Source organism: Rhea pennata, chromosome 2 (assembly GCF_028389875.1).
Source record: "Rhea pennata isolate bPtePen1 chromosome 2, bPtePen1.pri, whole genome shotgun sequence".
Classification (NCBI taxonomy): Eukaryota; Metazoa; Chordata; class Aves; order Rheiformes; family Rheidae; genus Rhea; species Rhea pennata.
In genome coordinates, this window is record NC_084664.1 from 35,307,199 (window position 1) to 35,595,556 (window position 288,358).

The following is a 288,358-nucleotide window of genomic DNA, read 5'->3' on the forward strand; positions in this document are numbered from 1 at the left end:
ATCTTGAACATCTCTGCATCCGTGGCACAAGTTATCTGCAAACTGGGCAGTCTGCCACAGATGATAAAGAACTGAAGTCCTACACACTGGGCCATTCACCTTGACCTTTAAGTCTATTAATTCTTACTGGCATAGCACAATGTTAATTCAACTGAATGCTGAAATAGTTCAGTAGTGAACTAGGGCCAGGCTGGAAGACTCTCACAGACCCAAGCAGTGCAGGCACAAGATACAGAGCATGACGTGCTGATGCTAGGGAGATCCTGGAGGAGACATGCAGAACTAGAGATGTTTAGGCCCACAGGCCATGCTGGTGGAAAAATCACTGAATTTTGAATACAAGATAAAACAGATTCAGTTTAGATAATTTTGCGGAAGAGGGCTCCAAATGGTATGCCATTGTCAACTAAAAGAGTTAAAATATAGTAGAGGATGAGATGTGGTTGTTAGTGCAAATCCAACACACTTGTTTGGCATCAGAAAGGCTTTTAAAATCTGTGTAGAAGCTTTCCTTCTTCTCATTCTCCTGTTCATTCACCATTTTCAAATCATCTTTCTCATTCTTTTGTCCATTCAGAGCTTCATTACTGGGGCCAGATTCTTTTCCTGCCTTCAAGCTCATCTCAGCAGTTTCAGCTTTGGAAACCAGACAGCAGCTGCTGCTGTTTGTATGCCCTAAACAAACAAATAAGCAGCAGAGGAGACAAACCTGCTGATTCTGTCCAACTACTTTAAATGCAGAGAGCTTTTAAAGAGTGGGGGCAGTGAACCTTTACCATGGACAGATAGGTCCAACCTGTTGTTGCACGATTCTTTTCTTACACACTTTTTATCTCTAGAGAAAAATGATACTATTCTGTTTTGAGGTAAGGGCTGGGTATTTGCTCTCCTGGCCTTGGATGCTCAAAAGGAGAAAAAATGCCTCCAGCACTCAGACACACCTGGAGGGGGGGAATATTCAACTAATGTAGGAATGGCAAACTGCTGACGTCCTTGCTAGTGTGAAGACAGTCATGCAAACTGAGTTTGGAGAAAGTAGGCAGGCAAAGCTGGCTCTCCATACATAATAATAAATTTGGGCACCAAAGATGTAAATCCAGGGAATATGTGTTGAACTGAACTGAGGCACATGACCAGTGAAATCCGTGGAAGTACTTCTTAGGAAGATCCATTAAGCCCTTACCTAAGCACATTTATGTGAAGTAATAAGCAATGTTATAGATTCTTGTCGTATACAATTACTTGGTCTCTTTTATCCTTTCTTGAGAGCTTTGCAGTGCAACATTTTGAGATGGGCCTTATGAGGTTCTTCTATAGTTTTGCACCTGCAGCTGAGAAAGATTTGCTCCAGTCTCTCTACCAAGGACTCATTAAATTGTCTGCCTTGATGATCACCACCTATTTTTTTCAAGTCACTACATTTTCTTAACCATTTCATATTGTAAAACTGTGGGATTAGGTGGAAGAGGACTATCTATATTTTGAGATCTGTTGTGATAACTAATTTAATTTTATATATTCTGGAGGAACTATCCTAATTCATGAAACACTGCATTTTTCCTTTAGCTCATCTGACTTCAACTTTGCTTCAGTCTTTCTGAGTTGTCACTATTTATTTGTTCTCATGACGATCAATACAGTTTTTTTCTTACAACACAGGACTTTCAATATATTTCAGTATCAATCTCAGTGGGTTTTTCACCTTGGGTGCAAAATCATGTGCAAAAAGCACACAGGAAATGAAGCTGGAGATGCACTCTTAAGCCGTGGTTTCCAGCAACTTTGGCTAGACATATGGAGACAAAAAAACTAACAGTAGTGGCACAGGAAATAAAATGTAGTTATTTTAAATTATCTTTTTAATAGCATAGCTGACTTTCCGACATTAACACAAAGGCTTCTGAATGGGGAGGTTTTGTTTCCCATAATAGTAATCTTTTTGCTATTAAATGCTTTTTTCCCCTTCTCTACTTCTGGACTAAATGAATGATATGGAGACACATGACTGACTTGGTGAAATCAGACACTTAGCAACACTAAGAGCAGATGGCCATGCAACAGAATGCCAAAGAAAAATGCTGGCATCCTCCATGGCTGGGAAAAACGACTGGATCAAATGGCTCCATGGCAACCTGGTCTGTAGGAACTGCGGGGGCACAGTCACAGTCACAGAGTGCTGCAGCCAGTGGCAAACCTTCACGTGGTGAATCTAGAGAGCTGCTGTCTATCATCCAGCCTTTGCTCTTGCAAAAGTGCCGTAGACTTTTTGCAAGTGTGCTGCCAAAAGCATACTTTTTGTGTGCTTGTACGTTTTAACTGGCAGCAATAGTCAGTGCATAAAGTGGTGCCTTCTGTCACACTGGTGAGAGCACGAGGTGGCATTCTGTGGCTTTTACCTGTTCTATTAATTCGTACTTCTTTTTTGTGAGGATTTCAGGGATTTCAGTGTTTGCAACCTAACAGAAATCTACTTCATTGAGTGGCTCAGTAGTTTAATGTGATTGCACTGCAAACCACTTATTTAAATTAAAAAAAAAAAAAAAATCCAGCTTTCATTTCTGGGGGAATTAAACCTACATTTTTAAAGCAGAAAATAGTTATAAAAGCTCAAAAGATATTTTGTTTCTGAATCCATGACTTTTAAGCCAATTTCATTATTTTGGGTAGCCAAAAAGCAGGTTTTGAATGTTTGATGACAAAATTTTTATTCAGAGCTTCAGTTAGTGAAAAGAGAAATTGTCATATTGCTAAGGAGTGATGCTTAGCAGTCACTGAAGAGTGAGGGTAACCCTTCTGAATGGATGTTGTGATTAGCTCCTTAAAGTCATGTGGTTCACAGGTCCATCTATTCTATGGGGTAACTAGACTGAAGTTACTGACTTGAAGCATTGACTAAACAGCCATTTCGTAGAAATCTTTGTCATTGATTCCCTTGGTTGATCTGAATCGCTGGGAAAGAGGTAGTTTGAATTTTTGCATGAATTTTGCATCAGTGTGTTTAAAAGGTTATTTTTCCAAGAATATATTGGTTAAGGAGTCAAAGGAGCAGTATGACCTTTAATCTTCCATTTTCTGCTAGGGGAGAGGAAAAAGGGCTATGCAATTCATGCACTTGACTGGCACTGAGGCCACCTGGATTGAATTTCCACGATCTGCTAGAGACTTCATCTTTGTTGGTGAGCAAATCACTGTAGGAAAATCTATGTAGAAAATTCTTCCTGACTTCACAATTCTTCTTATAATCTCTGCTAAGAGGTAACTAGATGGCTAAATTATGTTTAGGAATACTGTGGGAGCTAATGAGAAGAAGGACTGGGCTGTAATTGGCAGGAATCAGAACAGAAAAAGAGGTCAAAGCAATAACTGCATTTAGAGCTGCCTACCACATGGAAACGATACTGGATTCTTGTGGTCGGGCCTCAGACACCTCGGGAAAACTGTGAAGAGACCACATTGATGCAAGCTCTCATTTGCACAAACAGTAGATGTCACTTATTAATCTGGGAACAGAAACCTAAACTGCAGCTGAGCAGAGTTACAATGGCTGATTATAATACAAAGCAAAGTATTTCTAGCAACAAAAGCCCGAAGCATATTAATTCATTCAGCTAGCTGCATTGTGTGTAATTCTTGCTTACACTTGCTGTCATGCAATCAAGTTAAAATTTACAATCTTACTGATGTGAGAAGATATTTTTATATATGCTACTTTGTTAGTCATTTTGTTTCCTAATAATTAATCAAATCCCCAAAAAAGTATCAAGTTGGGGAGTATGGATTTATTTGTGTTATTAAGCTATTCTAGCAGAGCATTTTGGTGTGGTAACAGCTCTGCTACAATATGGTCCTCTTGTTTTATGACAAGTTACAATTTTCTTGTAATGTTAGCTGCAATTCACCTCAATAATTATGCTAAATTAAATACTCATGCACATATAGAAATAAACATTAAAATAGAGTGAGACACATAATTTAATCTCTCTAGATCTAAACAGAGCAGAGGTTATTTAACAGTCCTTAACCATCTAAGCCTAGCTAAAGAGCTGGGGTTTTGGGTCTCCAGAGGGAACATGGGTCTGGGAAGGACTTTGCCACCTTTCAGCAGAACTTCAGCCCCTGCCTTTGATGTGCTCAAGCTCTGACACTATCCAAGCCTGGTTTTCTGGCTCTGCATCTTCCCTTGGATGGTTGTGCCAGAGCCTTGCTACTCTGATGACTGGAAATCTCATTGACTTCAAGGCAGCTTTGAGATAGACTAGCAGCAAGGCATTTCTCAGCCAAGGACATGGCTCATCCAGAAGCTGGGAAATGTTATGATTGTGTCTCTGGCTTGGGAGAGGCTGGTTCAGCTTCCTTTGCTTCTTTGTAGAGGCCAATGTGGGTGAAAGAGCCTCAGTGCTCCTGCTGGTGATCCTCTCAGTGAGGCCTCAGCTCGGGAGGCTGCTGTAGCTCAAGTCCAGCTCAGCCTTGCTGGACTGAGCAACTGGGACTTGTGACAAACTGTTCAGCAGTGACTTCAGTTTCTCAGTGGACTCCCTACTCCTCAGTCAGCTACTAGACTATTTCCACTTAGAAATAGCTCTTGGGGAACACTGCTGATACTGCATGGATGAGAAGGGATATAGAGAACCACAGAGGCTGTATGTTTAGCCCCAAACATTTATCTTTTGTCCCTGGTACAGAAAGTTCATTGCAGAGGGAAGGCAATGCTGTGTTTACTTTTGGTAAGCAGAAATTCAAGTGGAGTTCTGTTACTCAGACTGTCTAGAAAAATACAAAATACTGCACCCAGGCAAGGGTTATGTTTTTGTTCATCATGTAGAGAAGCTAAAAAGCACAGATGTTTTGTGTTTACTCTCTCAACCTGCGCACCTCTTACAGCTGACACCCCACAAAAGTGGAGAGGCTTGCAAGGTGATGAACCTTGTGTCAAACTTGCAATTAGGCATTACTGCCACAGGGGTAGAATGGAGGGCTGCTAACAACAGGTTGGTGCCACTATGCTCTCAGTCCCTTTACCCCTTCCTTTGTGGACACAGCAATACACTGTGAAAGCTATGTGACTGGGGAAAAGAGTGGGGAAGGAAGCAGGAGGAAGAATATGCTATCCTATTGCTTTGAAAAGATGCTTAGGCATTGAAATAGGAACCATTAAAAAAAATGAAGGTAGTTATTGAATCAATAGTTAAGACTTTTGTAAATGGGATGTATGCTGCTATTTTTTTCTCCTTTTTCACTACTACTGAAGAGAGGTTTTTTTTTTAAAAAAAAAGAAACTTTCACGGGGGATTGTGTTTGGAATGGCACCTCTTTAAACACCCATCATCCAGAACACCTCAGCTGAAGGCTGGAACCTCTCTAACCATGCACATTATTTGGAAGGCTCCATCTTAACCTCTAGGGAATGAGTGTTATAATAGAAATGTGTTGCAGACCCTCACCTATGATAGGTCTGCTGTGAGCCATTCTAAGAAACAGCATGTTTTTTTCCACTCTCCTTTGAAAAGAGTAGAGGTTTCCCTAGAAACCATTTTTCTGGTAAATAAAGTCACTTTTCATAGTTGGATTTGCCTAATACTGCTGAAAATGCTTTAATGGCCTTAAAACATAATGACAGGTTACATCCCTCTGACTGTCACTACAGAAAGCAAATGGTGACATAAAGGAAATAAGACAACCACCACTGCAAATACAAAGTACTTGGAGATAAGCATTCTCCCAAGATCTCTTGCTTCGTGCCTGTTTCCATCTTCAGAATTACCCGGCTGGCCAGCACTATCTCTGTCCCTAGCACTAGCAACATGTAGTAACTGTATGGAGTCACAGCAAAGCGATGTAGATCCATAGCTACAAAGGCTATGGTTTACTTCCCATTCCTCTCACAGAAGAGTGTGGAGCAGAGCACAACATGATGCTTTTTCCACAAGACAATAGGCTCTTGTGTCTGTAATAGAATAGAGTGGCATGTCATTGTTGTCATCTCTGATGAAGTAGAGACTTCCGGATAAAAGATGTTTTATTGTCATTCACTTTTCCAAAAAAAAAGTCTGGAGCCAAATGTCTCTCTGAAACAACTCTTCCTCTTTGTCCCACTGAAGTGAAACGGATGTTTTCTGCCTATATTTGCTTCCCTGGCAGCCAGACCACCCCCTCCTGCAAAATGCTCTGTGCTGCATGGAGAATAATATAAACACATTTTTACGGATATGTGCTCAGATTTTTTTCTTTTGAGTGGAAAAGCCATTGCTGGGGCTAAAACACATCACCTCTTTATTTATTACTGCAATTACATCATTTTCATATCTTTCTGTCATCTAGGAACATAAACACCACCAAAGATAAAGCCTTGGATGATATCATGGCCATGAGTGAAAACACTATTTGAAGTTATCCTGCTCCATGAGTCCGAATTTGAGCTGTCTTACCCCTTTATTCATCATCACTCACCAAAAAGAGATCAGCGGGTATGCTCAGCATCTGAAAATCCTTGCTTGCTCCCTGCTTCTTGCTGTGAATCCATTTTCTGTACGATCTAGAAAGCAAATAACAGCATTTTTAAGAAACAGTCAGACAATTGAGGAGCAAACATGCTTCTTAGGAGTCAAAGCACAGCAGGGTTAGAACAAGGAAAAGTTCACAAATGAACTTGGTGATTCAGTTTTCCCTCTTAAATTCTCTTTCCCTGGAGGAAAAAATCCTTAATCACACTCTGTGCCATGCCCATAATATGAAGACCAAAGTGGTCAAAGCAGGTATAAAAAAGTGACTTTGATACAGGTAGTAAACTAGCTTGAAGAGGTTGTTTGCTTTAGTACAGCATGGGATGGTGCTATGCAGTCATTCTCACCACTTGGTAGACCATCTCTTCCTGCCCCCACCCCTGACATCTGTATGTACACTAAGGAGTAGTTAACAGCCCAGTTAGGGCTCGCTCGGAGGACATGAAGTGCGATGGGTGAGGTCCCTGCATGGAAGGAGACAGAGCAGGGGCTCTGAGCTGGATGTCCCTTAGACACAGAGCTATTTGCTCTTCTGAGGGGGGTGTCTTTATTTTCCCTTCAAAGAGTACCTGTATTCAGCAATATTTTTGCAGTGAAAGTAGCGCAGCAATCCTGTCATATTCTGACATTTTAGTATCCTCTGGTGAAAATTCCCAAGCACTCTAGTCAATACCAACAAGATGCCATTCAAAACAGAAGAATCTTTTGAACTGACAAACTCTTATTTGGAGCCAGGCTTGGTCATGAAGTATGAAAAGGTCTCTGCATACACACCTTTGCCTACCCATCAACCAACTACATTCAAATGTGATTTGCATTAGTTTAATTAGGTTGAAAGTCAGACTGATGCAATGACGTATCCAGAGCAAAATTCAACTTTCTTTCATTGCAACACAGGAGTTTCAGATGTATGAGGAGCTTTGGCTGATACCAGCTGAGGCAATGGCTTAATGTGCTGTGTTATTTATTTATTTATTCCACCCACCTTTCTCACCTTTTTTGGCTGTTTACTTAGGTAAAGGCATAATCTTAATTAAGGCTGAATTAGGGCAGAATAGATTCCTGCAGGCTATTACACAGTTTGTGATATAAAGCAGCAAATAAACAAGCATGCTGCACACCGTGACTACAATTACTGTGCTCAGCTGTATAGTGTAGGTGGATTGGCTTTGCCTTCCCCACGCCTATTCTCTGCAACCTCATTATTTTCCCTGATGTGCTGTAACTTAGGATCTAGGAATCCTTCCAGTGTCCAGCTTCATCCTGAGGTGGGTGAGGACAGCAGTGAGGAACAGACCGTAAGGAGAAGGTTGGACACCCACATTTTCACATTTTGCTTTCTCATCTGACACACTTATCCCCTGGGGCATGAGTCTTCAAGCACAGGGTCACTAGATGGCAAAAGCAAGTGTAGAGGAGTCTCACATGCAGTGCCTGGGCATGACAAGTCTGCAGGCCTGAGCACCATGGCCCCTCAGCCCACCACACTGATATGCTGTCAGCGAGCATCTCTGGGTTTCTTTTACTTTATGTCATGTGATGAGCCATTCCTGACTGTTCCAAGGCTTATCTTCATTTAAAAGTCTACCATTATGGGGGGGGGGGTGATATTATTCATGTTGCAGATGAAGATGGAGGAAGGAACAGCTTCTTGATCAACTAATCACTTTTCTTTCTCTAGGGCTATTTTTTGTCTTTGGCAGGGGCAGTCTGAGCTTCCAGAGCAGACAGCATGGCTCACCTGGGGGGTAGCAAGCACTGACTTTTCTTTTTACTGCTTTCAATGGGAGAAAGACCTGCCTGAATAGACTTCCAGGCATCCACAGTGTGGTCTCATCTTCTCATTTTGCAAATGCCGAGTGATTCATCTCATGGGATTCAGTGATCATAACTCCAGCTGGAAGATCTTTCTCCCTGATGACCATTCTGGGTGGGAGCTAGTCCATGGGCTGGTGCCAGTTACAAACTGCTAGCCAGCTGGGAGGATGACCCAGTCTGGCCTACAGGAAGAGCATATGGCAGGAGAACATATGGCAGCTGTAGGTCCATGAAGCACATGTCATTTTTTAGGGCGTCCCTTAGAAGTGTAGGCTCATGTACAAATACAAATGACATGGCTGCTTTTCCTCCTGAAAAATGGCAACTGTTTTGCTCTTGCAGCTTGTAGACGCATTCAGCGATGCTGTAAGACCAACACTTATTCGCTGCCTGAGAATTTTTTTTTAATTGTTTGCCACATTGCGAATCTGTGGGAAACGTTGTAATTGCTGGTTTGATCCTGACTGTTTGGAGTGGGACATATACCACATGCGTTTCAGCTGTAAAACAATGCCTTGTGTCAAAATTCATGTATTGCATAGAAGAAGACAACTGTTTGCAGGGATACGTTGCTTTACAAATAACAACCTAGCTAATTATGAAAGTGTCATTGTCCTAGAGAAAGTAGGCAAGTATTTTCAGGCTCGTTGAATTTTATTTTCGAGACTGATCCTGTTTACCACTGTGCTTCATATTCAAGGATTCCTAACCAAGTTCTTAAATAAGTAATTTTTATTTGCTGAGGTCTGTTGTTTTGTTTTCCAAACTGAATTTGGACTGAAAATTGAAGCCACCTTCAACTTATAAGTGTCCAGCAAAAAGAAACTCTGAAATATTTCAAATCAGTTGTGTTTGAATTTGTGGTAAAATATATTATTTGCTTTCAAAACTGATTAAATATATAAGTTGAAGTTGAATTAAAGAATCTATCGTCCTTTAAAAATTTCCATTACTGTCAGCTGAAGTACTGAAATACTCTGTACTTCCTAAATGCAGCTTGTGTACTGGAAAGTATATCAGTGTCCATAAATTTGTATTTCTCATGAGAAGTTTAAAATGTGTTTCAAATGCAAATTAAAATAAACAAAACCATTAGGTCATAAGTTTTTGTTGATGAGACAGTTGTGGATTATTTTGATCTTTGGAGGCCAGGTGTAGTTTCTCTCCAAATAATAAATGACATATTGAGCGGCACACTAGTAGCTAAACCATCAAACATGGTTATGCTTCACCAATCCTGAATATCGTAAATTGATTATTTCCAACATATTTGGAACTGGTGATTGTTCAGTGCACATGAGATACTGAAGTTTAAGTTTTTTTGCAGTTTTCTCCTTTCTTCAAGCTTTGTTTGTGTTCATTCCCAGTGCTTGTTGATGCACAATGTGAAATGCCAAAAATGGGTGTCCAAATGCTTTTTCAAATATTGCAGTTAATCCTACATTCACACCAAATGTATTTGATGTGCCATCTGTTACAACACATACAGTGTTTGATCTGTCACTATCAGTTTCAGACCGTCATTTGCCCTATTGCTTCACAGGCATCTTTACCCTTTGCTGTCTTCAGTAGTTTTAGCAACTTTACTAATTCATCTCTCAGTTCAGTGCCAGTTTTAGATGTTTCCACCTAAACAAATAGAAAGAAACTCACTTTTAAGTGTTTTTATAGGTAATTTCTAATTCATCAGTAATACCTAATTCTTTTTCGTGCTGCAAAACATATACTTCACACATAATCTAATTTTTTTCTTTTGCTGTCTAAGTCTCCAGGTAATGAATTCACACAAAGTACTGTGTTTCCTTTACATAATCTCTGTCAGATATTGTTTTCCATAGAAAGCAATGCAGCCGGCCAGTTGATAGCTTCCTAAAACAATATTGTTGCTATTGCAAACCTCCGCCATTGCTATAATGTTGTGGTAGAGGTATAATGTAATTAAACATTTTTAGTTCATGTAATAGATTAGTTCATTCATTTTTCTTCTTCTATTCTGCCACCTAATGTGGTGATTTGAAACAAACAAACAAACAAACAAATAAAAAAACAAAAGACAAGAGGGAAGGCAGTTAAGCCCAGTATTTAAACTAGAGTTCTCACTAACAAAATTCACATTATCCACCTAACCTCATATATTCTTACCAACACCTACATCACACTTTTTGCCTCCAAATCTCAAAACACTTCAGGGAAGAGAGGAGTATCTTCATTATTTTCACAAGCATCATTTTCACATGGCAGTGAAGCAACCAGGATGGCTAGAAGGCTGGTGGCAGCACTGCTAGCAGAAGCTGTGTTTCGCCTTATTCACCAGGACGCGTTGCCCTCCGCAATGTCTGCAGCTCATCACTTAGGACCTATAGCAATGAATAGGTCTACCGTTACAGTGACCTCTGAATAGCCCTACTGTGAATCTGGAATAGCTCTGATGATGTAAAAGCTGGCTTGAATTTATATTTCTACAACTGACAATATAATTCAAGCTGTCTCTCACATGGCCCAAACAGAAGCTGGAGACACTCTGCCATGAAAATCAGTATTTATGACGCATAAGACAGCTACAGTAGGGCAGAATAAAGACTTTTTCCTCTGATTTTTGTGGCTTTAAAACCATCTTGAGAAGGTAGGAGAGAGTGACTTTTTTTTTTCTTTAGACACCTGGTCTTTAGGCTAAATTCTTAAAGGTGAGAATTTAGACAGCTATAGGAGAAGGTCTAGTTAAATTAACATAGTTCTTACTAACAAATGAGAGTTAAGAAGTATAATGATTACTTAGCTAACCATTCCTTGCAAGGCTCCCTCTCCTACCAGGCTGACTCACAACAGCAATCCACCAAGAAGGGTGCTACCTTGGGGACAATCACAACGAAATCACGTGATTCCCACAAACAATTTACTCTGTGGGAAAAATCCCAATCTTGTAACTGTTATTCTTTCCTGAAGCTTTGTTTCCTTTTCTTTGCCACAGCAGGAGTAACTTTTTCCTCTCAATTACTTCACTAAAACTCTGCCCCTGAAAAAGAAGAGAATGTGGCTTTAGAAGAGGAAATGGATGCTATTGCTCTGTAGCACAGAAAAGAACGTGTGTGCTGATTGAACATTTTCCTTCTTCCACTCTACTAATTTAGTTTTCACAACGATGTATGTACGGGCTGACTCCTGGAGACTTATGAGAAAGAAGAAAAATGAACTAATTCAGCTGAGTTAATGCAGAATTGGGACTGTGCACATAGATTATTTCTACTTAGATCAAACTTATATTTTCCTCTCACTTAAACAAACAAAAATAATCTGAAAATTTCATCTGTCTCAAAATACTCCATTCAGCTCATAACAAAGCACCTGGAGGGTTCCTGAAAGAAAATAAGGACGAGATTCACAAAAGAGGAGGAAGTAGTATCTGTTTACTCAGGAGATCGTTCACTGGTGCACTAACTCCAGAATAAAGGCAATTCAAGTCTAAAATACTTCTCACTTCTCAAGGATTTTCCCTCATCTCTCCCATCCTTATGCCTTAACCGCTATGTTTTAAGCAGTAAGTAAACTATTTACAGAGGGGATGTATTTCAACGCTTGCACTTCAGCAGGTAAGAGTGAACATTCGCTCTGTAAATTGTTGAGTGCAGTGATTTTGATGCCTCCCTCAGACCGGGGTTCCCTAGGCAGAAGGGAAACGACATCTGAGACTTGGGCTTTGCATGGGAAAGCTAGGACTATTGAGCTACTGTTAAAAAAAAAAAAAAAAAAAAAAAAAAAAAAAAAAAAACAACAACAGCTCCTGCTCTGCTGTTTATATTTACTCCCCACGTAGATGTTTTTCCCCCTTGAAACTGTTTGGCAGCCCCTTCTCAGAAAAAAAAAATGTACAAGGCTGAAGACACAGCAGTATGTCAGGAATCAGGGGGAGAGCACTGCCACAGAACGATGGAGCAAGCCAGTCTACTCGGCACCAGAGCCCAGTCGAATTAAAGAGGAGTGCTTCTAACTCCTGTCAACATTTTCCTGCAACCCCATTGTCACATCAGTGCATCGTCTTAATCTCACTTTCCCCTAAAATGCTTAACTTAACTTTGTATTATTCCCTCATCTATAGTGGACTTTCTATTTTTATATTCTAAGTTTTCAGAATCAAGCCACTTCACTCTTCCTAATTGGCCGGAAGTGAATATATTTCATTTCTTTCAGCACAAAAGCTACCAAAGGAGGCAAGGAAAAGCAAGACAGAATTATTAACTTGTAAGTGATACCAATGGGCTGCTAGATGGCAATGCAGAAAGAAAAGAAAAGAAAAGAAAAGAAAAGAAAAGAAAAGAAAAGAAAAGAAAAGAAAAGAAAAGAAAAGAAAAGAAAAGAAAAGAAAAGAAAAGAAAGGTATAGCAGAAAAAGCTTTAGCACCAAGGATTTAAGTTATTCTATTTCCCAGATTAAGGTTCTGTAATACCAACAATAAGCTTAGGAAAGGGAAAACTTTAAAATCCCAGATTTAAAATCACTGATAACTTCTAATTCTCAGAAAAATAAAGGAGAATCATACAACTGTTACTACAACAGAAGAACAAGAGCAAATATCAGAGCTAGTACGTTACTATGAAGAATAAGAATCCTACTTATTTACTGGAGATACAGAAAAACATACAGATAGAAATGAGTTAAGCATGAACAATTTAGCGATCTTCCCATAAAATTCAGCAGAGACATTCAAATAGCTGCTGTATTATTATGCCTAATAGACACTGATATGCCACTGAGTTTGCATTGTGCAGAAAAGGAGGTTGTGGACACACAGGGGATTGTTCCAAAACATCATTTCAGCATCTTGATAGAAGCTACATCGGATGGGCATAAGTATCAATTCTGGTGAGGGATCTGAGAAAGGATAAATGAATCTCTCCAAAACTTCCCTTCTCTGATACTGTGACCCCTTCTCTGATATTGTGGCTTCCTAAGCTGAGCATTGCCCCTAGTGAGTGTGTTAGTTCAGTCAGGGTAGGCTCATCTGTTCAGATTTAAATGCCTACATCCAAACTTTCATTTATATTTTGTTCACAGGCAACGATCAGCAACAGGTGCATTTTGGTAGAGCTCAGCTCCTCCCAAGGCAGATATCTGCGGTAAGTCAAAACTGCCTGCTGGAAAAAAGCACATAGCTCTCTGCTGGACACAACCATTGCACATAAGGTATGATGAACTTTCTTCTGATATCTAACAAAAAGAACTGGGAATATTCCAGTGTCCAGATCAAAATGGCATTTTTTTACTCTAGTTCTAGTCATATGGAGAGACAACCAGATTCTACTAGCCAGTCCTTTTTCATCTCCTGGCATTTTTCTATTGTTCATTTAGGTTTCTGTAATAATAAAAAGGCACGTTGTTAGTGAGCATTACAGCTGTGTGGACTGTCTTGTACCTCCAGACGGTACTGCATTGACCTACCAAGAGCAGGAAGGCTCAGTTGCCTGCAGAAGTCTTGGTCATAAACAGTTTGTGCTGCTCAGGTTCTTTGCTAGACTGCTTATGGGCCAGACAGCACAATTATGAAGGACTTTCCTACATTATTTCCTACATTACAGAGTGGATAGCTTTAGGAATGTCAGAATTTTACCCAGGGTCTAGTGGACTCCAACTTCCCTGAGCCGCCCAGTAAGATATATTCATGTAGCTATAGAATTAGACTGGATATAGAAATGCATTTGTGTAACAATTTTCTGTTGAATAGCACTTTCAGTACTTAAGAGGTTTATTCAAATCTGTCCCCCTCCTTTTTTTTTTTTTTTTTTTTGGTTTGCAACGATCTCAATTATAATGGTGCAGAATATGGAATAGATGCAAAATATACTAATGCTTTTAGCTGAAGACAAAAGTGGTTTATAAAAAAACCCAAAATGTGGCAGGAAGCACTGACAACCATGCAATTTGAGCATTGTACAGGAGTGCCAGCAGCAGCAGCAGTATAATTGTTTTTCCAGTTTTTTGTTTGGTTCCCATGCTGGCTCGCCGTGTTAATCTCCATATGACTTTTTTCTGAATTCAAATAAATAAAAGAAAAACAAGGCTCTGGATATACACACTGATTTCACTTGTTTCCTTGTCTAAATGCAAGTGGAGGATAGGTTATGGAGCAATATGTAATACACTGAAAGCTGATTCCAGGCTATTTTGCTACTACTTGCCAGTAAGGGAAAAGAATGTCATTCACAGTTTTATGGTTAGGAAAGTAAGAACAAGTTCACAGCAACTACATTAAAAGAAAACATTGTTTTCTATCAGATAGCCCAAACTTTGCTGACATCAACTGACATCATTTTCGTTTTGATAAATGCCTTTCCGTTGCTTATGGTCACAGCAACTGAAATTTAGAGAAACTATAACATTTAACTGTTTAGTTTGGTGCAGGGGTAAGTGTATTTATTCATTTAGACATCTCTTTATTTTTATTTCTTCATCTTCTTCAACTTTTGTTCCCAAGTCCTTTTCTCTGTCCTCTTATTTGGCATTGAATTCAAAATGAAATTAATTAATTTTTATTAGTTAATTTTTACTAGTTTTTTCTTCATGATTGACAAGCACCTGAAGCTTAAAACCAGTCAGGCAGTTTCAGTGTGGTTATGTCAACGTGAATCTCTCTTCATTGCACGGTCCCTGAAATCCAGCTCCAGAAATGTGTGTCCAAATATTGTGTCTTACATTACATATAGCCTATCTAGCCAACAGCTGATATTTCTAATGCCGGCAATCTACTTTCCTTGACACCTCTCTCTGGAACAGTAAATTGTTGACAAATCTTAATGATTTTCTTTTAAAAGCAAAAGAACTGACAGTAATTAAAATAGAAAACCCTTAATAACGCCTGCAATGGTTTCAAGAACATCAGCTCACCATATGTAAAACTGTCCAATATGTGATCACTTTCTTTTGCTGGCTGCCCCAGTATTTCACTGGATGAAAATGGGGTTGGGGGAACAGATTAATTTGCAAGTTGTCTTTGCTTACAGGAAACAAAACAGAGGTGGCTATTTGCCTCACTGTCGTATGAACAAAACTTGATTATGAGATGTTCGTCATTAGGACTTTTCTGCTTATTTTGAGGATCCATGTATGACTGTATGATCCATGGGGACTGTATGGCATGCTAAGTTCCTGGTTTTGAACCCAGCATCCCTAGGAAGCCAGAGCTTGAGCACTGAGATAACCTCATCATTCTTCACATGTTGGCCATCAACCATTTTAATGATAATATAAGTATGGATTTTGAAGGTTGAACCTGAGACTAATATGGAAATAGTCAGAGAAATTTATTGATTGGAGTAGTGAACACATCCAACTGGTCTTCTGACTAAAATTATTTTGAGATTTATTAGAGTTGAAACATGGGGACTTATTTTGAATTAAATTCAGATTCATTTCTGAATGGAGTTTGAAGCAAAAGACATTGAAATACTTTGCATAAATCCATTTAACCCTTACATTCTTCTTGCTCTCTTTGATTCATTTTTATTGAATCTCTCATTTCCACTCTGTTGTATCCTTTCCCAGATGGAAATCCTAGTGTCAGGTTTGGATGCCTGTGATATTTCTGATGCCCTTCTCTCATGATTGTCCTGTCTGTGGTGGATTGACCAGAACTGCAAACAGTAATCAAGATGTGAGCACATTAGTAGTTTACAGAGCATTGCAACGATGGTTTTTGTCTTGTTCTGAGTTCCATTCCTAGTAATTGCTCACTTTCTATATGCCTTCTGAGTACTCAGGTATTGGAAGACACGAACTAGTCACTGCACTTGTCTTTCACACAAGATCACTTGTCTGAAGGTTGCAGTATCTTCATATTGAACAACAAATTCAGAGAAACCCAAGAAATTTAGAGTACACCAGCTTAGTAAATTAGAAGCTAACAGAGCTATCCTGGAAGTCTTCAAACAAGGAAAATGTGAATCTATGATACTCACTAAAAAATTTTGACTGTAAAGGTATAATGCCATTATCAGTCTTAGGTGGAATTTATCTCCTTCGATAAAAAGGTTTGCATACTGGGGCAAACAAATAGAAACCTGATAGGAAAACAGTTCAGAGTGATTTCCTCCCAGGTAGATGCAACTTGTCAAATCTTGGAGATCTGGCATGTACCATACCATGTGCAAATGGCTGGTGGACCAAGATCATTTCTGTCCCATCATCATAAAGAATTCTTCATTGCTGATAAAGCAGAGAATATGCTTAATGAAGTATTTGCTGCAAGCTGACAGGAGTATTGGTAATGAATAGAGAGAAAATGGAATGATCATAGGCAGAATTGGCAAGGAGAAGACTGGCTATTAGGCAGAGGGAAATAGAGTGTAGCTGAGCATTCACTTTGGCCAGCTGGTGAGAACAGAAAGGGAGCACAAGGAAGTAGTAAAATGAAAAGCTCAGGCAGGCCAGAGTTTGTTGTAGAAACCCAACTCACTCTTGAAGGAATAGACATTAAAAAAAAAGCCCAACCCTGCCAACATTGCACATTAGTGGTAAGATGGTAAGACAAAGAAACTCTGTTGGTCTAAATTATGGAAGCAAGAGCAGAGAAGTAAGTTTCTCTAGGAAGAGAAATCAAATAGCAGAGGAAAAAATAATGTATGAGAAATAATAAAAAAAAAGTGAATTAATTTTCCCTGACTCCTTCTATTTTTTTACAAAAAAAAATGGCCCTGTATTTGCACTGTTTTGTATTCTCTTATCACTTACAAAAAATGCATTTAAAGTTCTGCTCAACAGATAGCAATCTGCATCAGCATAAGCAGCCAAGTATTTAAGAAATGATTGTGTTTCCCTTTTTGATACAAAGTACCAATCCATCCCTCCAACAAGCTTTGCTTCCCAGAAAGTCCGTCAGCCTGTTGCCAAAATTACTGAAAATGGAAGCAATTGTAAATTTCAGATTTTTCAACATTTTTCTGTAATGAGAAGCTCTACTGAGACTGATGGAAGCCTTGTTCAGCTAAAGATGAGCATACTTCACAACTATAAACTCTTCCTAATTCTTGGAAGATAAGACTTATTCTTCTTCGGGAATGATGTTTGCTTGCTTGTGGGATTTCATCATTTAATTTTATAAAAATATGCCTCATGTTAATTTGTGTTATTTGACTGAAGGAATCCACACGCTCTAATCCTGCTTGTTACCAGTTTGAAGGGGTGGGGTGGGGTATGTGTGTGTAGATGCATGAAACAAAATGGATTATGAATTTGAAAATTGCCAATTATGTTGCATCACACAGCTCAGAGCACTGGCACAATAATGAACTGCAATCCAGATTTTTCAGCTTAAATGGCTTTACATTCAAGCAAGCAAATTAACCATAAAATAAAGGGGGGGGGACAAAATATCCCAAGAAAGAATGAACTGCAGATAATAAGCACCAATCTGGTGTTGAATGCAGCCCAAGATACCAATTGTTTTAAGTCACGACAAAGACAGCTGAATGCTCATCTTGTGGATATAGAGCATGGATGATTGCTTGCCATGAGTATCTTCTCTCACAAATAACAGTTTTTTTGCTCTTAATTTTCTGCTAAATTGGAAGCTAACTGCTTCCCACATTGTCGTCGGAGCACCTGCAGCTGTGCTGGATTTCTGCGCACCATTTCTTTTAGGTAAAACAGCACTCCACTTCCTTGAGCTCATCATTATGTTTATGTCTTCCTTTCATTGCACTGCCGCACTAATGATTCAGGCAGGCTGGTCAGTCATTAAGTGACAAGCAAATGATACCATATGCAACGTGTGACTAATCGGTCTGAACAAATGAAATCACAGACTTGCTTTTCCCATCATTCATTTCACAAACAGTAGCAATGTGGTGCACAGCAGGTAGTTCAGTTAAAACCAGCCTTGTAAAACAAATTTCCTGCAGCCGTTTAAGTGCGCTGTGACGGATTCGATGCTTTAGCTAGCAGACGGTGCCCAGGGGAGCTAAGGATGGTTTGGGCAAAGGGAAGTAGGGAGGAGGAGAAATGCTCCATACATACATTACAGTAATTAAAAGCTTAGTTATCTTATTGGTTTGGGCATTTTGTTTGTATGGATCTCAGAAATGATTACTGGATTGCCAATCCCAAAACATACATCACATACACAATGCTCATCAAGAGAAATACACAGCTCTTTAAATAAAGTTCCCCAAATATGCATATTTTATGCAGATCTAAGCAAAATTATCTCTGATAGCTATGGTGAGAAAAGGTACACATGGAAAAGTAGATACCTAAATCTCTCCTTTCTGTGTACCCAAAATGCCGTTCACTTGTTTTAATGAAATATTTTTCCCAGTAAGGAGCAAAAACAAATACTAGTAATAAACACTAGTATAAAAATTATTTGCTTATGTCCAGTAAAGTCAAAGCAACACAAATAATTCTATTTACTACCTTATGAAATTTGTTAATATTAATTAAAGTCCCTGAGGAGCTAAAGACCTTTCCTGACTGATTAGTTATCTGTTTTACTTTTGTCATGGTTGTTTAAAAGCTCAGATCTACACACAGCTGGTATCTGATTGATAACATAAAAAAGGACCTTTGTGTTTATTATATTAACTTCTTCAGCACATGCATAAGGACCTTCTGTGCCAGAAGAACATTCCCTTTCCTCAAAACTGTTCTATGAAGCTGAAAGAATTATAAGAACAAAAATAAGTCAATCCAGTCTAATTTTCTTAAAGTAAATAAGCAAATAAATTGTAAAGGCATGGTGAACACATTCACTTAACCCTAATCAAGATTTTGAGAAGTTACAGTCGTAGTTAATGAAGAGACGCAGAAAAAGATTTCTTCAATTGCTCACGTATCAGTTAGGAGTCTAGACAAGAAAGAATTAGAATCATTCATCCACCAGCATAAATATCATGCTGTAGCTATTTCTCAAACCTAGTGGAAATATTTGCATAATTAGAGTCTGGAAATCAATTGTTAACACGGGTGAAAGAGGCAAAGGCTATCCCATTTTGACTCTCTTTGTCAAAAGTGCTTTATGAGTTTCTGAATCATTGACAATTCGGAGGCAGAGGATCGTGAATACTTACAGATCAATTTGCTAATAGATAAAAACACCAAACAGGAGCAAGTTGTACTTTTTGCAAATCCTAGAAGACGACCATCTTCCACAACATCCTTCTGTTGCAAAGAAAGTGCAATGTTATGGTCATGGATACAGAGTAGTAGGGGTTGTTTGTGAAACGGGTACAGGCAAGTAATATGCTTTTCGATACGACCAAATATACCGTTTAAATCCAGAAACCAAATACGCAACATATCTTTACTGAATGGGATCTGCTCCTGCCACAAACTGACTTAGGGCAAAAACTAGGAGTCCTGGTGAAGGTGAGCAGGTGAGATGTACATGACCTCTCAGCACAGCACCATTGCCAAGAGGCTGATGTGACCTTTGTATACATCAAGAAAGGACTGTCATGTAGCTGTAGAGGTTATATTCTGTTTTTCTTACAGAAATGCTACCTGCAGTTCTACTTCCCAGAATTCAAAATCTGCACTGACATATCTGGAGAGGTCAAAAAGTGCCCTACAGTCGGATTTGTCTTATAGTTAAACAGTCAAGAGAGCACAATAGAAAGAACAAATCAGATACAAAATTAAGGTGTTGGCAGAACTTCTAAATACCTATAGGAGAACTATAAAAACAGTCAAGAATGGATGAGATCAAAAGTCTATTCAGCCACATATCCTTTTTTCTAGCAACACCAAAAATGGATACTTCAGGAAAAGAGTGTAAGACAAAGCAAACAGGTACAATATTTCCGTCTATTTTCCCAGCCCTGAATATTTTTACTTCAGGGACTTCTTGAGCCTTGTGCGGCTTCTATCCATTTAACAGTCACTGGTGGATTTCTCTTCCATGAACTTGTCCAGCCTCCTGCAGAACTGTGATAATATAGGGCTTTCCAAACTAGTAACCAAAGATAATAATAAGATGTCAAAGTTGGAAGTGGAAGATCTACACATTTAGATTTAGATTTAGTATCACTAACAAATCTTACATCAATTTGACTGATTTTCTGTAAATGATTCTATAGTTGCTATAGTTTAAAGGGCAACTGATATGGCATGTGCTGTTCCAGATGCCAGATAAAATGATCACAAAATCCAGCCAATGGCCTTTAATCCATTAATTTTACAGTGATGAGTTACCTTGCTATCATTCTAAAGAAATTAAAAGTACTATGCCTTCAGCAGCATACATTACTATATACCTAAGAGCACCAAAGGGACCCTTTCTTTGTATTATATAGTATTATTATAACATCTCTAGTCCCCACAGGAGCTAAAGATGTATTGATTAGGTATTTTTATTAATGTCGTCTTGGAACTACAATTTCCACATGCTGCACAGTAGTATTTTCTTAGCAGTGTGAAAAGCTCTAGTTTGCAAAGATGCCCTTTAGGAATTAAACATTGCTGGAACGTATTTTTTTCCCCATTCTTTTTTTAAGTTGCTATAATAGTGAGGAAAACATATACTGACTGTTTCCATCACAAGGTTCCCCCTCCCCCCCATAACATGAGCTTCAGAGGAAGTTGCAGAACACATTAACAATCTATCTGTTCCCTACTTTGCAGCTCTAAAGAATATTTTAAACCTCTTATAGAGTGAAAGAAGAGAGAATGATAAAGTGGGACAACACAGGGTAAAAGAATCCATAGCTACTGCAAACTAAAAATCGATGCAAAGATACTTAGTGCCTTTTATTTCTTTCTCTCTTTTTCTTTAAATACTGCTATTAAAAAAGGGGGGATTACAAAGGAAGATGCCCCCCATGGTTTTCTGTCAGATACTATCTTATTTGTATATACTTTTTGTAGTTTAATTACTCCCTTTGTTGTTTTCTTCTTTTTGGTTAAAGGACAAGTCTCCAGATTGCTCTGTGATCTTTGTATCTATGCAGATTAGATTTGGAAATTAAGGAAACTTGCATCAGCTACATAATTAAGTACATAAAGAGGTCTGCCACACTTTTTTTATTATTACTCACAACACATAAAACATGGTACATTTGGGGTTTGCAGGGTTTCAGTTTAGAGAAATATTTTCTGGGAAAGCCCTACTAAATCAAGTTGTGTAAGTAATAAATTACAGTTTCAATAGAAAAGCTTTCAATCTTTTCAGTCTCACGTCTCCTGACCATTTGGCATTTTGCCTCAGCCCTTTCAGCCGCTTTAATGAAATATGTAACTATTATTACTTATGATTGGCTTTGTACCACCACATTGGTGTGTGCGGTACAAAACTGAGGCATTTTCTGGCTTGGAAAGGTTATGAGCAAGAGGATGAAAAGATGAAAACTGCAGCCCCCGCAAAGGTTTTTAGGGAGGATTCGAATTCAGAGTATCTATGGTACAGTTTGTCAGGGAGTTACTAATGGACTAACCTGCAAAACATTAAAAGGGGAAGTCACAGACTGAGTCACCTCTCCTAACACATGCTCTTTATTTACACAAAGAGGCTTAAGTTTGAAAATTATCCTGGGCATCAGAGAAATCTCCTCCTTTTATGGTGATTTGAACAGGAAACTTGGCTTGTGCATCCTCTATCCAGCCAGAAAAGTGCTTGAGTGAAATGGTGTCTTCCCCAAAATGAAAACAGGACATGTTAATAATCATGAGAAAGCTATTGCAAACATTGTCCCTTTAATTCTCAGCAGAAATGGAGCTGTAAAACTCTGTTATTCCTAATGTAACTGATGTAAAATTTATTCCTAATTCTTTACCCACTCTGGTCAAAGACACTATAGGATACAGTCTGGGTCCATACAAAGGAAATAGAGGTTTCCAGGCCAGCAGCATCTAAATATGAGCCAATAGCTATCCATCATAGCCTAATTTCATTTACTTTTCCCACTCATTTTGCCTTGCTCATACTCTAATTTGGGGCTATTTCACCAAACAGCTATTGAAAAGCTGACTTTCTATATCAACTCAGAAATGCCAGCTGTTTGTGCGGATACAACTGTCAACAGTGACAGTCCTTCTCCTCCAAAAACCCCCTCAAGTACCTCACATAATCTCAAGAGGGAAATGCAGAAATATTTTAGCAGAGACTCAAACCTCAGCCAGTCTCTGCCTCTGTCCAATGTACAGCTCAAATTTCTTCCACATCATGCCAAATGTCTCATCACATTTCCAAACCACTAAAAAAAAACCCAATGCTATACCCAAGAGATAAGCTTTCATCCTGGCTGCCATATGAAAAGGAGAAAAAAGGAATGGATCCACTAAGTAAGTGTATTTGCATTTCCATGAGGGTTATGCAGAGCTCTATTATTTCATAATTTCTATGTGTAGCACCAATAACTACATGAATTTTGAAAGCCTCAGAACATGATCTTAGAAATTAATAAAAATTAATTTGCAAATACATTTGTGTTTAGTTTCTGTCTAAAAAATTGCTCCTTGTTTGCAGTTTTATTGGGAAAGTACCAAGATTTAATATGCATGTGTGGTCTTTCTTCGTCTTAAAGATGACTTTAAATATGTGTATGAAAATGCTTCCTGCTGGCTGTTTAGCAGAAGACCGAGTTCCCTTTCCATCCCACGTTCTACTGCTCTGCATTCTCCTCAGTCTTTCCTCATTCTCCTCAGTCTCCCCTGTTTTCCTTAAACTCTCCTTGCACTACTAAAGTCAATCCCCAATTTTACCCAGGCAGTCTCTTCATTCAGTAGACCACTAGCAGTTCTTCAAATGGTTGTTCGCTATTCACAGAATAATGTGTTTAACAAAGAAATAAGTATTCACCATCTCCATGTTTTTGTCATGATGGGTTGGAAGAAAAGGGAAAGAGTGTTTTTTACAAAATAAATTGCATTTTGCTAATGCAAACCTGACTTCAGCCTTGTTGGCAACACTGAAATTTGAAGCCATATTTTTTAAGGAAATTATGTCCACATACACATAAAAGGTAGTGTTATTGCCTAGCTTTAACCACAGTATTCAATATCACAGCTATTTATTAAAATAGAATTACTGGAAGCAAGAATAAGAAAATCATCTAAAAATTTTTTTTAAAACTGCTGAAAGTGCTTGAGAGCCTCATGGGTTCCCACAGAATATCCTGAAAACTCTGCATAAAGCTATTGTTTCAGAGAGACGTGAATGGCAGCACCATGCAAATGGGGAAGGAAAAGAAAAAAAAATCAGTAAGAGCGCACTAGGCAAGCCCCTAAAGCAGGGGAAGGGCGCCCGGACGGCTGCCCAGCCAGTTCAGCGGAGAGCTCGGGCACAGGAGACAAGCAGAGCCCCGCTAAGTAATTCAGGGCAGAAAGCACTTGCATTTGTCACTGCTCAAAGAAGCAGTTAATCCCAGTAATTTTAACTCTCTGATTTACTAGTAAATAATCATCTAATTTATGGAACTGACAGTCTTCTTTACCAAACTTTCTATGCTATGTAAAAGATTAGTTGTGGCACATTATGAGAAGAAAGCCCTTGTTTAATTTGATTCTTTTGTCCTTTAAAAATGTATACGTGTATATACATGTGTATGTGTGTGTATATATATATATATATATATAGTGCACAGTGGTGTGAAATTGAGAACTGAAATTCAGGTTCTTATTTCAAATCATCTAATTGATAAAAATCAATTGTCTCTATTTAAAAAATAACTTTACCTGAACAGTGCTACCTCCTCCTACTGCCAGGGTTTGATATTTGTAGAGTACGAGGTGGTTGGATCAGAACTGTGTAATAACATCCATATCATATCATCCATATCATGGAAAATAAATCAGGAGAAGCTGCTCAGTTTTCAGTGTTCTCTACAAACATTGCTCCTCACGCTGCCTGGAAGTGGGCAGAGGGTCTGACAGGCGATTCCAAAAAGAGAATCCCCTCCAAAAGTCGGAGATTGCAGCAAGGCATCTCTTTTCATTTCCTTCCCCTTAGGAAATTCATTCTCGCCCCTCTCGCCTAAAAAATAAATACCCTCTCTTTCTTCCTCTCCTGACACCCGCTAATTAACACCCTTTTCTCGGTGACGCGGGGCGCTGCGGGTTGCGTGCGCGGCTGGATTCCTGCCCCCGCAGAGCTCCAGCACCCTGCGGAGCACCAACAAAAAGCCCCGCGCGGAGCCTGACCCAACTGCTCCCCGACGAACAGCCGACCCTTTCCTCCTTTCCTCGTTAAGACTAGAGACGTAGAGGTACCTGCGTGTGCTGGATTGGGAGCGGGAAGAGACACACATCTGCACGCAAATACAGAGTGCCGGGAGAGGCGGCAGGGTACCGCGGCCCGGAGAATTGGCAGTGCTGCACTCAGCTGAGTTACACCGAAAAGATCCTTAGTATATACAATGGAGCTTGAGCTGCTGGTTTAGCCCACTTGGAAAAAAAAGAAGCTCTGACTACCCTGGATAAACGTGTACACACTATGGTCTGAACTTTATGATGGCAAAAAAATTATATTAACGGAGCAGAACTTCCCCTACCATTCTGGTGCCTGCTGAGCTCTATGTAGAAGAGCTGCATTATGACAGGTGTCTTCACAGAATTATACATAGTGCATTCCCATTATACAGCCACTACATATTATAAATACATAATATATATACTACAGTGTCTACATTATATAATATTATGTGTTTATATATCGTATAATACGTATTTGATATACTAATATAATACATGTAACTATATATACAATGTACAATTATACAATATATATAATACAAGTATATATGGGGTGCATTCACCCTGTCACATTCTGTAGGCAGTTGCTTAAGTACTAAACCCCTGGTTTAATGTCATGCTATCGTGTAACTACTGTGCAGAATGCAAAGAAATCTGGTTAAATCTCCACTGAGTCAGATCTCTTCATGTTCTTGCAGTAGTACAGCAAAGTTAAGGACTATCATGATGCCTTTTAGTAAAACAGAGGCCGTAAAGGACCTATCTCAGGACACAGTACTGCAGCTGAAGAACTGATCTATAGTAAAAACACTGGGCTGAGGCTCAGGATGCAGCTGTTCAGCTACTAACTCTATGATATGCTGTAAGGATGCTTTGAGACACATCAGTTAAGGCTCATGCAAATAAAAGGCTCAGATGCTTAGAAGTTAGGCCTTGAATCCAGAATCTATACTGGTTGTCACCTTGGCTTCCTACACAGTGTGTCAGGAGTGTCAGGCACTGCAGAATGGCAGAAATCCAGAAAAATGTGCACGTTGATCACTGAGTAAATCAGAATTAGCTAGGAAGATGCACATCTCAAACACTGCTCCTGTGGCTCTGAGGCAGGGCCGTCACACACACGCACGGTACTAAAGAGCTAGTGCTACCGCCATCACAAATTGCCATCAGCACCTTGAGAATCTAGTGGCCAGAGGAACAAAACAGGATACTTGGGTTGTATTTCCTCCTCAGCAGGAAGGAGGTTAGAGTCGTATCTCCCACCTCCTTGTAGCTTGCCTGACCCTTGGGCTGAGTGACACCACTTCCCTTGATGTCACATCACCATACAGAAGGCAACACAAGATCTGCTGAGACAGGAAGGGAGTGAGCAATGAGCTTTGACTTTGTGGTCCAAGTCCCAGGGCACCAGCGGGGGCTCTGGAGTCATACAGTCTTGATCGCGTGTCCATGGGACTTCATGCATCTTAGATTGGAATAAATACAGGAACAGGACAAGGACCAAAACTCAGGCTCCCCTTGCCCCCTCCACCACACAGCCAAATGCCTTTCAAGGATGCAGAGTTTGGCTCCCTCTTGTGCTCTGCCCTTTTAACAAATTAATCTGGTAAATAGTATACGGTGGAATAACATTAACAGGTGGGCTACAAATGCCTCTAGCCTAGGGCTGGGGCCCTCTTCTGTGCTGTGAGCTTCAAATCATTCAGCATGCTTTTGAATAGAAAGAAAGTCAAATAGGAAAGTGGAAAGGGCTTTAACTTTTTCTTTTCTTTTTCCTTTTTTTAATGGAGGACTTCCCATTACGGCCAAACTGCAGCTTGTGACCTATTAATCTGGGATGCATTTGTGCAGCCACCTCTGTAGCAATGCCTGTTTCAGTCATTGCTCGAACAGCTCTCTGCCACCATATAGATTAGAAACCTCCAATGACACAAGCCTAAATGATAAGATATGACATTTCTACTGTTTTACAGAAGGTGTCATTGTTGCGCTGTTCTGGTTGACAAATTCCTCACACAAGCATTCAGCACTAAATGCAGTGAGTCACATCAGAAAATGAATCTTCTTTCTTTTCATTCAGCTACAGTTTATGCCATATTAAACTCAAGAATAAATGTTTCCTCTCACAGACTCTGATTAAATTTACAGACAAATATGATAGAGTACTTCTCCACTTTTCCTTCTAAACAAGATTAATCAAGTGTATGTAATCTCACAGAATATACCTTTAGCTTGTTGGTAATAACAGGAAATCTGCTTTAACCAGGTGCGCTGGAATCAGTTTGACACTGATTATAGCATCTGTTATCAGCAGTCTTTTGCTATGTCCAGCACGTTAATACTTGGGAGCGCTTTGAGACACGCACCTTGAGAGTACAAATGTTTCTGAGAACACATGTGGTCACATGAATGTGTCTAGCAACCATCAGGAACAGGCTGGCTATTCCTACTTGGAGATGGCAAATCGGTTAATCACGAATACGTCAAATATCATTCCTCTCTGAAGAATGCCCTGCCTCTGGATTACAGAATTTGAGCAGGGAAAATGTTAACTTATAAAAACAATGAGAGTCTAAAGTAGCTTCTGTAGTTGCTGAGTTGCCTTGGATGCCAAATGATCATGTCCTGCTATAACGGGTTTAATTGTCATGGCCCAAAGTCATCCTTGCCACCAGTGTTGCTATGGTGATATTTGATACGAAACATTTGTTCCAGCATTTTTGCGTCTTAGGCAAACTAAGATTTTGATGATGCCACTTCCTCAGCTCAAATTTTGCCATAGGTGCTTGCCTCATCACACACACAAATGATTTTGACTCTCCATGTGCTTTCAGCAAAGCAACTGAGAAGTCAAGGCATAGAAACAAGAGCAGAAACAGATGAAAACCACCTTTCCTAGATAGAAACGGGTCATTTAATACCAATCCTTGGTACCGAGTGAAAAAAGAAAAAGATTTGTTCAAGTTGTCTACTAGAACTAAGATCACTAATTTGCACCCAAAATAGGAAAACAATAGACATTGAGCCACATGGTTTTCAGATGTGGAACGTATCTGAGCTCTTTCCAGGATCGGAGGTATGCCTCTGTACTTTCTCAAAGTGTTTTTCTATAATATCACATGGCTCTCCCATATGAGGGTGAGCTGAGTGATAAAAGACGATCATCCATTCCTGGAATTACTTTGACTATGTGACAGGAGCTGAACTGCATTTCCTGTTCCCCGATAGTGAGACATGTCAGCATCAAAATACAAAGTCCTCGCTTAAGCACAGTAGCCTCTAGATGGCACTGTAAGATTCCTGTTCCACTCATCAACACTGAAAGCTAATTTAGAGGGGATTTTTTTCCCCCTCACACCTTCTACACAAAAAAGTGGGGGACAAAACGCTACCCAAACTTCAGTTCATATTCCTTCAGCTCACTTCCATGGCTTATTCTTGAAATCAAGGCAGGAAACTCAATCCACTTCCTTCCCAACCTACTCCAGCTAAAAATATCCTTTTATTGATTAAAAGCCAGTCCAATATGTCTCTGTAGTTAAGTACACTCGTACTATTCGTGTAGCAGCAGTTCTGCCTCACATTGATGGCCATTCTGTTATACTCAAGTTGTCTTGCCTTGCAACACAATGTATTTAGGAAGTCTGTGGCTCCTTAGGCTTAGGGAATCCTAAACCACTTTCCTAACACTCCTCAAGTGAGCTTCAGAAAAGCTGCTGTAAGTTAGGCAAGCATTGGTCCTTACAATGAAAAATATCTACAACAGAGATAAGACTAATGCTAAACTTCTGCTCCCCTAAGCTGCTGTCCTCTTCATACTACAGCTGAGGAAAAAACAGGCAAGCAAGCAAGCAAAACAGTAGGTATTTAAAATGCCACTGACTTTTTTTGGTAGTAATCAGTTAGGAATTAGACAGCAATAACATTAGGATACCAGTGTCACATACGGGTGTCACAAATTATCAGTCTCCTGCATAAGACACTAAGAGACAATTCAGCCTTTTTGTACACTGTGCAAGATGGGAAAAAGGCATGAGGAAAGGACCTCTATGTGGAACCAAGGGACATCAGTGGAAATGCCCTGCTTGCAATGACATAAGCATGTGGTCAAAGCAGGAACTACATCATGAGCCCAGACCAATGCCTTGCTAACACCACCAGTCATTAAATGACCAGGAGGAAAAGCAAGGTGTACTAACGGTACTTTGTTCAAATGCACCCACATCATGATTCCTATGACTGACAAAATTTCCTCCAGGCAAGTGCAATGCAACGCATCATTGCCCAAGGGTTGGTTTCCTGACAGTGGCAGATCTCCTCTGAGTTCCTTCACAGGCATATAATTATTTCTGAGGCTTTCACTCCTCTTTCAGATTGGTTGAAAGCATCCAAAGTACCCAGAAAGCTAATGAGAGACAAGACAGGGCAATCAAATGAGCCACTTTTCTTTAGAAATGAGGTTAAAAATGCTTCTTCTTTAGCTTCAACTTTATCAGCAGCAAGTTCTTGCTCCTACAAGTACAATTTTTTACTCCAGATGTGATGTTTATCATAAAGGAGAAGAAAAGCTTAAAAGCAGAATTTAGTCTCATAGTTCCCTCTTCCGCCTGTCAACTGATGGTATGATAATGTACAGAAGACAAGACATGATTTTAGAAGGACAGTTACCTGTTTATTTGGTCACTGTATGCTCTCACTAGCACTGAACATGAGATCTGGCAAGTTAGGAATACTAAAAAGTTTTCCGAGGTAGTCCCCATTTTCCACCAGAGAGATTTATAGCAAAAAATGAACGCAATAAACTAAATACTAATAAGGCCAAAACCAGTAAGATCTGATTACTATTCTGGCAGAGTAGGAGACTAAGGGAATAAACTAATACTAATGGTAAGCCATTGAGAAAGACATCAAAGGGCAGACTGGGAAAGTTCCTACTTGTAACAAGTGAGAAGGCTCATGCAAGCAAAACAGCCCCTGGAAAGAGGAGGTTCCTTGTCTGCCGAAACAGGCCACTTGGAGGAGCATGAGAAGGTGCTCTGCTCTACTCCAGCTCCCAAAATGTTCCCCTCCCTTTCTCTCTCTCTGTGGATGGGTTTATCCAGCCCTGTGCATGTTGCTTTATTTTCACTCATAAAATAATTTCAGTTTCCAGAGGCTCTTTATGGAGTGCATTTCCTGAGCAACAGCTTCATCCAGAACATCAGCCAGCCGCAAGAAACAGGAGCAGGCTTCGGAGAAGGAGTAGCCATTGCAAGTTCACCGGCTAGGTCAGACGCTGCGGTTGAGAAAGGAGTTTCTAATCCAGAGGGGAAGATTTTCCAAGTCATGCCAGTTCCCTTGAAAGAAAGAATTAAAAGCCTCAAAGTGCACAGTGTAAACAGCCAGCGCAAGTGACACCACGAGACCCAGCGTCTGCGCTAAGCAGAAAATTGAACAACTGGCTGGAGACAGCGAGGCCATGCACTGCCAGCCGGGGAGGAGCAGCGCCTAACGCGCCGGGCTCGGCCACGCTCAGGCTCGCGTTTGTCTTTGCTGTGCTCTTGCCTGTTTTGCTTTCATTGACTTTTGTTCGCTTTATAATTGGTTTAGTGAGCGGGCACGAGAGAAGCGCCAATGGTCTGGAAATGCTCGAGGCCAGCTGAAAAGCAATCTGGAATCTATCCCTAGCTCTGTGCGGCCTTGGCCAAGTCCCTTTTGCTCGCTGTTTTTTTTAGATTTCTTCATCTGTGAGATAGGGATACTAACATCTCTCTGTATGGTAGTGAGTGAGAGAATTTAAGTATTTAGTGTGTTTAATGTGCTTTCAGATACCTGTAAGTGCCACTAAAGGAACAAGCTTTATTAACATTTCTTTTAGTTGTTGTTCACAAGCACCCCTCCTCATGAGTCCAGGGAAGAGCAAACGTGAGCAGTCCCTGATACCACCCCATACTCATCAGGGACTGTCACTGTGACCACAGCCACCATACCGCAGTCCCTGGGGAGATCCCCTAATGAGCTGCATGTTTTAGGCCCCAGGCAAGATAAATTATAATTTGCAAGTTGTGGGTGTATCTGAAATATGAGTTTTATTAGGTAGGAGGGTTTTGCCTTGGGTCGGAACACTCAAAAGCATCGACACAGCACTGGGAATGACTGATCGGGGCGGGGGGGGTCTTCCTAATCCCAGCTCATAGCTGAAGCCAGTTTACCATGGAAATATTTCCTAATGAGATACATATTAGCTGTTTGGAGCTTTTTGCCAAGTTTTCACGATTTATCAAACAGCTACAGCTTAAGCAAGTATTCAACTTTGGTTTTGGATGCCACTTTATAAACATACGATATGAATACAGAGAATTCACTTTAAAGAATTCATAGTCCTCCTGCTTTCCCAAGTTATTAAAAAAAGATGATTAGTTTTGACTTTTCTAAAGTCTCTAGGACCTGCAGCTGTCACTGACCAATGGGAGAAATGCTCAGCCTTTCTGAATTTTACTCCTTTTGGTACTTAGTGGATTATAAACTAGCATATTATAAAACAACTGACTCCCAAATGTGCCACTAGCTAATATATTTAGAGCTTATATACTTGAAGCTGCTGTAGCAGCTCCTCTGTGACACCATGTGCCAGCTACAGCTGGCTGGCCCCATCTGCAGCCTGTCCTTTACGCAGCTGTGCACGCAGGGCTCCTCCAGAAGCAAGGAAATCGGGGCTCAGAGTAAAGAGGCGACGACCCACCACGGCACAGGGAGAGCAGGCTGGCTCCGCGGCACCTTCCCCAGCCGCAGCAGTGCCCTGGGCCCGCGCTGCGGTACGCAGCCCCGCGCAGCCCTGCTTCGCCCTCCGAGGACAGCGACACCGGAGCGATTCAAAATCAGGAGCAACCTGATTTCTCTGTTTGTGCCAGGTCAGTGTTTGGAATCGGAGCCAGCACTGCGGAGGCGGTGCAGCTCCCCGCCTTTTCAAGGGTCGGATGAACAGAAGTGTGAGCTGCCACAAACGCGGCGAGGAACACGCATAGCGCACCACCTTCCAGAGCAAACCCATTCCTGGGGTTCATGCTACTTTGATTAGACACTCGATGAAGTGCCATTAACTCAGCAGGCAGGGGACTTGCTCTCTTCTGCCAGCCTTACCCAGACGGCTCTGCTGGGTTGAGTGTGAGCGAATGCCTGAACTGCAGCATCCAGCCCCGGCTGCATGGCTTCTAGTGTATCAGAAGGCAACAGTCCTTGCTCCCATTAGCCTCCATTCTAGGTGAATCTGCACTTTCATCATAAAACCTGAAAAACAAATCCATGGGGAAATGTGCACAAAAAGGCTGAACATATAATCCCATCAGTCCACTTAAATGAAAAGCCAAGTAAAAAAAATCTAATAAACTCGGGTCACTAGACCACACAGGCTGCAGAGGAGCTGCATTGGTCCTTGTAGTCCCTTGAGGTCGCGTAGGCAGTTTTGATGCAGTAAAGTGGCATGCCAGACACACATGATTTCGCCACTAGATGTCAATGGCATCTGAACTTTTAAAAAGAAAGGTTTTGGTAAGAACAACTGAGCTGCTGGGAAAGTTTGCTTTAGCCTGCAGCAGTTTTTGCTGGAAACTACTTGTTGCAGGCACCATGGCTTCTTCAGGGTGTTAGAAAATATGGATGTGCAAGTGCTGTCCCTGAGTTTTGAACAGCCCCATGACTTTTCTGCAGATTCTGCACGTTATTTCTTCCTAACAGTTCTCCCCAAGGTTGCTATTCTGGAGTTGTTCAAATCATTCCCAGTCACATCCTCTTCCACTCTAGCAGCTCCTACCATCACGTGGGCTTCTACTTGGATTTTCATGGTGGCCTCTAACAAATAGTGTAACCTGAAGGTAGTGAGACTACGTGGCCACAGCCTTGAGCCGAGGTTGATGCTTGTGACATCAGCCACCATACCTGGAGCATGATGAGGTAGCCAACATCTGGCAGCTCTGCTTGGTCCTCCTCTGGAGCTGCACCATGAAAGGAGATACTGGCCATGTATTAAGACCAACATCAGCATCAAATAAAGCACTTTGCAGTTATTTGATGCCTTAGAGTGTATGAAATTGGATTCAGTTTTGTAGTGTAGCCAAGGACTTAATAGGAAAACTGGCATTTGTGCATTGGGATTTTTTAAAACTCAACCAAAATCAATAGAAAGGCAATTTAATTTAACACAACCTTTTTGAAAGAAAGGGGAGAGACACCTTTACGATAGCAGATGGGCTTGTTTTGATGAAAATTTTCCAAGCTACTTGACATAATTTGAAAAACTCAAACATTGGAAATGTTTGCACTTTCAAATGACTTATTTATAGCTTAAGGATGGTCACCTCAAGCTACTGAGCTGAATTTCTGAAGGGAAGTTTGTTTGCAACATGGAGTAATATCACCCACTACCAGGCACATTTGCTTGGAGGCCAGCCAGCACAGGAATCCAGCCTGCACAGATTCAGTAACAGTTTATTGACTTATCAAGCAATACCAGTGTTCTCATAGCCTAAAAGAAGAATGAGAGCTCTCAGGTATTTGTCAAAAGCCAATATGACTTAGAAAGGAAGTGCTTGATGTGGGGTTTGCTGCCCCATTCTTTGTCATTTCTAGGGCTGAATCATCCCTATTTACATTTTCTGGTGAATTGCTGTGCAGTGAAGCACGGCTGTCTGTAGTACGGTGTGTTTCATGCCATCCGTCCCAGCTGGCGCTCCCTCTCTCAAGAGCCGCTTCCCACCAGGCTAAAGGGGCAAGTTCTGTTTCTGTCAGTTCTCCATGCTCTGCAATGCTCCTGTGTAACCCACTTCCCTCAGGAGGCAGCTCCACGCTCCAGCAGGGCTCAGTGGCAGGATTTGTCCTTGTTTGCAGTGCCATTTACTTCCTTATGCCTTACTTCCTTATTGCAGCTTACAAAGAGGCTGCTTGTCATGGTGACAGAGCTATAGCAGATGACCAAGAGTAACAAACCAAGCTGCTCAGGTTTTAGAAGCACAATTTTCTGCAAGACTTCAGGTATGAGACAGAAAACCTATTCCAAAGACCATACCGTCTAAAACATGTCTCCTTACAAAGGCCGTCATCTAAGATTTAGCTATTCATAGGACAGTGACTGTTCTTCACTGTGGTTTAGCTCATCTGGTTCTAACCAAAGACAACTTGCTCATTTTGCTTCTCTAAGCTTCCACCACTGAATCCACACTTTTATACTAGAGAGAGTCATCAGCAGGATGACACTGAGCACTAAAGCCAGTCCACAGTAGGAATCAGTCTTATTGACAACCAAAACTTGCACAGTCCACTTCTCCCTAAAGGGTGGCAACTGAAGCAGTCAAATATACCAGTACATTGAGTCAGAGCTGTATGGAGAACACAAAGCTTTCTCCTAGCCTGCTGGATTTATGGGATCCCTTGAATGTCTCTTCTCTCTTCTGCCCCCAAAACGAAAGCTTTCCTGGGTCTTATCTGCCTGATTTTTCCATGACTGTTGCCATTTCTCATCAGAGAGCTAAGGACAAGGATTGTTTCCACCCTAAGGATTCCCCCAGGAAAAGTGGCTATGGAAAGGGTCAGCAGCACCCTACAGAACAAAGGGACCTTCTAAGGCTATCAAGATGGTGCCCCTTTCCCTTCTTCAGTAATCTGCCTGGGATGGGGGAGGAATGAAAAAAAAAAAATATGTGCAAGCCCAGCCAGCTTCCAAATTGCACAAATTTGCAAGGAGCCTGAGATGATCTGTGCAAAGATCCTGGTGCCTAATGTGTAAGTGGTAGTATAGACCTCATAGCAGAACAGCCAGCTAAAACTACTTGCCAGAAACATCCTTCAAAGGTATTGTGCAAGGAGCTATGAAAATTAAGAGAACGTGTATAGGCTGTTTCATTCCCATCCCCTGCCGTTTGACGGGCTCTGAAAGGCTAATTCTCCTGGTCACTCTTGCGAGGCTTTCTGGACTTCTATAAGAGTTTTATGAAACCGAGCGACCTTCTTTCAGACAGGAGAAAATACGGAGCACACTTCTTGCCTTGCTTCAGGGATTGTGTATTGGGCCTATCTCTGCAAGTCTTCTCAGCTCTCCAGACTGTATTAACTGAACTGGATGGTTCCCTTAACTCTGATAAAATAACAGGTGTTTCACCATATTACTGTAGCTATTCGTGTGACAGGCTGTCATCTTATTCGCCAGTGTGAAATGGTAATCACTGTAGGAGTCCCATTCAAATAGTTCAAGCAAGAACGTCTTGAAGGGACACTATCTGGAGATGAGCTAGTGAGTATAGCAGCCTCTTCTTATGGCTCTTCTGGCACAGCTGGAGCTGTAAGAAGGCTATTTTCAACCCTACACACATGTTCCCTTTTGCAAATGGTCTTAAAGCATTATCACTGTATCTGCCTGTGACAACTTCTCTAAGCAAGGCCAACAGGATGGAAGGAAAGGCCTTCAGTGAAAAGTTAGCTGCTCATAGTGCAGCCATAGAGAGTTTGAACTAACCCAGTTGACTCTAACTGCCCCGGGTTAGGAAATGTTCTCCAGGTCTCCTGAGAAAAATCGTGGAGAGCTCCAAAGAAGGGACAGTGGTAAACAGCTGGGAGTGTAAAGTCTTTGGCCTGCACATTTGGATCTGGAAAAGATTCCCTAGCTGCGGCAGAAATGTGGACGAGGTGGCCGAGTGGTTAAGGCGATGGACTGCTAATCCATTGTGCTCTGCACGCATGGGTTCGAATCCCATCCTCGTCGGCAGCGTGGTGGCTTTTGAAACACAGGAAATTCCACCTGGAGAACCTCTTTACTGTGAGAGTGACAGAGCACTGGATCAGGTTGCCCAGAGAGGTTGTGGAGTCTCAGTCTCTGGAGATACTCGAAACCTGCCTGGATGCAATTCTGTCTAACATGCTCTAGGCAACCCGGCTTGGGGGGTGGACTAGGTGATCTCCAGAGGTCCCTTCCAACCTCAACCATTCTGTGAAATTATGTTTAAACATCAGTATACCTGCCTCACCAATTTGTGCTTGGGCTGGTTTAATTATTCCAGTGAAAATTCACCCTACCCAAACAATTACACTGGCACAAACGCCATGTGGATTAGGCTTGAGACTAAGCACCTAAAGGATTAAATAGTTGCTGTTTGTCAAGCACCTTGAACAAACATCATGCCCTAAGTACCAAGCATTAGAGAGTTAGCCAGGTTTGTGCTAGTGGTTCATGGGATTTGTAGGAAGGGTGGAAGGAAAGGGCAAGCTTTCAGCTCTCTTATGCAGCGCTCTGCCCGTTGCCGGCTCTGTGTTCCCTGCTGCAGATCACTCGAGAGGAAGGAGAGGATGCAAGGCCAGCAGGACCACCCTTTGCCAGAGGAAAGCACTTACTCTTCTCACCAAGAGAATCATGTCCTGTTACACAGAGTCCAGGGATCTGAAGACACCTCTCCTCTCTCCCACAGGGGCTTACTGTGGTGGCTCCGTGCCGCATTTAAGACTGTGCTGTGATGAGAAGGCATGACTGAGGGCCCTCTTAACATCATCTCTGCTTTTGTCTCTGTCTGGAATATATGTTGGCACCAGCAAGTCCCATCGAGCAGAGATGGGCAAGCAGCTCTGAGTGGGAACAGGCTCCCGAGGCTCTAACCAGGCGCCTGCTGGGTTGCACTCACCTCGCAAACAGCACAGGTTTGGCAGAACTGAATGACTGGAAGTACAAGCGTAAAATATTCCAGTTAGGAACAATAACTGTGTGTGATAAGCATGAAGGCACAGAGCTCAGAGTTCATTAAGGTAGTTTTTATATTTTGAAAAGCAATATTAAAAAACACTGGAAAATGCAAGATAAATGTAACAGTTGCTTCTACAAGTTTTAACCTTGTATTGCTTGGCCATTTTGACATATAAATTATTGCTTACTAGCTCTCATAAATACACAACACAGTAATATGTACAGAGGCAGACAAGCATGAAATATGGAAAAAAATATTGGCAACATTGATTCTGGTAAATCAGACTATTTCATACATACCAGGTCTCATAATGGTGGATAACTACTAGCTGTAGTCCCTGAGAATTTAGGTTAATACCTTGATTTGGGGTTTTCTGTTTTATTATTTAATGCAAGATGACAGCATTATGGCACTCAGAGAGAACATAACAGGCAGGTGTCCTTACCTCAGCTCATTGACTTCATCCCAGTATTTCTTAACAGTGTAATAAGAGGACAATAAATAGGCTATGCAAATAAATATTTCTCTGCTAAAATGTTTAATATTTACATCTTTCTTTGTAATTTTACAGCAGCATATGTATTTTTGTTTCTAGTAACACTTTTTCTTTTTGCCACTGTCATGCAAATGGAATTTAGTACTATCATCGGAGATGTGGCTGGAGTCAAAAGGATGTGTCATAGAAGCATCTAAATTCGATGCAGCAAAATCCCACATCAAAGAGCTATAGAGTGACCCAGCTTTTTATTTTGTTTTGTCTTACTACTCCTCCTAGCTACTCAAGAAAACATGCAGAAAATATAACCCCAGGTGTGACTGTGGAAGACTGAACTTAAGAGATTCACAGGTTTTATCCTACGTAATGTAATTGTGCTATTGGGGAGGTAAGTATGATTAAAAACCACAATATTACCAGTCCTTGAACCTGGGAGAGGCCATATAGTGTTCCTCTCTTTTTCATGGGGTTTATTTCTAACTCTCCTCCCAAACACCACACCTTCAAGCTGCTTGCCAGTCTGAAGTCCAGCTCTGCAATACTTCAGCTGTCAAACAAAGACTCCAGTGGGCCTTTATTTGTTAGACACATGAACTACAGAGGTTCAGGCTATTTGCTTTTCTGTTATGGTTAGAGTTAAAAGGTCCATATTCTCAGTGTGAAATCAATGCCCCAAAGTCGGCCCCTCAGACTTGAAAGTTGTATCCAAATAATAAAGGCCACTATGAAAACTGGTTTGTAATGTTTTAAACAATAGTCCTATTAGCCAGAACACAGATTACAGAGTTAATGTTGGCTTTGTGCCTTCAAACTGATTTTATGCCAGCTGCAATGGGTAGACAATACCTGACTTAGTATAAAGTTACAGCACTGCAGATAGCTGATATCTAATCTGGCTGGAAGCCTGCTGGAACGAAGTTGGCCCATCAACGTACTTCAGACCAGTTTGAACTGGCAGAGCGAGGAGCCCTCAAGCTGGCTTTCACATATTTCCAAATCAAAGCTTGAGTCTTTTTTCTTTTCTTCTGTTTTTCACTCCCCTCTTTCATTTCTTTGTCTTTTACTTTTTTCTGGCACCACTGTTGTTTCACCAGCTGTAACTACCAAAACTATTACAGAGCCAAGAGAGCAGGGAACTGAGAGTTAAGCCACTTTCTTGCACTGAAAATCTTCTTATGCTCTCCTCCTCACAGATTTCAACAGAACAACCTGTGGAATAAAGTGTTATCCCAAATGAACCAAAGCACACAGTCAGGTCTACATGCAGGATCCAGAAAATTATGCCGCAATAAAGGGATTTCACAAGGGGGAGCTCAAGAACCAGCAAACAACCCCAGCAGGGGATTCAGAGAGCACTGTAGCCAGAGGAAGAACTACAAAAAAACAAGAAACAAACACTATTTGTTGCTTGTGTTTTTATACTGTAAAAAGGAGTCCACTCCAGCTAGTATCCTGATCTGAACAGTTTTGGTCTGTTTGCACAAAAGGAGTTATTTACAATATGTGCAGTCACATCTACAGAAGAACATAGGAAATTTTTACTCCATGGCCAGCAAGAGTTTATTTTTTTCTTTTTACTGGGTAAAAAGAAGATTTTTTTTTCTAAAAAAAATCATATAGTATTTGATAATAACAAAGTACAAGCAAATACATTTCTGAAACATTTGTTTCCTTTACAGTAGTTCTATACAATATTTCACAGATGGGAAAACTGAATGCATCCTACAGATTCCCCCACAGACGACTTGTTAAAGCTGCTTTTCTTAAATCCCCTTAAACCAGAGTTCACATAATGGTGAAAGAGCATGCTGCTTCAGGGGGCCCACATTTCAGTAAGGGAGCATTTTCTTAAAAGTCTTCCTGATGTGGAAAACATACAACAGATACGGGCAAGCAAGGCAGTGTACCCACCCTGCTCTGCAAAGAGACTGTTACTGCACGTCACTGCATAGCCATGTGCTAGACAGGGGAGCACACCGCACACTGCCCGTGGCATGCACTAGACTACTTCGGGGCAACTCCTTAGCACTGAAAACCAGAGCTAAGTTGCAGGAGTGCTTAGACGTAGGTCAACTTTAGAAATGCTCTCTCAGAACATGCCCGTAAGTACTACTTTTAGCTTCATGGTAACTGGCTAGGGGGACCACAATGCTGAGAGCCTGGTGTGTGCACGGGTACCCTGTGAGGTGCACCCACTTGTTCTGTAAGAACTAGAAACGTGTGCAAATTAAAACAGAGTACTTCCAGGAGGTTAGATACGTACACAGGGAACCTAGACATTGCCCCTGAATAGACACAAAAAAAGTCCATAATCCAAGCAAAAAACAGCTCCTGCTATAATAATTTACAGCATGTTAACTGCAGGAGCTAGTACTAAATCTGACATAATCAAAAAGGGAGAAAATAAGAGTTTTAGTTTACAAACAACTGTGTCAATAAACTGCAACAGAAGTGGATTAGCTCTGATAGTGCGTTTTATAAAGTAGACTCTTAAGGGACCATAACAGTGTGAACTGTTTGCATCTGACTTCAAAATTACAACACACTAGTGAGTCTCACATGGTGCACTGTCTTTTTATATTCCCATTCTTCGTTGTCTGCACTTATCTCAAATAAGATGCGCCGGTGGACTCAGGAAAACTGTATGGATTGCACAGTATTTTTGGCAAGAAAACTCTGGCAGCCTTGAATTAGTGAGGTACTGCGGTGAACTGCGAATCCCCTTGTTGCATGTCGCTTGCTGAAATGTTTTGCGGCTGTGACATGAAGCTTCCTTTCACTCTAATACTGTCAGAATCTGCATTGAAAGCTACACTGGACCAAACAATATTTTCACAGAGACCAAGCTCCTGAGCTCAAAGGTGGCTGCTCCGCTCCCTCCTGTTGTGGTGACAAGTGGGGATGGCACCAGGCTTGCCCTGCAATTCTGTGAACAGCTCCTCTGCTTGCTCTGCTCGACTCTCCTGTGTATGTTGCATGAGATACTGATAAAACTCAGTAAACTGTTCGTATATAGGGAAGCAACATGCTTGGCATAAACATTCACTGAATTCAAAGTGCTGCAGTTACAAGGTTATATGAAGCTGTGTACGCTCACATTCGCGGCTCTATCCTGTGAGAAAGCTCAAACAGAGCTTGCTGGTTGTCGATGACATGCAGGTGATGGACGTATGGCTTCAGCTCGTGATGCTCTTTTGAAGGAACTTCATTGCCTGCAAGAGAGGAGACGGGCAATGAGTTGTGCTTTGCCTGCTTCATGATTCTGTGCATTGGCATCGCATCTCGAAGCTCCAGGTGTGCCAAAGTGTCCGGTGCCGAATATTCACAGAAAAGACTGCCAGTGACCGAAAGGACTTGTTATTTAAGTACAATACATGAGGTACCAGCTAGAAGCAGAAAAAGGGAGAACAAAGCAAGGAGGAGGTGATACTGGTCTGCAGGCGTAGCAGCAGCCTGCGTGCACAAATGCAGAGGAGGAGAGGAAAGTGGGTGGCAAAGGGCTGCCTGTGCCCGTGTGGACGGTTTCCTCCTGCCGGGAGTATGGACAATTTGTCCCTTGTAAGCATGGTTCAAAGTTTCCTTTGTGCTGCTCTGGCAGCACAGAGGGACCTTGAGCACGGGGGGGATGATCTAGCTTGTAACTTTTAAACAATCTTAACACAAATATACAAGCCAGCAGGCCCCTGAATCACTTCCTTGGGAGCAGGGGAAAGGTGACAGCGCAGCAGATGGATACTAAAGCTCTTCAAAGCTCTTTTGACAGGCCCCTGGGCTTTGATCTGTTATGCTTTTGATTTCTGATCTAGTAATAGAGATGAGAGTCATGCTGCTATGCCATGGGAGCGTCCACGGCAGGAGGAATTAGCTGTGGAACAGACAAATCGAAGGGTAGCTGCAACAGCAGCTGTGATCTGCCACCATCTTCAGGCCCAGCCCTGACTTGTGGGAACTCGCTGCCTGTGAAACCTTCCAGCATTGCTGGCCACCCACGGAAATGGAAAAGGAAGAGCTAAGTCCATTGCTACTGAGACCCAACACGGCTGGCAGAGGAGACATAGAGATACGTTGCCCAGAGAAGTCTACTTTGTCGCACTGCTGGCAGGCTCGCAAAGGTTGGAGAGCTCCACTTTAGTCCATGTCCTCAAGGAATTCTTAATACTATTACCATAAATTAGAAAAAAGAAAAAAACTCAAAAATCCCCAAACCAATCAGCTTAGCTGCATGCTCCCTCCCTCTCTCTTGTTTCATTATCATTCTTTTTTCCACATACTCCAGCTAAACGAGAAGCCTTTTAGGACCCAACCACCCCGCTTGTTGGTGAAGAGCCCTATCTGATGCTGTACAAGTAACAGAGGATGTCAAGACAGCCAGTTTTGTGTGCCACTGCTAAAGGCAGCTATTTCCAGAAGCTATTTCTAAGCACTTATGTGACTTCAGGGATGTGGGAAAGAATAGGATAATGTGATACATTTGTGTTAGAATGCCAGAATTCTTAGGGAATATGTTCACGGCAGCTGTACTGAACACAATGAAAATTATTTACATTCTCACTAACATCTGAAATTACAAAAGCTTCAATTATGTTATTTGTTCAGGCTGCTTTGCCTGATTTTGGAAATGCTATTATTTGTTTTCAGGATTTAATATATTAAAGTATTATTTACATTAAAAGGGCATTCCAGCCTTGCTTGGCAACCTAATCAGTTACTAATCTGAAAGACTTTGGTCTGAGTACTTAATACATATGATACAGTTCATAAACAATAATAATATTCCTTGCTTGGTTTTGTTTGAATTCTCTCCTACAGTAAGATGCCTGCTGTTCTTAGACCAAACTGGGAGTTGATGCAGTAAAAAGATTCACATTCCTAGAGCAAAATAAGCCCCCTAGAAAAGGAAGCTGTCCATAAAGTCTCAATAAATATTCAGTGAATTCATTTCATGCCTAAACGAATTTAACAAAAAAAAAATAGTGCCTACAGGGATATCTGTATAACCTGCTTTTTAAATGCCAGCTTCACAATAAATCAAGTTTGTGGTAAAATAAAATAACAATCACCTAGTTCAAACTACCAGATTATATGATAAATCTTGCGTGTTAACCTTGGATTTATGTTGCAACACTTACAAAACCACTTGAAAAAAAAAAGTGAGTTGAAAGACTTTTTTTTCTTTGCAAATAAGCTGTAAAAATTCACACCATTTAAAGGATACAAGGCTGCCATTTTAAAATGCCAAATAAGAGAGACAATCAAACTTATAAAGACATGGTTTGGATAAATCAATATTTCCTTCAGTATGTGGTTTAACAGAGAACTTGTGTATATATATATGTATATATATGTGTGTGTGTGTGTGTGTGTGTATATATATATATACACATACACATATATACAGTGCATAAGTCTGTGTGTGTGTATATATATATATACATACACACTTTTCTATATATAAATAACAAAAGAATCATAAGAGTAAGCAGCTTTTGCTATAAAGAAAAAAGACTGTAAGTATCCAAGGCAATCCTACGTAGAACAAATGTTCAGCAAAGCTACTAACAGTGCCTATTGCTCTCCAAGGTGTATTATTTACACACAAAGTTATTACTATTCTTTTGTCAAAAACCATGCTGACAGCTACTGAAAATTTATCTAGAAACAAATAAACAAACAATTCAACATCTTTTTTTTTTTAATCCATGAAAATTCTGCATTAAGGCTACAGCACAGTTCTGAAGTTCTTTTTGGAAAAGGGATTTTATTGACTTCAGTAAATGATACGGTTAGTGTGCTTGGCTTAAAACCTCTAACTACTTTTTAAAGTAGTGTTGTGTTTGTCCCCTTCCTGTGCTTAACCTCTTTATAGCACATGTCATGCAGAGGAGGAAAAAAACAAGGTTTCTCCTCTGTGAGCAGCAGAACAAAGAAAAATGGGGTCTTTTGGCATGTGTCCTAATGGTCGGATTCTCTAGTGTCTAAAAAAGTGGAAACACCAAAGAAAGCATTTCTTGCATCAAAAGCAAGAGGGAAAAAAAGGTATATCTGCATAGGTTCTCTAGTATCTAAAAGAGGCTGAGCTCAATTTCCAGACTTTCCCTACCAGGAGCACTATCAAAACATCCTCTTTTTTACCTGGTCAACTATTTTTATGAAATCCATAGGATCTTAGTATCTTCCAGACTTCTGTCATTTTGTGAAATGTTAAGAAACCAAACAAAGCAAACAATACAGAAATATCTGACTGGTTTTAGTGGAACTCAGTGAAAAGCCATGGTGATGAACACCTTCTTCCAGCTACTGTAAATCAAGATGGTGTTATTACCATAACATTTGGACTCAGGGAAGAGACTAAGGTAACTCAGCTGTAACTGGGAAAGTAAGAAACTACATTTAAGTGTAGCTGGCACAGGACTTACACAACGTTACGAGGAGATGATAATTTTTTTTCAGGAAAATCATTTTATGAAAAGTCTGGAAATTATTTCTACAAATGTTTTATAAAGTAAAACTTCATTTTCATCCAACTCTGGTTACTGCTATTTTGACCAGCAATGACATCTCACTTTTGCTGGCTGGTTAAATAATTAGCAACTATGTTTTACTGCTGAAGTAAACCTAAGAAGTGGAAAGAAAACACAAAAGCTCAGCGCTGAGGAAAGGCAAAAAAAGTAGCAAATTCTGACTACTCACCAAACTGGTTATTTCTGCAATGTCTCAATGATCGAACGGTATCCGCAATCATATGCTGCAAAGACAAAACATAAAATATCAGTGCAAAACTCTGAGATGGAGTCTGTCATTTGAAAATCCTAAAAAAATTTTCTTTGCCTTATAATGTACAGCAAAAAAAAAAAAAAAAACAAAACTGTAATAAGATAGAAAATGAGGATATTAGGAGATGGACAGAAAGGCCCTCTCACTCTTTGGCTCAGTGATAGCATTTGATGAAACCGGGTTAGTCCAGAAGGTCCTTGCTGGTATCACACAGATTAAATGAGAGGGATTCCCTAGGAGTCCATGGAAAACAGTAATGCAAAACAGCCATACAATTAATTGATTTTGTTCCTGTGATTTTTATTAAATTGAAAATCTACAGCAGGGAAGTCTTTTGGAAAAAAGAGCTGATTGGCCTACTACTTCTGGATTCATCTCCTGGCTTTAATGCATTATCCTGGGTGTTGGGTATTCTGCAACATCTCCTTCCATCTCTCTGTCTTGTCTAATTAGACTGTAAGATCTTTGTGGTACAGGCTACACCTCTACATATACTTGTATGGTGCTTAGCACAGTCAGGCCCCAGTATCAGTCAGGCCTTTTCTGCAGTGTGATACCAACGCACAAAAATACCAGCCCACAAACTAAATGCTGTAGAGTGCTCTGACATCTCTGCAGACACGTACCAAAGAAGGCCACACTGTGGGTATACTATTTTGGGAAAAGGTGGTGCTAACAGAAAGATATTATTCTCTTTCTCATTTGAGAATGAATGAACCTTTTATGACACATAAATCTTCATTGAATATTGTGTCACACAGACAAATCAAAGTGCAAATACAGTAAGACATTTGCTATCTACTGTATCCATTAGCTACCTGCCTGAAAAAAACAGAACAAAATTCAGACCAGGTTAATTGTAACAGCAAGTTGCATTTAGGAAGAAAAATGAATTATACATGAGCCAGTCTTCTCCCAATTGTCTCAGAGAATGCTTTGACATATTTTTTATTTTACCAGTGAAGAAGTATCTTTAAACTGCAGTCAGCAGCAATGATACAGCAGCTCATGGAAACAGCTGAAGTTCTTCTCACATCTCCCTCAAAAGTAATCAGAGGTGGAAAAGATTAGCTGTCTTGAGCAGATTATGGTTAAGATGAGAATGATGTAGAACAGCTCATCCGTCAACCCTCAGAGTAGCTCATAGGGCTCCTCCACAGACAAATTTATAACAAAAAAAAAGAGCATGTTTAATGAGGACTTTGTGTTCCTTTCATACACCAGTGACATAAAATCATTTTTCTTGTTAGTCGCTGTGCTTCATTTGCCATGAAATCATGCAATCTCTTGTGCTGATGTCTCTTCCTTGCACTAATTATAATGAAGTTCTAATGAGATGTCCTAGATTTCATGTGGGAGCACAGGGAGAGCTACAGCTTCCGCTAGTGCTGTTGCTGTTGCGATGCTTTCCAGCTGAAACCCTTACTTTGGATTTGGCTTTCAGCAGTAAGAGAAGCCCCACTAATCACACACAGGGCCATTCTTTGCTGTTTCTCCTTTGCTGCTCCGTGTGGAGTCCATCCATTTGAGACTGGCTTTTGAAGTTGATGCCCTGAGGATGAAGACCTTCTTTGTACAAAACTCTCTTAGAGCTGAAACCCAAATCTCCCTTATTTAGGAGCCTAATTAGGCATTTTGCTCTGTCCCTCTCCAACTCTCTCTCACCCAACTGTAATATAGAAAATCAGCTAATTTATCTGCAAAGCAAATGCTATTTCCTGACTTTTTAACAGATGCTTGCATAGCATTAGTGTGATGAATAACAAGGAATATTTCTTGCAGATTTTCAGCCTACCAGCTACCTAGGATCATTAGCACTCCTTTAACTAATGATAGCAAAGTCAAGCTTGGGAGTTACCCAGATATTCTGAGGATGTTTTCAAAATCTTCTGCTGCATGTACAGTTCTCCCTGATGGAGGGACTACTTTGTAAAAAACCCACTATTTGTTAAGTAATGGCCATTGACCTATATTAGAGTTTGCTGGAGTGTGGCTAAGACATGGTATTGCTGAAGATATGGGTGATGGCTGACTAGAGGAAAAAAAGTGTAAGAAACTACACTTCACTAATGCAGCTTAGTAAATACTATAGAAATATCTTGAGATGCAACAGTATAAGACCCTCTTTTCATCTGTTTCTTCATATTTAGTAGAGGAACAGAGTATGATACAAAATATTGATCTAACGATACTGTAGTCCAGATTTTATCCAATGTGGAGTTAAATAAACCACTGCAATAGATTAAACTTTTGCTAAATCTAGGTAACGTTCCTTACAAAATACATATTTTTCCCTCTCTTTGCAAATTCCCCTCTTTATATTTTGAATCAACTTTGGCTTCACTACAATCACGTCATGTTGAATCAAGTTCAGTCACAGCAGGATTCTTGTGGCCATAATGGCCTAAGGATGTAAAAGAAGCAGCAACTGTAGAAGAGATAATATCTTTTAGTAAACTGACTGATGTAGTTGGAAATAACAACAGTTCAGACTGACAAGTCCTTCTTCAAGTCAGGTACTTCATCAAGGATTCAAATATTTCATAGTACTGATCCAACTGGAGACATGAAAAACGATCTTTGCTTTGAAATTTGCAAGCAGAAATTCTGTGCATTTATGACAGAGAGTGAGCTGCTTCCCCAAAACAGTAGATCTGCTATGGTAAGATTAATTCTTCTCTTCCTTTTCTGCAACAGCAAATCTGCAGGTAAGGTTCAGTGGCTTAACCCAAAGCAAGCAGGACTTAGTGTCAATCCTAATCTTTCTCAGCAGAGACCAGAAAGTGCTCAGCATGGTATAAACCCCAAAGACCTACTTCCCTGGGGCAAAGCCCTTAAAAATAGAAGAGATATGATCTGATGTATGCATGGGCAATGTGTGATGCATCTTGTTAGTAAGTCCACGCTCATAGACTAAACACCTTAGCATCCGAATGAATGAGAATAATACAAGTACTAGTTCTACACCCTAATACTCAAATCTCTTCTAAGCCCCCACTCCCATAGTTTTCACTGCCACTTGAATTCAAATGTATGTAGGGCTCCAGGAAGCTACAAGACAGCACATTCCTCGATTATGATCTGACTAATAATTTGGAGAATGGGTCAGCCTAAAGAACCCTCATTCTACCAGCATCATCTCAGATGCTCTCCCCCATTTTAAAAGCCTGTTATCTAATTGCATAGAGAAGGTGAAATGACGGCTCACTAAAGTCATTTAGCAAAGCTCTCGCCGCCTTTGGAGGTACAAGGCTGACAGCATGTATAGGAAATCTTACCAAGGAAGCCCAGCATACATTAAACCCACACATGATTGAACAACAAACAACAAACTCACAAGGTTTGGCTAAAACTGGAATAAGAATCAGATCCTGTATATTCACTAAATTAATATATGGGCCAGTGGGGGAACTTTAGTAACAATTATTGTGCATCAAAGGCTAGCTAATTTACATGTTAATTAGATGTACTTCCAAGAGGCAATGAAGAAGAGTGTGCTAATGAATTTTATGTAAACACTAAAGGTGAAACAGTTAACAGATTTGGGACAAAAAACCCTTTCATTAAATGTAAATCAGTGATCTTGTAAAGTATGCAACAAGAAAATATATAGGAATCTAACAGAAAACACTAAAAGAGAATGTCAAAGGTTCAAAAGTCAAAGTCTACATCTGCTTATAAGTTGAAAGAGAATATGCATTATGAGAGGATAGGAAATTAAAGTTCAGCAGTTGAGTCACAAAAAACTCCATGTTTGGAAGTTCATTCCAGAATAGACACATGGAGAAAACAGTCAGGAACAACTTATCAGGAACAACCATCTGGACTAACAGTCCCACAACACATCTACAACAATCAGGAGAACATTTTGGTTTCTTGAACAAATAAGCCAAACCAACAAAATCACACTTTCTCCATCCCCAAACTGCTTAGATATACTAAGTACTACAGAAACGTTGTTAACAAAAAATTAAATAATGAAAATTTTTAAAAAATCAGACTTCTCTCAGTAATGTCATGCCAGAGTAGATGTCACATAACATCAACCATGTCTACAGCAGATGTTGCCGAAGATATAATGTTGGTATGTGCTCCCTACATAAAGGCTAGGTGCTCCCTACATAAAGGCTAGTATAGTGATATTTATAGTCAGTTTAATTCACAGTTGAGGCATTATTTTCTTCATCATCTTACTCTGATCATAAATTTAACTTTCATGTAAGATCTCTGGGATTAGTACACCAACAACAAATTTTAAACTAGTACAAAATTCAAGGACTGCAAGCACTGATGTTGGCTACCACTGGCTAACCATTTTACAAAGAAGTGGAGGAAGAAGGAATGAGAAGAAAGAGGAAGAGAGGAAGGGGTGAGCAGAATTAAACTCTGGGCTATTTATCCTGTTTACTCTTTGAAGCAGAGTTTACTTCTGTTTGCTTCTTCTTGATTCAGCCAAAAGAAAACCTCTTAGTCTTCTAAGATAAGGAGGGGAAAGGGAAGAAGAGAGCATGGATTTCTTCAAAAACCAGGAAAGAAAAAATTAACCTACCAGCTTTTCAAAGTTAACAAGGTTATCCAGAAAAGTTTTATTTCCTTCGTGGATGAATGTAACATCTAAAAATAAAGGAAAAAGAATTATTTTTGTGACTTTGTTGGTTTAGTACAAAGGAATAAAATGATGACCAAACAACAATGAAAAGGAAAAAAAGGAGTAAAATATTCCATTACAAATTGGCACAATATCTTACTAAGAAGGAATAAAACCGGTATACAAAACATCATATTAGATGGAAACATTATGTACACCTTGTTAATAAGAGCATTTTGAAGTGGGACCACAGACTCTTATTAAACTTTATCTGTGTGACTCCCAGGACACATATCATCACATAATGGGCTGGGAACAGGAGGGGGCACCCAGCGCGATCGGCTTTGCACAGCTTCCCAACTCCCTGCGCCTTGCCAGAACCTCAAGTTGTCTCTGAAACCCCTTCATTCTAGCTGTCTGCTGGACACAGCTTCTCTGAACGTCACCCCAAGAAATGGGGCTATGACAGTGGCCAGCCAGGTAGGTTAAATAAAAGCCAGATACTGAAGTTCAAAGCCTAGCGGTGGAATAAACATTAGGGTTAGGGGAGCCCTAAGGAGTCAAAATGCTCTTTCACACAGCGCTACTGGAGAGAATTTGCAAAGGCAAGAAGAGGTCAGCGAAAGGAAAAGGAAAAGCTCTATATTTGGCTCCAGGAAGTGAACTGAACACAGAGTAACAAACCAGAGGGGAAAAAAGCAGGCAAAATAAGCGTTGCTAAGTGAAGAGTACAACTAAAACTGTAACTTGAGGTCATTCTGCACATGAGGACACAAACAAGACCTTATCTTGGACATGAAGCACTCAGGGCAGGGGCACATTCCCCATGGGGACTGAAGTGCTACCTCCTATATTGCATCCTTGGGGTCACAGGAAATAAAAGCAGGAGCACCACCACCATTCGCCCTATCATCTCTCTCCTGCTTTAGCTACCCACCCCTCAGATGTACACATACTCCTGAGTACCAGGAGGAGATGGCATTATCTTAATGAGATGGCACTTCACCATCATCACATCTTCAAAGTTACAGCTGTGTCTGCCAGCTGGCAAGCAGCCCTCAGCAAACTGGGCGATGCCTCTCTCTCAGCTGAGGTGCCAACTTGCAACCCAGCTGTCTAACTGCCTATCTCAGCATTTCTCCGTAGTCATCACTAGGACATCCAAGAAACTTATCCCTGTCACGGCCATTTGGTTCCTGCAGTGAGACTACGAAGAGAGCTAGTTCCAGGGGGGTTCTGGCCCGGGAGCCTGCAGCTGACACCAGGGGCTCCCCTGCCATCTCCCTGCATAGTAGGCAAAACCAGCCAACCTGATTTATTTCCTTTTGTTTCATAGATTTCTCCGTGCCTGAAAGGCATTTCATAATTGCTTAGAATTGAAATGTTAATGGCTTATCGGGCTGGTGGGAACTCAGGACTGGCAATCGTTAGGTCCCCGCGAGGGGTGATGGAGGGCTCCCGCACCCCGCGGGGAGCCAGGCTGAGCCCTGCCAGCGCTCCGGAGTAAGGCGGACAAGTGCAGGGATCCACGAGGGATGTCTGCAGCACCTTGCTGCCTGCGGGCCGTTTTCCTCTGACCCACGACCCATGGCAAAAGCAGCGAGCAGGACCGACCGGACCTCTTCCTTTGGGCTGCTCCAGGACACCTCACACGGCTGGCGAAATGACAGGGCTTCGGGGGCTGACTGACAGCCAGAGCTTATCCCTAAACGGCTACACGTGCACGCGTACATGCAAGTACGCATACGTGCATATGTGCAAATATGCACGCACACCCATGGGAAAATATCAATGCAGGTAAAAAGCATCTGTCATTTCCAATGAAGAACTTCTAACAAAAACAGAAATTTCCAGATAGTTTTTGAGTCTATGACTACTATGCATACCTCTAAGGGTAGAAAGAACATAAACTTGTTCTGCGACCAACAACTAGGAGTTTATCTAAATTCAGTGGAGCAGAAAATTGCATCTGAGCTATGTTGTAAGGATATAACACTGCATTTTATCAAATATTTGAAAAATCTGTCTGCTTTTCAAAGCTGTTGTCTGTGCTGTAAAAAAGTTCTGCATTTAGATTAACTTTAAAAGGACACTCTGAAGTTATTTTTCATAATTAGAAAAAGAGGTTTTTACTGATTTTCTGCTTTCTCTTAAAACTACTTTTGCTCTTCTTGTGTTGAAATACAGTCAATTGTTGAATTATGAATGATTTTTATGTTATTAATGCTTATTTTACCGGTCTTCTAAATAATATCAGTAAAAACATTCTGCCAGATACAGAATCAAGTCAATACCTTGTAAGTACTGTGCAATATAATGGGAATTACCAACCTTGGCAATGTCTCCTTATGGATCATTCTGGACTGACAAGGATTACTCTATTATTTTGTAAAGCCTCCTCAGTCTCTCCAATACATTTTAGAGGCATGAGATCACACTGCATGAATGCTGCTTATGTGCTTTTTCCTATACACAATATTGCACTGCTGTGCAAACATCATAGCTATTGAGCTATCTAAGTTTCCCTTCTTTGCATGCAGGCAAGAGATACTCAAGAATACATAAAAAGTAGTCATTTTGAATCTTTGATCATTATATCCATCTGAATTAGTGTAAGCTCTTTTGATGTGTGCAAAGAGAGGAAGTGCCTTACAGCTCCCAAACTGGCACTGACTTATTTGGAAAACTAGCTTTTCAAACATTTTAAACTTGCAGCAGTAACAAGTCAGACTAAACAGCCTAAAGAGAACACTTTTGGAATACAGGAATATCAAATAAACTTGTCATGTTCAAAGACAAGTTGATTAATAATTAATGAATCTAAGATAATGGGATCTTTGAAATACCTGCCATGTAATTGCCCACCTAATTCACTATGTTAAGCAAGTAGTTTTATTATCTTTTTCAGACCTTTAAGAGGGGGACGTGAAAATTCTCTCCATTTAGAGCAGACAGATGGGGCAGATTCTGTTTTCAATATAGTATTAGTTAATTTTAGTCCTTTAAAGCAGGCAGAATACCTCAGAATCTAGCAGCAATCCCGATGCTGTTTGTGTGCATGCACCAAGTGCAACCAGATGGCTCTGTTCAGGGACTGGTGAGCTCTCTCTTTTAGCCCCAAAAGGATGCAACCAAAGCAACTGCATACTGCACTATCTTTAGATAACAGAAAAGTACTAAAGTTTAAAAATCTGTAAGAAAAATGCCATTTTCCTGCTTGCATTTTCAAAAGGCAGCTGTTTATTATTGTCTAGAGCAAGTGCTGTCCTGTACATATCATCACATCTGCATCATACTTATCATAAGGCCACATAAAGGGGGAAAAAAACACTTTATATTTATTGTAACTAACCATTGCAAATGTCTATATGTGCAATTGCATGGCAAAGAAGAGTAGACAAGCATTAACATTACCTTTCAGAAGTAAGGGCATGAAAGGAATTTTCGGAGATTTCATTTTCTTGAATGCATCTCTGTAGGCTTTGTGATTCAGGGAAGGGTCCTACAAAACCATTTGGGTAGGAGAGAGAAAAATCAATAGGCTATAAAAGGAGCAATTCTAAATCCATTATGGTCTTATGATCTGAACATGATTTAGATATAAAAAGGTTTCCTCAGGAAATGAGGTAGGTAAAGATTTTCCAAGCTAGGTGACTTACTAAACTGAACAGGAAATGTAAACAATGAAAGAAACAAAAGCCGTTATGTTCCTCTGGATGAAGCAGTTCTAAAATTGGAGTAAGCTGCAGGAGGGATTCACTCCATAATTTCCCCACACAATTTCTATTAGCAAAATCTTTTCAGCTTACATGCTAGTACAAAATGCATCCCAAAATGTCTTGTCAATGAATTCCTTTAAAAAGCTCTTAGATCAATAGACCATATATAAGACGTTTTCATAAGAAAAAAGAGAAAAAAAGAGGATATGACTCAGTGGTGTTGTGTAAGTAATTCCAAAACTCATCTTATTTTGCTCTATAAACATGTTTTTGTACACGAGCTCACACACAATCTTGAAAACATGCTAAACTATGAATGAAAACATGCTAATTTATCAGTGCAAAAGCATGACAACTGTTAAAGGACAGATTTTTATGTCCCTTGCAAGAGACAGTGATCTCAGCACATGTACAGTCCTACGACAGCCACAGGAAACACTTGTTTATTCAGCTTTGATAATGGTGACAATGACCCTTAGCCTCTGATTTTGATTTTTTTTTAACCTTCAGCTGTCCTCATTTTCTCCTGATCTGCAGCACATTTATGTGGATACAGAAAGATTAACCTCCACAGTTTCCAAATTGATAGTGGGGAACTGACAATAGATTTGCTTCTCTCTTCTGCCTTCCTCCAGCTGTCAGGAATACTGCCTTTTTCTTTTTCATTTCTGGGGACCACCTCTCAGCTTGACCTACAGGAAACCACTGATCTGACATGAAGAAGATCCAGCTTGAGACAATGTCAGGTAGTTTCAAAATAAATCAGAAAGAAGGGAGGCAAACGCAAGCCATTTTCTTCTGCTGTCAATGCTGTACTTACCGTCAAACTCTCCAGTTCAGTGAAAAGTTTCTTGAACTTCCCTGGAATTTTCTGACGTGAGAAAAACAGGAAAAAAAAAGAAATAGAAAAAAAAGATCAAAAAAAGCTACAGGCAGAAAACTGCTGAGGCTTTTTTCCCCCATGAGACTGTCATGTGTGAAGTGCCTACTGGAAGTATCAACAGGCCACTTGCTCAGGGAATTAACCCCTCTCCTCAGTTCCCAACGTCCTCATTAGAGATCGTGTTCAGCGCAGCGATGCCAGCGCATTCGCTGCAGCTGCCTCCTGGGATCCCGTACGCTCACAGTTCTTTTACAAAAACTGCCTGTTAGCAGCTGATTTATTTCCCTCCTTAACTTCCATATCTACTACACTTATTTCAGTATCTTTACTAGGTTAGAAATAGTAACACAGGCTAAGGATTTAGCTGTTGTAGTCATATCCCAGGTAAATCATTTCTTGTAATCACTCCTTCCCTAAACTGTGGGATATAGAAATCAACAGGTACAACACTATCATTGCTCTGCTTCATTCACCTCCTGCCACCAGCGCGCATGATGGTGTCAGAGAGAACTTTCCTTACAAAACCGTCACTCTGTCTCTGGTATCTCATCCTACTCCCACAGGATGGTGCACAAAACACCTCCCAAGGGAGCCCAGGCAAAAATCACCTTCTTCTCCATTCCCCAATATGCTAACACTCCTTCTGCTCCAGAGGCATCAACTCCCTTTTCTCTTAGATGTTTTAGGGGATTCATCTCACTATACTCAGAGAAGTGGCTCTTCACTTTGAATTTTCCCGACGATATTTCAGACTTCAAGAAGGGTATGTAGGCCTGAAAGCTTGTCTATTCTTTCTAGTTATAATACTCAGTCTCGTAATAGATATTCCCTTTTATTACAAAGCCTGCCTCACCTATGTCCTCAGACTATCACAGACACAATGACACCACCAAGAGAAAAGATGTGGATTAAGACTAAGTGCATGTGCTGTACTATTAAAACACTAAAGTAACTGCATATAGGGTTGCCATTGAACACTTTTATCATCCATCTCCTATCAGGAAAAGTTAAGCTCATTAAAACACTGCATATCGTAGACAAAAATAGAAGATGTGCTTGCAAGTATACTACTTGTTTAAGAATTCAAGTGCATAGTTTAGTGCCTAAATGGTTCTTTAAATTTAGTTGACTTCATTTACATGTGTAAGTAATTATAATTAATTTATACACGTTGCTCTACTTTCTAGAAGTCACATTACTAATGCAAATAACCTTCTGCTTTTGCAATTGCCAGTACAGCAAAGTTTTACAAATAAAAAACTGCCAGTTTGACTTCAGAAAAAATTTTTACACACAGGAACTTGACATATTTACAATGGTATGTATGCAGACACATTCTTTGTTCAGACAAATAATATATTCTGTTCAAGGGAAATTCACCAGGGGCACAAGATCTTCGGAGAGCTCTCATCATGTGGGAGAGCTCTGGCATTTCTGTGCGGGAAAGATCTATGAGATAGCCACAAGGGATCTTTGATGTAATACTTAGTTCCCTTCCACACCCCTACCAAAGCCCAAAGAAAAGACATGAAGGCAATTCGTAAGAGGAGGCAAGGGCAAATGGTCCCTAGTGGACAAGGCATTTCAGAAGCAGAAGGCACACTGGTTTCTGTATAGTTAACCTCAAGTATGTATTTCTCCTCTGAGAAGTTTTGATTTACCTATTATTTGAAGATAGGTACTCCGTACCTATCTGCACCTCAATGAACTCCTCCCCACAGAAGCGGTTGGTGTCCTTATCTCTCTGCCACTGATACACACTGTGGTATTTCCATGTCTGTGATTTTAACTAAAGGGAGTCTGGACAGTGTTTAAGTATCCTTGCAAGTCCCTAATGGCCATTTGTTTTCAGCTGTTTGTGCGCAAGAGTATCTTTAACACTGCAGACTACAGCAGCTCTTTGTCACTTTGTGTTACAGAGCGAAATCTCTGGAGTACTGCCTGCTTGTACTGTCGGGTACCAGGGCTGAAGGTTGAGTTTCCCCCTATATTACACTAAATCACTCCTTTAATGTTGAGGTCATCAGCGAATATAATAATCTTGGAAATATAACTATTCAATAATTTACTTTGATAGAAAAAACAGTAGTATAAACACAGATCCCTTCTCTTAATATCCCTTGCTCTGTCCGGCAACAGGTTACTCAGCAGTTCATCTCTATGCTCTGTGGTCCAGTACGCGCCTCATTCAAAACCCGTTTCCTAACTTCGTAAGTCAAAATGAGCAGCTGCAAAGAAGCTGATAAAGGGGAATTAATGAGGGTTTATTTCCTATTTTGTATTTTTTAAATGAAATTATTCCACACTAAGGTAGGTTTCATTTGGAACTGCCCATATAAGACCTTCTATTCTGACTTCTACTAAAAATGCTAGGATTATTTACTTGATTTTTTAAGAGGGTCAGTTCTCTTTACTTTGTTCTTATTTAAACCTTCTAGCAGGACACACTTCGTTTTATTTGAATGGTCATGTATCTGAGGTTTTAGGTCACAGAAAGGTTTCTATACTGATACCTGCTCCCCATTTGGTTTCAACATGAAAAGCCAAAATTCAGAAAGAAAAGGTAATTTGCCATTATATAACCTATGTGAGAAATGGTTTTGACAAGGTCTAAAAGATATAAAGATGCATCTTACCTCCCAGGTCTGAGACAGTCGGCTGACAGACGCGGTGTTGAGACCCATAACAATGGCAAAGAATGAATTCAGATTCCTTTGGGCTTTACAGCTGTGGAAAGAAAATATGAATGCTGCATTCTGTTTTTTTATCCTCAAAATGAGAAATAAATGGAATGCACAGGTATCCTAGGTTACTGAGTCCCGTTTTGACTCTCAGCACTAGCCTGCAATCATCTTCCACATAATGAACTCATTAAGTGCCCTTTCTTGACCACCTGCAGTCTAGGTGATGGAGTCTCTAACAAGTTTTTAGCAACTGTTCCACTGCCTCATCAACCTTGTTGTTGGCAGGTTATTTTTTTCTTTTTCTGTCAAAAGTAATTTTCCCTTTTCAATGTTCAAGTGGCATACAGAATAATTCATTGACCCTATTCTGTGGTATTATAAATATTTTCATCTCCTCTTTCATCTTTTATGTAAATTGTACATCATTGGTTCCTTCAATATCTGGTCACAGGCCTCCTATCTACTTTTCTATATTGTTATTATCCTGTACTGAATTATTTATAATTTATTTTAAGTATCTCTCCCATGCATTTCTATCTTATCAAGGAGATGTAGTGAGACAGTGGGGAGGGAAGGAGAAGCATAATTACTACTTTGCCTCTCTCTTCTTAGACCTTTCTCCTGTGCAAGTTTAAAACAAATATCAAATGTATTTATTCGCAACACAATCACACGTCATCCATCTACTTAATTTGTCATCTATTATCACCCAAGGACCTTTGTCACAATATTGCTCTTTACAATCATGCATTATTTCTTCAGCTCAGTATCAGCATTCCCTAGCTGAAATTACTTTGCATCTATCTAAATTAAATCTTATCCCGCTGTTGTTTGCACATGCCACTAGACTCCTTAGATCATTCTGTATTTTTTCTACCCTCCAGTGCATTTGCAATTCCTCATCATTTTTATTGTCTGAAAATCTGATTAATGTTCGATTTACATAGCCATATAAATTAGCTATAGCTAGCACCAGTTCCAACACTGGTCTCCACGGAATTTGCTTGATACCTCTATTTGATATTTTACTGTGTATGATCAGTCCTTGATTATTTCTAGTCCATTCAGAAATTTGAAATCATGAAACAGAGAGTCCTACTTAACCAGAAAGATTTCATCTGCTTACACAGGTTCTCAAAGACCACTATAAATACACATACACATCTGTGTGTGTGTGTTTGTGTGTGTGTGTGTGTTAGAATACCATTTTAAGATAACTCTAAGTATATGAGTGAACCTACTGTCTTCACTGGAACTAATATTCAGGGAAAAGCATATGCCAAGAACTTAGACTGGAAACTGTCCAGTACTTGCTACAGGTTTGTATAAGGCTTGCATTCACTTTAGTGGCCCATACCACTGTATACTATCTTTATATAGCATATATCTCACTTAACTTCAGCTGTCTTAAGTTAATCCTAACTTTGTGGTTTAGACTCCTTTTATCATCAGTCAAGCACCTTCCAAAGACAATTTGTTCCAAAACAAGAAAGAAGTCCAACACAGCCTGCGTAAACTGCCTATTGGAGGGGCCTATCTCTCTCAAAAAAATGTAGAGAGAACCTAGGCCACCAATGTAGACTGGATTTGCATTTGATAGTCAGCTACTGCTTAGGAAGGAACAAAAAAAAAGTCTTTCCAGTTTTTACCTAAACTGGAATTTTATTGCAGAAGGATTCTTTTACGACCAATTTATTCTAAGTTTATGTTGATCTACTTCTATATCTCCTCAAGATGTTCATGTCTAACAGCACACAAATTCATTTTCTTTATCAAATTACTTGGTTTCTATTTTAGACTAACTTATCTACAGAAGTATAGGAATCTGCCTCAAAACCCTATCTTTCCTTTGGGTATTGATACATGTTTATAAAGGCCTTCCATCTTCTTCAGGTATTCCTCTTTAATGGAGCTTATGAACATCAAACACAAGACCTTAGACCTGGTCCTGTGTCGACAAGTGGAGACACAGATTCCTGTCTGACTCCAGGAGCAGAGAAGAGGGAGCAGTCAGAGGGCTGCTGGCTTGCACCTGCTGATGAACCACAGTCCTGTGCTAGCACACCATCCCTCCACCCTAATTGTTCCTCCTGCATTAAGTGTCCCAGAATTGATGAGAAAATGATAATGTCTTTTCTGCTTTTCTGACTGAAAGAGAATCAACTTGATTGATCAAACTGCACACTGCCTATATGGGTATTTATTATTTCGGAATCTACATGCTAAAATGATGGGTGCTGCTGTAATGTATAGAGAAATGCTGTATCACTAACTGAAAATTGTATTTAGTTTCTGCGACTTTGACTATTCACTTAACAGAGATGGAATTAACTTAGACAAGGCAACCTTTTATTCTGGAGACAAATATATTCCTATTCATGCAGGATAGATACAAAACTTTTTCTGGAATGCAAATTAATGCTACTGTGGTGCAAAGAAGCCACACAGAACCAACCATTTCTGAGATAATTGGACCAAACTCGGGCATTGATAAGGCTGAAAAAGAACGTATTATTGGATTGCATACAACTTGCAAACCAAATCAAATCACATTTATGAGTTACACTAGATTAGATTAGAAGAATTCATTTCACCAAAAGCACTGCTTCAGCAAAGAACAGTCTTTTGTATATAAATGCCTTGCTTGAAACAAATTAAATCAACCCAGTCGATGAAGGGAAAAAATTATACATTTTCCATGAACATGCATATTCAAATATTGCAGAAGACGAAAAAGCAGAGAGAGAGGCAAGGAGAACAGTTGCATGTATTTAAATTGCTCCATTCCCTTGGTTACTAAAATAAGAGTGATTACAGAGAAAAGAACTCTCTGTGTAGAGAATACATTTGTATTCTGATCCAAGGCATAGAATAAATGCCAGCACTATTTAGTAATAGTGCAAGAATAGACTAACCAATCTAATTAATGCAGCAGATAAAATACATAAAGTGTAGTTCAGAGAGGGTTATATAGGACAATAGCTTACTGCAGCCAGTTTCTTCTCTAGAGGTAGGGCTCTAAATTAAAAACGACTTTGGTGGTTTCCATGTAGTCTTTGGTAAGAAACTGTGTTGAAGCTCAAATAGTTTTATAATATGGTTCCAGGGTTATCTCTGTTGAGAAAGGAGGTGTCTCTGCAAAATTAAGGATTTTGCAGTTGATGCTGCAGCTACATTGTCTAAGCTGCTGATGAAGATTTGCCTAATATATACTCCACCTCAGCTAGTTTTGGCCAGTGTTTGCTGTTGTTATTTATGAGCTGTTTTATCTAGGCATGCTTACTACACTCATACAAATACAGGGTAACAATTTGTTTCCTTTCCTCGCTCTTGCACCTGCTCTCCTTCCCAGTAAATAAAGCATGTGCACTCAAGGATTTCTTTTTGCAAATGTAATAACTTACTGGGCAGCAATCTTGATGAACTTTTTCACTAGCTGTACACGTTTGCAGAGTTGGCTGCAGAGGAGGATCTCAGTGGCAACCCAAAGCTGGACTTCATTGCATCTTTGAAGCAGAAGACTGAGATTCTCAGTGTTTTCAGCGCTGCCCTGCCTGCTGAAGGTGAAGTATATCAGCTCTTGCTGGAAGACAATGACAACATTATTAGGGATATAAAATCAGTTTGAATGTAAATGAATTACAGATCATTTAAAAGTGTATTTTTGAAATAAGATTTGGTAACAAATGGCTATTTTTACTTGTCTGTGATCCAATCACAAATAATTCAGGGTCCAGGCTTAGCTTAGCAAGGTCTAGAGGCTTATTAGAGTTTGAAAGTGGATTGGAAGTCCTGCAAGAAGAGCTGTTCTTATGTGATTTCCTGCAGCTCCACTTCTGGTTTCAGCCAGTTATAGGACATAAACAATCTGTCTCTTTCAGCATTTCATCACTTCTGTTTCAGTATGAAAAATAGCCCATATCAGAACATTCCACAACTTGAAAAATTTCCATTTAAATTTGATTCTAACAATAGACAAGGTTGTGGGTCTTAATTTCTGTGCAAAAATCTCACCAACTCTAAAGTGAGACTTGAATAAAAGAACCTGAAAGGAAAGATCAAGGAAATCTCCTGTGCATTTTCACAGAAGACCATTGTGAACATTCTGTGAACATCTAATTTGCTCAAATTGTGAATTCTGTATGATTAAAGTGGCACTTATTTATGGAGTCCTACACATACTGAAATATTATCAAGTGAAAATTTGTATATGCAACACACATAAACACAGTTATTTTTAGAAAATAATCTTACTCTTTCACTCTCAGAAGCAAATCTGAATAAAGCCCATCAAGTATACAAGGAACTTACGAGGTGCTCCAGCACAGGGAAGTCGCAAACCTTTGACAAACTTTTCAGTATCAAAGATGGCAAAGTCATCCACTGGACCTGAATAGCTACCACCACTCCTGAAGGCTGCCGTGACGGTGAACTGAGAGCCATGCAATAGAGATGCTCCAAGATACTGATGCAACATCATGACATAAAAATGACACAAGGCTGCATGACGAGTGTGCTTGGAAGGGGACTTGGTGCTTCTTACCTCGTGAATTGCATTGAAGAGACTCCAGTCAAAGTTTGTTAACTCCAAGGCAAGATCCCAGGTGTTGATTCCCAAAATTCTCACCGATCTTTGTTGTAATTCCTCATTTTCAGCAAAGGGGTTCTAATTCAATAGCCAAGAGTGAAAGAATCCTGAGCAAATGCCAAAAGCTTTGCAATGAAATAGCTACTAGACTGAGGTACAGAGCAAGGCTGAGTAAGTAATCTTCTCTAAGTGCACTCTGAGGGGTTTTCTTCCCCACACTAATCAAAATCAATGTGTTATAGCCTATTTAATAAATAGCTTGAAACAGGAAAATAGGATCAATGATTTTATTGGATTAAGCTTTCTCCCTCTCTTGCTCTCTCTCCAAACCTCAAGTATAAAATACCATCCAAACAGACAGTATAATGAAAATAAAACCCCTGGAATCACAAGAAAGTTAATTTTTGTATTAAAAGATAAAGGAATCATTCTACAAATACACCAGATTTTGAAGTTGTGTGTATTTTGAATAAATACACCCAACTTGCCACTAATCCACATACATTCACAAATACCGTAAAACCATCGATTTTATGAGTGTCTTATTTCAAATGCAATTGCCAACAAGCAGTAAAACCCCATGAGTCCTGATTCATAAAAGTTAGGCTATTAATGTGGCATCACAGTTACTGCTGGTATTAAGGGTCATTTGATTTCCACTAGTAGCTCTGACTTTCAAGGGTTTTTATTTCTCTTGTTTTTAACCTCATCAGTCTGAAATTTGGCACATGAACAATCTGCCAAAATGAAAGATTATTCTGATCAGTTAAACCACTGCTTTGGCGCTACATTTTTTGACAGTTACAGCTAGTTTTGGAATTTTTATTATGTAACTAATGAAACTAGATTGGCTGTCACCTGTCTGCACTGGAAATCTTTCCTTAATATCAGCATTTTCAGAGGTGGCTGCAATGCTGCAGGTAACAGGGATGACAAATCATGATGATACCGGCACTTCGGCTCTTTAAGACACACTGATCCAACAAAATGTAAATAGACGTTTCCCATTCCTAGGATGAATGCGCAGATCCCAGTGGCACTGACAACACACAAAAATCCTTTGCAAAGCTATCCATGCCTGCACTTATGCACATATGTGTAATTAGCAGAAACATGTTGAAAGACTAACTCTTTGAGGGCCTAATTGTTCCTGCTTCACTGAGGTCTTGGGACCCAATGTTGCAAACTCTCTATCTACCTGATGCCCCAAGGACACTAGGAACTGTCCTGCTGACGGGAAGGGAGAGGTCAGCTTCATGGGCTGAGTGACCCTGGGGATACTTGGGTCTTTCTCTCCCAGGGATTTCCTGGGATTTCCCACATAAACTGTGGTCATGCTGATGCTCAGTAATTTTGGCAGGGCTCACTCCGCATGTATCTCTACATGCAATAATTCCATGGTGACCGTATGCTGTCTTCCATGATTATGCACCAGTCACTTTAAGCGTTCTTAGCGTTACGGAGGCACAGGAGAAAAAAAGAGTCATATATCCCTGAAGTAATCCTCATCCCATCCAATCCTGCACAAGCACAAGTCAGCTTTTCTGGGCTGATGTAAATTGAAAGATTTAAGCCACGTAGAAGCTCTGGCCTCTTTGAAATTGATGAACAAATTCCATTACCGTTCATCAAAATAACTGCTGTTAACACAAGAATTTTTTTCACATGTACGGCAGCTCAGTAAGCTTTATAAAGTAATTAATAATAAATTCTGTATTGAAAAAGTCCTCTGAGAGGAATATTAAGCCCTTGATCTGGAGTCAGACACATCAAAAACGGAAGTATAAATAATACAGCCTTACCAAAGAATCAGTCAGATCTTTTCGGTAGACAAACAGACGACTGGACGACTCGAAAGATTTTGAGATAGCCAAGTCATTTGGTTGTAGTTCATGTTTTTCTTTAAAAATAGAAAACAAAATGCAAAAGCTTCAGAAAAAGTAGTATAAGCTATGTGTATATGTATATGAGAAAAACATCACAAAGATATCTGTAAAGTCAAATGAATTTTTTAAAATGAAATTAAGCATCATATATAGTCCCTATGCATATGCTGAGCATGGAATCATCATCTCCATGCTATTCAGACACAATAAAGGTGAGATGTCTCTAAGACTGGGCTAAAGCACAAAAATTTTCCAGAATCTGGATTCAGCTTAGATTTTATATAGAATAGAATGGAAAAAAAAAACTCTTAAATCGTCTTGTCTAACCTCCTACGCATTACAGACCATTTCGTTTCAACCCAATGCATCTACAATAAATGAAATGGCATTTGTTAGAGCAAACTGTCTTAGGCCTCAAGAGACTGAACTATTGTATTCCTAGGCAGAGAACAGCAAGAGTGAAGAGGTCCCCTGTAGCCATGACCAGTGAATAGAAAGAGATATTCAGAGGATCCTGAGTAGATGAAATTCACCCCATGCTGCAAAGAAAGGGGTGAAAAGAGTCATTGTACAATTGTATTTAGAAAAATCCATCCAGACCTATAGCAATTTATTTAGTAATCATCTGACTCTGAGTAAAAGAGCAGGACACACCGATTAGGTATCAAAGAAGAAGGATTTTCTACTCCACTCCACAGTACTAATCAATCACTCATCAGCACTAGGCAATCTCGGATACATCAGAGAAAGGTATGGGGAAAAATGAACTAGAACCCAGAATACACCTGAAAAAGTGTGCTTCCAAAAGTGCTACAAGCATTTTGAAAACTATCTTGGACTTTTCATGGCCCATGAGGGAAGGGCAGGAACTGTCAGATTCTGAGAGCCAAACATCATTAGAAACTACCCTTACCCTCTAGCTTTCCTCCTTATTTATGCTTAAACTGATAGTAGCACCTGATACACTTACGTTAACTGCAAGTATGTTGTTTCAATGTAATTTTGATTTTTAAATTCCTTGTTCATTTAAGTAATACATTAAAAATGAGATCTTTAAGGCTCTTATTACTGCCCTTCAGATGGAAGAGAGAAGACACTTCTGAGTCATGCGAACAGCAAGCAATAAGGAAAAGAAAATGTACGGCAGGCCAGGGCTTACTGCAATTAATTCATTTAATGTGACCAAATAACATTTTGGGTATTATAAATGGCCATGTACAAATGACAGTCCTATTGCGTTTGTGTTTTAATTATTTTGTTTCTAAATGAACAGTCAAGTGGCAACAGTATCTATTCTGGAGCTTTTTCAGGAACCAATACGGTCTAGAGATGTGTGCTTCATTATTTACGAATTGTTGGTTTTCTTTAGCTAAATAGGCAGCTAGCATCAGTTTTATAGCTATCAGAGCAAAACTTGCCCTGCTCTTCAACAGAAGCACAAGACCTGAAAAACAGTAGTAGCACAGAGATTTTGCAGGGCTGCAAAATGTGCTGCAGGTGAGTTTGGGCATAGGCAAGAGTAAGACAAGTGCCTGCAAATGGTGTAGATGAGCTGGCCAAGACGCCTACAGAGAACGCTACCACGTGGCTGCTCCACGCCCAGGCTTGCGATTGCCAGGGCAGGATGCCATCTCCTTGCCACCCACACCGGTTCCCTGCTGAAAAAATGGTTGTTTAATTGAGCTTGGCATGGGGGAGAAAAATGTGACCTTCCACTTCTGAATCAAACAAACAGAACAACCCAGCATTCGTCCATATTTAATTTAACCAGACTGACACAGAAGTAAGAATGAATGTGTTGTCTTTAAGGGTCTATCCCTTGGCACAGTGGATTTACACCAGCTCATTTCAGCTGAGAATATGGCCCAGCTAGTCTAATGTCTTAGCTCTTTTATGTGGATCCAACTTCTCATTTCTATGCATTTAGTTAAATTCCTTGCTTTACATTCACTAAGAGCAAAAAAGATGCCACAAGCAGCAAAACAACTTCCCAAGGATCTTGAGACCCGACAGACACCAAATAAAATATTTGGGGCTTGGCAGGTCACTAGTATTAGTCCATAATAATAGGCAAAATAATAGGCAAAAAATGTCAGCTGTAAGCTGAAGCCAGATTCATATAAATCTGTAAGCCAGATTCATATAAACAAAAATCTGCTTGGACTTTCTCACCATCTCAACTGTGCAAATATTTCTCTCCCTCCTTTCCATAGAAAATATTCATTACTCAGGCTGTAAACAAGGGAACAGCCACACACATAGTACTTGCTGCTCCCTTTTTTATTTTTTAAGGCAAACCATGCTTCATCACCTTCTAAATTAATTTAAATGTGGAAGTGGGAGGTTGATCTGTGAAAGAAGAAATCTTGTAACATACTGCTGAAGACAGAGTTCTTTACACTCCCTTTCCAGTGAAGAAATGCCATATCCGATGGTACCCAAGAATTAGCTGTTGCCATGGAAACGACTCTCTGGGAAGCAGCTCCTTATTGTTCCCGTGGCCATTCAGCTGTGGGCCCGAACAGCAACAGCTGCATCCTTGCCCCAGAAATGTCAGCCCTCCCTTACGTGATACTGTAAAAGATAAGCGATCAGATGAAGGGAAGTTATTTACCGCCGGAGAAGCTGACTATAACCAGTGCCAACTCCTCCTCCGTGTACTGGATCTTTTCTGCTACGATCTTCAGAATCTCCTGAGCTGAAGTGGATACTTGAGCCTTCACGCTGACATAGGAGTGCTCTGTTATATACACACGGCAGAACACTGCACAAAGGAAGAAAGACACTCAGAGATGCGTAAGAACTGAAGACAGGAGAATTTCGCAAACATAACTAACGCTGGGCTGCAGGAGCAGCTGCTGCTGCACACTGACTTCCAGGGCCATGATACTCTTAAGCACAAACATTATTATTCCTCCCTTCCTGCTTCCTCTTCTTGGGAAATGACGGGGGCAAACAGGGACCCCACAGCAGCATTTCAGTGAGACCTACACAGAGTTTCTACTGCAAGGATTTCTCACAGACCAGCTTTCTCTTCTAACTTCTTTGCAAATTCAGCTATTGTCATCTTTTGTCCCTTCTAGTTCAGATAAACCACCATTCTTTCAGCATTTCATATCCTCTGCAGAAATTATTTTGCACCTCCGCTGCCACCTGCTTCTCCAGAAGAGCTCTCCCTAGTCTTCTGCAACCACTCCATCCAGCTTATCTGTCTAGACATCTGAACTACATGCATTGCCAGAATATTTTAGTGCAAGCAGAGGCAGAAGAGCAGCACATTTACTTCAAACAGCTTTCCCTGAATCCCTTGCAGCACATATGAAAGAGACTGGCTTGGAGAAACTCCCTGGGCTCATAATTTCCCCTGAAGTCAATGAGTTGGTTAGGCTCTGAGAGCTCTCGGAGCGAGATTTCACATCAGTAATGCTGTGGTCAGCTCAGTACTTTGTTTCAGCTACAAAGGTGATCTATGCTCCCTCGGCTTTCCAGAACTTTAAGTTTGTGATTTTTGCTGAGTTTGCAGTAACTGGTTATTCGCAATACAGCTGCTACACTTAAAAGGGAAGAAACAGAGCAGCAGACTGGCATAAATATTTAAGAAATGACAACATCTGCTAATGAGACTCATCGCCGTAACTCTTGATTTCATACTCACTTAAGTGCTTAATTAAACTTTCCATTTTCCTCGACTTTAGTACTTTTTACTGCAGACAGGCTGCTACAATGATAGTATAAGACAATCCTTTTCCCTCTAGAAATGATTTTTTTTCCTCATTTTTAGTGACAGATGTATTCAGCAGTAGCTTTGTGCTTGTTCCACAAATCTTCACAGCTTCAGGCATTTTCATTAACTAAGACCATGCCAGAAGACATCAGTAGGAACTCAACCTTAGTGAACATCTTTTTTTTTTTTTTTTTTTTTTTTTTTTGCATTCTAGTAAAGAAAAATGAAGATGAGGAGGAAGGAGGAACTTAATGTTTAACCTTGGGAAAAAAAAGTCATTTTATAATTTTTTCTCAACCTGTCTCTGCTGACAGACAGTAAATCAGATGTTCATCCTATGGAAGAATCTCACTTTAGAATGGGTATAACTCATGAAAAGATAAACACATAAAACTGTGCTCTAAATTACTGGCTTGGTAAAATAAATAAATAAAAAAACTGACAAGAATATTTGGCCTCCACATGCAGAGAGCAACACAACTTGCCCACAGGGAATCTGTCAGAAATCTCCTTCCCTCTGTCATTTGGGAGGGGAAGATGACAGCAATATATTACTTTATAATTGGGCTAATGACATATGTTTTGTTTAACGCTGAACTAAACCAACCTTGAGGTCAGATACTCAAGAAAAATCATCATGCTGCTTCCCGAAAACCTGTTCTCCCATGCACCTTTTAACTGTTGTATCTGTGGGACCTCCTGGCACGGGCCACGACATGCCTTCCAGGAGCCAGCGCTGCTCCTCTGCTGGGGAACACGCAGCTGGGGGAAGAGGGCCCGGGCAGGGCTGGCCCTAGGTCACACCGGTTATGCTCACGCTGGTAGGTAAAATGGGCCAGGTCTGTTCCCTGCCCCCGAGGGCAAGCCGCACGCGTGAACAACGGCTTGGATGAACACGTCCTTCGCGAACACCGTCAGCTGGCAGCGCCCCACAGCCCCCAGGCAACGCGGGGGCTCGTTCGCACCAGGCGGAGAAACGCTCAGTGCCGTGGACAATACGCGCCACCGCTCGAACCTCCGTCCTGGCCCTGCTCCGTTTGTCACTGCAGAGCCCCTCAGAGCCTGCAGCCCCCCGGCTCCTCAACAGCCACAGCACCAGGGTGGACGCCCACCCCAGCAGCCGTCCCTCCTGCCCCTAACCCCACCTCTGAACCTTCACTGCCTCGGTCCGGGCAGCTTCCACGGCTCACGCTCTGAAGGCAATTTAAAGCAGCCATGGCTGGCCTTGTTGGGGCCAGCGCTGCCTCTTCCCGCGGCCATGCTGCCTGCTCCCTCCTCCGTGTGCCAGCACACTTCCCTCCCTGTTCCCCCACCAGCTGCTTCAGATTTTTTTAAGAAGAAAAATAAGTTTTGGGGGTTCTCATCTGGAAATGATGTTTCTGGAAGCAGGCTTGTGAACCTAAAGCTCAAATAAACTTGAGTTTCAGATGTGGAAAGATCTATCAGCTGTATATATTGTGGGGAAAGACTTGACATTAAAGGAGCACCGTTGTTATTTTTATCACAAATGAGCATTAATAACATCCTGGCCTGAACTGGACTTCCGAACTTCTGTTCCCAGTGAGAAATGAAGATGTACTGCCAGATGGGGAGATTTCCAGGTAGGAGGTCTTCTGACTGGTCTCTGATTACCTACATGATGTTATTCTCCTCTCCGCCTCCCTTCTCTTACAGCTCTCACAGGCACTACGGGAGGCTGACAGCTTCACTTTATTATTGCATTACTAGCAGTGAAGGGAAATTGTATTTTGACATTAAACTGCAGTGGCACCTTGCATTCCATGTGGAAACATTTTTGAGGAGCGAAGGAATGAACACAGGTTCGCAGAGTTAGCCGATCCTGACCCATTTAACGCGACAGGCTTATTCACCTCTTGCAACCAAGATCTAGGTCAAGCGGCGGAGACCATGAAATAGAGCAGGAAATAAAGGCCAGGCGACAGGCTGCCAGCACTTCTGTGAGTCACACAGCTTTATTACAGGACTTGGAGGAATGGGATGGGGGGAAGAGCCCCTGAGGTATCATTTCACTGCTGAACCCCTGCAAAGTAAGGGGCGGAAAGGTAACACTACGCAGTCAAATCTTTCTTCTTTTGTGGCCACAGGGCCCTGTGCAGAACTCTACATCTGTTCAAAAAAAAGTACCTTAAGGGCAGCTCTTATTTAAAAAATAATTTTGCATTTACATTTAAAGGCATTGCACTAAGTTCACTGCACTCCTTCACCCTGTAAGTCATACTTACTTTCTTCTGCTTCATTCATGGTTCCTCTGTGCTGCAGCCAGTTCTCTTTTAGACTGAACTGGTGGAAAAAGGTTTTATTCTGTGAGGGAGCAAGGAAAAAAGAAACAACAATGACTCTCTGCATTCCTGCCCCTCACAAAGCCGTAATTCATAGCATGCAGCATTCAGCACGTAAGTCTGGTCAATAAGGTTTTTGTACAGGAAATCCACCCACCCATTCTTGGATAAGCAAACTGGGAGTTGCCTTACTAAATAATGGCAAAGGTGGGGATTCTTGAGGAAGCGAGACATGCCTCGGCTAAGCAGCCTGCACGTTTCGGGGTTCTCCGCAAGCATGTCCCTAGCTCATTTCTTACATATGGTCCTAAAGAGCAACTATCAATTTAGCAATTTCACTGCCATCTCCTTTTCCTCAGTAACACATTTAAGCTTATCGCACACTTCAGCATCATTTCGTGATCCAGTAAATTTCGTGAGCCCAGTGATCCACTTCCATGCAGTGTGTATGCCAGCACTCTCCGTTTGCATCTTTTCCCTTCAGTTAAATAGACACAAATTCATGTTTCTCTCTTGCTTTCTCTGTCCTTGTCACAACAAATCCCCCTTTACTCTATCTATTTGACATTCGTAGTCAATGTCTGTGCTTGAATCGGTTTGCCCAGGTTTGCTGCATCTATCGAGCCAAGCAAGGACATGCTCCTAGGCTCCTACTGAATTCTGACATCTCAGAACATGTAGTTAAAATGTTAATATTGTCACAGCCACTTCAGCTTAGTTCATGCAACTGATATTCAGGCTGAGTTGCCAGAAAAAAATTCTTCAAGCAATGTTGCCAGTCTAGTCTCACTGATAAATCCTGTCATGTTTTTGGTCATCAGTCACTTTGAACTGAGAAGCTAACAAAAGAGGGGAGAGAAAGTGGGGACAGGGAAGTGCAATTATAAATTAGCTAGCACTAAACATAACAATCAGGTCTGTGTTACCTTTCGGTGAGGTGAATATTCATCTACAGTGCTGAAACAAAAAGCAAAAATCCAAATTATTCTTTCCATCCAGAGACTAGGAAAAAGCAGTTGCAGCTATCAAAAAGTTTGCAACATCAGAAAGTTTTAAACATTAAATGGGTACCAAGGAACGACAGCAGAGCTCCTTCAAGGAAAGCTAAGGGAGTCTGGCTCAACCAGAAAAGTTTTCTGCCAGTTGCATAATCACTGGAGAAAAAAGAAACGTTAGCAGTCTGCGAGCTCCCAGAGCACTGGCAGCAGCTGGAGCCTCAGCGAGAGGCACAGGTCTCGGTCAGTGTCGCAGCTCCAGTTCCCAAATGACCAAACCACACAAAAATTCTGTTTGTTGGAAAAATGTGCCAAGGAAGTATGTTTTAAAAATACCATCATTAGTAGCAAAATGATATTCCTGACACATCAGCTGCAAAAGAGATTTGCTTCTCAATACTGCAGATTATACAGAGAAAAATGAGGAGAGAGAGAGTATATGTAGCATTTGAAGTCACAGACTGTGAGTTCTGAGTCAAATTTTGCTAGCTTTTTCACAGATATTGCTTTGCTTGCTAGTCATCCTAATCAAATCAATCAGAGTGAATGCAGAACAAGGTGATATCCCACAAACATCAGAGAAAATGGAATAATCCATTTACTTTAAAGATGACTTGAAAAAAATGATACAGTACCTACTTTACTCATTTCTCTATCTTTTCTGAATTATATCAGGATGCCAATAAGAATAAATAACACTCTAAAATAAAGGGAGGCTTGACCACAAATACAATCAATACTTACTGACGACGATGCATTCCAAGTATCTTTTGAAATTCTTTCAGCTCCTTCTCAAGAATGGGATATTCATACACGTCATCTAACACATTCCTGTATATTGTCTACAAAATAAAACAGTATCTGCAAACATCTGATAACTCAAAAATAAATAGGTCACATCAGTAGTCTAATCAAATCAGGCACTAGCCTATTAAAAAAAAAATTTCACCATTATCTTTGCACTAGACCCATAAATAGAGAATATTCCTGTTTAAATTTTCAGACTACAGAATGTTCAGCTTTTAGAAAAAACACTCTTTGCATCATCACCACCAAGTGAGAGGGCAAAAGTGTTGACACTCACTAGTCTACAAACAGAAAGATTTAAAATGACATTTGTGGCTGTTACATCAAACCTAGTTTACACCAGAAGGACACATTCTCAAGCATGAGAACCTATCACACCATCATCACTTACTCAAAATGGTACCAACAGGTTAATTTGATTTAGATTATCAAAATTAAGAATTTTTTCCTTTACTTTGTGTATTTGTATCCATTTCAAACTGTGCCAATGATGTCCATCACAAGCAAAAAACAAAGTATGCTGACTTTTAAATCAATATATAAATAAACCTTTCTTTTTTTTCTGGAGAGGCATTTTCTCTGTACCATCAATTAGGAACTTCGGTTCATTGTAAATGACAGTGTCTCAGATAAAAAGTAAATAAACGGTATTGACTTCGATGACTGAAATCATGGCAAATGTTTTCTGCATACCTTTTCAGAATCTGCACATAGATCCTTCCCTTTCCCTTCTGAGTAGATGAGGACCATACGTATGAGCCAAGTCATCAGGTTTGCTTTAGCCAATTAACACTCTTATACTCTTACATTTCAAAAGCAAAGGATTCTGGATGAAAACCTTATATATTGTTTTCTGCACATACAACTTTAACTATCATCAACATTACCACTGTTTAATATTGCACAGTGATGTCAAGTACAATTTTGTATGCACAAGAACTGTTCACCCACAGGTCTAGCATGGCACTATGCATTTAGTACCCAACAGCAAAAATCCTAAGGCCTCTACTTCCACATGCAACGTGCCATCCTCCAAAAACAAGAGAAGTTCAGGACCTTCAGTTTTAGTTCAGCATTTCTTCACTTTGCCATGAGTGAATGGCAAAAGAAAACAAAAAGGCTCTCAAGAAGATCTCTAACTGAAAAAAAAGAGTATGTCTTTAGAAAAGGAGAAAGATCTTGCACATTTTCCCAAAATACTTGCATTTTTCAACCAGTAGGGAAAAAAAAAAAAAACAAAAAAACTAGCCAGATGGATCTTGACCTAATGATGACTTTGCTATTTGCAAAATTAAAAGCCAATTAAAAAAGCAACTGGAACTCATTCAGAAAGGCCATCAGGTCCTTGCTTACAAGTAAGGAGAGACTTTTATTTACTAGAAATACATAAAGCTGCCTAGTTGTCCACATGCACCTGCCAAACACTGTGGAACAGTGTTTTGCATTTCAGGCAAAGTAGTGCAAAGCAGCTACAAGGACCACAAAACTCTCCCCTTGTCCGTGTTCCTCCAGATACAGATTGCAGGCTCTGTTCTGGCAGAGAAGACTCATGTTTCTAAGGACTCTCTCTATCTGTAGTTTTATTTTTCCCATTTTCAAGACAATATGTAGTTTTCTAAGTATCAAATTTGAATGTAATGTTTTTACTGAATGTATTGACATAACAGACTGTGTGTAAACTATCTTTAAGGTGTTAAGGGAGAACTGGCATAAATCACTTCACACTAAAGATTCCAAGCAGAAAATTTAAGTATGAAATATTATGCCATAGGCTTTTCAGTTGGGGCTTTCCAGATACAACGTTCTATTTAAACAATGCTGAAATGCATCAGGAAGGGTTACAATACCTTTAAAAATTGTTTTAAATGTTCATCTTCATGTAACCAGTCTTTGTACAGAGAAGTCCACTGAGACACCAAATGCAAGACTTTTCGTTTCCTACAGGACACATCAGAGTCGTCTTCTTTACCTTGCTGGTTCTTAGCGCAATAGGTACAATAGGTTAAGGAACAAATGGTGTGGTGTCATGGAAATGTACAGATTAAGTGATGGAAAAGGCTCTTTAACCATCTTCTGCTAATAAAAGATTGCTTCACTACACTGCTCTATTTTAAATGCTTTATCCTGTCTGGAGATTAAGGAGATTCATCAACTTTTTGGAGCGAAATGCTCAGTAATAGAAATATGAGTTCATCCTCCGTGCCAACAGGATTTTTTCCTTTATAGAGAGACAAGTCTATAAAAGGAAAACCAATCTAGAAGGAATTATACAATGTTGAGTCATATCTTTTCTGTAAAATGGGAATGAACCTTTGTCCTACACGCAGAGGCAAGCATGAATGTCTGTAGGAAGGAGGACAATGCATCATTAACAACAACAAAAAATTGAGTAGAGGAAGTCAGTTTCTCTTTCTCTGCACAAATTACGTTATCAGCAGAAATAATGCTACTTAAAAAAGGCAAAAGAATCTCTTTCCACCATTGTTCTCTATTCACAAAGCAGAAACACCAAATGACAAAAGATTCCTACTTCATAGTTGCTCCTGTTCCTTCCCTGGTGATGATGTTTCAGAAAAGAAGAAAACAAAAACAAGTTCACTTTAAAGGTACAAGTTCATTTAAATAATAGCCCATAGTTTACAGAAGTAATTGGCAATATATGAAAAATCTTCTATGAGTTAGAGTTACATACTATTCCTAAGGAAAAAAAAAAAAGAATAGAAATTGCAAAATATTTATCCTATTTTTTCTCTTCACAGATTTTAAATGTATTGCACAGATACAGGTATTCCAATAATTAATACATGGTCTGGATAGGCTTTAACCTGATTTAAAAGGTTATTTTATAAATGTTATCACAAATACTTAGCTCTATATATACACAGTATATAAACACACAAATATATATATAGCTTTAAATGAAAACAGCATTCATAAGATCTGCTTTGTTACTATGAATTAGGTATCTGTTTCAATATATCTTTCAAAAATTCTTGTGAAGTAAGTATGTGCATATACAAACATATGTATTTATGAACGTAAGAATACAATATCCTACTAATGCACATGACATTAATATTTGAGAATGGAAAAAAGAGGATTTAATTCATCATCATATTTTATATTTTCTACAAAAATAGAAAATGACATCTTTATCCAAGTAATTTCTTACTTGGATACTTACTTAAGACTGAAGAGGAAACAACATTAATATATGATACACAGGTTTACTATGAGGTTGCATGGAGACAAGATAAATTACTAATTTGATATACTCACACAGTAAGAACTTCTAAAAAGGGAGGCAAACTACTGGACTCCACCAGTTCCCTTTTACCTCATATATTTTTCCATCGTACTAACTGTCTTCAGATATGTGATCACATAATATCCCTCAAAAATTATACTGGGATATCTAATGTTTTGAAATTACAGATACAGGTTTATTCAGAAAATGATTTAATTTTGCACATTCAGCTTTTAGAGCAGGCATTTTCTGATTATTGATTCAGCAGTCAGGCAAACTCTATACATAAAATGCTATTTTTACAGGAGAACATATACATATATTTATGGGTACATGCAAATTAGAGGAACTCATATTCAAATTGAGATTTCATGTTCCCAATGTGAATCTCTTCCTCTACAATCCACTTAAGTCAAGATAAAAATATAATGTGAACTTTTGGAAGTTACAGGTTTGAATCCAAATCCAAATTATCTTATGATAATAAAACCTTATGGAAACTGGACTGGAAGAGAAAAGACCTTGAAAGATCAGCTACTTCATCTCCCTATCCTAAGAGGTGACCAACTATCCTTATGTTATTTTTGGAATATATTTTATGAGTTCTCCTTAAAAATATCTATTATCAAAGATTTTACCATCTTTCAAATAGTCTGCTCTACTGTTTCACTTTTCTTAATGTAAAAAAATGTCCTAGTATATAACTTGAAACTTTTTTAAAGCATTTTAATCTCAGAGCCTCTTCTCCTATCTGCCCCCAATATTGAACAGATTCTTCCCTTCCATTCCAGGTACCTGAAGACTGTTCCATTCAAGGTTTCCTGTTTTTTCTCAAAAAAGTCCTAATTCTTCCAATTCACCTTTGTAGATCATATTTTCTAGAATGCTGATCATTCCCACTGCACTTTCTTGAACTCTTTTCCAATTCATTTATGCATTTCTGGGGGCTTGATGCCAAAACTTTTTTTTGTCACCATTTTCACATGGAACCTCAAAAAAGTCACATGCCATTTGTATTTCAGCAATAGCAATAAGCAAAAAGCAAAACTAATCCTCTAAAGCATGCAATTTACTACTTTTGATATAATAAGGCTTAAAAATATATGGATCCAGGTGTAATTGTGTGACGTTTGTGTAGGCATCAGTTAATAAAGGATATTGCCTCAGAAGTGCCTGGCACAAGTCATCAGTCGTCATGAAGACTGTGTATGTGAGAAGAAAGTCATCCAGGAGAGTTTCTGCAGAAGAAGACACAAAATTCCATGGTACAATATATTAATGAGATGAGAACAAGAGTATCTATTCTTGTTAGCTTGCATGGCAGGAATAGAAACTAAAAAAGTCATGAGAATTCAAGTCCAAGTAATGCTTTATTGATCTGAAAACTAGGCTTGTAACACAAGCTAACACAATCACAGTATGTTGTCACTGAGGAGATGAGATCCTTACTAAACAAACATATCCTCAATGCTCGAAGAAACTACAAGTGGGAATGTACGCAAAACAAGCCACAGCTCAGGAATTAATAAGTAAGAGCCCTTATCATAAACACTGCCATCCCAACTGGTTCTGCTAGACAATCCCAGCAAAGCAAGCTCCCCAACAGCTTCGAAAAATTGTTCTGGAAATGCAAACGCAGCATTTTTAGAGAGATTATCTGAGATGCAAGAATAAACAGAGGGTTAAATCTTTAAGCTGATCTGTCTTGTAAGCATCATTATAAGTGTTGAGAAGTTTTCTCTAAGCTTTATTTACTTGCATTACCAAGTTAAGAAACTTGGTACTGTCATTCCTCCATCTGGTTTTTGTCAGTGTTAAAACAGGCTGAAGACACTTGCTGATCTAACATTTCTACCCACCGCAATTGCAGTACCTCAGGTTTTCAAGCAGGAATGCACTGTCAATTCTGAGTTCAATATAACTTGATCATTCCTCATTGCCATCTCATATTACTTTCAGGATTTTTCCAAACCTTTAGAGCTTGCAACATACATATGAAGGGAGACTAAAAGAATTGGGTTTGTTCAGCTCTAAGAGGATGCCTGGGCAGGGGGATCTTATTGTCATCTTCAGTTACCAAACAGCAGGGTAAAGACTTATAAGACTCTGTCAGACTTTTCCTGGAGATGTGCAGCAAAATGACATGGGGCAACGATCACTGATTACAACAAGAGAAAATTAGTCTGGATAAAAGATTGAGTATTTTCCTGTGCAGATGGCCAACCACTGGAACAGGCTGTCCAGATAGATTACAGAATCTCCAAGATCAGATACATTCAGAGCTTGCCTGAACCAGGCTCTGGGCAACCTGATCTTACTGGACCTGCCTGGAGCAGGGGTTGGACCAGGGGCCCTCCAGAAGTCCCTTCCAACTTAAGCTATCCTCTAATTCCACACTGAACAACGTGTTTGCTTCTAATTTTAGTAAATTACTCATACATGTGATGCACAATCTAGGATTGCATTTGCTACCCAAACACCACTATCTTTAGCTTTTTGCAAACAGACAGGGGAATTTTATATCAGTCTTTTTAACCTCAGAATAAAAGTGTCTGGTTTTTCTTCTGTAAAATTTTAAGATTTTCTCAGATATTGAGTAGTTCCCATGCAAAATATTTCTTCGAATTCTAGCAAATATACTGCATTATTCCCTTTAACAAGAAAATAAGCTTGGTATCAGCTGTTTTACCAGGTGAGAAAAGGAACGTGGACAGAGTCTGAAGGTTAACAGAGGTATCTCTGTTATCTCGTAGAGCAAAATGTCCTTTAGCAGTTTCTTCCTCAGCCATGATTTAAGTGGGGGATTTACAACTGTAAAGACCTAAACATACCTCACATAAACAAGATAAGGCTGAGCCTTGACTTCCACATTCTGATCATCTCACTATATGTGTGTGATCTTCCCAATGAAAGCTGGTGCCGGTGTGTGCATGCAACCGACAGCACCCCAGTAGCTTCTGGCTGCAACTTCACAATAACCTAGGCCAATTTCACTTAAAGCTGCCTTGGACCACGCCAGTAAATTATTGACCCATAGCTGCAGTGCAGGATGACGAGATGAATTCTTCCATACATCATTCAGAGTCAGATATCATATGGATATCACATGGATGGATAGCTAGTGATATTGCATCAGCATGGAATCCAGAATACCTCCATTGTCGTAAAAATATACATCATCAAAATAAAAATAAATTTAGCTAGATAATGCATTTAGCACAGCTGGTCTCTAGAAAGACTCCTGATCTGAAGATGCATTGCTAAAACCTTGCACTCAGAAATAAAACCATTGAATTATTTATATCTCATCGACATTATTTAAAACTGTGAAACATATTATCTCTGTATAAAAAGAATATATTGTCTCAGCAAGTGAGGACGTTGTGAACAGCTTGTTCTCTGTCTAAAAGGCCATCTATTCATCCTGTTGCACATCCTTTGGAAGATACAATGCAGTTAGTAGAGGTTTCACAAGCTTTTATTTGGAAACTACTGTTCCTGGAGTCAACAACCACATCTAATCTCTTATTTTAGTTCTTGACTAAACTATATGACTGTGCAGTGATCCTGACGAAATAAAAAATCCATTTACAATTCATCATTTCCACAATATCCTTCTGCTTTATTATAGCTGATATGTGAGCTTCAACAATACACAGCTATACATTCACAAAAATATTAAGTTCTAGCTGAAACCAAATTGTAATGCTTACACTGAATGAACCTCTGCAGTTGTTCAGAAAAGTGCAACTTTGCTATTCTAACTGATGTTAAAATTCTGTTTTAAAAATTATTTTTAAGATCTAAAATCTGTTTACCAGATTTCTAATTTCAATTCTATCAGCATCCCAAGGTTCGAAGGTAGGAAAAAAGACAAAAAAGTTGGGTTTGATGCGATTTGTGATTTTTTTGCTTTTTTAGTTTTTTTGTTACAAAAAGATACACTACAGATATTATTAATATACTTTTAAAAAAATGGTGAATGGTAGATTGATACAGTACCTTTGTTGCAATGGCTTACAACTATTTTCAAACTCTCTGTACACCTTACAGTTCATTGCTAACCTATCCCTAAGTGAACATAAAATGTGTCAACATGCTTGCTAGCTCAGTTCTGCAATATTCTTCCAGACTCCTCTTTAAGTTCTTAGTATCATATGGGCAGCAGATGCTTACCCAGCAGAAGGAGCATAGCTCTGCTCACTTTAAAATAGAGTTATGGCAATTGCCATCAGCTGATGTCACTGCTCAGCGCAGAGAATTCCTCTCCCCGTTCCTCTGCACACTCAGTGGTGCATCTATTCACTCTCTGGCTTCCAACAACCTTATCAGAACAAGATATACTACCCCAAAGTCTCAGACATGGATACAGGGAGATTTTTTTTGTTTAATGCATAGGAAAAATTAGAAGAAGAAAATGTCATAAATTACAATTGCTATAGTTTACATATGAGCTACATCACTCCAAATTGCCTCTGAACCTGTTTAGAAATGTAAGCCCTGAAGGAATGTTTTGCACAAAAAGTCTGGATGTTACATGTGGTCCACTAATAGTGTCCCTCATCTGTTAAATTACTTTAATATGTAACCAATGAAAGTGTTTTTGCTAGATTAAATATCTATTACAGGATGTTACAATAATACTCGTATTTTAAAACATCTGCACCAACTTGCATGTATTTCCCTGAGGTACTACTGTTCACTGTAACTACTTTCTGTATTTTCTTCTCAGATGCACTGTAATTTAAAAAATTTGCAAACTTCTCAAATACTTTTGAACATCAACAAATTTCCACAAATAATGACTTCCTGGTCCTAACCCACAAACAGAGACTGGTTAACATGACAATTTATTCACTGCAAATTATTCGTTCTGTTTTACTAAGAATCGCTACAAAAAGCAGTAATCGTGAATGAGCAACAACTGCAAGTTGGTTTCATAAATATGAAAAGAAATCTTTCAGAGGTTTTCCTGTTTAGTCACAACTGATTTAAGAATTTTTTTAGAAGGGCAATTCTGGTGAAATCATTAATTATTTACAGCATACCCTACCCCCCTCTGAAAGACAATGAAATACGTATTTCAACTTTTAAATTTCACTCCATTATGTCCCAATTTCTGCAGACTTGTGACTACCTTCCCCATTTTTCTCATGGAATATTTTTTTTTAGTATTTGTAGCAAAGAGGGAGAATAAAATTCACACTAGCAGTCGAATAAGAAAAAAACTACCTTTGGAAGATATGTCTTTTCACTGAGCAAAAGCCTGTGATACTATTTTTTTAATTTTTCTTATAAATTTTTTATTTCATCATTTTCTTTTAGCCATCAATCTAATCTTTCTTTGTTCCTCCCAATTTTCCTTTATTTGGTTAAGCAATTATTACAAAGTATGCAGTTAGCTTGCAGCTACAGAATATTTCATTTCAAAGACAATTTCAAGCATTTTAAAGCTTCATTAAGGCATGCAACAGAAGCAGCGAGAATACAATGGGCTACTGCTCTTGTAGCTCTTTGGGGGCAGCCTTAGGCAGCAATCTCACCACTCTGAATGAATGCTCTCAATATCACACCATAAGCATAAAAATAATAAAAAAGCAGGCACTATGCTTATTTGGTATTAAATAATCTATGCAAACCAGCTTCTGCTGAGACAATTTCTCACAGATTGCGTGCGTCTTCCTTTCCCCAGGTGAAATAAGGCAGCGTAGGCATCAGCTTCCCTGGAAGCTTTTAGTACCCCTCTTAAGCTCTTTCTGCTTATCCAAGTCCTTCTACAAAGTACATTCAGGATGGGTGAGGGATGGAAAGAGCAATACGAGACATACAATAGACATGGAGTAATACAAGAGACACAAAGTGTTCAGATACCCATGATTTTTTGAGGGAACATTTGTACAAAGTTTTAACCAAAGGAACCAGCAACATGTCCGCAAGAGAAACTGCAAGTGTATCGCATAAACACACGGCAGTGTAAAGTGATGAGAGCCAGCAGCAACAACGATTTCTCTGGCTGGAAAGGGGACCCAGAGCCCCACAGACAATGAAAAATCATATATTTGGATAAGCAACACGCTGTATGCTCCTACAGGCTTCTGAAGCTCAGAGGAGTCCCTGGTGCTTTCAGTATCCCCTCTTTCCTCACCAACCAGACTCTTCCCCTTCTGTCTGAAAGGACAACTCAACAAAAGCTGACTCAGTGTGAGAGCATATTTTAAATACATCCACAATTTTAAATGCTAGCAGTGCAGAATGAGTTTCTCATGTGGGATTATAAAAAGAAATTATTTGTCTGTTGTTCATTTTTCTCTCTTCTGCAAACCCTTCCCTAGATAGGGTATCAATTACTGAGCCTAAGAACAAAAATGAATACAGAGCAACAGCCAGAAATCTTCCACAAGACAGAGTTAACGAATATCTCCACATTTAGAGCTGCAAGCTACTCTCAAACTTGGACATTTTCCTAGGCTACCAAAGCAGGACAAGGCATCAGGAGAGCACTCTTACATACATAACTTAAAATCACTTGTTAAATAAACATAAAAGAGATTTAAGGCAAAGGGGAAGTGTTTTTGTAAAATGAAATAAAAGCCAAATTCTTTTTATTAAATAGATCTGACGACAATTTTTTATTTTAAAAAAATCAGTTTAGCTATCACAGAGAATGAGGAAAGAAAGAAAAGAAGCAAAGAAATTTGTCTGCATTATATACATATACCTCTCTAACTGCCCACCTATCTATTTACATACCTATACATATATATATTTACACTAATATGCTGTGTAGCTACCAGTGTCTTAAGACCACCTGAGCTACAACAAAACTACATATACATTTTTATTATGAATGTTTAGCAGATCAAACAGTATTCAAAACACACCTGTTGCTCCATCTCTAACATTAGATATTCAGTCCAGCCAAGCCAGATAAAACTGTTTCCAATGCCAAGGCCCAGAATCATTAAGTCCCTTTACATCCCCAAGAAGAGATAAGTTGAAGATAAATTCCACTTTGTCCTGGTTTTCTGATCATCCTGCTATGACCTGAATAGTTAATGTTTTGCTGCTTATCAATCTGTACCAACAAAAAAATGTTGGCTGAAAAGATTTCCCCAAAATTCCTCCCACAACTGCAATGGCTGAGATGATGAGAACCGTTCTCTTCTGTATCTGACTTTACAGAGCAATTTTTCACATCCTATTCTTCCTACTCTAAGCCTTTTTATTTTCTTTCTTTTCCATTTACTATCTTCTATTCAAAACTAATATTTAATATCTTGTTAGCTTTTTTTCTTGTTTTTCATAACTTTATTTTTTCAGGTAATTACATGGTTTGCAAAAGGAATAGACTAATATAAACACATCGACTCTGCATATACAGCAAGTACAGAGCCTGTACTTCTTTCTGTTGATTGTCTGTGCCACATACTGTTAGTTCGAGTGACGGTAGTAATAATGAAATCTGTTAAACTACAAAGAATACAACTCATACATTTTCTTTGAAAATTTATTATCATTCTGAACCCAAATCTCCCACTTTGCACTGTACAAATCCATTGTGAATGGTTGTGCAAGAATTACAGAAAGATCTAAGGCGTTTTAAAATTTGTATTCTGCACTAAATCCGATTAGAAGAAAATTTAGATAAAATGCTGGAATACAAGGGTTTTTTTACTCTATGCAAAGTAGGTATTCAGCTTTTCCTGAAGATTTGCTGGAGGAGGCTAAACCTCTGTGGAGAATGCAAAAAAAAAAAAAAAAAAAAAAAAATCTTGAATAAGCACAGTTAATTCTTAGGCTAAAACTATCTTTAATGCACCTTTATAGTGTCAGTTCAGTAACCCTTGTCCCTACATAGCACTCATTTATGTAAGCACCGGCCTTCATTAATGAGTATGTGACAATTAAATTGAGTAAGTGGACAAAGACTCCCGTCCTGAACTAAAAAATGGTTACTCTCTAAATTCATTACTTTCCAGGCCAAGGAAAAATGCCATTATTCCTCAGTTTCTCTCTCAGTCTTAACAACACACCAAAAAAGGAGATCCTAAGATCCTCATCCTGAAGCATGTAAATCCTGTGTATAACATGTCTGCTGTGCAGTGTGTAGGAAATTCAGCAGCAGAACGTGTGGATGTGGGTTACCTGGGAATTTTTCAAACAGCAATGCAACCTCTGAGTTTTGTGCAGTCATGAGACCTCTTCGATATTTTGGGGGGATATTTGGGGAAACAGAGATACCACATTACACATGTGATTCGCACCAAAGCACACGTTTTCCCTCTAACACTGTTAGAAAGACACATTGCTGAGCTGTTCAGTTGTGCAGTAATATCCTGCTGGCCAGAAGTTGTGCATTTCCCTGAGGCTTCTTTATTGTAGAAAAATGGTGGGCGACCCATCCAAACCCTTCTCCTCACTCAGTTTTCTTTCCCAGTCTGAAAATATTGATAGTTCAAAATGGCAATGAAAAGGTGTTCAAAGACAGTGAAAATGAGATTCACCTCATTTGACTCGAATCATCTGCAAGTTAGGAATTTCATCATCTAGACTCCCTCTAGTGTCAGGAGAGAGCTCCTGGAGGGAGATTTTGAGATCTTAGGCAACCAGCACATCTGGAAGTGTTTATGGTCTTCCACTGTCCAGGACTAGAAGCCTAACTCTTAAACAGAGAAAGATCCCACTTGAGTACTGCTCTTTGCCAAGTAACTTCATTTTCATTCACTTGATTTTCAGTCACAAATTTTGAACCAAGTTAGGAAAATAAAACACTTTTCAAATGATTGTACCTGCCACCTGCACACATTGCAAGACCCAAGCACCATGCTGAGCCTCTCTTGGGTGATTCTCTGCTGTCAAGGAATATGCTGAACCAGAGCTTTGGCCAGGGTCACACAAACACAGATGACACAAAGAAGAGCTCTTAGCCTGCCCTTCAACTTTTTGATACAGCCTTATCTACCCTTGGGAGACTCTCCAGCAGCAACTGAGAGGAAGGAAAGTGTCTGCCAAGCAGCACCTCCCTGGTGTTTTTGGAAGAGGCACCATCACCATGGCTAGCATCTGCTCTGGGTCCTCAAAGTCAGCTCAGGATGTGGCACAAATCTGTGACTGTCACTTGTGGATCAGCCTGAGGGTCTTTCTGGTCTGGTACCCTGCCTTAAATCCTGGCCAACAGGATCTTGGGATCTTTCAGGGAGAGAGATGCAAGAAATTCTGTAGTGATCTGATGTAGGAAAATCTCCCCATGTTGGGCCTCCTTTTTAGCATCTTAGAAACTAGCTTAATCTTTGTTATAGTAAACTTCACCTGGGGGGAAAGAAAAAAAAAAACATGCAGTAACTATTAAAACGTTGGGCCTCTTGTTACCTAAGTAAATGTCCAGTCTACCTCTGAGCCTTACCCGAGCTCAGTAGTAATACCTCTGGGGAGTCATTCCTATTCTGAAGAACAGGATTTTGACTTTATTACCTTTTCATTGTTGCTAAACAACACTTCCTGTATACCTTATACCAGTGTATAGTTTTATCATAGCCTTCTTGTTTTCTTATTCCTAAGATATGCAACCGGAAAATCTTCTAGCTTACTTTGTATGATGCTTCCTTTCCCTATATCATTCTCTCCTGAATGTCTCTTCCCTCCTGCTTCCAATATACACACCCAGGCTTCATGGTATCCACCATGAGATGAACCACACACAACATTATCGATGAGGCTACCAGGCTGATTTGTAGATTAGTACTCCAGCCTATTGCCAGATATGCGATTTGTTTGTTAGTGGTTGTTGGTAGCTGTACATTAAACAGGAGGCTTTACTATGTTGTGCAAAATGATACGCAGTCCATCATCTTATCAGGTATAGGTCAACATCTGGCATCAGCCAGAGGCTGGATGACATAAATACAAATGTATTTTCAGTAACATACCAAAATTCTAAAACTCTTCAGCTACATCATTTCCTACTTGTGATTCTGGTGAATGCAGCGGGATGACCATATGGTCAGCTCCTAGTATCTTCTTATGTATCAGTGTTGGCCAGAATTCTGAATGAAAACACATTGACGACTTCAAAATTTGCTCTCATTTACATTCATTGCATTATCCCTTCCTTACGGAACCACCTACTTTTGTATCAGATTTAGTGAGGCTCATACTCCAGATCAATACTTGGAAAAACAAAGCAAAACAAACAAACAAACAAAAAAACCCCAAACCTACCAAAAAACAAACAAACAAAAAATCAACAGAGCTCTTTGGGGTTTATATCTTTCTACACATAACTGAAAAGCTGGGCTCAGCAATGCACCCTGTGACTTCAAGGCACACACTGGAAAGTCTTCTAAAAGAAAAATCTCATAGATGAGCCTAGCAATATTATAAACACTCAGAAAAAGTTAACATTTTGTTTTCTCACAATCACAGAAAAACAGCCCTGTGCAATGGGGTTACAGCTGGGCAAACAGAAAGTGGAGAAGCTCGTGCTTCAGTAAAAAGGATGCTGACTACTTACTGTTCTATAGGCAATAGTAATTTTTTACCATTTTAAATATTCATTTACTGAGTTCAAAATAAACCAGAAAAGGGCTACAGCAAACCATTTTAAAGTTTATCAGTCTCTCAGTGCTGAAAGCACTTAAGCTTGATACATTTTTGTCACCCCTCTTACTCTTCTCCATAAAAACGAAAAAATTACAATAACACCCCAAGGCAGAAACTGTCAAACACAGTTTTTTACATGCAGTACTATGCAATCCTCTGAAAGCTTTCAGCAATGCAAATGCATGTCCAGCAAGTTGTAGCTTGTAATCAGAAAATTGCTTATTCTATAGAAATGATAGAAGGATGTAAGGGTAACTATTTTTCAGGACAGAAGTTTTTCAACAATCTGTAATTCCCTAGCAATTTACTAAAAATCTCAGGATGTTTCTAAATACAAACAGTAAATGCAAACCACTATCATTAATCTCCGATCTGGCAAGATATTGGTCCTACAAGGTGCTGAGTAGTCTCAAATTTCCCTTGAGTTCAGCAGATGGCAATGGCACTCAGGACCTTTCAGGATTAGCCCTTAACCCAAGACCAAATACTCTAAAAATGCTATGCTGCCATGGATACTGCATGAAGGAAAAAAATAAAAATTATGTACAGAAAGAAAGGTCAATGGAAAAAACGAACATCAATATATAATTTGCTGCTAATGTATTAAAACAATTATAGTCATTACATCATCTAACCACTGAAGGACTAAGAAATCAATGCAAAAAGAAATAAAGAGTAAGTCTTTTTTGGGGGAGCATTAGGTTAGAAAAAGAAAATACATAAGGGCAGGGTATTTAACCTGTACAACCAGAATTTTATTAGCATACAAAAATCAGAATGGAGAATAATTTCTAAGGTCATCTGCCAGCGATTTCTGGCAGTACTTTACCTTCTGCAGGATGAATCAAACGTTCTGCCTGGTAAGGTCAAAGACCCTTCTAAAGTTGCAGTCCAGTTGCTGCTATCACATCTACTGGAGCAGTTTCTTATTTTGTTCGAGGGACAAAAGGCCCCTGGAACCACAGCCAGAAAGCAAATGTCAGCCTTGTCTAGCTTTAATGAGACACTAATTTTTCCACACGGAAATCTGAAGCAGTTTTTCTGCAGGTAGGACAGAGCCCTGTGATGAACATGCAGCTATAATGGTCTCGGTTTTTTGAAGCTATTACACTTTATACATCCTGAAGTATTAGAAATATTGGCTATAGCACTCTTTGTAAAATAACCCCACTCTCTGTTAAAGAAGCCCTTGACTACTGCAACCAAAACACTCAAGCTCTTCATACATTGAAAATTTAATTGACAGGAAACTCAGATATTTTAAAGTACATGTGAAGTACTCACACAAGCTTAGCTGCAGAAGACGGTCTGTCCTTGTTCATGCCAGGAGTCTCCCAAAGCACTTTAGGAAAAAAATACTCATGCTCTTTTTCCATTGATTGCTTATAATAAGCCAGCCAGGCCAGGATTGCCTGCAGCAGCAGGACAGAGGAGCAAAGATTAAACGGTTCCCTTTTATCTCGCCGTCCAGCGAGGCAGAAGAGAGAGCATCAGCACTGCATGTCGCTTGGCCCTGGCTTGTTCTTCACCCCAAACAGAGACACAGCCTGGTGCCCCAGCCACTAGCTTCTCTCCGGGAAAGTCATGCGAGCAAGTGCAGGGCTGTTTATGTTGTTTCTGTCCTGCACCTGGATTTCCCTGGATCCCTGCCATCACCTTTACCCACAGGTACCCAAAGAGACTCAACATCCATCGGCCCGAACTCCTCAATGGCACAACCTCCAGCGCCACCACGCTGGACCTTGCAAAGACCTGGTGTGCGGTCTTCCCTCGAGATGGGGCAGCCCGCGCAGAGGGGCTGCGTCCACCACCTTCTCTCCCACTGTGAGCCTGGCTGCTGCGACCAGGCTGCTGCAAGGGGCTCAACGGCTGCCCAAGACTTTTCCTGGGTCTGCCGGCTCAGCATGTCCCCGAGAAAGCTCACTAGGGAAATTACAGGTGACGAGGACGTGTAGGACAGGCTGGCAGTCTCGCGCCATGACCTGCCCAGGCTGTTCTCTTTTCTCAGACATAATGCTGCATTAGTTTTGCAGCCCCGGGGTTTTAAATTACTATAGTTTTCTTCAAATTAATTTTCCTTCTGTGATGGACCCCTAAGTTACTATGACATTACACCTGCTATGAGATGTGCACATATTATTCCTATGTGCTGTTACTCAGCACAGACTTAGCTATGTTAAGTCTCTATCTTAGATCTTCATTCTTTTCATCTTCGCTGACCAAAACAGGTATTACACTGAATACACATCAAGTTTCACATTAAGTATGTCTTTCTCATTGCTAAATGGGAAGATCTGCACTTAAGAAACTGTGATCTTCAGATTAAAAAAAAAATTTTCACATCTTCAGAACTTATGCAATTACTTCATTTTGGGGTCTAATTTTCAGAGACATTTTGAGAACAGGAACCCAAATCTTCTGTTGAGGACCCAAAAATAACATATATAAAAGCAAAAAAGACTATTTAAAAAATCTTAATCAGTAGCATTTTCAAAATATAAAAATACATTAATTTATTTTTATATATAAAATATATATATATAAAAGATTATTGGTCCAAAAGTCTTTAACTTGAGTGCCTGATGACAGTTTCCAAAATCTTGTATTTGGACACTGTCCAGACCAGTTGAATATGACGATAACTATAGTATAGCGAACAGAATACATTTTGTACTGGTACATAACATGGGTAAAGGACAAATCAAACAATATGCGGTGAAATGCCATATGTAAAGCTTTGCAGGTCAGGTGCAATGCCTCAAATTCAATGTCTAGTATTATTCCCATCATCTGCTGCAGACTGTTTTCCATACCAACCAGAGGCATAGGTCCCTTAAGGGAACAGAAACACACAGATCTGCTCTGTGTATTTTTAAAAGTGTTTAGCAAGAAACTTTGATCCATGATTTTCCCCCTACAAAGAAGCAAGAGGAAACTTCTTTGTGCTCCAGCCTGGGGAGGAAGATATAAGAAGAATATTCTTTGCCCGTGGGACTCAAATTATCATAAATATGCTAAGCAGTGCAGGCTCCACAACATGTGCCACTGGCGCATGTGCAGTAAACACCACGGTGGCTCTAAGCCTCGTATGATAAAGCCCCTACAGGCAGAAGGCTTCCAGCTTCTTTAGATTTGGCCAGAGTGTTCATAAAGGAAACGACAGCATTTTTGTCTGAGCAAGAGCTGTTCGGTTTGGTCCAAATCTCTGCGTACGACGGCAATAACATGCACTGAGTTACTAGACTAATGTGCACTGATCTTTCTTCCAGCACGTGAGAGAGCAATGCACCAGGTGAAACGACAGAATATTTATGGCGTCCTGGGTATTACAGTGAGGCCCGATCTCACATAGCCATGTAACCTCAAGCACAGAGACCTCCTAGCCAGTATCTCCTCTGTATGGAGGTACAAGGCACTGCAAAGTCTGAAGTGGCTCACGGCTCAAATGCATTACAAGCTTTCTTGGGGTGGGAGCAGGGAGGAGGAGGAGGGAGACTACTGTGAGAGTCTTGCAGTCAGCACACGAGACTTGACTGGTATTAGTATACTGCAATCCTAATGCAGTGAAATTTTATTCCTGCTGGATGCCACCTCCAGCATTTTTCCCCAGGGCATACAACAGTTCATGTCGCCAGCCACATAATACTCATAATACACTTTTTAAATAATTTATACAATAACCTGCTCTAAATGCCTGTAAAGTGCAGCAGAGACCTATCAGTACCTGAAAGAACAGGGCCCATACTTGTCTCCTAAATTTCCCATATTCTCCCTTTGCCACCACTACAGGTAGTGAAGAAGCTTTGCAGAATAAAACCAGAACAAGGATGGTCAGAGCACAGCCATGGATAGGGCCTAAAAGGTCAGTCATTAAAAGCTTCATTTTGCTTCCCCAAATGAGGAATGATTCCAGAAAAAAACTGACACATTTCCTTATCATGTTTTAACTCCACAATTAAATACTTGTATACATGATGTATCTCCGTAATTGTACTGAAATCGTACTCGATATACTGAGACACTCATGCCATTCCAATGACTGGTAACGTGTAATTAAAGATAGCTTTTCTTCTTATTATTAGTGACAGCTGTAACAGAAGACAGCAATAAAAAAAATTGCCTTGCACACAGCATGTATGGGTATTAAGAACATCTAACAACTTCAAACTATAGGGTTTGTCAGCACAACCTTGTACTGACAGTATAATGAAAGAAATAACAAAGGTTCCTGCTTGTACTGTTTAAAGACGATACACGGTTAAGACAAGAGGAATAAACATTATTTGCAGTTCAGCTGCCTGCAAGTATTAAAATACCTGCATGTGCTACATTGCTCTGTAGCAGCAGAGCTGTGCTACTGTGCAAGGATCCTTTGGCTACTTCAAACACACAGCAATTTAATGTTATGCCTTTGAAAGAACACCTTTATTTTGATGAATTTCAAACTGTTTGCACCTATGCAGGAATTCAGCCTTAGACTTGTGATTTAGCTGTACCACAGTTGCTCAAGGATTTTATTTGATAGCCTTGCTTTATTTTGCTGGAATAAAATGGGGATATTAAGCAATTCCTGGATGAAAGCCCTGTGGGGTGATTTTCTAAAGATGTATATTCACTTCTGCCACGATTTCAGATTTTTAGTGCTGTTTATTGATTTAGTCACAAAAAATACACTCAGCACACAGCTCTCGAATACGCATAACCATGGACTGGTATACTCCAGGTTTCTCTTCTGGATCTTCTTCTTTTTTTCAGTTTTATGGGGTACTCTATCTTTCATGCATACAGTTGCATCGAATGCAAGAGGTGCAGTCTGTACTTTGTAGAAATTATTTGTTCAATTTATTCCTCCATGAATATTGCCAGCTGTTTCTTGGACTTTCACAGGGCACAAAGGAATCTCCTTGGCTGAGATATAAATCATACCTTCTGTACAAGCATAAATTAATCCGGTGCAGTGTTTAGAAAGAAAAAAGGCAAAAATCATAAAATGCAGTATTAGATTATGGTATTGTATTAAACTGGACCTCTTGCTCATCTGGTCTATGATCATATTTCAGCACTACATAAACATCCAGCAGTGACTACCACTCATTGCCATCTTTCATTTCTATAGCTCTTTCATCTATAAATGCAAGCGTAACTTTTATAAAAAGTATGAGCTCTACTTTTCCATGAGAGACAGCAAAGCTCTATTTTTCCAGGGAAAGTGAGGCACACATGGGCTCAGAGACTGTACCAATTCATGCAGGAGGCACCTGCCAGAGCTGAGATTACAGATCCAGTATCCTCACTCCTGTGCTGCTGCTTCATTCACTGCATCATGCACTCTCCCAAGCAGAAAATACCAGTGCATTTGGCCTCCTGCCAGTGAGCTAAAACCACTGAATGTGGGTTTCAGATAGCAGTCCTACTGCAAATAACCTTTCCCTTTCAAATTTCCAAACCCTTTTCAAATTAAATAGCATAACAACAGTATACTTTCTACAACATCTTTACTGTTATTAACATATTATCTTCTTTGGCATGTTTCTTAAAGGAACAAAGCTTTTGCAGCTGAGCTGTCTGTCCAATTGTTTCAGTCTTCTTCTCCCTTACCCCTGTAACTGTTCAATTTGTTGACCAGTTTCAACCAAATTTGCAAATTCTCAAAGACACTATGAAAACATGCACTTCCATTTGTTTCTCACTAAGAAGCAATGCCCTTTCCACATTATTCCTGGCTTCTCTATAGAAAATAATTAATTACGTAATGATTCTCTCCTTAAACTGACTGCAGTCACCTGTTCATGGGTACAGTCCATTAAGAGACTACTGCTGGTGTAATACTTGACTACTGCCTCTTACAAATTACATAATAAAGAACACGTACATGCATTTATTTTCACTGAAGAGTGCCTACAAGAGAAAGCAGCAAGGCATCTTAAAGAATGGCTCCGATGAGTATAATTCTTCAGCCAGCTAAACATTCCTGTATAAGAGCACATATTTAAAAAGCAATTTTCTAAAGTAATTCTTAGAAATACATCACCAGTTACAGTAAACATATAGGAGCTGGAATTAAGTCCATAAAGAGCCACTACTTTAAAAACACAGCAGTCCACATCCCGGAAGGACAATGAATTACAATATGCAAGCTCATCTAATCACTATATCCAATTACAAGGAGGAATAAATCAGCACACATATGTCTATGCTTGAATTTTTAAAAGTAAATAAATCATGAATGGTCAAGCCAAAAGCGGCCATCTCAGCATTCACAGATTAGCAGAGAAGGTGGTGTATTCACTTCCATTTGAAATGAGAGAGTCCAAAAACTATAAACAACATTATTTATTTTAACATAAATACAAAAGCTACATCTTTTTGCTCAGTTTGAGGCTTCATCATGCAGCACCGCCATTCTTTGCAGTGGGAAAGATAAAACAGTAGTTTTCTAGTTGATATTCTCCACTTGCCTACTGTGGTGTTTGTGGAACAATTTCAAAACATTCCTTGCTTTGAAATCCAGACAATCTGTTAATTTGTAACTGTAAGCCTGAAAAATGCCTCTCCACCTCAGAAAACGTTGGTCCAAAGCAAAGTAACCTAATGATTGTTCTAAGTCACTAGTTTTTTGATATCCCTAAACCTTTCCTACTGAAGGTGAGGACACCACTACAGCACTCACAATAGGCTTCTTTGTACCAACTCCCTTCACAGATCCCAGAAGTCCACAAGTCAAATCCTAGGTCTGACAACCATCAGCCTAACTAGCTTGTTTATGGTCTGAGGACTGACTTTCCCAGTCCCTGTCTTGATTCCTGCCCAGGACCTTATGGGTCAGAAGAAGAACTGGCACAGATCTGTCCGTGCCCTTTGGGCAACTGCTTCCACCCACTGCTCTCAACTGCCTCATCCCAGATCTCCATGACACAACGCAGTACTTTCTAGGAGCAAGTGCACTCTCTCCATTTGTCAAGATAGCATTTCTTGCAAAGCTGATGCCATTCTCATGTTTTCCATATGCTTTTAGAAAATTGTTATCAATGATTTATTCCTCTTTGTAATCATGCACATGGTTATAGCTTCCCCAATCAGATCTCACTAATCTTGCTCTCTAAAAAAATTCCAGTCCTCTAAGCTGAGATGTTGAATGGAGTGCAACAGTATGAGGAGAAGCTGTAGTTACCTTAATAATCTAAATGTTGTCATTTTTCCATCATTGGTGGTTTCTACGCTTTAGAGCATGAAAAACAATGTTGTAGCTCCTTGTTGCATTGAGAATTTGAATGAAGAAAGGGTGACATCAGAGACCTAACAAAAGCTATTTGTCTATGGTTGTTTTTTGTTGCTGTTTGTTTACTTTCTGCTTCCAACTAGTGGTTCTGTATTCCCTATGATGCACTGGCATTAACAACAACAAACAAAATCACATTGACAAGGCTCATATTGACTGGTGAGGTGGGGAATGAAATCCAACAAGGGTTTTATTATTGTATTGATGCTGACAAATAGAATAGAAATAGAAAAGCAAAAAAAAAGGAGTATCCAGATTTCTCTTTTTATCTTCAGTGGTGCCTACAGATAAGCCAACAAGCCCTAAGTCCTAAAAAACAGAGGGTAATAAGTTGAAGGAAAAGCTGGCTGTTGAATCAATAAGGCCTTGTGGGCAAGAGGGTGGATGCAAGGCTTAGGAAAAAGTAAAGAAATAGAAATGCAATGAAAAGCAGTAGTAGAAGAGGTATAAAAGCCTCCAGCAATCCCAGGTCAGGCAGCACGATTTTTCCATAGTTACATCTCTAGTTCTGGTGAAGCTGAAGTTAAAGCAACAGAATAATATAATTCATCCCAAATGTTGTGACAGGGAAACTCTAAGTTTTATAGTTAGCTTCCATAAAAATTAGATCCACCCATGTTGCTGTTTTATTTACATGGATCTATTTCCCCCATTCTTCTCCCTCCCCCCATTTTTTCTTGCCCTCAGTGTCCTTGAAAACAGCCATCACATTTTCACTTCAGAGACAGTATACTGATTTGGTTTCAGAAAGATCTCACAAGCATTTCTGAACTGAGACAAGGTCATCTCATACTCTCAGCCTGACTCAAGAGACCACTACGTGAGCTGCCGCCGCAACTACAACTCACTTAGGTATTTTTCACCTTGTCTGAAAGATGGGACAAGCAATTTACTTTATTGCAGTAACTGATGCTATTCTGAAAAGCTTTTTCTGCCAGAATCAGCTATACTCCATGAGGGTAATTGACACTGATATTTCAAAAGTCATGAAAAAACACTGGCTGTCAAAGTGGTGTAATTCTACTCCTATTTCAATCTGTGAAAGGATCATAATTGACTTTAAAAAAATGCAGAACTGTCTTCAATGCCAACCACACAGACTTTCCTAAAAGGTGCTATATGCCCTCAACAGTTACTAAACTGGATCAAGCCTCTCCTTCTAAAAAAAGCTACAGCAATTTAAAGCTTGCATTATGAGCTTACAACTTTCAGCTAATGCACAAAGCTTTTGAATTTATGCCAAGAGCATTCAGGTCCATTATTGCCTTTTAGATGGACACCTCAACACACATAAAAGCACTCCTCCTACAATCATTTATTCCTAAATGCAGTAGCTGATTTTCTGACTTGCACACTGAAATCATAAACCAGCAAGATAACATAAACCACAGCAGAATCGCCAACCAACTCCTTTCAGCACATAGAAATTCTTGCCTTAAGTAACTGTAGCATAGCTGCTCTCTCCTCTTTTTTACCTCTGATACAATAAAAAAGCAGCAGCTAGAGTCAGGGCACAGCAGAGCTGAGAACTTGATCATCTGGAGTGTGTTGGGAAGGAAATAAAAAGAGCAAGGTCTGACAACTTTGCTGGAGACCAAATGGAGAAGCATAGCAGTTCACAAATAGCACATCATGGTCCTCGCTCTATGCTGATCTGCAACTCCACTATTTGTGATGCCAACCTACTATTTGGGCATCAGTTTGCCTATCCCACAGATGGGGAATATGCAACAGTGATTATTTGACCGATGCAAGCAGTGGCATTTGGTACTGAAATGCATTTCAGGTTTTGCACGGTTATTAATGGCAATCCAAAGAGCCTGTAGAAAACTTCATTGGGCACTACGCACATGAAATTAGCCAAAAAACTATTCCAAATACAGGTTCACAAATAGGTCTTGGACTGTGCCTGTTGTTTTAATTTCTTTAGGTATCTTCCAAGCACAGGGATTTATAAAAAATGCTAAACAGAAAGGTGGGAAAGATGATAACTGCGTCAGCATACCATACAACAAAGTTTCACAAAGCAGTAGTCACAGACTGCATTTAAGTAGCTTAGAAAAGTAAATATAATTGCAGTTTGGCTACAGTCAAAAACAGCCCTGTTTCTCATCACAAAAAGGTCAAGGCTGCTTTTTCCGTATTACTATAAAACTGTTTGAACTAAGGGCATGTTAATGTGGATCGCGGGGGAAGGAGGAATTAACAACATGAGAGTAAATTTAATTCATAAGGAGGGGAAAAAAGCAGCTTTGAAGGACAGATTTCTTTCAGATTTTTAATACACAACCTCAAAGTAAATCCAGGTCTTCAGTTTGTCAGTGAATGCATCCTTCCACCCTGTGGGTGGGGAATGAACACGCTCTTTATATTTCTCGGCAAATGCTAATCTCACAAGAAAATCATTGTATTATAGTGACTTTGAACACTGGAAACATTGGAATTCAAGCCCTGAAGACAGTGCGTGAACTGTATTCTCGGACTCAAAGACGCAGTAAGTATTTCAAGACCCAGTCTGATGTTTTCAACGTTCTTACATAACTCCCCCACCCCATGCAAACTTCTTTCCTACAAATCTTCCAGAGCACCCTATCCAAGTTTCGTAACATTAGAGAGGGACAGCTCTTGGGAAGGAGGCTTTGTTCTATTCTGAGAACAAGCTTCCTACTTAATAGCTATCGCACCAAAGTGCTAATATCACGCGTGACTGGAGTCATTACTGTACAAACACCCTTGCTTAGTGGGTGGTGAATCACTGTGTTGTGCAAGAGGAACAAAAAAACAGAATACTGAAGACAACGTCTGGGTTTTTAACAGTCTGCAGAGCTAAGAGGCTGCAGGTCAGGCATTGGATAGAAAAAGCCTTAAGAATGAAGGAAAGGAGAACAACAGTAAATGGTGAAGATGAGTAAGCAGCAATGAGAGGTGGGACACCTTTGGTCGAGGCTGCTGAAAGACAGCATGGTCTGTGTCTCCTGATGAAGGAACAGGATGTGTGGACACTATGCAAGAAGCAGCAATGCTGATATTTCCATTTTGCATTCCCAGTTCCTGCTCTCACAGTTAACTGACCTGCCAATCCACACTCAGTCTGCTGCTACTCCTTGAAGGGCTAATAATGTTTTCTACTTCAGATTTAAAGAAACATTTGAATGTCGAAATGTGATCTGATTCCCCACCCCCACAACAAATAAATAGCTGTAATATAAGAAACTCCCTTATAAATCATATCTTGTTTTTCTCTCATAGAAACAGTAGCTTTGAGATAACTGCATGTGTTTTACAATTAATCAGCATCATTGCTTCATTGGCCACAGTCTGGGAAAACATGGAGAAAGGGCTGCGTTTAGGGGCTGAGAACATGTAGAAGGTTGTGCCACAGTTTGCATTGTCTGGTCCCATCTATGTTTCACATTTGGTGCTTTGATCCCACTGCTGTCAGGCGACTAATATCAAAAGGACAGAAAGCAAAAGTTATAAAGGTTTGGACTTGCTTCGAAATGTGGCTATATCTTTGTGCTGAGTCGGCAGCCCTGTTAACTTTCTTTGCTTTTGATGTTCTCATGGCTCACTGGAAAGCAGTCCCATCTCTTTTGCCCCTTCTGTCCAGCCTCCCAGAGGATAACACTTCCATTTCACTGTGGCTGGCAGCGCTTCAAAACCTGATATGCCTGCACCCTCAACACACACACAGAGTAACAAATTTAACTTTTTTTTTTCTCTCTCTCTACTGAGTAGGAAACACAATCTGTATGTGCATCTACATAGGCATGCTATAAGGGACATCATTGCATTGTGTTGCACACTAGGCCACTTAATAGGGCATGAGCTCTGGTCCGCATCTGCAAGGTAGAACGTTAGTTGCAACCAAAGGGATCTGACCTACTTTGTCCCTGAACTTGCAGCTGTTGAACAGACCAAACTTAAACTCTTCAGTACAGTACGTAAGCCAGCTGGCATATTTGTACTTCTGATATTACATCTCTATATCAAGAGATGGTTGGTCTTTGGCACCAACACAGTGCAAGGATCCAATTTTTATTTTTGCCTTTATGGACATGAGTTCTAGTCATCTGACCTGGGAACATTATTTATATCTGCTAGATTTGACGCTGACCAGCCACATTCAGGTGGTCAGAAAAAAGGCTTGGACTGAGACAGAAATGGAGAAGCAACATTTACTAACACTCTTTTAGCACTGAAACACAAATATTTTTATAAAGCAAAACCTTACAACAGTTTCTTTATCCTTCCGACCCTCACAACTTTCTTGGCTTAACAATACAAAAAAAATCAACAAATGTCAGAGGTATCATTCTGAAAAAAGTTCTGAAGAAATATTTCTCAAATATGCCCCTTTATAATCTCTGCTATTTAGCATAATTTAACACATATTAATTTAAATACATATATGATCATATGGGCTTTTGCAGATTTGAAACAGTTATTCCATTGGTCTGGCAGTTCATTCACACCTCCTAGACTTCCAGTGTCTCTAAGGAGAAAGTGATTTTACCTGGTTAGAACTCTTTAGGGTCACAGTGGCTTTACGGAAGTCTAAACAAGCTCTCAGCATCAAAACAACCTGTCTCATAAATACCTTATCAAAATATTTACATCACCCTGGTCTATGTTGCTGTAAAACAAATTAATCTGTTCTGCATTTTACGACTTGGCAAAAAAGATTTTATAGCCCTTTTCACTGTCAAAAGAAGATCATCACAAATCTTAAGCACTAAAAAACTTCTCCCAAGCCAGAACCTCATTGGCCAGTTCCTCTCTATTCAGACCACTAAAACTAAAGCCTTCCTACAGTCAACAATACAAATCTTAATAATAAATGGTTTCAGAGTAGGGTTTTTGTGATGCTCCTTATTAGTTTCCCATATGGAAAAAAGTGGCAAGTAGATAGATCACAGAATTATGAAGGAAAACTGAGGGACTAAAAATACTATGATCTGATTGACTAATAGTATTTAGTGGATAGCTTTTTCTCCTACCAAGTTGACTGCCTCACCATTTCCCACCAACACTACTCTTACACAGGGGACAGAAAACCCTATTTAGGTGCCTGAGGTGCCAAAAGGTACCTTAGGTACTTCTGCACACACTGAAACTGTATCTTTGTATGATGGCTGCCCTTTCCCTCCTTGAAATGGTTTAATCTGATAGGCATGAAAATGCTAGATCATGAAAAGCAACTGTTGATGAACCGAAAAAATACCACTAGCATCTACAGAAAGAGCCTTGATCACTAAGACAACATGATGAGACCATTCACTGTTCCCCATGCTGACTTCAGAAAACTGTACAGCAGGAACACCAGATTCACGGAAACAAGTGAACAGACAGAAGTGTCTGCCTGTAGCACCGTTGACAGGACACACTCGTGCGAGTAGGGAGGGCTGGGGGGCTGATTCCAAGACTTTTTCCCAGGCATTGGATGTAACAGTGAAACAATCCCAGAGCAGCCTCCCAGGACTCTGCCCTTCCCAGAGATTGCCCTAAACGTGCTCTAGCACTCAAGTGTAAAAAGTCTTTTTCAGGCTTTGAGGCCTCATTTCCTACAAACAAGTGTCTGAGCTCCAGCGGGAGACAGGATTTTAGACATATTCCCCACGCTGGCATTTCCTATTAGCTTAGGCACTGCAGTGTGTGTGACATGCTGTCTGCCGTGAATTCCAGACATGACACACTTTCTGCAAGCTGATTCAGCTCACTAATGTGACAGAAAATAATCCTAGCAAAGAGAAACAATAGTTTCCTACTAAGATGCTTAGATCTGCTTGGCGCAAGGTCAAACCAAGCACGAGAGGAGAAGAGGCTACATGGCAACGAAAAGGAGGACAAATGGAGGATACAAGATCTTCCCACTTGAGTGGAAGCCAGCGTCCGTGCTGGCTGCCTCAGTCCCAGTCTCTAGTTCTAGTACTAGGTCTTTGACAGAGGCTGAGAGAGGATGCCTGGGGAAAATAAAAACATAAGAAAAAGACAAGTACAGAATTAACCTTCTCTGATATACTGTCATAGCTTCCCAAACTGGACCATATCCCGGGAAGGATGGAGTCTTCTTCCACAATTTTACCTAATTTCTTTTTACATCCTTTCGAATTTTGGCTTCCACAAAATCCTCACACAATGAGTTTCATAGTTTAATCGTGCATCATATCAAAAGAAGAACTTCTCTTTATTCATTATAAACCAAATAATTTCCTGCGCTATAAGAAACAATGAATAATTTTTCCATAGTCACTTTCCCCACATAATTCATGGTTTTACAGACCATAATGATACGCCTCCTTTATATATATAATGATATATCCCTCCTTTACAGATACCTCTTTTCTATGCCGAGTAACTCTAGACTATTTAGTCTTAGATCTATTTAATCTATACTTCTAATTATCCTTGACGTCCTTTTCATACCTCTTCCAGTTTATTTAAAACCTTTTTGAGCTGGGAGAGAAGAGGAAATCATATTTACCCAATATTACACAATTACACAGTGGTAATTACACAATGGTATGGTTCTTGCTTGTCTTCTTTCCTTCCCTAACTGTCTCAAACACTGTTTGCCTTTTTGACCAACGCTGAATGAAATTTTCCAAGAACCATCCACATGGTTTCCAAAGACCTGTTTTCTGCACAGTATTAGCTAATTCCGTGCCTCCACTGGATATGTACAACGAGGATTTCCTTTTCTCCGTTTTGGAGAACACATTACTTCGTATTTATCAAACTTGGATCTCATCTGCAATTTTATCATGCAGTCACACAGATTGTTATTTCTTCTGCCTTCCTTCTGGCACAGGGCTGGTTTTCAGGGGGGTCCCACTCCAAACTCCTTATCCTCAGTCTTACACTGCCCCATTCTTACTATCTCCATAAGGTTATTTTGAGTTGGATCAGCTTCCTGATCTAATGCAACTTGCAGACAAACAAGTAATGTTTGTCAGTTCAGTAACAGGATAACATGACAGCTCAAAATCAGAGATGGGAATAGCTAGGTGTACGAGAACAGAATCTTGCATGGTCATCAAAGACAAAACCATGGCTTCATTTGGCATGAGACTCTCAATCATTTAACATGATCAGCTCATTCTGGTAACTTCTCTCCATTTCAGAAACCAACAGTTTACTCTCACCTTTTCTTTTCTCTCTCTTAAGCCATTATTACTCCTGCAAAGGACCTTTCCTTTATGAGAAGATTTTCTAAATTTCTTTAAGGATTTTTGGAAAGAGAATTTAACAAAAGTATTCTGGAAATCCAAATGTAAGATATGGACAGACCAAATCATATATATCCTAACACTCTTCAGATCTTTAACAGCTCTACAAGATACACAAGGTTTGATTGCTTTCTTCCAAAAGTACATTTGTTTTCCCTCAGTGTGATATTTCTGCATGCACTTCTTCATTCTACTTTTATTGTAGTGCTACTCATGTTCCCAGCACAAAGTCATAACTGAAGTTAGGCTCCAGTTTGACATGTAATTCAAATTGCTGCAATCAAGCACAGCTGCTAAAGGGATTAGTCCATCTCTCCTGCTGTCTTCACCTGCATATTTCCCACTCCATGCCACCCTCGCCCTTGTGCCAGAAGTAAAGTTTGTGCCACTGACTGACTAACTGCGTTTGGAAACTGATACATCTTAAAACTAGTAATTTACTATTTCCTGATTTAGGTTCAACAAGGATCAGCTCCCTGATCAAGTCCACCACAAAATCGCACAAAAAGTTGTACTAACACAAGGGAGTGATCGGTTCAGAGGCAGGAATGAAGGCTGGGGAAGGCCAAGCTACTTCTTCTGACTGCAGTGCCAGTTTATGCTGGAATAATGTATGGGTAAAATGACAACCTTATTGCTTAGAGGTTCCGCAAACAGAGGCTTTTCTTTTAATTGGCATCACATTTTCCACCTTCCTCTGCCACTGAAGCTGATTTATATGATAGATTACACACCACTGTTAGGAGTTCAGCAATTTCATATCTGAGTTCCTTTAGAAGTCTTCAGGGAGTAACATCTGATCCTGGTGATTTGTTACTATTCATTTTATTGATTTACTCTAAACCTACTTCTACAGATACTTCAATTTGAGACAGCTCCTTTGACTCATTCTGTATGTAGAAAAGGTCCTGTGTGGGAACCTCCTCAAGTTCGTAATATTGAACACTGAGATAAACAATTATTTTTATTATAAAACAAAATAGTTTTGCTATTGTTAACACTGATATTTCTACATGCATGTTAGGTCTGCTAACCTCTTATTCCTCTCTATAAGCATTGTAATAATATGGATTTTTCCTACTCAGTTCACCAAGTTTTCCTAAGACTTTGGGGTGAAGTTTACAAAGTCCCCCAGAATAACAGTAAGTCAGTATTTCATTGTAAAGCGCTGATAAGAGGCAATAGCAGGCATTTATTCTCTCTATCCTAAATGCTAGAAGATACAGTCACAAAATGTTAGGCAAGTATTTACTCTCCTTGACATCAGTCCCCATGCATCAAATACACTCATCTTGATTTTGCGGCAGTCCCAGGAGTACATGCTTTTAAACACCTTCCATTCATCAGCAATAAGGCACAGTGAGCAAGAATCCTAACAGCATTCTCTATAGCTAAGAAACAAAGCAAATATAGGCATTTTTTCCTGGATTGCTAGACAAAAGACAACACCTAGAAGAGGCAGAGCTGGAGCACTTCTTGGAAGCACCACTTAGCAGCTATATAACTACTATTAACTCATGCAAGGGGAAACCTTTCTCCTAAAAGGTCAGGTACAAGGCTTGCCTCAGGGCAAGCCATACATCTTGGTGCACGTGTGGAAACAGAACAGATTAAACAAAAGTAACCCTTACACAGTGCTCTAGGACAAACAGACAAGGTTTGAGGGTTCCTCTGGATGCTAAATCATGATCCCAAAGCTACAACTGCTTCTTTGTGACTGGGGAGAGCTCCCAGTGACTCAAGGACCATCTACAGTTTCAGATAAAGTGACACAGCATGGCAGAAAGGTAATTACACCTTTCCTCTCCTCCTATTCCTAATACATGCAAGCCATGTCTAAATGTTTCTGCATCTATTTTCACTAGGTCTTGAAGGTTCATGTTCTTTTCCTGTTCAGTTAACTCTCCTCCAGGCCTTTATCACTTGCCACCCTAAATTCTGTGATATCCTATCTGACAAAAGTTATCATGCCTCTACCTTGTCACAATCCCCTTCACCTCCTCTTCTAAAAAATGCATCAGTTCAGACCATCACCACCACCTGTTACTCCAGTCATGCCATTCCTCATTTCATTCTTTCCTCTAGGTCTCCATTTCGCACTGCTTCTTGCCCTCAAAGACCTTCATAAATCAGTCTCTTCTTCCTACTCATTCCCTAAAATGAATATCATGGTAGCAAGCTGAAAGATAAGTAGTGTCATCAGATGTGATGAGGGGAGATAAAGCATTCTGTTTCAGCAACATTTAGATTAAGCCACCTGAGAGAGGTGGTCCAACACATGGGAATGGACTGAGAGAGCGAAGCAGCCTAGGGAAGTAGCAGTGGATTTGATGATCATTGTGTCACAGAGGTTATCAAATGTTGAACAAGACCACCAAGAGGCAAGATGGCATGTTTGAATAGAGACCAGTCAGAGGATCCTCCGAAGACTAGATCAGGATAATATCCAGGAAAGGAAATGTTGCTAATGCCCAAGAAAGAAAGGCTTTTGTAGAAGAGGATAACAATTTTGAGGGAAAAACAAAAAGAAAAAAAAGAAAAGGAAAAAGTCATGGTCAATGGAAATGGATTAGAGATCCTGAGACCATAAGATTTGGCTTTTCAGAGATTACTCATTCAAGTTCTCATCCTTGGCAAGGATTCTCCCAGGAGGTAAGCCTAACATTTTCTGCCTCAGTACTGACATATTTGAAGGGTCTTACTCTACTGAATTCTTAAGACTTCAAACTGCCCTTTAATGTATGCACTCAGCAGACATTCATAGATGATTACAACAAGCTTAGAGATCATCTGAAAATATTCTTAGTTACAGAAATTAAAGAATTTCCAATAGTTCATGTTTTCCTACTCATGCTAGAAAACAAGAAAAATACAGTCTTTTGGGGAGGTAGTATATTACAGGTTATAGCACCTCTACATGATGAAAATTTTCTTCCTTTGAGATGGGAGGCTCTAGGTTAGTGGCAAGTCCCAACTGAAGATGATGCCTCAAGGGCTCCTATATACTTCTGCCACAATCATCAGGAAAAAAAAAGAGTCATTAAACAGTTATTAACTACCTAAGTTTATGGAGTCTTGTAAACCTCTGACTTTCAAGACAACCTTTCAAGACATGCCTACAGAAGTCATATGAGCAACAGATTAGTTCTCTTTATTGCCCTCAGCAATGTCCTCTTTATTGTCCTTAGTTGCTGTAATGATGTTCTACCATGTCACAGGTAACAGGACTCTTCTTCAGGAGGGGTGACAGAAGCTATTCCTATCTGTTTATCATAGCACACGGATCAAAGAGTGCTTAAGGTATCTTGCTGCAAGTTTAGAGGCAACTGAAAGGAACCATCAGGCCTGGGCTGGACCAAGGTTAAATTTATTCCAGACCATCTCCAAAGCTTTCCTTTACTCTATCCACTGTAAACTGGTATCTGCTGACCTGGGCTAGAAAATGAAGGATGGCTGGAAGCAATACAAGGCACATCATCCAGCCATGCTACTGTTTATAAAAAACAGTGTTTCATGACCATGCCCAGGAGTTAATGGATATTACTTTTAATGACCACTGAGGCTTGCAGCCTCGATTTGTTATGCAAAGAATGGGAATGAGAGCATCCCTCCCTGGAAACCAATGCAAAGGATCAAGTAGAACAACAGCCCCCTGTGCATTAGCATACATAAGAATGGCTCTTTCTTATATTCTCCACAGATACAAATAAGCAAACAGGGGTGTGGGGCTGTAAGGAGAACAGGAGGCCAAGGAAGTCATCATGTAACTGGCAACCTGACAGCAGGAGCAGCAGCTGGGTGCAATGACATTGTCCTTTTATGTTCCACAAAACTGTGTCTGCTAAGACACAAGCCTGCAGGACTCTGCCACTCCACAGTCCTCTGGGATGGGCCAGACTGGAACTATAAAAATTGCCATTGCCTACAAGGAATAGCAAAGCCTAGACAAATGGCACAAGGACGCCAAAGGTGTACGTATGCTTACTATAAAGCCATGTTTCCTGTATTTCCTTGTGTCAACTACTATAGGGATCTGCAAAACAAAGCAATCACAATTATCACAGGGGCATCTACCACACAAACATTAGAAAACATAATTCAAAAAAAAAATCTTTTATTTTGGAGAAGTACTCTATTACCAGATTAATAAAGCTAGACAAAACAGTGTACGATGAACTACCCTCAGATAACTTGAGGGGCACTGGGCAAGGTTTAGGACATTTCATTGTGATGGCAGGAAAGCGAAACCACAGCCCCCTACTTCTCGGTTCCATCAATGAGATCCAGTTTGCCCCGGCTACAGAGAAGAGCTAATTGTTTCTCTCGGATAAGGCAGAAGATGGGAGGAGAAGCCAACATTTAAATACATTACCATCTGCTAACGAACAAGTCAAGTAGTGGCTTTAGTATTTGCTCTGAGGGCAGTTTGTCAGCTCCTCTCTAAAACAGTAAGAGGCTAATGAACTGCCCAGCTTGGGCACAGTGATGGGGGCGAAAGAAAGAGGGGAAAAAAGAAAGAAAGAAGGAAAGAAAGAAAAGGTAGGAAATATCAATATCATATATACTCGGTATCTAATATTTTATGTAAAGAGTGTTTTGTATTTTAAAACACTAAACTATAACACATAATACTAGTGAAAATTTCATTGTTTTCCAGCAAGATTTTGAGCTTATGAACAAAGCTAAAGAACTGTAAGAGCAGGGCAACTAATGTCCCTCAATCTGCAGGTGATAAATGTTTCTGGGCAAACATTTTCTGAATTTATCTGAATTTTGACTACAAAGAGCCCAAGTATCCTTCAATGAACCACCCCGTTACACTGCCCAAGGGCTGTCTCAGATAAATCATACACAGAAGTAGTTTGACTGCATCTGTGAAAGCAAAGCGATCAGAGCCTCTCTGCACTTACATATTAATGCCTAGGCAGACAAAAGCAGCACTAGGAACATAATACTATCACCACTGGACACTCCATATATTTCTTTGGGGCATTTATGCATCATCACTAGGAATATCCCAATTGTCCCACACTAAACTAATGACTTGTTCTAACAACCCACTGCTGATGTACCTCTGGGAATCACAGATGTTATTTATATTTTCAGTCACTTAAAAGGATTAAAGTGTGTTTATTCTCAGTAATCTCATTTGTAGAGAGAGCTATATACAGGCATCAAGAGTATGCATTTTAACCCTATTGGGAGCGATCAGATGCACAGCTCTGTTGAGATCCAGCTGCATCCTCAGCATTCTCTTCAGAATTTGGAAACTCTGGAAGTCTCACCAGCCTGGCTATTTTCATTAAAACTATAAATAAATTGCAGGTTGCAGGCACTCCTGATAAACTACCACAGCACCTCTGGTGACAGCAAGCTGTGCATATGGCCAAGCGATCTAGCTGAAAATTAAACTGCATGTCAAGTAGCCCGATCAATATAATAATTGCTCTGGGCTGGAACAGATTACTACCTTTGGTTGAAGACATACAAGTACAGCATCAGGCTGCATCTTCTGTTCTGAGGAATTGATAAACCACACTGATGAAACAGAGGATGCGCCGAAGTACTTGGGTGGTGGCAAAATGTGCACTCAGCCACACGACTGAAGTGAACATCAAGTATTCTGATCAATATAATAATAATAGCTGCAGGCTACAAGGAATTGCAGTCCCTAGTTGAAGAGACATGAGTGCTGCGCAACACACGCTGCAGCCCGGGCGATCTAGTGTAAGCCACATATTAAAAAAAAAAAAAAAAAAAAAAAAAAAAAAAAAGGCAGAAGTTGTAGCTAAGTGTGCAATTCCTGGGTAGATTCACTAATTGCGGCTATTGCTGCGCGCCTCACTTCGCCACCGTGCGCCTAGCACACGGTCCCGCTCTCCCCGCCGCATCCCCTCGCGTTTTCGGCCCGGGGCCGGCCAGAGCCGCCGGCTTTCCGCGGGGCCGCGGCTCTCGGCGGAGCCGGGCACCAGCCGGCCCCGGCGCGGCGCTGCCCGCTCGCTCCTTACCCGTCTCTTTGTCCTGGGCGGCTTCCAGGTGCAGGTCGCCGAGGAGGTGCTCCAGGATCTTCTCCGGCGTCCCCGACACCACCACGTATCTGTCAGAAAGCAGAGAGTCCACAGAGTCGTCCTCCGTGGAGGACTGCGAGCGGCTGCTCCATTCGTCCTCCTCGTCCTCCTCGTCGATGTACTTGAAGTAAGGCACGTCGAAGGTGGGCAGCGGCCGCTCCCCGCCCCGCTCGGCCAGCGGCCCCGCCACCCGCCCGCGGGAGCTGCCCATGGCCGCGCACCGCGGCGGCTCAGGCGCGTCCCGCGGGGGCCATGGCCACGGCCCCGCCGCCCGCCGCCCGCCGCCCGCGCGCGCGGAGCCCGCCGCGCCGCCGCGCCGCGCCCCCGCCGCCCGCCCGCCGCCGCCGCCGCGGCAGCCGCTTACCTCGCGCGCCGCTCGGGGGCCGGGCTGCGTGACCACACCTTCCTCAGCACCAGCGCCTCCCGCGCCGCCTCCCGCGCCGCCGCCGCGCCGCCGCCGTCCGCCTGCGGGCAGGGCAGGGCAGGGGGAGCGCCGTCAGGGCCCGCCGCCCCGCGCCGCGCCGCGCCGCGCCGGGACGGGGCGGGACGGGCGGGCGGGACGGGCCCCCTCGGCGGCCGGGGCGCGGCACCAGCCCGCGGCAGGGATGCGGGCCGCTTCCCGGAGCGCAGGGCTCGGTTAGCTGTCAACCGGCGGGAGGGAGCAGAGGGCAGCCTGCAGCAGCCCGAGCCCCTGGGGCCTCCCGGGCGCTCCAGGCACAGCTCGCGCCCTACGCAAGCAGAACACGCACCGCTTCCCTCCTGTACTTAAACAAAGGCAGTAAAAACAGTGAGGCAGGGATGCAACGTATGTCGCTAGGCATCCTTCAAAATATCTCCCTCCCTCTCAACAACTTTTTGACTTGCGAGACAAACGGCAGCACAGAAAGTTAAACCCTGTGAACACCCTTTGCATGAATCTCAGCCAAACGGAGACGGGTCAGTGCATCGACCTTCCCCGTCTGGGCTCCCTTGAGCAGACGGGAGCCGAGCAACCAGCCATTTCTGCATGCGCAGCCCGCGTCCGCAGGCACCGAGCAGCTACAGCCAGCTGACTGTGCACCGTGCACTGTGCACCGTGCAGCGCGGAGACGAGGGCCTGCTGCTGACGGAGCGGGGCGCACTGAAACGCACTGGCTGACGAGAGCTGCTCCGAGGCCACTGCGAGATCCTCCTAGCGGATTCTGTCGTAGGAGTGTGAGCAACACAAAAGAGCGAGCTATTTAAATGCAAGTGCATATGGCAGTGGCCGTTCCTCTAAATCTGACCTGGTTTAGAATTCTATCGCTCACTATGGGAATGATACATTCATTTATTAAGGCAGCACATGTACTACTTGAAGGAGAAAAACTAGCATGTATGGATCAAGTGTGCAGCATCCAGCAATGACAAAGACTTCAAGAAGCCTAAAAATTGCTGAGAAGCAGATCTCAGCAAAACAAGATAGAGAACTCTCTGATTCCCCAATCACTTTCTGATTCCCTCTTCTATTATTTTGTTTCCTATTCCATGATCCAGTGAGTGTGATCACTGCTTCTGGCTGTCAGCATGGTTCAAGCACATCCAAAGATGCATCCTCTGCCCTGAGTAAGTTTTCTCTATCAGTAAACAACATGTAGAATTGATCTATTAAATTTCTGCAAGGTCAGACATATAGGTACTGAGCCAATTAATGTCAGATATTCATTGTAACACTCCCAGGGGACATTACTGAGAAGCCACGTTACAGGAATACTGATGAATAATTGTAATCTTCCGTTTCACCGGACGTGGGCTTTTTTGTTGCCTACATATCTGAAAACCTGCAATAAAGCAACAAAAGAGAACGAGAGCAAGAACTGGAAACAGGTGCAGTATTAAAGCAATTCAGTAACAGGGAGGTTTATGCGAACAAACCAATCCCTCCATTTCTCTCTCTCTCTCTCTTTCTCTTTCTTTCTCTGGCATCCTCTAAGAGAGCCCTGGTCCTCACTTCCCTGAGCTCGCTGACATTCTGAACTGCAGCAGATATAGGGCATATGTGTGGTGTATGGCACTGTATCTGTACAAACCATCTATTTTCACATATATGGAAATGGATTTTTAGCACACCCATATATATTACATACATGAGCAGCTGGCAGTGACTCAACAGCAAGCAGTGAGAGGGTGAAAGCTAATCCTACTGAAAGGACATTAACAATAAGCTATGCTGGAAGACAGCATTCCCACTTTAACATCTCACCAAGCAGAGACATTTCCAAAAACTCTTTTGGGTAACTATATGGAACCTAAACACATAAAGAGCTCCAATGATAAGATTTTCATAAGGTTCTTATTTTTGTCCTTGCCTGTTTTGTCAATTTTGAGGGAAAGAGAAATCAACCCATTTTATCAGGAAGGACAAAAATTGTGCAAAACCCAAGGATAATCAGGCTGAATTTGGATTTTTATTGCCTCTAATAATTATTTTCCAAAAAAAAAAAAAAAAAAAAAAAGGGGAAGGGATAGAGAATTTATTTGGCTATTTTCTGTTTTAAATACTTTCATTGTATGGGAAGAATTATCATCTCATTAAAATCCCAGGTATGCCTGACAATTTTGTGTGTTCATTTTGACCTCAAACAAAGCAAAGCACAATTAAAAGTCCTCTGTAGCTCCCCAATTTTTCCAAGTTCTGATCTCAAGGCTACAGATCTTATTCTAAAATGGCATAAAGGCATGCTTCATTTATTGGAATCCTGAATGGCCTCTGAAATAAATTAATTCTTGCTGGAAGAAAACTGGGCTGCTCTCAGCCTGCTCCATCTGAAGTCACTGGCAGAGGAGGACAAATGACAGCAGTAAGAACCTGTGTACAAGGCAGCACCCTAGCTGAGATGAGTCCCTAGAAGTCAACAAACTGACTGAGGAGACATTTTCATCATACCATCAATTAATTTAATAATGTGATCTCTCAACACTTTCTTATTCAGAGCATCACGCAGCCCATGTGTAAGCAGCCAGCAGCAGCCATACAGGGTCACAGCAGCTCAGCATTACCAACTCCCTCATTTTACAGGTGTCCAGATGAATTTGGGGCAGAAAGGCTGCAGGGGCAGCCTGCGTGCTGCCTATCAACAGCAGAACCGTCACTTAACCTCTGGTGAAGCGGCACCCCAGCTTCGAGCCCTCTGGGGTTGCCTATTTGACATTACTCCATCCACTCCAGTGCAGAGGGTGGGAAATGACTCTCAGGACACCTTTGGTTTGGGCTCTTGCAGAGGAAGCCTGGCTCGGAGGAAAGGCAGCGGGGTGAAGAGCACTAGATATGCCCTGGAGAGTGATCATTGTCTCACTCAGTATGTAGCCTCGAACAAGCCACAGGTCTGGACTCCCCCCGACTTAGCTGTCTCTTGAAAATCACCATTTTCTTCTAAGTTAAGCGTGTGCTAAAAGTTAGCTAGTGTCCATGCAGTGCTCCATCTGTGTTAACCATCATATTCCATGTTTATTATGGCTTTTAATTAATCATCTCTTGATGTCAACCTTTATGTTAACTTACCAGCAGGAGTTTCAAGTAAACAGTAAGGCCCTCTGGACGTGGCAGATCTTTTGACCAATATCACAATCAATACCAGTACTCGCATCTATTTTTCTACTATTGACATAAGCCATTTTATCTCCAGGGTAATATATTTTTAAAAAAACAGGCACATACTACCTTTATTTTCAGCACAAAAGGAACCCTGGCTCAATATAAATATTTATGTACTTATTGGAATGAAACGGCTGCAACTCCTTGCTTAGCAAGCCTTAACTTGTTCAGGTTACGCTTTCCATAAGTAGGAATATGACCCTCTGAATTACTGCTGGAGCAGAAGCAAGCAGAAGTACATAGGATAGTGTTGAAAATAGCCACGGGATGCCAGCTTTATTATGGGAGACGTGATTTCTGAGTTATCTGGAACTGACATGTAGGAATCAAAACTCTAGCCAAAGCAACATGTATCTGTAACAACCTAGGATATTTCCATGTCCCTAGAATTCCTTAGTTTGCCCTTCATTCAAAACAGGAACCAAAATGCAGAATGTGCTGCTTCCCCTCTTCCTACTAGAAAGTTTTTAAATCTATTTACCTTCTAAAAGCTTTTTGCAGCCCTACTCCAGCAAGGAAGCAACAGTATGCTTTGCAATAGTCACAATATCATCATAAAGCTGCTTCACTGAAAATAAAGGTTCTTCTTTTGGGAAGAACCTCCCACTTTCCCATCACTCCTCCATGGGACAGGGCACCTGTGCAAAGGTTTATTTATGCTACCCATTACTAAACTGTCACGTTGAAACATCATGACCTAGCAACTCAAAACATACACTTCCCAATGACAGAACTCTTCTTCAGCATCTCTACATCTGCTTTTTTTAAAAAATGGGCCAGACCCAAAGCTACCCAGGCAAAGCCCAGACCCTTCAATGAATAAGAAAGCCATACTGAAATTAAGGGACAACCTGAACAAAGCCATCTATGCACACACCTCTTCCCACTGAGCAAAGGCAAAGTGAATCTTCCTCGGGCAACATACAACGAAGCAAGCTTTACACAGGCTATCTCTTCCAAAATCACATTGAATAACAAAGAAATTGCCTCCTTTAGGAACTATAGAGGGCAAGAACATTTTGTTTTACAGCATAATTTGGAAAAACTGACTCAACGCTATCAGATAATGCTGATCGCTTCTGCCTCCATGTCTTTTGATGCTGGTGCCAGGGTATGCCCTTGAGTGGTACGGGAAAAGGCAGACACGGAGAATTCCCAGGGCTGCTTGGGCTCTGAGGAGGATTCTGCCTCAGAAGAATCCCGGGAACTTCCCCGCACACAAAATCCAGGCACACAGGGAATCCTTCTGAGAAATGGGCATCAAATACAAGAGTGGAGGCCTGAAGGGGGTTTGGAAACACAGATGTGTAAGTACAGGGAAGGTGCTCCAGTAGGTGACAGAGCAGGAAAACCCACAAAAATAGCAAGATCTTCATTTCAGAAAACTGACTGTCCTCCTGGACAAGTGTATTTTTGCTTAAATGTTATAATCATCCCTGCATTTAATGGAACACATTGCCTGTTCAAAAAGGACATGGGAACACGAGGAAAGATCAAGCCTGAAAACTGGGAAATACGGACTGTTATTCCTTAATTTGTCTCCTTTGAATAAGACAAGATTTTTTATTACATCCTGTTCCATCACTAACAACTCTCTCTTCTTCAAGACATGGTATGCGTTTGCTCTGGGATTGGGTCAAAACTGAGAAAAAATGTTCCTGTCTGTTGGAATCCTGCTTTACCTTCTGCAAAGGCTGAAAGCGTGTGTATCCACAGGGTGATGCAGAGACCCCCAAACTTGCTCACTTAGAACTGGCTTGGACACAATAAAAATCTTAACTGCTTTACTCAGAGCTCTGTGCGGGCTCATTATGTCCTGCAGGAAGATCCTGGCTGTAACACCCAAGAGCTACAGCTGTAATGAAAACCTTTTTCGGCTCAGGCTGAAGCATTCTCAGAGTTCAGTGAGTCTTCAAACGTTAACCTGCAAAGCTCTAACTCCTCTTTGCAAAGCATGTGCAAACTACATTTTTTGGCCTCTAACTTGGGCCAGATTTGGGCAGATATTTATGAAGATGGCAAAAAAACAAAGGCTCTTCCCCAAAGGGATTTCAAATCCCACTTCAGAAGTATAATGATATAAGAGCTTTTCACTGAAACTACTGCCAGATTTTTTTTAACATAGCAAAACAGTATTTACCTCTAACCTTACTCTCAGCAGCTGCTGAACCATGTTGGCTGCATTTTTCATTAAGAAATTAAATAGGCTGAGACAGATACCTTTCAAAATGAGCAGATAAGATGTGACAACTCTTATATGCAAACAAAAATGGATTCTTATAATATGGGAGATTTTCCAACCCAAGTAGTATACAATGAGACTAGTCCTAGCTATAAAACACAGACATATTTATATTATATCAAAGAAGCCAAAAAAATCTATTAACAGCTTCTCCTATAACAGACTCTCTTTCAGACAGCATCTATCAAACACTAAGGATGACTACTTGCTTACACTTCATTATGTTCTTCACTAGAGTCTGTTATTGTGGATACTGCAGAATTAGATTTAAAATCACTGAAGTACAGACAGATGTACAAAAATGGCCCCAGTCCTTACAGGCTATTCCTCTTTATTTGACAAGAAGATGGAAATGAACACATCGCAATTAAAGTAGGAGATGGCCTACAGTATCTCTGATCTCTGAGGATAATCCATCTTGGAATACGTTGCTGTATTTCGCAGAGTTTCAACAGAGACCAAATTCAGCATTAATAGGCTTGATTTACTTTCTGCTACAGCAGGACAAAAGCATTTTAAAGCCACCAGCCCAGCTCAGCCAAGGAGAATGGTAAATATATTTTTTTTGAAATGGTTACCCACTCTTTACTCTAGAAAGACAAAAAATTAAAAATAGCTATTATCCTAATTGTACTTAAAATGCCGTATTACAAAACTTCCTTTTAAATGGGACTGCCTATTTCACAGTCACTTTGATGATCATCATTTTTTCCAAATTTCAGGTAAAAAAATACCATGTATGACTGCAGAAACACCAAAAGCAGCTTTTCATATAAAAACACTTAAGAATCAAAAAATATCTCACATAAGGATATATTGTTCTGTTTTCCTGTAAAATATGGTCCATGGAATACTCATACTACCTTTTGTTATTTTTGTCATCTCAAGAGATCTTCCCCAATTTTTCATTATACTCTAACATTTTTGTCTCCCTGTGCATTTGCTAAACTTGCTTTCATAAAGATGTGCTAATTCACAGCATACTGGAAGAAAGAGAAATTCACCAAAGAAAAATTAAAATAGCTTACACAGAGATTTTATTTTGGCTCTCAAGAGACTTCTGATTGGTCCATAAAACAATTTAAATGATGAAATAATCATCTCCCAAGCAAAATAAATCCAGGTATCCTATCAAAACTTCACAGTGGTTTCATGCCGAGCTATCTGTCTCAGAGATGCACAACAAAAAGCAGACATACTGCTTAGCAGATCCTCTTCTGAATACCAGTATTTATCAACTTGCAGATGGTGGTAAAACAAGCAAAAGTCATATCAGGAAAAGAATCTAAATCCTTTGTTGCCAGAAACAATTTTCAATATCACATACAATAATGCACAGAATAAGCACTTTTACAAAAATTGTTGATGTTATCATCTGCATACCGAGCATCCGCTGCAAAGACAACGTTAATAACAAGCTGCTCTTGGAGAAGGGTCAAAAGGATAGCACTGGTAAGACAGAGATGATAGACAACAGGCATCGGGGAGAAGATTAATATCCCTACACAGTCATATATCAAAGAACTCAATTTTTTCCTGTAATCCCCAAACTGCTGAGAGTAGGATTCTTTTTGCTTTCCCTGTTACTAAGAAGCAAGAAACTGCTCACGGGAATAGGGAATGACTAAGCAAGAGTCCTCTTGTGAGCAGAAAGGCTGCTGTCAGGTCCTAGGGCACAAAAAAGCTCAGTTGTGTGTGTGTGCTTAAGCTCAAGAAGCAGTCCCACTGCAAGCAAGATTATCACTCTGCCATACTGACCACTTAAAAAAAAAGATAAAACTAAAAGAAAAAAAAATCTGTGTAAATCAAGACAGACAAAAAGAGAGAGAAAGAAGAGGAGTCTTGCAGAGCACTGTACAGCAAATCAGTGCCAAGAAATGCCCTAAACAGATCCTGAATTCTCTGTAGCCCAAACTGGTCCTGATTACCTCAGAATATTGCCCTTTAAGGTGAAAGCACTTTAACGGATTGGGGTTTAATGAAAGGAAGTAGTACCTGTAACACAGGAAAAGGAGCATGCTTTCTAAAATAACACAAAAACCACATTAATGGTGTCACAGCCACCCAAGTAATGGTATCACAACCCTAACACCCCCCAGCTCTTTGTTAGATAATGAATAATGGCTTTTTAAGACAACTGGAGGCTATGCATTTCGTTTTTCCTTTCTTTGAGCACACACACTTTGAAGCTTTTAGTAGATAGGTTTGACAGCCTGACAGAGTGCTACCACCTTGGCAAGGACAACCTAAGAGACCTTCTCTCTATAACCATACAACAGCTAAGGAAAAAATAAAAAGAGTGAGAGAGCACGAGAGAGAGACAAAAGACATGAGGACAGTATTAATATTGTTATCATTCTCCCACACCTGGCAGGGTAGCACTTATTTCAAAAATATAAGGAAGAATGGCAGACCTAGAGCACGTGCATATGCAAAAACTCTGCAGTGCCCTAGGACAAATTAATGTGACTGTAGGACAAAAGAGACAGCTGCCAGCTATCTCTTCCAGTCGCCTTGCAATTAATGTGGTAGTAGATTGAGCTGATTGGAAATCTTCCAGTACAACATTTTTCTCCTGAAAAATGTGGATCCCCCTAGAACTGAAATACTGCCAGAACATGTCAATTTGAACAGGCACCAGGCTGCCAGGCTTCCCCTGGTATCTGCGTACACTGCACGCTGCAGCCTGGCAGGGCTTTAGATCCCCTTGCCCCTCAGGAGCGCATCAGGTCTGGAGCTAAAGCCTGGAGGTCCCAAATTCCCACATAGGTGACAGGAGAATTAAATTTATATTTCTATCCTGAGGGAACTTGTCAATTGTATTATTTTTACCTGAACAAGGATGGGAACTTTTTTTTTCTTCCTCAGAGTGTAAAGTTTCTCGTAGGATAAAAATTCGAGCACCAGAGGCAGGTATCTCCCTTGCATACACAGATGACATAGCAGTTCAGACCAACAGCTACCAAAAAGCATATCTTCATGATGCCAGGGGGCAATGGATCAGGCCTCAGCTGCAGCAAAAAGCATGAAAGAAATATGATAACAACTAGAGGCCTTAATTCTTGCACAGGATGGGGAAAAAATTCTGGGAGGACGGTAGACTTAACCCGAATATCCCAGCACTGATAAGACATAATACTATTATCATATGCATTTGGGAAAAAAATGTGAAGATGATTGACTAGATACACAGAAATTCTGCTTGAGAATAATCTTAACATCAGAAGAGTGAAATTCTAAAAATTATTGGGATATGAGGGGCACTAGATAACAAATTCATTAACATTCAGAAGAGCTCTTACTTGGTGTCTAAGGCAGCCTGCATATAGCTTTCACACAAGAATGGAAACTACTGCAGAAGATAACTTACTGATATTATTTGTTTTATTAACATAGACTAATCACTTTGGTAAGGATACCTGTGCAAAGCCCTTTCAACCTTTATTATGGACTTAGTGATAAATAAGGTCTCCTGAAAGAATGGAAGAGATAAGGCAGTAAATATATGACACCATCAGCTTCACATAGCTGAAATTAGCAATGCTGGACACCTACAATTTAAGTCAAACAGACAAGACTTGATCTCTTTCTCTGCCTTTTACTCCATTTTATATTTGGTGTGAAGTAAAATATTATTTTTTAAAAAAATTATCCAGTCACTATCTACAAGAGAAACTTCTGTCTCTTGCCTTATGTCCTCAACACCTTTCATGCTGACAATGCCATTATTCTGGTAGAAAAAAAAATAAATAGGGGCAGATACACACTACTCACATTATAACCCAGGATTCCAAACTTGTAAGATTAAAACTTGCCTATTAACTGATGTTCTGCTCACTACATTTATCACTGCAAAACACGCTTCTTTTTCTTGAAGTATCTATACTCACAGAAGGAAGCAGCTGATTTTTCAAGATAGAATACTCAGCAAAGGCCTATATCTGGTTCTGGTCTCACAAAAGCTTAAGATAAATTCTAAAAATGAGACTACTATATAAAGCTAGAGCTCATTCTCAAGAACTCTGGAATCAAAATACCACAAATGCACTGATACTTAATGGGAGTCTTTAACAGAAAGTGCAAAAAAAGATCCAAAGCAAATGTTTAAAATTAAACAGTTTATTTAACCTCTAACTAAACAATAAAAGTCATAAACTAGGGTTTATATCCTATGTTTTGGTGAGTTTTTTTCCAACTAAGTTAGATATAGTGTTGTGGTTTCTTTTGAGAAGAGTATAATTCACTGCGAATATAATTTTCTTCATTTGGATGCTGGTTTTAACTCCTTCTAAAATAGTCTGAAATGACTAGGCTTTTTACTGATGCCTTCTAATGGTTCTTTTCTCCCTAATTAATTCATGCATCTAAATCACTCAAAAATAGATGAGCCACTAATCACTGGCAGACTTGGTAATGTATCCTAAGGGGAGAGCAATGTGTAGAGCATGCAGTCGGCCTGCCAAAAAGAAATGAAGAAGAGGGTAGGTGGAAAAATAAAGCTCATTCCTTTCATCTAATAGCAGATTTGATTCTGCATTTCCCTTGTAGGATAAAATGCTCACTGATTTCAACAAATAGTTCATCATAGGAATGAGAAAAATCAGGCTTTCTGATTCTTCTATACAGGATACTTTTCTCCAATGTTACATGCACAGGAGCAAATTACAGGATCAAATGTTTTGTTCTTGGTACAAGCTTGTTGTCCACATATGGAAAAGAAAAAATGAATGGGGGTGGGAAAGTATGGGTTAGCAATTAACCAGGTGTCATCAGCAATAATTCATTTAAAAGTAGAGGCTACCTTACACAAGAAAGAAATTTCACTTCAAGACTGCAGTGAAGAAAAGAAGAAAACTGTTTTCTTTGTAAAGAAAACTGCCTTTGTAAAGATGGCATATATAAAATACATTTTAATTTTATTTTCAAATATTGAAGAAAACCAAAATTGTCACAAACAATAGAAATCGCAGAATAATATACAATAATGCCAGCCTCTCACATTATAGAGTAACATTTTACATTTCTATTTTATGATTTTAAGTAATCTCAAATTAAATTACTTATATTTTGTTCCAGACAGAATAATCTATCTGTTCCTTAACTAACCATATTCTGTAAAAAAATTATTTCAGTATGAACATTGGGAGCTTCCTTGCTGCTTTCTTTAGATGATACAATCGTGTACAACTTCAGGAGGAAGGTAAGTTAGTTATATCAAGGGCAATCTCAACATTTATTCAAGTTATGGAAAGAAAAAATGCATAGTCACCATGGCAACCACTAAATCACATGGTATCTGCAATGAGATGCAAGGCATCTTGAGTAAACACTCATATGTGTATTTGTGTGTCCTGCTCTGCACAGATTGTCCTTTTGTTGAGGAACACACACCACAACACAGCAAATGCCAGATTTTATGTTGTTTTCTGCAAAATGTTGACAAAAGTAACCCAACATGTAATTTTTGCATGGGATCATTTAACCTTAGAAAAGGAAGAAATATTTAAAAGGTTTACAAGTCAATGTTTTGTTAGGATTCACCTAAATAAACACCATGAAACCTTACAAGTGAGCCTCTCAAACTCACTTTGCACCTCAGCATCAGGAAACTATGCACAAGGGCACTAGGGAAAACATTTGCTGCTGAGGCATGAAGTCTGCCAGACATGTAGCAGCACATCACGCTGGGCAGCCAAAGCTGCTGCTGCCTCCAGCAAACCGCCTCACCCTGCTGGTGAATGTTGCTGCTCCCAAAACAAGGACATCTGATCTACCCTTGGCTCAACTCTGAACCAGGCTGCTGCAAATCTGCCGGGGGCCCCAATGCTACCAGTAACGAATGCATATCTGGCTCCCGAGAGGGCCTCCCCTCCTCCCTGCTCTTCAGAGAGTCAATCCTGTCCAGAAGGGTCCCTTCAGACCCAATTCCTCCACCTACCAGCCCCATCCACAAACCATCTAAATATCCATTAGGCACTAGGCTCCAATAGTGTTTTGCTGCTGCCCTTTTCTAGCTCTTCTTTGGCTACATTTGTGCCCACACAAGGCTCCTTCTCCACCCCTTTAATTCACCATGAGAAGCAGCATCAATATCAGGTTCCTGAGCCATCTCCCTTGGATCACTCACCTTCTCTTCCCCTAAAATACTTCTGCCTCCTTGACCTCCTGAGCAACCTGAAATGACGTCACCTAGGAGAATAGATATAGAGCAACAATACCATGCCACTTGCCAGCTTCCTGTATCCCAGGTTTCATTCAGCCAGCAATGGCTTCATGTTGGGATGCAAACATCCACTGATAGTATCTCTTCCTGATGCCATTCACTGATGCATATCTTCACCTGATGCCTTTCTCTTCCTCACACCACATCCTATCACCATCAGACAGGATAGCATAGACTCCCCAGACTATATCAACACTGCTAATGACACCCAGGAAATACTGCGACTCTCCTATCTCTGCCCTGGACCTTCCTTCTCCCACTTCCGACTTGATTCCTCCCTGACTCACACAGCAATCTACACAACAAAACATGAATTTTGTGGTCATTAGCGGCCACTCTTTTTCTGTATAAGATCTCATCTAACCAACTTCTTCCTGGTGACTCAGGAAATGTTTTTTATAGTCTTACATCTCAGAAAGTCACCCTATCTCATCAGTCCTTCAAGTACTGACTTCCTAAACCTGTTTACCCTTACTGGAGTCTTCCTTCCCATCCAGTTGGTCATGTGCTATTTGACCTGAACTTTGAGAAGTAAGGAGATGCCATGGGGGAAGAAGAGAGACATGCTCTGGAATTCATTAACTTCCAAGGAATGGCTGAGTAAAGGAGAGAGAAAATGAGATGTTTGAACAAGCGATCAGGTCTTAACTTCCTAATAGAAGCCCGTGAAGAGTGTTACAATATCCAAGTACTCCAGGGAAATAACTAATGATCCTTTCTTCAGTTCAGTCATGTTTCAAGAAGCAATTGCCAGAGCAACTAAGTGCTTGAGACGGCCTCAGTCATTGCCATGATTTATCTTCTGCATCATCATAACTGCAACAGTAGGTCAGGAGGACTTGTGCTTTATGGATGCCTTGAATATTAATACAGACATGGGAGGATTAGGAGAATGAAATCAGAAACACACAGGCCACAATAACTTGACTGAAGAAAGATAAAGACAAAGCATTTGAAATTTCAACATAAGGCTTCTCTTATGTTTTTAATAAAATGAATCAGAGTTTCGTGATTCTAAACACAGCTTGCTTATACATTCTTCTAAGCCCTTAAAATGCAAGCTATCACAATCTAACATTCCTAAAGATTTGTTAGGAATTTTTGTTCCCAATAAAAGTAATGAATATGCAGTTAACAGTGCATCTACCCACTGAGTAAAGACAAAAAAAAAAGCTGTAATTTCTATCTTATACTTCTATCTATACTGGAGCAAATCCTCCCTGTGCAGTGCGTTTCTTCACCTGCACTTACAGCTTGCATTGGTGCAGTGGCTGCCTGTTAATAACCAGCAAAGCCAGAGATGAGACCTTGGGTTCACAGGCATTAATTGGATATACAAAGCACAACCTTTACACATAGCATCTCACCTGACCCGCTGAAGCAGTGCTGTGCCAGAGAACATCTTGTGAGGCCACACATCCACCTCCGTAAGGAACAAGGACATGTTTGCATAACAACAAAAGCGACTGCCTAGCAGCTTCACAAGAATCTCTAAAACTGTAAGGTTATTCAAACCCCATACACTACTGATCTTTCTTTTTAGTTAAGTGAGGCTTTGCTGGCACAGAAGGACATTTTTGGAATAAAGATGATTTAAAACATTACCATCACCAGAACTTCCAGGCTATTTGGGGATCTTAAAGACAATTCTCCTCCTCTCCCCCCCAGCAATTTTCAAACTGTTCCCCCATGATGGGTGAAGGAAAAATACTGCTTTCAACACTGTCTTCCCAATTACTGTGTTCCAAGGTCAGTAATGTGAAGAATACTAAGCTAACCCAGTTTTGAAGGTCAAGATGTAAAAGACAGAGTAATTTTCATTCATTTGGCATTCAAGATGCATTTTTTCTGAATTTCAAATCACAAAATCACTGCTAATTTATCAGATTTTAAGTTTTGGCTCACTAAAAATTAGACTATTCTAAAAATAAAATATATTTTTTATTTAATCTGATTAAGATGTTTCTGTATAGCATGAGCTAAGCCTCTAATTATTTATATCCCTACATTAATCCCTATTGCTACTTAAAAAGAAGTAAATTCATAATGATCCATTTTGATGGAAAACATTCATGCACTGAAGAGTGGTAAAGCAACAGAAGTCAAGATGCTCAGTGTAGCTAGGGCCTAAAAACGAACAAATGTTTCTCTATGATGTGTGTGCCAGGAAAGTAGGAACTCACACGACATTTGGCAGTGATTTCCCATGATGACGCAACTTTTTGTGGCTTTCATTTTCATAAAAGCCCTACTCTATTTAGAGTTAGCTCCTTACTCTTAACAATGCAATACAGATAAAGTTCATTAGATATATTGTCTAAGGTAGAAAGAGAAGAAGTTTTGCTGCAGCAAGCGCTTAACATGTGCATGGCAAATCAGAAGGAAAAACTATAAAAAGGATTAGAACAAATTATTCGCTGCAACAGCGAAAGTGAGGTGGGCTGAATTATTCTGATATTCTACATTGTGCTGAATTAGCAAAATTGCCAAAATGAAGACTCCCCAAAATGGGATATATTATTAGATCTTAATCAATAGGATTTATTGATGAGCACTCAGCCGTTTGACGCAGATCTCTTCCATGCACGAGACCACTGGAATACAGGAAATCACAGTTTTAGTGAATTACACAGAAAATTGCAAATACATATGAGATTATAGTTAATTTTTACATTACAATGGTCAAGTATCTTTTACAGCTTGTTGGTATTTCTGCTGGAATGCAACATCTTCATTTCTTCATACTGCAGGTAAGGCATGAATTTCTACCATAAAGAAATAAGTGAATTGCCCCCCTCCCTTTTTTTTAACCATTTCCACACTTACGGGATCCTTACTCCATATTGAACATGACACAAGCTAAAAACTAATAGCCTTTCCAAATACCATGTATATGCACAGTTTACTGTATAGCTTTTGTCTAATACAACTCTGTTATTCCCATGTCACTGCTATAAAAACTACATGTGTCAACTGATTAATTGGTAAATATCAGAGAGAGTTTAACTGCATTACAACAGCAGCTGAGAAGGAAAATGGTGCAAGGGATTTATACCTTTTTTCCCTGCACAGAACAAAACTGTTTCATAACAAATGCTTTTCCCACACATACACATACATATATATATATACACACACACATATATATATTTGCTTGTGTGTGTCTGTGTAACAGCTGGGGGTGGGAGAGCGACCATCTATGAATTCCTGGAAGGATACAGTCACCTAGTGCAAGACTGTTCTACGAGCGGCTACAGACCCCAAGCAAGTTAGCACAGATACCTACGGCTTTGTGGTAAAATTGGCGTATGTTCTTTCAGTTCCTGCACAGGTTCCTACAAGGAAGTGCCTAAAGTGAGGCACCAAGATAAAAGGTACAGACTTTTAGAGGTCTTCTGCAGTGAAAGCTATGACTGAAGGGAAGGGAAGGGAAGGGATCTTTAAGGAAGGATCCAATTTTGGGTTCCCATGTCAAAAATCTGTGACCTGCAGTGATTTGTTCAGGCTTAAAAAGAGATGCTGTTTCACCTCATTTATAGCATTCTTCAGCCAGTCAGCGCATCCTAAATACTTAAACACCATGCTGGTGTGTGAGGGCATCTCAGGCAGCTAGGTTCACAATAGTCCAGAAAAAAGGAGATAGGGAAGCGTTCATTCGCCCAAGGTCCTGGGGGACATCTGTGCAGAAAAGGGAGCTCCCAAGCCCCAGTCTGACACCCAGAGGCCATTAGCAGCCCCCTCTCTTTTTTGGGGGGGAGGCTAGCTAAGGTGTGCCTACAAAGGGCTACCTCCAAGGTCGCTGCAGTGAACAGGCAGCCTGCGTGTTTCGCTTTTACTGTCAGCAGGCACTGGCCAGTGAGCAGGAGAAAGGTGACTCTCACAGCACTGAAGCAAGGGCAGAGCAGTTTGCAGAGACCTCACATGTGATGCCCGAGTGTCAGGTTTGGTGCAGACAAACCGAACCAAAAAAGGAAACTGAAACTTTTCAGGAACTGCCAGCTGAAAAGCTGATGCAATCTGAAGAGGAAAAGTGGGGAGGAGTGTCGCAACAGATGGCTCATCAGGATAAAGCAGCTTCTCTGCTACCAACCTGAGACTGCCTGTAAATGACTGCTTAATTCTACAGTGTGAAAAAGGGTCCCACAAGCACTCCTTGTAAGTGGCCAGCTTTGCTTTTGGCAAGGTTCGCAGGCTACTTTATCCGTGTACAGCACGTGCACACAGATGCACATACCTCTACAAAGAGACAGACCTGAGGGACCACTCTTTTGAGCAAATGATACACAAGCATCCTATGTTGCTTGCTGGAGAGGGATTCTGCCACATCCTTAAAGAAACCCTGAGAGAGGTCTCCCTCACAGGTGCCACCATCTGCAGCAAGAAGGATTTGATGAGCTCTCAGGGGAGGATGGGGCATGGCTCATTTCCCTCTGGAAGCTGTTCAGATGCCAACAATAAAGCAGGTAGGACACTATTCTCACCCCCACCCCAGCTTAATTTTTCCTCTGTAGGGAGCAGCTCACTGCAAAGGGAGTTTCGTTTAGAAGTCATGTTCTTTTACATGAGTTTATCAAATCTAAGAAATCTAGAGAAATCAATATAGCACAATGTTCAGCTTGCTATGGGTATTGTGAACAGACCAACACATTATTTAGACAGACTGAATCAATCCACCGCAAAGTTCCAAGTGTCACATGCAGACAGACAAAGCCAGAGCGTCGGTACCCCTTCCAGCCATCTGCCATTGGCATGGGGAAGCCCAGGCTTGAATGTGTCTGGTTTTTAGCTCAAAACTTAAACAACTAGGCTTTGCTTGTGAGAACTGAAACTACAGTCGCTTCATTCCAGCCAGCTCTGATTAGTATCTTCTGCCCTGACCACATCAATTCTCCCTACTAACCTGCTAAATATGACCAAGCAGCATTAATTCTGCAAGCACTAAATTGATTTAAATGTTGTAGTTGTATCTACATATATATTTCAAAGGCTCCTGTGGTGAATAATCCCCTATTTGTATTATATAAAATATTTGGTAAAAGGGATAAGCTGATACTGCATTTCTTTAATAAACAGTAGTTCCCCAAAAAGAGAAGAATCACCACGATATTGCTACCAAACTAAAAAGGTGCATTCTGTGCTAGTTTTCTCTTGTATTAGGAGAGCTAGTAAAGCTAGTTAGTGCTGCTTCACTCCTCCTGGCATCGGGGTAGGCAGAAACGCTGCTCCCGACAGCAGCACGCACAGGACAGCTCCCATCACCTCCCAGAGGAAGTGGAGAAGAGCTGTGGGATGGTGCTCAGTCCTGCTGCTCCACGTGAGACGGCAGTGAGACCAGTCAGACTCACAAGGGGCAGAGCTGATGCAGACCACAGCCAGCAAAGAGGTTTTGGCTCTATGCCCTTCCCATGGTGTAGTAGGGTAATGCTGTGTGGTTCAGCATCATCTCCTCTTCAGGGCCTACCAGAGTACAGTGCTTTGAAAATTCATCTAAGGTTTGAACTCCAGCATGCTGTTAAAGGAAGTACCAGATGCCATCCATAATCTTCCTGATTTAGGTCATTCTGTCATTTTCTAAGTCACCAAATGAAGCTAAGAAGTACTTTTTCCTGCAACCAGCAGCTGCTATCGCTCCCACACATCAGAGCATTCCTCCCTCAGATGTGAATGTTCCAATAAGGGACAAAAAAGCCAGGAACTGCCTGCCACGTGGCATCAAAGTATATTCGAGAAGTGCCACAGGGTCACTGCTAATTTCAATCCTGTTTAATGTTTCCACATGAAACATCTAATTAAAACTTTTCACTGGGTAGTTGAAACAAAATCAGTGCATGTGTACTTGAGTCCTCATTTTCACATGCTGTGAATTAGAATATGGAAGGTGCTGCACACAGCACTAGAAACACTATTTGAGAAAGGACAGGGGAATACCTGCTTTGATTTAGAGGGAAGCAGTCAGCAAAAATATCACTAATGGCCTAGCTTTTCGTTCCTTTGCTTTTTGAGCTGCCATATACAACCAAGGAAAATGAATGTAAGTGGTGTATTAACTGCTACCAAATCAGCATTCTCCACAGGCGTCTGCGTGTCAAGCACATCTTGCAAAAGGCCACCACCTTCCATGGCTACAGCACTATAGAAGCACTAGACCCCCAGGGCCAGACCCTGCTCTTACACAAGAATACCTATTAACATCGGTAGGAGCTGAATTAAGCTTTAAAATGCAGGCAGGCAGAGTGAGTGACAGAAGAGCCATAGCACAGGGACAAGGTTTAGAGATTATTTAGAAATGCCTCATGATTAAAATAAATAAATCTTGAGAAAGAGAAGTCTGCACAAAAAAACGTCAAGGTGTCTTTTCTTGCCATGGAGGAAACTTCAGCAATAGGGGCGAAGATGTATTAAGTTCTCTTTAGGGTTGCCCTTCCTCCAGAAAGCCGTTGAAGCAAACAGGCTGAGAGGCTAACCTGTATAAACAGGTTAAGCAGAGATGTCTGAACAAACGGTGGGAAAAGTGGAGTTTTCGTATCAGCCTGCCCCAGGCAGTCTCAAGAGCATGCCTGCAGCAGCAAACCTTGACCATGCTGGTGGCATTTATTCCAGTGAGATCCTGACTCAGGCTGTCAGATCTCTGCAGAAAGATTGTTTGGTTGGTAGTTGGGAAGGGTTGTGATGCCGGCACAGTAGCACCTGAAATCAACGGAAGCCTCACGTACTCCTGAGCATCCTGCCCACGGAAGCCCACTAACTTTAGAGAGCAGGGAGTACTCTAAATGGAAATTGTCTGATTAGAGAATGTACTCCACTCTAGTTTCTCCTGGAAGTAGGAGCAAAGCTTGACCTGTAGAAACATCACCGGTGCACAGCAAAGACAATCACCTGCTTAATGACACTATCCACATATCTCCTGCATCACCAGCCCAAATCTCCACTACAACATGAATGAAGATTCTTCCTGAACATATTTGGGGGGTGGGAGGGGAAAGAAGGGGGACCAAAGGCACTTCGACCTTTTTGTCAGCCTCTGAGCCCTGGGCAGGCTATGAAATTGCAGACACCAATGACGAAGCTGTGGTGGACAGCCATCAACTTCTGGCTTATCAACAAAGTTTTCCAGTTTATCTCGATCATTTCATTTCAGTCAGGTCCACGCTGAGAGTCAAAGCCTGACATCCTCAACTGGTTTCAATTTCAACAGAAAAAATAGTAAAACAATGAATGACCTCACCAAAAGGTATCTCACTGAAAGGTGAAGCACAAAATTACTTCTTTTGAATTTCAAAAACTGTTTCAAATTTCTGATTTAAGTTTCAATGCTTAATATCCAAAATATTATAAACCTTACTTTTTAATCATCCTGAAGGTAGTCAACAAATTTCCTTAACTTGACAGAGAATTCCAGGCTCTTTTGCTCTTCCGAGTTCCTTGGTCAAATGTAGGAATAACTGTGCAGGAGCAGATGGCAGGAAACAACCATTGTAGTATCACCATAACTGGGAATTTACTTATATATCAGAGAAATGGAGAAAAGAACATTGAGGAAGTCATAAAAGGCGTTGATTGTACAAGGAGGGGCACTGACTAGCAAATTTTAAAAAAGGAGAATGTTAGAGCAGGTGCCTTAAATTCATAAATTGTTAATTTCTACTTCTCTACAAGAAAAAACAGGGTATCTTTTTTTTATGTAAGCCTCTGGTCAGACTAGAAACGTAGACAGGTAAGTAGTTTGTGCAATTTGTTTCTACACAAACATGTAATAATGAGTCTTGGGAATACAACAGAAAGGATAACAGGTAATATGGCCAGTAACTTCAAAGGTCTGAGCTAGAAAGAGATCTATGCAGACAGATAAAACTTCAAAACACTTGGATTTTCAGTAGCACATGAAATCCTGAAAGAAACACGGAAGGAAGGGTACAGAGATGACTTGCAAGTGAAAGCCTTCAAAGAGTTTCTCTGCTTTTTCACACTGATATTGCCCATAAGGGGAAAATTTGGAATCGGGTTTTTGGTACCGGAGCTGGGAACTTCATTGTCCCACTGTCCTCAAAATTAGCTGTCCTGTCCTCTCCTTACTCCTGGATGCTCACCTTTTTTTCTTTTTTCTTTTTTTTTCTTTTTTTTCTTTTTTTTTTTTTTTTTTTTTTTGTGCTATATAAGTCTTCAGGAAGTCACTGGAGAAGCATCTGAACAACCAGAGGCTGAGATGTGACTCTGACTCTCTGGCCTTGCTGCAGTTTTGCTCATTTTTTTTTTCAAAAAATGTGCTCTCTGGCCCCCTGCAGTTTGAAGTCCAACATAGCTTCAGCCCACTGGGATCCCCGAGCCACCTCTCAATGATCTCAAAGCACTTCAACAACATTCATTAACTACTGCAGGTTTTTATAGTACTCCTTCCAGGTCCGACAGGCTTAAGATCCCATTTTACATCAAAGTAAACAAAGAGGCAGAGAAGTGAAGATCACATATTAAATAATGAATGGAGTCAAAAATAAACTTCAAGTGTTTGACTCCCAGCCTTCTGTCCCATTAAGTATTACATGCTGTTTTCACTCTTCTCACCCCACAACCTAAAAGTACTGTCACATATGAGAATGAGTCATCATTCTAAAACAAAGAAAGCTCAGCATGCAAAATATGTATGTGCAATTTCCTTCTATACAAAGTGTATCAATGTTACAGACCAAATCACAAAAAGGAGCAAATTAAGCTTTCTTTCCTTTCCTCTTTCCTTTCCTTTCCCCCTTTCTTTTCTTTTCTGTTCTTTTTTTCTCTTTTCTTTTTTCTTTTCTTTTCAATACTCCAGGCAAAGCATCTGGAGGAAAGAAAGTAGTATGGGAATATATAACCTAACTCGAAGGAAGAGAGTGAACTGCCCAGTATCCTGTAATTGCACATGTTCCAATATTATGCTGACAAAGTATCATGTGAGCACAAACATTACTCATCTCAATTGTTTTATTTTTACCGAAAGAAGGACATTACCATCTAACTGCCATTTTGCACAGCTTACAATAGGGCTTTCTTCTCCAAAACTCTGATCACATTAACTTACTCAACAAAAGGAATACTAAGAACTCTTAAAATTACATAGTAAATAAAAATACATATTAAAAAAAAAAGTGTTTCAAGAGACTGAAACAGATTTCCCAGTAGCAAGATAACCCCAGTTCTACAACTGAGCAGGAAATATTTTCCTTATCTCTGGTAAACTTTTTCCATTTCAAAAAGATATCTGTTTTGCCCTGAAAAAATCCTAAGAACTGCAGAAGTCTTTTTCTTTTTCCTTTTTTTTTTTTTTTTTTTTTTTTTTGAAAAGATAAAGATGTTGGCTTACCCAGAATAGGTGATCACCTGGAGGTACGTACTCATTCCAGCACATGAAAGATCAGACTTCAGGAATAGGACACTCTCTTGGAACATGATAGAACTAGATTCAAGTCCTTTTTCTTCCTGATTCACACCACAGACTTGAACTTCAGGCTGCCTCCAGAGTAAGCATGTTACAGATCTCTTAATTACTTACTGTTACTCAGTACAAGGCTGTCAGCTGACAGCCTCACTGATAGTCTTCAACGACAAGCCAAGAAAAAACTAAGTCAGCACTGCAAACTACTGTATCAGCCTGGGATAAGGTGGCAAATGGCAGACTCCTGCGCTTACATGCTAAACCTATTCCGTTTCACTGACTTCAGACACCTACCCCATCCCACGGCTGTTGAAGCCATCAATACTTCCACAGCCACTCTCAGTGTGCCACAGTTATGCCCATTTGATCCATGGTCCTTCTGCAGCAGATGCCAGGCAGCCCCCAGTACAAGAGGAGGGAGCCAATCTGCACACAAGTTCTCCAGCAAGTCTACCCCAGGCAGCGCGCTATGACCAAAGCAGCTATGACTTATTTAGAAAATAAAGCACAATCAGTCTCAAGCTCTGATTACATCAAGCTCTGATTTCAGTCACTGATTGCATTCAGACATCATTCCATGTCATTGCTTAAAGAGTATTTTTCCATCAGAGCACTGATCACTGATCACCAATCCAGTAGTGCAGTATAATGCAAGGCCACAGCCTTATCAAACTAACAAAAACTCCAACTCTGGACATGTCCTGGCATTCATTCTTGTTTCTTTGCAGGTGTCCAGTTGGACAGATAGGTGCACCCTAAAATAACCCTCATGTGTCATGGCAGGAATTTCCTGGAGAAATTCTTCAGTCATGAGTAACCTGTACAACCCCGGGCGCCCTGTCGTTAATCTTCTTTTGTAAGCCTTTTAACAGCTTCAGCCCAACCAGTAAACCTGCTTCAATGAGCAAATCATCTGTCTTCTTAATGAGACCACTGATTAGAAAAGTTAGTACTCTGTAAATTAACAAAACTGTTTTTAAATATCTGTTGTCCTTCTGAAAACACACCTGCACTCCTGAGATATAACTCTAACCTCAAATTAGCTAAATCACAGAATCAATACACCAAAGCAGCATGTACAGCGAGTAACCCTTATTTATACATGCATTATTCCATAAAAAAATTACAAGGTGGATATAGGAAACATTTCTCTCCCCGCTTATGCATTGAAGTACTGAAACAGCCTAAGCCTAGAATAAAATTTATTTAGTTGAATAATGAATTCATATTCTTTAGTTGGTTTGAAAAAATGTGGGAGTCTTGAATTTCCTTTGAACATTAGTGTCAACTTGTAAAAAAACTTATTCAATTGGTCTGATTATGCAAACAGAAATATAACCTAAAGAATACTTTCCCCAGATTACTGAGGTAAAAAGATATTTGAGTACTCTTTCAATTTTGCTAAAGTAAACACTATAAACAGATAGAATTTTAAATCAGTGCAACACCGAACCAGAAACAGTATCGAGTCTATTACAAAGATACTATTTGAGTCCGTGGTTGCTAAAAAGAAGTTCCCCAAAACCACTGTTTAGTGCCAATATACCTCAAATGTATCTCAAATGAGTTCTTCAGTAAAAAAGCTATGACAAATCGCTTCAAATGGCTGTATCTCACTTGCTATATTATAACCGATGCTAACAGTAAGCAAACCTCTTGAAAAAGCAGACTCGTTTTATAGCTGAACACTTCAATACGGATTCTTGATTTATTTCCTATCAAAGCAATTGTTTTAATATATTTGGTTATGACGAAATGTAGTATGTAAATAACAAAAATACAAATATCCAATTTTTCTAGGTTTATGAGTGCCATTTGCTAGTAAAAGTAAAAAAGAAACTGCTAGCTTACATAGTTATTTTTGCTCTGGCTCACATTTGGAACTAAAAGTATTTCTGTGCATTTTAGACAACTGGTTCATTTTATTTATCGAAGTGATTTTTACCTTGAAGGAATGAGATAGCACAGAGAAGAGACTGATCTCATTATTTAGAAACCTATTTATTACTATTTACTTTATGCTCATCTGCAAAACAGAAGTTTTAGGAAACCTAACACATATGATACAGGCAGCACCTTTATAAAGAACCTTAGTCTAACACATTAAAAAATGGCAATGGGAAACAAACCACTATCATTTGGTTTCTGTTTTCCTCTACAAGCTTGTCAGTACTATTACAGTTAGAACATTTTGCAAACATTATATTCACCAGAGAGGAATTTGGCATTCTGTGCTACAGAAAACAATCTCATATTACAGTATACCAGTTTAACGTGGTCATAACAAGCTTGTAATACCAGAAAGAAACTAGTAGCTCACATAAAATAGAGCTTGAGCATAAAACTTTAAAAAAGTTTTCTGAAGAAATGCTATGATTTACCACAGTGCTAAATTTGTACAGAAAAGACAGCATATCAGAAACCTGAAATAAAAGGAATATTGACTTTCTGACTTGGGTGCTTAAACTATGAAATAAAATGTGTTCATGAACAAAATCATCGACTGCTCCAATTTTATACCCTCCAAAACAGATCCAGACCAAAGGAATCCCTTCTCTCCGTCACCGCAGTTCCAAAATGAGTTTCCTCTAGTGACCTACCCACCTGTCACATATTTTCCCCTCTTCCAGACCATCTGCTTTTTCTGAGAAAGAAAGAATTATATTTCTTCTCTCTCTGAACAGACCAGTGCCCCAAACCAATCCGTGCTTCACCTGCCCCCTGTGGGCTGTAGATCCCAGCCCCAGCATCACGCTCTGCAGAGCACATCTAGGTATTTGACCTGCCTGAGGACCTCTGGCATAGGGGCAGCCCAGGCTCTGCCATACCCACACAGCATTTACCCTTGCTATGTGAGTCAAGTTCTGTCCCCAGGTGCAGATTAAGTTGGTCATTAATTATCTGAATGACAGGAGTGCTCTGCAGTCCTACTGCCAGACTAGATCTCCATCTCAGAGCACTCCAAACGCAAAAGGGAAAGGAGGGTCATTTCCCCAAGCAGCTTCACACCTCACTCGCTATAGAAGAAAAAATACAAAAAGTCCATCAGATGCCATACTCTCCTGTGAAGCCAAGAGCTCTTCCCTCTTCAGAGGAAGACACGGGGATCAGCAAAGCCCAATCATACTCCATTTGTGTTTGCTGCTAGCAATAAGAAAAATGTGTAAGGTTGTACCAGTCTGGGAATAGCTGCCTTAGAAACAGAGTAGGTAGCAACAGAGGAGCCACAATTCAATTTTCCTGACATTTTAAGTGAGTGAAACATAATGTACTTATATTTGAAGTACGCGTGTTTAGAATTTTAACTCAGCATTCAAGCTCCTTCTTCTTCTTGAGTATTCCTGGAGGAGAACAAATTAGACTTCCACTTAGAGGAGCCAGTCCACCTTGACTGTGTTAGAAACTGCAGCTTTACCTCCTAGGTGGTGGCAAAGCCTACAGCACCCAGCAGCTACGCTGTCAGCGTCTCGCTGAAACGCACCACCCTGCCTGCACAACCACTAGGATTTCTGGTTAACGCTGCATTGGCGGGAAGGCTAGCCCAACTAGTAGGCTGCTGAAGTGCTGAAAGAAGAGCATGGCAGGATATTCATGCATTTCATTCACAGACCGTCAGCTTCCCTTTGAGGAAGGCAGATCATCCACGAAAGCGCAGTTTGAGTTCACCAGGAAGGAAAGCTGGTGAAAGACTCGGTGCAGGCTACCTGCTGAGAAACGAGGGGCCTGCGGAGAACACGCAGAGCTTTTCCATCTCCCTGTCTTCACAGAGTGCCCATTATCCTGTTCTAAGGAAGTAATGTACAAGCAACCTATGCTTCTTTAAAAAGACAAGATGGGCGCACTACACATCATTTTGTAAGGACACCATACCTGAGCACATTGTTCCTCTAACATTTCAAACAAGCACAGGAGACTGGGCAATAGACCCAGGTCAATGAAGTGCCGTCACTTCTGCAGCCCTAAAATTCAGTGGGAGGGCCTGGGAGCCCGTGTGCGAGCGGCACTCGCTGCATTTCTCCTCAGAGAAGAGAAGGCACCTGGAAGGGCCTACACTCAGTAACGCCTTTTCTGATGACCATTGCTCGTGAAATCACTAAACTAGATGGGTTCTCAGCAAATACACCCATGCTAAGGACTGGAAGTCTCTCCTGCACCCAAGCCTGGGCTGCCTGGACCACAGGTCCTGTGGTGGCCACATCATCACCCACCCCTACAACCACCAGCGCAGCACAAATGGGGCAGCAGGAGCATATCAGCTTGTTATTGCTCCTGCTAAACAGAAGCCATTTATCTCCTAAAGTATGCCAGCAATTGCCAAGTACTGAACTTTTCAAAGGGGAAATAAAGCAAAGCTGAGCACTCCTTTCCATTTTTAGAACTGCTTTGTGTAGCTGCAGAACTACAGCTGACACCACATTACCCTCTGCAACGACCACAGCAAGCAGCTAAAACACCACTGAATTTTTGGAGTATCAGTCCCAATATTCCTCCCTTTCATACGCTCACAGAATCTGTAATCTTTCTTCAAAATCCTGAAACACAATTAGAAACCTTTCCTGGCTAAAATCTTCTTTATATAAGCTCCTAAACTTTTAATTGTGCTTTGCTGATACGGTTTAAAGATATATGGAAATTCTGCCAGATGTCCATGGCTGGTGGATCAGCCGAGGAACAATTCAATCTCAGGGATTTGAGCCCAGCTAATTACTCTCCTCCCTTGTGGGTACCTACTGATACAATTACATATTTAACTACACAAGACTAGACCTTATATGCTGCTGAACAGACCAGCGTGAAGCTCTGAAATAAGATTTCATCTTTCTCTTTTCCTTTGTACAGCCCTACTTCAGTAGGAACGAGCTCACAGAGGAGATGAAAAGTAATTCTTTTCTAAAGCACAGATATTATTCTATTGCCCAGTAAGTAGAAAATGGAGGAGAATTTATGTATATAACAAGAGGACTACGTGGGATTTTTGTTGCTTCTTGCAGTTATTGTTCTGGGGAGCTTTAGATGAGTATGCAAACAGAATATAAATTTTTACCAGGAGAACAAAATTAGGATATATTCTGCTATAAGCCTAGCAGTCATGTTTTCGTACATTTTCAATCCAGTTACTAACATTTGAATAAGTACTTCCAGAAGCAATAAACACAATGCTGCTTTCCTCAGTGTAAGTTTTGGTTGAAAATAGAATTTTTTCAAGAAGCTGCTGAATTCCCTATCCAGACCAGTTTTTTATTCACACTGAAAAGCTTCAGTTAACACTTTCTTCCAAATATACTAGCAAAATATTTTTTTTAAGACAACTGTTTTAAAAAATAAGTACTGGAAGCGCTCACGTGCTTTATATATTATTTAAATACATCTTTAAAAAGACAAACATTTCATTATAATTGGTAGAAACAACAATTTGGTAGAAAATATGCAGAAATCATCTGCTATTTCATATGTGCTACGCAATACAGTAATAACAGTAATTGACAGGTAATGTCAACATAATAATAATTTAAATGTTTTTAAAAATATTGAACTTTTCATATTTCAGTGAAATGTAAACGACAGAACAGCTACAGTTACAGCTCCATGACTAATGTGTGTCCTGGATTCTGACCATCAGCTTTGCTATTTCAGTTTTCTGACCTAAATCTCCCTCCCCTTCCAGAAACAAACAAAAAATAAAACCCCATACAAGAAATGTCTTACTTGTTCTGTCTTCTCTGGTTGTTTTCTATCCGCCTGCAAAAACTGACAGTTTTCTCTCGCCAGCTTCTGGACTAGCTCAATCCGTCCAATGTCATCTCTTTCCTGAAGCTTGCACAAAACCCCTGCCTTAAGGGTGGGAGAAAGAGCAAACAGATACTTAAATCCACAATCCCAGGACATGACACCGTCACAAGTTTCAACCTTAAAAGAAACGCATCTGTTTTATCATATTTTCCGTAATTCTGTGCTGCTTGCCGACCACAAGTAAATCGCTGCTTCCCCTGAAACAACTCAAGAAGAGCTGAGGCACATCTGAATCTCCAAATGTATCTACTTTGGAAGAAAGAAGGCAGGGCTAACTAAATCAACTGCTACTGTGTGACTGACTGATATGCTTGTATTCTGTTTGTTCCTGTCAACCTATTTCCTGTTACATAAGAGAACAGGAGCAAGAGGTTAAAAACTCATGGGAAAGTTAGCCGGGAACAGCCCTGGAAAAAGAATGAAGTGCATCACAGTCACTCCTAAAAATAACATACTAGAACTCCCATTGCTCCGACGCCAACAATTTTTCACGTATGCAAGCTGTAAGAGTTAAAAGAAAGTTGCACCACATTTATGTACTCTATAAATAAGAAATTAATATTATCCAATTCTGCTTTGGAAAGAAAATTAGATTTGCTTTAAAATGTTAGAACTATTTTTTTAAATATTTTTTAAAAAGTTAGCAAACTACTAAGAACTAATGGTTCTACAATATGTTAGAACTTTTTTTTTGGCTAATATGCTGCTGTTGACAGTGTTTAGTTGTAGCATTCAGCACTGGGGCTTTATAAAAATGACATGTACGTAAAGACACATTCACACTCGCACACAGACATATCGGATCCATCCTTCAGCACATTAGCTGACAAGGGCAAAATTGCTCACTGCAAAGTCCGTGGCTAATATCACCGTCCACAATTTGATCACGGATACAGCCTCTGCATAACTAAGACCTCGCTTGACACCGGGTGGCCATTACTAGCCCAGGTGTTTCCTGATGGGAACAGAATCTGTTCTGGGAGGGCCAGGGATGGGCCGTGGCTCTCTTACTGCCACATGACTTGAAGGGCAATCTGCAAATAAACCTTCTTCCTCACTTCCTCCACCCTTTTCTTTTTCCTACTCGAGTTTTACTCAGTGAGTATTTACCCTAAAATCCATAAACCGTCTTGGGAGCCAGGACCAAAAGCCAAGAGTGTCCTGACTGTAAACCTGTCAAGTCTGGCAGGCTCCTGCCGCTGCTTCCATTCCCTTCAACTTTCAGCATCTCCTACCATGACAGCTGGAGGTTGGAGGGTGCCCATCCAGGCTATACTACAGTCTGTTGTTTTCTCTAAAGAAGTGGGAAATGTGGGTTTAAGGCTTCTTCAGCTGAGGACAGTATCAGGTTAACTTTATGGGTAAGTGCCACTACTGAAACTAAAGAGTCATTCCAACAGAATTATTTGAAAAAAATTTTACATGCCTACATTCCTCCAATATGGACGAAAGCATCTCCTCCCAACTTTACATCAGTCACTTGTGTGCCTAAGAAGTGAAGAATTTCAGATGCAACCTGTGCTTTGCATTTCCTACACCTCGTTCCCAGCCTTCTGAGGCATCAACTTTTCCACATGCTGCATAAGGAAACTAAGCACTGATCTGAAGGTTAGAAATCCATGGTGAAATACAGAATGGCAGCACAAAATTTGAAGATCCTTATATTTTCTACAAGATTAGCTTCCATCTCTAGGACACGGTTTTATAAACCATAACACTGACACACCATTATCACCTGCAGATCAGTGGAAGATTGACCTTATTAAATGTAGAAAACTACAGTGGATTAATTGTCAAGAGCTTCTTTCAATCAACAGAGAGGAAGAGGTACTGACTAAGTGAAAAATATTTTGCTTTACAATAGACATTTAAAAATGGCCAAATAAGTTGTTTCCTAAAACTTTCATATTTCTCCAGTAATTTACATAGGGAGTCTAGACAACTATTACAGACTTGGCTGAGGTCAGATGTTTGCACTATGCAATGTTTAGATTGCTTGGGGACATCAGCTAGAGTCAAGTCTGCCTATTCCATGGCTTAGCAGTGCTTCTAGCAGAGAGCGTGACATCTGTGCTTTGTGATCCCCACAGGCTTCTAGGCTAAGGACATTTGAACGGTTATGACCTGTTAGGGCTTTCAGATCATAAGGATTTAGACCCCAAATCTTGAGAGGTTCTGATTACTTTGGAGACACTTTTCACACTTTCATGTTCCACGCAGACAACTCAGGTCATTACAAGATGCACTGAAGCTTGTCAGGTGGACATCTGACAGAAATTCACTATTCCATATGCTGAACAAATATTTTCCCTCTCCAGTGCATGAAGCAAGGCCCAATATTTAAAAACACTTTTTTTAAGCTAAGAAATGAGGATTTCACTTCCTTTTCTGCTAATATCATTTGACTGACATCATTATTTTATTGCCAGCCTGATTTCTATTCTGTCACTATGCATGACTAGGATGATAATACACATATTCACAAATAAAACAAATATACACAGACACGAACACCTATTTTCACATTAAATGCCCCAATAGGAAAGACTGAAAAATTGAAGTAAAGAGAGTTTATTTCAAGGGGTCATATTCCCTTGATTTCCAACCACCGAGGGGTATCTCACAACCTGAACTGGTTGAATTCCACATGATCCCAGCTGGATTCAGCCAATGGTGCAAGAAGCAACAGGGAGGAGGCAGCAACCGCTGCCGCCAGAGTGGGAATGGCTTGGAAAGACGGTCCCAGGATCCACAGGTAGGAATCTGCAGCTGAGGGAGAGTGGCAAAAGCTAGGGTTTCTGCTGCCCAATGTGTTGGGCAACAAGGATGAGAAGGTATTGGCAGGGAGCCTACTCCGAAAAAAGTTGAAGGTACTCCTCAGATACCCCCCTGTTAAGCTCCTATCCCAGTCAAAATCCCATTCTGGGAGAACAGTTGGCTTCAGTCTACTCAAGTGAAAGAAACACTCCGGAGGAAGATGTCTTTCCAAACACACGACCTCACCATTTCGCTGTGTGTTCAGAGGGAACGTGTTACTGTCTTCTACATGGCTGAGCTCCCCAGGGAACAAACAGCTCTAGATACAATCCCTTTATCCCTGCCACCAAAACTATCTTTATTTAAATCAGCAGCTGCATTAACGACTTGCATTGTCCCGTTCCACATTGTCTTCACCAAGAAGAAATCTAATTTGTTAATACATTCCCTCCCCCCAACTGTTTGCTAATTTAAAGTAATGCAGGGAACTTTAAACTATGTATTTTATTGGGCTTCCAGAGGATAAAAGGTCAACTACAAATCTCCTGGGAAAGCTAGTGTATTATCAAGTTAAATGTACATGCTTTTTAAAACTTGGCTCTGAGAGTAAAAAATGCACTTAAAATATAAAAGACTAAACATGCTTTTTCATAATTAAAACAAAAATATGAATTCCCTCACATGTAATTCTGATTTCCTCAATTATGCTGGCTTTCCCATTATACATCTTTCTGCTAAGTAATGCAGAAATCATCCAGTTCAGCTAATTAATTAACTGCTGACAGTCTCTAAAAGCTGGTTGGGAGGATGTTGTTAGAGTTTCATATTACTGGTCATTTTCACTTGTCAATATAAATTTAACTCTAGCAATGCCTTTAAAGCCCTTAAGAAAAAGGGGAAAGACAAGCCTCCCTACTTGCAATTGCAAGTAGGTGCAATTTGCATTTATATGTTGCACATGCATATAGCACCCAGAATCCTGTATGTCCAAATGTTAATGCTTACTCCTGTAACTCATGAACGCAGACAGAGACACAACTAGCTTATCGAAGGTTAAAATTATAAAGATGCATATTTTAACTGGTTTTAATTTAATGAATGGCAAAAATGTAGAAGTTTTATAGTAAGACTTCACTGCCATTCATAGAACAAAATTACTATAATTAAAGGTGTTTAAGCAATATTCAAAACAGTATTAAAAGGTTTAATGGGAAGAAAAGTAAATTAATCCGTTTGTAAAATCAAAAACACTGACAACACATGTCCACTGCAAATATTCCCTCTAGAAAGGCCATAACACTGATAAATGAACATGCTAGAGGTAACACGGAAGTGAAATAAGAGATATTTAGGCAGACAGGACAGCATCTCATTTACAGCATGCTCCCTTTTAAACAGTCCTGAACCGAATTTTTTCTACACTTCCACCTGTTTCGCCATGTAACGCCAATATAAGTTAATACTATGTCCAGCAAGGTAGCATTCAGAGCAGGCTCCAAACCTTCTTCACCTGCTAACAGGAGAGCTCTTTTTTTATGGCACCACTGCCTCCTTCTGTTTCTGTTGAAAACAATATAATTATTACAGGTTTCACCTTTGATCAACCAGAAGACTAAAAGCCGTATGTCACTGTCTAGAAAGATCATTTGCTTTGCTCCAGTCACATGCATGGTCTCACTAAAGCAAAAAAAAAAAAAAAAAATCATTCACACGCTTAAAGCGAACCGTGTTCAGTGTTTGTAGGATGTCATTTTTTACAGGACTGACAAAAAATCTAGAGCAACAGCCACTTTGATAATGCTACTGCCTTTCTCCCATTTGCGCACTTGAACACTTTTGTTAACTGGTTACTTAGTAATTGTTTAATTTTAAATATGTTTCAAATTCTTTCAAATTTTAGAAGCTGCTTTGCAGCCAAATAAAAGCTGAGTGAATCAATATCCTGATAATAAATTCTCACTTTTTCTATAATCTGCCCATGTAATCTTATTAGCTGACTGCTTATTAGCTTGAAGCACACATATTGTAGTCTTTATTTTTACATTTTTAATATATCTGTGAACAAACATTCTCAAAAAATAATAACAACTACAGCAATCAAGTGGAAGCAAGCAGATATGGAACACAAAGAGGAAAATAGAAAGCTGAAAAATTTTTGCAGTGATGTTAGGATTTCCCCTTGAGTCTTTTCTGTACTGTAATATACACTTGAGCTTAAGAGGATTGATCCTCCTTTCCACACTGATGTAAATCAGGAATTAAAACTGGGTAACAAAACTTTCACATTTTAAGACTCATTCTACACTCGTTTTTTTTTAACTGATTTGTAACTGCTTGCAATTAAAAGAAAGAGAGCAGACTATTTCCAAACATCTTGCTCAAGCATTACCATGAAGGGAACGCTAGAAATACCCATTTACATCCACATGGGCCCCAATTCATCTGCCTGCACTGCCATGATCCAGGTCTGCTACCGAAGCTGCCTACGGCCCTCCTGGGGTCCCACGGTCAAGCCAGTCTACCTGTAGAAATGCACAGGTGCTGCCGGTTTGGCTCCATGGATCTGTCTGCGCCCATTAGAATAGGCACACTCATAGACACGAATGCAAATCCTGTTTTTCTCGCATACTGCTTTTAAGCTGTCAAGTATCCTCATTGCATAGCATGCCTACTTACAATGATTAAAATTAAATCAAAATGTCACATGCCCTTGCCTCCTAAAACATAGCTCATTTTATTTTCACATCTGGTGTATGCTATGTGTGCTATCTAGAAAGAATAGAAGCAGTTTAAGAATGCTGTCCAATTTCAACATCGAGGGATTAATTCTCAGAGTGATCATCAATCTTATTATGACTAGCCGCAGAAGACGAGATCCAGCAGACTTTCTGCTCCCTACAAGCTCCCTGCTCAGGACATTGAGGAAAACCCATTTCCCAATGCTAAAGAGCTATTGAAAGCAGAACAGAACCTTCAACTTGCAGATCTGAAAAAGTCTCTGATATGCTATTAATCTTACACATTTACCTGAGCATCAGACGTATCCTTGAGCTCTTCCAGCCCTCTTATTTCTTGACTGCTGTTTTCTTCATTTTGATGAATTGCTAAAACAAGAAAGTGAGAATGTATTGGAAGTAGGCAGCTTCAAATCACAAGGAGCAGCAAAGCAGGATGGCCCAGTTTAGATCAAACAAGATCACTGTTTAGGAAATATGGTTCCAGTTTTAGCTTTTGCATTAACTCATTAAGGGTTTTCAGACAAGCTCCTGTATATCTCATTTTCCCAGGCAGTAAAATATTCTTTCACAGCACTAAATAGTTATATTCCTACTACTAATCTATTCTTGATAAAATTGTGGAATTTAAGGAAATTCTGATCTTTTCCATTATAACAAGATCTGATCATTCATAAAGAAGAAAAAAAGCAGAAACATCTTTATTTTCATCATATGATTGAAGGTCAATCTGGACTGAGCAAAATAAGCAGATTTATCCCACACCTTAGCCTTGGAAAACTGTGTTTAAGCAAAGCAATCTCAGTCTTAACAAAGCGCATCACTTTCCACAGAAGTCCTCTACAGAAATAAATGATAGCAGAAGATGATCTGTCGAAGGTTATTCACTACTGGCACAATAAGAGAGACCACTCACGTAGCTCAGTCAGCATTACTTAACACCAATTTTGCCAGACTTTAAGGCGAAAAAAAATATTGGATCAAACGTGAACTCTGGAAAGGTCTAAACCAGCATTATGAAATTACCTAACTAAGGAAAACAGGCCTCTTCTGGAGGAACACAACAGACTTCCGCATTCAGAAGAGCCACCCACAGAGCACAGGAGTTCCCCTTCCATTCGACGCGGCTGCCCACTGCGTGTTAGCGGGGGCAGGAAGCCCTCAGGCCTCCTGAACCATGACACAGGAGAGCCTGTGCACACCAGACCTGACGAAACACCTGCGAAATGACTTTCCTTACAACGACTATACTAAAATCTCATCGGTCTTGTCCGCACATTAAATGATCCGCGGTGCAGCGCAGTGCAGCTTGCCCCCCATTTCCTGACCGCCACCAGGCTCAGGGCTTGGGGTGAGAGGATTCAGCTCTTGTGCCTTCTCCTGTTCACCTCCTCTTTCCTTCACCCTGGCTCTCTCAGCGGGTCCCCAATCCACATGGGAACTGTGCTTCAAGACAAGTATCACCCACTTCGCCTTAAAACTGTAAGCTGAGGCAGCCCAGGGTTTGATTGCTGCACAGGTCAGGTGTCCACATAGCAGGAGAAAGGCTGACAGGTAGCAAGACTAACTTCATCAGCCGTTCTCATCGACACCCTTCTCCACCCTCCGCCTGACGCTTTACCTGTACAGCCAGGTTACATGGCCGAGCTCCTACATATTGCTTGGGCCATGAGATCTGGTTTTGGGTGTCTGCACCCACATGTGCTCTTAGGCTGCTGCAGACATGACATAAAGTTAGCCTGAACTTCAGGCAGCATCCAGCAAACTTGTAAGAAATGTAACTTTAAACTGTGCCTGACCTCTAAAGTAAAGCATGGAGATTTACTTGCTTTTTACTGCAGTGTTTCTGCTGATATTGCTATGCCCTATATAGTATAATTCTTCTTGCCTCACCTTTGAAGGATACAGTTATGCTATGGAAAAAAAATAGTACAGATGCAATTATAAAAGAAAAAAAAAGTCAATTTGCCAATGCAGTTTACTCCATTCAGGAAACTTTCTAAATCCTTTATCAAAAGAGAACAGAGGTCTGGTACAAATCTTCACTAGTGGGTTTGCTGGCCTCACTTTACCGGCCAGCCTCTGAAGCTCAAGGTGAATGCTGAAAACACAGGGTCAATCTACAGTTACAAGAGCAAGCACATATAATTATGTTTAAATCAAAGCAACATTTAAAGCTATAGGGAAGTAAAATGCGATTGTGGGAGGAGAAAGTATACCCACCCCTGCTTCAATCTAGCTAGGAAAAGTACGGACCCCAGGAAGCGCTAACCGGAGTTGAAACCTCAAATGCCGCGTGTGGCCCCGACTGTTTCCCTGTCCGAGGTCGGGCTTTCCCTGGGCATCCCCTCTGCCCGGCCACACAGGTGGATCCACACACCCACTCCCATTCCCACGCACCTCCCAGCCTCCTCTGCCCAGAGCTGCCTCCTCCTCCTCCTCCTCGTTCCTGGCTTCCTACGTGCTCCCCCAAGAAGCGTTGAGTGCGTTGGCCCTGCTCTGTCCCCATTGCTGGGGGGGACAGATGGCGTTTGGGACCTCAGCTTGCTAAGCCCTACTGAGAAGAACAGATGTGAAACAGGAGCGTGGCAACACCAGAAGGCACCAACCAATGCCATCTACCAGTTGCCTGATCCACTAAAAATTGCTCGTCAGCGGCTGTGTTAAACAGACAGCAGAAATGCAACATTTCCTCAACTCTCCATTTCCCGATTCCTCCTATAATCAATTTGCTCTAGCCGTGGATGTCCGAAATATCCCCTCAAACGTCAGCTACTAATCGGCGCAGCACCTGGCAAGCTGAGGAGCAAGACCGCCACACCGGGCTCCGGTGCTTTACGTGGAGCCCGCCAGCTTTCCCTAGGAGCGCCAGCACACGGCCGGGCCAGGGAAAGGCCAGCGGCTGGCGGCGGGCACAGCCCCTGCTCCAGGGGTCCCCTTTCCCCGCCCCGAATCTGCAAACAGGGGGCGGCCAGGCAAGCATCCCACATCGACCGAAAGGAGCCGGGGACCCCGGAGAGACGCCGCTCCCTCGCTAACGCGTCGCCTTTGAACAAAGCTGTCTGCGCCTGCCACAGTCGCAGGTAGCCTCGGGCTTTGAACAACTTTAGCAGGAGCAATTTTAAAGCTGATGAGGAAACCACCCTAGTTCAGATGCATCCTAAAGCTTTTATTAGCAATTTAACAGCTCAACACTAAAGAAAGCCCCAAAAGTTCATAATCCAAACTCAGCTGTCCTTGGCTTCAGTATTGTTTAAACTGTGCAAGGAATGCAGAAAAGAACCAGTAAATATTTTCTTAAAAGATAAAAAAAGAAAATCCCAGACCTCACACTGATGTTCTCCCAGCCCCCTTGGGAGAGAGACAGCAGAATCAGCCTCTTTTTCACGGAATTTCCATCACAAGCCTGATTTCTACATCCTCTCTGCCTGCTATCCAAACACAGAAGAACCAGTCCTTTAACAACACCCATGGAGCAGTACTCAAGGAACCACACCATCAAATACATTTTTTTCATCACAAGAATATAGTCCCTTGAAGACTGAGGTGACCATATGGAGGAATAATAACCCTTAATAACATTTTCATGGTTTCTGTATGAAAAGATTAGTACATATTTTGTCTATAAAAATGAAGAAACAACATAATTTTTCAAAATATTCCTATATAGTCTCCAAAATTATGTTCATATAGCTTGTCACACACCCTCTTAGGAAACAAACTGCTATATTTCTTTACACAGTGTATTTTCTAACCCAGCAATAACTTGCAAACATCCCCTTGAATTCGCATACAGGAAACTAATCTATGGCTGTGGCCTAGGTGACCTAACAGGCTTTTGTGCACACAGTTCTAAGATCAGTCATAAAATATATGAATTCAGTTCCCACTTATTGCCAGTTGGCTATTTATTTTTTAATAAAAAGGCCTGACATTGCAAATTCAACTGTAGGAAAAATAACTGGAAGTTTAGGGTGGGATGGGAAAGTATTTCCCAGGCAAGTGTTGATTCTTGGACAGTTCCCTAAAATTGTAAAATATACACGGAAAAACTTGTGAACTTTGGAGCTTGACCAACCACTTCCTTCTCAGCCAGCAAGCTTTTCTCCTTGTGATCGAAATATTCCAAGATTTCTTACAAAATAGCAACAGTAGTGAAAGACAAAGCTGGTTTACCCTGACCCATACAAATCTATTCAACACTATGTGTGGAGCCAGCCTTGAGACCAAAGATTAAAAAATACAAGTAAATTCTCTTTTTTATCTGCAGTATTTCTCCTCCTTTGACCTACAGAAAAGGTCACCATGAATGAAAGAAAGTGAAGCCATAAAAAGTGCATTAGCTTGCTAAAGAGCAATTCAAATGTGTCCATTTGCAAATTAGCTTAGGGAATTCAGGATGTTGATTTTTAATGGTCACTTAAGGATCATAAGGGCCATCATCTGATCTAATTTCTTTGCTCCCCTGTGGATCAGAGCTGGGATTTTGCTATAAGATTTTTCTAAAAAACTAATCTTGGAGCAGAGAAACCTTCTGGGAGGGCGATTGAGTGTATATATATGCAAAGGGATTATCACTTTTACAAGTAAAGTTTGTTTAATTTCTTTTGATCTTTGTTACAGGGAGAAGTAACCCACTTTAACCCTAATGGATTATGCACAGTACTCATATATTCCTGTGGCTGAAACTGAGGTTGATTCAACATTTCCATTATAAGCTCTCTCCTGCCTGTTTCCACCAGCCACCAGCAAAACCCATGCTGACTTGCAATGCAGGAAGTAAGAAATCATGAAGTCTCGTTCAAGAAAGGGCTTCCAGTTTAGCGTTAAGATTTTGTTTTCAGTTTGTGCAACCAAGTTTGAGGCAGGGGCAAGAGAAAGTTCATTAAGCTCATTAAACCAGCAGAAAAATAACAAAGAACCAAGAAATAAAACATTTTTCCACTAGCTTTGTCAGCAAAATCAGCTCTCTCAAGGGGGCTCTGACGGGAAAGGGAATGGAACCACCACTTAAAAGAAAATGCAGCATATTCTTTATGTCAACATTACTGACTACAGTGCACCCCTGCTTTCACTGCCATACGACAAAGTTAAAAGCAGATATAAGGACAGTGGTAGGGTTCATCTCTCCCGGCGGCACTGAGCGCTCTGGGGTGCTGCATCCGGTACGCAGCCAGGGCCACGGCCGCCTGCAGCGCGGCACCTCCGTCTGCCTGCAGCATCCGGCCAAGTCAAGGCGAGGTGGCTTCGGGGTTGCTTACACGGAGATGAGGTGGCTTCGGGGTCGCTTACGTGGCCCCGTGATACCCAACTCTGCACGCTCCCAAGCGCGAAGGTGAATTAACGACGTTTGACGACAAAGGTTGAAAGAACCGCCTAGCGCAGCGCAGGTTGTTTCATTTTCAACAGCTTTTATCTACTCCAAACGGCAGAACCTGCCACCTAAGCGGAAAGTGGAAAGGACTCGTGAAAAAGCCGCACGCACAACAACTCGTGGAAGCCGCAGCGGTGCAGCCTTCCCAGAGGCTGCGCCGCATTGTGCAGCAGCTCCGCTCTCTTCCTTTCACACGAACAAAGTTTCTTCTTTCTGTCCCTTCTGGCTGCAAAGATAACCTTCCCAGCACAAACCAGCTCCCTGGGACCCTGCGGCCAGCCACGCCAGAACAATAACACCGGCCGAGGTGTGAACTTCCTCCCTTTGGCTTAATTGGGTGTTAACTTTGAAAGCTCCTTATTTAAGCGTCTAGGAGAGGGCTTGCCACCGCAGTTAACCATTTTGCTGCTGAACAGCACGGCACAGCAGGCACCCAAAGAGAGGCCAGACGCGGACGGCTGCTCCGGCCCCGGCAGCGCAGCGCTCCGGGCGCGCGGGGCTGCGCTCCTCGTGGGCACTGCTGCACTTCCCTGCGCAGTGAGGATGATTATTTACCAGCTACTGTGATTCCTTCACCCCTCTTAGAACAGCAGACTGCTTCTTCCTTTGCAAGATCTCAATCCTTTCACTACCACGTGATTAAAAATAAATAAATAAAAAAGAAATAACCCCACCACTTTTCTTTTCTAGCCAGCAAGCGAAGGGCACCCACGTGCCCTCTGCAGCCGAGAGGCTCCCAACGCTGCGGCAGTGGCCAAGCGACTAAGCGTAGTCGAATTTCACCTTATTTCACAAGCCAACAGTCTCACCGCCTCCTCCCTGCTGGGTGGCCGTCGGCCACTTCTCTGCCTCCTCCAACGGCCTGCGCCAGCTCCTAGGAAGATCACAACTTCTGGCATTCTTCTTAAATCCCAGATTCTTCAAGGGAGGCATCTTTCTTCCCATTCTGCTCTTCCAAAGGAAGTTTCTGGGATGACGCTTGTAAGAAACAAGCAACAGCACAAGCATTTCTTTTTTCAAAAAAAATCACATGATTCTAAGCCAATTTCATGATTTTTAAAAACTTTATTATTATTTTCCACAATGGGGCTTGTGATATCCTTGTGGAGGGTATATAGTGAGCTCCAGAGAGCATGGTTACTATGGCAGCTCTGAGCTGTCTGACAGTGTTATAATGTTTGCTGATGCCTATTAATTTATCAGAGTGGAAAAAAATGAATAGCTCATATTGATACTGCTGGGGAAACTGAACACCAGATCCTCCAGCTTATGTAAGAGAGTAGGACTAAGCAAATACAAAAATTAAATGCTTTACAAATGTCAGATCTGGGGACCACTTTAAACCAGACCAGGTCCCCCTTCTGTAAGTCGGTATTTCCCCAGTCCTACCTCCAAATAAAAAGAGGCAAAACCAACAAGCACTGAATACCTCTGAAATCCTGAAAAGCTGCCTATGAGAGACAGAGAGAATCCCAGAAATAAAACTCTCCAACTGAGAATTGGTTCCTTATTTACCATGAAATTGTAATATTTTCCCAGGAATTACTGAAAAGAGACAGGTTTTTAAGCTCATCCTTAACATGTTTCCTTTTATTAGCAACACAAAAATTGCCTTGGAGCTTCCTCATTCTTTCCCACTATGTCTGCATATATATATGCAAATTACTGTACAGATTTCCCTTCGCTGAGTACCCTACATATCTCTGAAACAGTTGGCAGGCCCTTGGGGGGGTGTTGCCCAGACAGCTGTGCAATCAGCTGAGTAAATCAGCTAATTAAAGAAACAAAGCAAATGCAAAAATTATTGAAGAGGGACTCCTGCTTGCAGCCGCGTTCAGCACCTCTGCATCTAGGAGCGCACAGCAAGCACGGGATCGAGTAGAGCTGCCTGTAAACTGGGGAACAAACTTCCCCAAGAGACAACGGTGGCAGCTTCTCTTCAACACTAGAATGGGTGTTCTTGATATTTATGCTCAGTGGTTTAAATCAATTTACTAATCAACTCCAGCGTTTTATTTTCTCTTAAAAGGACAGGAGCATGAAATGTAATGTTGGTTTTGTGTTTGTCACGTAAAAAATGGTCATTAACTTTTGCCTGACCTTAGTGTAGAAATAATATTGAATTTGTACAGAGGGTACTCATTACACTCATCTAGCTTCCATACAGAAAAATAAGTTCCCAAGGGTCTTAGTGCTGGAAGCCATTTCTCAGATCTCAAATAGGAAACAGGACTCCTGAAAATTATGCAAAAACATTTCCTCTCATTGCAGAGTTTATCAAAAGGAACAGATAACAGTATGGGTAGGAATCTGAAACCTAAACAGAGCAAAGCCAGTGTGGTAAGAAAGAAGGCTAACAGACGTAGATCTGGTCTTTCTGATCCACATATCATTAAGACACTACTCCTTTTCTCTGTATCTGGATGACCACAAGGACAAACCTCAGTTTAAATGAGAATCAGAACTGTCTGCATTATATAACCACTGTAAATTAAAGAATGAGTATTCTCACGTTACAGCCAAAAGGCTTTGCTGCTATTTTCACATTCTTGGTACAACTGTTTTTGCTTGCAAGTTCTGTTTGTTTTATTTATCTGTACCAAACTTTTTCGTTCGAGTTTGAAGGTCGTATTTCATCCAGGGTGGTGGAGCATTAGAAGAATGTAATTTGTAAAACACCTCTGGACAAACATAGTAGGCAAAATAAGAAATCACATCAGCTTTCATCAAGGAGAAAAACAATGGCAAATACTTGCACACAATATCGAAATATTACATAAATGGAAAAGAGCAATATTCTTTGTAGCAATAGCGGCTTGTGCAGCAAACTATCCAATGACTGAATACACAAAGCTTTATCTTTTACCCATGCTTTTAGACATTCATTCTCACATGAAAGATATTTGAAAATAAAAAACTGAGTTGCAGTGAATGCATCTCTAACAGCGTGGCCTGACAGCTACATGTTGGAGAAGAGACCATTACACAAGGACCCGGCGTGGAGAGCTGGGAACGGTTCGAACAAGGAGCTACAGGCCAATCATGAAACGAAGGTGCCTGAGCAGGCTGATGCAAAGCAAAACGCTGCTCTCGTTCCACAGAAACATCCTATGGGCATGGCCAGGAAAGGAGCAGGAAACAAAGAGGACTCTGAATAAATATATTCTGTAAATGCCTCCCTCCATTCACTGAAAACAAAACATTCACATGGGAACTGATTTTTGCACAGCTCCTGTCTTTTTGACCTCACAGTATAATCCATTTTTGTGTAGGTGCAAGACACATCATCTATACCGTTATTTTGCATTGCTCATTTCTGAGATGCAAGTACCTTATAAATCGTGCAGAAAGATCTATGGCAGAAGTTCTGGAATAGCTGCAAAAAACAGACAATGAACTGCCAAAATCTCTCTCATCATAATTCCAACAGAGAGCTCTCATTTTTCTTTCCAAAGCTCAGAATTCATCCCGATTTATGTAAACCACTGAATATACAAAGGCCAGTGAGCACAAATGCACAGCCTGTACCTTGATGCTGTCCAGGGCACTTCTCACCAACAGCATTGCCCGGGGTGGACACCAAACAGGCAGTCAGAGATGAAGCCACAGCACAGAGCATCACCTCTTATTGCTCCTCACCGCACAAGCACTGAGCTCCATCCCCTGATGTAGAGGGAGTCTGCTCCCACCCTTTGGGAGGGCTGCAGGGCCACAGGCACGCCTGATCCCAGGATCAGGGCGAGAATCCCCAACAAGGCATCTGTTGCCAGGCATGGGCGTTCAATCAGAAACAAAATGTTTGAAAAGGGTAAGTTAGAGAAGCTGACGTGACTACCTCTCTCGCATCAAGACACGAAACCCTTAAAGCACAATGCAGCTTTAAAATTATTACTGTATTTTTAGTACAACTTTTATATAAGGCTATATTTTTAGGTACAACTTTTATTTTGAACCACAGTTTGGCAAAGCTTTTGAGAGAGGAAAAAATATAACAGATCTGGAGGGCTACTGTGATTCAGTGTTACTGTGACCTACCTCACACATGACACCCCTACGCCTTTAATTTGGGTAGCTATTTCTCCAGGATGAACACTAGTATTAGCACTCATAAAAGAACTGTGTCTCAGTCCACACATTTTGTTAAGTTTGACCCTTGCTTTCAAGCACTTGATGCTTGGAGGAATTGGATGTTGTAGTGAAATACAGTCTTACCTACATCAAGTAAATCAATTCACTGAAAAGAGATGTAAGAAGACACACAAATGCAGGAAGATTTTACAGATATTGACATCGTATTATTCAGTTTTCAAACTTTCTCTGTGTTTCCAAAGGCAAAAAAGCACACCTCTATGGCACACAACTGCCACTTTATTCTGTAAAGTGGAACACATTCTTTCGGTCCCCAAAGGTTTTCAGTTGCATAAAATAATAAGCAATAAGGTGTGCACAGTTCACACCAGAGGTGGTACGTATCTACTCTCTTAAAAGAGCTGTAAATTCAAAGGGTACTTAATGTGCTTCCAGATTTAAATAAAATACTGAATTTCTACACAATTTAATAGTCTTTAATCATATATTTTAGCTGATTTCTTACAAACTCATTTTTAAGTACGTGTAGAAATCTAATTCAAATTCATAATGATTTCTGCACGCTACATAACAATTCTGTTCTACAAGTAAGCAAAACAACACAAAATAGGACCCTTATATAGCACCAATTCACAAAGTTTTTGCTAATTATTATGGAAGTTACAGGTGAGTCCTACAAGAATCTGTGCTACTTGGGAAAAAGAGGTGGAAGGATGGAAGGAGGAGTAAAACCCTTCTGGCAGCATTAAGCTGTTTTATCCGCTTAGCTAACTCATCAGACTGCATTATTCAGCCTGGTGATACAAACCCACCACCCCTCCTTTGAGCTGGCTGCAGCACGTCTCAGCCCTGCAGGCAGTTCAGCACACTAAACTCGCACAGTTATAAACTTTTCACACCAGAGCCTATGCAAGGAGAGCAGCTAGGGGTGCACTCCCAGGATCAGCTACACACAAGATTTTGGTGATGCAAAGGCCGCCCAAGACAAGCAAATATAAAAACATCTATGCTGGAAGGATCTGATGATACTGAGTAGCTGGAAGGAAAAATTATAAAAAGTTCAATGTTAATAAATAAAAATAAATGCACATTAGACAAATCAGACCTAACTATATGCAGGCAACAATCAATCAGCTCCAAATTACAATTCAGAACAGTTTAGAGTAACTACAGATATTCTTCCAAAATATTAGCTCAACACTCAGCACAGATCAAAAAGGTAAATAGTTTTAAAAGAGGGAGGAGGGTTAGTAATTACTTGAAATGTTATAAAACAGAAAACACAGAAAATGTCATAATATTACTGCAAAAGCTAGAATGCTTTCACATTTTGAATACTGCATGGTCTCCAGGCTGCACCATCTCAAAAATAACATAGCTGAACTAGATGTGGCAAGGATGATGAGATCTAATGGAAGAGGACTCTGTATGAGGAATGACTTGCACTTTAGCCTGGAAAAGAGACTATTCCCAGGGATATGATAGAGATCCAAAAAATAATGAGTCTAGGTATTGATTATTCACCATCAACCCAACCCACGCACCTACAACCCAAGTGTTGTATCACCAAGCAGGGAAAGCAGCAGGGAATGTGTTTAAAATGGGCAAGAAAAAATATGTCTTCACATACCACATACATGAATTGTGAGACTCACAACCACAAGATATGATGAAGGCCAGGAACAGAAATGGGTTCAAAAAGCAATTAGACAATTTAATGGAAGAAATGCCCACCAAGGGCTACCCAACGCAACAGCAAAATCCCTCTACTCCAGATTAGTAATAAGCTGAGCGTGTCCATCAGGAGGATTGTTTCTACTTGCTCTGTTTCTCTGCTTAAGTGTGCAAAACTCACCACCCAAGTAAGGTGGGAACTGGGTGGACTTTTACCCTAACCCAGCCTGGCTGTTACCATGTTTTTAACCTGGCTGACATTGCCTGGAGTGTACTAAAGTACCGTCACGCAATCGGCTCTGACAGCAGTGCTCAAGAGGTGGCACAGCGGCTTGGGAAAGGAATAGCTGTTCACAGTCTACTTCTCATCCGCGTCGGCAAAGTTCAAGCCCTTTGACTGCTTCATATTGCATCTTCTGCCCCCAAATAAAAATACTCGCTGCCTGGTAAGTCCTGCCTGACAGAAACAATACTAAAGAAAAAGGGAAGGGAGAAGAGTGGATATGCACATATAGAAGCCAGGATAGGGGAGAGGAGACCTAAAAGACCTGTACTATAAAGACGTGTACTATAAAGCTGGTGCATTGCAAAAGTCATATTAAAGTGTAAATGACCTGCTTTTTAAAAAAATCAATACAGCTTGTCAATTTAAGAAAGTATAAAGAAAATGTACCTAAATGTATTATAGAAATCTGAACCACATTCTTAAGAGAGTGTATAAATATACCGAAGAGTTAGGGCTTTTGTAGCTGCCCTGCCCTTCCCAGGAGAAGGGAGCAGCACCCACACTACCGCCACAGCTCCTGCAACACCTGAGAGACCCCACAGTCCCCCTCGTGGCACCTGGCCTTGCATCCTCACTCCCCTTCGGCAGGGCATCAGTAACATCCGAGTTGGCCTTGGTACTCAGAAACACAAGGACCAGGGTCACGCTCCTGCAAACGCGCCTTTATGTGAATAAGGTCAGAATATATCTATTCCCTTAAAGTTCAGGGAATTTGTTGGATAATGCCATGGGGCGCTACCAGGTTTACCAGCAGACAGAAAAGCAGCGCTCCTCGCTCACGGGCAGGATTCACAGTAGCGGCGACCTGACAGACCCTGATCGGTTTAGGTGTACCGGTGTAGCTGTGCCTCCAGCCTTGGGTTGTCTGCTGGATTTTATCCTTTTTTAGCTACCACCTGTAACTCAGGGGAAACACGATATGAGCCCTGACAAGCAATTGCAATACGTGCCAGCCCTTGTAAACCTTCAGAAGAGAGGCTGCATCTCTGTTACGGGTACAAAGCAACTCACGTATTTGTGGCAGCTATCAGAAACTAGCAAGGTATAAATAAACAGAACAATTCTGATGTCAAGAGTCTACAATTAAAACAAAACTATATTCTGCTCCATTTACTCACCTCTCCAAGACCTTTCACCAACCCAAGGAAGGCACAATTTTATTTATTTCTAAGATGAAGCAAGAACAATTTTAACGCATTTTTATATGCCATACAGACGTGCACAAGCTCATTTTCCCCTCTTAGGCCAGCATTATCATGAGGGCTTTCTTTTAATGAAATATAATTGTAGTTTCCAGTCAACAGAGTTATGATGTCTATCAAAGCTTCAGAGAAACTAACAATGTTGAGTTCACTCTGCAGGAGGGCTCTTGCGTACTTATCTAACTGCTTATACCTTTCTGATCAGAGTGGTATATGTGCAATATACATTTGAAACATGAAAATGGAGCTCCTCTCCACCATGTAGAAAGAATTTATTCATTTTTCAAGTATTGCATTTTTCCTTCAACTATCTGTCAGTTTTATATTCCTCTCATATTCATCTTCACACAAACAATAAAAATGAAAGAACGTCTCTTGAAGGAAAGCACTCTCCTCCACACCCTACAGAATTTTTATTTTCTGACATTCTCCATCAAGTCAGGTCCTGTACTAGCAAGGATTTTGATACTCTGCCCTACCTACATTAGGGTCATGTCTCTACCGTGGTTTTCAAAGCATTTTGTCATTAGATACAGGCAATGTATAAACCTCTGAATTGAAACAGCCATTCTGGTCCAAGAACTGAAATAGCTATAATTACTACTTTTTATGTACTTCTTTGACTACTAAGTACCCAAGCTCCATTTAAAAAGCTAAACTATTTCACCCAGGTAACCAAAGGCAATGTTTTCCCTTTCCAAGCAGAGCAGACCTTAATACTTTGACCTTACTCACCTCTGGCAAAGGAAGCTGTAGTGTTCCCGTGCTTTTATAGCAATTTTCATGCAGTGTGACCTAGTGATTACTTCTACTGTCCTAGATAAATAATACTAAAATTTTAATCAGCCAGTTTTTCTAATACAATTAAATCACTGCAATGTATCTCTCGGAGAGGGCAGAGGTAGCTCCAGAAATTAAAGTAATTCAGGAACAAATTACATAGTCCTTAAATCAGGCAAAAATACTCATTTTTTTGCTCTTACTGGCAGTGCTAACCAGATATCTAGAGGAAATATTTTGAAATACTGTAATTTAAAAACACAATGAACCACTAAAATGTTACAGGAACTTCCGCACAATAGCTTTGGTTTTTGGGGGGTTTTTGATCTCTAGGAAAGCTTTCAGTTAATGAGGAGATTACCCCTTACACTCAAGCCCCGCTCAGGTTATGGACTTGCCTGCAGCCCGCACGCATCACTCTCATTTACGCCAGGGCATATGTGCCAGGCGCCCACGCCATTCACACCAGTCCGGAAGCACATCAGGGCAGCTGGCCCAAAAGCCATGTTCCACTGCTTTTATGCCAAAATAAATGCTTTGCCTGACTTTGTTGGTTTATTTCCTGGAATTATACACAGGCTTGGATGGGGCTGGAAGAACAGTATCTTAGAAAGATATTGTGGCTTTCAGCTCCAGAAGTATTTTCTCTGAAATACGTTTCATTTCACCAGGCATGGCATATCATAGCTTCATTGCTAACTGTAACTGTTGCACTGTAAGCTTAACCATCAGCAATAAAATAAATAAGCTTAATCATCCACCCTACTTCACTCTGCTCCTACTGTAGTAAAGACATTAAGTTAAATTAGACCTTACAGTTATGCCTGATCATGTAGCTGTTTTTCATGCAGCAGTCCAACATGACACATAAAGAAATCCAAATTTCAGAAACAAGTGTAAACTAGTTAAACTGACTGAAGAAGTATCTTCTCTTCAAATCTAAGCTGTTATTGTAAGTGTTTCCATGAATTAGGAAGGGCTGGTCGGCACTTCAAAGTTCTATAGGGAGTTTTGTTTATTTAAGGGTGTGATTTTTAACTAAAATATTTCTACCTGCTCAATCTGGGTAACAATTATTTGGTATAAAGGTGACTCCAAGAACTATCCTCCTTTCCTGCTTTCATCTCCAGATGTTCATTCCTGATCCTCCAGCATCCAACACAAGCATTAATGTAGCCATCCACCAAAAGGAAATGAGGGCCTAACTCAGATTAAAAATAACTGCTTTTGGAGAATCAAGTTTTTATTTTAGTAGTAGCAGTAGTAATATTTGCTGACACAACTGAAGAGGAGAATTAGGTAAAGGGATTTCTTAGATCTGTGTAACCACTAAGAAAAAAGGTATCTGGAACCATACCCTTAGTCCATTTTACTGCAAAACAAAAGCTCACATTGAACCTTTCCTTAAAATAACTTGGGTTTTTTTTGAAAACGAACAGAACAATTTACATGATCAGTTATTAAAATTCATGTGGGATTGGGGCTTTAGTAGTTAAGAGCAAGTAGTTGAGGAGTGTTAACATATAAACTACTACAGCAGTTTCAGAAGCACACCTATTAATTCACAAAAGTAACTTAGGTCTGAGTTCACACTTAGATCTGAATATACTTTCCGCAACTTTACATTTACAGGCAATTGTGGATATAATCTATGTGTACTGTTATTTCCAGATGAACATGTATCAAACTCTGTCCACGTATTTTTATCACTTATATTTGTACACGCAAATATTTGCAAATATGCTAGCCACGTAGCCACATAGCATCTGGTACCTGCATTCTGAGATCTCACGTGGTGCGTGCATGTGTATGTGTAAGTGTAATGACTTTTGTACTGTATTTGTAAGCCATAGATATAGATAGATAGACAGATAAAGATATGATCATGTTATACTATTAACAGCTCATGCGAAGAGCTCAAAGTGTATCATCTGTGATCTCAATTCCCATCAAAACCTCTGAAGTTGCAAGAGATGCTCAGTGAAGTCAATGAAAATACTCCCAAAGACCTCAATGACTGGGAATGTGCCAATAATTTAAGTCAACTCCATTTCTATTTTACTCTAGAAATATATTCAACTCTCACTCTGCCATAGGCACATTACTGTGGCTGCAGACTAACTGCACTATAGCTGAAGACATCAGAGAGTCAACCTGTGCAGTCAGCTCTGGTCCAGCAGGCTTGGTCAGCTCCTGCGCAGTGCCAATCAAGCCCAGCTCTGCTGCTTCCACAGCAGTGCAGCAATGCGGATATTTTCTGCAAGAGGCTGTGCTAATAAACACAGCTCACCCAACCCTGTGTTTATCGTCTTTGCACTGTATCACCAGCATTTGCTGTAACACTTATATTCTCAGAGCTTTTAAATTAGCTGTTCACCCTTCTCTTTTACTGCCCTGAAAACAACCTTGCCTATACACTCATCTGGATACATTAAACAAGTCTTCAGGAAAGAACACCCTCATGCATAAAGTTGGCCTTTATGGACTTAAAGAATTCAAGAGCAATATGGAAACCATAAATTCAGGAAATGATTCAAATGCCTCCAACACCTTAGAGCAAAATACTTATCACTAGTCTAATGAGTAAAGAGCAAGCAAGATCTCCTTTTCTCCCATGAACATCTCCATGAAAAGCAAATTTTTTGAAAACAGAATTACTGAATGTGTTCAAGTAAAAATTGCACTTAATGGCCAAGAAAGAAAGAAAAAAAAATCACTCAGACTTACCTAACCCTAGGAAAAGAAAAGCAAGCAATGCAAAGTTTTAGGCTGGTAGAGGTTCGTTCTGAGGCACATCTGTTTATACTCTTACAGGTACACACCATTGTACCTGTACGGTTAGTCAAACCAAGGTCAGAAAATACACTTTGCACTTGGAAATTAAATTTCTGATGATTCTTATTCCCACGAGTGATCATATCATCATCTTAGACTAAGCCTCGGAAAATGATGCATAATCATAGTTCATATTCAACAGAACAGTTGAGGTTGAAGGAGCCTCTGGTGATCATCTGCTTTTAAATATTAGAGGTTGATAAAGAAAAAGAGAACACAAGATTTCAGGCCTACATTAATTAAATTAAATTTTTTGTTTTTTCTTTTCTTTTTTATTTTAGCATACAGCAATGCACCTGACTGCGCTGCTAAAACACATTGGAGACAGCATGAAATACTGGGCCACAAAAGAAAACACATCAAAATTATTAACTTATTTGTCTTAAATACAAGCCAAATAATCACATAAGCTTCTTTGACACAGTACAAGCCGAGAGAAAACAAAGATGCTGGCCAGAAAGAGACCCAAGTTCACATTTGGAATTGTAACACGCTCAGATTTTATCAGCTAGGTCATTAGATGTGAAAAGCCAGGGAAAGCAAGTCTTGACAGTAATTGTATTGTGCTGTATACGCAGATTCTCCATTAAACAATGCCCTCAGAGAGGAATAAGGTCTGCTTTCTTTGCTTCCTAATGTTAATAAGATGTCAATGAAAAATCAAATACTTCAATAAATGACAAAATGGAACCCCTCTCTAAAGTCCAGCTTGACTCACCTGACTTCCTTGCTTTCAAGGCAATGACAGCAGCCAGTTCTCTCTGTACCTAAAATATCAGGAAAGGAGAGGATGTTTATAGTCACCAATAATATAGTCAAACAGAAAAAAAATGCAACACTGGTAAGATAAAGGCTATAAATCATTTGGAGCAGTCAGCTGCAAATGGAACTATACAGATATTTGGTTCTGAAACTACACCGACTGTTTCTAGTAAACCCCTTCCCTTTTCAGCTGGGAATTCTGTGACAACTATTTTTCTAAAACTCTAATTTCATGTAAATACTGCACATTCCTTAGGGATTGAGTAATTCAGTAGCCTGACCTATAATTTATTTGCTCAGCATATCTCCTTCACAAGCACACACTTAAAGCTCCTTCCTTTCCATGTTAAATGTTTGTTTTGCCTCTGTTGAGCACACTCTAATGCTGGATTTATTGTGTGACTCTAGGATAAAGCAAGTTCACCACGCTGAGGTTTGGCTGAGGTTCATGTATATAATTGACATTTGTTTTTTTGAGCCTTCAGGAGGAAACAACTTCTCCTAAGAACACGGCTGAGCATTTCAGGACCAAAATTTAAGTTGAGATGAACATGCAGAAGTGGGAACTATCCAATTTACAGGTTATCTTACTAGCCTGTGATAAAATGATCCTGCTGTACTAGTCAACTCCCTTCCTCAGCTTCCTGTCTGCATTTCCGCATTCTCTGTATTTTCCCTATACTCTCTATATTATCAGACACAGTCTCTTTAGCCAGCTCAGCCCTGTATCCACTTCTCTCCACAGGCCTGTTCCTACTTCTATCAATAAGGTTCTATTTTGTGCATTATTTTGATGCTTTATACCTCCGCACTGCTATCCCCTTGCAGCTGTCGCAAGCGCTCTTTGTCCTGCAGCACCCCAGACGCTCTCCTGCATAGACCACAGTTCTTCTATTCCTCTTCCCCATCCACCCACTCAGACTCCCTGGTACACTTCCTGACTTCCCCCCAATATCCTCCATTTTCCCAAAGCAGCCTGTCTTCATTACAACAAAAAACTGTGGGGCATTTCAATTATTTTTCTAGGGGGAGTCTTATCTCCCCATACAAAGTCTCCTTCATTGCATACTAGCAAAGGACCTATGCAAAGCTCAAGGCTGTTCTGCAATGGGAGTTTTGACATCCAGTTTCTGAGAGTATGTGAAATTTAAAAAGGCATCAATCACAAGACTTGTGATGCAGGTCAGAATAAGGCACCAACCCAAGAAGGGTCCCTGAAGCGATACAATTGTGAATGACTGTCAACATCCCACTCTCATAGCTCTGAAGAAAAGCTTTAAAAAATGAAACAAGAATTGATAATATGACAAAATGGCGCAGGGCACCTCTCTGCCATGGTAACACCAGCGCCCACGGATGGGCTCTGCAGCAGCCACCCCGCAGCACGCTCTGCCTGCGCCAGACGGAGATCACACCACAGGCCTCGTAAACACATCCCCCTTCTACTTCCGTCTTTCCCTGTAGAAAAGGACAAGGGAGCGTTTTTGCTGTCCTTGCAAAGCACAGCAATCTCTTCTATTCCTTGACACTATCCCACTGAGAGGAACAGGGTTTCATGCTACCTCAAGCAGTGAAATAGGAAGGCAGTGCCACAGATTTCCTAAACGTCGTCCTGTTTCCAGCACAATCGTGCAAGCTGGCAGCATTACCTCCACTTCCTTCCTTCCTGCATGCTCGTTCCCATGTCTCGAGAGCTGTTAATCACGCCTCATGTAAGCATAAACTGCAATTACTATGGGAAAGAAGAGTTCTGTTTTGGCAAAACAACTTACGGGATTACTTGCAGGGATCAATACGCCTTAGTAGTAATGCATACAAGCAACAGAGAGTTAGAGTGGGGTTTTCAAAACAATCCACCTTGTTTCTGGATAACACCACCAATATTTTTCTTGGCTAAATTGCTTAGACCCCTCTCAAGATTCAAGCGCTAAACTCAAGAGGAGGTATCTATGTCCATGCCCCCATTCTGGTCTATTCTCCCAGGCTACAGACAGTAAGAAACAGTATAGTGATGTCTCTTCTTCATCTTTTCGTATTTAATAAATATATGCTCTCAAGATTAGCCTTACAAGACACTGTAATCTGCAACAGTTGTAAACACACCAATCAACCAAATCAAACAGGATTGAAAAAATGCAAATCTCTCCAAGAGTGTAGGGAGAACTGGGAGAAGGGCATGAGACCGTATTTTCAGAAACGGGAGAAAAACCAGCATTTGTGGCATTTTAGGATTTACAGTATTATTCTTGCTAACAACATCCATTTTTATGGATTTATGGATCCATTTCACTGGACTGCTTTAAGCCTGAAAGACAGTGCTAACATCACAGACAACAACAAGACTGTTTTTCTGTATTTTGTTTATGTTATGCAAAATATCTAATTTTTTGCTGCACATCTGGAATGTAGGTGATATATTATTTAATTTGAACTAAACTCCTAAATTAAAAGAGCAGAGAAAGACATTTCTTAATGTCTTCTGGTCATTTCTGGTCTTAATACTAAGCAAACGTTCCTTTAAAAATGTTTCATCCTGTCTGGTTGAGCTCCTCTCACAGGAGTCACTCAAGTCACAAAGAACTGATACTGCTGAATATCCTCCTGGATTTGCCTGGTGCCCCTACATTTCATAATCTATATGCTTTTGTCTATTTTAGGATAAATGCACTTGACATCTCTGCTGTATGGGCAATTCCTATGCACCATTACACCAATGGAAATCTGTGCACAACATTCATTCCTCACTGCACCCATGCTACACATTATCATGCTTCTTTCTAACAGGATTTCAGTTACTGCCTGTTTGACAAAATCAATAGTTACACATCACATTGCAGATAACAATCTGAACTCAAAGTAAAATATATATTCAAAGAAGAGCTATGCCTACCATAATAAATCGAGATAATAAATATAGAAAAAATGTATAATACATATAATATGCTGCTATAAAGCAAACATTATCTGAATAGTGTCCCATTTTTGGTAACAATGCAAATGTCAAAACTGATGCAGTTTAAAGGCCAGCTGTATTTACAGAAAGATTATGACAGCCTAAAAGAAACTATTTTGAGTGCGTTAGTATGCTACCACATCATACTCAGTTTTCTTACTGTGATATGAAACAGGAAAAGCATGCATATACAGTGCTGCCAATCTATATTTCTGTATAATTAAATACAAATGGCATATTTATGTGGTGATTCTTCCCAACTTCAAAGGATAGAGGTGAAGATTTTTGACAAAATATTTTACTACAATTAAGGGTCACACAAATGTGGAAATTGCGGAATTGGGTTCTCTTTCCATAGGATCATATAATAATTTACGTGAGAAGGGACTTCAAGACGTTTCTAGCCAATGTCCAGCCCAAAGCAGGGTCAGCTATGAAAGGAGACAAGGTTGCTCAGGACTTTCTCCAATCTGGTCTTGAAAACCTCCAAAAATGCAGACTGGATGCAACCTCTCTGGACAGCCTGTCCCGCTGCTAGCATGTCCTTGTAGTGAGAAAGTTTTTCCTAATGCCCAGTCTGAACCTCCCTTGTTTCAACTTATGTCTGTTGCCTCTCACCCCCTGTCATGCACAACTGTGAAGAGCCTGGCTCCAGCCTCCCAGTAAGCTACTTGTAGGTACTGCCAAGCTGTTGTTAGGTCCCCCCAAAGCTGCCTCTTCTGCAGGCTGAACAAGTCCCTCAGCCTCTCCTCACAGGGCAAGTGCTCCAGCCTCCAGCCACCTTGGTGGCCTTCTGCTGAACTCGTTGCAGTTTTATCAATGTCTTTCTTATACTGGAGGTCCAAAACTGGGTGCAGGATTCTAGATGTTGTCTAACAAGCGCCATGTAAAAGGGAACAATCCCTTCCATCATTTTACTAGCTACGCTCCTGTTAACATAGCCCTGATTATAGAGCCTAGATAATGTAACGCAGTTGTCTTTCTTTGCTGCGATGGCACATTGCTGGCTCATGCTCAGCTTGTGTGCACCAGGATCTCCAGATCCTTTTCTGCAGAGCTGCTCCCCAGCCAGGCAGTCTCCAGCTTGGATCATTACATTAGTCCATCCCAGTCAGCATTTGTCTGCACTAAATTTCATGAGGTTCCCGTTGGCCAATTCCTCCAGCCTGTCTGGGTTATTCTATCCTCCAGCATATGGACTGCACTACTCAGCTTGGTTTCATCTGGAAACAAGAGAAGTAAGTAGCATAGTCGTCTCATCCAGGTCATTGATAAGGATGTTAAACAGGAGAGGCTCCAGGACAGACCCTGTGGTAATCCACTTGCTACTGGCCTCTAGGTACAGTAGAGCCAGCAGCAAGTGGATTACCTATGCTCATTAACCACTGTCCTCTGAGTCCAACAGTCCAACCATTTTTTTTTCACTCATCTGGTTGTGTATACATCCAGACTGTCATGATCTAACTTTAGTACAAGAATATTAGAGGAGATGGTATGGAAAACCTTCCTGAAGTAAAGGTAAATGACATCTACTGCTCTCCTGTAGTTCATGAATCTGATCATTTTATCACAGAAGGCATAGTTTTGCATCTAGTAGGCAACACATACCACCTCTACTTCCCCCTCCCCTTTTTCTTTTTTTTTTTTTTTTGCCTTGAGTATTCCTTTATGAAGCAGTATTCTAGATGTTAATGAGCCAAATACGACTTCAGATCTATGGACAAAGTGGCAATCCCTACACAATCTCAAAGCAAAATCCTGTTACAGGAAGCTCTAAACAGCAGAGCTCTGAGAATCTGAAAAAATCAGTTTAATTCACATTTTTATATCTCAAGTAATGACAGTTTTATGGGCCCCAAACAATGGCAGCACTGGGTGACTTCCCAAAGGACTGGGAAACTGTATTTCCCAGATATACTGCATAAACATCATGATACTCTATTCCGTTCCCTCGCAAAGTGATGCAAGAGCCTTGCAGCAGAAACTCGTAGCCATTCCACAGTGCTCTGGTTTTAGCAGACACTGCAACAGAACATGGACTACAGAGCTGTTTTTTGAGACCCCATACAGGACGCACAGCAGCCTTGAAACATTTCCTTAAACCCAGAAGTGATCATTACATTTTCTTAAGAATTCATAACTAAAAAGATTATCCCATGCAAACGCATTTTCAAATAGCACTTTACACTGCTTGCATGTCAGTTCCCTTTACAAAATTAAGTTTGGCAGCCTTGTCAGTGCTTCCCTGTACTGGAGGATATGAGCACAGGATTTGATAGGCTACATTCAGTTATTTTGACAGATTCTGCTTCTTCCATCATAGAATAGAGTGTAAATATAAAACGAGACCCCATCAAGTTAATTTCTCATCTTTTGTATCAGGCTGTGTTCTTAAAAGGGATGTATTCTATATATTATGTACAAATTAGGATGAGAAAAAATCCTCCGCAGTCATTCCCTACTGCCCTACTAAGTTGGCATCATTCACGGCAGCTATCACTATTATCTCCATCGCTGTTGTTTAAAACCAAGTGTTCACTTCTCTAAGTAATTTATTCTAGACTGGCTAAATTGTTAAAAAAAAAATACAAATTGTGCAGGGAATATAAAAAGTATAACTGTACAAAAGAAACAACACCTGGGAACAAGCAAACATAGAGAATAAGTAATAAGAGAAAGGCCTACAAAGAAAGTCAGACTACAATAAAGAAAAAAAATGTAAAGGGAGGAATTTACCAAACTTGCACAAATGCCTGTGTCTGTGCTAGCTACTCTATAGTCTCTTTATAGCAAATAAGTACCTCACCAATGGAGCCTTTTTCTCTAAAGTCTATCCAAAACTTCCTACATTCAACATCTTAGAAGTGCCCACTGCTACTCACTGACTATGAAAAGTGCCCACAGGAATTAGCTCAGATGAAGATGTCTGTCATCTGGCCACTTATACTTAGGTGAGTCGAGTCCTACCTTTTGCAACAGCAAAAGCTCTTACAGAGATACAGAAATATATAATTAGACCTTATGTGCATTCAGGCTTACAGTTTTTCTTGCACTTTCAGACACTAAAGCAGTGATTTACATTTGAGGTATGCAGATTCCCCTATTGTTACTTGGGTTAGATCTTCACAATCAGTTTAGGTTTTCAAATTTGAGAATTTTATCCCCAAAAAAAGAAAATCCTTCTGACCTGACTGAGAAGGCTTTCTTCCCTTATAAGGAAAGCAAAAAGGAAAGTAGAAGAGGTGGTGGAAGTATCAGTAGGCTGCTTTCTCCTGTTCCCCAACGGGATTTAAACCTCCATCTCTAGAAACTCATGAGTCAAATCTAATCTCCGACTGATTTAGTGCTGGGTTGGAGATAGTTTTTCACTTTTGAAAAAATGAAAAAAATTCTGAAATTCAACTCTTCAAAGTATCTGAAGAATACCTGAACTATGAATTCTTCAAGTAACAGTGGTTTGCTTCTGTATAAAATACATAAATATACAGATGCAAGAAAGTGGGAACAAATCTCCAGTCATGGCTAACACCATCCCATTTGGTTTCTAGATCTCATGATTCTTCTTTCCAATAAAAATTCTAAAGTTAACAGCATAAAAAAAAAGAAAAAAAGAAAAAAGAAAAAAAAAAAAGAGAACCTTCACCCCGCTGAGTCCAGCACTTTGCTGAACAGTGCACGGTAAGGGTTCAAATATCTTAGGGAGATAAAGACTCCCCATAAACTCTTAGTATTTTATATCCCAAACTACTGTATGGAGATAAAGGGGTCGAGCATATCACTCTGAGTAGTTTTATGAATCCATCCCCTGCTTAAAATAAAGTTTACTTGAAGCAATCATTACTATTTATAAACACAGTACAAATAATGTCAAATCTTAGGATGACTAAAACTGCATTTTATTAGCAAGCTTGCATTTACTATTTTGTTTTTTCTTCTGCTGAGCTCTGTTTTATAAGAGAAGTCTCTGGTCCAGAAACATCCGGAGTACAGCTGAATGCAAGCTCTAATTCACCTACAGTGTATAACTCCCTATTACTGTTATGCAGAATGATTGCATATTTACAACTCCACTTCCAGCATCATACTAGTGTTATTAGAAATTACTACAAATAATTTTAAATAATTCAAAGCACTTTAACTCCTTGGGGGGTGGGCAGAGGGTTGCTGTCAAGAACGGTTGCTTGAGTTTTCTAATGCACTGTCTACTTTTCCCAAAACAAAGACCCAAGGAAAGCTGCAAAGATAAGGCAAAGTTTTTGGCCCATACTATATTTTTTTCTGTATATCCAAACTGATTATAAGTTTACTAGTAACTTTTTCAGAAAATAATGGACATGAAGATTAAGAAAGGAGATTTAAGCAGCTTAAAATGTAATGTTCCATATTGTATTAATTATTAGCTATTCTGACTTAAAATTATTGAGCACAGTTCTTCCCAGAAAGCAAGTAAAGGTTGGCAAAAAAGTAATAGAAACGCACTGTGCTGGACAGCAGAAAAGAGTGTTTTCTGATTATATTCCAGTTTTTCTTAGAGGGCGAAGTTCACTTACAGGTATTAATATTTGAAGGACTTTGCTCTGAGCTAGGATTTTTTTTCTGTAGGGTTAGACTAGAAAATCGTTACAGAGAGCTTGAATATATCTCTGTGGTAACAAAGGCCAATTACAATTTTGTGAAAAAGAAGAAAACACAGGAGCAAAGATCAGTCTTTTTGACTTGGCCACGAATATGGATGGGTCTCAGACCGTCTGGAAACGCAACGGACTAATTTTTCTTTACAGCTGTAAAATTGTTCATTAAAAAAAAAAAAAAAAAAGTCCATGTCCCCTGCTGTTGGAATCCTAATGATATAGTTCAAACGTTTGACCCCACAAAATAGATGTGAAGCACTATGAACTCAGTGACAATTACTCGCGTGCTTAGGGATAAGCATTTTACTCAAGTGTATTTAGCAACAGTTAGGTTCAGTTCTCAAACTCAGCACATCAATTTGTTAAGTTCTTCCTTTTTCTTAACTGATGAAAAAAACATTCTTGTTCTAGTTTTTAGGGAGGAAGCTTTAGAGGGATACTGCAATGTTCTATCAGGCTGGTGGGTTTGTGGTGTTTTGAAAATATACTAATTTACAAAAAGTAGTTTATGTTTTTGTATTTTTTCTCTCAAAGAAATTAAGAATGGAGCAAGTCTAGGTTTTGAGTTCTCACTACTTTTGTTTTCAGTGTCAGAAAAAAAGTAGAAAAACAAGGAATGAATACAGAGAAAACAGAAAATAAAAAACAATTCATAAACACAAAGTTTTATAACATCAGACATTTTAAATTATTTTTGCATAAAGTGTAGAACATACAGAAACACTATCTTTCCAAAGCCATGAAACAAAAATGGCTTACAGATTTTAGCACAAACTTTCTTTTCATCCCATTTTTCAGCAAGCTCCAAATAGTACTTTATTCATTTTACTTAAATAGCTCTTATCTTCATGCCTTTATCATGACAATTTCTTCACCCTGCTTGATTCACTTTCACCTCTGAAAGTGGTACCTTCTCAAGTACTCAGAAGGGATCGAGCACTAATTTCATGTTTTGCTTACACCATCATTTGGAGGGAAGCGTTCACAGACCCACAGACCAGCTGTAGTTGGCAGAGATCTCTGCAGATCACCCAGGCCAACCTCCCAGCTCAAAGCAGGGTCACCTACAGCAGGTATCTGTGCCCAGACGGGTTGTGAATGTCTCCACAGATGCTGATTCCACAACCTTTCAGGGAAACCTGTTCCAGTGCTCAGCCACACTCACAATAAAACAGTGATTTCTTACTGTTCAAACAGAACTTCCTGTGTTTCAGTTTGTGCCCATTGCCTCTTGTCCTGTCTGTGGGCACCACTGAGAAGTGCCTGGCTCCATCTCCTTTACACCCTCCCATCAGATATCTATACACATTGATAAGATCCCCCTCAAGCCTTCTCCTCTCCAGGCTAAATAATTGCAGCTCTCTCAGCCTCTCCTCGTATGAGAGGTGCTCCAATCCATCCATCATCTCCGTGGCCCTTCGCTCCCCTTGCTCTTGTAGGTCCATGTTTCTCTTGTACTGGGGAGCCCAGATCTGGACATAGCCCTGCAGATGTGGCCTCACCAGGGCTGAGTAGAGGGAAAGGATCACTTCCCTTAACCTGCTGGAGACACTCTGCCTACTACAGCCCAAGAGGCTGTTGGCCTTCTTTGCCATAAGGGCACATTGCTGGCTCATGTTGCCTACCAGGACCCCCAGGGAGGGCCTTCTCTGCAAAGCTGCTCTCCAGCTGGTTGGCCCCCAGCATGTGCTGGTGAACGGTGTTATTCTTCTCCAGGGGTAGGACTTTGCATTGCCATTTGTCAAACTCTACGAGATTTCTCTCTGCCCATTTCTCCAGCCTGTCTCCAGGTCCCTCCGAATGGTAGTGCAACCCTCTGGTGTATCAGCCACTCCTCCCAGCTTTGTATCACCTGCAGGCTTGTGGAGCAGGCACTTCATCCCATCCTCCAGGTCATTAATCATGTCAGAACAAGTCAGTCTAGCTTAACCTTCAGTAGTCCCACCTGTCTCTTAGAACAGTGATCTTACAACAAGATGAACAAGATGTACCAAATTCCAGCACAAATAGGATAAGCTGTCATCGCTTTTGATGTAGTTTACTGAGGCTATATGTAGTAGGGAAGCCAGATACTGAGGTTTCCCAGGTGCAACTCCTTAGAAGCTAACAACCTCAGCCAGGGCTGCTGAGGCTCCTTCTCTCCCTTTGCCCCTTACCCAACCTTGTGCTGACACTGAGGTTTCCTTGACCGAGTGTGTACTAGCCGGCAAAAAATCACTGTGATTATCCAAATTGGTATTCTCTGGGCCATGGATAGCATGGGTTACAAATTATTTATTTAAATAGTTGTGGAACTGCACAGCAGGATACCAGTAAAGCTTCCTCCTTTCAGAGAAAAAAAAATGTAGTTTGTATTACAAACACCTGCTTCACTGAGACTTAGCTCTTTTATTTGATAGGATACAAAACACAGTAATATTTCAAATAGGATCAGTAACAACTTTGATGCAGTGACCTTACCGCAGAAGTGAGGCGAGCAAGAATTTCAGCATTCGTTTCTGCTCTATCTTCTATTTTTTGATCAGGCCTTAAAAATAAAAAAATAAAAACATTATTTCTGTCATTCTTGTCCAACATCTTTTGATTCCTGAAAAGCAAAGAACCATATGGCCACAGGCACTGAAGTAAAAGGATTTTTGAAATTCTGCATCAAAAAGATGACTGCAGCATGACAATAATTAATTGTGTCAGTAACAATAGAGTACACCCTTTGTTCCTTGCTGTCAAGACCTCTTTTGATTGGATCGATGTAAAATAGTGAGGACAATTCTTCAGCTATAAAATATGATGAAGAACTGAAGAATGCAGGACCTGCTAACTCTAAGTTGTACATTAGAATGCATATTTTTCTCTGCTAAAAATACATTCCCATCAACAGAGCAAAGTTTTCCATCTGCCCACTACCCAGCTCTGCTGGTGTGGCACAACACCTTTTATAGACTGTATGCTCATGTAGATAAAAGCAGACAACATTAAAATCATTATGGGACACGTGAATTTTGATATTTAAAAGAAAACATGAAAATGAAATGAATATATGGATACAAGCCATAAATTAGCAAACTAAACTAAGTACTAAGAATACTATCAGGTTACACTAACTCTAACTCACAAGACAGTGATTTTATATGCCTTTGCAAAAACGGGGAAGTGTAGGAAGAACCTTTCTAGAAACTATCACAGGACCCCAACCCATATGGAAAAAAAAACACACAAAAGTTGCTGTGGACAGTAAAGAGTAGAACTGTATTTTTCTGTTGAACAGTTTAATTCCCACTACAAACACTGTGAGCGCTTTGGAAGGTTTATTGATCATTAGAAGAAAGATACAAGTATGATAGGATTTTTCAAATGGGAAGAAGAAAAATCTCCTGAGATCTTCCCTTTTCAACCTTTTCAAGAAGTGTGGCAGGCCAGCAACCTGAGCAGATACGCAAAACTGCAGCTGTTGTGATAAACAAATCCCAGGTACCAGCAGAGGCTTCTATCTTTGAGTAAATTATTTAATTGCTCATATGCTTTGATGTGTTTAGGGAGACAGCACACAACATGTCTGGAATATACAGCTGGTATATTGTGGTTCTCACATGCCACGTCCAAAAATTTCTTCCTCTAATTAAAAAATTAAGGTCAGAAAGCATAAGATGACACATGCCTTCATTGTAGGGCAAGCACATTCAGACCAAAACGGTAATTCGCATTTGAAATCATAATTATTTTCATGTCTGACTTTTCTTTTTTTCAGAGAAAAATGTGATTCAATGTTTTAAGTGTTATAAACAGCCAAAGGAACTAAATGAACAGAGTTGCATTTACCAAGACTGATTTATTCAATCTTTTCTTTATAATTTGAAATGAGATTAAAATAACTGATCTCTTCAGATGCCTATGTTCTCACACATCTGATCTGTTCTGATCTCTCAGAACCAGGATAACATTTTTTTTTTAATTGGAGGCCAAAAGATAGCAGCTCAGCAGACACAGCTACAGATCCAATCTATAAACCCAGAACAGCATATAGCACAGCTATTTCCATCCCAGATTTTTATCACTTCAATATTCACTTCAAACTCCCAATATTCATCCACATATAAGCATCAAATGCTTATGAAAATATTAACGAACTAATGATTATAGTCATCTCTCCAGCATCAGAGACGAAGAGGGCATTATGATACCGAAGCTAACAGAAAATTAATAGAAAAAATAAGATAGAATGGATACAGAGGAGCAGAACATCTTTCCAAAGGAGCCAGCCAAGGCCTCGCAGGGCTGGTACTCGACAGCAGATACAAAACCCAGGCCAAGTCTAGCTGCTATAGAGCCAGCGGTCCATCTGCATGCTAAGCAGAGCGAGATGCAGGGGGTCCCACCTCGACCTGCCCGGGTCGCACACAGTTGGGAGCGCACACCTCCCGAAGCACCCGCGCTGCCTCCCCAGCAGCTGCCCGAGGAGCCGCCGGCGCGGCCCCTCCGGCCCCTGCCCGACCGGGACGTCGGCACGGCCACCGCATCTGCCCCTGCGCTGGCTTCTCAAGCCACCCACAGCCCAAGTAAAAGACCCAAGGGTATCTGAGAGCCATCTGCTTTCAGCAAAAGCTTTTTGGGCAGTCCAAAAGGCACTAACTAAATGAACATCCAATCCTGGATATTCACATTAAAAGCAATTTATTTTTAAGAGGGGCTAGTTTTCAGTAATCAGTGAAACGATTATTTGGGTATAGAAGATGCAGAATACAGCGTAACATTTCTGAAAAGAAAAGAAAAAGAAAATATTATCAAAAGAAAAAAAAAACACTTGTTTCGTGTTAACCTCCCTTCCAATAACCACAGAAAAAAAAAAGTGGGATACATTCCAGCAGTCGAAGGCACTCAGTGTGCTCTACCAATGTCCACTGAGTCTCGTGTGCACCCTGGGAGTTAGGTGTTATTATAAACACCCCCATTTGCACAGCAGGAAATAGAAGCACATAAAGATTAGAAGTCTGATACAATGCCATTGCAGTCACTGGAAAAGAATTCAAAAGGCACTGGATGAGAGCCTAAGCGACTGCCCAAGGTTGTAAGGAAGTCCATGGCAGAGCTCTGAATACAAATCTTTTGTTCCTAGGCTAATGCAATACTCCTTTTCTATCCATGTAGAATTTGGCTGTGATTAACGCAGAGTATTTCATGACCTCAAGAGGCCACTGCATCAATTCCACCTCCTTTAACCCACAACCTAACCTTCAATTTAGTATGAGCTGGGAAAACCCTTCAGTCCTATCTTGTTTTCCATGGTAGATTTCCACTCAGTACTACATGGGAAAGGCTGTGTTTAATGGAAGGTCAAAGTCCAGGATAGGGAACATTTCTTCAGGAACTGCAAGCACATCTCTGCCTTCAGAACATCATTTTGAATATAAAACTTACTGTAGTATTATTTGGTTTCCCTTATAAATAAGTGCACACTAACTTGTATATAAATATATACAGCGAAACAAAATATGAGGTTGCTGATATTACCAGAAACAGGCTTTCCAGTAGCTTCTGAGAAGCTATTTCTAGAGAAGATGTTATACACGCATTGCTTATTTACACACACCAAATGCCAGGATTTGATCTTTACTATATAGGCATCTGCTGAGAATTTTGAATGCCTGGGTTTATTCCAGTATCACCAAGATCAGTGTAGCTCAGAAGCCAATCCCAAGAAACAAACAAGTACAAATCTGCTAAAAATGTATATGGCAAGTCAAGATGCTGCCCTGCTTATTTAATAGAATAGGGACCTGCTCATTTCTAGAAGACCTGCTGAAGGAAGTCCCCAGAGCAGCTGCTGTTTACACGAATCTGCCGGCTGCCTCTCGAAGGGCAGATCCATGATACTGCCCAGAGACCCACTGATGGGCCCAGGAGGCTGTGCACATGCAAGACCTCCTTCTAGCCACAGAGGAGGCAGAGCTGGTCTGGTAAGGATGCACCTGGGATGCCCAGCATGGCCTGCCAATGCACAAGCAGATAGTTTCTTCTGATTTCATCAAAGCAGGGAATCTCATGAATTAAGAAAGTAAGAATTTCTCTATCCATATGTACATACAGAATCCATAAAAACATACAGACTATCAGAAAAATTGATGTAAAGATGTAAAAATGAATACAGAAGTATTATAGTACAAGAAATACTAATCTTCTGTAAGGAAGTACAGTTCATATCTTTATTTGAGAAAAGACAAATTTTCACTCTAAGAGAGAGTTTTCAGCATTGCCTCTTTCTTCCTCATGAAAAAGAATATATGGGTTTAGCTTGGTCAGTAACTTCAGCAATCACTTCATCACATCTATTTCCCCTTCAGACTGTGTTTTAGCAGTTTATTATTCACATCAAGCATGGAGAATTTTGAAACTAGAAAAGCCTCTTTTTCCTTTAAGATCCCTCACCCTAGAGGCTGCACAATTATTTAAAATTTTATTCCTTCCACATACACTAAAAGAAAAAAGCACCCTCACAATGTGACAGAGAAAGCCTCCAGAAAGTAATTCTTTGGTGGCAATGCTCCCAAAAGAAATCCAACTTCAACTAAAATTTGAATAATGTAAGCAGGAAGGAGGTGGAAATATACATTAATGAATAATTGTTCAATTCATGCAACAGGGAACATCCTGCACTAGAAATGACAGTTGCACTGGAATAATATAACAGCATAGTAGACTACTAGTGGTACTCTCTGGCCAAGGTCAGTGTGTAGGACACATTTTTAACTCAAACCTGAAAGGTCTTCAGCACACTCTCCTACCCATCATCCTTCACATAGCACCTCTATATGACCTATCTAGTCAGACTTTTTGGTTCAAGGCCTTTGCATGAGTAGCCATGTACCATGAGAAGTGGCCTGATTTGCAATGATAATGACAAAAACTGTAATTCCCACTGAAATCAAGATGGAATCTTCATGATATTTAAGGAAGAATCAAAGTGCTCAGCATCAGAGTAGGTTGGGATACAAGTATTTTTATTTTCAAAAAGTCAAAGATATGCATCATCTACTTAGGAAATCACACTCTAGACCCCTGCTCAAATCAATCACGAATCCTTGCCATTTGGCTACAGTCAGTCAAGCTGACCAAATAAATGTGTCCTCAAGAGAATCCACACTCCAGAACTGCCAACTTCTGCTTGCTGAATGTGCTCAACAACAGGGGAAGGGATCAAGTTTCTGGACTAAGTTACGCAGAGAAATTACTGAGAAATTTTCAACCAGTTCAGCACCTCTAAAAGTCAGACTGAATGTCTGAATTTAAGAAACTGGGAACATCTTACAGAGACTTTGGGCTGTGTATTCATTTGAAGTATTTCCATTAGGCATTTCCATTTCCATTACTTGAGAGAATATGTTTTTAAAATTTAGAAGTAGAGAAGGAAAGTCCTTATAGAAAAAAGTTTGTCTTTGACATCAAAGAGGATAAATCCTATTACTGCAAGAGTAATAATTCTCAGCAATATAAATACTGGGTTTGAGACTTCATCATGCTAGGAACAACAAAAGACTTCAACCCATCTTTTCTGTACTGGCCAGCCCCTGAAGATTTATGAGGGCATGAGGGGTCATTAGCCTCCATACCTCTCACTGACATCTTTTTCCTGTATTTTAGCCTCCCACTGTGGCACAAATAACTATGGTTTCTTTCTAGCTGCTAAACAGACCAAGTTTAGAGCACAGCTGGATCAGCACAGAGGGGATGTTAACATCCAACAGTCAGGCAGAAGAGGAGACATACAGGAAAGGAAGCTCTTAAATGGCAAAGTCTGTAAAAAGAATAATAATTTAAAACTACAGAGCTCTGAAAAATGTGCAGCAACAAACACAAATCAGACAACTAAAGCCACCATATTCCTAGCCATCCTCTACATGTGCCTGATAGCTGATCCTGACCCGGGACACAGGCATTTGACCTGCTAGTCAATCAGCTCCACAGCATGCCTACTGCCAAATTCATGTCAAATCTCCAAATGTAAGAGGAGACAAAAAAAGTGAAACAACTTGCCCTGGTAATACAGCAACCTAAAGTCAGAGCTTGCATAAGAACCACAATATTCTGAGAACCTCAAGATAAGCGTCCCAGTTCATCTAGCAACACTGACTTTCCCAGATGTTAACTGCCATGTATATCATAGAAGAGTTCATCCCTACAAAGTCTGCCAACACTGGAGAGAAAACTTCCTCATTTGCACAGTGGCTTGAGGAAAACAATGTCATTATAAGCCAGTGACTTACAGAACAGTCATCAAAAATTGAAAAGAGATGTATATACACACTTACAGATTGCACATGTCAATTCTGGGAGGAGATAATGGCAGTAGTTGAAGCAGGAGCTTTACACCATTCTTCCATCCTTCATCTCTCTCAAATTCACAGAAAAGGTAGTTACATTCATCCGCTGAGAACTGGTAGAAAGCATGAGTGTCTTGAAAATACAGCTGTCTGTCCACTGTTTGAAAAAAATAACATTAGATATCCTTTTGCCCTTTGCTATGTAAGAGCTCTTTGTTCCTATTGCATTCTGTATTGCACGTGACCTTAATCCTAAATTGCACTACCATAAAGGGCAAAGGGATCACAAGCTCAGCCCAGAAGCAATCCTATCCTCTAGTATTAACTCTATCAGTGCAACCCAAAAACCTCAGTGTGAAGATCTCCAGGCTCCTGAGAGTCAAGCACTAAAATTGCTGAGTATTTCATCAACAGAAGAGTTTGGAATTAGGGGATATGGCTGGAAAAGAAAAAATCCTTCACTTGTCAGATTTCTGAGCCTCAATCTTCATTAGTATCTAATCTGTTACAGGCTTTGGTGAACAAAGTTCAGTAATGGTCAGTACTTCTAAGTATGCTCAGTGTCCCCTTACCTAAGTAGGAGTTTGCCATAACACCTCACCTTTTTTGCAAGGAGGAAAGGTAAGTGCCTAGCACAGTCCTCAGGGCTGGAGATGCATTGAGTTAAGCTACCTATGTAGCCCCAGCTACAACAGAAGTCTAGAGGTTGGTTACCAATGTAATGACCACCAATCGCATAGTCAGAACCGAATCCCTACATTTTGGGAGGAAGGAGAGGACAACTGGGGAGAATCTGGCATCACAACACTCTAAAAGAGCTGAATTCCTCTCTCAATCCACTGTATTCGAAAATTATGAAAAATACAAAGAAAGGGGAAATCAGTAATTGCTAGAGAAGTCATCTGGTAAATCCAGGATCTGCAACGATGGAAGAGCTGAGCTGCTCTCTTTTGACAAACCTAAAGGAACTTGAGGGGAAAGAAATAGGCAACAGACACACACAGCCTGCAACCTGGCAATAGGCAATTACATTTGCATAGGCAAAAAGAAGAAAAATGACTCAAAAAAATGATTCATCTTTCGTATTTATGTAATGAAAGGTCACTGAGGTAAGCCTGTGGAGTAGACAGTAAAACAAAAAATTGCTTAACCAAAAATGAAACAATCGGCACTTTTTCTTTCCCTTCTTTCTCTTCCATCAAAAACATAACTCTCATCCTATCTGGGAAGAAACTGACAACCTTCCTTATGTTAGATGTGCTAACAACACTGACCTGACAACACAATTCCCATATCCAGAAGAAGCTGCCACACGCCAACTGCTGTAGATCGGCACTTAACAAAAGGGCAGTGCTCCAGGAGCCAGTCCACCAGTTCTGATCCAACACAGCTTCTCCTGAAAACATGCAAAACGTCATTTCTCACACTGTGGTACCGTTAACAGGCAATTTAATGATACGGAGTTATTTTAAGTGATCAAGGGGAATCCTCTGTTCAGCAAAGCAAACCTGTCGTCTGATTACTGGCTTTTGTGATCTTGTTCATTTCAGGAAATAAAGTGTTCTGAAAAATCTCAGTGGAATATCCCTAGTTATAACACAGGAATTCAGTGTTAGATCAGAAGTTCCTTTACATATCTAATTTGCATGGCATATTTTACAGTATATAGTATTTTTTATCTATTTGTGCTGCATGCAGTCATCCAAAGATGTGCAAGACTAAATAAAATTCAACGTTTTGGATTTTATTTCCTTTCTGTGTGTAGGCACAAGCAGTACAGCTACACAATATAAGTGTAACACCTTGAGTGTTGCTCTAAGATGTACTTCATCTTGCACATTATTGATAAACCACTTTCTTTAATTCATCAAAATCAGAATTCAGGCTTGTTCTTATATACAGATATGAATAATGGTGCTATAATAAACACTTGTGCACTTTGGCATGATTGAAAATCGGGGAAGCAAATATGCTGTAACGTAACACAAACAGATAAATTTCATTACAAAAACATTCTGTAACTTACGTGCAAAAGCACTGTGTAACTAAAACCTGGAGTCCAGTTCATCTCTTTAGCTTAAGACCAGGGTTGAATTTGGCACTCATTTCAACAAAAGAACATACAAATATAATTGTATATGAAATCATAACCAAATAAATTAATGGACATACAACCAGGCCTCTGCTCTGACAACTGGCAGAATAACGTAAGAAATAATATTAAAATACACAAGATTTTAAGAATTTTTTTTAGAAAATATTTTAGATGCTCAGGAAACACAGACAAAACCCCCCACCCTTTGCATTTACTGTCCTGTCAAATCAGAGCAGAGACAAATGCAAACAAAAACCCACCCCAGTTAATTAACGTGAACGATCGTGAGTTACCTGCAAATTCCAGTAAGGTACACCCTGTCTTTAATCAGGTCAGAAGCTTGTAGTGTAAAAATATTCCTGAGAGCTCTCCCAGCACAGGAAGAACTTTCTCCGTATATCTGAATTAAAAGAGAAATTGAAAATTGTGACAAACAGTGATTTATTCCCAAAGTAGTAAATTATTTTGCCACTATACACTCTCTGCCTCTGAGCAATGCCTTCTCCCCTGCTAAAAAACAAGCAAACACTCAGGGTCTCAGAGCAAATGCACTCCAATGTCTATGTTACCCAGTCTTATCACAGGGTTGCATATGCCTCCACGGGTTGGTCTACTTCTAGGTTTGCTGCCTTAGAAAAATGGAGATTTTTACTGCCAGTTTACATTTGAGCACTAGACAAAGTCAAATGAAAACAAGTGTTATTCTGCCAAAGCAAAAAGATCGTATTACCACTGCAAAACCAGAAATACAATTAAAAAAAAACATTATTCTGTAACAGTTTTAAACAAGCCTAACACACACTGAGATGCTCTTTCATGATTTTTTCTTGCTGTTTACAAACTGTGGAGGTATTCTCTGACAGCTGCAGGTCAGTTCACCTGCACGCTGCCACAAGGATGCCGTCTTTCAGAACAGCCACGTCTCTGAGCTCCCTCGCGCCTGATTCATACCTTGCACCTTAAGGCTGCAAACGAGTCCTTCAAAACAGGACTTAAGTCCATCTTCCATACACGTGTGTTCTACCTGGACTCTGTATATTACCCCTTACTGACAGATTTAACTCAAACTTCTCTAATGATGCTTCCTCACAGTTCCAACAAAGGTATCAGAAATATGAATAACTCACTTGAAAGAAAAAGAAAGCTTCGCTTTCACCTCTTTTGCTTGCTGTATTTTGAATCTTTCAAGGAGCATAAAATAAACCTGAGACAGTAAAGTCTTGAGAGATGCAAAAACAGAGCTCTCAAACTCTAAAATACTGCAAAACTAAGGTAAACTGTTTGACAATAGTTTAAATGCCTCTGAAGTAAGTGTGCATTGGGATCTAATACAATTTAGTTTAGTGAATTCAGTAATAGATACAAGCAGTTTCTTACATGCACAAACTATAACATGTTAACTGGATTTAACTGTAGGCCACATTCTACGAATGTCTTCAAAGCTATGGTTAAGCGACTGAAGCAAAACAAAAAGATTCCTAATATGTTGCTTTTTAAAATGAAATTAAAGTTTGACAAGTACCTTGTTTGAAGGTGTTTCCAAATATGGATTTGAAATTCTTCTGGACAGGGTCTGAAAGAGAGTTTGGTACAGATTTAGTTTTGTTCTTTTTTTTAAACAACAACAAAAAAGTAGTAGCAATGTAGGTCTCCTAGATATTGGAATCCGAATAAAAATCATTTATCAAACATCTGAGTAGTATAACCAAAGTCTCCGAATTAGATTTTTTCACATCAGGGAAAAAGTCTTATTAAACTTGATCCTATCGTTTACTGCATTTTTTCTAGATCTGGAAAAGACGATGAGTAATAAGGTGGCAAACTGTAGACAACACGTAATTAATTGTTCAGATCAGTAAGGACCAGAAATGACAGTGAAGAATTTCAAGAGAAACCTTAAAAAGTTTGGTGAAAGGACAGTATCCAGATGAGCTCAGCATTAAAAGCAGATTGTCTTGGAGAAACATGATTACACAGGCTCTTACACCTTTTTAAACAAACTCTATCAGTGCTGTAAAGATACAGAATACTTCTCAAGGAAGATCACTCTTATAAATGAAATTCTGAATTGTAGTAAAAAAAGAAACCAGGTATTAGAATAAGTGAGCAATAACATAGTGAGTAACAGGGAGGTAATATTGCTCTAATGAAGATGAGCAGTATCTCTGGCACATCACATGCTGCACCAGTCATGGCATCTCAAAAATGATGATCCAAAGTTAGAGGGGATTCATACAACAATAGTAACAGGAACAATAAAGGATTTTGATGAGGATGAGAAGAGACAGAGAAGGCTGTGACTATTTACCTTACAAAGGAGACGTTATAGGGGACGTAATGTAGGTATACAAAATAAAGAACGGCACAGAGGAAAGGGAGAATTTCTGTTCTCTGTTTCATGTAGCATGAGAATAAGAGATCATTCAACAAAATTAAAGAGGTTTCATGTTTGAAGAGGTGGAAAGGAGGATGACATAACTCTTCACTGCAGGGAAAACAAAATGCCAGAACCTCACTGATGTTCAACGAAGATTGTGGTTTTAGTTATAAAATTAACCATGAGCTACAATTCTGAAAGGCAAATAGAGACAGCATAAACCCATACAGGAGCCAGGTTATTCCATATTTCTTTACCATGGTATTTCCATACCTTGCCAGTGTTAAAAGACAAGATACAGTCTATTCTGATGCTTATGGGCAACTTCTAGCTTACTACAAGCCACACAACACACAAATAAGTACCGCCTAAAAGAAGTCTGGAATTGAAATAGAAAAAAATTGTGCAGGTGCGCTGGCAGAACAACAGGAGGACTGTGTGGTGCTTGCTCACGTGAACCCTCATTACAGGCAACTTAATTAATTCCGTATTTGAGAAGGATCCAATTCACACATGCTACAGTGTAATCATAAAAAAAAAAATCATCCTTCACACGCTGTAAGAATTACAGAATCCATATTTCAGTAACACCACCTGCTCCCTACCCCCATACTCTTGTTCCTGTATTTTCAGGAACAGAAGGGAAACCGATGACAAAGCATGGAAGTATGCAACACTGTTTGCACCTCTGTGCTCGTCACAACTGCTAGTACAGTCTCACATTGCATGTGTAACCATGGCTCAGTATGGAAATACTATAACGCAAGAGCTTCACTCCCCTCACCCATACCCAACAAATACGTCCCCAGAACATGACATTGCTTCAGCTCCCACTTCTTCTAGCGGGCATGTCATTAACACCCCTGTCTGCAGCAGCCTTTCGTGGTGACGCTGCCCTTGTCTTGTTGCCAAGCCTAACATTCAGCAAGCCTCAGTTATTGCAGCAGCACAGCCCAAGTTCGTAAGCTGATTTCCTCCCTTCCTCACTCAACTCCGGGGCTGGCGTAACAGCGTCACTGTGGGCAAGCTCATTCCCCTGATGCTAGAGTGAACCGTAATCTCTCACCCCAGCCGCTGCCCCATTCCAGCAGGGAAATCAGGGCTACCAAGAGCATGGGCAGGACGGGGGGACACCAGCCCCGCTGGCCTCGGTGTCGTCCTGCCCCTCACCTGCCTGTTCCTCCCCTGTGCCGGCGCCAGGCTCATCCAATCCCAGGGAGCGTGCCGTGCGGAAAGCCTTGCTCTTTGGCGGGATTATTTTTTACACGGCTCTGCTCCCCAGACGGCTCACTCAGAAGGCGAGCACATGCTCCCACCACTTGCTTCACGCCACCCGCCAGATCCCTCCATGAGCCAACTTAAGCCACTAAAGAGGCAGTAAAACAAAATCTGTAAAAAGAGCCCCGCAAAAAACATTATGGTATTTCAGTAAGTTAAACTGGCTCTCAAAGAGTTCGGTGAGCTCCAGAGCCTATGTAAGGGGAAAGGGCTGGATAACGCACTTGGGAGAAGGGAAGATGGGAAAGGAGGAAAGAGGAGGGGGGCAGAAACCAAACCTCCCTTGTTTGGCAGCAGGGAGCCAGCGCAGCGCAGCAAGAGTGGAGACACCACGAAACAGGATCAGCACACCCTGTGGGTACTCTGAGCCCAACACCTTCCCACTAACATTTTATCTTGGCCTGTAGTTGCTCTTTATGGGTTAATTTCAGCAGAAATTGGTACCCTCACACTTGGGCTTCTTGAAATAGATACAGAGCAGGGACTAGAGGTCCAAACGTCCCACTCTCCAAAGATTACTGCCTTAACCACTAAGGTAACTAGTCTTGCTTAAGCAGCACATATCAGAGGACATTAATTACATCATATGAAGTCAAAAGCACCAGGCAATAAAACTTTGGCAAGTAGGGCAATACTAGTAACTTCAAAGTTCCTCATCAGCTGTCAGGATGAAGCATTTAATTTGCTGCACTTATCAAAAAAATCCCATAACATACACACATACACAAAATAAAATGTTTATACAAACACAGAGAAGAAATACAGAGAATTGGAAGTAAGAGGTGGGGAGGGTGCTGATGTCTTGCATAGGGTGATGAGGAACATGAAGTATAAACACGGTATGGGGATGATCTCTGAGTCTGGGGAGATGACCTGCGTGCGACAGGAGAGGCACAGGATAAGATTTTGGAATATGGCTGCTAGGCTCTGACTTGGTTAGTTGTATGCCACAGGTAATTAGTCTAAAATAGAGGAAAATTATAAAGGATTGCACTGTAATATTTAAAATTACTAGAAATGCAGGCAGAGCAATGATGTTAAGAGAATAAGAGGATTAGAATAAAATGACTAGCAGGTAATTGAAAACAACTAGATGGACATCTTCTTGACAGTCCGTAAGATCAGCTTATGGGATTTGTAGCCAAAGAGTCAAATACTTCAGTGAGATTTTTAAAAGGGGTAGCTAATTTATTACTAACTAGTGAGCAAGATCTGTATGTGGTTTTAAATTAGTATCGCTTCAACTGAATAATCTTTTTAAATCAAGCCAAGCCATTATTTTCAGCTAAGCATGCAAAGATAAGGATGGTAATATTTTAATGTAGGAATGTGATCTGATTTTTGAAAAGCTTGGAAAGAAATTCCCACATTACACTACACAACAAGCAAAGTGCACTAATGAGGACATTTTGGTCTTTGTCTGAAACATCAAGTATTTCGTTCCTGGGAGATTATGGGTTCTTTACTTGGCAGAGTATTGAGCTAGCTCCACCATGGCAATTCCCTCTGCATTTACTACAAGTGACTTAATGTTCTAATCAAGGGATATTATAGAGCATGTTTTCAGCCTCACTCATCTTTGGAAATACACTTGAATTTTCTCCTAGGTTTCAGACTTGGCATTTTGGTTTGGCCTCATCTCTATTTAGGATGACTTTGCCCCTGAGTTGCCTGTGCTTTGCTTTCTCCCAAAGCCATCCCAACGACTGCTGCTACTCCTGCCTTTGCCAGTAGTGCGGGCACAGAAGCATCAGCAAAGCTCCATACATCTGCCAGCAATTTAATCATTATCCTCAGAAGGAAAGAAAAAAAAAACAAAAAAACACTGCAGTGGTTAGAGCTCCAACTCAACAAGTGCTCTTCTCAGCTGGGATTTAGTACAGTAGTAGCAGCCAGCAACTAATTCAAACCAATTTCCAATGCAGGATCTAAATGATTTGCCTCTCTTCCAAGAGATTCTGATACTGCTGTGCATTTAGTAAGAAAAGAAAGCTTTGGCAAAAAATAGGTAAGTAAGGATTTTTTAAATTAAGTATGTAAAAGGTTTATAAAAAGGAATAGGAGATTAAATTTAAATTTTTAAATTTTAAAACAAGAAAAGACAGAAACAGGGCTCTTCCTCTCCAGCAAATTGTTTAAGCTTCCACTACATTCCAAATTTTTCAAATAACAAGGTTTTTAACTAGTTATGTTATCAAAAATTGTACATGAGGCTACATTAAGAGTTTGTAATGAGCCATCAAACTTCATCTGTTGTCAGCTGACAATGCACTCTCACATATTTGTTTGTTTGATCAGGGCTTAATTTTCAAACATGCCCACAATCAACTTCACATCAAGGAGCAGTGCCAGAAACATTCTGTGTATAAATACAAGCAAATAAGCATTCATAGTTTCAGGGCACTATCACTATGTCCCTAAAGATTTTAATAAAGCATTTATGCATTCCAAATTGGATTACTCAGTATGCTTAAAATTAAACAAATGCTTCAGCGCTGTGCTACATCAGGGCTTCTTTCTCTAAATACAAACAGCCTGAAAACAATTCATCAAATTTTGAGATGCACGTGGTACTACCTGGTAATGAGACTGTTTCTGTTCCCAGCAGGGGGATTTCAGCAACTACCCAACACATTCTGAACAGGCTAATACGACTGCAAGGGAAACTATGCATTCAGACTGATTTCCAAGAAGCATTTAAGCATCCAAGCCTAAAATGCACTTTCACAAGTATTCGCGCTGGAAGAGTTCCTACCTTCCAACCACCACAGACAGCACACATTAAAGGATCACAAATAAAGCTGAATCCAAATTCACTTTCAAATACAATCAAAAGTGCTTTTCTCTCCCTACTCAACATTCAACTTTAATAATATCATAGCTGAGGAAAAAACTAAAAATCCAGCCGGGCTATTTGCTTAATTTCCCTCAGGCTTCTCTCCCACTCCATATACAGATCAAAAAGTAATTATTTTTTTTCTAGACAGATTTCCTTCTCTCATTACAAACCATGAAAATGATAATGCCATAATGACAGAAACTATCATAACTCATGCAACCAATGGATGTCAGTGTGTTTTTTCTTCAAAATGATTTGCTGGATTTGCTAACAGTAAGCACAGAGCTAAAATAATTAGTGAGTTTCTGCTCCAGCCCTGCTCTGAAAATGAATCCTGAAACAAGGCTCCCTTGTACCTTCCCAACACACCCTCCGTCACCTGCAACCCAAGGAAGCAGCAATTTCTGCAGGATAAATGTTCATTTATTCCGACCGCTTAGTCATGCCAAGCGAGGGGTGGGGGAAGGGAAAGGTAATTACCCAGCAATTTGGGCTGTCACTCAACCACCTTCAATTTTTTGCATTCGCTATTGTTTGCCACTGCCAAAACGATAGGCTTTTTAAGCAGAAATAAGATACAGGTGCCGTGTATAATACATGAAATGCTACTGTAATATGACTGTGGCTGGATGTAGAGAGTATTGTCATGAATCCCAATCCGTTTCCATGTGGCAACAGATTTTTGCTCTTGGTTGCTAAGGTACAGCAAGTAGAGTTGGTTCTGAAGCTAGCTGACTTTCAGCAGATATAATTTATATGAAATTGTAGAATCTGCTTGACTTTCTGCCAAATAATATCCATAATAAACAACCTTCCCCCACTGCTCCTCTGAAAACCCACCCTCAGAACTCAGGGATAATGGAGAACAGTCAATGGAACAGTTCTTCCCATTAATATTTATTTCAGATTAAATATAAAACTATTTATAAAGGGAATTATTTGGTCTTCTTAAACTTCATACATTTAGATGTAGCATAAAAAGGTCAAAAAGCTATAAAATGAGAAATACATATTCATCAGAATTTGCAATTTAGGGTTCCCAGGTGAGACTAAAAAGCTCTCTGGAGATACCTAAATGGGTCATTTAGTGGAGGGAAACTGAAGAATGTATTCTCTCCTGTTTTCTGTATAACAGGAACTTGCAATGGTTATTTCACAAAAGTGAAGCCCACTAATGACAGTTATTCTCGCCTCCACCAGAACAGAAAGAGAGCTAAGGAGGAATTTGCTTGTCTTTGTAAAGAACAGCTATGTTTTCTAGGTTTAAAGACTTACTTTTGAGACAACAGGCATTAGAGCAATGCATGTCCAAAGCATTTCAGTATTTTCCAGTACCTAACAAACTAAACACGGCTATATGTTTTTATGCTTCAAACAAAACTCTTTTTTTCTAGTTAACCTGTAACATTAAGTTGGACACTTAAAAACTTTTAAAGCCTCCGCATCCTAACAAAAAGTGCAACTTAGCATACAAGAGCAAATTTTGTTTGCATGTCCCTATCTTCCCCCAGTTATAAGGGCCCCCAAAAACCCCAAAACAAAAGAAAAAGAAATTTATAGATTAAACTACAGCAGGATTGGCCCTCTTTTCTCCTCCCTTTTCCCCAGTCCTGTTATGGGAGGAAAGCCCTGGATACATCCAGTTCCAAACAAGAAAGGCATCAACACAGCCCGGGACTTCAAATGGATTTGAACAGAGCTGTAAGGGTTTTGACACTGAAACCAAATCAGTTGAAGAGCAAGGGAGGAGTGGTGAACTGTGAGCCAGGAACGGCTGGCTTAAAGAAACTTGATGCTCCTCAAGAGAGCAGGAGACGTCTGCTAACGGTGCATTTCCATGACCTGGTTAAAGTACCATCAAATGAGGCTGCTGACAAGAGGGTCCTGCCTTTCCCCCTTCTCCTGCCGCTCCGTCCCAGCCCGGCCACCTCCCTGCTGTGCGCTCTAACGCTAGCGCATTAGAGGCTGTGGAGCAAACCAGCCTCAAGAGCTGAGAGATTCAAATTAACCCGGCAAATAACGACCGGTTTGAAGCGAGCCCGTTCCCCTCAGCCAGGTCGCCCGCGGGGGCTCAGGCAGAGGCGGGGAGCCGGAGGCCAGGCGGGGAGGACAGCTGCACCCAGAGGAAGCACTCGTTCGTGCCCACTTAAACTATTCAAGGAACTACGGCATAAAATGTGCCTAATAAATCTTCAGCATCGCTGCTCCATTAACATGGAAAGGAGGTGAACTATACCCACAAAAGACGACAAGGCAAAAATCAGAGGTGTCACAGCGGAGAGCTAGCAATGGGAAACTCTACCTCACACCTTCATCTTCACATAAGGCCATCAACGGAAGTCCCATCTCAGTTAATGCCAAAGACCAATTGCAAAGTGAACAGGCTACAACCATAGCTTGCAATGTAGAAAGAGAGCTTAAACGTGTTTTCTGCTCTCTTTTAAAAATACAGCAGATAAACTCAGATGCCAACAGAATGCTTGCAATGAGAACTTAATAAATATGAAAAGGCAGAAAGAATCAGAATTTTACTGCTTTTTTCATATTTTATGTAATGTTAAACTATACAAAATACATTTAATTATTTGTGGTCCTTCATTTGATTAACTTTCATGCAGCATTTGTGTTCTAGCTGGCAGTTTCATGCATACTTTTGCTGATATCACCTAAGAAGCTTCCCAGTGCATTTCACTCTTCCATTCAGACAGTCAGCAACATTTCACAGACAACCAGCATCCTTTTTTTCCCCCTCAATGCAAAACAGGCACTTTACAGATTGTCATAGTAATTTGCAAAATGTATGCAGTTATTTTCCTTTAAAAGTCAGCACCTAATAAATACAGTACATGTTCTTTGTAATCTACCACCATCCTCCTGACCATCTGGTTTTGTTTTCTTTTGAAGAGCACCATGCAGCTATTTTTTTAATGATTATTTAAAATATTACACAACAATTAGTATTTCTAATGATAGAAATTATTAGCAATAATAAACTGTTTGGACCTTTCAAAAGAATGCACATTGGACTCTCTATACCATAATTAAACAGACGTTCCCAATGGCAGGTTACAGTTTCTTTTCATATGGATCTAAATGAAATTATTAACAAAACAGTGAAAAGAGAGATTAGAAGGAAAATGTGGATCGTCTGCACACTTACAAGCATTTCAAAGCACCTCTGGCACAGTTCTGGTGTTGCCACCGAAATACCCTGTCAGCGCACATTTCCAAGGAAGAACAGAGAGCAGGATGGCACCCCAGCTTGGCAAAGGGGGTCTGGGCCAGGCAGCCCAACTCACAGGCACACGCTAGCGAAACAAATTTGGGAAAAACAAGGTAGAGGCTGTCATCATCAGTACAGCAAAATGGCATCATGGAAGACAAATTTCAAGGAAAAGTCTCTCGTCAAAAACACAGCATGGTTTCTACTTTTAAAGAGATGTATCCTCTGAAACCACTTGATCTCTGTCGAGCTCTTCTTTTCAACCCAATGACTTCAGGTAGCATCTCATCTACATAAAGTGGATATCTAGCAGCACTGATTGGTTCTTTCTCAATCCTTACACCTCTTAATTAACTGTAAGGCTTACAATAATAATAATAATAATATTGAATTTATTCTACTCTCAAATTTATGGTAAACGGGTAAGAGAAGAGAATAAAGGCTTACCAATATGCAGGATTTGTCAGTCCAACTAATGTACTTACGAAAGTTCAGGGAAAGTTTCACACCCCAAAGCATATATACATATCCAGACACTGCAGGCAAGTTCCTTATCTCCCAAAGTTCCTTTGCCTCCCTCCAAACAGCTATACTAAATCTCATTTATTATCATCTCTTGATATGCAAATCATATCTAAGTTTTCGCTAATGAAATACTTGCTTGGGATGCTGACTTTATCAAACCAAAAAGGAAAAAGCTTTCACATTGATCAGCTCCTTCAACAACCACACTTGTCCCCTGATATGTTCTTTCTTGTCCAAGCTGTTCAATTAAAATTCAGAATGACATTAATAACAAATACTTAGATCTCCACATGTTCACCAGAGCTATTACAATAAATACATCTGCCTGGAAAGCCAGCCCTATCTGGCCTTCTAACATTATCACCACCTCAGAAATTCAGTCATGAAGCTTTGATCCTGCAGAGCTCCACTAGTTTTGAAAACACTTTTTTCATTACCGAAAATACTTCTAATATCTATTGCAAGATATCAAAGAAACTGGGAAGAGTGATCTGTGAGAGAAACAATTCTCTAATGCAAAAGCCTTTAAAAACATAAGGCAGTAAGTTACAAAAAGGAAGCCAAAAATAAGATGACAAAGCTAGATTCTGAATTATCATGCTAAACCATCATGCTGGCAGTAGTTCAGATTATTTCTATGCAGGTCAGCAACTGTATGTGTATGTAGTGCAGAGGTTCCTGCAAATAAAATCTCAGGTTCATGATTTAAATTTGTTGGGGGAGGAGGGGAGGCTTGCTAATACTCATCTCCATGCCCCTCCGCATGGTGGGGGAGGCTTCACAGCCAGGGAGGAATGACACATTTCATCCTGTCATTACGTCTGCTGTTCATAGCCTCCTCCGCCATCTGCTCTACCGGCCAAACAAGAAAACCCATTAAAATTTCTATCGGTGCTTGGAGAAGGGTGGGAAGAGCAGGGAAGGTGGCACCCCCTCCAAGAGCTGGAGCAGGGGGCTGCAGAGCAGCACTCACCCTCGATCACAAGACGAACCACAAGGCCTGGGTGGAAACACGCAGTTTCATGGGTAACACTGAGCTGACTCTCTTCACAGTCCTCTGCTACCGGGTTTCCATCTCCTGCGCTCACAAGCCGGTCCTGAGGCCTCGGTAAAGCAATGTCGCGGCTGCTGGGATAGCAGAGGCGCACTCCTCCGCATCAACATTACCGCAGAAAATACCGGTGTCAGAACCGGGCCTTCGGCAACCAACATTTGTCAGAGATTAAATAATTAATAAAAACCTTGAAAAAGACAATCAATTAAAAAAGCAATCAGCTCACTTGTCGCTAACAACCACCCATCAGGCAGATGTAAATTCATGTGTGGCTTATCTGGTGTCAGGCAAAATCAGCACGGTTAGTTAGCTGATGCTCCTCAACGCTGACGCGGGAGCACTCAGGTGAACTGCCCCGATGAGCCTGCTGCAAGGACGCCAGCCCCCGACAGAAGAGCCCTAACAAGCAGCCGACGCACAGAAACATCGGAAATTGCTGCAGCCCTTCAAGCGAACACCTGTCCGCAGCCTGAAGAACAAAACTTCTAATGCTAGCAAGTATTCAGCAAACCAAATTTGAACAATCCTAGCAGAATAAAGAAATAAAATGACAGTATGAACTATATATGGCTGAATGAGAAAATTCATTAAAATATTCATTTATTCGGAAGCAATTCAAAAAAAAGACCCAATATTATAGATTTCAATTTATTGTTTGAAGTACAAAAAGACAAATTTAAAATTCATGCTTTCTTTATGATTTATGAAAATACCTTGCAGCAAATTATATCAGTTTAGTTTATTATGTGAGAAATGCCTGTACTTGTGGGAACTTTTTCCTTACATGCGCTGCACATAAATAGTCCATGAACTGCAAGTGAGCAAAGGAATGTTTTTAATGTCCCTATTCTTATTTATTTCAGAGAGTTCCACTTTTACCACTGCCTGTACAAAACATAGGTCACCTGGTAATTCCCCAAGCCTTATCTTTTTGAAGTAGAGCACATTTATTCTTTTCAGGTACAAGATGTGTTCTGCATTTGCAAATTGAGATACCTGAACACAATGTAGAAATACTTTATTCTTTATTTCTAAAAAAAGAGAGAGAGAGAGAGAGAGTATGATTTTGCAAAGACTGTTTGACCTATTGGGCAATGCACCAGACGGTTCAATGTATCTGGGAATTGCTGCATCTCTCATGGGTTTGGCAGCAAGTCATTTGCCTTCCTGTACATCAGTCTGCAATGGAAATGACTGGTTCCCTCCGCCAAGCACTTGGAGACCTACTGGTCTGCACCTACTGGCTACCCTAAGGGCTACAAGCACTCCGGCTATTTACCAAATCCCCAAGCTAGTCCCAATTCAAGGTCAAATAAATAGATGCCGGACATTTAAAACGCAATTAATCATCAATAGAACTATCAACTCTTGCTTTTTTTACCTAGATTTTCAAAGAGTAGGAGCAGCCTCTGTGCTGCAGAACAAGGTTTCATTTAAGAAGCCTACCTTACAACCTGAACAGTTTGAAAAGCTGCAGATCTGTTGTTTGTACTGGCACCGCTTCAGCATGACTTCTTAGGAACAGCATTATTTCACTGACAGTAGCTTTTGGCACAAGTTGGTGCCAACCTACTACGGACTGAATAGTGGGAGCTTTTAACCACTTCCAGAAGAACAGCTGTAATTTACTTTTTTGCAGAAAAACTATCAAAATTCAACTATTTCAGTTTGGTGAAGGAGTCAAGTTCCCACTGTTCAAAGACCTTAAGAAGCACCCAGAATGCAAGGAAAAAAACATATATATTGTTCCCTTGGATCACACAAATAATTTCTAGGCAAAGCAGATCTAAGAACTCCTCATCTGCTCTCAGCAGAGCTTGAACTCCATTTGGAGTTCAGCTATCAGCACCTTCAAACACTCTGCAGAATATGACCACACTAACCTTGATAACATCTTTTTTGTACTTGAAAACTTTTGGTTTGAGTGTTGAAGCAGGAACAAATGAAAACTCAAGTGCACTCCAGCTCCAAAGGGGGATGTTGCTTCCACTGAAATGGGGAGTGACTTGAGAAACAGGGCAGTCCAAAATTCTCTGCCACTGTCCCAGGAACCACTGCACACCTACCATTTAATCTGGATTGTTTTACTAGACCTAGGAATGATATATAGAATAACATAGGAAGTAGTGTACAATAACCATTAGATATAGATTACAGAATAGGAGTAGAATGTGAAGAGGAGTTCAGCATATACAAACAACCACTACAGGCAACTTAAATAAATTTAGCTTTCACTAGATTTAGAAGATACAGAATCAGAAAACATCGCAGATGAGTCTTCTGAATTTTTGCAAGTGGAAAATAGCTCAAGTGCCAGGTACCCAAAAAGTATGTTTTACTTTGTATGATATGATCATATCCATATAATATATCCTAGGTAGATTAAGAAACTAAGAAAGTAAAAGATGTGCCCAGCACTTCCATCATACCTAAGAGTCTGGGTATCTTTAGATAGGAACCTCCTTTATAAACATAGGTTCAAAGAATAAGGAACACTGTCTGCACTTAGGCAAGATTTCTGCCCTAAAGAGATATATTCCCCTTCTGCTATTCTTTACCCTTTATTTTAATAACCTGCCTTTCTCCTTGCATTTATCATTATTTCCATTCTTTATTCCTGTAACAATTGTTTGCACACATTTCATATCACTGAAGCACATGAATAAGTCACGTCATATCTGTGTTGCATTATTCTACATTTCCTCATTGTGATGCATAATAAAGTCTTAAGGGAAAAGTCCTTTCTTAACTGCTGGGCAAGTCTAATCTCTCCTTGTGGAAGGGAGATTTTTCATCTCTTGTGATTCTGCAGCTGATAACAGGGGGTCAATATCATGAAGTTCTCCCCTTTCAGACAACAGTATTGAAGGACAGGATCTTGCTCCAGTAACAGGCACTGGAAATGAATAGAACTGGCCTTTACAAGAGTTCTCCACATTCATCATTTTCTAGACAGTATGGGTCAGGTCAAGATCACCTAATCCTTGCCCCTCTCACCAGCCTTAAGTGCCTGCCTAAACTAAGTTTAAATGAAAGGAGTCAAAATTTGACAAGTTATTCTTGTGAGATTAATGCCCTTTGTGGTTTGTCAAATTCATAGACGAAGGAAGTAATAAACAGAATTGTACTGAACCTCTTGAGGAGAAATTATATTTTTTAAAAACGGTATCTTAGCCTAATTATAAGGAAGTGAATAAATAAATAAATATATCTTCCCTCAACTGGGCCCATGTTGCTCTTGTCCCCCATGAAGTCATCAATCCTGGTAATTTTCCAGTGCGCAGACAAAAAACTCTCAAGCAAAACAAGACCTAGTATTTACAGCATAGAGTTGCTCTCTGGTTCATTTCTTACATGCTTTAAGCATCCTTTAAACATCACACTAGTATAAAGGGTTTTTTTTCCCCTTTATAGGAACAATTCTATTCCTTAAACAGAAAAAAAACAACTTGAGAGTCAAAGGATTAGAGTATTTCTCTATTTTACATCTGATTAAATTATCTGAATTCATTAACCTTTAACTGCATTTGCAGCTAGAACTATTATGTAGCTCTACCTCCCAACAGAAGTGTCACCATATGATGTCTACATCCTAGTCAATCTCATTCCCATATTCAAAGACATATGCAAAAAAAAAAAAAAAAAAAAAAGTGCCAGAGTCTGAATTAGCATAAGAACCATGCGCGCAGAGGAAAAAATACTCCAGCAAATTACAGCAATGCAGGGGATCTGAGGTAAATTGTCTGTTATGAAGTTGAACATACACTCCTGTGTCAGACATATCCTGACATAGAGATTGAATTCTCTATGATTTTGAGAAGCTCACTGCACAACAGGTGGTGTAAGGAAGATCACTTCCTATGGAGGGACTGTTCGGGATCCTACGACTGCAAAACTCACGACAGACATGCCAGATATCAGCTAAATATGGAGATAGTCCAGAAAGTAAGTAGCATGTAAGAGTTCAGTCATAGTTGGAAGAGTCCACTGAAAGCTCTGTTACGCAGCCCTCCCACCCAACTGATTCTAAGCTTTCTTTTTACAACAGCAAGTCCCTTGCCTTGATAGCTGTGGATCACCTTTTTAAGGCTGTTTCAAAGTATACATGAGGCAGTAACCATGGCCTGAACTTGCAAAATCTGAAATAACAATACCAAAAAATGTCCTGTCCCTCACTAACAACAGCAGTGGTAGCACTTGCAGTATAACAGTATAATTTGCGTAGAAACAGTTGTACTTATTGGGACACATAAGAGAGAAGCAGAAGGGCATAATATGGACATGAACACACTTATCAGTTATGTGAACGATGACATATAAAACTCCCATGGAACAGCCTATGCGTTATTCACCACCAAATTATAGCTAGAACATGGACTGAACAGTGCAACATCTAAAAGCCAGCAGAATAGTCTGCTCATGTTGTAGTACCATTGCAGGAAGAGCTTCACACATCACCGCCCTTCTGCAGGATCACATTTCCACCATCAGAGGACAGTCAGGCCTGGTAGCCAATGTTAGGAAAAGAAAGACAGATAAGGAACCTTTGACCATCAGGCTAAGCAGTCGCTCATGTAGTCCTTGTGCTGCTAGGTGCTGTTTCCTCCTCTCCTGATCCCACACCTTCAGCCACATCTCCTCTAGGATCCTCTTTTACACACCTATGTAAAGCAGCAAATCATAACTGAGCCACCACTTTCTGCTTCGCTAGACTGAGTCTTCACCCCAAAATGCTTGAGGAGGTTCTTTGTCCCATGGAAATAGAAGGATCTGAGGTAACAACTGACCACATTTTTTCAGGTCTAGTAGCAGAGAGAATTAACTTTCCTCCTCTCTAATATTCTGCATTATAGCCAATGCCTGCAACATTGATCACTTTTAACACGCTGTTATCCTCCTTCTAGTTGCCTGATGTATCCTGGTTACCAGCCCACTCAGATTTAAAAAGTCAGTAATAAATGTCATTATAAGTCAGCATGTGTTTTCTGATCTATGCAAGTGGCAGGGAGAGAAGGGGAACTGCTGACTTTAGAAGTTATTCAAGCTATGCCCATGCAAGATACTAATTTGTTAGAGAATTCAGACTGAAGTCAGGGAAGTAAAGTGAACCAAAAGATAATTCATACACTAATATTCCCCACAGCAGTGACTGATCTTCCAGAGACTAGTAGAGATATTCTCCCTATGTTTTTATATATATTTTCACAAAAAGCAAGATGTCAAAGACATCCTAACAGTCTGCTGCGATGCCAAATCTGACCTAATGAATTCAACAAACAGGTCCTGCCCATCCTGGATGCCCTACCAAAGCAGGCTGAGTCTGTTCATTCCCTCCCCGCACCTTCGCCCTGACAATCCCCAAAGTCCCGCCAGCTCGACAACCCCTTCCCCATCACACACCAGAGCCACTGGTTAAGCTCCTGTGCTAGGGCAGAGTGACGGCAAATTGCCAGATTTGCTGCAGGAGACCTTCACTTCGAGATATATGGTCTTCAATAACTGGTTTATTCTAACACTGCATCAACTTGCTAACTGCTCCATCTTTTCCCACACCAGCTCTTTAGAGATGGCTTCAAGCCAACGGTTATTTCAGTGGCACCACCACTATGAACCATACAGACAAGCCTGATTTCACCTCAGCCCATAGCACAACAGGGTAACGTATCTATTTAGTCACCTCTCATGTGCCAAATATAACTGCAGCAAAAAAAAGTGTTTCAACACCTTCTTGGTATGTAGATATACACCTGGAGACTTCTTATGTGGAGATAAGGAGTAAAGAGAATGGGAAAGGAAAATAAAGATGAATAAAATTAGGAAATGTCTGGTTAACTTTAGAGTGGAGATGTGACTGTCATCATTCTGTGTGTACCTAACGAGGACCCTTTCCTTTAGCCTTGTCCCCATGAGGGACAAGGTCAAGACCTGTGCTATGTTCTTTGAGTTTGGACTTGCCGTACTGAATCCTGTACATTTTACTAGCCCAAACTTAAGAAACGTAGCACAGCCCATGTAGGACCCCACAAAAGCAAAGCTGAGTCCAGGGAACATACTTAGTTTACCAACATCTTTCAAAGCAAAGTTTGGAAAAGGACTAACACTTTTTTTTTTTCATATATAATCTCTTTGCTTCCTTTTCTCTACGCAACATCATAGTATCTGCAGTTTTAGGCACTGGACACACCAGGACGTTAATTGCAGAGGGCCTCTGGGACAGCATTTCTGATAAGAGACCCTTTGCCCTGGAATTCATGTCCGTGCTCTGTCCACTGGGACCTCATGAAAAGAGCAGATGGGTTTATGAAGAGCAAAGAAACAGGAATGGGGTTTGGAAGATTAAATGGGAGGTTTGTTTGCATGCTTTTATCATAGCTCATGCTTGTTGATGTTTTTAACTTCTCCGTTTGTGCCAAGAGATAACAATGACTAACCCGAGAGGCAAAAAGTCACAGTGTAAAGAAACAGGCATACACATATAGGAACTGCAGTTAGCTCAGGCTGAACAGAAGATGACTCATAGACCCCAGTACTGGGCTTTGTTTCTAAAAGTAAGAGAACACCCTGCACAGCTAAAGCAATGGATAAACATTCTGTTTTCTTGCTTAACTTAGGGTAAGTATAAATTATTTTCAAAAATCTTCACATTTTGGAAGTTTCACAAAATTTACCTTTAGCCTTCAGTAACATGTGAACAGTTCTCAACTTGGGCTTATAAAGAAAAACTATTATTGTCTCTGGATAACTTCTTGCAAGTATTTTTACTTACAGAATGGGAAAATGTAATGCTTCCTTATCCACTACTATCATCCTTCCTGTAATGTGTTTTGAAACACACTGAAATTTGAAACACATTTGAAAATAACCAGCTGAAATAGGTCCTGTTCTACAGCCACGGTAAACAGATTCATACAGTGCTGTTTTGTGAAACAACAGGCGTGAATAATTCTCAACGTTTGCATTATTTTAATAAGAACACAACTTGTATTTAATAGCAGAATTCCTCTATTAACCACATTTTGTGCTTAAACACAGCATTCCACTAAGGGGACATTTTCTGCCTTTGATTTTAATGAAGAGCTTTGTAAGATTGGAGAACAGTTATCTGTAGTGCGACACAAACACTTCAATATATCCATTTTTAGAAAGCATTTGGTAAATGATTTGTCTGCTAGAGTTTTGTTCCAAGTAGCAGTTTTGCCTTAAAGTGGCCTGAGTAGAATAAAAGGAAAAAAGAACAAAACCCTCTCCTCCTTTTTTGATTTGATAGCTAAATCTTAATAACCATAATCTCTGTTCCTTTACTGCACTTTGTAAGGAAACACTGACAGTAGCAGAGCCAAAAGATACTCTTGCAGAGCCCTGCTCTGTGATTACTTGACCAAGTCATTAGTTACTAATCGGTGTAGATCCTTCCAAATAGCTGTGCACTCATTTAATATTTTTACCATTCATGAATATTCTTATTTCTTATGAGAACAACAAAGCTTTTGACGCAGTACGATATAACACAGTCAAGACTGACACAGTATTAGCTGTTTTTCTCCTGCGCTCAGAGACCATCTACACAGCGATACTTCACAGGTTTACTCCAGCTTCAACAGAGGTAGTACAGATTTGCCCTAACATGCAGACTTCCTCTAAAGCAGCTAAAGGAGCCTTTGGTTGAGAGACAAAATACTGTAATTCATCAAACAGTAGCAAAGTGATGAGGAGCAAGAACAGGATTAAACAGCCCACTTTCTTCATAACACAGAAAATAGGTAGATGACTCAATGTTACATCCTGGGCTCAGTGTTGTTTAATAAAACATATTTGTGATGCGAATATCACATCACGAGATAAGCAGGTTTTGCCTATATTTTGGTTAGTCATAATCAAAAGTCTATAAGCAACCTCAGAGGGGGCTAGTCCAGCTGGGTGATTGGATCACTCAAGTTAAATAATGTTCATTAACATCAAATGCAAAGTATGCCCACTGGAAGGAAAAAAGTGCTGACACCTTATACAATTTTAAATTAACTGTATCAACCTAAAGGAAGCAATCTGCATGGCCGTGAGGACATGTCAGTGAAGGACTAATCTGTGCCACCAGGAATTCTAAGAAGATAGCAAATTGTTAGGATGAAAAGCATATGTGATGGAGACAGGGAGGAAATTACATGATTTATATAAATCAGTGATGCAGTCTCACCTGGAATACTACATTCAGCACAAGCCATCACAAGTTCAAAGGGACACTGCAGAACCAGATAGGGTTCAGAACAGGGTAACAAAGCTGATTACAGAGTCACCTAGAGAGACTGAGATTGCTTGCTTTAAAAAGTAGCTGTAAAAGAGAATACATAAAAAAAAACAGCCATACAGAAGAGAGAAATTAGAAGTTCCCTGCCAATAACTTCGGAAGGTTTTTTGGTGACAACAGATTAGTCCCTGAAATTAAAGGTAGGAAATTCAAAAAGAATTCTCTAATTAACAACAAAAGAAAACAAAACATAATTTTCCTTCCAAGATGAGCTTGAAGACAAAACACTAGCCAGATTCATTAAAAGGCTGAATCTGTATATGAATCATGTCAACAACTATAACCGCAATGGTTAACAGTAACAATCCCAAGTGTCAGAATATAAGGCATCTCCAGGTATTCGAACCCAGGAAAAGAGAATATACAGCACAGACTACACTACATTTGCTCTAAGGCTCTCTGAAAGCACAAGAATCTTTCTTTATACTTGTGGCTAAAACCATTAGCTGTTAAATTAACCGTAAAATTTAAGGATACAGGACTAGATGAACCATCATCTTGACCCACTACAACATGTCCTGTATCTACACTAGCTTCCTTCAAAATAACTAGAATTAATAAAACCTTTACCAGTATAATATAACTATTTATTGCCACATGAATTTCAAATAAACAACTCCAGAGTGCAACCATTTAGGCAAGACCTTCAAGCAAATTCTCAGTTTATGCATACACTGTAAGAATGGAGAAGAGACATCTCAGTGGAAAAAACAAGAAACAGCACTGCTGCCATTCAGCTTGGAGAGCTACCAGCTTTAATGCATGCCCTGGCAACCTAAGGGACCTATTGATTTGCAGACATTCATTCAAGTGCAATGAAAGCCATAATTAGATAAATAGCTTTGGTAAAACCAATCTGAAACTCATTTGTTTTGGGACTGTCTGCTTAATGAGATAAAACAAGAAATTAAATGTCTGCTGAATGTTCCTCTTCTATCCTTCAACACAATAATAAAAAAATAGCGGTGTTAATTTAAATACCATTATTATTTTTGCATTTTATGTATCTTGTTCCTGCAACTGATGTCAAAAACAATTACAAAGACGATATTTATGAATGATTCTGCTCTAACAAGCAGGCAAGTTCTATCCATCTCCTTCATACACGTGGATCCTGAGGTATAAACAGAACAGATATATGATGATTGTCTCTCGGGAAGCTCAAACAAGCTTCCGCAATTTTACCTTAAGTATAAGCTTGTCAATTACTCCTTTTTTTAAATGATTTTTTTTTAAGTTTTGTCTGTTCCTTTGATGCTCTCCGCACTCAAGCCTTTTAACCATTTGCAAGCACTCTTCCCGCCACGCCGACACAGCACAGCTGTCAGATGGCACTGAGCCTGGAAGTGCTGGAAGTGCCAGAGGTCCATTTTTGGACGTGACTAAGCCACTCTTTGCGAAGAGAAGTCAAATTCCAGTTAAGTTTTCGAAACAGTTTATAATAATGAAATCTCGTAGGATTATTTATGTTTCGTTTCTTAAACACATTTTTCCACGTAGCAGCGAGGCAGCCTCGTCGAAGCCCTGCTGTAAAGAATTCCTGCGGTGATTACAGTCAGCACCGCGCAGCGCTAGCCTGGGCAGATGTTACACAGTATATCATTCCTAAACCAAAATACACTCAAGCCTGGGATACACTGCGTCCTTACCTTTCTTCGTTGGCAGCTAACTACTGAATTCTGCTTATGTTCACTTAGGACTTGCATCCCCCATGAGTCTGGCCTTCCCGAACAGCCACCACAAATCTCCGCTCGCCCCGTAGCACAGATTCAGCAACAGACTTGCGCCCCACACCCTTCCAGGTTGGCCCGAGCTGCCACGTGGCTTCAGGCAGTGCAGAAGCGACATACCACGGCAAAGCGCTGGATTGTCCATGAGCTGGATCCAGAGCGGATCTAACGGACTCGCTTAGCTCTTTCCCTCAGCCAGTCACTAAACAAACAAACGCGCTGCGACTTTCATGGCTAATCGTGCGTGTTCGTTGTTTTCTCCCATTCTTTCCACATTTAAAAAAATCAATTTATGCATCACTAAAGTGCATTCACCTATGGGATGCAATGGAGCAGCTGCTTAACAGTGTGCAGCAGCAGTCTATGACAGTAAATGATTACCATATCCATTTGAAATTACAAAAAGTTTTAGGATCACTGAGTCTAGCTATCTAAGCCAGAACTTGGCCAGAAAACCACAATTAAATGCTTTTCATCTTGAAAACTAAACAAAAAGCAAATGTCACCACCATCATACCTGCACCCCACCCTAAGAAAAGGATCTCATGAATTTGTGATTGGTCACAAGTGGTCTGGGCCTCAATTTTCTATTCTTCCTCCAACATGCAGTACTTCCTCTAGGTCACCGCTCGTCAACACTGACCTGCGAATCATAGACCGTCTTTTGCGTCACGAAGGGCAGGTTCGACACATGTTTCTTTGGCTGCCAGTATCAACAGAAAGAAGCAACTTGCTCCTGCTTGTTCCTCAGGCCCAGAGATTACGCTGCCAAGACCCCAGCAGAGACACTGTGGAAGGCCAGCAGTGGAAGAAGCTACCAGCAGCTCACACCAAAGCACACATGCACGTGACATTCACCCCATAATTAAGCAACAAGCCCACTGAACCATTCCTTCCCTTACTGCTCCAAGTCAGGCAGCACACGTGCATCTCAGTCACGTGAGGACTTCGGTCCGAGGTTCAGAAGGAAGGAGAGACCGGCAGTCCCCTGTGACCCAAGCAAGCTACAGAGTGCTCCCAAACCAGGACCCTCTCTCCCTTCCTCTCCAGACTCCTGGTATCACATCACCTTCCTAGCACTAACTTGCTTAAGTAATACAGTCCAGGGACAAACAAATTACTTCTGAAAAGTAATTAGAAGGTGAAGTAGAAAATCCAAGATTTCACGGAGGGTTGAGGGTCTTTGAGGGTTTGGCAGAGCTACAACAAAAAAGGCAAACTAGAAAGCATCCAGTATTTTAAGTCAACAGGTTAACTCAGCTCCAAAACAGACGGCAAAAATTGTTATTGATGCTATGAATACAGTTCAACTGGTATTTATACAGACTGAAGTTTTTTTATGGCAATCAGCGGAATATGTTCTTTTTTGTACTATAAAAAAAGCATAGTGACTTTTAATCAGTTATCTTTCCAAATCGTCTCCAAAAATAGCTTGTGTAAAAGAAATTCATAAAAATAAAAAGGAATTAATCAGAATTAAAAGTACACTATAGGACTTAAATATTAATAACTGACACTAGCTTAACCCAACAGCCACAGGTAGATCATTTTACAAGGTCAGACTAACCCAAGTCAAACAATAAATTAACTGAGATAAAAGACATCATGACAATTATGAATAGCTACTGCCTTTTTCACCTGGAAGTGAAAAAAAAAAAAAAAACAACTCAGATCCTGCTTCCAATGCTTTTAACTTTAGAGCCCAACCGCCTTCGTTTTTCTCCTTAAACTTTTGCCAAAAGCACAGATACGATGAAAAATGTTTAACTTAAAAAGGTTTCATGTAGATAAAGTATATACAGCAGATCCCAAAGGCCAGTGCAAAATATTCCACTGAAAACAACCCATGCCTATAGACCCGAAGAGATCTGCAAGGCATCCTGACTTGGGAAAAGGAGAGTCAGCACAGAGAGATCACAGAACAACAGTTCATACTTCCCAGGGCTAAAAGGAGTCGAATTTTTAATTTCTGTGCTACAGCACCATACTGAGCCCCAGCCAGCGCTACAGCTCTTATGTTGAACACTGTTATGAATCCGTAATAAAAGGCAGCTCGCATCCTAGAGAGACTACTGTGGAAACCCATGCACAGCATCTGTTTACTTGATAACCAGACGCAGATTTCCTACAGAAACAGAGTGACCTGTCGAGGGTCTTTGAACAGTTTGGCGAAGCCGCATCGAAAGCCTACGCACTGAATCCCAACCTTTCCTACAGCAGCTGTTACCCCTACCCCAGCCTGATGTAAAATCAGAGATCTGGGATGGACAGACTAGATCAGATACAGCTGCACAAGCAATAGCAATTTCTGTCTATTTATTAGGCCTACTGGTGACTATCCACCTCTTGATAACCATCTTTAATCCTAATTCTCTCAAAGAAGCTTGTAATGAGCAAATCAGAAATGGAAAAATAAACCACTTTAAAGATATGGAATCTTAAATATAAAGCCTGCAATTTCCATAAAAAATAGGCAACTGCCTTCCCAGTATGTGAAATACTACTTTAATTGTTATAAGCCATATGCATGGATAAAACGTCTTGTTTTATCACAACTGCTTTCCATGAGTCAGGTCAAAAAGACAGTATATTCTGTTTTCTTTTTTTTTCCTCTCTTTAAAGAGCTATTGCTTCCTATTTTCCGCATTTTCATTAGCATAAACATGAACAGGGTGTTTTGCAATCTCCTCAAAGGGACAGAATAGAATTCAAATCACTAGTTATACAAACAACAGTTGGATACAAACCTTGACGTAGTTTGTCATAATAGTACAGTACAGCATTTGTTCATTCATCCTTGCATCTGGGAAATATAGCGTGCATTAACGATTAATGCAGATTTGCAAGCAAGCAAACTAAAGTACACAACTCCTCAATGTGAATTTTGTTTATTGCTTTTAAAATATGTAACTAACAGGATACAATTAGCTCACACTTAAATCAAGCCTTCCTCTTATCAAGATGTAACACCTGCAGAAATTTTGCAATACTTTCCTTTTAATTTCAATGGAATTGATCTTGTTTTACACATACATTTCCTGGACAGATTTCCAGGTGACACACTGCAGCATCACCTCAGAGAACCTGTAGACTATGTCTGCCCAAAAAAGAAGAGAAATTAAAAGTGAAAGCAATGATATTCTTGTTCAGTTAGAATTACAAAAATGTTCAGGACAAAAAGATATTTTCTTTCACAGCCACTAACTGAACATGTTATTACCAATGTAAGAAAAGGAGCATTTAAAGACTGAACATGGGCTAAATTTACTCAAGATGTTTTCAGCTTGAGTTTGATTTGTAGTGCAGGAAAGGGATTAAAGACAGGAGAGCATTTTATACTAGCAAATTGTGGATCAAAGCACCGACTTCCCAGACTATGCTCTGGCCAGAATAGAGACAGGAAACTCAGAAGCTCAGACCATGCCCCTTGAGCAAGGTGGAGCATTTTTCTGTCTCTTGGGGTCAGTGTCAATTTTATGCATTTTCCATGAGCGAAAGCCACATGATGGCATCTCTTCCCCAGGTATTGGCACTGCACCTGAGCCTACACAGGCATGCCAGAAAGCAGCTAAGGCGTCAAGCCAGGCTGCTAGCCTAAGACCACAGGTAGTGGGCATCATCCTTGCAACCTGAACCCATCCTCAGCCTCAGGGAGAAAAATCACTTTGCATCCTGCCAGAGGTTACTCAAAAGTAAGGCAGAGGTGGACTGCCTCGGATTTCATTCAGCTGCAGTTATTCATCATACCCAGCATAATTTCTCCAAAGTCATAAGATACGGGCTAATTAAGAAGTATTCTCAATTTAGTAGTTCACTGAACACTGACTGTGAAACAAATTATTATGCAAATAAACAAAAAAGACACTGAAATTCCCTGTCAGCTACTGTGGTCACTGTTGCTAAGCTATTTTATTCATTACTCAACATTTCATGTGTCACCAGTCACAAACCTGACAAGTTAAAGGATACTGTGAAAGACAATTATCTTAATCAAATACATTTAGCAGGAATATATAATAAGCCTGATTACAATGGGAAAAATTCAAGACTACTTACCAAGACTATTTTTAGTCACATAATAACTGCCAAGATGATCAGTGTATTAAGTTACTGAGTAGAAGCTCTATGGTAGGCTTTAAAGCAAAATGTCACCAGTATCAATCAGCCTGCTTCGATAACAGCACTGACAGTAAAACTTTCAATCCACTGAGACAGTCCAGTATTTCGTGCACAGATTTTAGTTAGTATAGTGTCCACAGATCGGAAGACCACATCTTTTTAATGCAGGAAAATCTACAATGGCAAAGCACCTATAGCATATATAAGCATAGACACCAGACCAATTCTTCTCCTCATTTCTTTTGTCCTCTTCTCATTAACAACAATGGTCAAACGAGCAGAACGTGCCAATGAAATGAGCTGATGACACAAAATCGGAGGCTTTGGCAAAACAAAGGTAAACATAATGACATATGGGAAAATTAGATGACTGAGTATGGGAATATTAGGAAAAGGATGTAGTTCAATAGCATGAAATACAAGGTCATTGCACTTAGGCACTAACAAGATGAGGAAGTGCAAAAAAGAATAGGGACTGTTAAAAACGTCAGCCATTGCGGGGAGGTAACTGAGAATAAAACAAACCTGCGTGCTTAGGTCAATCAAAAGATAACTATGAACCACCAACATAATGTAGCCGTGGAAAGAAGAAATGCTGAGAATTTTCAGCAGAGGTGAAGAATTTCTAACATCCTGACAAAACCTCACCTGCAGCACTACAGTTTCCCCAGTCACAGGAATCACATGAATTCATTGAAGGAAAGTAACCTGAACGATGTAAGCAACTGAAACCCTTGCATTAGAGGTGAACAAAAGTTTATCAAAGTGTAGGCTAAGAGGGGTTAGGCTGAGAGGGCTTCCTTTAATTGAAACAGATTGCATATAATTCTTTTTTTTTCCTGTCAAAGAAGAATTTTCTCCAGCAGCAGCTACCAATGCCAAAATTAGTTATCTCTAATACTGTCCAACCCTCCAACTATTTTCAGCTCAGGGACTTTCTGTGCCTCCTGTGGATTCTGTACGTTCAATACACTTCTCTTCCATGAACTTCTCCAGTCTCCCCCTGAACTCATGTAAACTTTTAGCACCTATAATTCTCACCTAGCTCCTTTGGTTTAGGTTTACTTCTTGGTTTGGTTTACTCCTTTGGTGCATGTTTTTCAACCTGCAACCCCACAATCAGAAAGAAGTTTCTCACACCCACACATAGCAAAGTTGTCACCAAAACACACCCAAGATTCCCTCAGTGTGAAGAGAGTCTGAGCACACCTGTCTGGCTGAAGGCCTCTAGAAACAGCACAAGAGCCCATGGTGGATCTGAGAAAACAAAATGTTCGTGGTATCTCTTTGACTTCAAACAAGTCAAAAGGCATGGTTTATGATGCAGATTTGTATAGGCTAGCAAGATATTTTCACAACATCAGAGTAACGGGGCTTGACACCACCATGTACAGAAGGCATGGCAGCTACGACTGCCCAGCAAGCAGCAGCATCCAGGCTCGCACAAAGCTCGTATGTAAATGTGCACCTAGAAAGCAGGAGGGGTGATTAAAAATGTGTGTGTGAGTGAGAGAGAGAAAAAGGTAGTTCCTCCTCTGGCTCCCAAGCGCTGCTTTTGCCTTTTTAGGAGGAACTCAGGAACATGAGCGAAATTAGCTCCATTAGGAGAAAAGGATTATCTGCGTGATGGAGTGACTGCTCTACTGACATGTCGGCAGGATCTCGGTGCTTCCAGGGGCAGGGACTTTACTGTTGTACAAAGCACAAAACTGAATGACATTTTGTTACTTATTAAAGGGGGAAAAAAAAGGAGAGAAAGAAAGACATCTTTGGCAAACAAAAGGAAAGAGAGTAAAGGTAGTTTATAACTTAAATGCTCATGCTCATTACGTGTGCTCTTAGCACATACCTCAAAGAGATAAACTGGAAACCGGAAGGATCCTACTTTCCAAAGGATTTAGAGAAAGAGCACACATACAGCAGAGGGGAACGGCTGCACTAGGCCCATGGAGCCAGCAAAATTGGTCCCTCCTCTGCCTCTGCACAAGCTCTGATGCTTGAGGGCCCCTTCAAGGGACCAACCTGAACCCCTAGAAAAAGGAATAAAACTGCCACAGCAAAAGATTGGGTCATTTTCTGCATCAGAAATAAGCAGCACCAAGCAGAGAAAGAGTAAAACCCACTCCCTTTCAGCAGGAGCGTGCCCTTCCCAGCACGGCTGTGACGCCGCAGCGGTCACAGACACCTGGGACAGACCTGCCCTAAAGACCGGCATTAGGAAACTCCACCGTTGGGGACGATGCCAATATCCGGTTCAAAGTTCAGAGGCTTTTTAAAAAAAATAGGCTTCCCTAGCAGGGGAATTAGAGGTTAGTTTTATCTAAATGACTGAGCAGTAAAATGTATTGGTATTTAACAGCAGGTAAATGGTTCTGGGTCCACAGATGGGTTATTGCAGTTTTTCTACAAGGCTTTTTTCCACCTCTAAGTTCTTCAAGTGCATTAAAATCATACGTATCCTGATAGAGAAGGCCAAAGAGGCCCACTTGTAGTCCAGTTTCTGCATTCACTGAACTGAGAGGAAAGTGCACATTTTGTTTCACAACTTAGTGAATAATTCTTCAATTATTCCCATCTCCGGTCACAAATTCTCAAACATTCTACCACCAAGGGCCAAGAAGAACTGGCAGGCCCAAAGAGATTTAAAAAATTTATTCCGCTTCATGCTGCTTTGCAAAATTTATTCCATTCTTTGTACGCTACCCTCTCCCACACAATGCTTTTCTCCCCCACCATAGAAAATACTCTAACAGCATGCAGTGAAGTGTATCTTTAAAATAATTATAGCACCCTTAACACTTCGATTATATTTTATTATCCATAGTCTCCAAGCATGCATGCATATTATCCCTATTTTATAGATGAGGAAGCAAATTGCAGGCAGTCCCTCAGCAAGTCAGCAGCAGAGACAGATACCCTGTTCAGGGGTCATAATATTTTTCTAGGAAATTAAACAAACTAGAATTTCAATTGGTCAGCATTTACTCGAAAACAGCTCACCTATGTGAGCAACATTCTTGATGAATCCAGCTGGACAAATAACAGACTCAGCTTGGTGTTTGAACAAACAAGAAAGCACAAAGAAAAAGTCACTGGAGACTAAGATCACTCTTAAATTTAAAAAGGAAGGGAGGGATTTCATAAACAAACAAAAGAACCTGCAAAAATTAACTTTGGATTAACCTGCAGTGTTTTCTTGAGGTAAAAATAGGATATTTTGTTTCATATTTGTGCTACTCAGTGTTTTCTCCAAGCTTATTTTAGGTCTTTTTTGAGATTCATGCTTAAATAGGAAAGTATAAAATAGTTGGTGAATTCTTTTATTCTAACATATCCCTTCCATCCCCCAAATACTGTCCAGAGCAGAGTTGATTTTTTTCTCCAAATTATATAGAAATGTGTGGGAAGTGTCATCCCCTTAAAAATTCTATTTCTAAGGAGAAAAGGCGCAGATACAGGGTGGATGGCAATCGACATGGAGCATCGCTGACTGAGCCAGATTGTTCCCTGAAGAATCACACACGGAAAAACCCTCCACGCACCACATGGGCTCATTTGGTTTCAAAAGAGAAAAAGTGCCATTATCTCACAGTACCCTCCCCAGAGCCTTCCCAAGCTGGAGGGTCCTGTGGAGACAGAGCTAGACAGTACCTGGCCACCAGCTGGGGAGCTCCTGCTGGAGCCGTGCAGCATCTACACGCAGCATCCACCACGCACCAGAGAGCTGCTGCATCCATTCAGGACAGACCTACAAATTCCCCATCCCCTCTCCAGCCTTCTTTCTACCAGGATGGACAGCGGAAGAAAATCTTTACAAGGTCAACCACAGGGTACTATATGGCAAAGGCACAGATGACACCACCACTAAATCTGTCACCTCTTCCTTGCTGATCCATAACACTGCACATGGGCAACGATATGCAGAACCTGAGCTGGGACAGCATGAAGCAAGATGGGCCAAGGCTTCAGCAAGTGCACCTGAGGAACTGCATGCCCCAAGATCCACCTAGGCTTCTCACTGAGGTGTTAACTCATGCACTGCAAATATTGACAGAGCAAATGTTCATGCTGCTCACCCTCTCAAATACTTAGCAGTAGCAGTGAAGATTAACCGTGATAATAAACCTCAACCTCCTCCGCGTGGCATCTCCCTGAAGTGTCATGGATTGGTTGTGCCTAACACAGTATCTTAGATGTGCCTACAAATGAAAACAGCTCTCAACAGCTAGTCTGCATTAGTTCTTACCTTCTCACTAGACACTTATTGAACTTCTTTTGTAGAATGCTTTAAAAGTGGAATGAATTAACCTCAAAAGAGTATTCCACAAAGGTCTTACCTTCACTAGAAGATCCTTCTCATAAACATTGCTAGGGCAGAACTAGACTTGACTATTTAAAATTAACTGAAACCCCTGCGATTCAATTTTCTCAATGAAATCAAGCGAATCAAGTTCAGGCCACTTCTGTACTCATGTGGACACTCATGGAGTGTATTAAAATGTGTACCAACCAGAATATAAAAAAATTATTACATATCTCCATATAGACAGGTCATTATCCTGAGGGTAAAACTCATATAAGGTAAAAAAACTTATTCTAGAATAGGACTATGCATCAAGAAATTATTCAGAAATAGATATTCTGCCTTAAATTTATATACTACCCTCATCCTATTTAAGTTCCTTGCATACACATTTTTTTAAATAAAACATTCACAAAGTTTTGTTTTAAATTCACACTTCAGCACATTTCAGAGCAACTTCCCCATGTGTACAAAACATTTATTTACACAGGTAAACTACTGCAAAGTGGATTTGGGTACAAGTATACATCATGCTGACTACTCCACACTAACTGCCTACAGAGGCATGTACATTTATTTATCAGCGCACCAAAACCACAAGGCAGCTTACTTTATGCCCTTCATAAATAAAACAAATCCCATCATTTCAAGGACTCGCATAGTGGTTTTCAGCCCAGATTTAGACTGCAGGTAAGTTTTCCCTTGGCTTTATTGCCATCCCACCCGCACTGTGCAATCACGAGTGGGAGATTTCGCTGTCCTCCCCACCAACAGCTGTGGTCCCCAGCCGTGGGGCGTCACGCAGCGCTTAGCTGGGGCCCTGCATCCTACCGCGCAGGCCAGGCCGGCGCGGCACCAGCAAGCCTTTCCAAAAATGAGTCAACTTGAGCGAAAGGCCATGAGGCAACTGCACGCTGCCTGCCCCACGGCCCCGCGTCGCTGGACGCAGCTGCGAGCGGGAACGACAGTTTAGCCGCAGCGGTGCCAAGGCACCCGGAGGTTCCCCACTTTCACGCACTTTTGCGTGCCCGCGAGCACTTCCGCGGCGGAACCGCGCGACGGGCGAGGGCACGCGCGGCCCCACGCGAGTGGGGCGCTGCCTCAGAAGCGAAACGAGGAGCGGGTGAAGGCGGCGGCCACGGCTGCGAGAGCGGCGCCCGCCCGCGCGGGGGTCGCGGCCGGTCCCCGCGCTCGCTCGGCGCGCGGCCTGCGGGCACCTGCGGCGGGGCCGCCCGCGGGCCCAGGTGCGGCCGCGCCGCCGCCCCCCGCGGAGCGCGGCCGCCGCCGCGCACGGGCCCGCGGCCCGGCCCGCCCTGCCCTGCCGCGCGCGGGGGCAGCGCGGCGGCGGAGCGGGGCGCGGGGCGCGGCGCGGGTCACTCACCCGGCCGGCGGCGGCGGCGCCGCTCTTCCTCCGCAGCGTCAGCCCGCTCCGCAGCAGCGCCGGCAGCTCCCGCAGCTTCTGCCGCAGCTGCACCGGCGGCGGCGGCGGGTCGTGGGCTCCGCCGCCGGGGCTCCAGCTCCGCGCCAGCTCCGCGCCCTCGCACGGCGGCGGCATCTTCACGGAGCCCAGAGCCATGCCGCATCCCCGCCGGCTCCCGCACGCCGCGGCGCCCGCCCGCCCGCTCTGCCTGCCTGCCTGCCTCCCCCCGCGCCGCGCCGCGCCGCTCCAGCCCCTCTGCCACCCACACGCGCGCACACACGCACACGCTCGCACACCTTTCCCTCGCTACGCGGAGCGCGGCGCCCCACGCCCCGGCCCCGGCCCCGGCCCCGGCCCCGGCGGGCAGGAAGGGCGCCGGCGGCGGCAGGCGCAGGAAGCCCCCGGCCTCCCTCCACCTCCGCCGCCCCCGCCCCGCGGCGCGGCGCGGCGCGGCCGTAAAGGGCAGGTAGCGAGGAGGGTGGAGGAGGCGCGGGCGGGAAGAGGCAGAAAGTCCTGTTAACTCCTTTGCGCTCAGCTTCCACCCGCCAGGGCCGCGTCCCGCCTGGCCTCCCGCATCCGGCTGCTCTGTGGGCAAAGGGTCACGGACACCTGTGGGGTGGAGCAGGGGGAGCCCCCGGCGCACAGCGAGGCCTGCTCCCGGCCCCCGGCGGCAGAGGGCTGCCCACCTGTGCCTTTGGCAGCATCTTCCACCTCTCCCGGCAACCCTGTGGTGGGCCAGAGCTGTCCGGTGGCATCCCCTCTTCCAGCATCCGCTGCAGGACACCAGTGCAAAGGCAGAGCTTTGGGAAGTAACGTGACTCTCAAAGGATGGAGATCTGAATGCTGCACCCCACTGTAACGGCTTTCACTCTCTCAGTACCTTTGATAGATACCCACCTTCAGCCTGGAGAAGTAATGGCTTTTGAGGGGACCCAACAGCAGCCTCCCAGTACCTGCAAGGAAGTTATGAAGAAGATGTCTTCATTGTGGTGCTTTGCAGGAAGATGGGAGGCAATGAGTATAGGCTGAGAGGTTCAGACTGTATATAAGGAAAAAATCTCTCATGAAGGGGACAGTCAAGTGGTGGAACAGGCTGTCTGGGGAGGCTAGGCAGTCTCCACATGGTCCTGGAGGATTTTTAAGACCAGATTGGATAAAGGCTTGAGCAATGTGGTCTGATCTCATAACTGACCCTGCTTGAAGGACGACATTGAGCTAGAGATCTCCTGAGGTCCCGTCTAACCTAAATTAGTCTCTGATCCCTGTTTATGGCTGTAAGAGGTGCAGTTCTTCCCTTCTCACTTGCCAGTGGAGTCTTGGCCCAGTGAGGCGTTTTGTTATGTATATCAGAACTGATATAAGAGAAACTGAGCCATTCCTCTCAGCTGAATGACCTTCTTACATTCTTTCGGGTAGTCGCTGGAAGAGCTGCAAAGGTACCCTTAGATGCCAGAGACCTGTTCCTTCATCCTTTGTATAAGGAGGAGAGATGTATTCTTTTTCCCAAGGCACTAGGCTAGGATTCAGTACTTTGAATTATATGAACTTTATTTGACCTCTGTGAGCCTTACTTTCCTGCCTCTGTGATGTAGGTGTTGCTTCCTTTCAGCTGGACTATTTTTGTCAATTTAGACCAGAGAACTGCTGCAAGGTGTGATTTTTCTCATATATTTTCATATATCTTCCACCTCAGAGCTACAAGTAAGGCTGACCTGCTCTTCCACATTGCAGGCACCAGTGCATGAATCTCCATAAATGACTTTACAGTCAAGCCAGTCTCACAGACACACAGAATCATAGAATTATAGAATTAGTAAGGTTGGAAGGGACCTCTGGAGTTCATCTAGTCCAACCTCCCTGCTCAGCAGGGTTTCCTAGAGCATGTTAGACAGGGTTGCATCCAGGCGGGCCTTGAAGATCTCCAGAGAAGGAGACTCCACAACCTCTCTGGGCAACCTGGTCCAGTGCTCTGTCACTCTCACAGGGAAGAAATTCCCCCTCACAGTCAGACGGAACTTCCTGTGCTACAATTTCTGCCCATTGCCTCTTGTCCTGTCACATGGGACAACTGAAAAGAGTTTGTCCCCGTCCCCTTGACACCCTCCCTTCAGGTACTTATACACCATGATAAGATCCCCCCTCAGTCTTCTCTTCCCCAGGCTGAAGAGGCCCAGCTCTCGCAGCCGTTCCTCATAGGGCAGATGTTCCAGCCCTTTGATCATCTTTGCAGCCCTACACTGGACTCTCTCCAGTAGCTCCATGTCTCTCTTGTACTGGGGAGCCCAGAATTGGACACAGTACTCAAGATGAGGCTCCCCCCCCCCAGGGCTGAGTAGAGGGGCAGGATCACCTCCCTCCACCTGCTGGCAACAGTCTTCCCAATGCACCCCAGGATACCGTTGGCTTTCTTGGCCACAAGGGCACATTGCTAGCTCATGGTCAACCTGTCATCCACCAGCACTCCCAGGTCCTTCTTTGCAGAGCTGCTCTCCAGCAGGTCAGCCCACAGCCTGTACTGGTGCCTAGGGTTATTTCTCCCTAGGTGCAGGACTCTGCACTTGCCCTTGTTGAACCTCAGGAGGTTCCTCTCTGCCCAACTCCCCAGCCTGTCAAGGTCTGTCTGAATGGCAGCACAGCCCTCAGCTGTATCAGCCACTCCTCCCAGCTTGGTATCATCCACAAACTTGCTGAGGAGGCACTCTGTCCCCTCCTCCAGGTCATTGATGAAAAAGTTGAACAGGATGGGACCCAGTACTGAGCCCTGGGGGACAACACTGGCCACAGGCCTCCAACTAGACTCCATGCCACACCATAGAAAGCTGTCCTTCTATGTCCCCAGCATGAGATCCCACTGGTTTCAGGAAATGACCCTAGTACTCATCCAGATCCACAGTGAACTAGCTTACTTACTAAACTAACCATGCAAAAAAGGGCTTCCTTTCAGCAGCAGTGTTAGACTGGATTATGTATCATATGAATGAAGTAGTAGTAACCTAATCTTTCAGATACACTGACCTAACAGGAGGCTGCTGCTAAAAGGTGATCCTTCGCACAACCAGTAGATGTATATTCCCTTCCTATCCCTTATGTTTGATCTATCGACCATCTGACGCCAGTCAGTCAACTAATCTGATGGAAAAATAACACCACAAAAAAATTATGTGTTTTCTACTGGCCGTAGAGCTGAATTGGTCCTCCTTGTGACCACACAGTTGCAAGATCCAGAGAGGCAGAAACCTGAGGGAGGGAAAGAATTATCTGGGATCAGACACTTCATGAAAAAAAGCATAATAAACACTCACTTGGGACCTAACGTGTTATGACTTTTGTCATAACTTGACAACTTTGATTTCATCAAAATAATCAATAAATGTCACTTTAGTGAAGATAGAGCATGCAGGAATCTAGGCGATCTAAGGAGTATTGTAGTGCAAGAGCCAGATGTGAGGGAAAACAGAGCTAGTCCTTCCAGCATCCATCCATCATTAGACCGACTTAACTGTTACCAGCAATCAGAGGCCATAACATGAGCCAAATCAGAGAACTAATCCATCTGAAATTAAACTACTAAAAAAAAAAAAAAAAAAAAAACCTATGTTAGCTGACGGAGATAGCTGGTCGCATGAGACCGATTGCTGACACAAAAGACAGAAAAGGGACAGGAACGTCCTCTGCAGTGGTAGCCATAACTTAGATCAAAAGTATGCTGCAGGCCTCCCAACCCCAAAGTGCTGAGAAGATCCGTGAGCCCCAATTTGCAACGTAACTCCAGTTCCAGTTGCAAGAGCAAGCGGAATTGTACCACAAACATGTTTTAGCCAAGGCTGTACTGCATAATCAGATATGAGGAACATGAAGTACATTGGCCGCTCCATGCAATGCCTTGTGTCTCAAACATTTGTATTATTTCATTTGATTTGTGCCGCCAACTGCCCCGCAATATGTTTTTGACAGCTGTGTTGCCTGTCAGCCACTTTGTCACAGCTCAAGATGCAGTTCTGAAGAGAGGTGTATCTGCACTACCTGAAAGCACAGTGGATCTTTAGTGTACAGGCTCCACAAAGAGATCATGTTCTCTGTCCAAGTCTCTAGGCGCTGCTGTAATACAAGCAACAAGACAATTCAATAAAGTGTGACTTAATATGATAAACTGGAGTATAACCAGAAGTAATGTGATTATGTTACAAAAGAGTAAAATTATGCTCATGCTCAGAATTTGCTGTTTGTTCAATTTTTAGTGGTCAAGATAAGTATAACTTTTAACTGGTGTCCGAAGAGAAACAAATGTGCTCCTGAGTATTTAAAAAATAAGCAGCTACTGAAGAACATACTTCAGGCAAACAATTGTCAGGAAAAAAGATTAGATAGCAGTTAGGTCTGTCTAGCTCCAGTTTGGATCGTTCCAATTTTTGGAAGATCTTGGTAGGAATTGTCTAAAATATTGTATTGCATTTTTATAAAACTACAGAAGACCTTTTTTTAGCTTGACAAGAGAGTCTGATACCCATTCTTTTTCCTTAGGAAAAGGGGGAGGGGAGTTCAAAACTAGATCTGGTCAGGAAGTGCTTGACAGAACAGTTTCGTTTACAGAAAGTCAGTATGTTGCGCTCAGAATGTTTTGTTGAAAATACCTAGATTTCGGTGAACTTTCACTGAACCCAGAACAGGATTCTGGGGGAACCTGGTCCATGTTCTTGGCAGGTCTGGCCCCAGACTGGATCTGATTTCCTGCCCCTCCCAAGCATCAGCAGTGAGGTCAAAAAGGACATCGCTGACCATTTGCCAGAGCTGAGGAACAGCCAGTTCTCCATAATGTTTAAGCACTTTAACATTTTTAATTTGGTTCGATATAAACTATTTGCAGTCATTCTACCAAATTATCTAGACTTCGATATACCTCCCAGAGCAGAATATGGACAAGGTGTTGTTCTCTCGCTTGCAGAAAAGTTCCTCTCTACATACATGCCTTAAAAAATACAGGATGGAGTCTTAAGACTATGCAAGTCTACTGCAGCTTTACAGATGTGGGGCCTGGGAATCTCTGCTTTTCATAAATGTGTTTATTTTTCTTTAACATTGTAACAGTCAAAAGAAATGCAGTAAAAATAGTAGAAGTCATTTCATGCCTGAATGTGTTTAATATCAGTTTTTAAGAAGATAATTGCAAAAAGAATAATCTGGGATCAAATACTTCCTGAAAAAAGCGTAATAAACACTCACTTGGGACTTAAAGTATTATGACTTCTTGACTTCATCAAAATAATCGATAAATGTCACTTTGGTTTTCGCCTGCATGAAGCGAAGATAGAGCGTGCAGGAATCTAGGAGAACTAGGGCATACTGGGGTGCAAGAGGCAGATATGGGGAAGCCACATAAGTTAAGTAACAGGCAGTGATCCTGAGCCAGCTACTTGCTCCAGTTTCTTTCAAATACTTGCTTTCCCTGGCCTGGCAGGAGCTGTTCAAAATAAAACATTTTTTCCAAAGCAACAACAACCCCTGTACAACCAGCCAAACATCACTTCCTCTTTCCCAGGCGGTCCTGCCAGAGTGCGGGCGGGGGGAAGCTTTTCGACTCTTTTAGAGCTGACTGTTTTCATCTTCTCATCTCTTAGAAAAACATGCAAGCAGGTTTTGCTTCATGTCGCTTCTCTCATGCAGGAAGAGTGCCCACCTCCCCGTATCACATCCAGATTGACGTGAAGATAGGTCCTCTTCTGCGAGACTTGTCCCCAGTTCTGCTGAGAGTCGTATCCTACAGGTTTTAATTTGCCAGGCGCTACTCCAGCGGTCTCTCACCCACCCTCTCTGTGCAGCAGACACAACTAGCAGGGCAGGCAGTGCACACGGGATGGCTTTGCACCATCCTGCCGTTTTGGTGCCTCAAAGGAGTTTTGAGGTGGATTTCACAGCCACAAGAAGCAAGGGAGATGCATGCACCCACACACACACACACTTGACCCACAGCACAAGTGTGGCAAACAACCATTCCACTGGGGGCTGGAGACACGCACTGCAGGAAAGTGGGTCTCTTTCACTACAATATATTCTGCTTTGGAAAGTCTTCATTTGTTCATCTCACATCAAAACAAAATCAGTCTATTCATGCTGAGAGCTGCCAAAGACCTTCTTTTTGGCTGAATAACTTGCTTCAGGTTTTTGAGTTGTTAGCTTCCTTTCACTTCATCGAAGAGTGGGATCTCAGTTACATTTTAAATGTTGGATATTGCTAACTTACTGCAAATAAAAATTAGAAATCAGTTAGCAGAGCCATGTACATCAGAGGCATGTAGCAGGGGCATGTATCCATATATTTTTTCTAAGTCTTTGATTCAGTTTACAAGACATTTATTTGGAAAGAAAGATTTCCAGCTGCTTTGGTATGGTGTCATCACAGAGGCCAAAAATTCAGTGAATTAAGCTCACAAGCTCTGCTTGCAGCATTTCAGAGACATGAAAAGTCTGTAAAATGTAATGTAAGCTCAGCAATGGAAAGATACTAAAAGGGGAATAAGGGACAAGGAAGCAGGAGATCAATGTAAAGTGCGACTTGAAAGGTAGTGGAGCTGGAGAATAACTACAAAAAAGGAAGAAGAGGTGAAAGATAAAGGAGATGTATTAGTAGGTGAAATGTTTCAAGTAGTTTCATGATTCAATATGACTCACAGCTGAAGCTGTCTCTATTCATACAACCCCCAGTTTTCTCTTGATGGCCTGAACCTCTTCACTTCGGCTTCTGAGCCTTTCCCATCCTCCATCGCACTAATGGGGACCAGCCCTCTGCCCCCAGCTCCTGCTCAGCACTTCAAAACCCAAAGCATCTTCAGTGATGCTGTGCAGCCCATGTCCTGCTTGTGCCTCCTCCAGGGGCTCAGGACTCGCTCCCTGCTAGTGATTCTTGAACATTCAGCAAGGAGATTGCTCAAAATCTCGTTCTGAGCCACTCAATTTGTTAATGCCGTTATTTGAACCAGAGTTATTGCACTGGGCAGGGGGAAGGATAGAAGGATGTGTGGGTGGAGAAAGGGGGAGGTAATCTTAAATGCTTATCTTTTTGCATTTATTTTAGTTGTTTGTCATTTTAAAGACTCACTGATGATGACAGGGCAAAAATAATGTAAATACACCAAAAACATTGTTTGGTGCAGAATGTAACTTCTGTTTTAATACAAATAAAAGGAACAATGCATTTGCGGTGGTAACTATGATTTGCTAGAGCTAATGAACCTGACTCCACTTTTCAATTTGATTTGTCTTTTTAACATACTTTGAAGCAGGGGACCTTCTGACCCCTCAGGAAAATTAAAACTCTTAAAGCTCTCATACCTGCCCTTTTCCATCAAAACAATATTGTCACTGAGCTGTACTCTTTCTCTTACAGGCCAGAATTAAACCCCAAATTCAGTAAGATTCTCAGTGGAGTTTGTTTGGTATTTCTTTTCTTTTTTAAAAATATAGATATCTCAAAATGACAGATCAATATATTTTAATTAAAAATTAAAAAGAAGCACATAAATGGAATCTGGACATTTTTCTGACAGCTGCGACAAAAATTCAAAATCATTTACCCCTAAGCACCTGGGCATATGCATGATGTTTTTTTAAATGTGTAATGTGGTAAGTTTTACATACATTTACAGAAGAGGTAGTATAGGAGATTTTGAAAGATGCAAATTGCAATTATGTGCTAAATTCTCATCAAAAGTCAATGGCAAATCCTCCCTGTGTGATTGAGGGGAATCTGCATATTTATCTTTTCTTCTTTAACTGCTCAGTCTCGTATTTATGTTTCAATTCATATTCTCTGTTTTAATTCATATTCTATGTTTCTTGTCCATATGTATAAGTGTGAGCATGCTTTAGCTTGACTTTATAGCAATAGGATTTAAGACACTGCGCGGCCTCCTTGTACATGGGAGTCCTCTTAATGAATATTTGAACACTTCGCCCATGTCAACCACTCTTCATGGAGGTATAAAAATCCCCAAACTATCATGTCCTCCAAAGTTTTCTAAAAATAGGCAGCCAGTTAGAGCTGTGACTGATGCTACCCCCAAGATAAAAAGAGCAGCGTATCCCAGCAGACAGAAAATCCACATAGGGTCTCAACCTCAAGACACAAATCCATAGAAAATCAGGCTTCATTGATTCCCCTGCTCACAGAACTGTTTTGGAACTGTAATATGTTTCTTTAGAATATGTTTCTAAAGTATATACATCCCTACAATATCCATTCAGCTCTCTTATGAGCAAGCTATCTTAATGTAACAATAATGACTTTCTCATCTGATTATGTTATCATTTGCAAAAAGATATTTGCATATATGAGCACAAATATATCCAAGGTCCTCTTCTGTTTTGTTAAATACACTGTCAGTATCTCTCACTATCTTCATGTGAGCAGAATTTATCTTCATATAATCTCTTTGATGAAAGATAAACACAAAACCACATACCAAATATTTTGAGTTTTGAGCATTAACCTGGATTTACGTTGACAAGCCTTTCCCAGGGATAGTAACATTAAATATTTTCATTCCAATTTCTTGAGAGATCGGAAAAATCAACAAAAGAATAGCATGAGACCTATTGCCAGAAATAATATTACAATTTTGAACATCAAACCATCTCACAACATCTTGCAAGTAATGAAATGTTTTAGAACTTTTTATTATTATTATTTGGCTTGTTTGTGTTGTGTTGTGTTCTGTGTTAAATGTGCCTGATTTTTCCTGCTGAGTAATAACACAGCAGTGGAACCGAGGCCAGTGAGGCAGGGAGCTGGAACAGAAACTCCCCTCCAGGAGGAGATTCAGAAGAGGGTCTTTATGTGCACAAGGGATGCTTTAGGTTCCTTTGGTGACTAGGTATGTTTTGTTAGGGATTAAACTTCCTCCTGGTACAGCTAATCAAGTACACTCCTTTAAGCCACATTAACACCAGTAGAAGTAAAAAGAGTATGGACAAATCTAGGTGGTTTTGCCCTTTCCATTTGGGCTGTAATAGAGCAAGAAGAGCTCTCTGGAGCGAGTCTGCTGGCAGGGTCAATGGGCACTTTCCACTCTGTGTCCTGAGTCAGGTGTTGATGAACCCGCAAGTCTCAATCCCTGCAGCCCTTCTGGGTTTTCCATGTAAGCTCTGCCTGCTCAAGGAGCAGCATGCTGCCCTTTAGGGGCTGCGCAAAAATTGTTTAAAGAAAATCCTGTTGTTTTTTGTTATGGTCTATTCATGGGAGTGGTAGAAGGCAGGAGGAGGGGAGGGGAGCAAGGCATGGATGGCTGCCCGCTATGCCGAGCAGTAATGAGATCTGCAGAAGAGAAGAAATAAGCCTCATCCTGCCTTCACCAGTCTCTCCCCCTTCAGCCTCCTCTAACTGCTCACAGACACCCCGGGATGCTTCTGAAGTGCAGGAGGAGTGAGGGGAGTTAAAGAAACTGGGTGGACAAAACAGTTTGCCCTAGGACTTAAACTAGAGGGACTAGTAGAGCTCACCCATGGAAGGCTATGGATGTTGCGTTGTCAAGAGGAGTGGGTTTCAGTGAGAACATCCGCTTCAGTGGCTATTAATGCATGTGATTTTTGATCTTTCAGCTGTACTTCTATGTCAAAACAGGGCTGGCTCTGGGATGCATGTGCATTTAGCTGACCGAAATGCATAAAGGTCGCATGGGAGCATGCAGAACTGTTAAGCAGGGTACCTACAGGCCAGTCCCCTAGCAAACCGCATCAGCACCCATGCAAAACCAGCCAGAGGAGAGTCACAACAACCTTGCATCTTCTGGAAAGCATTTTTCTGGACCTATGTGTAAGAAATACATAAGATGAATTTTCCCTGCCCAAGGGAGAAAGCTAATCCCTCTCACTGAAGCCCTGGAAAAAGACCTTTTCTGTCATCTGCAAGATATTTCCAGTGTTTTCTAAGGCTTGGATATGCTACAATTGTAAACAATGTTGTATCTGTGATAGTAATGAAATACAATTATAAACTCATACAAAGCTTAAACTGTTTCTACAAGAGACCAAACCAAATTAGTCCAATTAACAAGTTGATATTGAACATGTTAACCTTCTGGACAAGCAATTCCTAAACCTTATCTAATAATCTATTAAGCTAACAGCCCAAACAACAGCATGTATCAAAGCAAATTTAACACAGACTTTCTGCCAACTAGAGGACTTGGCTAAACTAATACATCTGTATCTGAGACTAATTTTTGAATTACAACTTCAATACTCTTATGGCAGCCTGCCTAAACTGTTGTGGTTAGACAATAGCAATTCTTCCATTTTCTTCTAGTATTTTTAGTCATTTGCAACACAATTGTGAAGAACACAACTTAAGCGCCAACCCAGTGTCCTACATTGTAATTAGCACTCAAATCTTTAAGCTAATAATTAATAAGACTAATGTATTCTTTTCCCAACTATATATGTGACCCCCTCAAGACAGTCAGATGTATACGGCTAGATACTTATTCTAAACAGTATCTTCAGCAGTGATTTTAAAAAAGCTCTAACAGACATTAAAAAAAAGCAGTCAGAAAAATATTTTATTAGGTATTTGAGTTTCTGCTTCCCAGTTCTTGCCAGATTGCATTTGTCTCAGTAAGACTAACCTGCTATTCAGTTAAGGTATAGGAAGCTTTCTGGTAATAATAAACTAATGGACTAATAAACTACTCTTACCTGCTGGCAGTGACTCTATTCTTAGTGTTTCTAGGTTCTTCCAGCTTGTTAATGTCTTATCAGAAGAAACGCAGGCCTCACTGCATGGTTTATGAGGAGAAAACAGCATTACCAAAGGAGAGAGAAAATAACTTGCTTTGAATCTTTTGGAGGTTCAGGTGTCTCTCTTCCCACAGTCCTTCAAAAGGTTAATGCAGGGGACCTCTTTCAGCATAATTAGAAAAGTGGGGAAAGAAAAAGGGATGTAAGTGGCTAGAGAAGATTGATCTAAATAGGATGAAATATAATGAGTTCCTGTAAGCTTGTATTAGGGCTGTATTATAGACTAGGAAAGCCTTCCTGTTAGCCTTTATTGATGCTGCCAGTTGGTAAGTACTGATTACTGATTAAGTAATACATGAAAAATTCTATTTTGGCAAGCTAGAATGCTGTCTGAATGGAAAATTAATAAAACCAAATGGGTCATAAAAAATAAGACAATTTGTTCTGTGAGCTCTGCAAACAAAGTTCAGCCAACTTGGAGACAGTCTAAGAACCTCTATTTGAGAACTTCTATGCACATCAAATCTCATTAAAAACTACATGAATGCATTTCAGAAGTGCAAAATTGACAAAAGTGGAACAGAACCAATCTATGTTTCAGATACTTCCTATTTATTCCCGTAGACAAAGGCTGTTAAGGATTAACTTCCTGGCCTGTCAGGTTGAACAGGTCTATAGCTCCTTACTGTAAAACCATCAAGTTCTCTTTATCTTCCACTCACCCCACTGGATACTATACTGACTCTAAATATTTTGGAAAGTATTTTTTTTTCTCAGGAAAGATTTGATGGCTAAATTGAACTCAGTGCTTCCAACCACTTCTACTGCCTGGTACAGACACCATGATTATAGATGTAAAAATAACCAAAGGTGAGCAGCGTAGGCCCTCTCCTTCTGCGCAGCTTTCATGGTTGAGTTTAGTGCATCTTTTTCATCCTTTCTGAAGTCACTTTAAGAAAGCCCTATCCCCAGCCATTTATTCCCAAACCCATATGAGGCAGTTCACTGTCCTCTCGGCTGGGCTGTTAAAAACTGTTTGTGAACAGTTAGAGTTATTTCTACGCTGATTCAGTTCAGTTAATTGCAACACAAGGACAGAAACAAGCAGCCAGGATGTGAACATCCAAAGCTACTTTATCACCCAGGAAAATGTCCAAGGCCCCCACACCTTTAGGAGGAGATCATTCTGGAGATGATGGTTACATCAGAAATGAGAGGCTCTGGAAGAGTCTTGCTAGCAGCAGTACAGAGAGAAAGAAGGTAACAGTTTTTGAGGTGGGACTTGAGATTTTTGTGACATGATGTGGTTGTCTAACACAGCTCCCCTGACTCAAGACGGGCCTCTGCAGTCCACACCTTATTTTTCAGAGGCTCTCACAGATTTGTGATTTTGATTTTTTCACCTTTGGGTAGCAATTGTTGCAGTGAGTTTTTTTTACTGATAATGCATCTGCATGCAAACTGACCAGCCTGACTCCCTTTACTGTCAAGGGAGAGAAACAGGTATTTACAGATTTGGATTCAGTTGATATATTTTAGAATGAAATATGTCTTGCAAATGACTATTTTCTCTGCTGATTATCAAACTAATTAAGACAAGCAGCTCAAATCTAGACATCTGCGTTGCAGACACCTAGATTTTGTTAAATTAATTTTGCCATGGGTTCTCATTCATACTTCTGCAAAATGAGGATTAAAATATAACTAAACAGGAGCAATCATTTTACCCTATCTCAGCGAATCACAGAATGGTTGAGAAAGGGACCTCTGGAGATCATCCAGTCCAACCTCCTACGGCAACAGCAATGCAAACTGCTCACATATTGCACAAGAAATTATAAAACAGGCATTTTAGGCCTGCTCCACACCCACTCAATTCCTACCAAAAGTTGCACAGATTTGTGGAAAGAGTAGAACCTAGTGATATTGCTGGTTTCTTAGGGTATTTTTTTTTCCTTTTCACAGTCCAAAAATCCCTGCCATTAATTCCCTGTTACTGAATGTTCCATAAGACAAATGATGCATTCCAAGTATTCTGTACACTGCACATGCCCTACGTGTTTATTGCCTTGGATACCAATAACACACCTTAATTAAATAAACAGGTTGTATCTTTTGCTACATCATAGAAAAATGATAAATACTTTCCTGGAAAAATATTTGATAAGACCTACAAGACAGACTCTGGATCTGAAGTCTTGGGCCTACCGAAGTTATGAGGAAAACACTAACTTTAAGGAAAGCCATATGCAGTGCATGTGTGTTTCTATGGCTGAATAAATAATACTTAGTTTGAGGACACTCTTTTAATTCACTACGTTTTCCAGCTAGTCATAGCCAGTAAACACAACAAGAGAAGCGAACAGGGGGCAAAAGGGAGAATAAATCCTCATTTTCCCACCACCGCAGACTCCAGAATGTATAAAAGAAGCCGCTAGTATTTTGAAGATAGTTCAGACAGTTCATTCAGTTTCAACAACACCATAATGAGACTGCTGATGTAAAGCCCCCCAGTTTTTCTCTCTTTCATTAGGACGGTCACAGACAATCTCTGGTCAATGTAGCTAGTCACATCCCACTTTCTAGACCAGCTGTCAGATTAAGGACATCTCAATCAGCCATTACATTCACAGACCATCATTTCATTAAGACAGTGACCTTAGGTCCAGAGGCTTAGACTTCACCACAAAGACTTCAACAGATGCCAAAGTTTGCTAAAAACTACAGCGTCATCTTCACAGAAGGAAGGCTGTAGGACCTAGTGGGACGTTGCCATTGAACACCACTGACAATCAGCACACTGACTGCCATATGGCTTTTTCTTCCTACCATCTACACATGGTTCCCTAGCATTCTGGTACTGCATGTGTTCCCCTGTGAGACAGAAGAAATATGTGTGCCAAGTAGCAGAAAATAAAAGCCGAGGCTGCCCCACACTCCCACAGAACCTTCCTACCTACCTCCCTTTCTCCCTCCACTGATGCTGCCAAATTTCATTCCAAGCCTTTCTCTGATTCACAGATGATTCAATCAGTTCTGAGCAAATAGATTTGGGGATAGAATGGGGGCCAGAATGCAAGGCACTGTAAAAGGGCACCAACCATACCCAGCAGCCCATCAAAGCTCCCAGGGTCTAGTACTTTCGGTCAGAACACACACAGGGGAGGATATGAACCAAGAACTGTGAATGCAACAGTTCTTCCTTCCTCATAGTAAATAGATGCCATTTAACCAGAATAGCTGACATAAAATGATGGGAGAAATCTTTCTTCTTCAAAAACACGGTTTGACATTCAAAGTGTCCCAGGTACGTGGGTAACAGCCTGCCATTGACCGCAGTTAACCCTTGTCCACTCCATTCCTACACAAGCTCAGAACAAAAAAATAGCTGAAGATCTAGTGTGGCTTCATTTAACTGAAGTTAGGTGTCTAGATTTAGACTAGGATATGGATGTGAAAGCATTTTAGTAGATGCAGAATTTCCTACAGTCAGTTGATTGATAGACAATAAGCATTCTTTCTTACCTTCCTGGAACTGTCTACAGCATTTAATACTATGTCAGAGACTCAGTTTCTTTTCAGTCATGAGATATATTGGTTAGAAAACCAGGACTTAAGTCCCTGCAATATATAAATGACACATAGCTTTACATAGCCTTCAGCAGATATCCCCAAGGTAGCCAATGCTTGGACGAGATGAGTTCATGAATGAAGAATGACTCATGGAACCTGAACGCAAGCAAGGCAGACGTAAGAAGGGGGAGCGATGGAAAGCATTTGGAGAGTCCGCAGCCACAGATCAGTAGTTCTGGCTGAAGGTGCACACACAGAATTGGTCAATGCAGACTTGTGGCTTGGAAAGGCTCTTGGATCGTGTTGCTGAAATCAAGATTCAAGCATCATCTAACAGTCATTCCTGGCTGGCTACGAAAGGTGTCCTTAGTAGATGATAATCTGGTTTTTAAGTTTTTAAGTCATACCTCAATCATCCATCATCTGACTATAGCACGCGGTATATGTTGGCAGGAAACCACAATTAGTATAAAATACTGCAGTGTATCTTCTCAGAAACACAGGCTACCACAAGCATGCCAGACTTTACTACCACAACAAGCCAATCTGTTGTACACAGTAATCTCCTTGGGGAGAACACAAAGTGAAAACATATTGCTGACATGACTCACATCACTCAGTGCATTGCTTGAGTGTTCAATGCAGTGCAGTGCAAAAACCCCACAGAAGTAGGATGGCACATATGTATTTATGAACATCCACGCTCAGCTTTGAGTGATGACAAATTGAAATTACTTTTGAAATTGATTCCAACTGTTAATTACACTCACAGTTAAGACTTCACTCTTTGGAAATATATTTATAACATGTATTTTAGTCATCTATTTAACCCATGATTCAGAACATGTAAGTCTGGGAGCGTAAGATCTCTGCATATCCAAAGGGAGAGGTACGGAGTCAAACGCATGGCTCAGAGCACCTAAAGACATGCCTAGAATCAGATAGTGTGAATATCTATCTTTACCTTCATTAGCTCAAGATAACTTAAAACCATGTTCTATTTAAAATTTGTCACCTTCATTTATTGACTTTTGATATAGCAGAGAAACATTAAGTCAGAGTAAATCTGCTTGTGAGCGTAGTGAGAATCATAACACTGCAACATGCAATAAGCAACACAGCTGGAACTTCAACCCACACTTACGTGCTTTGTTGGCTTGGGATAGACTTAAGTACCTGCTTATGCCCTGCTCAGTGGGGCTTGTAGAAACAGATTTCAGCTATTATAACAGCACTTTTAATGCTTATACAGACTCTGACAGTCATCCATGTGAGGAATTCCAACCTCTCATATTTCTTCACAATCATCTTGCTTGTTTCCTGGAACACTCGGAAGCATCACAGTCGCCTTTCCTGTATCTCTGCCAACCTCTGTTCCAGATCAAAGGATTCAAAGGGCTTCCATTCTTTTTTTCCTCATATTTTCTCCATTATTTCTGATAACACATAGATGAGCTATGGGGGATATTGAATAAAAAGCAAACAAAAACTCTATCCTTCATTTATTGTCTATTTTCATGTGGCAAAAGCTAAAGGTAGAAATGATTTGCCTTATATTCACTATCTACTAACTTCAGTGGCTACTCTTACAGTAATAAAACTTGTGCTGTGTTCTTCTTTACAGTTGTTTTCCAGCATATTCAATACTGTGCAACTTTGGGGTAATTCCACAAGCTGCTGTCCAGACAGAGATGGACACCTACCAGCCCAACACTGGTATATGCTGATGCGCGCAGGCAGGCCAAGAACCATCTGAAATGCTGCGATGCCCACGGCATTGGCACTGGCTGTGTCCTCTCCTCACCCACCCTCATCATCCTGCTGCTTCATTCCCGCCTGAGACCTCAACAGAAAAGAACAATAGACTGGACACAATGATCTCAGGAGCTGGAGCAGACTCTCAAAAGTCATTGCAGGTAGACTGCCTCGATTGACTCTATATCAGAGACAGCATGACTGTTTTGATTTCACATCTCACTGAGAAAATCAGGAGCAGGATGCTGTGGTGCTGGCTCGGCTTTCTGAACGATCAAGCAGGTGTTCCGGCTCTGCTTCCGCGTGCCATAAAGCACAACCACTGCCTTTCACTGAGGATGTTTTGTTTTCAGAAAGACTTAAACTGTGCATCCTGGCTTTCGAAAACTTGCTTCATGGTGTTCTGCAACTGCCTGTAATCTCTTTTGCTCTGGTGAACATAGGGTCAGTAATAAAACGCTGGAGGGGGATCAGTGCAACATGACTGCTGCTGCAACACTAACATTCACTGTACAGGCGGCTTTGGTCGATTCAGGAAATGGTTTTCTAACCCCTTCGTGTACATTTTCCTGCTGGAAATTCTGTTCAGGCCCTCATTTCCCTCACCTAAAGTTTCACAAATGAATCACGCACAGGGATGTAATTTTCTTTATACATCTTTTAAACAGCCCAACCAGGAATCAGTTTGTGTTTGAAAAGGTCTTGATAGTAAGAGGAGATAAAATCTGTGCCTCCATAGAGAGGTTTTTAGAAAACCTTGCCATACTACAATGTCACTTTACCTCTGTTCTTGAGGCTAAAGTTCAATGAACACATCAGTAATACACAGACGTATTCATACAGCAGTGTGAAAAGTATAAAGTGTGTTAAATTATATTTACTCTCACTCGGCAAGTCCTTGTGTTTAAACTCAATGTGTGCATCTCCACAGGTTTGTAATGGTATTAAGAGAGTATCTTCCACAGTGAAGTCTCTAAAATCACAGAGCAGACTAGTCACTACTGCCCCTATAAAATGTCTACTGAATATATAAACATTCTGACTTTAACGTATGCATCAACCTGGATTATGTCATTAGAGGGAATTATCTTCCATTATAAGTAACTTTTTAAAGCACTGTCCAGTGCCAAATGCTAAATATAAAATAGTACAGGCAGAGACACAAGGTTAAAAAGAACTGCGTTTCTGTGGCATAGGCAGTTGCTGCCCATCAGCTGAATCTCAATCATTGACCATGTGCGTGTTCCTAGCACGCCCCAATTGCAAAGCAAATGTGTTAGCTTAAACCACCATGAAGGTGCCCGCACCCTCAAATAGTCAATAGGATGTGATGTGGTTGCTACCACTTACAGTCCTTACCGCTTCTTAGGACAGGCTTAATCGTGATGTTGGTATAACTTGGAGGCATCCGCTATTACATGCCAGGCAATAAGGAACTGGAACAGCAGTTCACTATTATCAGATTAAGGTACAGAAAAGAGCAGGGATCAAAGAGCTGCTTCAATGCTCCTTCAATAATGATTCATGATATATGTTTACCACTTTTGGTTAGTTGCAACTATAAAATCTCAACATGCAGTGAATTATGAGTCTTAGAAGCATGTGGTCCGCTTCAGCTCACAGCAGTTTCAGGACATTTGAAGGCTACATGAAACAAAAGACTGACATTTCAAAAGCGCTCAGAAAATACTTATTTTTTTTTATTTCCTAGTATAAAATTGTTTGACTACAAAACCTGTTTATCAAAGAGATACAGTATGATTTTACAGTTCAAAGAAGTTGTTATTATTATATATTGTAGCATATTTTGATACAAAACAATGTTTATTTACTCATTTATTGAAGCACGGTATTTGACACTATTGAAACAAACTACCTAATATCAATGAAACAAGGACTAGTAGTGATTTTTTCAACTTCATCAAAAGATGCACCAAAATCAAGAAGTTTCTCTGAAAATTTTTCATTAAAAAAAATCAAATACTGCTGCAGGGGAAATGTCTCTTTCCTTACCCAAACAGCGAACATGCACACAATGCATAGCAATAACACTTTTAGCATCTGCTACTTATAAGCATATTTATGATGCTACTGGTCTTGTCCCTGTACAGATCGGTAGTAGTGTACTCTTACTAGTCTTGGCCTTGGTCCCTTCTCTTTATGTCCTAGTCTTTCCCACACTCTACTTCCTCAAAGTTGTCTTGAAAGCCAAGGGAAATGATAAGAAAAATAAACTCCTATTACTCTTTGAAAAAATACAGCTACTTTCTAAAGAATCTCAAAATGGAAAGAAAGCTGAATAATCAGAATTTGATCTTTACTGAGAGAGCTGGTTATCTGCTGCAAGTATTGAATATTCTGCTCCAAGTATTTCCATTATGAATGGTGGTACCAAGGCTGCTACAATTTAGCATCTTCATCAACAGCCTGAATGATGGGCTGGAGGGCATCCTTGGCAAGTTCACAAATGGAACCAATATACTCAGCAGACTGAGGAAAACCATTGCTCTTCTTGGTGTCTGTGAAGTCACTCCATCCAGTTTTACATCCTCCAGGACAGAAGAGATCAAAAACCTAGACCAAGCTCAGCAGAGGGCCCTCAAGGTGATGAGAGGCTAGAGCACCTGCTGCATGAGAACAGGCTAGGGGAGCTGGGCTTGTCTGGACTGGAGAAGAGGTGGCTTTGGGAGGGACCTACCAGCAGTCCCCGAGTACCTTTTGGGGGCATACAGTGAAGAGGAGCCAGGCTCTTTTCAGAGGTGCGCAGTGAAGGGACGAGAGACAACAGACAAGTTTCAGCAAGGCAAATTCTGGCTAGATGGTAGGAAAACAATTTCACAGAGGAGGTGGTTAAGCACTGGAAGAGATTATCCTGTATGATCTGTATGACTGTATGATCACCATAGAGATACTCAGAATGTAGCTAGACGACACTCTGAACAACATGATCTAACTTTGAAGCTAGCTTGCTTCGAGCAGGGGCTAGGACCAAATGGCTTCCTGGGTCCCCTGCAACCTTAATTTTTCTCTGATTCTCTGACTCTTTTCATCTATACAAAAAAACTAATTTCTACTTCCTACAAAATGCTTTGCATGTATTTGTAAAGAAAGGAGAGTGAATGCCTTAAAATGCAACCTTTTAATTCATACAATCAAGTAAAATGAAACTACTTATGATTTAATGTAGGATTACTACATAAGCCTTTAATCATGCAAATGGCAACTGTTGCTTTCCTTCTATACAGGTTCATAAGCTGCATTCATCAACATAATATCTGATCAGCTTGTAGCAGTGCTCTGAGGAACATGACTAACATCTGGCAGGCAGTTCATTTCGTAGTTACCGGCACTCTCTTCTATCTGTTTAGATCTTGACTCCTTTTGTTAGGGACATTCACATAAACAGGATGTTTCTCTTTCTGCCTGTGCTGATACGATATTGATGCGAGTTCTCCTGCTATAGCCATTTTTAGCAAGGTAACATTAAAAAATGATTACCAGCAAACAAAACCAAACCTCCATTCAGATTGACAAAATAAAATGGAATCTTGTCCAGGTCCTGCTAGAAAAAACTGCTCTCTGTCTCCACTTTATCTGATAGCAGCAAATGTAATTTGCACAGCTGTTCTTCAGGGACATGCACAAAGGCTTCAGGCTCTGGGAAGATCTAACCTTTATTTCTTTCAGGGTTGATTCTATCTCATTTTTATAAGGTCATAAATCAAGGCAAGAGAGAGAGAGAAAATATATTTGGGCTTTTGAAGGCAAAATGAATAAGAAAAAAAAGCTGTCATTTAAAGCAAATCCCCCCCATCTTTTTGTTCCCAAGTGCAAGCTCCCTGCTGTACAAATCAAAAGTATGCATCGAGACGGTGCCTAAATCTTTTATGAAATGGGCACTTCACTTGCACTTCAGTGGAGCTTGCTGTGCATAAAGATTTCTTTTAATGATTGAAGGAAATAATTCTGCAGTTAGGGCTGAGCACTCCCTGCTGCACCTGATATTTGGCCTGGACATAAGGCTGATGGACTGTGGAAGCAAAAGAGAATTGTTTTTAGTGTCCTTCGTGCTATCTCCTCATAGAACATAAGACCTGAAGGTAGGCCTACAGTCCTGTAAGAGTAGACAACACATAGCTCTTGAGCTCCATACGTTACCCATGCATAGCTCCCGTGCCCATGCTGTGTTGCATGACCTGCAATGTCACTTGTCCTGCAGCAGAAACATGGCAGCATGGGGATATTTAAGCAATGCAAATCTCAAGCTGAGGTAGGAAGTGAGCTAGGAAGGGTTGCCCAGGTCAACATCTCCGGGTTGCCCAGGAACCCAGCTGCATGTCAGGACTCTCCCACAGGGAGTGAGTGGAGGAGCCCCAGGAAACTCATGGCCATCTTCCATGCGCAAGCATCTCCTGGAGCTCCCCCTGCCCTCCAGTGTGCTCATCTCATGGCTCTGGGATACATGGGGTTCTTGATGGGTAGCTCACGGAGATGTGCCAGCATGCCCAGCCATGGCAAAGTGAAGTCCTTGATGTCAGGCACATTCTTCATACTCAGCCCTCACACTCCTCCCCTCCCTCCCCTCCCCCCACTAATCACAAGGTAGAGGATATACATGTGCTACCTTGTTTCCCCAAATCCTCCCTCTTGCACAATATCCTCTAGGCTGTAGGAGGCATCTCCACAGTTCCCATCCTTGTGCAGACATTTGAGGGTTGAAAAAAATTGCTTCATTCTTTCCTTAAGTTGTTGACATTCGCATAGCCCAGGCAAGACTAACTCAGATCAATGCAGCTCACAAGGGTGCGTGTGCACAAATATATTTAGCATCAGCCTTCAAAGCAAACCCCTCAAGCCCAAAAACAACAAGAAAAGGAGTCTTCAAAGCAGATGTCTACCCCCTCAACATAACGTCCCATGCTCTCTGCGAACAATAGTAACAGAAAAATCTGCCCTAACAAGATTCAAGGAAGACATTGAAGTAAACTCAGCTGGATTCCCTAGGAAGTACAGACTCCTCCACTGTGGAAGACAGATTTTTTTTTCTAAATGGTAGATATAAAATACACAAGCTGCAGTACCATCATCCAAATATTTGTTTTTATCTCTGTGCAGGCAAGTCGGACGCTGTTCAGTCAGATCTTGCTTTACTGTTTGCTTCAAGCATGGAATTCTTCCTTACACATTTTTGAGTTCTATAAATACCTGTGCTACCTCTAAAACACCGTTGATTGTATTATTTAAATATAAATTCCAATTACAATGTCATGAGTAGAACTAGGAAAAGTCCTTATTTCCTTGCACTTTAATCCAGCATATTTTAGTGTCTCAGTTGTTGCTTTGTTTTCATCTCGCATCAGATATGAGATACAAATTGCACTGAGAGTAATTTTTCCTCAGTGCTGCTTTAGACCTATGTCAGTAAGTTCATGGAAACAGATAAAGTAATGCTGTTAGTGCCTTCTCTTTGCACTATGCGTTTACATTTCTGAAGTTCTGTCTGCCTGGCCATCTCTCATTTGTGAGACAGAGTCGACGCAGACCTGCAGCTTCTTTAGAAAAATATAGTGTGTAGAAAACACTTCTTTAAGCTAGTCATGCTAAACTGCTTATTCTTTTGTATACGCTGTCTTTCCCTTCCAGTTCCTTTTAGTCTGAACCAGGAGTTTTTGAATGAAATCTGTTTTCTAAATACAAATTTAAGAAAAAACCGTTCGGTTAGGTTTTTTTGGAGAACTAGATGTAGAAGCTAACATCAAAAAATATTTGCAGCATCATGTTGCAGTAGTCTACATTTCTTCTTGTGCTGTCTTTGTACGTTCTGGCTTCTATTTTATTTCAGTCAGTCTCTCTGCATTCAGAGGCAATTGGTGAAATGTATCAGCACTGGGGTGTTCTTGTGAAGACTTGTACTGAAGTACACATCTAAGATCAAAGTTCATTCATACTTCCTAGGTGCTGCTGAATTGAAATATTTGGTTTGCTACAGATAATTTTAGGAGGAGCTGGTAATGAGTTAAAAGTTGTTTTCACTTTATCTATCTATCTATGCTGATTTTCGTATCTACCAGATTAAGGGCTCACTACCTGGAATGTCCTTTCCTTTCATCTTGCTCACAGAGTTTCTGCAAATCAGTGAAATGCTTTTCTTTCTGTTCCAACTTTAAAGACAACAAAAAGGTATATTTTAATCAACAGTGACTGGCAGATGCCCATTATCTAGTATTTTACTTTCCTTGAGTATAGTTTATCAATGCTGTATCACTCTGTCTGATATTACAGCACTTGAGCTTACTCAGTAGGCTTTTATTCTTCCAGAAATCACATTCCATTGTCTCTGCAATCAATTCTATTCTCATTTTCATGTAATTACAGCTTTATTAAGCAAAGTATTTAGAAAAGTCCTCCTGAAACCTTTATCCTGAGTGCTTTCCAAAAATTAAATGCTAACAGAGCAATTTCTATCCTGCAAATCTTAATTTGCAGAGCTGTTTTTCTTTTATCTTCTCATCTCAAATCTGTATGTGATAGTTAGACCATACTGATGTGGGCAGCACAAGAACCAGGAGAGGATAAAGAAATGCTAGATTGCAACGATATGGGATAGTGCATTGCCTGTCTTAGTGGAGATACACACGGCAAGAAGTGATGGTGGGAAAGCCAAGCAAACAAGGAAGGAAAGAAAAGGAAGAGAATTTTTACCATGTAGTTTGGACCAGGCCTTGTGAATACCTGCTGCTGTGGCAATCCTCCAAGGAACCGACTGCATAATTTCACATGAAAGAGAAACATGGTAGAAGGAGAAAATAGCAGAGCTTAGACTAACACTTGGTCATGTAAACCACAGGAGAAGGCTTACATATTCAAAATTATTGCGTCATCTCATGCAGGGAACTGACTATTGCAGCACTGTCTGGATGAGTTCAGATAATGCTTAAAGAAAAACTGCAGTGTTGATAGCATGCTTTGTAAATATATAGTGTACAGATGTACTGCTATGTACACAGGCACTGTGTATGCACAGTAAAAAAAATGTGGTGGGATTGCTTTAACAGACATACGGCACTCTCCTCAAAAACTGCCATGTTCAAACATGATGTAGAGGTTGCAAATAAATATCCCTTCTTACCTCAAGCATTTCACATACTGCCAATCTTGAGCAGGGGTCATTCATCATCCCCAGTGCTGATCTATTTCTAAAACAATTCTTCATGAGCACATTGCCATCGCTCCTCCAAGTTTTACAGTTCGTAGGCTCACAGAACCATTGGGGCTGGAAGAGGCCATAGGAGGCATCTAGACAACCTCCTGCTTAAAGCAGTGTCATCACTGAATTCAGACAAGGTTGCTCATGACTTTGCCCAGCTGGGTCTTGAAAACCCTCAGGGACAGACATTCAACAACTTCTCTGGGCAACCTCTGCAGTTACAGCTGTTTTCAGTTTTCTTCTTAAGAAAGGAAGATCTGCAAAAACTTTTTTACATTCTAGGCAACGCAAAACTTTTTTTTTTTTTTTTTTTTTCTGATTTACTGAAATGATTTCAATAGACCTGACAAGCATCAACCAGTCAGGAGGAAATTCCAGCAGCAGTTACATAAATACCAGAAAGTAAGTGTTTAGAGAGGGAATGCTAATGTTGAGCCATAGCTGTGTCACTACAGGTATTGCTACACTTAAAAGAGACACTACTGTATTAACAACGCCCATCTGAATGACCCAGGTCAGTTCTAGTCAAGTGTTATGTACATTTAAATATCTTCACATCAGAGAAAAGGGGAAAATAATTACATCTACATCCATCGCTTTCATTTTTTAAACCAATCCATCCATTGTGGCTATCACTAATCAAAATGCCACCTCCAAGAAACTTTGCACCAGAGAGGTTTTATTATAGCAGGCAGAGCAATTCTTTCCTCCTGTTGTGAAGGAACAGATTGTTCAAGACGGGAGCCTGTGCTGTGCTGAAGGCAGTTAAAATTACAGCCAGTTCCCAAATTAGGAATTAGTTCCCATGCCATTATTGCAACTTTGGACTTGCACTGCGATCTCCTGAGTTACAGTGCTGTACCTGCTCTAAGCAGTCACAAACCCAGCGGGGTCCTCTTCCCTCCACAGCTGCCCACGTTGTGGGAACCGTTCCACCAGCGTTATGCTCATTAGACAGCTCTTCTCCCACCTACTCAGGCCCAGGTAGGAGACTCTGCCTTCTGGCCTCAGGTTAGCCCTGCCAATGTATTCCCTGTTCCCCAGAACTGGCTGATTTTAGTTTGAGAGCAGTAAGGAGCAGAACTGGTGTCCGGCTCCTTTTGTGTCTAGAGGCCATGTCTGCCAAGGGGGAACTCAGCCCCGCGCTGGGAAGCAGGTGTTGATCCACCAGCACAAGAGCACGGAGTAAACGGAAAGGAAACTCTTCTTGGCAGATGGCAGGTGAGACTGCCGACGTGCTCGCCCCCGTCCACAAGAGGCAAGGGAGCTCTCCTCATCCACCACTGGGTGCAATCCATGCTGGCAAAGGCCTTGGCATCCCAAAACCATCCTCTTTCCCCACTCCCAGTATTGCAGCAGAGCTCAAGCTACGCCTCATATAATAGCTTTTTCTGGGTGACAGGGACTTTTCGCCTCCTGGGGATACTTTGCAGCACCAAATTTCTCAGTAGCACTAAATACCTCCAGAGAGCCCCACCATGCCATTATTGCAACTTTGGACTTGCACTGCGATCTCCTGAGTTACAGTGCTGTACCTGCTCTAAGCAGTCACCTTGCAGGCAAGAGTAAGTATAGATAAAGCCAGTCAGAGAACGCAGTATTTGTAAAGGAGCTTTGCGTGTCTCCCCAAGCCTTTCACTAGAGTCGCACAGCCTGATGTGAGGACATTGTTGGGTGCAGGTTCTAGTCTCCTGTGCTCAGCAACACAGATTTTTCAGTGCTGGAAACCTTGCAAAATCTTCAATTGGCCTTTTTCTTTCTTTCTTTCCTTTTTTTTTTTTTTTTTTTTTTAAGAAAAAAGAAAAAAAAACAGAGGAGCTACCTGAACGGCTCTTAGGCTGCAAGCAAGTCCCTCTCACTCCCCTATCCTTTTCAGCATGCTTAGAGAGCAGGAGGAAGTGTCAGTCAGGAGGCTACGTGTACTCGGGCTTCCTATCCCAGCTCCCTCCTAAACCCTTCTAATGAAGCAATCAGAGAAGGACAGCTCAGTAGCAGCACCTTTGTCTGATCCCTCCTCTACGACAGCCAGCAGGAAACAAATCATTTGCTGGAACTTGCTGCAAATACACAACAGGCCCCACAACAACTATCTGCACAGATAACATCCCTAAAAAAAAGATGTAAATGGTGAAGACTAATCAGGGATTCTGCAGCTATCAAAGGCAGGCATTTTCTACAGCTCAGAAAGTATTTCCCAAGTATTTCCCATGCAATTTTACCTTCATGCAAACTGTAAACGTACGATCTGGGACCTGAGAGATCACTAGAGGTTCTGTGAATTTTCAACATCATTAAACATAGGATTAAATAAAACTGGAAGCAAAATACAAGCTCTCCGCTGTCCAGTGCATATATTCTTACATGCAGGTTAGGTGGGAGGAGGGAGAGAGACACATAGTCAGGAGAAAGGCTGTAAAACTTTAATCTCTTGGCATAATCTGAATAGAAAAGCTGGAATGAAAACTAAAATATCGAAACAGCAGCCTCAAAACATTTTTGATAGCAATAAATTTAACTTAAAGAATTCTCATGCTCCAAATATTTTTTTAGGTACTTTGCTGATGAATGAGTAGTTTCTAGAACTTGTTTTAACTTCATCCACCATCTTTTAGGAGAGAAGAAGCCTCCATGGATGCTAGCCAAACCCCAAAGAGGGCCCTAATCAGTCTGTAGGAACATCCATATTAGTTTCTGTGTGATATTTGAATATGAACATTACCACTTCCTCTCTAGTTATTATAGGTACGTATTGGAGCTCAACCCCTGCCTATTCACAGCTAAATTCCAGTTCAGTAGGTTTAGAAATCTATCAGTTTGGTGATAGTGTCCAAAGCACACTGCGTATTGCTGTACATTTCTGAAGCATGCACTCATTTCAAAAAAGTAATAAATGTATTTTTCTCCAACTTTCAGCTGCTTCAATCCTGCAATTTATGTCACCATTCTTCTAAAACAGTTGATGAGACTGACAGCTCGTTATTATCTTATCTCCTTTTTAGCAATGATAGCATAAGAATTCATCACCTTGAGAAGACACAGGGATATTTGAGTTGCAGGAACTTTATTTTTAAGGTTATAATTTTTCTTTGAAGTCCCATGCCCTACGACTTCAAAAAGAATTTTCCTCTGTGATAAGGAAGGGAGGGAGGAAAGACCGCAAGTTGTGGTAGCTGATCTTTCAGGATAAAAATACCTTGCAATCTGTACCTTAGTTAATCTTAGTATTTATTGAAACCAAACCCTGTACTCTTAAAGATTTAGTAACTACAGTTTGCAAATGGCTACTGAGTGTTAGAACACTGATCATACTGCTTCATCGTACTTTTGCTGTCATTGTACCTTTTTGCACACTGCATGTTACAGACAAGCCAATTGAGATATTATAAAAGGATTTGATAAGTCTTTCTGCTCCCTGGGCTTTCTGCTCTTATTCCCATTAGCTGCCTAATGCACAATCAGGACAAAATAAAATCAGTCTCCAATTAGCCAAGCTCATTAATTCCAGTAAAATAAAATGCAAACCTTTTCACTATTATAGAAAAAAAAAGTAATTTCTCTTTCCACTCCTAGTTCCCACAGTTAAAGCTAAGCTAATCTCTTGGTATTCAAATCAGTCAACAGTGAGCATACAGCAAGTGATAATCTGCCAGCATCCATACGCTCACGGAAGTTAACAGAACCACAGAAACAGGGAAATCCATGGGCTTAAAAGACAGCACCACAAATATCCAAAGGGATGCTCTCGCTTATGCCTAAAGCACACGTGCATCTATAGCTCACCCCTACTATCTCATTGAATCCAATTCCTTTGGATGCAAAGTCTATCATTCTAACATTTGCACCAAAACCAAACCTTCACTTTTTTTACTGCATCAAAGCAGCTTTGAAGCTCTTAAAAGCCAAATGCCATAAGCCTAGATTCCATTCATTTCTTAGCAGTCAATAAGAAAAAGCCACAGATCTGAATTCTTTGGGAATTTCATCATCCCAGAAATACATGTGTGATACAGACTATGTTGTATCAGCCCTTCCTTGCCCCATACACTCCAAAACAAATCCCACAGCCGATAACAGATAGGTGCACAGACTCCAAACGAGCCCAAGACTTGGTCATACCCAAGACTGCTGCCCTGGTGAGGACCTTGGTCTGCTTGGCAAAACACCAGCACACGTAGCGAAGGCTGGTTCGCCCAGGGGAAGGAAGCAAAGGTTGGCAGGGCCAAAATATCCACGAGGAGCAGTGGAGAAGGAGCATGCAAGTTATATTACACAAGTCTGGGTGAGCCGCTGCGGGGAGAAGTCTCTACTGGGAAACTGGGGCAGACTGGGAGAACGCGTAGACCTGAGCAGGAAGGGGCGGACAGAAGATCGCCTGCTTGGCTGGAGATACCGATAAAGCCTTCAGAAAGCGGGGAAAGGGAAGTTCCCAGAGCGCTCGAGCTCGCCGCTGACGGCCGCGTCCCCCGGCGGGCTTGGCTGCGGCGCGGTGAGGTCATTCCCCCCCTTCCTTCTTCCTCTCCGCTTTTGTGAGGAAGGAACATCTCTGGCTCCAAACCGGACAAGGGCAGGGCAGACCGCGTGCTTGTTTCCTTCCCCCAGGCGGGTCAGGTCTCCGTCACACAGTGCAAGACCAGGCCCGTCTTAAGGCTTCCCAAGGCCGCCGGCAGAGGCTCCCGACCGCTGCCTTTCCGCAAAGCGGCTTTACGTCACGCGCGGGGCGCGCGAGTCCAGCAGGGTGACCGCAGGGGCACCAGCTCTCCAACGCTCTAGCTGCTTTTCCACATCCCAGCAGTCTGTTTTCATAAAAAAAAAAAAAAAAAAAAAAACACAAGTAAAGCTATAATCTAAAGATTTTTCATGCAGGGTGTAGCACCTGGCAGCACCGGCCAGCCTGACTGGTTGCATGACAAAAAGATTTTTATACCAAAGCTGTGGGTCTAGAGCCCGTGCCCTACCGCAGCACTGTGCAAGCACATGCCAGCCTAGATTGCTGCATGATGTCCCTGCAGCAACGGTTTGCCAGCTGCAGACCAAATTATCCTCCATCTGACAAAATCTGTGATTCGTTTTTGGCATAAACTCCACAGCGTTTAGGCTGCCTTGGCTGGATGCACCCGGCGCAGCCCCACGCTCACCCTCCCATACCGCATTTCAGCATCCATGGACTAGGTGGCTTTCAGAGGAAACTAAACCAGATGCTGTGATCCAGGTGTGCACCAAATGTCGGTTAAGCCCTGATGGAAATACAAAGGCTGAAATTAATAGTTTGGGGGCATTTGTTCGAAGAAGCAGACTAACCCTGTTTTGAAGTAAAACTCCAAATTGCCTACAGAGGAGGCATAGGAGCCCCTGCGCTGAAGTCTTTGATCCATGGATCCACTCCTGTCACGCTCCAGATTTGACATATCCTCAGAAAAGAAAGAAATGGGCAGAAACTCCCTCTCTCCTCCCTGCCCTGGGGTTATTGCCTTGAGAACATGAAGAGGAGACCTTGGGGAGCTTGGCAATGGTGTCGTTTGGAGGCAATAAGTAGGATACAGGTAAGCAGAAAATCCTGGCATGTGTGGCTGTTAACTCGCCACCTTTAGTCTGTAAAAATTCAGTGTAAAGCAACCAAAAAGGAATAGGGATTTGGGAGAGAAAGTGGGAGCCATTGCATCCTGTAAACACTGCTGCCAAGGCACTTAGGACAAACACTGAAACTGTCAAACTAAAACCACAGCCCCTCAAGCCAAAACAAGAACTGGAAATACTTTGATTTACCTGAAAGAAGCCTGCTAGAGAACTCATGATATGAGAGGAAAGGGGGAATAAAGATAAGCACTAATTAGCTAATATATAGTCAGAGAATGAGATGTTTCATGCATCTAGGAACAGATTTTTAACCGATCCTCCCAAAACTATGTTGATAAAGCTTTTAAAAAGCTTAGCAGCTCAGTTTTTTCTATACTATAAATCACCAGGTGTGTCGGTGGCACTGCCACCTCGTAGACCAAACCTCTGTTGCTAAATGAGCAGAATCCCCGCTGATCTGACCCACGATTTAACTTGTCTGGCAAAGAGCTCCAATCTGCCTTGTTCCCAAGTTATTCGAAGGAGCTCGCTGGTAACTGTAGCTATGGTGCACAGATAAAAGCGCTTCTCTGAGTGACCCATAAAAAAGGATGACTATCAGGTTGCCTTTCCTGTCGTATACAGTGTGTCTGATTATTGCCTAGCTAAAACTGTCATCCAGAGCAGGATGTGAACCAGTCCTCAGGGTCAGACGCACTGGCAGGCGATCCACCATAGGCTTCAGCTCATTTCCGCCATCAGACAGCTGTATCGCTCTCACCAGAGCCAACAATTGTTAAAACATCAGTAATCAGCAAGGTGATAATGTTTGCACTGGAGGCCCCACAGTGGACGTGGACCGTTAGCCTGAAAGGGCTCCAGGCAGCCTTGGGTGATTGCTTTCAGTGTCAAGCTAGGCGCTGTAATGCAGGAAAGGACAAACCTTGCATGCCTATACAGCCCCCAGGAAGGACAAAAGATTCAGCCTGGAGAAAAAGCTAGTCATATTTTATGCAGTCAAGTCACCACTGTAAAATGCCAAAACATACATGCAAACAGATCAAATTTGTCCTTCAGATGGGACTGAAAAATTTCTTAGTTATTTCATTTTTTTTCCATTTCTGTGAGAATTCATGGAGTTTTAAGTACCATTTAAATGTAAATATCAAATACAAACCATATTATGCTATTTAACACAACACACCGCAAAGCTGGTTCTCCAGCATGTTGTTGCATAAAAATCCTATGGCACTGTATGAAAAAAAACAATATATGCTATTGCATGTGATGCTTAAAACAGAAGGCAGTATCCCTCAGAGAGCAGTGTTTAGGGAATGACTTCTGTGAGCATGCTGGTACTCAGAACTCATTAAATAAAAGCACTATTGGATTAACTAGTTAATGGCTGCTAAGCCCTTTGAAGAAACAGGGTATTGAACGTATCAGTGACAGCTGTTACTTATTTTAAAGGTAGTGAGGCATATTCTGTAGTTGACTGTGGTAGTATAGTTCCCTTTGGCTTCAGCCATGAGAACTGAATAAAGAAAAGGTGTAAGATCAAGACAGAATTTGACATTCAAAAATATGGCTTTTACCATCTACCTACTTCTCCTGACTTTAGATTCTACTCCAAAACAGGTAAAACAAAGGGTTTTTTTACGCAAATGAAAGGTGCATTATACCCCCCAAAAGCAGTTCTCCCTTGCCTGCAATTTCCTCACAAGCCATAAAGCAATGCAATGTATGCTGAGAGTGGAGAAAGTTCAAGCAGCTCTGAGAAATGTGAAACACGAGAATGGCAGAAGTGCTACAGAACAGAGATATGTACGTCACGGGGGTTGTCCATACGACACACTATGAAAGAATTATAAACAGACTATGCTGGTTCCTAACAAGTTCTTCACAAGAATCTGAGCTAGAGACATCTATGCTGATGTCAAAATACAACACAGAGATAAACATCCTAAAATGCAACCCATATGGTTTCATAAGTGTACCTGAAAAAGATTGTGTTGAGGCAGGAAAATGCTGGCTAGGAAGCTATCAGTAGATATAAATCCTCCTAAAATATAATGTTACCTACTGCTTCTAGTCCTCTCTAGTATTTATATCCTCCATCATGCTGGTGCTTATGCATTTCTTCAACAAAAAACTGTCATGGGTAAGGCTGTCCACCACACCATTCCTGACTCATGAAAGTCAGAAGCAGATAAGCCACTGCAGAGACACTCATATATTGACCTCAAGGCAAACTGGAAGGAAAACGCAACTGTGGAAAGTCAGCTCTGCATCTCAGGCCAGGTCTGCAGCACCTCGCACCGCCAGCACCACGCAGCCAGCTCCAGGCAAGAAGGAGCCAGCATCCCCCAGCCCAGCACATCTCTCGTACAGGGGCAGCGGTGCGAGTGAGGGCTGCCATTGGCTTTTGTCCTGCCACCAGGAAGGTGGCGGGAGGATGGGGACAGACAAACTGCAGCAAACATGTCAGCTCCACTAGTGGTCCTATGTGCTAAAGGGAGACAGGTTATATGATTCATCTTAAGGAAGATACCTGCAAACCATCTACATGATGCAGTCAAACTCCTGTGAGGCAAAATACACCTGCATATGGAATATACCTGTTAAAAAAAACGTCTCTCCAAGTATTTTCTCTTCATGGCATATGTCCTCCTGTAAGTGAAATCAGTAGAGATTAGAGTTCCTCTGAGATGACAAATATGGTAGTTGCAGTAAATACCTCTATATACTGCACGGTAGGACAACTGCTTACTGCTTAGAGTTTGTCTATATTTGCAGGGCAGGTGCATAAGTAAGGAAAAATTAATTAGGGTAGACTGCAAATTTAAAATTATATTCTTTAATGACCCCAAAAAAGGGCAACATTATGCTAGAGGAGGAGGAGATTACTTCCAGATGAATCAAATACTGATTCCAGAATAGAAGGCTGGCCTGGTATGGAGTAAAGTTTTAGTATCCCAGGATTAATAATCTTGAATACTCTCTGCACACGAGTTGTTCTATACACCTCTCTGATCATCCAGCTGTGTAATCACTCTGCAAAAGCTCTAAGAAAGCAAAATCAATTCTTTTTGAACAAATGCAAAGAGTCAAACCAATCAGACAACTCTAAAAGGCCAAACTATGAAAAATAGATTTAATTACTGAACCAAACAGTGGCACCATTCAGGAAATTGGAAGAATGGATTATTATCTCAGGAGACTCAAAAAGTCTTTCTTTTACTATATTAACTCTCCGCATCCATTATTCATCAAAGATCCCAAATTAGTCAATTTTCTCTCCTCACATAACAATTGTGGCAGTCTGCTGCACCAGGGAGGAGTCTTCCCACCAAGGGGACTATGTTGCTGGTAAAACACAGGTTTGTGCTGGGGACAAGAGACCACAGGGAGCTGGGACAGCACCACCTGCCTGTCCCCACTTTCCTCAAACCAGAAGAGCTCTCCTAGGCCAACAGGCTCTCTGGCACAAGCATAGTAGCTGTCTAGCGGAGGAGGAGGGATGAGGTTTCATCCAGTGCTACATCTCATCCCATGAAGCAGAGCAGAGGGAGTGTGGAAACAGGCACGTTCCACGGTGGACAGCGCTGCACTCAGACCTGCTGCCACCCATGACACGTCTCAGGATGTGCCTTTCATCTTTCCCCTTGCACATGTACTATCTCAGGAGGATGACAAGGCTTGAAGGGATTGTCTCTGTCATGACTGAGAAAGCTGTGACATTTCAGGCCCCAGTACTTGCCTACCATTACAAAAAGCAACCCTTACAGGATTTTATCTCGGATTTCTTTATATTCTTGCACTGCTAAGATGTTTGGAGTGCACTCACAGAAAGAGAGGAGTAAGTAAAGGAAGAAGACAGATTAAAAGACTCCAAGGACAGTTTATTGATGAGTCAGATAAGGTGGTCTTGAAATCATGCTATCTGAATGCCCCATCCTCTCTTCTCTGCCTCTGTCCACATCCCTGTTATCCTGGATACTGCTTGTCCCAGATCTTGGCTTGTGCCTGCATTCCCTGTGCCCTTTCTCTCCCTGCAGCTATCTTTCTCTTAGTCCCATGGAAAGGGCTCCTTATTCCCCCCTTTCATTATCATTCTCTTTCTTCTTCTTTCTCTTTGAGTATCAGCTTTTAAAAGCTGTCCAAGGAGGCCGGGAAGAAGGTAGGGGTGTGTGTGTGTGTGTGTGCACGCGCACGCACACACTATACAGAGGTGAGGACCACCTCTTTGGGAGTATGTAAGGTCCCATCACTGAGGCAGAAGAGCAGCAGCTGGGGACAAATGGGGGGACTGAAGCCCCTGGTGGATCTTCCCCAACATCTCAACAAAACCCATGTTACATACTCTCAGTCAATAACCTAGCATCCTGCATCATGCCAGCCTGGGAAATAAGCTCAATGGCATAGACATAGGCTGGTCCATTTCTTTGCCCTTTATCTCAGAACCAGCATTTTGAGATAATTTTAGTTTGCTTTACTGGTTGAACCCAAAACAGAGGGAAATTCTGTTTTTTTCTCTTTATGCTGTTATACAACATTGCTTTGGATTGCATACATACAGCCGGAGGGGAAACTAGTCTTAGCAAGTACTTCTTGGCAACCAGTTTTTAAACAGATGTTCAGTTGTCGTAAGATGTATTGTAGCAGTGGGCTGGGCCCTGGGACAATGAGCAGCCAAGGATGTAGTGACAATTGCACAGGATTAATTAAACTTCCTGAATGACCTCACTTAAAGGGCTCTGCAGAGACCAGATAAGAATCACACAGCTTGGCCAAGAGCCTTAAAAGGGAAAGGAAAGGGAGGGAAAAGGACTTTCCGTAAATGTGTACTTCTTTCTCCGGTTTGGGTTTTGGAGCACCTGCAGGGCCTGGCAGAGATGGGGCATCGCTGCCGCTCTCAATCAGCTTAAACAAAGAGAGCCAAATAGGTCAGATGTGCAAGCAGATGGACACAAGCAGCCCTGTGACCTTACAACAGCACACAGTGGAGCTGCCTCCCACTCCCCGCTTCCTAAACGTTACTGCTTCTCTTGTGCCTTATTGTGTTGCACTCGCATAGCACTTTCCATCCAGTTAAGAATCTCAAAACAGTGTGTGGGGCCCAGAAACGCAAAGATGGGGGTGCCTGTGTCGACAAATAATGTGATTGTTTGGCTCACTCCCTCGATTCCCTGATCACCCATGCAGCATAAATGCATCAAAAACTGTCTCAGTCCAGTCAATAATGACGATACAGTCTAATCCTTACTGAACGTAAGGAAGAGATCGTTGCCAGTTTGGCTCCTTCCACCTGTATCAATCTTCCCTAGCTGGCTTTGCAACCTGAAAGCACCCCACATATGCCTCTTTGCCATGCCTTAGGACACAAAATCCATACAGCTTGTCATGTTATAACCACCTCATCCTGGCAGGCTGTGATCCAGCACTCAACCACTTTGAACTGCAAAGGTACAACAAAATAACATCATCTTGGTCATGAAGGATACACGTATGTCAGAGAGAACTAATCAGGGCCAGGACACCAGCTTGAGAACAATCCAAGCTGTTGAATTTACAAGATGTTCCCTTGCCTGGTTGTGTCTCCCAGGCTCATTTCAGGGGCTTGTGGCTACTCTTAAAACAAGAACATGGACAAAACTACTTTGGCTCTGGAGAGAAAGGGTTTATTCGCACAGCATGGCTCATGTCAGTATGACAAAGGCTACAGGGAGCAACATGGTTATAGGTGTGCTGCTATACAGTCTCCTCTGCACACCTTTCCCATCAACATGCGATCAACACTGGCTGCACATGTGCCAAGTATCCAATGAAATCCTTTGGCTCTAACTCAGCATTGCCACTGATTTCAAAAGGGGGTCTATCCAGAGAACTTACGGAAATCAGAGTTCAGAAAATTACCCATAGAATGGAAAATATTCTCCCCCACTGATTGTATTTCTCAATATAGGAAATACCTTTGGCTTTTCCTGCCCACAATCCTGAACAGGAAATCAGTGCATTGGGAGCATGATCAGAGGCATGTTAAAAGATTGTCTTAATGTTTTAAGTATCATACGTGTATCTTGTGTATTCATACGTTACTCTTACTGTATTACAGACAATACACAGGTCTGTGAAATCCTGCTGGAGAAGGTAAAAGACCAAAATGACTTGCTTAAAGTCACAGAGCAAGTCACTGATAAGAATCAAGAACAAAATCCACGTGAAATAGCAAAACAGCACAGAATCCAAAGTGATTGGCAAGATGCCTACTGCTTTTAAAAAACCCACAGTTTAATCCCAGGAGTCTTGACTTCTAATCTGCTATTCTTGAGGCACAGCGATTACCAACTGAGAGACTGCTCCAATTCAGTTTGATCATCATGACAAAGCACTTAAAATGCATCTTGAAAAGTGACCTGTGATAACTGCATTTTTAAATACAGTTTAACCAAAAAGGTCTAGTAGATATTAATGCCATCAAAAAGTAGTGCACATGTTTTCCCATAAGTACTCACCTTGGGCAATCCAAGAACCAAGTCCCTGCTATTGTTACCCAGTCCAAAAATCCAGAGAAATTATCACAGGTTTTAGCAAAATTCAGTAAGTTTCCCTGCCAAATAAGGTATTGGTTCCATAAAGTTTAGAACAGCATGTTCAAATAGGGTTAAATATTTTCATTTAATCTTTAGCATGGTTTTTACTACTGTATGCCTTGATCTCCTGCAGGTTTTCTCTTTACAGCTACACATTGCAAGGAGATAGCCAAAGACAATAAAAAAGGAAGAACTATGGATGCTAAAAGGCTCATTATGGGGCTTCTCTCAGTAAAATAAAGAAAATAACAAAAAAAATGCTATTTCTATGGCAAAAATCAAAGGAAGAGGAGAGCCATAGGTATTTGACAAAACAGATCTTGTATGAAGGTAGCAGCTAGAATGGCTACCAAAACACCCAAACTGAACACCTGCGAAGTACAGGCAAAGTAGGCCAACAGAAAGCTAGAAGAACTCAAAGACCAGCAGAAATTTCCCTTTGTCTTTTTCTCAGCGCACACTCCTCCCCTAGCAACTCCAGATGTCCTTCAGTAAGCTAAAGAGTGATGGCAATGCCTTCCTTGGGGAGAAAGTCAAACCAGCTGCTCTGCCATAGCCTCCTTGGCTGCAGGTTATGCCACCGCTCTGGGGACACTAGCCATGCTGGTTGTACTTTTTGGTTGGGACAGGAACACAAGATTGCTCCCAGGTGCATGTCATCATCAGTGTCATATCATACAGTCGTCACATCAGTCATTGCAGCAGCGCTGCTTGAGCTGAAACCCCTCCGTGTCTGGGGCAAGTGCTACGCTGCTTTACCAACTGGGGTGGCTCTTTTTGTAGAGAAAATTTTTTAGTCTTAACCACTCACAGCTGCGTGCCCAAGGGAAGGCTCAGTAGCGTGCTAAACACCCTGCAAACAGAGCCAGCATTGGTGTTGGTGGCACTGGTTGAGTGAAGCCTGTTGTATTTGTAGCCTGTTGCTTGTTTTCGCGGTGCTTTGAGCTAACTTTAGGACCGAACAGGAACAAAGACAGTCCCGCGCCCCAGAACACGCACCCTACGCTTAAAACACGAGACAATAGATGGTTGAGAGAGACGCCAGGAATATCAGCAAACAACGAGACCACATTGGTGGGCCTGATGGGCAGCAGTCATTGTTTCTTGCACAGTGAGAAAATCTCTGTGTCACATCCTCTGTGGAGTCGCAAATAACTACTGTGCCCTCTGTTAGTTGCTGTTAAAAAGATACTGCTGTTGGAGAAGAACGCTGCAGAATACACGCTTGCAACCTTGCTTTCTACACGTGGACTTAACTCAAAACTGACTTTTAAAAGAACACACAAGCCTATACGGACTCTGTTCAGGTTCCTGCTGACTGGTTTCTGCATAAAGGGTAGGCTTCCCCTGCAAGAATGTGGCTGGCTGGAAAATTAACAATGGCAAATAAAAGTTATTAATAATCAAACCATAAATCACCTGTTAAAATTAATACATTACTCTGCTTACAGTGGAGGAATGGAGCACACTTTCCCATACACAGAGGATCTGAAGCCGAGCCCTGCTCCCAGCTGGACAGGTCTTTAGCAGTGCCAACAACATTGTAAATAATCTCTTGTAAACCTGAGGCTGAAATGTTGATCTATGTCCTGTGGTACTATGGTTATAGAGGCACTTCTCAGTCTAGAAGTTCAAGTGGAAACAGCTCCAGGGTTCAGAGATCCTTACTTCCAAGTCAGGCCTGTGACTAAAAGAAAAAAATAAAATAAAATAAAAGAAGGAGGGAGAGATCAGAAACCTCTATCTTACAATAAAAAGCACACACAGTTTAAACAATTGCAGTTTGATCAAAAGCACTACGAGTGTGCTGATATGATCTTTCAGGCCTCACTCAAAGTTTTCCCAACTTCAGAGGTTTTCACCGAGTGATTAAACTGACCATGTGTATGATCTAAAAAAAATTACATTGATAACAGAAAAAGCAACAATAAAACACACTAAAAATTCATAGAGAATTTAGATAAAAATCAACCTTATCTCCTGCGATCAAACTGGCTCGGATAAAACAAGACCTGGAAACCAACATTCAGAGAGAAAAGTTCAGTTAGTTTCTTCCATTATTGGTTTTTCTTTCCTGGGCTTCGTTACTTCAAAGTTTCTCAAGAAAAATTTCTTATAAGAGGCTTCTATCCCAAATGTGACAGACCATTTAGACTGTACTTTGGATAAGCAGAGCAAAGCGAACACCTTCCAGACCTCAGCCTTCAGATTGTTTGATTAGCCTTCTCCTTGCATGCTGATGCCTCTGCCACTGAACAGGCACTTATTCTCATTTGGCTCAAATCTCATGTTACAAAGCCCCAGTGGTGTTTCAGAACACACATCGATTTCCAGCCACCACCAGCAACCTTGATGATTGCCTTTCTGCCTGCTACGATGCTTCTCTTGGCTGAATGGTGGCCTCGCCTGGACCAAGCTCCTCCTGAGCTCCCTCCAGACAGAAATATCAGGAGATGTGAAAGTGGGGAAATCCTGTGTTTTAGCAGAAACCTGAAGCAGTCATTTTATAAGGGAAAATTTTAGGAAAAAATCACCTTCCATCATTCAAAGATTATCCACTTGAATGCTTTAGGATATGGGAATTTGGAAATATCCTTTGTCCTTCAGGACACTTCCAGTAATCCCAGAGATTTTTCAGTGTGGTGTTCACACCAGAAACTCCTGAGATCCACAATAGCACCTGCTGAATAATACCATTTCTGTGGTCACATCATGGAGTTAGTGTATATTGTTAAATAAGACCAGATCCCTTGCAGTTAAGAAGAAAGTGTCACATCTACACCATCAGCACAAGACATGAAATATCCCCAGGTTTTCTTGTTGCTTAAATTGCTAGCATTTTATTATGTCAACATGTTATTTTTTTTCAGTTGAGACAGCAATTGTTTTAGTATCCAAGCCCAGCATTATATACATCTTTTATGTTTAAAGCAAATTAGTAGTAATAGTTAAGAAGCTGTTGGAACAGTTACTCTCTGCAGTCAGAAGGCTATGTTGTTCAGACTAGGTATATCCTTATCTGCCCCCAATAAGCTATTTTAATTTCTCTGACATCTCTTCAGAAGATACAATAATTCCACCAACAAGCACCTGACTCTGCCTAAGCATCTGTTGAAAGTGTCAGTGTCACTCCATCGTGAGCTCTGCCTAATGCTCCTCTCTGGGTGAGGTAGGAGCAGCTCAACAGCTCGCTTCAACCAGCGCTTCTTCCCTGAGGCAATTTCTGAGATCTGCAAGTACCCTGCTAGCCTCATCCTCTGCGCTGCCTCTTTATGTACTGTCTGCAGCAAATACCATATTGGCCTTTATCCAGCGATGTGAAAAGACGACCCGTGACATCTTTCTCCTGCACTGCTGTCCTCTGAGCCCCTCTTTCAGTAATTTTATGCAAAACTAGTGGTCCCAGTTTAGGACCTACAGCATACTGCTTTTTCCTTCCTTCTCTTACTGGCAGAGTATGGTTCAAATCCAGAGGAAAGGCAGGCACTCTCACAGCTGCCAACAGAAGTTATGGAATAGGGTATGTGAAAGCTCTTAAATGGACACTGCAGAAAAAATTCAAAATGCTTTCAGTATTTCAGTTAAAGAGAGGAGTAGGGTAGAAAAATACTTCAGGGCTACCTCTCAGGAATGGGTGGAAAGAGCATTCAGCTGGAGCCTTCCCAGGGTCTTCCCTGCCTTTAAAAATGTGCTCTGATCTGGCAGGACTTTGGTTAGCATGACTGCCCAGCACTGGGAACATGAGTGTAGTAAAACTAACCAGTGAAAAGCTGCAATAAACACAATACAGTGGCCAAAAAGATGGTAGGAATGAACTGGATTTTTTTTCTATACATATTATTTCTGCCAGCTAGTATAAATTAAAAAAAAAAAAACTAAACAAAATAGCAGAGGGAAACACCTGCAGCTCTTTGAGAGTCCCTCAGCTTTGAATCTCAACTTCTTTGTTTCTCTGATTTAAATGAAGCAATTAGTCAGTAATGTGCTGCCAGTTTTTTTTTTTTTTTTTTTTTTTTTTTCCTTCCTAAAATGTACCTCTCAAACAAATGTTACCCATAGGCCTCTGGTAAGATCCAGGGCACAAAAAAGGCACATAGGAGGTTCTGCAGGAAGACTCTGAAATTTGTTGTTGTCAACACATTTAAGGAATAAAAAGCCTTTTCTCCAGGGGGGATGTGGGGAAAGTCAGAATATTTGAAACAAATGAGTCCATTGGGTACCTCAGACAGACAACAGCATGCAGAGTGTGCTGACCACACGCTGTTCATGTAGGGGGTTGATAGGGAACATATGTGAAGGCTTTACAGTGTTGGAAGGACCTGAAAAGATTTCTTCCTCCCCACAGCCCAGTTTTCTTTCAACTGCACAATTTTAACCTTGTTCAGTTCCTCTACTCATATGATCTTCACCATGCCTGTGTCAGTAGCACTACATTGCCCTCCGGTGAGCAGAACGTTTTACATAATTTATCTCCTGGGAACATTCACCTGAGCAATTTTTTCTCCCGTGGGTTTCTTCTCTAAATCCTGCCACTTTCCACATCTATTACAGTACTCATTAATCCCTCAGATCCTTCTGTGTTGGCTTAATCGATGACTGGACTAGAAACCTTTCTTCAGCAGGGAAAGGCTCAGAACCCCCCCGCCTCAAAGTGAAATCTCGTTTTAAAATGCATTTTTAAAGTGTAGTTGATAGAGTCCACTAAATCAGCATCAAAACGTGCATTTCTTAGGGGGCTAGTACCAAAGCTTCAGCTCCATTCCCATTAGACTTTGGAGCTTTATGTGGTCTAGAGGACTTTCCCCATGTGACCTCTTCCCAGGAAAGCTGGTTTCCTCTCAGCCTCAGATCCGAGACTAGACACTCAGGAGCTGTGAAAGGAGCCTTCCTCCATCTCAACCTTTAGTAGCAAGCAACCTCTTAAATCCCCTGACTTGATGCATTTGCCCCTAAAGCTGTCCCTCTACGGAGTGCGGGCACCTCATTAGCCCTGTGAGCACCACACTTTTCAGGACACTGAAAAGGCCAAGGGGACCTCTCATGGACCAGGAGTGCCTATTTATGGATTTGAATATCCTCCGTGTACAACACCAGACAGAAGATAAAGTGGGCCTTAGTCACAGCATACACAGTACCTTACCGTATCATGAACCCCACAAGCAAAGTCGGCCCAGTCAATGAAACCTGACTACGGCCCTCTATTATTAGTTTATGTATCAACAAAACAGTCATTCAATCTTCTCTGAATTTAATCCACTGGATTCATTTTAAAGCTATCTTTCCATTCATGTGACAGCTGCAAATACAAAACTTTAAGCTTCTCTGCTGCGGATTTAAGGGAGGCAAATACAGCATAAATATAATGGGAATGACAATCCCTCATAGGAAGGACTTTTTAAAACTGCAGATAAGTATATTTTATAACTTCAGTTTTTAAAAATCACTTAAGGAACAAAAATCAATTTGACATAACATGCAACCAAAGTAGAACAGCAAAAATTGAGACAGAAATACAAAATTACATCTCTGCACGTCTGTCTAAGCCTGTCACTTCCCAGAAGAAGAGGAGCTGCGGCTGCCTGCTCCATCCGTTCCCGGGTATCGGCGGGAGATGGGTAGGAGCACAGGGCTTTGCGTCCACGGGCGCACGGCCCCAGGCTGCCGCCTCCTTTTGCTAGTCACCGTGGTTTTTGATCCCGCGCCCTGGGTCACTCAAACGCAGCGAGTCTAGCCCAGATGCCCTCCACAAGCGCCTCGACCCGCCGCGGGGAGCGGCGTCGCGCGGCGCCCTGCCTGGGCAGGCCGGGCTGCCGCGCCGACCCGCCGCTGAGCCGGAAAGGATTAGTGGCGGGGAGAAGCAGCTTTTCACTAGAAAAGCCCCTAACAACCACCTCTCGGGAAGAAAGCCAGGCTCAGATTTGCATCACTGGTGCCTAAGTTAACAACAGGAAATTCCAAGTGCCGGGCGAGTGTGGGTGACTCACGCCCGGCGCAGCTGGGCCGCACCAGGAACCCCCCTCGCAGCGGCAGCGGCCCACGCTGCAGCCCCAGCGCCAGGTTAGCGCAGCCTGTATCCGAAGGCCACAAACCAGAGGCAATAAATGAGTAGCTTTAACGAACTGCACTCCAGCAAACTAATGTAGACTGTCTTCGTAGAATATAATTATGTGTAGGTGGAGATGCCCGTGCATTCGTCCATGAGCACGCTCTCTGTTCCTTCTCAAAGTTACGAGCACCAAGCAAGGGCTGTCAGGCAGAGACGCTCCAGCCTATACCATGCAGCTGGCTACTTTTCACTTGGTGCCTACTTTTTGCTTGGCGTTCAGGTTCTCCTGTGTTTCTTTTTACTGACGTCTAAAACTGGTTGAGATGAGATGTCATGTATTTCCAGTACCATCCCTGAAAGCATTAGGACACCATGTTCCCTTAGGACTCTGTCACTCTACGTGTATTGATGCTAAAATGCTTTTCTAGCTCACACACCTTAGGAAAGCTGAGTGCTTCATGGTCTGGGCCAAAATAGATCAGTTTTTGACAGCTGTCTATAGGACGAACGTTACTGAGTTTAGATGAAGGACAAATTTTCTTCTGCACTTTGTAATCATTTAGCAGATAGATTTGTACCTGTCAACATGTAAATAGTTCAGAATGGCAACACAGGTCTTTCAGTGCTGCTTTTGATAAAGGGCTTAAACACTTGAAAACCTGTCTTTTTTTTCCCTCCCCACAAGCTAAGCTCTGGATATCACCTGCTCTAAGAAAAACGGCTTCTCTTACTGCTCTGGACCATATGGCTATGTCAATAATATTACTCAAGATAAGGGCCATCACATTTGCTTTAACTCCTCCCAGCAACCTGGAGGTTGCTCCTGGAGGAGCCATCAGCACCCAGTCTCTGCCCCATTCAACATCCACCCCAGCCTCGGCCAGAGCGCGTCTCCTAGCCAGAAGGGATTTCTCTGCCCTGCTTTAGCTGTAGACAAGGTGACCCAATACCACCATTTCTTCAGGATGAGCCAAGCTTCTCTGGAAGCTGAAACCTCCTTTCTGGCACAGGCTTCATCTCATATGCAAAGTACATTAGAAATTTGGCCTTGTTCCCAAAGATGCTATCGCTCCTCAGGTAACACTGTTTACATGAACAGCTTTCTTGCTTACTCCGTTAACATTACTATTTCCTGAATTTAGGCTTCTAACAGCAAAAACTTAAATTTGGTAAAATCTCCCTTCTTCTCTTGGAACAAATGAGGTTGCTGATATACTTTGAAATCCATTGGAAAGGTAAACTTTTGGCAAGGAGAAAACCATGCTGAGTGAAGATTTTCTTGTTATTTTTGCTGACTTGTGGATTGCTACAGTTCACAGGTGAAGAGTATTCCAGTTTGCACATGCAAATTTGGCTACTGATCGGAATAGTTATTAAATAGATTGTACGCTATGTAACCTGAATCCAGCCCAGTCAGCATTACAGAAAAAATTGTTAATGAGGTGAAACAAAGATACCTGAGCCCAGGAACACTGAGATATGTAACTAATGAAGCACCACCACTGCATCTCAGGCGATCAATCTTTGTAATTTTTCAAACCCTTTGTTCTGCATTTAAATAATTTAATATTAATTTATTCTAATATCATCTCAAGCGAATAATGAACAATACCAGAACTGCAGTTTAAAAACCTCCAACAACAACAGACTTATAGGTTAGCCTGACCTGGTTATTAAAAAAAGCAGAACATCAACTTTTAAGGAGAAATCCTCTCTATAATGGACTCCCAATGGTTATTCAGTCAACCCCCAAGACTTTTATATTCCTCTTGAAAGCGGTCATTAGGCTGGACCAAGAATACCTAAAGACACCCCTAAAAGTACTGGTTAGGGGCTAAGTAACTTCTGTAGACTAGAATATGAGAATAATAAATAATTCTCTGCTCTACGTACCAGCGTCAGGCCCACAGAGAGAGTTCTTGCAGACATTATCTTCCTGCATTCCCCTTTAAACTTTGCCATACAAGGGCACGATCTCTCGTTCCTAATGAAATCATATTGCAGGATTAATGCAAAGAATGCATTGAGGCCTAAAATGCCATAAAGAAAACAAGAATATAAGAAACAGTAGTTAAAGTGCAAAACACATCAAAAGCACAGATAAGGTAGGATATTCCTTAATGCCCCGAATCATTTTTTTCTGAGCACAAGTATTTTTCCTGCTCCTTCAAAACAGTGGATGTTTCTCAGTGTTTCTACAAAACTTACTTCCAAAATAGAACAAAAAATCCTAAAGCACTATTTTGCATTTTAGCCACGCTAGCCAGTTCCTATGTTTGACCTCAAAATGAGGTTTCCACTTAGATCATTTTATCAAAGCACAGGGTGAAAAATCAGCGTTTTCTTTATTCAGCCCTTCCTAAACACCTTTGCTCCTGTAAAACACAATACCAGATTTCCCCCTCTGTGTAAGAGGTCAAAAACAAACTTTTTTTTTTTTTTTTTTTTGAAAATAAAGCTGGACAATTCTTACCATGACCTAGTTCATTTACTACCCTTACTGAAGTTATAATTACACTGTTATAATTAGCTGCAGGGCCATTCTACAATGACTTGGCACAGTACGCGATGCTTTTAACGCAGGGTTAGCTTGCCTGCGACCATTAGAAGTGAACCGTTGCAGGTCCACCAGCTCTCGAGGCGGACATAAATTGGCCGAGCCATGAAAGGAAGCAGTCGGACCCCCCCCCCCCCCCGCTCCCAGCCATCGCTCTTGCCCCGCAGCACTGCCTCTCCGCTGCCAGCGGCACCATTCACAGTGAATTAGGCCAAAGAATGGATCCAGCTGAAAATTAACTAAAACAATCAGCCAAATAACCGGCAGGTTCTCCCTTTCCAGCACATTGTGTGACCACACAAATGCCTTCTGCTGGTATAAGGGGGAGGTTGCTGCAGCGTGGGGAGTGAAAACACCGAGAATAGAGAGGCTGAAACCACCGCTTCTTGTAGCTGTGCCACATTGTGCTCACTTAAAAGAACTGTTTGCCCTGTGTGTTTTTTCAAGCTTTGTACCAAATTAACATCAGGACACGTGAAATATAGGCACTGATGAACAGAGATTTCCAAATTAATAATGTTTTTTTAAAAAAATATTCATTTGAGAATAGGAGATGCAAGGTAAAGGAGAGCAAAACTCTGGGTATCAGAGTTTCTACGGCTTGCCTACAGTACCAGGGGCAGCTAAAAGCCTGATGTCAACATGAGGCTGCATGGTTTCACCACATAACCAGATCCATGTGAACATCGGGCAACAGCTAAGTGCTAGTAGAGGCAAACTCATGCCTGACCGAGCAACCATGTGTAACACCAGCAAAAGAGGGGGGGACAGCCTCTTAAATCATCACAACAGGAATATTGTAGGCTCCAGTGATGAGTTCTGCACACTGTGCTCATCTCTCTTTCCTTTGGAGGATGTCACCAGGATTAAGAACAGTTTGTGCACCTGCCAAAACTCTCTTCCTTTCAATTCACCTCCATCAACCAGTCTGGTGGAAATATTATCTCTCCCTTCAAACTTTGAATCTTTTTCCCTTTGTGATCAATATTAGAAGAAAACATTTTAAGACAAAGAATACATACTTCAGCGGAGTGTTCAGTCCACACTGCGTTACTCCAATAAACTCCAGACAGGCAGACCCTACGCATGGTATCCACGTAGGAGCGACTGACAGGTGAAGCTTTGCACGATCTATATATACAGGCCTTAAACTACTTTTTCAAAAAAAAAAAAAAAAAAAAACATAAGGACATATAAACTCCACAACATCTAAACATATTCAAAACTCCACAATTCAGAAGATGTAATTTCAGTTCAGGTGATGGCCATTTATTTTGTATATATGAATGTTCCTTCCAGTCATCTCAATATTTTCCCTGCGTTTTGGGGGGGGGGGTAATTGAAAAAAAAAATGAAAATAGCAATAGCAATAAGAAGTTACAAGAAAAAAATTTGCAGGGAGGGGTTGACAGAGTGGGAGTAGGAAAAATATTGTCTTTAGGGGTAGAAAGATATTCAGAGAAAGGGAAATCAATTTGCATTTTGTTGTAAATCTTGCAAAGCCTGTGTCAGTCCTTTTTCTACTGGGTAGCAAGCTCCACAGCTGGTTCCTCACGAGAAGAGTGAGGGATCCTGCATTCACAAGCATGCCCTTGTGTGTCAGTGTTTCAGGAAATTCCAATGGAATCCAGTTATTTTGGGAATTAACTAAAAAAAATGGTTTCCCAGGTAAGGTTTCTACCCTGTGAGAAAATATTTGTCAGTTTATATAGAGTTCCCATTCCCTGAGATGTTTGCTGTTCTGTGGCTAAACCATTGCCTCTGGGACTACGGATATCACCCATGAGTTGAAACAGCTCCTTTCATTAAAGGAATCACATTTGGGGCAGACAGAGGCAGTGTGGTCCAGAAAAGGGTCTTCATTTACAGGAAAGGAAAACTTGTTCCCTTTCTCACCTTCATGGCTGGGGTGAACGGTTGTAGACAGTACTTTTGAAAGTTTCTTCTGAAAGGCAAAGAGAGGCAATCAAGGAAATTAAACCAAAAGATAAAGGGCTTCAGGCTCCTGGGTTCAGCTGAAGCATCAACACACCTAACTGAGAAATCAGTAGTCAGCAGTGCTACCATGACTATCCTACACAAGAGAATATCATAAATATCCAATTCATAGATGGCTGAGGCCTTACTACTGCAGCTTCCCTTTTGCAAGGATCAAAGCTCTCTGAAATGGGCCAAATGAATAATTAATAACCATTGCCTATATCCCACCAGCATGAAATTGCTCATTTAATTCCAAAGTTAAGTCTCAGTTTCCCAAGATCAAGCTTTTTTGAACTTTAGTGAAAAATCCTAACATTCCAAAGGCACCTTCCCTGTGCAGTTTACAATTTGCATTTCATGACCTCTTGAAGAAATCTGCATTCTCTTTAGTGCTTGCCTCATAAAGATGAAAGAGCTATAGGCATATATGTTAAACAAATGTGCTTGAGATCTGCCTGAATAGTTTAGGACTCTTCAGTCTTGAAAAGCAGAGACTCGGGCAACGAGATAGACTGCATAAAGCCATAAAGTGGCATGAAGAAAGTGAATAGGGAATGATTGTTTCAGTGCCTTTCAACATAAGAGCAGCAACTGCCAAAAGAAATAACAAATCGCAAGTTTAAAACAATCATTGTTAAGCTGTGAAAGTCCTTGGTACAGGGTACGTAGATGCTTAAAAGACCAAGAACCACATAGCTTAGCAGGAGTGTTGCTAACTAGTGTTACCAATAACTGGACTCCCCACCTTTACAAATTACTGAGTTTTGTAGTATTCTTGTTCCTGGGCTTCACTTCCCGTATTATCTTGCATAAAGATGGGAAAACACCAAAAACAAATGATGAACAATCCTGTCTGTAAAGGCCAAAGTGCCTCAGGTCAGACCTCTGAAAAAAAGTAATGTTCTCTCTACCTCAAAAACATATTAAAAAAAACCAAATCACTTGTAACTTTTAAATAACCTTGGCCAAAAGTATTTGGATCAACGAAGAGAGGAAAAGTATATTAGTATAAAACGCCTTCAAAATGACTGTGAGAGAGCTTACTGAAACAGAAAATTACTTCTTCAAACCCTACCCAGATCAGGAGCAGCTTTGTTATTCATCATGTGTGTACTAGCTGTGTATAGGATGCCCTCTGGTTAGTCCAAATCCTGCACTCCCATCTGAAGGTTACTGTCAGAAAAGCATTGCTTAAAGATTGTCATGAGTGGTTTCCTCCTACCAATTCAAATATGGATATGGTAACTATCATTAGAGAAGAGAATTTCAGATTTTTCCTGCTTCCCAGCTGGGATACAAAAGAAAGCTGAAGGGGAATGTTTCCAATCAGAAAAGCCTGACACTAAATAGACATTCCCTCCCAAACAGTCCCAAAGCCCTGGCTATTAGGTTCACACCAGTCTGAGAGCCTCTATCCAGGACAGAGCCAGGGTCTGCTGAGAAATCCCTGCAGGAATGGTGTAACAGGAGCAGTCAGCAGGATGCACAACCATAAACCACACTAATCTCCATCTGAAATGCAGTAGCTGCCTGACTTGGCAGGACCTACTGTCTAAGACTCTAAGTAGAGTGCGGCTACCAAAGCTGTAGGAAGACATGTAAGAGACCAGAAAGGAATATAATGATATACACTTTGGACATGGATTTTCTTCACTAGTTATGCTAGTTTCCATTTCTTCAGGTACAGTCTTTCGTTTTCCTTTCTGTTTACTCCCTCTATAGAGTCGGAGTCAACAATCATTGCTCAGTTTGACCCCTTTTGCATCCTTGCAAAGATGATACCTGGTAGAAGCCCTGGCACCATTGTTCCCTGCTAGCCAGACAAGGCGGCACACAAATGCCTCAGGACCTGTCAAAGACATGCCCAAACGCAGCCAGAAATCAAACATGCCATGAACCAGACATTTTATTCCAGAGTGATTCTCTGTGGGTGTGCCTGGATTATTTTAGTAGCTTAAATACAGTTCATAAAGTTTTTTTTTTTTTTTGCAAATCTAGCCAGTAGGAAATAAGGAAATATTAGAATATTAGAATATTAGACTCATGAGGTTAAGGAGAATATGTCTGAGAACATGGCAACTTCCTATGACATTGCAGCGACTGTCAGTAACATAGCTGACCTAAATCTTAATCTGCTTTTAATATCACTTCACCATCAGAATGAGTTCTCAGTGTTAATCACACTTCACAGGAGTCTCTGACCTTTAAGAACTAAGTTTAAAGAACATTCAAAATATGGACAAAGAAGAAATATCTGATTATCCAATAGTAACATTCTCCAAGCAATTTATTATATGGGAGGTAGCTCAACTTATAAGAAAAAAATATTTAAAATCAAACACATGCCTGAAATAACTCAGTATATAACATTAAGAAAATTTACAGAAAGCAAATGATGTTAGTGAGGAACACTGGGAGAAAACATGTTAGTGGGATCTGATCAAGGACTTGACTCCCACCATGAAGCACTGAAGAAGCATTTTGGAGAGCTGCAACCTTCCACCTGCATTTTCTCCAGAAACTTGAGAGTGCAGCAGAGGACTGCAGATGAGAGACCAAGCATCGACTGAGAGCAGAGAACTTATGACAACAGTGATGTTATAATGATTGACTCAAAGCTACCTAAAGCAAGAACTACTGCCTGTATTTTTGTTTATATTTCACTGACAGCACACAATACATTAGACTTAAAAGCTCCCAGTGTATGCAATGAATTATCCAGCAGTCTTCAGTGAACAATTTTACTAATAAGCTATCTTAGATTTAAATAGTAATAATTCTGCATATAAGACGTACAGTAAAAATGATTCATACATTCTGAAGTGCCTGGAGCAAAGAACACCTGCCTCAGTGGGAGGCTTGCTAGAGGTTGACAGCTGATGGTTTACCAACTATGCAGTGTAACAGGGACAGAGGAGCAAAATACTTTTAGTTCCTCTATTTCAACTATATTTCAGCTGGCTTTCTAGAGCCAGTTACTGGTCTGAGCTCATTACTATAAATATTAAAAGTGTGAGATTTTACCATTTAAGGTGATTAGTGGTCTTCACTGGCAGCTGCAGTAGATCATTCTGTTATGTAGATCTAGTGCTAAATGTTGCCACAGATAAGCAGAGGCTGATGAAAAACAAGTGGGAAACATAAGACGGTTCACCATATTATCACTTTGGAAGTGATAATATATTAATTTTTGGATTTCAGTTCCACTGTGCATGGATCAGCCAATTCCAAGTCCATCAAGAATGGAAACTAGATTTTGCAATACTGCTTCACGTGTTTAGAGTCTTAGTACTTACTCATTAGTATACTATATAATAATTTGCTGCAATTATATAATTACAGCAATATTACATGATATTGCATTGCATAATGATATAATTTTATCATAGTACTACATAACTATAATCAACACCATAATACACAAATAGCATAATTTGTGTACTATGTAATGTTACAGTATAATATATTCCAGTGTTTCCAGTGCTCCAGCTGCAAATTGCCAGTTAAAAGCGCTCTGTTAAATCCCTATTCTCAGCTCATTTCAGCTTTCCAACCTATCTTAATTTCTTTTCCATCTTTACCACAGTTTGTCCCTAGCCCAGCTTGGTCTCTAGCTTTTGTTCAACCACCATGTTTTTGCTTTTGTACATATGGTCCTGGTGGATCATAGGCCACTTTAAGTTAACACAGAATTGATAAATAACAATCATAAAACTACAGAGAAAGGAAGCTTCCGCACCACTTACGATCTGGCTTTGTCTTTTCTGTTAAAGACAAAAGAATAATCTCTTGAAACTATTAGTGGAGCATAGAAATATTCCTTAGTTTGAATAATATACGGTAAATTAGCATATCTACATACTGATTGTTGAGCATATCTGGAACCAATGGATCAGTTACAGTCTGTAACAGTCGTCTTAGAGCTCCATTAGTTATGATAGCGATGGATTCTTGTCTTGGATCGCCCAAGGACCTAAACTAGACCTGCAGCCTTCCTTCTGACTTTACTGCCTGCTTTGCGCACTCTGCTAGCCAGTCTCCCACAGGTAAGACTCATTATTTTTTCCTATATTAATTTAACAGTAATGCCCAAATAATTGGGCGGTTTTGTGCTCTGTGAATTTAAATCCAAACACAGTCTGTATTACTGTAACCTCCAGACTTTATTCCAGTTTTAGCTAACTTTAAAAATGTTAATTTCATGTTTTCCCCTGAGTTTATACAGAATTGCTTATGTAGCTAAGGGAGCAAATCCCTGGACTGGCTAGAAATCTTCCGTTAAAATTTTTTTCATGAATAATTGAAGGGTTTTACCTTTTTATGAGGAGTTTCTATTTCTAGGAAATGGCTTTTTTCTTTGAAAAGTAAGGGAACAGTCCAAAGCACCACAGTTTTAGAAATCTAGCTTTTTACCAAAAAATCCTAACATTTGACTATTAAAAATGGGATATTGGGAAATTGTGATTTCCTGCAATACCACATGGAATTTGTAGCTAGGGTAGCTGGACTTCCCCTGAGTTAGAAGTCTCCACTGGACCACTTACCATGAAGCACTGCCACTCAGGACTCCCGCGGTGGCTGGGCCAGAAGACAAGGCATGGGTGATGAGGTCCAGCCACAGAAGGAACCATCTAGACACACTGGACCTCCATAAGGGCCAAAAAATGCATTTTCAGTACTTTCTGAGTTTTCCGCTTTAGTTTTAGCACAGAAACAACATTTTCTATAGAATTTTTGAATAAACTACAATATGAAAATCTTTTTTCCCCCTCCCATCAGTTCCAGTAACTTTTCTTAGCTGCAGGTAAAGAGGAGAGCACAGCAACCCAGAGTACTCAGCAGAATAAAGTATCAACTGTAACAATAAATAATTCAGCATGTACCAAAGGGCCAAACTGAAAAGAACATAATTTTGAATTTCTCTCTGCTTAATTTAATTACATTCAGTGTCTCTGTTGGTCTCTATTAATAGAACCTACTTTGAATTTTTGTCTTGAGTGAATTTCCTGTTCCCCCTTCCCAACACTTATCTCCAGTTTATCAGAAGAGAAACAGACTCAAAGTGCTTCCTTAGTCCAGAAGATTTCTTTCAGCCCCCATTAACTCTTCTTCATTCTACCCATCAGTGTAATGTTCTATACATTTTGGGTTAGATTTTTGTCACTGGATCATATCTGCACAAAATAGTCTTCCAGAGGAATATTTCCAAAACCTGTTCTTGTTTTTGGTATGGGACCAGAGAAGAGAACTTAAGCTGTTTGCTCTTGCTACAGTAATCTCCTCGGAGAAGCTGTTCTGTTGAGATGGGTGATTCTGTTTTCTGACCTTAAATAATTCAGAGAGACCAAATCACTATAAACCACCACCCTTCATCCTTTGAAGAGCATACCCTGAGGACATATTTGGTGCCTAACACCATTCACTAGACACCTGTGAAAATTTTGGTCATTGTGAGCTAGTATTAGTCAACTTTTTAATATTTAGATTCCTATCTGGTTGCAAGATCTGTTTCCTTATAACCCACATATTTGTTATGCCTGTTTACCTTTAAATGGCATGCTCTGGTTTTAATTAAATTAATCGTTGATTAATCCTGTCTTTGAATCCCTTCTGCTTCGGGGAAGGGCATTCGCCCACCACGCGCTACGGAAACGCACGCAACGTCGAAGCAAAACGCTGAAGGTGGAGAAGAAACGCCCAAGGGGATCGCGCCCGGGCCGCGGGGTGCGCACACGCCGCCGGCAGCGCCGGCACCTCGCCGCGGCGGGACGCGGGTGCCGGGCGCGCAGACGACGCGCTCGGCAGCAGCTCCCGCGGCGCTGCGCCCTCCCCGCGGGCCCGCGGCCGCTCCCGGCCGCCCGGCGAGCTGCCGCCACCTGCCGCCCGCCGCCCGCCAGTGCCGCCCCGGCCCCGACGGCGGCGGGGAGCACGAGGAGGGGGCCCCGCTTTACAGCCACGGCGGTGTGCGCTGCGACACCCCCGCCAAAAAAAAAAAATAATAAAAAAAATTAATTGAAACTTCAAATAACGGAGTTGCTTTTAAGATTTGAAGCAATTTATCAAAAGGATACTCCCCTGACGAACGTTAGGGGAACCTCGGGTAGCGTACCAGCTGGAGCGAGGCTGGAAGAGGGCAGCCAAGGGAAGGTGACTGGAACAACCTTTTGGTCCGGTCTCTGGCAAGAAGCCTTGTCCAGGTTTGTCCTACTGCTCCGTCTAGGGTGGGGTTTAAGAGAAAGCATAGCACTCCACCTGTGCTGGGGCTGGAAAGAGGTTGCCACGTGAAGTGAAGGCTGGTGGTAAACACAAATATTGGCTACATTAGCTATTTATTCTGTTCTCTGGCTTGGAGGGGGGGGCTTTCCTTTGGGATCGGCTTTCCTTGGTGGTTAGGATTGACAGAGAAGTCCTAGAGCTTGAATTTGCAGGGAGTGAAGCTGGTAAGTCAAAACTCAGCTGGGTTAGAGTTTCCAGGTGTACATAGGTCATCAAGGACTTTTGTAAACACATCAGCAACAAAAGGAAGTCTAAGGAGAACGTGGACCAACTGTTTAACAGAGTAGGGGACCTAGTGACAAAGAACATGGAAAAGGCTGGAATATTCAATGCTATTTTTCCTGCCTCAGTTTTTACTGATAAGGCCTACCATCTGGTCTCTCAGCTCCCTGAGCTACTCCCAGGCCATGTCAGGGAGCACGCAGAGCAGGGCTGCTCCATGAGGGAAGACAAGCTGAGGGGGAGCACAGCATATGCAGTGCTGAGACCTCACCGACAGCACATAATCCTGTAGTGCGTGAGCTGGGCATGTAGAGCTGGAGCAGCAACAGGTCCCATTGACTGCTGGCAATCATCAGGCAAAGTAACAAGGCAGGTCCAAAGTCAGTCAAGGAAACACAAATAACAGCTCATTATTGCCAGGAAATTCAGGAAAGAAGTGAGAAGCCTGAGCTTAAATAAAGCGCCTGGCCTATGGGCGGTGGGTACATTGGTGGAGGTCCCAGGTGAAGCTAGTCAAGGTAATTAGTGCCTATCAATGTACTGAAGGCCCTGTCAGAGTAAAGCATTGTGCACAGTAGAGGAAGACATAGTTAGGGAGTACCTTAGTCAAAGGGATACTTTTAAGTCCTCAGGATAAGATCAGATGCATCTCAGTGTCCTGAGGGAGCTGGCCAATGTCACTGTCAGGCCTCTCCCCATCATCTTTGAAATGTCATAGTGATAGTGGAGGATTCCTGATGTCTACAAGACACAGGAAATGTCTTGTAGGAAATGTGTGCCAAAATCACATCCACCTTCAAGAAGGGCCTGAAAGATAATCCAGGGAATCACAGGCCAATCAGGTTCACCTCAGGACCCGAGAAGGTTATGGAGAAAATCATCCTGGGAGTCATTTCCAGACACGTGAAGGACAAGAAGGTGACTGAGAATAGTCATGGACTCAGCAAAAGCAAATCGTGCCTGACTGACCTTATTGCCTGTTACGATGAGATGCCTGGCTCTGTGGGCAAGGGAAGAGCAGTGGATGTTGCATACCCTGACTTTAACAAGGCCTTTGATATGGTCTCCCATCATGTCCTAACCCTGTTCTTAGAAACAGAAGCTCCCAAAGGCTTCTCAAGCTTTGGATCTCAGAAACATTTTCAAGCACAACATTTCCTTTGTACAGCATAGAAAGACTTCATCCATGCTTTGTCTAAGCCAGTTTCCAAGCACCACTGCAGGCATTTTTACTAAATATGTTCTCACATACTTGATTAGACCAAGAATCCAAGAGTCCCCAGCATAGCTGTTTCTGTGTTTCTTCCTGATCATCTTGTGGGGTTTTATTTCTTTCCTGAAGTACTTCTACCAGTTTTGTTTCTATTACCTTAACTGAGTAGCAGAGCAGAGAGGGAGGCATCTGCGGTTCATACCAGGAGGAAGGCTTGTAGGAAGTGTTAGTGCAGAGACTTTTGATTTCATACAGTTTTTGTGGCATTAGGACAGTCTTCTTTTAGTCCAGTAAAGCTAGATTCAAAGAAAGCATAGCTTAACCCTCAAAGAAATGTATGAATCATCATTTAATGTGTTGTATACCAGAGATAAGAGACTATTATATGAGTGACATTCGGTGGAAATATCTTGGAAGTAACAGAGGGGGAAGTTCCTTTAAGGTCCACTGCTGAGCAGGAGCACACTGCTGTACAAAGGTGTTGCTCATGGAAATGAGCCCAGTGAGGACCCCAGATCAGCTCCCTCTTTGTCATGCACAGCTTTGTGCAAAGTCCCTGGTCTTTTCCCAAACTGATTCCTAAATCTGACCAATGCACTTCAGATCCATGTCTGAGGGAGCCAAACAACATATCCAACCAGTACATTAACCTGCATTTCAGGGCGAATTTATACTTGGAGCAGTTTTAGTACAGCCACTTTTTAAAGGTAGGAGCAGGGAGTGCCTTTGTAAAATGCATATCTGGACATTGTACCTGGACAGCCTCCTTGCTAAAGGAATGGGCTCTGCATTCACTAAATAAAACACAAATAAATTATGCTAATGGCATAACTGCATTGAGAAAAAAGAAGTAATGTCTAGACACTATTTTTCTTATTCATACACTAACATTTCTCAACTCCTCAAGTGTGATGAAATCTACCTTCACAAGCCACACAGCTTTTCAAAATTTAAAGATTATAGCTTCTTATGTCATGGCTTCAACACTCTAAAAACAGGAAAAACAGGTTTCTCTGCATAATATTTCAAATGGTGACATCTCTTTTATATTCTGGTCGTATATCTGAGAGTTGAAATATATCAAAATGGCAGATGATTTAAATAAGAAAAGGGAGAAATTACAGTAGATTAGAAATAAAGTTATACTCAATTTTGTGAATGAGGAACTATAAAGAAAAGTCCTTCTTTCAGAGTACTTTGCATAACAGAAATAATGAGGCCATATCTAAAACTGAACATGTCCCCACCATTTCTTGCAAAGCCCAGGGATGACTCAACTGAGATTCAATTTGATTTGGGGTCTGCTTCTATACTGGCCTCAGCCGCAACAGAACCAGAGATCTAGTTCTTCTCATCAACTCTGGCCAGTCACAACTGCTCATGGGGCCATATGATAGCCACGAACCGCTCAGGTGCTGCATCCTCTGTCCATGTCCCCTCAGCAGATCCAGCACAGGCCTTACACATGGGCCTTTTCTTGCCATTGTCTGTGAGTGATCAGCTGCTTCAGCTTTATGAATTTTTGAAAGTAGCACAGTTAAAAAGAGGCCATTTGTTTTTTGTTTTTTTTTTAATGGGTTGTGGAGAAAAGGAAATTGTGGTGATGGAAATGTTGTTGGAGTCATCCTTGTTTTAGATCTTTCTCTGCAACTGTATGCAAATTCTTCAATGAGTGTCACTGCAAGTTGATATTTCCTATGGAAATCCCCAAATTAAAATTACTCCAATAGCAATTTCATAATTCCATGAAAAGTCTCATAAAAATGCCATTCATCTCTCTCCCTAAATCTTCCTTGCAATGAAAGGGTATATGGCTATAGTAGGAAGATAGAAATGGTTTGACAGATGTTATATGTGTGCATGTGTATGTGTGCATGCATCTGTGTGTGTGTGTGTGTGTATGCATATATCTATCTATCCATATTGTTCTGTAAGTATAGCTCTTCATTTTTCTCTTGAAGCCACAATACTCACGGCCTCTCAGACTAAAATATAGGGCTGGCATTCTAGGGAAATTGATGGAAAAAAATAAAATAAACAGGAAAAGACAGATGCATATGATAAAGGAAAACTCAAAAAAGCTTTTCCAAATGGCAAGTTATGTTTCACAAATCTATTGAAGTTCTTTGAAGTCTACAAACATGTAAACTAGGCAGAGAGAGTTAACATATGCCACTCAAATCTCCGAAGGGTGTCTGATGACCTGGGCTTTTAAGGAGCAAAGTTTCCATGGGATATGAGTGAAAGACTTTGCATGGATAAATATTGGCTAAAAGATGAGAAACCACTGATGAGAATAAAGTCTTTATTTGTGTAAGAAAATCACCAGTTGAATCCATCAGTGACTAGTGTTAGAACTTGTATTGGCTAATATATTCCCATATTATGGGAAAAGTGCTGAACAGTGACTCACTGATAACCCTAACCTATTTCTTTATACTGGAAATAGTGGCACTCAGGAAACTGTTGCGATGAGAGATTGCTGAGGCAGAGAACATCAGCAGGTTCAAAAAGAATTAGACAAATTCAGGGACAGTATGTCCACCAGTAGATACCTCAGGAACTGACAGATATATGCCATTCTTACCAAGCATATAACATCCTAAATCCAAGAGCTGTGGATGTGAAATGGGATGAGAAGACTGCAGAAAGTGGCCAAGCTCATATGCTCTCCAAAGCAGTGTCATCTGTTTCCCCTGTTAGAGGCAGACTACTCTGTCATTGCTCTGACACAGCTGAGCATTTTATATATCTTAGGTATGTGGACTTTTTCAAGGTGGTAAAGACACGGGCTAACTATGAAGAACTCCAGAAGGACTTCACAGCCCTGAATCACTGGAAAATAAAGTGGCCTGCAGATAAATGTCATCATGATGCTCATGGAAAGTAAAATTCCTAACTTCACAGTGTGGTGAGCTCTGAACTAGATATTACAGCTCAGGAATGAGATCTTGGGGCTATAATAGATAGTTTTATGAAAACATTATTTGAATGCCCAGTAGGATCATAGAATAAAAAAGCAAACTGACTGCTAGGAAGAGCATGACAGAAACCATAATTATGCTATCAACTAAATTTAGAGTGTGCCTGCATCTTGAATGCGTTCGTAGCTCTCTATCTTGAAGGGGAGATGAAATAACCAAGAAATGAATACAGCAAAGATTAACAATCAAATGTATAGAATAGCTTCTATATAGCAAATACAGTACAGCCAGCACAAATTCAGAAGGAGTGGGGAGTAAAAGGAGGAGAGGAGGATTCGATACAAGGAATGCATATTGCAGCTGTGGAGCTCCTTTCTACATGATGTCATAGCTGCTAGAATTTTAGGGGGGTTCAAAAAATGGCTGAATTTTTCTTTCATGAATTTGCTCATGAAGGGCTATTAATTACAGTGGCAAAACACCTGGTTCCTGAAGTCACTGAGCCTAAAATCACTGGATCCTGAGAGAATATATCAGGGAAGTGTTGCACTCGCTTGGGCTGTTCTTACATGCTTCCCTAAGCATCATTTGTTCTACGGGCAGCCAGAAGACAAGTTTAGCTGCAAACTCAAAGACAGCAGAGCCCTGGCAAAGAGGGTACAGAAATAACCTGTGGCTGCAGACTGCAGTCTTCGTGTGCTCAGCAGTAATATGGCATTGTGGATGATGTTCTCCAGAAAGGCCTTCAGCACCCTGAGAGGCTCATCGTATGTGCGATGCAGCCTGCACTGTTACAGGTGGGCCAAGCAAGAGAATCCGGGCTTGGTGACATTGATAGATGTTGTCATCCAGGATCTGTGGCCATGCGTGTGACGTCTGCCCCTGTCCTTTGCCTCCTCTTGCACAGCCAGGTCACTCAAAAACGTGAGCTAGACAAACTTGTGTTCTTGTTCCCTCCGTCCCTGCATCTCCTTTCCACTTCTAACTTACCCACAGTTTATATTCCTCAAGCTCTGTTGCCTACAAAGTTTTCCACTCTTGCCCATTAGAGACAAGTAAGGGCCAAGGCACATTCTCATAGAAAGCATTTAAACAACTGGTTTCCATTCAAATCATGTCCACCAACCATCTATAAATTAGAAAAACAAATGATACATAAAATTTAATACTGAAAGACATTCTAGCCTCTAATAGACATTTAGGGCAGAATAATTGAATTCTAAGATTAACTTCCATAGCCCTGGACAAAAAAAGGCCCTGGTTGAGGCAGTCTAGTTTTATGTCTTTACCAATAGTGAACAGTTTTCCTTCTTGCATGTATCTATCCATCCAAGAGAGACACTCTGAATAGCTGTTATTAGCTATAAACAACATTAAATTTGCCTCTAATTGGTGTGTTTTGTATCCATGTTTTCCTACTCTAGACTTGGTCACCGTCACGAGACCAGCATGGACTATTACCATGGAAGTCTAAATCTGCTCAGAAAAGACCTAGAAAAAAGAGCATTTGCAATATTGGTGGCCAGCACTGCATCGCTGCCAATGCAGTGCTGAACGAGGCTGAGGGCACCAGAAAGAGATTCTGCAAATGCTCTGTGTAGCCAACGTAGATGTAGCCCACACGATGTAGCTCAGGTATCAGAAACAGCCAACCCCAGGGGCACAGAGTACCAGGAGAGTGAACGAGGCACAGACAGCTGTCTCCAGTACCCAGACTGGTTTCCTCCATTCTGCACACACATCTCCATATACACACTCTGGGTACCATTTTTATACAGATGCAGACAGAGTCTGTTCCCCTAACTGTAGCTAATCCAAAAAGAAAAAAACAATAAACAGTCTCACAAAAAGGAATTGAACTAGGGCTTATTCTTACCATACTAGAAAACTAATTCACCATGTTTCATGGTGAATTGTTTCAAGCAATAAAAAGTGGGTAAAGATTAGGACAGCAAAATTCTTGAAAATAAATTTTGGGGTAGGAGAGGCTTAGAAGACAGCCAGAGCTGTTCATCAAATCAGAATAACAACTGATCAACAACCAGGTATATGATCAGATACTGTACATTTAAAAAAAAATCCTCAGAACAAGACATCTTAACAGAAACAGAACATCAAGCATGAAATTTTTTCTTTAGGCTAGCTTGTGGTTTTAATTCACTATTGCTTTCTTTAATTAACTGCAGAATTCATTACCACATAACCTGCTTTCATTTTCATATATGAGGATTTTTTTTCCTTGCCCCAAGCAAAACAGGATATCCCTCTTTCAGAATTTCTGTCCTACCTTTTGCAACACCATTCATTTGTATGCTTCTGTTTAGGTCACTGTGGTAAGGACACAAGCAATTAGCAAACTACATTGTGGTCAAAGGAAGTTTGCAGCTTTCTTATTGCAATAGGCTAAAGCTTTTGTTGAGCTACAAGGTTGACTAATGTGGGACACTTCCTCCTTCCCCTTACTTTGATGTCATATATTCAAGTTTCAGAGGAAAAACAGCAGAAATAAGAATTGCAATTTAATGCTTTTTTCTCATTTTACTATGACTCTGAGTTTTGGTCTACAGATAGTTCTAGCTAATGAACTGCTCAGTCATCCTCAGCAGCTGGTTCCCCCAAAAGATTTCAGGTGCCTAAACTCACATGTGATTTGAGTGAGATTGTAGGATTCAGACCCCTAAACTTTTTCTTATCCTCTGATCTCAGATGCACACATCCCCTTAACAGCACTGCGGCAGGTACTAGGTTTCAGCCCCTCAGCCATACACAAGGTTTGAAGTCTCTCCAGTGGCTTCTTGCAAAGGAAGGCCAAATTCACCCAAATGATTTTCTTCTATAGCTTTTTAATCAGAGCAGATTTAACAAGCATGTAAATCAGCTGCAGGTGCCCCTTCCAACCCTCCACCACTCGGTAGACTACCCCAGAGTCATCCATGCAAAGAGTACAGGATGTCCTTCGCCCCGTTAATCAAGTACAGTTATTTTCTTTGTAAAGAAAATGTTAGTAGTTAAATGTCTATGCTGGATGGTCATTAGTAATAAAAATTGACTAAAATTTGACAACAGTGCTTGAAAAATTAGCTGGTTTTCCTAAGGAGGCTAAGAAGATGACTACAGCAGATTGTTCAGTTACATATGACATGATAAAATTGGTATATATATTAATTTCTTAATAATTTGCCCTCCAGAATGTTAATTTTACTTTGGAAGGAAGGGAGCAGTCACAGTAGAATTTCAAGGCCTGTTTGCTCTTGAAAAATCCGTGACGATGAGACAGGCAATTAGGGAACTAAATACTGATAACACAAAGCCAAAGTTGAGCAACTAAGACTTTTTTAGTAACAGTGTTTCTCATTTTACAATTTTCATTTTACCATCTTTTCAGCTTCACTAGCTAGTTAACTTTTGGGGTGGAAGAGGAACAGAAAGACAATCTTGGCTAATGAATCAGCATCTCTGCCATGAGAGTTCAAAAAGCCCAATCTCGGAGGCATCCAAGAAATCCTCCATCAAACGGGGAAAACCCTTGTCAACCGTGTTCGTAGAATTCAAGTAAGAAGTGAGAAAAGAAATCAAGTGTTTGAACAGCAATATCAGTTTTTCCATATTCTTAAAAAAAATAGAAAACAGTATCACTGCTTAAAAAAGAGCTTCCTTCTTGACTTCTTAAGGGACTTTGATTCTTCAAGCAAAGTCACATGCAAAAGTGCCCTAAAGTGTGCTGTAGAAATGCTTTAAAGGTCAGCCCACTTGTAGTCTATGGCTGCTTCCTACGATGAATATTGCATACCACTTTTAAAAGACTGAGGAGGAGGTTGCTTGATCAGAAGCACGTGGGCAGGCCAGCTGCCCTGGCTCCACCTAGGCACGTGCATTGGGAGATGGTCTTTAATTCCATGAAGATGGACAATTGTCTCCAGGGGAGTCCTCCTCATGTGGTGTCCAGGACAAGTGTTGTTCAGAGGAGGAAAGAGTTGCTCAGTATTTTCACACTTTATGCAGTAAATGATCTGTCTCTCACCTCTTTTCCATCTGTATCTTTCATGAGGTTTTCTATCTCAGGAATGGAGGAAAGGTTGTAACGTCTTGAGGATTTCCAGCAAAACCTTCTGATACCTAAGAAATGTGAATATATCTGAAGAGAAAGACTACATTAACATTATTCTCCCTCTTATCTGAGGGCAACTGAAGACAAAACTTCTTCAGAGGCTACCTATAGACCAGTTCCAAAACTACGGATGTTTTTCATAAAATTTTTTGTTCACAAAATTACTTCATTCATTATATAAAAATCTCAAAACCATTTCAATGTGGCTTCAACTACACAAGTGAATTAATAGCAGAGCACTCAGGACTTCCTCCCTTCTAAAACTATCTCTGTTCCCTCAGATATCACAGTTTCTTTGCTATGATGCTGAAGGTTGCTTCTTCTGCTTTAAGGGATCTGGAAAATAAAGAACATAGTCATTACTTTAACTTTTAAAGACTTCTTGTTATCAATGGCCTATAGAGGCTCTTATAGCAACCAAGAAATTGCCAGCAGTTCAGCCTGGTAGTACAGTAGGCAGCAGAGGGACTGTGCCTGAATCCTTCCCTGTTAGTGATATCTTCCAGTGTTAAGATTAAAAACAGGTCTTTGAAGTATTCTGGGAATTCATGAGTCCCCTGTAAGTTCTTCAAACTAAGGCCTTTGATTTATTTTTCATTTTGATCTAAGCATCTCTCTCAATATTAAGTTTAGGGTTTGACTGGGAGAGGGTCATTCTGAACACCTTAATTTTATGTCCTATACCCTGGAGGGCAGCTGCTGTCTCCTTAATATACAGTGTATAATTAATACATGGATGATTATAAAATACATTAGGGAAGGTCAAATTTTAAAATGCTCTGAGGACTAATCCAAAGCAGTAAGGTACAGAAAGAAAAAGAAAAAAAATCAACATTGTATAATTGCTTTTGAAAAGTCCAAGACCACTCAGAAGAAGTAAATCAATCCTTAAGGACCCGTCTTTACAGTGAAGTATGAACAGACTTTTAAACACTGCCTCCCTCAAACGTCTTTCCTAATCTGCCTCTTCCGTTTTGCATATCATTTCCAGCAGTGGATAAAGCCCTGAGGAGAAATAAACCTAATTATTTGTACATGGCCCCCTACGGTCTCCTCCTTGATTGTGTCAAGCGAGAGTCATTCTGCTGACGTACCTCCCGCTAGCCAGCTGTACAGTATAGTGGTGGCTCTCCTTCACTCATTTTGCTTTCCCTTTCCAGTTGGCAGAGGTACATGCGTGGGATTTCACAGGCTTGTCTGCCAACTTTGAAATGAGAGATGTGTCCAACTATTACTGGTCACATTCAATTTGTAAGGGCTAGAACAACATTATTTGAAGCTTCAGACAAATACCAGGAAGAAAGAAAAAAAAATCTCTACCATTGATTTACTGGAACACACTATCATCAGAACTTGAAGGGAAGGAAATTAAAAAGAACAAATTGCATGGATTGCGCAAACTGCTAGTTTTACATGCTGGTGAGCCAGCCCACTAACGCGTACCCTAACGAAAGAACATAGGTAACGAACATCACAAGTCACAACCATCATGTCTATCTTAAACTGATCTCTGCATAACTTCCCAGATTAATCTGAGTAACAGCTCTGTTCAACCCTTCTCATCTTCCCCTCAACCAATTTTGATCTCAGTTTTTGCACCTTATAATATGGGTATATCCAAAGGCTTCATCTATTCTCAAGGCACCAGTAGTCTGGCATTGCGCATTGCCAGTTAGTTTGCAGTAGTGTTTGCATAAAGGAAAATGAGCAAGCAGCTGCTGATTGCTTCCTTAATCATTTCTTTAATTCAGCCAGAGTACATTAAGTCAGTCTTACAGAGATTACACACAAGAACATTACAATATATTCAACTTGCTTTAAGAGAATATTAAACAAACACAAACAAGCACACAAACTCTTTTCCAAACTATAAGCTGAAAATTGCATTTTCTATGTAGAATATCCCACCCTCTAAGTATATGAGCCAGGACATCATATTAAGGAGTCATCATAGGATTTTGTAGGTTTGTATTGGACTCTTTCTAAAAATATTGCTAAATACGTTTCATAGCAATATCATACAGAATTGCAGAAGGCACAGTACAAGATAAAAGAATAAAAGTAACTCATAAATATACTAGGGTAATTAAAATGTTTCAACCATTTTGGCTAACAATGAGATCTGGTATTTAAATGAGACTCCAAAAAATGTCTTTATTCTTAGGGATTCCTAAGCAGTTATCACTGAGTTATCACCAGATAAGTCCTCATATAAGTTAGATATGAAGAATTTATCCTGGCATAAAACCATTGATTAACTGTTAGAAAAGTAATAGGAGTGCATGTTGCTATTTTTAAAATCCAACCCTGTTAATCCAAAAAAACCCACGGCATTCCTAAGAAATATGAAATATTCTGAAAGCCTGATAAACATATCTTCTGGAAAAAGTTTTTCTCCAAGCAGTTTTGCACTGCCAAAACCAAATAATTCTTCAGTTGAAATAACTCATTTGGGGGATAGTTGTTTTCATGTTGTATCAGAGATTCTTTTGTCTTTCTTATACTCTGGATTATCCTACAAGCTACACGCCACAACGTAAAACGGCCTTGCTGTCCAGGTGAGGAACGCACCACCTTGCAGATATGTTCTTTACCTTTTCCCCAAACTGTGAGGCAAGCCCTCATCCTTTCTCTACTGCAACCTCCTGCAGCCTTCTTCTACCTTCTCAAGCCACCATCTCATTGCCACCACCTTCCATGGCTTATCCATCCTAGGGGGTCCCCTGCAGCTGGACAGTGGTCAATGCCCTGGCTCACGCCCTGCACCAGGTTACGTGGAGCACAGAGGGAGCAGACCGAAAGCCAGGCACAAGAGGAAATTTGTGTCTTATGACTGTCCTTCAGTGGGCTCCTCTGCCTTCCAGAAAGGTGGATGATGAGCCATTGTTTGGAAGAAAGGCATACATTTTGTGGGCAAGCTGAAAACAAATTGCTTGCCAGGACAGTTGTGCCCAGCCCTGGAGAGGAATAAATGAAACCTGTGAAAGCTATATGCAAACATGGCTACCGATCTCACTTTTTTTATACGTAGGTGATCATCCCTTCTTTGAGGGAAGCCATCTACTCTCAGGAGTTAGGTTGTTTTTACTGGCTCATCCACCCACAAAATGTCTGTTGGTCCTAAATATGTCATCCTCCTCTCTGTATAGCAGTCTTGTATACAATGTTTAATTTTCAGTGCATTTCACACTCCTTTATTTTGACCGTGAATGTTGTTGGTTCCAAAGAACAACTATAAATTTCCACAAACAGGATGTTGTCGTGCGCTTCTCCATTGCCTGATCAATGCAAAATGTATGTTCAGTATTGTCATTCTGTTTTAGCAATCTGGGGGTTTTTTTAGTATTATATACAGGGCAAAAGAGTTGAGCCTTATATTGCAACAGGGAAGGGTCAATATGTTTATGTAGCTTAAAGCTGAGTTTAGGATAAGCACTCGATTAGCTAGTCATGGGAAAGTGCTGGACCCTATATTGAACCCTCACCACCATGAATATGCTGCTAGAAGATCCTCAAGATAGCTACTTTCAAATATAGTGACCTCAACATTTCCTGCAAAAATCACTCCAGTATTACAGCAGGGGTCCTGGTGGAATTCTTTTATTTCTGCCTTCAGTTTCCGGTAATCTCACACCCCCAAGGCCTTGAAGACAAACACCGGGGAGCTTTTTACCTGTGCTGAGTAGAGGTCAGAGAGAGTCATTCTGGTCGTCTCTGGGCCTGTTCCCAGATCAGTGTGTGAACTTCCAACGTTAGCAGACCTCCTATTTCCCGCAAAAAGTGCTGAACTCCCCAGGCATGCAGCATGCTTTTAAATGCCTAATACTGTATTCAGTGATGCAGATGTGCTTTATTCTGTTGTCATTATTTGTTTCGCAGTAGGCCCAAGGGTGATCCTTGTTCTATTTTATCACATACTAATGGAATAGCATGACAGCAATATCACTCACCAATAGCCAATGTTTTTGGCCTTTTCTCCTCCTAGAGAGGAGATATTTTCCAAGTGTCCATTTTCTGATATGCACAGGGGTTTCTGCCAAAGAAAGAGGCAAGTCAGGCTGCTACCAGAGAGTACATGCAGAACTTTCAGAAAGCACACTAAGCCGTTCCTGAGAAATAGCTCACGTCTGACCTCACAGCCTGACACAGCCCGCGCGGTACACGCCAGAACACCCATGAGTCATGGAAAGACAACAGGTAGCTGAACACACAACGTTATGTCACAGTAACATCAACGTTCAGAATAGTAAAAGAGCGAATTAAAAAGGAAAAAAAAAAAAAAAGAAAGAAAGAAAGGCAGAATGGAACTGTATTTTTCAGCCCAATTAGAAGCCAAAATAGTGTGATGAGCCAGCCAAAAAGCACTAATATTTTTGCATGTATTCACATTTCCTCTGTTGCAAGTATTGCCCAGTTTGGTAAATCCTAGGGAAATGTAATAAATCAGAGAGAAAGATCACAGCATCCACCACCCGTCTACTCATGTCAATCTTTGGTGATCAAAAGGAAGCCATCTGCTACAATTTTATTTTGGCACACAAGAAAAATAAGGACTACAATAAAGGCAGTACATTTCAAACAAAAGTATACCGGAGTGATTTTATATAATTAATCTAATATAAAATCTACATCCTTTACTGGGCAGTTACCATTCCCTGAACACTGAGTTCTGCACTATTTCATCTCAGACTCAGAATGGGTAAAAAAACTAGAGCTGTACCAAAGCTGTGCGTACAGGATTGTGCCTCTTAAGGGCCCTGAAATACAGTCCCTTGTCGCTACTGAAAAACAAACACAGCAGTCGAATAGGAAGATGTGACAAGTGTTTGCAGCTTTTAGACCTTAGCAGGAGAAGGTCATCCTGTTTCAGAGATGATGCAGGTTTATGGAATTTGTTTTTCATTTGAACTGATATAAAGCAAAATATTATAAAAGAGTTAGGGAACAGTTCCTTTCCTCCAGCATGAAGCTCAGCAGCTGCAGTATTTAGAGACTGTCATCTCACTCCAAGGAAATCCAGCAACAGAAGCAGCAGCCAAAGATACAGTAGCAAGCCAGGCAAGTTTCTATCAAAAACATCTCCTGCTGATGTATGGAGATCCATCAAAGCCCTAGCTGACTGTGATCAAGTCAACATCAGAACTGACATTTTTGCACCATTGTGTAGTGCTAGAGAATCAGCATGTTCTGACTCCTGTCACTCCAGAATGTACTTCATTGAATTTATTTTTCCTGATAACCCTTTTCACTAGCAAGGGGAAGACAGATTTTCTCAGTGAGAGTTTCCCATAAGGACATGTAACGTGCTCCTGTTAACACTTCAGCAGCAAAGGTCAGCAGCATTACAAGAAACTGGTTGATGTTACCGTGAGGCGCTCCTGGTTGGATGAGGAAATTAGAAAAGACGACAACAGTTTGGGGGGAAGAGGTGAAGAAACAAAACAACTTTCCTCCCTGACAAGCAAAGAGCCCCCAAAACAGTCTCAAAAGCTGTGGTTATGCAGCATGGTAAGTGGTAAGAGCATAAGAGGGAAGCTAGAAATGATACTGAGATGAAGCAATCAGCCTACGCTCATAGGCGACAAACATGGGTTTCCAAACAAATCTGAAACTCTTATCCAGTTTTAGCTAGTCTCTATGACCTGGCTCAATTGCTGCAAAATAAAATTTAGGGGGAAAAAAAGTGCTGATAAGCTTCTGAATACAAAACTGTAGGGGAATATAGATGGTGCTAACAGGCTACAATACAGTCTGAATACCTTCCAGCTGTAACTTCTATAACAACTTTCAGCAAGTGCCATCTCTACTTCTATTCTAGCCCATAAGACCTGGAAACTTATTAAAAATTATTTGAAATATAATCTATGTTGATAGAGAAAATACACAAAGCTCAATATCTGTATCACAAAGCTGTAGAGAAAAAGTGTGGCTTGTAGCAAATCCTGAAGTTCAAAGAACGGAGCATAACATTTAGTTTTACAACAAAATGCTTATTACAGTCCTAATGAATATGTATTTAAACTCCAAACACCTGTCAGTCAATTATAATAGAGTGCTGTGAATATTAAGAAGAATGTTTTTGTAATGAATCCAATTGTATTGAGGCCAGCTTTGGGTGATGCTGAGAAAAACCTGCAATGCAATTGCAATGTGCTGTGCTTCTTCTCTGATTAGGACTGACTGGGGTCTCTCTTAGCCTGTGCTACCAGGGCAAAATTTGCATTTTTACTTTCAGCAGGCAAAGCATTATAATACAGTTATTTCTTTATATACTCTGGTCAATAAGGCATCACCTCTAAAAAACAGGCAGTAAGCTACCTTTAGATTCAGGATCATAGCATTTTGATTAACCTTCAGGCCTTGGGTTTTCTTACCTCTAATTCCATTAGACATGAATTTTTAAATTGTCACATGGCTTGAAAAATCAATAAAGATGTGTGCATGCAAAGCATCTGTTAAATACTTTCTAAGATGTGTTTAGCTGATAATGCAGACATTTGAAATTAGCATTTGGCCTCAAGAAGTTTCATGCAGAATTTGACACCAATACATTAAGTGTCTTTGGACAAGATAGCTTCTCTGTGCCTTGAATTCTCGGCCTATACAATGAAGAGAATGACAGTACTTAATCTACTAAGGACTGCTAGTTTGATTAACTACTGTAATATTGCTACAGCTAGCAGAGTCATCCAGAAATCACTGTTTCTTCACACATCTGCAGGGCTGTGTCCAGATCTGGGCTTCCCAGTACAAGAGAAACATGGACCTACAAGAGCAAGGGGAGTGAAGGGCCACGGAGATGATGGATGGATTGGAGCACCTCTCCTACAAGGAGAGGCTGAGAGAGCTGTAATTGTTTAGCCTGGAGAGGAGAAGGCTTGAGGGGGATCTTATCAATGCATATAGATATCTGATGGGAGGATGTAAAGGAGATGGAGCCAGGCACTTCTCAGCGGTGCCCACAGACAGGACAAGAGGCAATGGGCACAAATTGAAACACAGGAAATTCTGTTTGAACAGTAAGAAAACATTGTGAGGGCATTTGACCACTGGAACAGGCTTCCCAGAGAGTTTGTAGAGCCACCATCCTTGGAGATGGCTACAAAGACGATCAGAGGGCTGGAGCATCTGTCCTATGAGGAATGGCTGCGAGAGCTGGGCCTCTTCAGCCTGGGGAAGAGAAGACTGAGGGGGGATCTTATCAATGTGTACAAGTATCTGAAGGGAGGATGTCAAGAGGATGGGGATAAACTCTTTTCAGTTGTCCCGTGTGACAGGACTAGAGGCAACGGGCAAAAAATGAACCACAGGAAGTTCCACCTGACCGTGAGGGGGAATTTCTTCCCTGAGAGAGTGACGGAGCCCTGGAACATGTTGCCCAGAGAGGTTGTGGAGTCTCCTTCTCTGGAGATCTTCAAGGCCTGCCTGGATGCAACCCTGTCTAACATGCTCTAGGTAACCCTGCTTGGGCAGGGAGGTTGGACAAGATGATCTCTGGAGGTCCCTTCCAACCTTACCCATTCTGCGATTCTGTAATACTATGAGATATTCAAAATCCCACTGTGCATGGTCCTGGGCAACCTACCATAGATGACTGTGCTTTGAGCAAGGAGGTTGAACTAGAACATCTCCAGGATGCCTTCCAACCTCAACTGCTCTGTGATTCTGTGATTCTTCATGCACTTACCTTTCTCAGGCTTTGTATTGTATTGACTAGCCACAGCTCTTACAATGCATTGAACATGTTCAGGTTAACCTCAGACCAGTTATTCAGTAAGTTGTCTTAAACCTGTGTAAAATTAGATAATAGAGCTTAGGAAATCAGGTAAGGGATGATCTTCCCTTTTCTCTCCTCACTGGAAATATTGTAAGCACCACCAGCAAAGCTCGCGGCTTTTTCGTTTCATTTTCAGCAGGTACATGTGGTTTCTGCTCAAGGAAAGGCACTTTCTATTCCCCTTTTCTTTTAGAATGAAATAAACTGTAGACATCTGCGAAATAATAGGAACGAAACTACTTCATTCACTCCCAGGCAGACTGAAAGGGGCTTCCTGAAATGGAACAGGATGTGAAAGCAGCAGCACTTTGCTCTGTGCTCCATTGAGCGTTTGCTGTGGAGGCATAGCTTGCTGCAAGGCCATGCTGCCCAGGAACTTCTGCTCATTCGACATTCCTTTTCTAATGACATATTACATTAATTCACTGCTTTGATGTTATTGCCTTTGACGTCTAGTGTTTGGCAACAATGGTCTAATTAAAAAAAAAAAACATTCAAAAAATCAAATCCATTTCTTCTGTCCACGTTTAGGATATTTGGGAATTTCACAACAACAATTGCTAAATTTCATTCATATCTGCCTTCCCCCTCCCCCCAACCTTCCTGGCTGGTTAACTTTACTCAGGACCTCAAGTACAGTAGGTCTGGACTCATGTTCAGACATCCGTTTATCCTCAAATTCTGTTTGCAGAAATGTTGTGACAGCTGTTCAGGACTAGTACGCTAGAGAGAAAGCAGGGAAATGAAATAAATATAATAAAGGCTGCCGTGACACCAGCTTCATTTGAAAGAAATTAGGGATTTTGTTTCAAGTACAGCTAAAATGTGAGGACTCACCCCTCCTTTTTTTTTCAAATGTAGTATCACTTTCTATTTGTTCCGTTTGGGGTTTTTTTCTAACTTTTGACCAGACAATGGCTGCAAATCTCTAACTGAAACTAACTTTACCTTAGTTTCTGATGTAAAAAGTGACCACTCTGTGTCCTTCCACAAACACAGACTGCCAGGCTTAAATGTTTGGCTGAGCCATGAAGCCTTCAGGGGCCAAAAGCAAGCTGACATGCAGCATTAGTTATGTTATCTTATTCTGTGTGATCTCATAGACTTTACAGGATAAGTTATTTACAGACTTTTAGACAAAATAATCTTTTCTCTTTAGAAGCATGTGGTAAGTAGAAAAATAAACCACTGCTCGTTATTGACACCTGGATTATTAAAAGCAGGATTTGAGCCTCATGGGTTGTTTTGAATCCTACTTACTTCAGCACTGCTTGATATAGCCGAAAACACATGCCTCTTGCTTTGTGCTCTGGTGGCTAGGTGTATTCTTCAATGTCCTTGCTGTATAGATGAAGTAAGGTCAGGTCAGAGACCTCATGAGTCCTAACTGTTTCATAATACTAGAGTGAGAAAACCCAAATTGGGACTGTATTCCTTCCACAGCCCTGTCAGTGCTTGGTTGCAGATTCTGGAAAGCTTATCCCTTGATGTCAAGAGTGATTTAACATGTGACTGTGTGTGGAAACATGCTGTTCAAGTTATTGCAACATACAGTAAGAGCAACGAAAGCAGCAGGAATACTATAAGCACTTTGCCACAACAGCAGTTCATGCCGAAGAGAGTCTCCTAAAAAGCACATATTGCTATTCTCTGAAAGAGGGAGATGGATAACTTGAGGCTCCCTAAGGCAGCTGTGGCAGTTCCCATATTCCACAGGTTATGCTGGGACATGAGCAGGAATCAGAAAGGAAGAGGTGATATAAACTGGAGCAGAATCCATTTTTTACAACCTAGGCTCTTCAACCAGGGTAGAAGAGGACAGAAGTCATGAACGCATTTGCCGTTTCTTCTCTTAGTTAAAAAAGGGATTAATCTCAAAGGGAAAATGCCTTGCTGTGACTCAGCAGAAAAATTACTTACTTGGAAGTGACTGGAGAACACAAGTGGAACACAGCAATGAATCAGGGAAACCTGGAACTTATGACGTTGGCTTCATCCTTTCTTTTAGTCCTCATTTAACAATCTGAGCACCCGTAATAAGGTGATCACTTACAGAGATAAACAAGTATCTGGTGCTGTCTTATGTGGCCAGCCTGGATTCAGACTACGCAGTAGAAATAGAAATACAGATGACGCTGTTCCCCTTTTTGTGAATTGCTTTTTGGCACTGATGGAAGCGCCTGTGGTATCATCCCAGGAAAGGAGGACTAAACCATCCTTGGGTAGGCTTTCCAGTACACACAGTAATATAAATTCATTTTAATACAGACCCAGATCACCTACTTTTCCACAGTCAAAAAAATGTGATCACATCACAGAATGGGAAGGCCATGAAGTTTTTCTCAAGCCTGTTAGGTGCCCTAGTGACACAAAGATCCTGGGGGATCTTTCAGGGATTTGCATAGAGACGCTCATCTTTCAGCTCAGTCTGCTGTAGTAGCACAGCATTGACAGGTTTGGGCTCCCAAGATCTCCCCTAACAGCCCTATGCACTGGGTATTTTTAGGAGAAGATCTCTCAGAAAAGAGGATAGGTCTTCCAATAAATCATGTGTTAATTCTTCTAAGAACCTCCACAGAGGTACTGGAGCAACGAAGAGATTTTCCAACACGGTCGCCTTACTTGACCTTTCATCTCATGGAGTCAAAAGATAGGAATAAGTCTCAGCCACAGAAAAGACATTGCAAGCATAGGATGAAAGCCAAAGGCTCTCTTCTCTTTGATTCATTTAAGCAATGCTATAATTTATGAGACCTCTAAAAATGGTTTTGTTCTTGTTACTTAACCAGGTTACTTAAGAATACTTAGAATAATAACTGAGAACATGAGTTATATCACTTTACAGCAATACTGCTAGGTGTCTGCATAATGGTCCAACCCTGTGCAAGTGAGGACCTTGTTTGGTTCCCAGGTCCTTGTTCTCAGACCCTGTTCCCAGTCTGCCGGCGCTGGCACTGTACACACTGCGCCGAGCTCCCTGCCAGGCACTGCACCACAGAGGGGCTGCTCAGGGGCAAGGTGAACCTCCCCTGCCATCAGGCATGGCTCATCCCCTTGCACCCAGTAGGCATTCAAAAGCTGTGACAGCCTGTCAAAGATGGACAGGTTCACAGTGCTGTTTGGATGGAAAAATGAGATTTTTCAGGCTTATAGGCTGTCCTGCTCTCCTGTTGAGAAATATTACATTTCCCTAAACCTTTCAGATGGGTCTATATAGTGTTTCATCATTTTATGTTAAAAGTCAGTCTGGAGACCTCAACTAGAATTAACTCTCATGATGATAGGCAATATAGAAATCATGTGGAAACACTTTTCACCAATTTTATGATCTGACAGACAATTAGCTACAGGCAAATATACAGACACGGAGAAAGGTGACGTAAGGTTACAGTGAAGGCAGATATAATGACATGACCTTGTCACCATAGAGATCTGGGTAGTTACAAGCTGTTACTAGATGGTTTGCTTGATAGCCAACATGAAAAGGTAGGATTTGGAGAAGATAAAATAACATTTCTCTGAATTTTGTAATAGTGCTATGTGCAAAACCACAAGTCCAAGGTTTTACTACAAATCCATGAAACATGGTCTGGGATCTGCAACACTATTTTCATCATATGATTAATAATTGCTTTTTTCCTATTACCCTTACACTAACTCTGTTAAGCCTCATTGCTCAGCACTGTGGTATCTTACAGAAGATTAAAATGAGCAACACCATTTTTTTTCCCTCTAGATTTCTGCTGACAAATGCTGGCAACATGGAAGAATACATTGTTGGTTCTGGATGATGGCCAAAGTCTGAGTCAAGAAGCAGGCTGCAAGAAGCATCTGAAGCAGAACCTTTGCACAGACATTACAGCTGGAATTACAGGAGTGAATTAAATTCCACCCTACAATCGTTCGATGTAACAGCATGGTCATAGATGCAGCCTGGCCTGGCTGCTGGCTCCAGCACAGATTTCTGTCCTGCCTAAGCAGCATTGTCTCTAATACTGGCTGCTGAAGGTCATCCAAGGACCACCTTCAAAAGTTTTTTGGTCCAAAGTTACCACATTGCTCCCAATACTTCAAAATGAACTGCAAGAAAATACCATGGAGACATAACAAAGCTGAACATCTCTATGCAGACTTTCACTTCTTATGAAGTTAAAAAAATTAGAAATTCATATCCCTGAAATAGTTCCTCCCTGCCACTCAGGGACATCATATGTAATATATCATCACAGGCTTACTAATAAAAATGGTTGTTCATAAACAACATTTGCAATCCACACTCTCCTGCCAGACATAATTAAGACTCTTTATAAGAGGCAAGTTACTATAAAGAGCACATGTCAGCAACCATATGAAGGGAATCAGAACTATTGCAGTGCAACATTTCCTCTACTGTGCCATGAATCTGAGAAAGCCCCCTCTGCTTAAAAAACAGTTCATCTGCATCACTGAATTTCTGGAGAATATCCAAGCTTGGCTAAGGAGAACACGTGATACTGCTCAGGAAATTCATTCTACTTGGAATCCATTGACTCCCTAGTCAAACCTGTAGGTAAAAGTTATATTTTTATTTATATAAGACCAGATTATCTGGAGGAAAATAAAAATACAAGCTATAAGATTATCTCAAGAGCAGTTTCAGCTCAAACTATGTATGGCTTGTTCTCTAGCAAGCTTGTCCCACTGTCCTTTCTTTCCTGAGAGATCTTCAATTTTTATGAACTGAGGATTTAATTTCAATTATTGGCACTCATATGGTATGGGTTACCTGAGGGCTGAGATATACATGCAGGAAAATGATACCCTAAGAACACTAACACCAGCTTTAGTTGCATCTTCTTTCACCTTTCAGGTTTTCCGTGATCAGCAGTGAGGGAATCACTCTGTTTCTCAGGAAAGTGCTCTTTCTGCAGTGTGGCACTCTGAAAAATGTGCCAGGCTGGAAGAAAAGACCAATAAACCAACTTGGAGGCTGGAAAAGTGGGCCAAAAACTTGAGGTTATATGGGAAGTTCCAAACAGCTCTAGTCTTATTTCATAATTTGACGTGAAGCTCAGTCCTTTGAGATCCTTCCTAACCACAGCTCATGGAGGATGATTTCATAGCCGAGCAAGGGATGACCATAAGCAGATGGAGTAACAGAACAAAGAAGCAAGCTCTGACGCTCAGGCATAAGTAGGACAAAGCCTGATGACTTTAACAGTTAGTTATGTCATGGTAGGGCAGTCTTCATCACACAGGCTTTTCTTCAAACACAGTGCCCATTTAGTGCCCACTCTGCATCAGACAAAGCCCAGAGGACAGCCTCAACTCAACGGCAAAACCAAACCATTCTGGTCAGCAACTCAGAAGAGCAAAGGAGGCAACCTGGCTTCCAAAATTCAACCCAGCACAAACAGAGAAACACAACTGATATTGCTCAGTGAGCTCGTTCTGTGTTTGATAGTCTTTCTGTCATGCTGTGTATTTAAATGTGTGTATTCGTATGTGCTCATATAAGGAAATTAGATTCAGTTATATATAAGGAGGATAAAGCCTGTGTTTAAGGAGACGATACTAACAGCAGCTGAAGAACAAGCTGTAAATTGCAGGAAAGGCACTTATATTTAAAACTTGTATTTCTCCCTTCATATATGCAATGATCAGAAAGATTTTTCATTGCAAAAACTGAATCAAGAGAAGATGTCTATAAAATCTCAAATGGGCAAATTTATATTTTCTGAGATATATTTCTTTTAGATAACTTGATGTTTAAAGGAGTAATTTTTACCCAACAGCTCTAAGAGCAGCTGTAACTCCCATGGGAGATGGACCTGTCGCTGTTATTTATCCTTTTGAAAATCTCTTCTTTTTCATCTACTAATTCTCAAATAAACTGGTAACATTAGCAAATGCAGAATCACAGACCCATCACACAGCAGAAGACTGTGATTGCAGTTGATAGGCAGTATTATCCTTTTCTTGAGACAATTACAAAATTTTCATTAATCTTTACCATGATGAATACGACAAGAAGTGAAAAGAGAAGACATCTGAGATTTTATGGAGCAAAAACCCAGTCATACTAGATTGAAGCCAGCAAAGATGTTTCTTCAGCTGAAGGGTAGCCTGAAGCCCTTACGCTTCCTTGAAAGGTTATTTAATTTTGCTATGCCAGTAATTTTCCCTGCATGTTACGTGATGAAATAATTTAGCAGATTTGATTGTCTCATATTTTCCTGCTTATGCAATTTACTTTCAGGGTAAATGTCTACAGGCATGCTTATGGTAAGCATTTCTTTAGAGTTTCACTCACTTTACAGCCTCATGAACTCCCAATACTTCATCAAGAGTTGCAGTACAGTTGATACTCTTATTAGTGCCACAATATCCTCAGAGGACTGAAAATGCACTGAATTTTCACATATAATAGTTGTAATTATAATAATAATGTAATTGTCAAGGCCTGCGATGATAGAGAGAAGTTTGAAAAGCAACTAAATATGTCCCAGAAGTTCAAACCCAATAAAGCAAATGTAGGAAGAAACAAGCATTTATTGTACGCTTAGACTGTTGCTCTCTGGGACTCTTGCTTAGGGAATGGTGTGCTGGGTTGGCAATACAGCTTCTGTATCCCCTGGTAGGATTTTCACTGTGAAACCACCAGCAATATGGACCAAAAAGTGGGCTTAGCTAGATGAGTTCACTGCTTTCAGCAGCTGGGAAATACACAGAGTAGAAAAAGGCAGCCAGGTTTGGATGAGGACACTTGAGTGCGGGGAGGGGGATGAGACGTGCAGCTCCTCTCCCTCGTCCCGCAGGCGCAGAGCCATCACCCCGGTCCCTGGGCTCGCAGCGGCTCCCCTCCTCTGCCATGCACTGCCCTTTTCCAGCATGGGATGGAGAGGGTGTTTTTCTTTCCTTTCTGGAGCAGTAGTTAAAAGAGTATTTCCTTAGCAGACTTGCCCTGCAGCTCCTGTGTGTTATTATTTTCATCACTGTGTCCAAACAGAATATGATAAAAGGGTTCATCGAGGTAAGGTCCATCGAATTCAGTGTAGGAAGTGGATCTCTTGGAGGGAGGAAGGTGCTTTTAGTAACTCTAAGAAAGTCTTGCAAGCTTGTCTGAAATCATAGCTCAAATGGAAGACTGATAAAGAGTTTGAAAACGGGAAAATTCTGAAAACTCTAGCTTCTTCACTTGCCAAATTCTTCTTTTCTGAAACTGTGTAAGCAGACAGCCAAAATGAGCAAAGGGGTTGTTTGAATTCTTTGGGAGTTCTTATCTTTCCTTTAATTTTATTTTAAAATTATGCATTAACTTATATTTCTAAATAAAGTGGAAAGAAATAAGCAAAGCTTGTTTTCTAAAAATGCACACATAAAATGCAAGTGACTGTTTTTTTGCTTTTCTAGGACTGGGGCCTGAAGCTGCATTTTCTTTTCTCAGAAGACTTAAAAACTAGTTCACATTCCGAAAGCAATTACCAGTTACAGCTTCTACTGTTTGTTTTTCAAGATAATATGAAAAATACATTCTTAAATGGCTGACATTATTCATTAGTATTAACCATGTAATTGCCAAACAAGAGCCATATTCTAGTAACACAGTTGTGACATCTGGTGAAAAAAAAAGACATTGTGAAAAATTAAATATTAGGTGGCTCATTTAGCTTACAGTTGTTCTGCATTCTTTTCAAGGGGTATTCTACGTCAAAGAATGACAGTTTAAATTTCCTTTGCTGAATGTTCTGTTTAGATCACTTTGACGTAGATCATTGCTTTTACAAGAATCTAGTTCAGCTGAAGGGCAAACATCTCTCATAATAATTCTTCTTTATTTTTTTTCCTGTTGTTCCTTAAGTATGTGTAGCAGAAGTGTAAAGCCAAATTTTAAACTTGAGTGTGTAATCATTATTTTGCTGTTTTAGGCATTCAGGTGTAAAATCTGGTCAGGTGTAAAATTACAGGGCTGTATTTCTAGCATAGTCTAGTGAGAAGGATTTCATGAGCTAACAAACGGAATGGCGCCTGGACTGAGCAGATGCCCTACCAACAAGCATCCCTGATCAAGATAACACTTAGAACATGGATTCAATTTCAATGGATCTTAGTTATATACTTCAACTTCTATGTACATTTAACCGTTGTCTTGAATAAAGGTTAACTTAAACACAAACTTTCCTGAACTGGAGACAGAAGTCTTTGCTTACATCACAAATAATTACACTAAAGTTACTGATGCTTCTTTTGTAATGCTTATCACCTACAAATCAATGTCGCAGAGCTTCACATCTTCACCTGCCAGGAAACTGTACTGCTCCTGACCTTGCTGCCTTGTCCTCTCTGGGAGGAGAAAAGGGCCAACCTGCCACAGGCTGCTGGTGCTTTTCGCACAGTGCTGATGGAGACCTGACTCCGCAAATGGTTCCCTCTCCAGTGCAAGCACCAGAGGAGGTGATGAGAACGCATCTGCACGTTAGGTGATGTGACTGGGTCCCTATGGGGTTACACAAGAAGGAAAGGGCCCGGCGCTGGGCTCTGAACAAGGACTGTCCCTTCAAGTTGTGCCCCTAGAATATGAGACCTTGCTACAGAGCATCCTCTCACTGCTGTGAAGTGCCACAGCTGTATTTGGCACAAGGCATCAAAGAAAGGGAGAGAGGCAATGCAGCACATGGCAAAGGTAGCAAATACAGCCCCGGCTTTGGGTGATTGCAAGGTAGGAGCCAAAAAGTAAGGTTATCCATTGAAGATCAGCTCAATGACTTCATGCTCAGGCTTTCCCATTTCTTAGGCAGTTTGGCCAGCCTTTGTTTAATTTAGGTGGCAGGAGTTTCTTCAAACATCTAACATTGTATCTTTGGTAACAAATCAGGCACAACTAAAACCATTCCCAGGCACCAAGTCCCACACCCTCATCCTTAAACCATCTCACCTTCAAAACAGGATGGATGGTCACATACTGCCAGTGGCTAACTGGTCCTAACCCCCAAACCATGCCTGAAAATTGTTTTGGAGACTGATAATTTGCCCTTGCCTGAAGCAAGGCCAGGTATTTATATTCATATATATACACTCATATATGTATTCATATTCACATTTAGATACTTCAATAGCATAGAGGTCTGAGTCTCTGCCCAGGAACACCCGCTGGCACCCTCACTAGAAGAGATGTAGCCTGTCATTGATTCATTTCATTCATCCTTCTCCTTCGCTTAGTATTCACAATAGCTACATTAGTAAGCAACCACATTCAGATATCTTAAGGTCTTTCAGTACATCCACTCTGAAATCTTAGATAGTTACTCTATATCCTTTCTGATGTAGTTTCTAAATATATGTGTTTAAATTATGCCCAGATGTCTACAAAGCCATCACTTTTAACTACATCTAGGTCACCCATTTGTGTGAGTTGGTTAGAACTTGACTTGTTCCTGAAGCTATATGAAAGCTTAACAGTCAATATTAAAAGCTGATCCCACACATGCTGGCACTATTTCTTGTGTATCATTTATTTCACTCTTTCCCTTGAGGTACAATTGGACAACATCAACTCAAAAAAATCATAGCCATCAGCTTCTTTTGATCCGTAGCCAAGCTATCACCCACACTACCACACGAAAGTTGTGGAAACTCTCTGTAAGTAAATCTAGAAATTAATTAGTTTCTAAGGAAAAATAGGGCCATGCACACCTACCACCCCTGCACTGTTCTTACCAAAGTGTTTGCCTGTAGTCAACACCACCCTGAGCATTTGGCAAGTCTCCTTCTCTTGAAGCAGTGCTGGCTTTTTTCCAGAAGTGAATGTATGCCACAAATGGTTACCATCTGTAGTAATCATCTCTGCTTGCTAGGGATCTATGAAGTGCCCGAGACCCATCCACCATGCAACCCCCATAAGTCTGGTGATATGCGTTGGTGACAAGGCCGGCTTCTTATATAGGGCTTGGACAAAACCTCCTCCCATCCTTACTGGCATAATCCTGCCTGATGCCCAGACACCAGCTCCTCTTTGCTGCCTCCATTCCCACTGAACTCAAGATAAGCATCTTGTTCTCTTTTTCTCTCCACAAAGGATTGTGCTCCAGTCATGACCCTTATCTCTTGAAATGGCACACGCCTTTGCAAGGAAGTGATATAGTCAGGCCCAGCACCAGATTTAAGCCCTTAGGGAGGTATCCTCGTCATTCTGAAGTTAGTACAGCTCCACTTGCTTTTTGGATGTGCTGCAGCAGCACCTTTGAGATATGTTATATCCTCCACTAAGGCAGTCTTGCCACAGTCAAGGAGCTCAGGAGATGAAGAAGGATAGCCAGTCTACCTGGGAAAGGTGGAACGGGTAGGTGACAGACGTCTTTGAGATCCAAAGCAGAAGATAGACTCAGAGTCCAGAGTGATCCACTTGTAACTGAGAGTTCTGAAAGCTGGAAGAAGGTATTAGAAGGGGCAGCAGCAAGGACACATTCAAGAGGTGATCCTTAAAGACCACTGGGTTCAGAAAAGGATGACAAAGAAAAATCTTAGCCATTCAGTGGCATATCAATCCCATTACCTAAAACTGTGGTGAGAAAGACACCGAATTCTGCCAGGAAATGGGTGCAACGTAAAGGCATCAGTAAAGTCGAACATCTGCAGTTGTGTGAGGTTGTTGCTTAAGAAACACCTGTTGTGTTGACCACAGTGGAAGTGGGAAGCAAGCATGTGATGGAGGTAGAAGAAAGCATTTTCGAATTGTTCTTCTGTACTAGCACAGATACTTTCTGTTTTTACTCGGCCCATCATCCAGTGCCAGCTGGAGTACTGCTGTACTTCTCTATTGCTATGTCCTCTAGTGTCCTCAGGTCATCAAAAATACTTGCTTTAGAAATAGTCAACTTTTTCCCCACATTCTTAACTGTAGAGCCCAGGTTTGCTTTTCTTCAGATATGTATTATTGTCCTCACTTGAGAGGTTTAAAACTGGAAATACTTGCTACTCAGGGCTGTGATTCCATGTTCCATTTCTTTCAAATTCAAAGACATACTTTATCCCAGATTAATCCATTTTTCTGGAAAAGTGCCATAGTCTCTATATCTTGAACTCTAGGTAGATAGGACAGAAAAATGGTGACAGATTTGTGATCCAAAATGAGTGACTTACACATATAATCACCTCAAAAGTGTGCAAGAAAATACAAACAAATTTAGTAATAGCCTGCAGTATGTTCATAGCTAACTTCTTTTGACATCTCTCTCTCCAAATTGCTATGGGTTAGCCAGAATAACTGACACTCCACTCACTTTTAAAGTGAGTGAGGAACTACGAGCACTATCTAGACATCAGTGCAAAGAAACAAGGGCTGGGACTCCCTGGCATTGATGAAGTGGTTTTCATGGTGGTTATCACCAAACGTACGTGTGCTCTTCTCTGTGCGCTGCAGCAGGTCAGCGGAAGTGACCGTGTACCTACACATATATCACTCCAGCCCCCAACCTAACCCAGTGGCACCAGCCACATCCTCAGCAACTTAAGCTCATCTGCTGCCAGTGGGGTAAGCAGGCAGCTGGAGGCAGCAATTTTGTATGCTATGTCACAAGTACGTACTGAGCTCATGTTAGGTGCACAAAGACCTAAAATGCCATCGTAGCTCTGCAGTTTTGTTTAGGGAATAATAACTAACTGGAAAAGCAGTGAGGAGAGGGGAAACCGTGGAGGAAGAGTTAGTTCTTGTCACTCAGGATTTCACCTCCCTTCTAAATCTCTTTCTTTGTTGAGAGGTTTCTGCTCATCCCACTTTTTCTCTTTCAATCAACATTCCTGGCAAAACAGTTACCAGCAGTGCAGTTAGACTATCCTAGCTGAAAAGGTTTCGCAATATGGGGAAAATCAACAAGATGGATTTTATTGGTCTCCTTCCAATCTTCCTGAATTCAGTGGAAAAAATCCTGCTGGTACAAGAAAGTCTCTTTTTCTGTAATCTGTGAGAAACTATACATAGGTGTAGATTTTATAACCATTTTTAGTAAGTTTAATTTTGTGAGTTCCAAATAGGATTTTCAACAGCATCCCTGCATCCCGAGCTCAAAACATACTATAAACATCCTGCCTCATGCTAGGTGGAAATTCTGAGATTTCTTCCTAGCAATTTAAACCAGACCAACTCTTTCATCTGTTGAATCCCTTACAAAACTGTCTTTAAAAAAAAATAGCACAACAAAAACACACCACCAACAACAACCTTAACTCTTATAGCTCAAGGATAAAACACTAAGCCTAAAAACTAAATTGTGAGGGCACTGCTGTTTAGCAAGGAAAAATGGTACATGTTATGAGTTATTTAAAAAGAGATTTCACAGTACAGTATGCTAATTGTAATGAATAAAACACAGAAGATTGGAGAGTTAGAAAACAGTGGTGAGAAATGACGCAAGCCATAAGAATGTGAATGCTTATTTGTAATGGGATGAGACTACGTTATTTACGTAAAACGTTTATTATGCTTTAGAATGATGTTTCGTGCCAGGGTGTCATATGTCTTTCTCTCCTGGTGCCCTCCAGCTCAGGTTTTGGGAAAGATTTCATTTGTTTGGGGGAAGCATTTAACATATTCCTCCCATGTTGCATAAAATTTTGCCTCAGAGGAAGGTATTTACGTCTGCCTGCACAGTGCATGCCAAGAAACTCATGTTGAAACTAAAGGTTTCAGACAACATACCTTAGAAAAAGCTTTGCTGCAGCAGGGCCCTTGACCTGCAGACATCCTCATACATTTCAGTGTCAGAGGGGATAACAGTATCAGCACCGACAGGCCTACTCAGAAACATGGAGTTAAGTGCTTATTTGCAGATCCAGTCTTCCACATTGAAGACAATATTGTGAAAGAAGTTGAGAAATGGAAATTAAATATCTCAGGTTAACATTTGAAATGTGATGCTTTGGTGAACGTTTAAGAACAATTTCTGGTCAGGTGAAATGCCCCCAGGGCCATCACGTGGCTTGTAGCAGAGCCAAGACAAAAATTCACGTTAAAGCCGTGTCCCTGGGGAAGCATTCTGCACCACAGAGTGGAGCGTGGCAGAGTTCGCTCCGTCCCCCAGCAGGGAGAGGAGCTGATCCCCCTCCGTTCTGAATCTGTGAAACGGCCTGTTGAGTCTCAGCCACCTTTACCGGGAGTCAGCTCCAGGGAGCTTGAGCCCGAGAGGGGTGGCCAAGACGCCAGGAGGGGTAACCAGCTCCCCGTGCGCTTCACCGCCCCGGGGAGGGCTACTGACACTGTCCTGCCGCAGCCCACGAAGTTTTGCTCCTTTTCTGCATCAGGAAGAGGACAGCTACCTCACGGAGGACAGTACTCAAGGTGACAGGAGCTGTGGTTCAGAAAAGCACTATCAGTGTGACTTGGTAATCATTTGCTTTGTGGAGGTGCCTAGGGATGAATCACACTCGGTGGCATTACACAGCAGGCCCCACGGGCGTCTCCGGCGTTTATGTCCGAGGTGTGATGTTATCAGCAGAGCATTGCTATCATATTCCAGAGGAAGGGACATCGTGAGCCGATGGGCCGCCGTAACGATCAGGTATGCGTCGCCTAACACACAAATAAGTTTCTAAACAGTCATCTCTGCAGAGGTATCCAATTTGAGCAGAAAAACATTCAAGACTCTAGTTTCTAAATCACTTTCTGACGGAAATGAGAGAGCTGAGCAGCTACTGCAGCTGCCCTGCAGGTAATTTGGAGACACCAGGAAGCATCCTTGATGTTTTAGAGCATTCCCAGCTGAAGAATAATATTTCCAATTTCATGTAAACTATCTCTGGTTTACAAAGATCATACCAGAACCCTAGAGGGAAGAAAATGAAGGTGACCCAAAACTGTCGCTGAAATTTCTTTTGCAAGGCTACTCAGAAGCTTTGGCTTACTATAATGTAACATAAGGATGCTTTTCATGTGACCTCTTTGTCCCTGATAAACTCCTGCTTGATAATAGTGGTTTTGAAGTGCTAAAGCAAGAGACAAAAGAAAAAAAAAGAAAATAGGAAAGAGCAAAGGCAAAATAACTACCTACACAAGCAGCTCCAAAGGACTTTGCTACTCCTTTACCAGGAAAAAATTTATCTAATACTGCCTAAGGAAATATCATTTCATGGCCTTTTACATTCAATTCAAAGTTATGGCTATCTGGAACGGGCTATGCCTTATAGAGCAACGTTGTATTAACACTGGAAGGAAACCAACCTCATGCACCCGGAGAAAAGTCCTGAGCAAAAGATAATTTGTGGGAAAGAGACACAGGTTACCTAGAAAGAACCCAAGTGCAGGGGTTTTTTGAAGATACAAAAGCTATATACGTCAGCAAGGAATCAATAGCAAACTTCAAGACAACCAAGAGACTTTGCACTGTGGAATTACGGACCCTCTTTCAACAATTATTTTCTAATCAAAAAACATCGCCTATGTTAAAATCAAATTGTTTTGCAAAAATATATCACTTCTGACAAATTGCCAGAAAGTTTATTTTAAAACAAAAAGCTCGTCATTCCAGAACAGCTGTGATTTCATTTAGGAAGTAGGAAATTTCAAGCTCCCATTACGTAGTTGGTGGGCTTTCGTGATTTCGTTCTTCCGGTTGGTACCCCAGCTCACGATTATCAGCGCGTAAGAGGCAAATTGAAAGGAAGAGGTGGCAGAACAGGCAGACTGATGTTGTCCACTGGCAATGGAGTGTTCAGTGTCAATGGCAAGCAAAGGATTTCAAGCAGATGTCAGAGATCGGTAGTTTCTCCTTTTCTGATATCATCTGATTGCTTCTTTTCCCTGCAATAGCTCAGCGAATGGTGTATGTTTCTTTTTGTGCTAGTCTTTGTTCTAACAGCACTGATTTTTAGAAAAATTTTCTAAAATCATAATGAGAGGCTAAGAAGAGAATGAACAAATTGCACTAAAAGTAGGAGGGATGGGAGAAGCTATTTCCCACTTGATCCACTTGTCTGTTATTCCTTTTACATGCAAGACACAGTCAGGTTCATAACAAATTCAACAGGAATATTTCCACTGTGTTCAGATGGAACAGAAGTCTGTACATTTAGAGTAATTTTACCATATATTGACAAGGTTTAAAAACACTTTTCCTCTATGTGACATTGATCTTTCACCTTTAAGAAAGAATAAATAAATAAAACAATTTTTTATTTAACCCTATGCCTGGCTCCCTAAAATAAACACAGAATTTGTTCAATACATCAGTACAATGTAGGAAAGCTATGAAACATGAAAGGAAAAGTAAAGGCATTCTAGAGAAGTTAAATGACCTTCTCACATGTTTCTTCTTGCGGCAAGATGCCAGAAAACTTCAGCTTTGTTCTACCAGTTCTTCAAAGGCTTTCGCTTCTGGAGAGGCTCTTGGTAGACTAAGGAGTATTGAAGTTTTAGATATATATCCGTATGCCAAAGCCCATTTCTAAAGCTCTGATTTCTAGAAGTTAGGATTCAATCTGATTAAATTTGCTGTCTAAAGGGTCTTGCAACGCCATTGAATTGCTTAATATAAAAAAATGTCAGCTGTGGACTTATCTGCTCAGCGTTTCTCATCCATGGGCATCAGGCAATAGGAATCCTGTCAAAATCAGTGGAGTTACAACAACGTAAAATCTATGTAATGGCTTTCTGTGGGCAAGTGGGAAGCACCAGCCCAAAAGATCATTTAGGGAACTGCAGTTTTGTCCATAACACAATTGGGAGTTGAAAACACATAGGGAGCTAAAACTCTTCACAAATTCAAGTTGAATTTAGCTAATAGTTTTGTCTGCTTAAAAAAAAAGAGACAGAGAGAGAGTTTTAAGAAATGGAAGTGTTACTCACTTTTTATACTCGGTGTCAAGAGTATGTACTATTTTGGAGCTGCATATGAGATGTGAGAGTTGAATGTTCTTTAGAGATGGGGTAAAACCTTTCTCCTGTTCAACACCAAGGCATACTCTTTGGTGTTATTTGTTATTCGCACAGTGCTGGGAGTCAGGCCTTCCATATCTCTATCGTACTGACACAAGCATTTGGGCAGATGTGCCGTGAGCCAGATTACGGAACAAATCTTGCTGAAAAATGCTTTTTATTAATTCTGGGGGGATGGGTTGGTTTCCAGGTAGATCCTCTCTCCAGTCTGACCCAGCTGTTCAAATGCCAGCACTTGGGAGGTGATGAGAATTAGCAACTCATGGCAGAAGTCAGACTACACATTGGTAGCATCATTTCTTTTGGTAGCATCTTTCCCACACTGCTCACAACAGTCATGAAACCACACCCTAAATGTCAGACAGAAAGCAGCAGATTTCACTAAACATACTCAGGCTAAATGGCAGACATGGATAGCACATAGAAGAACTACATAGTAGTTATCCAACGAATGTCCTTTATATATTAAATTTAAAAAAAATGAAATTACAATTTTTAAAAGTAGCAATTTTACAGAAAGTATAAAATATTCAATTTCAGACCAGAAATTTTGCAATGGATACTACAAACACCAAATGAAAATTCAGTGTAATCAAACACAAAAGTTTAATTTAGCCTTTCTTGGAAGTGTCTACAATTCTGACTAAAGTCTTTGCTCCCTGTTCATATTTGTCAATGTTTATTGTATTTTTAAAGAGTAAAGAGAATCTGCTTTGCTGTCAGACATGTTTAAAAAATTTAAACACTTCATTCTGACAAGTAGCCCTGATGTCATACCAGAAAAAAAGTAGACCACAGAAATCCCAAGATTTGAGAAGTCGGACAGTGAAGAAAATCAAAGCCAGAGTGGCAGGGATGTGGTGCTTGATGCTGTACAGCTAACTGCATTACAAAGGCAGGGAGATACCCAACATATTCCCACTCCACGCCAGAATTGCCGGTGTCGTACGTAGCTTCAAG

General features: G+C 41.0%; 1 protein-coding gene and 1 non-coding gene across 4 annotated transcripts; one reads left to right on the plus strand and one right to left on the minus strand.

The window, feature by feature from the left end:
* The first annotated feature begins 35,135 nt into the window (after positions 1-35,135).
* On the plus strand, positions 35,136-35,217 carry TRNAS-GCU (transfer RNA serine (anticodon GCU)). The gene has a single exon. It is a non-coding gene; the product is annotated as a tRNA-Ser (tRNA).
* A 1,022-nt stretch (positions 35,218-36,239) lies between these two features.
* Positions 36,240-203,719, minus strand: RAPGEF5 (Rap guanine nucleotide exchange factor 5). 3 transcript variants are annotated; one of them, XM_062569216.1, is made up of 26 exons: positions 203,669-203,719; positions 173,335-173,385; positions 172,106-172,212; positions 170,992-171,113; positions 169,706-169,874; positions 163,866-163,932; positions 153,778-153,826; positions 137,112-137,188; positions 131,244-131,369; positions 104,418-104,518; positions 103,994-104,082; positions 74,038-74,116; positions 71,479-71,623; positions 69,569-69,666; positions 68,756-68,786; positions 67,773-67,851; positions 64,420-64,569; positions 61,722-61,819; positions 59,875-59,997; positions 58,736-58,914; positions 55,284-55,374; positions 52,585-52,635; positions 51,460-51,547; positions 48,007-48,071; positions 43,374-43,428; positions 36,240-39,895 (listed from the first exon to the last, which is right to left on the minus strand). In XM_062569216.1, the coding sequence occupies exons 1-26, from the start codon at positions 203,684-203,686 to the stop codon at positions 39,777-39,779; spliced, it is 2,427 nt and encodes an 808-aa protein (XP_062425200.1). In that variant the 5' UTR covers positions 203,687-203,719; the 3' UTR covers positions 36,240-39,776. The 3 variants fall into 3 exon arrangements, with proteins under 3 accessions (XP_062425200.1, XP_062425198.1, XP_062425199.1); XM_062569214.1 differs by lacking the exon at positions 203,669-203,719 and adding an exon at positions 202,944-203,178; XM_062569215.1 differs by lacking the exons at positions 64,420-64,569; positions 203,669-203,719 and adding an exon at positions 202,944-203,179.
* Positions 203,720-288,358: the final 84,639 nt, after the last annotated feature.

What these genes read in the sequence shown, in the direction of transcription:
- RAPGEF5 (XM_062569214.1), bottom strand. Translation starts at nt 203,138, where the DNA reads ATGGCTCTGGGCTCCGTGAAGATGCCGCCGCCGTGCGAGGGCGCGGAG. An exon ending in CTTGGAATGCATCGTCGTCA is followed by an intron (nt 68,787 to 69,568) that starts GTAAGTATTGAT and finishes TTTTTGTTTCAG; the next exon opens with CACTGTAGATGAATATTCAC. An exon ending in TTGCAGAAATAACCAGTTTG is followed by an intron (nt 39,896 to 43,373) that starts GTGAGTAGTCAG and finishes CCTCTCTTGCAG; the next exon opens with GCAATGAAGTTCCTTCAAAA.